The following is a 288358-nucleotide window of genomic DNA, read 5'->3' as shown; positions in this document are numbered from 1 at the left end:
ATAAATGAAAATTTCTATACAATGTAAAGTATGAAAGAACAACAATACAGTCTTAAGCTTTTACCTAAGAAAATAAAGGGTTTTCTAAACTATTTATTAAGATATACAACATACAGGAAAAAACAGTGCAAAGGTTTCCACAAGGTTCACCGAGACGATTATCTGAGCGTTCAGACAGCATGTGCTGTATTTACCATGCAGATAGCCAAGCACCTGTGACTTCTTTCCCTTCCTCCCAGACATTAATGTAAGATTTGCCCAGTTTAACTGGAAAGATAGGAAACATTGCACTTTTAGGTTGGGTTCCCACGTTGCACTAGAGATGATGTATTTTTTAATTTTCTTCTGTTTCAGAAAATCGGCGCAAAAACGAAGTGAGAGCAACTTCTGAACCCAGCCTGTACGGCACATTATACACATAGTGCAGTATAAAATCTAAGGAGAAAGTTCTCAGAAAATAAATTTCAGTGTGGATCCACATTAAAATAGAAAAATCGTGTGATCTGAGCAACTTTTAAAGAGGTATGGTTATAGGTGCTAGACTGGTGAAGGCCAAACTGGTGGGATTTCCTTGGGCAATAGTGTCCAGAATATACCAAGAATGGCATGACTGCGGAAAAATATTTGGCAAAATAGAAGGCTGTGGACATAACTTCTTATCAAAAAGGGTCGGAGGAAAAGGTAAAAAAAATAATAGCGTTGTTAACACAATTTTTAGTCAAATGCAGCACATACTCCAAATGATCAGTCTGAACACACAACTCAACGTTCCTTAGCCCTCAATCAGCTATTACAGCAGACGACCATAGTTCAAGCGCCATTACTGCTATAGAAAAAGAAAGGCCAAGACTTCATTAGGCAAAAGAGCAAAAATTGTATCAGTGGAAAATATTGCCTGGTCAAATAAATCAGGATTTCTGTTGCAACATACTTAGCATTCACCAATTCATGCTGTTTGTACCAGTACTTTGTCAACAGTTCATGTTGGTGGAGGAGGAGTAAATTGTGTGGCACATCCTTGGACCACTGACCCTCATGTATGAGTGTTTGTACAGTAGGGCTAACAAAGTTCATCCCTTCATGGCAGCTGTCAAGCCTAATGTAGACACTTTAGCAGGACAATGCTCCAGGCCACAAGGGTCACAGTCATGAATTGGTTCCAGGAACATGACAGTCACAAGATCTCAATCCTATGGCTCATCTCTGAGACACTGTGGAACAGGGCAGTTCAGAGCAAATCAGTACTTCCAATTAATTTGTAGAAACTGCAATTAACCATCCTGTCAGCTAAGTCAATATTCCTGCTGAAAGAGTTCAATACCTAGGAAAATCTACGCCGTGACAAAATACTGCAGTTGTGAAGGCCAAAAAAAAAAGGTCCAACACATTAGAAGGTGGGCGTCTCTAACAAAGTGACCATGCAGTGAAGAGATTGCTTTATTCCACTGCAGCCCGGAATACAAGATCTATTAATTTCAGTGTATGAAAATTAGACATCTAGATTGTGGCTTGAACCAAAACTAGAGGAATAACCTTAGTATCATTTTGAAAACAAATCACCCACAAAAAAACAAACAAAAAAAAAAAAAAACAACTTACCACTCTCTTTTCCCTGAAGTCTATTCCTACTGTTGTAATGAACTTCGAATTAAATTTCCCATCTGTATATTGGTAAAGAAAGCTGGTTTTTCCAACGCCGGAGTCTCCCAACGCTAAAAACTTGATGAGGTAGTCATAGTCCCCATCAAACATCGTGAAGCTTGGTTAGTGATCTGAAAATATCAGAAACATTAAGGATCAAAATCTCGTTCAATAAAGCAAAACAATCAGAAAACATTCAATTGATTAAATCAGATTTTTGTATTAAAAAAAAGGTGGGTTTTTTTTCTACCAAATATCACAATCTATTACAAATCTTGCCATTTTCACACTGGACATTGGGACTTTAATAGCCTCTAACCTTCTGTTTCAGAAAACACATGTACATTAGCCACAATGAGCAGACTTGGACCCACCTTTTGGACTGAAGCAGCGATTGAGCGTGTGTAAAGTTCATTGATTGGGAAAGGGAGCAGGGTTGGTGGTCATTTTGCCCATCCTGTGATCTCACCTACTGCGATTTGTGGATCCTGCGATCTCACCTATTGCGATTGGTGGATCCTGTTTTATCAGCTGTGTATAGAGGTGTTACCTCTCATTGTACTTGAGCCTCTGCCAATAAGGAGCACTGATTAATATAAATCTAAAAAAGCCCCACTGGCTAGTGTGAATAATACAAAATTGTTAATTTTGTGGTGGTGGGGGTTACAATAAATTAAGTCAATAAAAAGTCAATTTCTAAAAAAAATTATATATATCTCTCTCTAATATATATATACATACACACACACACACCCATCTATCTATACATATATATCTCTCTCTCTCTAATATATATATCTACACACACACACGTAACAAAAACTTGATTCAAATATTAAGTCCTCTTCTGATCTTATTCTCATGGTAAAGTAAAAGCACATTGTAACTTACAGTCTTCGTCAATTCTCACACATTGTAGTCTTTATGTAAAGATGCCAAAAAACAAGCCCTCAAGAATCACCTCATAACGGACTTGTTGTTAACACAAGTTTTCACTTAAGTGGTTAGAGGGGAAAAAATGTAGAGCTTTAAATTTCATGCAGTGCATCTAGCATGTGTGAGAAGTATCTGCCTGCCTTTAGATATAAAGGTGGTAAAGCTTAACACTTACATAACCACTTTTGCATAATCTTTACCAATAAATGCTTCACAAGCTATTGCTGTACTGCTGTGCAATTTCCTTCAGCTTGTACTGATCCTTCCTTCTCCTTTGCCCTATACCACAACATGAGCATCCTGCATCAATGGAGTTAATACAAAGGCATGACGTCACCCTAACCCTACTGATTAGAAGAGGTCCTGGGAATCCGGTTTGTAGTAGGCAGGTTGCATGGCTCTGGTCTGGCAACCAGGACTGTCTGGAATACCCAGAGTCCTGTTGCACACAGTCTTCGGAGACTAGCCTCTATATGCTAAAGCTCACACTAAAGGGTGGTCCAGCAAAACTAAAGTGGCCATCATCTGAAAGGTGCACCTAACCACACCTTAAAGGGACTTTCATCACAGAATAACTGTTCAAGCCAAAAACAGGCGCTTTGGTATAATGGCGGAGGTAATCATTTAAATATATCTTCCTATCAGCTTTTTTTCCTCCATCTCAGTCCCTCCCCTCTTTGATTGACGGCTCTGGATTCATGGAGCCAAAGAAGGGTGGAGATAGAAAACAAGCAGGTGGGTAGGGTTTAAATGATTGGCCGCCATCATCATGCACAAGCGCCTGTACTTGGCTTGAACAGTCATTCTGTGCTGACAGAGACCCTTTAACCCCTTCAGCCCCCGGGAATTTAGCATTTTTCCGGGGGAAGGGGGGGGGGTGTTTCCCTCTTTCTTTCGAGAGCCATAACGTTTTTATTTTTCCGTCAATCTTGCTATATAAAGGGCTTTTTTTTTGTGGGACGAGGTAGTTTTAAGTGGAACCATAAGTTTTAGTGTACTGGAAAAGGGCAAAAGAATACCAAGTGCGGAAAAATTGCAAAAAAAAGTGATCACACAATCGTTTTTGGGATATTTTATTCACAGTGTTCACTATATGGTAAATCTGACGTGTCAGTGTGATGCGTCAGGTCGGTGAGAGTTTGTAGACACCAAACATGTATAGGTTTACTTGTATCTAAGGGGTTAAAAAAAAAATAAATCACAAGTTTATCCAATAAAAGTGTTGTACGTTTTGTGCCATTTTCCGAAACCCGTAGCGTTCTCATTTTTTAGGATCTATGGCTCAGTGATGACTTATTTTTTTGCGTCTTGAGCTGATGTTTCTAATGGTACCATTTCTGCACAAATGCTACGTTTTTATCGCATGTTATTGCGTTTTGTGCAAAACTTGCAACGACCAAAAAGCGTACATTTTGGCGTTTGGAATTTTTTGCCGCTACGCTGTTTATTGAAAAGATTAATTGATTTTATATTTTGATAGATCAGGCATATCTGAACGCGGCGATACTAAACGTGTATATTTTTTATTTTTTTAACCCTTTAATTTTCAATGGGGTGAAAGGGGGATGATTTGAACTTTTAGGGGTTTTATTTTTTAAAACTTTAAAACTTTTTTTTATTTTACTAGTCTCCCTAGGGGGCTATAGCAATCAGCAATTGATCGCTCTGCCATATCTCCAGATCACAGCTACAGAGCTAAGATCTGCAGATACGCTGCTTTACTTTCAATGCTGGCTGTATTCCGGTATTGAGAGTAAATGACTCATGTTAGCTACAGGCGTCATCACATGACCCTGTGCTACCATGTCAACCACCAGAAATCACGTGATCATGTCACTTGACTTCCGATGGGGCGGGGTAAGTCAGATTAATGGCGGCGCGCATATACATCTCGCTGCCAGATTTTGGCAGCGAGATGTAAGGGGTTAATACTCACGTGTGGAGGAGATTCCTCCCGCGAATAGCAGGCACACGTCAGCTGTTGAAAACAGCTGATATGTGCGCGGATCCCCACGGCAGGGGGCGACCATTAACCGCACACGATCCATGACGTACCCAGTAAGTCATGAGTCGTTAAGGGGTTAAAGTCACTATCAACAGAGAATGACTGTTTAGGCCAAGAACAGGCGATTGTGCATCATGGTGGGGCCAAATATTTAATTGCACCTTCTTTTACAGACATCTCTGGCTTTATGGAGCTGAAGAAGGGTGGAGACAGTGGGAAAACAAGCAGCTTGGCAGTGGCACAAGTTGAAACTTATGAGCCCTAATGCAAAAGCTCCAGCCGCGTCCACCAATTATTGCAAATCGCCAAGACCCGGGTGCGATTGCAACCATTGTAGTTACTGGTTGGTGACAGATGCAGCGTTTCCCACATAATATGACCAGAGCTGTGTGAAAGGTACTTGATGGCTGTTTAGTTCAACAGATGAACCAGTAACAGACCTTCTCTAGGTATACACCGGCTGTGCCAGACAAGGGTCTGGTTCAACTTACTGAAATGAGCAGCCAGCTTCTTGCCACACTCAGCTCTGGTCACTAGAGATGAGCGGTTCCGTTGAGGCTCAGTTCGCCAGCAGCAAACGAGCCTAGCTCCACTGGTTCAAGTGTGACCCGAACCCTGGATCAAGTCACTAATTGGCACTGAGTCTCTGCCCACATACAGCCAGCCATAAGCAGATCACTTCCAGGTAAGGGTGGGTGGGCTTTGTCAAACTTTTTTGTTGCCCACTACATTCGATCATTCTGTTGTTGCCCCCAGTGTTCCCCATTCAAACACTGAAATTGGCTCACACAGGGCCGAGCACCAAGCGTACCTGAGCACAGAGTTGCTTGTACGAGTTTTGTTCTCACATAAAGCTTCCAATCCTCGAACCCAAACCTTGATTTTTAAAATTGGTGTTTGGTTCAAAAACCGAACCTCAGGTTCGCTCATCTCTACTGGTCACATGAAGGACCAGAAAAGCTGTCCTGTGCTCGACACATCGGAAAAGGACCAGCTAGAACCGCAGTTTGTAGCTGAAGATGGGACACCTTTCAGATGGGAACATTATATAAAAAAAATAAAAATAAACAAATAATAATTTGCAGAGTAAGGCCATGTGCACACGTTCAGTATTTTACCTCAGTATTTGAAAAACAAAAGTTGGTAATACATGCAGAGCTGGTGTCCAGATCTGATTATCCTAGTCCTGGTTTTGGCTACAAATGCTTCGGTAAAAACCTCACCAAATACTGAATGTGTCCTAAAGCAAATGTAATAACTTTTCTTCCTACCTAGACAATCCCTTTAAGCACAATTTATCCAGTTAATTCCCCCAAACAGGGTACAAGTGATATTTACTGTGGAGATGAAGTTAATGGAAGGCTCACACATAGCTGGGATATATGCACAGGGAAGTCAGGCTGCGGAAAATTGTTAATGTTTAACTCAAAGTCACAAAACAAGTTAAACAACAACTAATAAAGTCGTCTCAAGACTCCTGAAAAGTAGAGCGTAGAAAACTCTTCCAAACAGCTTTGAAGTTAATGGCTTATAAATGCAGGCTGCTCAGCCACTAAATTATAGGTATGGTACTCATTTACAGCCCTCTATAATGATGGGGAAAAATTACTGTTCACAGTAAAATACCCACAATAAGAACAGTCAACATTAAATTACAAAAGTAACTATTCAGGTCACTAATGTGTATTTCTAAAATCTCGTGCTTTACCCTTATTAGAATATGGAACATAACGCATTTTACCAAACCCCTTTGTCGGGTGATCTTTGTCTTACAAAACCAGTCACCAAAATGTCCATCTTGTAGAAGCATCGGTGATGAATTCCTTGCCGGCCACACCTCGCTGTACTTCACGTGTGAATCCGAAGCACTGAACAGACAACACCTGAAGTGGTCTTTCCACATTGCTACATTAATAAGAATACAATGACAGATCTAGTAAAGCCAAAAAGGAACAAATCTCATTAATGTCTTACAATTACGTGTTTGGTGGCGGTGACCTTTACTTTTTAACTTTTTCACATCCAAATTACACAAAAAATCCTTAGAGCTTCCTTATCAGTCATAACTTAAAAGGTGGGTATTCGTTCCACTGAGTCACTGTGAGACACCCAGCAAAACACCAGAATCATGGAGAAATAAGCTAGGTCATGGTAACCTAGTTATCCGCCACTTACACCATTTCTGTGGGTGTGAGAATGTGTGTACAGAGCCGTAAATGTGACATTATGGCCACAATACATTAGTATCAGCGTATGTATAAAATGAGCCACAGGTCAGAAGGATTCATTATACATAAGAGTCTGACAAACCGGAGCATCTAATGTTAACACATGTCATAGGTTGTTAATAAGAGGTTTTTGTTTGTTTTTTGATAGGACATGGTCAGGGTTTTGCTACTATGAGAGGAGTTTTATGAGATCTAGCCGTTTGTAGACAATGATGTGCATCAGTGCACTCAGGAAACAGTATTTCTACCTTGCACTCAGCAGAATGCATGGAAAAAAAAGCAGCACATGAGCACAGTCTACACAGAATGAAAGAATCAATGTCAGACGCATGTGAAGTGGAAGATCCCCGTATGTAGCATCAATCCTAGAACAAAGGAAGCGGAGAAACTCACCTCCACTATGTGACAGGGAAGGCAAATCCCAGCTGGAGTGGAATGGGAAAGGTGATGTTTAGTAGATGTGCTCTCTCGCTCCACCTGCTTCGCACACATCAGAGCCTACGTGTCACCTGCTTACACTAATGTCAGTGTGAGGTGTGCCCAATGTCTGCACTCACAGGAAAGCCCGGCTCACCACAGCCGAGAGGAGGGAGGACACAAGTCCTAGGGTCTAAACTGTACTGGTCAGGAAATGTAACATCAGGATTCCTCTATTATTGTGCTTCAGATGATCTGTAGCTCCAGCAACACAGATGTGGATTTTGCTACCCTTTAAACCAGGCACTGCCAGCCTGGCATCCGCCCCAAGAATGGCTAGGATCTGTTGAATGTCTTTGTTTGTACAAGCTAACCCAGAAAGATGTCACACTGCAGGAAATCATCATTTGCTTAAGTAAACCTGCTACTTTCATTTATTTTCTACAATTACTCCATTTGTTATTCTTATTGACTTGGCATCTGAAAGCTGTGGAAAACTGCTACCATTATAAAATGGAGCTTTGCTCGCCAATACTAGCTGTAAATAATAATATATTTATTCAGGTATATTATTATTTATTATTATAGCGCCATCAATTCCATGGCGCTTTACATGTGAAAGGAGTATACATAATAGGGACAAGTACAATAATCAAACAAAACAAGGCACAGACAGGTACAGGAGGATAGAGCCCTGCCCGCGAGGGCTCACAGTCTACAAGGGATAGGTGAAGATACAGTAGGTTAGGGTAGAGCTGGTTGTGTGGCGCCATATCAGACTGAGGGTTACGGCAGGTTGTAGGTTTGTCGGAAGAGGTGGGTCTTCAGGTTCCTTTTGAAGCTTGTTAAGGTAGGTGAGAGTCTGATATGTGTTGTGGCAGAGCATTCCAGAGTATGGGGGAGGCACGGGAGAAATCTTGCATGTGGTGGTGGGAAGAGGAGATGAGAGGGGAGTAGAGAAGGAGATCTTGTGAGGATCGAAGGTTACATGCATGCAAGTACCGGTAGAGTAGGTCACAGATGTAGGGAGAAGACAAGTTGTGGATGGCTTTGCATGTCATGGTTAGTGTTTTGAACTGGAGTCGTTGGGCAATTGAAAGCCAGTGAAGGGATTGGCAGAGAGGAGAGGTTGTGGGTTGGGGGGGGGGGGGTGGACAGGTGGATTAGCCGGGCAGCATAGTTTAGAATAGATTGTAGAGGTGTGAGACTGTTAGAAGGGAGGCCACAGAGCAGGAGGTTGCAAAAATCCAGGCGGGAAATAAGGGCATGTACTAGGGTTTTTGCAGCTTATATAGCACTATTAATGCCATAGCGCTTCACATCAGCAAACAATTACGTTTTTTCTATTCCACGAATACAGAATGTGAGTCCACGGCAGGACTCTCCCCTATAGCTACTATTAAATCAACAGAATTGTCAAGAGTAAGATTTCTTTTAAAGCACCACTACGGCATTTTGGGTTCTCAGTGCTGGAGCTCCATTTTAAATCTAAAAGGTCCACCCCCAGTCTTACAGTGTCTTGCGAAAGTATTCAGCCCCCTTGAATTTTTCCCACATTTCAGGCTTCAAACAAAGATTAAAATTTTAATGTTATGGTGAAGAATCAACAACAAGTGGGACACAATTGTGAAGGTGAACAATATTTATTGCTTATTTAAAATGTTTGTAAAAAATAAAAAAAAACTGAAAAGTGGGGCGTGCAATATTATTCATCCCCTTTACTTTCAGTGCAGCAAATTCACTCCAGAAGTTCATTGAGGATCTCTGAATAGTCCAATGGTGTCCTAAATGTCTGATGATGATGATAAATATAAGCCACCTGTGTGTAATCAAGTCTCCTATAAATGCACCTGCTCTGTGATAGTCTCAGTGTAATGTTTAAAGCACAGAGAGCATCATGAAGACCAAGGAACACAACAGGCAGGTCCGTGATACTGTTGGAGAAGTTTAAAGCCGGATTTGATTACAAAAAGATTTCCAAAACTTTAAACATCCCAAGGAGCACTGTGCAAGCGATCATATTGAAATGGAAGGAGTATCCTACTACTGTAAATCTACCAAGACCTGGCCGTTCTTCAAAAATGTCATGTCAAACAAGGAGAAGACTGATCAGAGATACAGCCAAGAGGCCCATGATAACTCTGGATGAACTGAAGAGATCTACAGCTGAGGTGGGAAAATCTGTCCATAGGACAACAATCAGTCGCACACTGCACAAATCTGGCCTTTATGGAAGAGTGGCAAGAAGAAAGCCATTTTGCAAAGCTATCCATAAAAAGTGTTGTTTAAAGTTTGCCACAAGCCACCTGGGAGACACACCAAACATGTGTAAGAAGGTGCTCTGGTCAGATGAAACCAAAATCAAAGTATTTGGGCACAATGTCAAACGATATGTTTGGTGTAAAAGCAGCACCGCTCATCACCCTGAACACACCATCCCCACTGTCAAACATGGTGGTGGCAGCATCATGGTTTGGGCCTGCTTTTCTTCAGCAGGGACAGGGAAGATGGTTAAAATAGATTGGATATTGGATGGAGCCAAATATAGGACCATTCTTTAAGAAAACCTGTTGGAGTCTGCAAAAGACCTGAGACTGGGACGGAGATTTGTCTTTCAACAAGACAATGATCCAAAACAAAGCAAAATTTACAATGGAATGGTTGACAAATAAACATATCCAGGTGTTAGAATGGCCAAGTCAGAGTCCAGACCTGAATCCAATAAAAAATCTATGGAAAGAGCTGAAAACTGCTGTTCACAAACGCTCTCCATCCAACCTCACTCAGCTCCAGCTGTTTGCAAAGGAAGAATGGGCAAGAATTTCAGTCTCTCGATGTGCAAAACTGGAGACATACCCCAAGCGACTTGCAGCTGTAATCGCAGCAAAAGGTGGCGCTACAAAGTATTAACTTGAAGGGGATGAATAATATTGCACGCCCCACTTTTCAGTTTATTTTTTACAAAAATTTAAAATAAGCAATACATTTCATTCAATTTCACAATTGTGTCACACTTGTTGATTCTTCACCATAAAATTTAAAATTTTTATCTTTGTGTTTGAAGCCTGAAATGTGGGAAAAGGTTGAAAATGCAAGGGAGCCGAATACTTTCACAAGGCACTGTATAGTCGCCTTTCGGCAGCCTCACCTTTTACGGATGTCGCTCCAATCCCGCAGTGCTATCTTGTGCCCATAACTTCTGACTGGTTTGAAGTCGCAAGTTACATCACAAACTCACAATGTATTTCTACAGGAGCCAGAACAAGGCTCACATAGACTTGTTTGAGTGGTGACTTCTGGAGCGCCATGAAACCCTGAAGCTGCCAGCAGTTCAGAAATCACAAGAGACCAACCAGAGAGATGCTTCATCCACTGGCTCTTTGCAAATCTTGTAGTTGGCAGGGATCTGCATTACGGCCACCTCCCTGGGCATGTGCAGTGCACCAATGAGGCTGAGGTGCATGCACCTGATTTCATTGCATATTCCCAGGGGAGAATGTTGTGTAAGTGTGCCGCCCCTGACCTGGTCAGGCACCACTGAGTACGGCACCCATGCTGGGGGCAGTACAATACAGGTATTCCAGAAGGCTGACCGGGGTGTGGTTACACAGGCACATAGTAACCAGGTCTCCCACATTGACCTTTGAAGGGACCCCTGGGGAATCCAGGAGGGGGCGTGGCCTCCATCTTCACTCAAGGGGTGTGGTAGAGAGCCTGGTTGCTAAGTTGCGTAGGCAGGCACAGAGGAGAGGAAGTAGTGAGCCTGTCTGAAGTGAGAGAGAGTAGTTGCAAGTAGGAGACCTGGAGGCTGTCACTAGTCAGACACCGCAGGTGCAGTGGTTACTGATGGAGGAGAACGGTCACCTGGTAGTGCCGCCCAAAATCCACCTAAGGCCGGAGTGCAGAGGGGTGGCTGAGTATGGGGACTGCCAGGAGAGGACCAGGCCACACGGGGTTACAGGTCCCCAGCGCAGGGTCCCATTCAGTTGGCCTGCCAAACCTGCAGGTGGGGGGTACTTGATACCCTTCACCATAAACACCACAGAGTCCAGAGCCACGTAGCAACGAGAGGGCACATAGTTCACAAGAGGCAAGCAGCTGGAGTGACCTGGTCTAGGCTACAAGCAGATGGGCCAAAAAGAGAGGAGAACAGGCAGAAGCAACTTCCCTGGGTGACCCCGTAGGACTACAAGTCTGGGTCACCACAAAAACACAAGGGCTAGGAAGGCGAGTCAGTAGCCACCCTCACAAGTCAGCCTGAAGGAGCCTGGTTCCCTACTTGGAGTATCACAGCATCGCCCCGGGTTACTCACCCCTGCCACCTGAAGAGAGTAAAAACCCTGAAGACACATTCTTGCTGTGCGTGTCAGTCATTCTGCGACCTGTGGTTCTACACACCCAAACCGGGCCCTGGGGCCAGCCTCACTCTCGGGAGGCCACTACATCTAACTGCAAGCAACATCAGCCCAAGGCGTCCCCTAATCTGCAGTGGAGGTCGCCGTGACCGCAATACTGAGAGTGGCGACACGAATCTAATAGAAATCAACTTACCAGTGACAAGAAGGACCCAAGACGTGCCATCCCTGAAGACCCGGAGACAACCTGAAGGTAACGAGGCGACACATAAGTGCATAAGATCTGGAAAGAGCTGCTGGTGCCATTATTCTTACCAGTCATGTCACTCACACCTCAGGTGCAGGCTTAAGGGTATGTGCGCACGTTGCTTTTTACCTGCTTTTTTGCTGCTTTTTCTTCTGCGCTGTTTAATGCCAAAATGGATGTGTTCTTCTATTCAAGCAAAGTCTATGGGAATTTGGGTTTCTTGTTCACACTATGTTGTTCAAAATGCTGCCTTTTTGAGGCAGAACTTTGGTCAAAAACTCAGCTTTTCAAAGAAGCAACATGTCAATTGTTTTTGCCATTTGGGTTTTGCACTGTAAAGATTTGGGAGCCGCTGAAAGCCGTCCGAGTTCCCCTGGTCCTGTTACTTTGCAGTCACTGACTAGTGAAGCAACAGATCTACAGAATCAGGACTCGGGCTGCAGAGGATGCAATGCCTGAGCGCGTAGTGGCACTTAAGCATCACTGTCTAATAGAGGCCTTTAAAGCATTAGAAGTATGTAAAAAAAAAAAAAAAAAAAAGACAAGATGTGCAAATTGGCCCTTTCCTTCACCAAAACCTGAAGTGGTCCTACAGTGGGCCATCAGGGCTCAGATGGTAGGTTTACAGTACGTCCCCAGACTGGGGACTCAGGGTCAGAGAGAAGTAACCACCAGGGGCTCCCCAGACTGGGGACTCAGGGTCAGAGAGAAGTAACCACCAGGGGCTCCCCAGACTGGGGACTCAGGGTCAGAGCGAAGTAACCACCAGGGGGGGTCAGGATCATGTGGTGAGAAGAGCAGGTTAACCTGGTGAGAGCAGTGAACCAGCGGGTGGCAGCAGCTCAGAACACACAACACAACTACCACAAAAGAACAGCAGCTTCAAACAGAGCAGAGCAGACGTGCCGCGAGCAGTTCTGTGGGCCAAGGCGTTCAACATAGTCACTGGGGAGAAGCAGGGCAGCTGCAGGTATGCAATTCATTATTCACATGTTCAAGTTAGCAAGTAGCATTTTTCATTGTATTTTCCAATATTTTTCCATATGCTTGAGGCATTATACTATTATCCAAGTTTGATGTGCAGCCTTATCCTTATATAGTATGTATTTTTTTGGCTTGCACTCAGAATATATATATATTAGTGCTCACTTCAGTTATCCTATTCAGTTATATGTAGTTTTTTTTTTTCTGAATGTGAACACAGCTCCGCCCCTTTCGGCCATGTTTTTTTCCATCTCCTATATAAGACAGTCCTTGGTTACCCCTCTCCACCCACAGCAGTTTTTAATTGCAATGAGATGACACACAGTTAGAGTCACAGAGCTAGGGACCCCAATATAGAGATATACCTTGACGAGGTTTTGGGGCTCAGTTACATTGATCAATGCGATTGCTAAATATCTCCTTTTTCCTAATATTCATATATATATTTTTCCATATGCTTGAGGCATTATACCATTATCTAAGTTTGATGTGCAGCCTTATCCTTATATAGCTTTCACAGGACTGGCGCTGTCGGGATACAGAATCCTATCATATATTGTGGTGACTATTTTGGGGGTTCTCAGTGTAGGGACTACTAGTGAAGCCATTATACAATGTGGGGACTACTATGGGGGCAATTAATCAGTGTGGGCTACTGTAGTGACCATTATACAGTGTGTGGACCATTGTTTTGGGGGAGCTGTGGGCCCATCATACTGTGTATAGGGGAGGTGTACATGGGGAGACTTGGGAGACATTAGTAAATGTTAAGGCTAGTTTCAACACTTGCGTTGAACGGCATCCGTTGCATTGCGTTGTGTGACGGATGCAACGGATGCGTTGCATATAATGGCACAATGGATGCAATGGATTGTACAAAACAACGGAAAGCTTTATTTTTTTTTATTTTTTTACAGTTTTACCGGCAGCAGACTATTGTGAACGATCAGCTGATCACCCGGCGGCCGGGCGCTCAGCTGAGAGCTGTCACATGCCGGCGGCCGGGCTCTCAGCCGGCGGCCAGGCGCTCAGCTGAGCGCTGTCACATGCTGGCGGCCGGGCACTCAGCTGAGCGCTCTCACATGCTGGCGGCCAGGCGCTCAGCTGAGAGCTGTCATATGCTGGCGGCCGGGCACTCAGCTGAGCGCTCTCACATGCCAGCGGCCGGGCGCTCAGCTGAACGTTCGGCCACCGAAAAACAAAATAAAGTTTGGTGTATAAAAAAAAAAAAAAAAAAAAAAAAAAAACAGCATGCGCAGTGAAAAATAAAAGGTATCCGCCACTCTAAAAAACGTTACATGCTGCGTTCCTTCCGCCCGACGCAGCGTCAAAATAACGACGCTGTGTCGTCCACCGGATGCAACGCTGACACTTGCGTTGCAGTACGTCGTCCATACAAGTCTATGGAGAATAGCGCAGTGCGTTAACAGACTGCGCTATTCTCCATAGTGACGGACTGTGCTGAACGCAAGTGTGAAAGTACCCTTGGAAGGTACTTAAGAACCATTACTGGTATAGGGGCACTCAGGGTATTGTGACAGTCAGAGGAGCACATGGTGCATTACTACTTTCTAGGAGCAAAATGTGGACACTTTTCTAGGGCACTTGCACAGGGCATTAATATTTTCTACCATTAATATTTTTTACCATCTAGAGTGCACAAAGGAGGCATTATTACCATGTGGGGGCACAGTGGTGGCATTACTATATGAGGCAGCAAGAGGATCACAGCTTTTGTACCGCACAGCAGATGCAGTAATAGGGACACATACGGCAGCAGTGGCTCATAATTGGGGTGTCAGCAGGATGAGTTTTTGCAGATTGGGAATAGATGGGATAGTGTTGGAAATGTGAGAAGTCAAATGTATCTGCTTTGTAATCGCCGCAGACAAATTTTGTCTGGAAGAAGTTGTGATGTCGGTCTGGGCCAGATGGAAAAGACGAGAAAAGCAAATGATTCCATCTGAAAGAACTTCAGCTGTAAGTCACCATCTATAACTGTACTTTAACCTCTTGTATGTGCTGAGGACTGGATACCAGGATGGGGGACATATGTACCAGGATTGAGGACATTACGGCATAATGAAGAGGGGGAGGTAATTCATATGTCTTTATAGGATTTAGAATGCTGCAGGTGCCCATACATGTGACCAATGTCCGGAGGGGGGCCAGGTCCACATTTCGCACAAACCACTTAATGTCTTTGTGACTTCCTTCTGTAGTCTGACCGAACCACTTCTACAATTACTGATCATTATACAAAAATCACACAAAGATAACAATGTAAGCATTCATCCATCCTCCCTCATTCTCATCACTAACCCTACTCACATGATCTTCAAAATTTGTATTGGAATTCTGTGGTTATTTAAAAGTGGAGGGGGGGGGGGGGGGTGAAAACGTCAGAAGGAGTGATTCATCATAGAACATTCAAAAAATAACAACCTCCTGCACTTCTCAGTTTGCAATTAGGGGAATATAGGAAAGCTGGGTGGGTAGACACTGAGCAGTGATTGTTGTCAACCAAGCTTTACACAGGTTTTCTGCAGAATATTTCTGGTTTCTTGTGGGTTCTGTTTTTTCATGTAGCACTAAATAAACAACAATAATCTATCATTCTATACACACACACATACATACATACATACATACATATATATATATTATATATCTGTCTCTATATCTCAATCAAGCACTGCCTTAACTCTCTTGGGCATGGAGTACAGGAGCTGATGGATCCTCTTCCGTCCTTCATGCTGACATCACGGAGCTGGTGGAGGTTAGAGATCTTGCGATCCTTCACCCTCCGTTTGAGGAGGACTCCCAGATGCTCAATAGAGTTTAGGTCTGTAGACAAGCTTGGCCAGTCCAGCACCTTTACCCTCAGTTTCTTTAGCAAGGCAGTGGCCATCTTGGAGGTGAATTTGGGGTCGTTATGTTGGAATACTGCCCTGCGGCTCGGTTTCAAAAGGGAGTGGGATTATGCTCTGCTTCGGTACGTCACATGTTGGCATTCATGGTTCTCTCAATGAACTGTAGCTTCCCCACAGCAGGCAGCACTCACGCAGCCCCAAACCATGACACTCCTACCACCATGCTTGATTAAACAAGACACATTTGTCTTTGTACTCTTCACCTGGTTGCTGCCACTTACTTAAAAATATGAAATAAGTTTATCTGGGTCTCATCAGACCACAGGACATGGTTCCAGGAATTCATGTCTTTAGTCTGCTTGTCTTAAGCAAACTGTTTGTGGGCTTTCTTGTACATCATTTTCAGAAGAGGCTTCCTTCAGGGACAGCAGCCATGCAGACCAATTTGATGCAAAGTGCGGTGTATGATTTTAGCACCGACAGGCTGAACCCCGCTTTAACCTGTGTAGCAATGCTGGCAGCTCTCATACGTCTATTTAGAAACAACAAACTCTGGATATGACGCTGAGCATGTGCACTCATCTTCTTTGGTCGACCATGATGAGACCTGTACTGAGTGGAACCTGATTGTTAAACCACTGAATGGTCTTGCCCACCATGGTGCAGTTCTGTTTCAGGGTGAATGCAATCTTCTTATAGCCTAGGACATCTTTAAGTAGAGCAACATTTTTTTTTTTTTTTTTTCAGATTTTTAGAGAATCTTTTGCCATGAGGTGCCATGTTGAACGTCCAGTGACCAGTATTAGAGTGCGTGTGAGCCATAACACCAAATATAACACACCTGCTCCCCATTCACACCTGAGAGCTTGTAACATGGAGTCACATGACATCGGGGAGAGAACATGGATAATTGGACACTATTTGGCCATTGCACACTGACTATTTTACATTGTATCAAAGTGTCATATTTTCAGTGTTGTCCCATGAAAAGAGATACTAAAATATTTACAGAAATTGATGGGTGTACTCACTTTTGTAATATAGTATATATAGTGCACACACCCTAGCACATTAGTGGTAAATAGAATACGGTCTTAGACAGGCTTTAATCTCATAACTCATCTTTAAAGTTGAAAAATATCATTTCAGCAAGACGTTTCCTTCCTCTACTTTCGACACATTATCCACTCATGAAAACTAACCATACTAGTCTCTAATCGATCATCCTCTTGTCTATGTTATAGCATACAAACACCCTTATATTAAAAGTGGATCATTTTCTATATTTCACATTAAATTTTGACATTAGCGCATGGTGGCCTTGTCCTATCTATAGATTACATGATCCTGGTAGGTAGTCGTAAAAAAAAAATAATATAGAAAATAAAAAATATTATTATATATATATATATATATATATATATATATATATATATATATATATATATATATATATATATATATATATATATATATATATATATATATATATATATATATATATATATATATATATATATATATATATATATATATATATATATATATATATATATATATATATATATATATATATATATATATATATATATATATATATATATATATATATATGGTCTGTGCTCAGCGCCTCTGCCCCTGTAACCGCCGACACTTCTCCCTTGATTGACATGGCTGACATCTACGTTATTCATTCACTGTCTTTTAACTCTTGCACTTGAACAGACTGGGGAAAAAGGGTGGTCTTACCAGATGTTAAAAAGGCAGTGTGTAATAATGTACACTCACCTTATGGAGTTGTGAGGGTCAAAACCACCAGAGATAGCATATGGATAATGGCGGCTGCCGCAGCCCCACGTGGTTGAATCTTCAATGCTGGAGAGGAGAAGGGGTTAATGCTGCACTGTCGCCAAAAAGGATTAGTAAACCAACAATTATTTTCATTCTTTTTGGCGACAGCGCGGCATTAACCCCTTCTCCTCTCGAGCATTGAAAGCTCTTGCATTTGTGGAGGCGCTCAGTCTGTGGATGACGTAGGAGCCATTACAAACATGAATCAGAGAAGGATTGCAGGGACCGAGGAAGTCCCGAGCATGGATCAGTGACGCCCATCAGACCGAACTGCGCTGTATGCGAAGAAATGGATTATAAAAGGTATTTTCTTAGATATGCAGTGGAGCTGCGCACTGATGAACAGGTTGCAGAAGTGTTGTTCAAAAAGACTTAGAAAACTTGGTGACCGGTTCGCTTTAAGAATTAATTCACCCCACATTTTTATAGTTTATGGCCACACCATCGAATATTGGCTGCAGAGTTGGGAAAAAAACAAAAAATAAAAAGTTTCATTCTGTAGTTTCTCATCTCCACTGAGGCGATAGCCGCGTAGAAAAATTAAAATCTGTTTTGTTCCCAAACCAAAGGAGGTGATTGAGATTTGTCCTTGAGGACATGTGCATTGCCCAACCATAAGCAGGAGGAGTCACGCTTGGACCGGGTTTTTCTCTGTGAGATGCATGTATATGGCACACAGCACTTCTGTCTCCACTGATCACACTGCTGACACTGTGATTACAAGTGGAGGAGAACTGTGCGTAATTACAAACACCTATTGCAGCTTTCATTTCACACCACTGTCACTAACACCAGGGCTTGATGCCAGCTGACATTAACCCCATGTATCATTACCTGATTGTCACCACAGCAGGGCAATTGGGAAGAGTAGAGGCAAAGCGTCAGAATTAGTGCATCTAATGTGATGTGCCACTTGTGGGGCGGCTGTGGGCTGCTATTTTTAGGCTTATTTTTAGACCAATAATCATGGACCTGCAAAGCCTGATAATATCAGCTTGCAGTTGTCTGCTTTACCTTTGCTGGGTATTAAAAATAGGCTGGGGGGGGGGGGGGGGGTCTTCACATTTTTTTTTTTTCATTTATGTATTTAATCATAAAAAGCTGTCTAATAAGCTCCTTAAAGTGCAATTTCATTATATATGGGGGGGTTGTGCAAATTATATTATATGATCTAATCTGTATCTATATATCCATCTATTGGCTATCCATATACATTTATTAGTGTCCAGATACACTAAAAAAGATGCAATAAACGCATCAAAACCACATCTAAACGAATGTTTCTGGGACTGTGTTTTTCCTGCCAAGAGATGCAGAAACAGTGCAAAAATTACTGCATCCAAGTACTCTACGTGTGCACATAGGTCACTATAGGTCACGCCAAACCCCCCTAATCTCAGAGAAGAGAAGACAAGTGCCCGGCTGCAGGACCATCACTAGACACAGTGTGCCTGTTTAGTCCAAAGAGCTTAAAACATTAGCAAATTCACCAATTTGATTTTACAAGCCATGCAATAAAAAACACACGTCTGCAAAGTCTAAAAATGGAAACTTATCAATACTCCATGCTGCACACAATGGAATGGGGAAAAATGTACTCAGCTGCTGTTGACATTTTCCTTGGCATGTACATAAGAATAACTGCAAATCACCCACGGTACAATAGATTAATTATTACTCCAGACAGGGCCACTGTTCCCACATTATAGACAGCTTGGCAGAGCACCAAACTATGTAAATCCTTTCCCAGGCCAAAGCCCTGTGATCCAGATGCTCTGACGTCAAAAGGAAAATGCGGAAAAAAAAAAAAAAAAAAAAAATATAGCATAGTTAATCTCACATCTTGAAACAGGACTGCACTGGGATAAAATAGAGCTGAAATGGTTATTTTTAGGAAAGTTGTAACTTCTTTGGCAAAGCCCTAACTCTAGGCAGTGCTAATATGCTGTTTAAGCCTGTTTCACACATCAGTGAAAAACTCAGATGTTTTTTACTGACAAGTTAAAAACGCATGTTTCTCTCCGTGTACTGTGATTCACGGCACATGTGTGTTTTCCATGTGCTATCCATGATCAACGATAGCCCATGGAGATCAGGTATTCCAAACTCACCTGTCCTCGCTCCTGCTCTCCGTGGTGCTGAATATGCGGCTCTGCTGTGTTCGGCTACTGCTGTGTCACAGCTGCTGCTACTTCCGGGTCACAGTGCAGTGCATATTCATGAGAGTAATTAGCTGGCTTGGAAGCAGCAGGCAGGAGCGGTTGAACACAGCATCGCTGGAGAAGGGGAGTATAAAAAGCTTTTTATTGCAAAGATACTTTTTTTTTTCTGGTACGTGGTTCACGGATCACACCATTGTGTGGTCCGTGGAACATCAGTGATGCCAGAAAAAAATGTACTTGTTTCCATGTGGCGACATGGACACGCGTGTTCGCCACACGGAAACAAGTCAGAGGAAAAAAAAACAAAAAAAAAAAAAAAACACCCCGCACCTACAATGGACATGCTGCACATTATTTCCAGCAAATAAATAAACATGCACAGCACTTCAGAATTCTCATGCACTTTGCTGGTATAAGGATAGACATGCAGATGTGGGCTACAATCTGCATCAAATAGTACACTGTGCGTACACAGCCTTAAGTCATTTCCGTGTCCACATTTGTTTGCAGGTCAATGGTGTTGTTCTTACCTCCATTTTTGTTCCATTTGCAGCCCCCTAGCCCTTTTGATGTCCATTTTATGGCCCAGAAGTTTGGGTCCCCATTGACTTCTATGAGGTACGGTGTCAAGGTCGTGGACCAAACCTAACTTAACTAAGGTCCGTCCAAAACCAGCATACATCCACAGGTCCACTCACGTACACAGGACCATAAATTACATGTAAAATTTTGTTCCCCAGTATGTAACATATTTACACATTGTTATGGGAGTGGACCTAGTAAGAGTTATTTGAATTGCCAGTGGCATTTTATTTTTTCTTTAGTTCAAATATATAAAAGCCATAAAAAAAAAAATCTTTGGGTGGAGCAATTAAATGTTATAATATTTTAATTTTATTATCCTTGTAACTGGGGTTGGTGTATTAGCCTCAGTTACAGGGGAAATGCGACCTCCTGGCTGCATAGCAGAGCTGTCTGGGTGTCCTATGACTCAGCATCTCCTGCTCCCTCACTATACACAGCAATCAAATTACAGCTGTGAATGTAGGAGGAAGGGATGGCAGCGCTATTAAGCAGTGATGTGTTAGAAAATCCCCGTAGAGTAATAGTGGGACCGCCTGGATGTTTAAAGTCTATGGGCGGTACAGAATATATAAAATTTACCATTAGATTTGACTTTCAGGACTTAATTAAACTTGGGTTACTGCTGTAACGTTTATTTCTGGTTGTATTTTATTTTTTTTCGAAGTGGAAATAAGCAGTGTAGCCATAATGGTATCCTCAAAAGGAAAAAAGGTTAGAAATAGGGATGATAGAATACCTCAAATATTCGGCTTCGCGAATATTTTCCGAATAGGACGCCGCTATTCGACTATTCGTGAATATTCGATGCGCAATGTAAATCTATGGGAAACCCGAAGAACAACTATTCGGGCTTTGAATAGACTTACATTGGGCATCGAATATTCGCATAGCGGCGAGTTATTAGTCGAATATTCGCAAAGTCGAATATTTGAGGTATTCGATCATCCCAAGTTAGAAACCATCTCCCCCCAACCAATATTAATATGATTATGCACCTCTGTAAATTATAAAACAGTTGACCCCTCAACACCACAAAGCGCTGCTGCAGCGAGAGGTCACATTGTGATCTGGTGTCTGGTTATGCGATTAGGCCGTGACTGCGAGTTCCATCTTCTCAGCCTCACGCTGTATTTCCTATCTAGCCACACACGCCCTTGGCTGATTTAAAGGTTGTTTGCCCTGGTATACAGCCATTTAGCTGTCAATCAGCCAGAAGAGGGTGCTTCTAGGTAGGGGAATACAGCGCGAGGCTGAGAAGCTAGAAGTGCATCATCACTGCCCCAATGCACTTCCAGACAACTTGAAAGCGAGATTTTTCACTGCTGGAGTAACACACTAGGGTCATAATGGGGTGTATGCCTTTTATAACTGGCTTATCTTTTTAAGCATTACAAAATCAAAAGTACTGGTTTGGTCGAGCAAACGTTTCACAGGTTCCCTTTAAAATGAGAAAACCCATTCAATTCAGTTTCTTGGTAATAAGAGTATGTTCCATCAACAACCATCAGGATAATATAGATAAGATTTAAAGGGGTGGTCCAAAACTTACATTTATTTTAATCCTAAAGCTATTCAATAACCATTTATTTTTTATAATATACATTAATTTAAAAAAGTCCCCATCGCTCCATCACTACTTTTTACACTACTTCCTGTGTGATGACGCTTTGAGAATTCCAGAATATACCGGGATGGTCAAACCAGTCATCATCATGAGACGTCACTTGCAGGGGCGGCACTGGTCTCTGCACACTCGTTCATTCCTTACAATGCACACAGTGCGCGCTCTTGCTGGCTCGTCACTTATCAGAGGCGGCAATTGCGCACAGCGGCAATGCGCATGAAGTTGAAATTGACAACATGTGTATGCTCAGTAGAGAAGGGACTAACCCAGCCCCGCAAAATGACATCACTGGACCTAGTGAGAGGGTTGGGGGGAGGGGGCAAGATCACAGCCTCTGCCCTCTGATGACAACTAAATTGAGAATCCCTATTGCGTGATAGGATACTCAAGCTATGTGTCAAAACCCAGGAAGTAAATGGGGGTGGGGGGGACTAAAGCGGTTTGATAGCATAGTGAGGGAACAATAGGGACTGTTTAATTAAAGTGCATTAGAAAAAAAAATTACATTGTAGCATTAACTAGATAAACTAGCCTTAAAGAAGTTGTCCAGTTACCAAAACTGATTTTTTTTTTTTCTGATAAATCTTGCTAATATGTGCCCCTCAACACATCTATTATGTTTTTTCAGCAAAATTACCTTTCATTGTGCACTAGCAGCACATGCTCATTGCTGGCTCCAGCTCTGATGGGCTTAATCTCTCCTTTGACTTCCTGTGTTTAGTTCCTAAAAGTCCCAGAATTCTTTGTGGCTCTAGGGCGGTGTCTAGCTTATCTAACACACCCATTGTGTCTAATACACCCACTCTGCTCCCACCCAAACCCTCCTCCCTGCCTCTTCCCAGTGGATGTGCACTGAGATCAATTACACAGAGACAGCAGCAGCTCTACACAGCCAGGGGAAGAAAGTGTGTGTGCGCGCGTATATACAGTGTATGTGTGCGCGTATATACAGTGTGTGTCTATATACAGTGTGTGTGTGTGTATATATACAGTGTGTGAGTGAGTGTGTATGTGTGTGTGTGTATATGTCATACTCACCTGTCTGCAGGGTCCGGGTGCCATGCCTGCTTCCAGCCCCTGTCTCGGTCCCGCCGCTTCGGCTGTGTGCAGTCTCCCCGGTGCACGCACGAAGCTTGCAGGACCTGGCGGTGGATCACCTGATGCAGTCACCTGACGCATCAGCTGATCGATTCTCGTGGTGTCGCCGGCTTTTTCGCGCCCGGCTGGCTATCAGCTGATCCTGCCGTCAGGAGACTTCATCAGCTGATTACCGGCCGCTCCTGCAGTGATGGGCCAGGATCAGACTCTCATCCGATCGCTCCAGGAGCTGCCGGTAATCAGCACAGACGTGAGTATTTATTTATTTTTATTTTTGTTTTTGCACTGATGCATCAGCTGATTGTATAATCGTCTTTTATACAATCAGCTGATGTATGATGTGATTCACATCCTTTAACCTGACACATCATCTGATCGCTTTGCCTTCCAGCAAACCGATCAGATGATATTGGATCCGGATTGGACGGCGCGGGACCCTAACCCAGGATTACTGCGGAGGGGGGTTTATTTCAATAAAGATGGAGTCACTAATTGTGTTTTATTTCTAATAAAAATATTTTTCTGTGTGTTGTGTTTTTTTTTTTATCTTTATCATTACTAGAAATTCATGGTGGCCATGTCTAATATTGGCGTGACACCATGAATTTCGGGCTTAGGGCTAGCTGATAATATACAGCTAGCCCTAACTCCATTATTACCCGGCTAGCCACCCGGCATCAGGGCAGCTGGAAGAGTTGGATACAGCGCCAGAATATGGCGCTTCTATGAAAGCGCCATTTTCTGGGGTGGCTGCGGACTGCAATTCGCAGTGGGGGTGCCCAGAAAGCTTGGGCACCCTTCACTGTGGATTCCAATCCCCAGCTGCCTAGTTGTACCCGGCTGGACACCAAAATTAGGCGAAGCTCACGTCATTTTTTTTTTTTAATTATTTCATGAAATTCATGAAATAATTAAAAAAAAAAAAAAAAAAAGGGCTTCTCTATATTTTTTGTTCCCAGCCCGGTACAAATAGGCAGCTGGGGGTTGGGGGCAGCCCGTACCTGCCTGCTGTACCCGGCTAGCATACAAAAATATGGCGAAGCCCATGTCATTTTTTTTTTTCTTTTTGGGTAAAAAACTGCATACAGTCCTGGATGGAGGATGCGGAGCCTTGTAGTTCTGCAGCTTCTGTCTGCTCTCCTGCATACACTAGTGAATGGAGGATGCTGAGCCTTGTAGTCCTGCAGCTGCTGTCTGCTCTCCTGCATACACTAGTGAATGGAGGAGAGCAGACAGCAGCTGCAGAACTACAAGGCTCAGCATCCTCCATTCACTAGTGTAAGCAGGAGGGAAGACAGCAGCTGCAGAACTACAAGGCTCAGCATACTCCATCCCGGACTGTATGCAGTTTTTTGCCAAAAAAGAAAAAAAAAATGACGTGGGCTTCGCCATATTTTTGTATGCTAGCCGGGTACAGCAGGCAGGTACGGGCTGCCCCCAACCCCCAGCTGCCTATTTGTACCCGGCTGGGAACCAAAAATATAGAGAAGCCCTTTTTTTTTTTTTTTAATTATTTCATGAATTTCATGAAATAATTAAAAAAAAAAAAATGACGTGAGCTTCGCCTAATTTTGGTGTCCAGCCGGGTACAACTAGGCAGCTGGGGATTGGAATCCACAGTGAAGGGTGCCCAAGCTTTCTGGGCACCCCCACTGCGAATTGCAGTCCGCAGCCACCCCAGAAAATGGCGCTTTCATAGAAGCGCCATCTTCTGGTGCTGTATCCAACTCTTCCAGCTGCCCTGATGCCGGGTAATAATGGAGTTAGGGCTAGCTGTATATTATCAGCTAGCCCTAAGCCCGAAATTCATGGTGTCACGCCAATATTAGACATGGCCACCATGAATTTCTAGTAATGATAAAAAAAAAAAAAAAAAACACAACACACAGAAAAATATTTTTATTAGAAATAAAACACAACACAATTAGTGACTCCATCTTTATTGAAATAAACCCCCCTCCGCAGTAATCCTGGGTTAGGGTCCCGCGCCGTCCAATCCGGATCCAATATCATCTGATCGGTTTTCTGGAAGGCAAAGCGATCAGATGATGTGTCAGGTTAAACTACGTGAATCACATGACACATCAGCTGATTGTATAATCGGCTTTTATACAATCAGCTGATGCATCAGTCGAAAAAAAAAAAATAAATAAATACATACTCACTTATGTGCTGATTACCGGCAGCTCCTGCAGCGATCGATTGGACAGGAGTATGATCCTGTCCCATCGCTGCAGGAGCTGCCGGTAATCAGCTGATGAAGTCCCCTGACGGCAGGAGCAGCTGATAGCCGGCCGGGCGCAAAAAAGCCGGCGACACCGCGAGAATCGATGAGCTGATCCACCGCCAGGTCCTGCAAGCTTCGTACGTGCCCCGGGGAGACTGCACACAGCCAGAGCGGCGGTACCGAGACAGGGGCTGGGAGCGGACATGGCACCGTGACCCTGCAGACAGGTGAGTATGACATTTTTTTTTTCTACTGTTCACTTTGGTTTTCGCCGCTGCCTCCACCTCCCGCCCAGACATGGCGCCGCACGGAGCTGACATGGCACCGGGCGGGTTGTGGACGCAGCGGTGACGGTACCGGGAGGATTCATGCTTCTGTGTTTACCAACAGAAGGAATCCTCTTCCTGTACACGTCACTGTAGTACCCACCCCTTGTGTTTATAGCTGCGTTTTTAGTCATAGAAACGCAGCTATATGCGTTTTTCATTGCGTTGTTGAACATCTCATTGAACTCAATGGGTGAAAAACGCAGTGAAAAACGCAGAAATAATTGACATGCTGCATTTTTGTGGTCAACACAAAAACGCAGCTACAAAAAAACGCTGTCTGCGGACAGCACTTCTGAAATCCCATAGACATTGCTGGGGAAGCAATGTCACTGCGTTTTCAGCACAAAAATGTGGTAACAAACGCCGCAAAAAACGCAGCAAAAACGCCTAGTGCGCACAATGGCATAGACTTTACTCGGGAAGCAAAGTCATGCAGTTTTCTGAGTAAAAACGCACCAGAAAAACGTGCAAAAACGCCACGAAAAACGCACTGTGTGAACTTACCCTTAGTTGGTGACATGCAGCATCGCAGGTGACAGAGCAGAGCAAGTTGGTGACATGCTCTGCTCTGACACATAGTGTGCTGCATGTCACTGTATCCACTCTGGGACTTGTTGTGCAGGTGACCGGATGCTACATGTCACTGTCTCCACTCTGGGACTTGTCGTGCAGGTGACCGGATGCTACATGTCACTAACTGTCTCCACTGTGGTACTTGTTCTGCAAGTGAGAGTGTATACAGTTGGTACTATGCAGCAGAAATCAGAGTGGATATAGTTAGTGACAAGTAGCATCCGGTCACCTGCACAAGTCCCAGAGTGGATACAGTTAGTGACATGTAGCATCCGGTCACCTGCACAACAAGTCCCAGAATGGAGACAGTGACATGCAGCACACTATGTGTCAGAGCAGAGCATGTCACTGTCTCCACTCTGGGACTTGTTGTGCAGGTGACAGAGTGGAGCAGATTGGTCCCATGCAGCGTCCGGTCACCTGTGCTGCTGGTGGGAGTATATGATCACACTGCCGACACCGCCCGCTCTCCTGACAGCTGAGCACAGCGGGCGGGTGGACAGTGTGATCACATACTTGCGTGACAGGGGGGATTTCAGTGGAGGAAACCCCCCCTGTACTCCACACTGGAGCCCATACCTCCCACAGCTGAATGCTGGTAAGCGCGCGCTCTGCCTTAACCGCTCCACCCTGGCGTCCTCCGGATCCTCCCCTCGATGCTGGGCTGTGACGTCAGGTAGTCACCGCCCACAGCCCAGTCAATCACTGTGAGTGGCGCCAGCATCCTCTGACGTACCCGTCTTGTTTGAGAGCCCGGAAATGCTGGGACGTCAGAGGATGCCGGCGGCCACAGCTCCAGGGGGTCATGTGACTGGCACTGAGCGTGCAGGATAGCGCCGCTCAGTGCCAGAAATGGAAACAGAAGCCAATGCAGAAGCTGCAGACAATGGTAAGTGGCAATCATTGGGGAAAAAAAAAAAAAATGGGTGAACCACCCCTTTAAAATAAAATTTCAGTTCTCGACCACCCTTCTAAGTATAATCTACCAAAATGCATCCATGAAATGAAAGAAAACAATCTGTAATTGCTTCTGGTGGCACAGATCCTATGCAGATCAAGCAACCAGCGACTTTTTGATGAAAATGACCTACAATAGAAGGAGCCAGATGAGGAATGCTCAAACAGTTAAATCTTCCCAGAAACGAGTGGTGGCATTAGAATAAGGGGTAACCATAGTTTTAGCTGTAAATATCCCTCAGGAACTAATTTGTACTTTTTCCCATTTTTTTGGGTTACATCATAATGAAAAAAATCCATTATACAGCTTTTCATGGTGGTGACGTGTGAAATCGGGAAGTCTCCAAACCAGTCACTGGCCTGTACAAGTGAGTAGAAGCTTGTGACAGAAATATTAACAATTAACCAATAGCTACTGATGTGCTAATATACAGGTCATATTTTGGAAGAATACCTTCTGTCATATTGCTTGTCTGCTTGTCTTTAACAAAATACAGAGTTTGTTAAAAAGCTTAAAAACAAAGATAAATGCAAACTCGTAGAAGACATTTTAGGACATCATTCAGGTCAACACATTGTGCACTAAAAAGTGCGTGAGACAAATGGGCCTCCCATCAGCAGGAACGTCGAAAATATACAGGATGATCAAATAAGAGCTCAAAGAGGATATTTCACTTAAAGCCCCAAACACAAGAGAAAAGTTGTCCATACCAGTCAATTTCTACTAGCCAACCACTTTATGACTTCATGGGGGTCTCTATACTCTCCTCTCTCAGATGAGGTCAGTGGAAGCAGGATCAGGTTTGATGAATGTTAACACCCAATCCTTTTGTTCTCCCAGGAGACAAGACACTTGTAGAAGAGTCCAGGAGAAACGACTGAAATTTGCCAAACTGAGCATTCATCTGAAAGAATGGGGAGGGGGGCATTTATGTGCAGGAGGAATAACTTTAGTAGTAAGCTGTCCATATGCTTTAGGCTATGTGCGCACTGGGAAAAGGAAATTTCTTGTGAAAATTCCACAGGCTCTCAAAGATTTCCTCACCTGCGGAACAAATCCGCACCAAATTCCACACCAAAATCCGCATGCGGATTGTTGCGTTTTGGTGCGGATTTGGTGCGGATTTCTTGCGTTTTTTCCGAAGGCTGTTCCCTGCGGGATTTTTCAATGAAATTAGTGAAATCCCGCAGCTACCTGCGGAAAAGAATTGACATGCACTTGTTTTTGCTGCGGGATTTCCGCAGAAAAACATGCAGCTGTCAAATTCTGCCTAGTGCGCACAGGATTTTTTTTCTCCATAGGATTTGCTGGTGATTCACTGCAGAGATGTTATGAACATTTTCTGCAGCGAAACATGCAGCAAATCCGCGGAAAATCCGCGGCAAAATCCGGTAAGTGCGCACATAGCCTTAGACTGGTTTACGAAGTCAGTCATGCTCAAATCACAATACCCAGTCCACAGAGCCTTCTGACTTGAGCTGACTGCCTCGTATATGCCTATGAAACAGTTAACCAGGTCAGAAGAGCAGGCGGTCAGGCTGGGTGTTGCATCTCCATTACAATTTGGGTGCTACGGAAATGTGACACTGGCATTAGATATCAAATTTTTATCAAAATGGCCTTGAATAGCCATTGTCCATTCAGCTCCACCCTCCATATACAAGAACATGCAAACTAGGGAAAGGGATTTTAGGCTTCTTCCAGACTCCTTCCCATGTGGAACACAGGTTTGGGCACTTTCAAAACTGAAATTCCTGATATTTTTGTACCTATTATCTGGCATTGAGGAACAGTTAGAACTATCCCCTTCACAGCTAAAAGACAAATCTGGAAGAATTTTTTATAATATGTTTAGTAAGGTATTTCATTGGATAACAATTTCATAACCCTTAAAAATAGGCCAAAAAAAAGGTTTACTGGGTGGAGGCCCTGTGAGCAGCATTGCATGGCACGAATGTTTATCTGTACTTTAAAACTGCGCAATTTGTCAAAATATCCCCCTCAACACTTTACTATTCAGACGAGTCTGTAGTTCCTCCACTTCTACATGTCACATAAAATAGGGGCAAATCACCAGATCATGGAGTTTTTTGGCAGGAGATTGCGGACTACTTGTGGCCAGGTAGGAGAGCTGGAAGGTGTGTAGTAGGAGAGGAGGCAGCGACACGTCTATTCATGTGACAGGAGCAGAGTCATGAAATTAGCCCAGATACAAACATTGTGATTTAAACAGATAAAGATACAAATAGACACAAGATAAGAGACTGGTTGTTAACGGATTTCAACTGTCCATAGTGATCACATGTGACAAAAATTATTTCGCAGTCTTTAAATCACTACCAATTTGTATATTCTGCCTCAAAATGGCAGTCTAACGTTACTAAGTGAATACACACTTTGATCGCAGACAATCCTTTAACCATTTGACAGGCCCAGATCTCCAACAGTAAACAGAACTCTAGAATTACATGAAATACTCTTATTTATCGGCGTGGAAGACCTTAAAGGGAATTCCCATCTCCAAGACGCTATCTCAATATATAGTAGGTGTAATAATAATAAAAAATAATAGCAAATACCTCCAATTAGAAATTAATATAAATTCTCCTGATATCACCATATCACTTACCTCATGTGCAGGGCATAGCAGCTTAGGTATCCATGGTTATGACCACAAGAAACTGTCAATATGAGTGGACATAACCATGGATACCCAAGCTACAATGCCCTGCACATGAGGTAAGTGACATAACTAAATCAGAACTATACTACATTTCTAATTGAAGGTATTTGCTAATCTATTTACACCTACTATATATTGGTATTGGTTCTTAGAGATGGGAATAACCCTTTAATAACTACACTAAAGTCGCTATGGAAGGTTGCTTCTATGAGAGCTTTACTACAAAGTATGACGTGGTCTTTTTTAATGATCTCATATGATGTAACCATGTCCACCCATTTTTTACATTACTATAGTGTTTCCATAAATTATTGAAAAGAAAAGCGAAACAAGTACATCAAGTGGAAGGTCTATTATAAATTAGGCCCCTGTGTGTCCAGGAACTATTTTTTTTAATTAAAAGAAGAGCTGGTTAAAAAGACCAATATGGGATGATTATATTTGACAAAAGAAAGACTTATTATAAAAGTATGGCATTGAAATTTAAAAGGGGCTTTCCCAAGAAGAAAGTTTACTTTAATCAATAGACCTTGGAATAAAAGTTCCACAATTGTATGCATTAATAAAAAAAAAAAAAATAACCATTCCTGTGCTGAGATAATCCTATACGTCCCTGCTATGTACTGTGTAATGGCCGTATATGACCGTACAGGAACATGGTCTGATCATAACTCCTGGGTCGGGGAAGAAGTAAAATAGAGTATATAGACATTACAGCACAAGACATCAAATAATTATCTTTCTTTGAGGTAAAACATTTTTAAAAAATAGGCAGGGAAATGTTTTACCTCACAAAAAGAATCAGCTATGGTCCCGTGCGGTGTTGTCTTTCTATACCCTTGTGTCCTCCCAACACTGGAGCCGTGGTATTATTCCAAGGTCTTTTGATTAAAATTAACTTTGTGGGAAAACTCCTTTAAGAGACAACCCCAGAATCTAACTCCAGCACGCTACTTTATTTTATGACTATAGTGAATAACCAGGTCACAAGGATGTTTGTGAGAAAAGCTTATAAGCACAGCATGATTACTGTAGAGGTTCAGAGAAGAAATGTACAAAGTAGAATGGTGCCATACCTTCCTGGAAGGAATTACTTGTATTTCTGCCTTGAAGATCCAATCCACGGAGCTGCTCACAAGTCCTTATACAAGTCATACATCAGCAACCAAAAATGTGAACTCTGTGCGGCTGGTAAAAGAAGAAAAAAAAAAAAGGGAAAAGCGCATCATATAAAGAGCCTGTGATGGCAGCGTGTGCAGGAAGTGCTGGCCGCTCACAATGGCAGGCTCATTGCAGAGGCCACCTAATTCCTCTCAGCTGGTTGTCATGTGGTCTGGCTGACTGGTCAAATGATTTGCTTTTGACAAGCTTAGCAACACGGCTCCTTATTCCTGCACGGTGGAGCCGACTCCCAGCCCAAGCAATGGCTTCAGTAACAAGTTCAACGGCAAATTGGACTCGTGGTTACAGGGCTGGAGAAAACACTTTTCTGTTTTATTTGGTGGACGCTTTATAGACTGAAGACTTTGGTGTCTGCTTCCTGCTATATACTAGAAACGTTACGTCACAGATTTAAAAAGATCTAAAATGCTGAAAGCGTAGGAACCCATAGCCTGTCATTCACAAGAATGGGAGAAAAGCTGCAATACTCGGCAGCACAAACTAAATATTTGGATCTGCGATGCTCAGTACATTGCGGATATCAGCCGATAGGTGGGGCGCTACTTGCTGGCCCCTCAGCCATCGATGACACAGTTATGTTAGTCTTTTCAGAATAAGCCATCGTATGTACAGTATATAATAAATAGTTATTTCTGACCATTATATAGGACCAATTTTTTTTTCTCCGCAGGCTCGAACTCTACATAATGTTCCATTTTTGAGAGGAGTAGAAACTACCCTGCTATGAAGCCTTCTATATACATTAATGCGCTACGGTCTCTATATAGCACATATAGGAACATATACAGCCGTACTGAGCCGCGTAGCTGACAATCCAGCTCTAGGGTTTTAATTAAACATTGGCTATGTCTCTGGCTGTTTCACTCTGCTCCTCCTTATGAATCAATCACAAGTGGAGAAATCATTTGGTTCGCTAATAAAAATACAGTATTGGTCAAACGTTTGCACACATCTGGACATGGAATGGCTTTCATAAATCTTTTTGGAATGTGCACATTGTTGCCTCAGACTGAAGGCAGCAAAATTACAAAAGAAACAAAAAAAAAAAAAAAAAAAAAAAAACAGCATTTTTCTTCATTCTTTGCCTCCATATGTCAGTTAGTTACCGTATTTTTCGCTTTATAAGACGCACCCCAAACTTAGACATAAAAAAAGGTAAAAAAAAATGGGGTCCGTCTTATACTCCGGTGTTCTCTTACCGGAGGGGGGCAGCAGTGGTGGTGAAGCGGGGTCACAGGAGGCACTGGTTGTGCTGGCAGGCACGGCGGGTCAGTGGCAGCGGGGTCCGTGGTTGCAGGTGCCATGGCGTCCGCGGTGGCAGGAGCCGTTGGGTCCGTGGTGGCGGCAGCAGCGGTGGCGGGTGAGCCGTGCAGCAGGCCGGTGCAGTGAGTGTCAGCGGTCCCGGTTCAGTGGTGTCAGCGACGGTGCAGTGAGTGTCAGCGGTCCCGGTTCAGTGGTGTCAGCGGTCCCGGTTCAGTGGTGTCAGCGACGGCTCAGTGGTGTCAGCGACGGCTCAGTGGTGGCAGCGACGGCTCAGTGGTGGCAGCGACGGCTCAGTGGTGGCAGCGACGGCTCAGTGGTGGCAGCGACGGCTCAGTGGTGGCAGCGACGGCTCAGTGGTGGCAGCGACGGCTCAGTGGTGGCAGCGGCGGGGACTGCTCAGTGGTGGCAGCGGCGGGGACTGCTCAGTGGTGGCAGCGGCGGGGACTGCTCAGTGGTGGCAGCGGCGGGGACTGCTCAGTGGTGGCAGCGGCGGGGACTGCTCAGTGGTGGCAGCGGCGGGGACTGCTCAGTGGTGGCAGCGGCGGGGACTGCTCAGTGGTGGCAGCGGCGGGGACTGCTCAGTGGTGGCAGCGGCGGGGACTGCTCAGTGGTGGCAGCGGCGGGGACTGCTCAGTGGTGGCAGCGGCGGGGACTGCTCAGTGGTGGCAGCGGCGGGGACTGCTCAGTGGTGGCAGCGGCAGGGACTGCTCAGTGGTGGAGCAGACGGATGCGGTGTTTTCCAAGTGTGTCCGCGGTCCCGATTCAAGAAATGGCGCCCGGAGCGACGCATGCGCATATGGAGCTCTCATCTAAGGGCTCCATCTGCGCACGCGCTGAATCCCGAAGCAGCGCGTGCGCAGATGGAGCGCTCATCCAAGAGCTCCACCGGCGCCATCATTTGAAAGTGGGACCGCGGACAACTGGTAACATGCTGCACAGCTGCCCGCCCCGCACGCACAGAGTGGCAGCCAGCAGGCTGCCCGCCCGCCCTGCGTACAAGCCGCCGGGTACCCGTGCTTGCGTGCGGTGGCAGCCGGGTACCCATGGCTGTGTGAGGGCGGCAGCCGGGTGCCTGTGTGAGGGCGGCAGCCGGCTGCCGCCCGCACGGGCACCCGGCTGCCGCCCGCACACAGCCATGGGTACCCGGCTGCCACCGCACGCAAGCACGGGTACCCGGCTGCCGACACCACACAGCACCCGGCTGCCGCCTGCACACAGCCACGGGTACCCGGCTGCCACCGCACGCAAGCACAGGTACCCGGCCGCTTGCATGCAGCCACAGGCACCCGGCCGCCTCAGACAGGACCCCCCCCAGGTACTGCTTTAGAAGACGCACCCCCCATTTTCCTCCCAAATTTTTGGGAGGAAAAGTGCGTCTTATAAAGCGAAAAATACGGTAGTTTGTCAGTTAGTTAGTTACGTCAATGTACTCTGATGACCAATTTGCACACCCTTTAAAATGATCTCCAGCACTTTTATCAGGTAGTCACCTGAATTGGCTTCTACTAAACACAGTGCACCTCGTCAAGAGATCATACGTGGAGTATTCAGCCTTCAAAAAGTGTTTGCAACCATTGTGTTCTGCATAGGCAATGTTGGCACACAATACAGTGGCCCCATACACAACTGTTATAACCCAGAATATGGCAAGTACCATTCAACTAAGTAAAAACAAATTACAGTCAAACATTATTTTAAGGCAGTTTTCACAAGTCTGGTTTTAAACACTAATGTGAAAAATTTATACTGGTATCATTCTCTTGGATCGGTGCGTCATCCGTGTGTCCGTTTTTACCATCAAATGTGTCATCAGTGTTTTTCACGGATGGATAAAGAAATAAAATTCAAAGCTTCTTCTATACTTTGCAGCGCATGCATGGTACATGGATGTCATCCGTGTGCTGAACGAGTGTTTCATAGACCCACACACTTTTACTGGCCTTTGAAATACAGAAAAGATAAGTAGGCCTTTATGGCTGAAATGATACAAAGAGGCCGCTACTAACGACAATAAACAGGAGAGATTGGTTTGGGCTAAGCAAGACAAGGACTAAACAGTAGGTTGGTGGAAAGGAGACATAAAAAGGTGAGTAGAATGTTTCTATATTTTTGATGCCCCTGTGAAGCATGGAGGGGGGGGGGGGGGGGGGGGCGCTTTGCTGGTAACACTTGCTCAGGTTAATACTGCTGTCTGTGCAGATTCTCCTTTATCCAGCACTGCTAAGGTTGAGTAGATCCTCTGATCTCCTGAACTCTGAAGGAAAGCTATAGCAAGCTGTTATATATTACTAATTACCTCTGCTAAAAAGACTTCTCTCCCAGCCCAGGTAATAGCTGGTGATAGTTTCTGCTTAGCTTGCCTCTAGAGGGAGGCTGAAAGCTGTGGACCAGGAAGCCATTCAGAGATCGTTTGCTGTGTGAAAGCTGTGCTGCGTTTTTCCCTTGGTCCTTTTACGTTTTGGTCCGTTCCTCATTACTACCTTTCATCGTTTGGAGTGCTTTGTATGATTGCTGCTTATTTTACCCAGTCTGTGTCTAATGTAGAGCAGTGTTCCCGCCGCCCTGTGTACTATACAGAGCTGAGTAAGGGAAAGTCAGGAATAAACAAGTGATCGGGGACAGGGTGAAAGAACTCGTATAGGGATGTTAGCGAGTGCAAGGATCAGCCTCAGGAGAGTATAGGAGGTGACCCTGCTCCCTTTTCCCTAGCACAAAGGCCAATCGTTGCATCATGTATGTGTTGTGACATCTGCCAGGGGTACTTGTGTACCAGGCGGAACCCCAGTAGTCACTGCGTTACACCTTAGCCTAGTACGCTAATCACTGTGCCAACATGCTGCCCATCATAACATTTTATGGAGCCAGGGCATCATATTTTTTGTAATATTTTAGTTGTAAAGCATTAGGCATGCCATCTCACAAAATAGGGTCACAAAATACCAAAAGAAGTGGCATTTCTCTATTTCTGAAACAAAAATAATTCTATACAATACAACACAGACTTGCACAACAGTCCCACCTACTGACATACACAAAACGTGTGTAAATAGCCACATTGTCATAATCGTAATATAAATCATCCACTAGTGGAAAGAACTGAAAAGAAAACCCACAATCCGGTCATAAAAGTACTGATAGAACCTAAAAGCAAATTTGGCAGCTGATTTCATAATACATACCGCATACATTAATAAATAGATCCTTGAGGTGATTTACTTATGTGTCAGATTAGTTTATACTTTGAAATAAAACTGTACAACCAAACATTCATCCACCTAGCCAGACCTCAGAGAACCTCAGGGTTCCTCCTTCCTGCTGTGAATCTCACCCTGCTCTGTACAAGCAGCAAATGTTAGTCAGGCTGGGTGGGCAGAGACTGAATAAAATTGGTCTTATAAGCTCTCACTCAATAGCTGGACTTCTAAAATACACATATTAATATCAGGATTATAAAGCCATTCTGACATGAATTTTCATAGTAGATACACCAGCCTCATCAGATCTAATATAACTTTAATAATGTATGCAACTTTACATCTGGTGACCTCTTTGCTTCAAAACTTGCGCCTTGAGATTATTTTTGGGCTCAATATCGGATAACTCCGTTTTCTCCACCCCCAATCTTATTTGCCACGTGTGTGGTTAAGTTATAGATTGCATATGGGAGAGCAATGGAATTTTTAGTTAGCGGGGAGTTTAGATGTACATCGTTATATGATCTCATTTGGCCCTTTACCCCATAGGACAGTGATGGCGAACCTATGGCATGCGTGCCACCAGGGACACGTGGGAACTGAGGACCCAGCGGCGCGCAGCGGGGTAGCATGTGCAGGAAGGTAAGTTGTGTGTTGTTTTTTTTTTTTTATATATATATATATATATATATATATATATATATAACTTGTGTGCGGCTGTGCCAAGGTGGGGATGGGGTGGGGTGGGAGAACACACACGCCAGCATGGGGTGGGGGAGAAACACATGCCAGCATGGGGGGGATGACATGCATGCCAGGATTGGAGTGGGGGGTGGGGATGACATGCATGCCAGGATGGAGGAAACATGCATGCCAGGATGGAGGAAACATGCATGCCAGGATGGAGGAAACATGCATGCCAGGATGGAGGAAACATGCCACGATAGGGTACATTTACCAGGAAGGGGAACATTTACCAAGAAGGGGAACATTTACCAGGAAGGGGAACATTTACCAGGAAGGGGAACATTTAGCTGGATGGGGATACATTTACCTGGATGGGGATACATTTACCTGGATGGGGGTAAATTAACCAGGACTGGGAACATTTACCAGGAATGGGGTACATGCCAAGATGGGGGAACATTTACAAGGATGGGCAATATGTCAGGATGGGGTACATTTACCAGCATGGGGGAACATGCCAGGATGGGGTACATTTACCAGGATGGAGTACATTTACCAGGATGGGGCCATAATGGGGACAAATATACCAGAATGTAGGAAATATATATCAGGATGGGGGACATGTTTACCAGGAAGTGGCACAGGAAGGGGGACAGAACTACAGAATGAAAGGGGAGGGGAGCAACTCGTACATCTTTATGGGATTTCAAGATGTTCAGACTTTGAAATGTAGATGTGGATTACAGAGTGACATCTGGTTGCATTCCAGGCTAAAATCTCTGTCTAATATGCTGCAATTTTTTCCAGAAAGATCAACTGCTATGTCTGGAAAGGGCTCAGCTCCAATGTGTGGTAAGCACAAATGAGCGTGATGCCCCCTGCTGAAGAGAAGAGAAGACTGCAAAGGTAAGGTTATAATCAATTATTTACATAATAGGATTGGTTGGCACTTCGGAAAAAAAATTGGGTTTAGGGCTACAGTTTGGGCACTCGGCCTGTAAAAGGTTCGCCATGCCTGACCTAGGACAAAAGATTTAATGAGTCTTCCTCTACTATACATATACTTTGTGAATCTTTCCTCAAGGTTTTTTGAGCTAATCGATGGTAGTAACGCAATCTTTCAGAAAGAGCTAGAAGATCTAAGAACTGCTGCTATGATGTGTCTACAAGTCAGATGGATGATCCCAGTGCCCCAGGTCATTGTGATCTCATGTGGTGAAGGCTTCTAAGACATGGTGTTCAGAGTATTAAGACCTCATATTTATTGTACATTGTTATTGTTCTATTCTGTGTTTTTTTCATTCAATGAGGAAGGGATTAGAAAATAAGACTAAACAAAGAAAACTAGACGTGGGAAGACATACCAACGCCAAAGCCATTTTATCAAGCTAAATCAATACTAACATTGAGAGAAGGCATAGATGACATTAAAGACTGAAAGCTGAGATTCAGATGGCCATTTTCTGACTGAAAATTCAGCTGCTGAGTAGAGCTGGTAAGAATTTGCATGTCCCTTTCCATCGGCTTCTGAATGGAAAAACCGCTACTCACCTGCTATCATTCCCCGCTCTTTTGATTATACAGCCTGGTGTGACATCCTCGTTGCGACGTGATACACATGTGGTGTTGCGCCAGGCTGAAAGTAATCCAGCTCACCCTCATCAGATGTCCTTGTAATTTGGAGCACAGGCGACCTCTTTCCTTGGACACAGTATCAAACGGACACAGTATCAAACGGACACAGTATCAAACGGACACAGTATCAAACGGACACAGTATCAAACGGACACAGTATCAAACGGACACAGTATCAAACGGACACAGTATCAAACGGACACAGTATCAAACGGACACAGTATCAAACGGACACAGTATCAAACGCAGAAATAGATACGCCAGCTTCACGAACAAAGCAAGCTTGTTTATTTCTGAATATAAAGTCCAAGAGGGTAATTAAAAAAAATAAATAATCAATCAGATAAATAGCATGTCTAAAACATCTACTGGTTGTGCCAGGCTGGCTAATCAGAAGAAGAACTAGGAATGACAGCGGGTAAGAGGTTAATCTCCCATGTCGCGGCCACAGACCGCAATCGTGGCCAATGGAATGGGAAGTGATACTAGATTTGCACCATTTACTGATGAGGAAGGATGGAGAAGGCAGCTTGTGACTGTCCACCCTATGATTATATGGCCATGCCACCCCTAAAGTCAATCACTGGCTGTGAAGAGAAAGAAGGGAGTGGCAGAAGACCAGGCACTGCTAAAAGAGGACCAGAGATGAAGGGTGGGAAAAGGCATAGGGAATATCGGAAAGCAATATTACTACTTTTTGTGGTCGCTTTCTTAACTATTTCAAGACCACCAATGGTACATGTACGTGAGCACTTACTGGGCTTTGTGCAGCGCCAACGTAAATTAATAGTGGGCTGTCATGCAGGGCTAGGATCAGGGAAGCCAATGACCACCTCAAACAATTGTTGACACCTTTCCATAATTGTGGGTAAACAACTTTGCTTCAATTTCTGGAAAAAATAATTCTCTGGAACAATTAAGTGAGCCACCACGTTCAGCCACGACTGTATAGTAAATGTAATTTGTTAAAACCATCATACCACACAAAATGGTTAAGGGCACAAAAATTCAAAGAACTACCGTATTTTCCAGACTACAAGACGCACCGGACCATAAGACGGACCCTGGTTTTAGAAAAGGAAAATAAAATTTTAAGCAAAAAATGCAGTCATGACATTGTTATGGGGCGATGATCTGCTGCTGACACTGTAATGGGGGTAATGTCACAAAATTCTCTGCTAAGGTACCCCATCCTGCTATATGGCCCCATCCTGCTATATGGCCCCATCCTGCTACTATATACCCTCATCCTGCTATATGGCATGTATCCTGTATCACAAAAAACAATGAATGTTTATACTCACCTTTCCTCGCTCCATGCAGCATCGCTCCTCCTGCTGTCTGTGGCGGCAGCATCGCCGCTGACCTGTGTGGAGGAGTCACTGGTCACTTCCCTGCAGCATCGCTCCTCCTGCTGTCTGCCTGTCAGATGACTTGCGTGGAGACTAGCGGCGCGCACAGCGATGATGTCATCGCTGTGCTCACCGCTCTACACAGATCAGCTGACCGGCAGACTGGAGGAGATCGCGATGCTGCACGGAAGTGGCCGGTAAGTGTACCGTACTTATTCACTGCCCCCCACGCTGATAATGATGCGCAGGGGGCAGTGAATACAGCCGCACATGATCACTCCAGGCTGTAGTTGCCAGGGGTGATCACAGCCGGCTGTTAATTAAGCATGCACCCCCCGCCCTTCATCCCGCCCACCTGTCAGCGCCGGCTTCAGCGCTGAGGGATGATAGGCGGGAGGATGGGCATGCATATGTAATGAGTGGGCCCACGTGGTCACGGCAGGCGCTGCTACAGCCTGCTCGTGCCCCCGATGGCCCGCTCCACTGCAGCACCCACATTCCCAGCCGCTGCCCTATATTCAGACCACAAGACGCACCCCTTACTTTCCCCCAACATTTGTGGGGAAAAAAAGTGCGTCTTATAGTCCGAAAAATACGGTAATTGCAAATGCATTCAAATTTGACAGATTTTTGATATTTCAATAAATATAATTCACTTCAAACTAAAATTTACCACTAACCAAAGTACAATATGTTACAAAAAGGAAAAATAAAAAAAAAAAAAAAATATATATTTAACAAAACACAAACTCTTAAAGCCACTTTACACACAGATAAATCTTTGGCAGATCTGTGGTTGCAGTGAAATCATGGACATATTGTTCCATTTGTACACAGCCACAAACCTGGCACGGATTGTCCACAATTCCACTACAACCACAGATCTGCCAAAGATTTATCTGTGTGTAAAGTGGCCTTAAGACTCACTGAGATGTGTGGAGGCATTCCACAGTTTTTACCTTCCTGACCAGGCGAAATTTCTCAAATCCGGCCTGTTACTTTGTGATAAGAGATTAAGACTATGTTGGGCTGTTTGTAAAACATAAAAACATTGGTAGGACAACCTCGAATACTTTAGCGATCAACACTTTGACAGAGTTTAACCAAAATAAAACCTAATTTTAGAAGCGCTACAGTAGAGCTTTGTGGTTTCCCAATCCGTATTAAGACGTGTAAACTAGAGAAACGTCTGAGAATTCTGTGTGACTACAGATGACCCAAATACCCTCCTCAGCCTCACGTCACACTCCGAGGTCAGAGATGCAGACACATCATGCATTGTTTGGCAAAGTTATATTATGGATATGCCGTGCATGTTTATCAGTAAAAATGGGAACGCTTCCCACCACACAAGAGGAGAGGAACATTCCTCTAGGAAAAATAGAAAAGGTCTGTGCCTGATGCCTCATTCCAGAGTCTGAGCGGCATTACTAGACACAGGCCTTAGGCTAGGCCATCAATACCAGGTCAGTGGGGTCAAGCTCTTGGATCCTCGACCAACCAGCGGTGTGGAGAGGCTGTGGTGCTTGTGCCAGAGCTGCAGCCTCTTCATTGGTCCTGGATGCGTTTACTTTAGCAGTGGCGGTGCTCGGTATGATAGCCTTATTCGGCTTATTTCAACGCAGCAATACCAAGCACAGAAGCTACCGTATGTAAGATGTCCAGGCCGACAGAGCAAAGTGAACACTGACGTGATTGCTGTGATCACAAGAATGCCTCCACCATTCTAACAGTGGATTTGTGGATTTGTCGAGAGTCAAATCTCCATGAATCCAATAATAATGGCCTATCTAAAGGATCAATTATGAGAGGAAATTTGTTCGTTCCTTTCTCAAACATGAAGAGGAAATTAAAAAAAATAAATAAAAATTTAACCCTTCAGGTCAACTATTGAATTTGTCTATAGTGATGAGTGAGCAGTTGGATGCTCAGATGGACATGACTAGCACCGGAATATAGTGGAACTCAATGGGGAATGAAGCATTTTTTTCAGGGAAATCTCCTGGAAAAATGCTTGAGTTCCCCATGGACTTCCATTATACTCGGATATTCGAGTCGCACCCATCCGAGCACCCAACTGATCATTACGAGTACTGAGCACGGAATTGCTTCCTCATCACTATTAGTCAGGTGAAGTAATCCATTAGAGATCACCTTTTTCCCTCCATGTACAGGCAGGTACAGTTACAATTGTTCTTCAATCAGGGATGATCACATCAGAGCAACTTGTAGACCTCTTGCCCTGCAACTGTGCACCATTAGGCTATGTGCACACTAGAAAAGTGATTTTTCTCAAGAAAATTTCTTGAGAAACTTCTGGGAGTTGATTACCGTACCTGCGGTAAAAAAAACGCACCAAAACCACGGGAAAAACGCATTTGACTGATTTACCCGTGGTTTTGCTGCGGAAATTTCTTGAGAAATGTTTAAAATCTTTCTGCACACATTTCCCAGCAAAACCTATGGGAAAAAAAAAATAGCTGTGCGCACATTGCGTTTTTTTCTCAAGAAAATTCTTTGAGATTTTCTTGAGAAAATTTCTTGAGAAAATGTGCATGTCACTTCTTTTCCGCAGGTACCTGTGGTATACCCCTGGTATTTCACTCCATTCACTAATGTAATCGCGAAATTCCGGGGGTATATCGCAGGTAGCAAATGATGTGCGGTATACCCCCGGTATAGCGCGATTTACCTGCGGTAATGCTCATCGCTGCCTGCGGGTTTGCAGAAAGTGATGTCATTATGACAGAAGAGGAAGCGGAGCAGAGTAAACACAGACGTCACACTCCCTGGACGCCGCACAGAAGCACTTCCGTGTGACCTCCAGGTGCCCGTGCAGTCTGTGTCCCGCTCCGGCCCCGCCGCTGCCTGCCCTGCAGTGTGTCAGTGTCTGCCCGCAGTATCAGCAGCTTGTCACGCTGCAGCGCAGGCAGACACTGACACACAGCAGTGCGTGCAGCCGCAGGGATGCCGAGCGCTGCTGTCAGGAGGTGAGATGAGATCATTACCTGCTGTGACTATCTCCTGCCTCCTGACGTCACCGTTGTCACTGCCGTCTATGCCCGCGGCCCGAGACGGTCACTAGCGGTGACGTCACGGGCTCTCGCGATACTGCTGACAACACGGCGGGCATAGAAGGCAGTGACAGCGCTGATGGCAGGACTGCAGGAGATCGTCACAGCAGGAAATTATCTCATCTAACCTCCTGATGGCAGCGCTCGTCATCCCCTGCAGTGACCTGGGCTATTGATGTTAGCTCAGGTCACTGCATTGCTCTCCCAGCCAATGGGGAACATTCTGTTCTTCATTGAATGGGACAGTGACTATGGTATGGATCGCCGTGGGACCCCCCCCTTATTGGATTATGCCGGACATGGAATTGATTGTTCTTGTCAATAAATTGGTGAAAGAGGGAATGTGAGGAGTGTTTTTTCAAATAAAACTTTTTTTGTTGTCTATTTTTTATTTCTTACTGACTGGGTTGGTGATGTCAGGTATCTGATAGACGCGTGACATCACTAACCCCAGGGCTTGATGCCAGGTGACATTACACATCTGCCATCAACCCCATATATTACCTCGTTTGCCACCGCACCACGGCAACGGGATGAGTTGGGGCGAAGCGCCAGGATTGGCACGTCTAATGGATGCGCCACTTCTGGGGCGGCTGCAGCCTGCTATTTTTAGGCTGGGGAGTGTCCAATAACAGTGGACCTCCCTAGTCTGAGAATATCAGACCCCAGCTGTCCGCTTTACCTTGGCTGGTGATCCAATTTGGGGGGACCCCACGTTTTTTGTTTTAAATTATTTAATGTAAAATAACAGCGTGGGGTGCCCTCTGTTTTGGATTACCAGCCAAGGTAAAGCTGCCAGCTGTGGTCTGCAGGCTGCATCCGTCTGCTTTAGCATAGCTGGCTACAAAAGATGGGGGGACTTCACGTCATTTTTTTTTTTTAATTATTTATTTTTTGGCTAAATACAAGGCTAGGCACCCTTTAGTGCCACATGAAAGTCACTAAAGGGTGCCAGCTTAGAATATGCAGGGGGGTGGGACATTATATAGGTCTTTCATCTATCTATTATCTATCTATTCATCTATCCATCTTTCCCTCTATCCATTATCTGTCTATTGATTATCTATCTATATTATTTATTGCAGTAGTTACAGCATAAAAAAACCGCAGGGACCAACCTGCGGAAAAACCGCGGCAAATCCGTGGCAAAAACGCATGCGTTTTTCCCGCGGATTTGGTGCGTTTTTTTAACGCAGGTGCGGTAATCTTCAACTCCCAGAAGTTTCTCAAGAAATTTTCTTGAGAAAAATCACTTTTCTAGTGCGCACATAGCCTAAGACTTGCAAATATTTTAAATTCTAAAATGAAAAGGAAAAAACAAAACAAATAGTTCCTCACTTATTGCTCAGGAAATCCTAAAAGTTGGTTACGACCCCCCTGTAGGTACAAGGAAGTCTGCAGCGAGAGACAAGTTTAATTGCTCATTTGCTGCAGCCACTTTGTCACAATCAGGCACACGCTTGTCGGCTCTGTGTCTCCGCTTCCTGTTACGCCACAGGCGGTTTGAAGTGATAAAATACGAGGCTCGAAGCCACCTACAACACTGATGGAACGGCGGATTTGTTCATTTTTAAGCAATTGGCAGTCAATGCTTTACCGTTACAAAAGAGAAAACAGAATAAGCCTATTAGCTCAGAGTCGGCGGCACATCTGAATAATCTGCATCACAATACATTGTCTGGCCTCATTTTGTCTTTGATTTTTACATCTACATGATTAACACTAAAATAAATAAAGCAGCGTAGGTCATCACTGTTTGTCTACCCACGTCTCACCCATCCCCCACCCCCCCCACCGACCAGCTGTTCCATACTCCACAGTGGCCGGATGTGAACACAGAACGGACCTGCCCGAAGTGTACCACCACGTAAAGTTACAGGAAGATTGCCAAATACTCAGCTATAGTTATATGTCTAAATGCAATCCCTTTAAGGGGGAACTATATTTTCAGGTAACGTCTAAGAACAAGCTGTCCTGTGTGCTTAAAAGGAGGAATAACACGATTTCTGGCCATTAACTGACTTGTATCCTGCATTTTCTCCTCTGCACACACCCTTGTAGATAAGAAACAAGCTGCTAGGATGTCTCCCATACACAGCACAGCCCACAGAGAGGGATTTCTGTTCTACGTGCCTTCTATTTAGCATACAGGCAGAAACAACAGCATGGGGAATAATACACAGCAACACCAAGCTCTACAGATGTGAATCCAGCTCTTGGGTGAGGCAAAATACTTGTTCAAAAGCTCAAACACAATCTTTCGTAGTCTGCCTCACCGCGTTGTCTCTTCTTCATTCACTGAACTTTTGTTTTACGCACTGCTAAATAAAAAAAATTCGCAAATTACTTACCGGTAATGATTTTTTCCAGGAGCCAAGACAGCGCCACCAGAGAGATAGGGTTTCCTGTCCTAGGGTGGGAAGACCTACAGAAATAAAAAGGGGTGGCATCTCTCCCCTGCCTCAGGTTAGTTTACAAAGCACAGAGGATGATCAACAATAACTTAATGGCATAAATATGAAACCATCACAATCACCATTACAACCAATCATCGGAACGTGGATCCCAAGAACCAAAAGGTGAACACAGAACAGAGGTAGAAAGAGAAAACAAAAAAAAAAAAAAACAAAAAAAAAAAAAAAAAAAAGAAGAAGGAGAAGAAGAAGGGGTGGGAAGCAGTGGCGCTGTCGTGGCTTCTGGAAAAAATCATCACCGGTGAGTAATTTACAATTTTTCCCTTCACCACGACAGCGCCACCAGAGAGATTCCGAAGACAACTATATTAGGGAGGGACCACAGCCTCTAGTACCCTTCTACCAAAGGTCATATCCACCGTGGCCGACAAGTCTAAGCGATAGTGTTGAAAGAAGGTCATAGGAGAAAACTAAGTGGCCGCCCTACAGATAAGATCCAAGGGAACATCAGCCCTTTCTGCCCAGGAGGTCAATACAACCCTGGTGGAATGGGCCGAGACATTCTGTAGAACGGGTCTATTCTGGGCTACATAAGCCGCCTTAATCGCCTCCCTGACCCACCTGGCTATAGAACCCTTAGATGCGGGAAAACCCCTGCCTAGGTCCCTAGAAACACACAAACAGAGCCTGACTTCGCCACCAGGGTCTTGTCACTGCAATATAATGGCGCAAGGCCCTAGAAACATCCAATGTGTAAATCTCTCTTCCTTAGGATTCCTAGGGGAGGGACAAAAAGAAGGAAGGACAATCTCCTGAGACCGGTGAAAACACCTAGCAACCTTGGGCAAATAAGCAGGGTCAGTACGAAGAACCACACGATCTTCAAAAAACTGCATAAGGGGGGTTAGCGGAAAGGGCATGAAGGTCGCTAACTCTTCTAGCAGAAGTGAGGGCCACCAGCAAGGCTACCTTCAATGTCAGATACTTCAGAGGGGTATCGAACTGGGGCTCAAATGGAGGTCCTGTCAGGGAGTCCAAGACCAGATTAAGGTCCCACGGCAGGAATAACAAACATGGAACACGGCAAGCCCTTTGACAAGAGGAGATGAACCTCCTAATCCACCGGTTGCCGGCTAGGTCCGAGTTATAAAAAGCCCCCAGGGCCGACACCTATACTTTCAAAGTACTGACAGAGTCCCAGCTCCAACCCCGACTGAAGAAACTCCAACACATCCCCCACCGGAGGAACCCCTAAAAGGACTTCTCCTGGAAAAGGACAGAAACGCCAAATTCTGGCATAAATTTTGGTGAAGCTGGCTTCCTACTCCGCAACAGTGGAAACCAGGCCCGAGGAAAACCCCAGCCCCTCTAACAGATGCCCCTCAAATTCCAGGCCGTCAAATGAAGGCCTGGAAAGTAAGGGTGGAGCAGAGGGCCCTGGGAGAGGAGATCCCACCTCTCCGAGAGAATCCAAGGGTCTGTTATTGGCAATTTCTGGAGCCAAAAAAACCCACGGCCTCCGAGGCCAAAAAGGAGCCACCAGAATCAACCGTACTCCATCCTCTCAAATCTTCCGCAGCACAGCAAGCAGCAGAATCAGAGGGGGAAAGGCATACAAGAGACCTTGACTCCAGGAGACCTGGAAGGCGTCAACCACCCAGGGATTGTCGCGAGGGCTGAGAGAACAAAAACAGGAGACTTTCCTGTTGGCTCAGGTGGCAAACAGGACCACAGTAGGTGATCCCCAAAGCCGCACTATTTGACTGAAGACCTTACCATGCAGACTCCATTCCGCTTGTCCTGAACATGGTCTACCCCACGTATGTGTAGTGCCGTTAGGGAAGAGAGGTGTACCTGTGCCAGAGAAAATATTTGTTCCGTAACTGTCAGGAGGGAGGGAGATCTGGTGCCCCCCTGATGATTGAGGTATGAAACCGCCACCCTGTTGTCAGAGAGAATTCTGACGTCCCTGCCCACCAGAAGAAGAAGGAGAAAGGAGTGAAGAGCCTTTGCAACTGCGCTCAACTCTCTGAAATTGGAAGAACTGAGTCATTCCTGTCGGTTCCACGCGCCCTGAGCCATGTGATCCCGTAAATGAGCCCCCCACCCCCATGCACTGGCATCTGTTGCAATGTCAGTACACCTCAGAGACCAGAGGACCCCAGGTGAAAGATTCTGCGTTTGCAGCCACCAGTGAAGAGACAGGAGAACACGCGGTGGAAGGGAAATGTTGCCTTCTAAATGCCCGTACAACCGCCTCTGAGCCCTCAAAACCTCCCCTTGCAGGATATGGGTATGCAGCTGAGCCCAGGGGTCTGCCGGGATGCAAGCTACCAGGGACCCCAGTAGGGACATGGCCTCCCTGAGCGTGAGGACTGGACATGACAGAATCACAGAGACCCGAGTAACCAGACTGGATATTTTCTCTGGGGAAAGCAGGGAAGCTGAGCGCGAGAGTCCAGGACAAGGCCGAGGAACAATTGGTGGGTGGAAGGCTCCTATCGGGACTTCTGGAAGTTGATTACCCAACCGAGCCCTGTCAAGATGTCTATCACTGTCCTGACTTGGGACCGGCAATGGAGTTCTGAATTCCCCACTATGAGGAAGTCGCCTAAATAGGGAATGACTAGGATCTCCCTCTCGTGGATGTGAGCCATCACCTCTCCCACCACCTTTGTGAAGACACGTGGAGCCATTGCTAGGCCGAAGGGAAGAGCTCTGAATTGAAAGGCATCTTTTAGATCTAAAGGGTGCTTTACACGCTGCGACATAGCTAGCGATCTAGTTAGCGATGTGACAGGCCAGATCTCAGATACGATCTGCCGAGAGCGCACATAGGTCATTTTTTTATAGCGCCAGTCACATGTGCGATCTCAGCAGATCGCATCTGCGATCTGGCGTGTCACATCGCTAACGAGATCGCTAGCGATGTCGCAGCGTGTAAAGCACCCTTAAGACTGCCATGAAACACCCGGGAAACAGCATGTTGATAGCTGACTTCAACATCTTAAAATGTTGGTACACAAGATGGCGGTTGAGTTTGAGATTGAAAATAGTTCTGAAATAACCGTCCGGCTTCTGGACCAGGAACAGTAGGGAGTAGAAACCGCAGCCTTCTCCTCCTTTGGGTACTTCCGTGATGACAGACTTTTGGAGAAGACCTTCGACTTCTTGCTGCAATGCGAGCTGTCGATCCCCCGACCTGCCAAGCGATGTAATCATTAATGACCCCACAGGGGGTCGAACTAAACTGTAATTTCAATCAGTCTCTAATGATGCCATGAATTCACGCACTGGACGAGATATTATGCCAGGCAGAAAAACAGGAGGAGAGACGACCTCCGACTGGGCTAGAGGTATCATGTGGCCGGCTTCTTACCGGAGGTAGAGGTGCCAAAAGAGAAGCCAAAACCGCTTCTTCTTGGGGTCCTTCCACCCTAAAAATTGGAGCACCAAACGTGCCGCCGTCGCTCAGTTTCCATTGCACAAACGTTAAGTTTCAACAGCAGCAAAGGGGGTTGGGCGTCACTTCTCCACGACTTTCATTTTTGACTTGTGCCGTATGCGGCATGAATATTGGTCAATCCTCTTTCCCTCTCTTGTTTAATCATAAGTTCGGGGGGGAGAATTGACCTATAGTAATAAGAAAGAGAAAGAAAGAGAAAAAGCCAACACTTAAAAAGGGCGCAGTACAGACTGTGTATGTTATTAGGTCTTCAAATTCTCAGAAATAAATGTTTATCTATCCATATTGGAGTGTATTAAATCTCATGGCTTTGCGGTGCAAGTTACATGAGATATTAATTTTTTATGGGACAAAAAGGGATTAAGTTGAAAAAATAACTGACTGACTATCGGCGGTAATTACGGGCAAACTGTTTCACGAAATGCAGTGAGTTTTGGCTCAGAGATTCAGAAGATGATTGTTTAAAGGGAACCTGTAATCAGAAATTTTGCACTAAACCTAAAAGATTCCCCCTCTGCAGCTCCTGGGCTGCATTCTAGCAATGTTCCTGTTTATGTGCCCCCTTTCTGACCAAAATAAAGACTTTGTAAAGTGGTACCTTTTGTATTCAGATCTTGATAATGGTACACGGGGGCGGGCTCTCTGGTGTCAGTTAGTCTGCCTCCCTGTCGCTTTAGGCCATCCCCCATTGCGCAATTTCAAAGAGGTGACGTGAGGTAAGCTGGCCAGCGCTTGCGCAGAACGGTGGAGGCGGCGGTGAAAGCGCGACCACGAGATTATGGGCGGGTACTTGCTGATGAAAGTCACAGCGCCTCCAATAATCTCGCGCATGCGCAACAAGTCACCAGCGGTCACACTGTGCACATTACACAGTCCCGCGAGAGTGGCACGGCGCATGCGTGAGATTATGGGCGGCCATAATCTCGCGCATGCACCGTGCCACTCTTGCGGGACTGCAATATGACCGCTGGTGACGTGTAGCGCATGCGCAAGATTATGGGCGGCGCTTTGATTTTCATCAGCAAGTACCCGCCCATAATCTCGTGCTTTCACCGCCGCCTCCACCGTTCTGCGCAAGCGCTGGCCAGCTTACCTCACGTCACCTCTTTGAAATTGTGCGATGGGGGACGGCCTAAAGCGACAGGGAGGCAGACTAACTGACACCAGAGAGCCCGCCCCCGTGTACCATTATCAAGATCTGAATACAAAAAAAAAGGTACCACTTTACAAAGTCTTTATTTTGGTCAGAAAGGGGGCACAAACAACAGGAACATTGCTAGAATGCAGCCCAGGAGCTGCAGAGGGGGATTCTTTTAGGTTTAGTGCAAAATTTGTGATGACAGGTTCCCTTTAAAATATAGGTTAGACTCATAGTTGAAAAGTAGTGTGGTTATTGAGAAATTGATGTCAAAATAGGCAATTGTTGCTCAAAATTCAAAATGTCCGCCTGCTTTTTTAACATTTCTGGGATTCCCGTTAACATATCAGGCACAAGAAAGAGCTCAAATCAATTGGCTTGCCAAGATGGATGAAGTGACACCAAGATCAAGTTGATCGGATGCTCAAGCGAATTTTGAATATTCTTCAAATCATTGGACAAGCATTTGGCGTATAAAAAAAACAAAGCACCAAACGCGCCGCCATCGGTCAGTTATCAAGGCACAACCGTTAAGTTTCAACTTTGGTAGAAAAAGGGCTTGGGCGTCGCTTCCCTGCCGCTTTTGTTTTTCACTTGGGGCCACCAGCGGCCATGGCTGGCTGACACTATCACTGCGCAAATTTCCATAAAAAGTTTTCATGCTCAAATGGTTTAACTGGACCCAAAACACGCTTCTGCAAATTTTATTTTTTTTTCGGACAAAAAAATTTCGGCTAAAACTAGACCCTGCTTGGGATGAGGGCTGCCTCCTCCTGGGGACCCGCTTTCTCCTGAAGCAGAGTTGCCTAAAGGGGACAAAGGAAACTGTAGGAAACCCCTTCTTCTTGTCCCCTGCTTTCTCAAGGAGGTCATCAAGAGTCTTACCAAACAGGTACTCTCCCTCACACGGCATAGCACAAAGCTTAGATTTGGATTGTGAATCTCCGGGCCATCCTTTCAGCTAAAGAGAACGCCTCGACGAGTTAGCGACTGCTGCTGATTTTGCTGATAACCGCAGAGTATCCGCTCAAGAGTCTGCTAGGAAGGCAGCTGCCCCTTTAGCCATAGAGATATCCGCAAGACGTTTCTCACGAGGAATGTCTTGGGTAAACTGATCCTCCAGATGTTGGAGCCAGACCATTAGGGATTGAGCCACACAAGTACGTTGCGACTGCTGGCCGGAGCGCTCCTGCTGATGTCTTCCAGGCAAAGCGCAGATAGGAGTCCGCCTTGCGGTCCAAAGGATCGTTCAAGGCTCCGAGAACCTCAAATGGTAAGGCTGACTCTTTCGCCGTTTTGGCTACGGCCACATCAATTTTTGGACACTGATCCCATAGAGAGGCATCCTCCTCCTGGAAGGGATACTTCCGCTTGAACAAGGACGGAGGGTAAGCCTGCTTCTCTGGGTTGTCCCACTGATCTTTAAATCAACCTCTTAACTTTATCATGGACTGGAAAGGTGCGACGTTTCTTGTGCTCCAGACAACTGAACATAATGTCCTCAATGGATTCCGGGCCCTTCGCATCCACAAGCCCCATTGTCGCCCTGACTGCCTTCAGGAGATGACAGATTTCTGTAATGGGGAAACACTGTTTACCCCTGACGTCCTCTTCCGAGGATGACCCCGAGGAAGACAAGGATGCCTTTGATACAGAATCCGATGCTTCTCCTAACTCCCATTCCCGTGGGGCAAACATTAGAGGATGTAGCTCCGGCAAGCAAGGGGAAGCCCTTGAGGGATTCCCGAACCTCCTCCCGAATGACGTCCCTGAGGCTACTGGTGCTTCCTTTGACAACATGCGCTGAATACAAGCTGGACATAATTTCTTCTGGTTATCCGATGGTAAATGGGCCTTGCATAACAAACATTCCCTATGCTTGGTTTTAGCAGATTTTTACGTGGCTGATCCTAAGAATCAGGAAAAAAAAAACAAGGAATGACCTATTAAACGAGAATTACTGACCACAGGCCACTTACCCCAATCCTGTGCAAACGGTATCGGTTCGGGCGAACGGGTCCTGCGGGAAGCTGCTGAATGCTGAGCCAGGTGACCCTCACTGGAACGACTGCCGACGCTCCCATGGTGCGGAGACCTCTTCGGTGACTGCAGTTTGCTTTTTTCATTAGCACAGGAAGCCTCCTGTGAATCCTCCATGCTGAAGCTGGAGGTTTCGGCCGCAGAAAAATCAATGGTCCACCGGCGCCGACATCCATATATACAAGCAGCAACTAGCGGTGGGCAGTGCCATCTTGCCGCCCACCACCGCGCATGTGCAGAAGCAACATCTGGTTTCCCAGCGTCAGTTCCGGTTCACTTCCTGAAGCGGGGGAAGGAGCTGCCGCACGTCCACCTGCTGAGCCAGCCGCCAGGCGCTGAGCAGGGACACGGGAGAATGCCTCGGGTACCTGGGAGGGACTGCCGCCGGGCACCGCACCAGGACCGCTGAAGGCAAGCCTTCCCTCGTACCATCGCTCCCAGGGAAAAACCCCTACCGACGCATCCGGGGCTGAGGCCATGGAGCCCGCAGCCTCCAGCTCCACTCAGCCCCAAGTCCGTGCCGTCCTCTTCACCGTGGCAGCGCCACAGCACTATAGGGTCTCCCATCCTGCAACAGGAAACTGAAACTGAGGCAGGGGAGAGCTGCCGCCCCCTTTATTTCTGTAGGGTTTCCTGTCCTAGGGTGGGCGGACCTATCTCTCTGGTGGCGCTGTCGTGGTGAAGGGAAGAAAATGTTCCTGTGCTAAGAATCTTATATATGTGCACATGCTATGTGCTGTGTAATGGCAGTGTCTGACTGTACAGGGACATGGTCTGATCACAATCCATTTTACACAGTTGAACCCTATGGCTAGACAGTATTTCTGTGAAGAGGCAAAGAATAAGGAATACGATTAGAGGGGTTGTCTGGCAACTAAAATGTATTTTCCGCAATATCTACTTTTACAACCCAACCATTTTTGTAATTTTCTTTATTATACATTACTTTAAACTATTCCCTTTTTTAATGTACTTACTGTGACGTTTTGTTTGACAGGAGTCTGAAACGTGATGTCACAGGAGGCTGGGGCTGCAATCACTTCTCTGCAGCATTGATTGCCTCTTCTAGAACACGACATCAACACATCAGGACATCATCGCACTGCAATTACTCACTAAGGTTTCTTGCATCGCCAGCCTCCTGGATTAATTCCATGTTGATAGACACTCAGATGCGTGTGCAGCTCCAGCACTTTGCTTCTATCTCTGCCACCACCGTAGATTCAGAGGGCAGTGATGCAAGAAACTAGTAAGTAATTGTAGTGCTGTCCCCTGGTGAAGTTTTGTTCAAGCAGTGGCAAAAAACGCTGCGGGGAGTGAGTGCAGCGCCAGCCTCCAGACAAGTCACACGTCAGGATAGGGAGTGGAGTAGGGTAATGTATAATAAAGCAAATTTCAAAAAAAGTGGTTGGGGTGTAAGGATAGATATTTAGAAAGGACATTTACGCATCAGACCACAATTTTCAGTAAAATATTATAATCCGTACAATAAGGGATGCAAAGAAAAATGCAGATTTATATCAGGGCCAGGAGACGCGTGGCAGAATCTGAGTGCTAGAAATCTTGCAAAAAATCTGGACCAATGCAGCAAAATCAGAATGTTACCTGCCGACATTGATGTAGATTTACCACTTTAACATGTTTCTGAGATTTTGAAAATGTCATCCACATATAGTGGAAAAATCCCAAGTACAAAGAATAAACCTGCTGTAGATTATACATTTTGAAGCATGCTTATGTTTGAATATAGTAATTTGCTGTGGGTTTATAGCATGGAATCCACATGGGAAACCCTCCACTCCTGAATATGGCTTTTAAGGTTATGTGCCCACAATCCGGACATGCTGCATCCTGCATGCAGCGTGTCGTCTCCTGCGAGGCCGCAAGTGCTGTCCGCAGGAGACTGCAGCTGCCTGTGCCCACGATCAGAGTTCTGGCTGCTGCAGACTGTAGCTCTATTCTTCCTGCGGAGCACACTTGCGTCTCCGCAACATAAATTGATATGCTGCAGCTCGGAAAACTGCACTAAGGTCAGTTTACGCTACAGAGAAAAGAAACAGTGGGAACGGGATTTCTATAATTCCCATCCACTGACCTTGTACTGTACAATGCAGCGTTTTGGACGCAGTGAAAAAAATCTGGACTCCAAAACGTATTCCCGATCGTGGGCACTGGCGCTAAGAGAACTCATAAAAGGTCTTTTTCACCTGGTGCAAATGCAGTCATCCTCCTGAATCTGACACTGCGGTTTTTTGGTTCCAGTGTCTTCCATTCCTGAAATTTGGCTCAGGTTTCCATGTATGTACAACTAGACGTCTTAGGCCTTGTGCGCACTAGGCGTTTTTGCCGCGTTTTTAGCGGCGTTTTTTACCGCGTTTTTGTGCTGAAAACGCAGTGACATTGCTTCCCCAGCAATGTCAATGGGTTTTCATAAGTGCTGTCCGCACACAGCGTTTTTTTTTAGCTGCGTTTTTGTGGTGACCACAAAAACGCAGCATGTCAATTATTTCTGCGTTTTTCACTGCGTTTTTCACCCATTGAATTCAATGAGATGTTAAAAACGCAGTGAAAAATGCATATAGCCGCGTTTCTATGACTAAAAACGCAGCTATAAACGCAAGGGGTGGGTACTACAGTGACGTGTACAGGAAGAGGATTCCTTCTGTTGGTAAACACAGAAGCGTGAATCCTCCCGGTACCGTCACCGCTGCGTCCACCTCCCGTCCTGTGCATGTCAGCTCCGTGCGGCGCCATGTCTGGGCGGGAGGTGGAGGCAGCGGCGAAAATCAAAGTGAACAGTAGAAAAAAAAAAAATGTCATATATACTCACCTGTCCGCAGGGTCCCGGTGCCATGCCCGCTCCCAGCTCCTCCCGGTCCCGCCGCTCTGGCTGTGTGCAGTCTCCCCGGGGCAGGACCTTGCTTGCAGGACCTGGCGGTGGATCACCTGATGCAGTCACCTGACGCATCAGCTGATCGCGGTGACGCGGGCGCCCGGCCATCAGCTGATCCTGCCGTCAGGGGACTTCATCAGCTGATTACCGGCAGCTCTTGCAGCGATCGGACGGGATCAGACTCCTGTCCAATCGATCGCTCCAGGAGCTGCCGGTAATCAGCACAGCACATAAGTGAGTATTATTTTTTTTTTTTTTTCTACTGATGCATCAGCTGATTGTATAAAAGCCGATTATACAATCAGCTGATGTGTGATGTGATTCACATCCTTGAACCTGACAAATCATCTGATCGGTATGCCTTCCAGCAAACCGATCAGATGATATTGGATCCTGATTGGACGGCACGGGACCCTAACCCAGGATTACTGCGGAGGGGGGGTTTATTGCAATAAAGATGGAGTCACTAATTGTGTTGTGTTTTATTTCTAATAAAAATATTTTTCTGTGTGTTGTGGTTTTTTTTTATCTGTACTAGAAATTCATGGTGGCCATGTCTAATATTGGCGTGACACCATGAATTTCGGGCTTAGGGCTAGCTGATAATATACAGCTAGCCCTAACTCCATTATTACCTGGCTAGCCACCCGGCTTCAGGGCAGCTGGAAGAGTTGGATACAGCGCCAGAAGATGGCGCTTCTATGAAAGCGCCATTTTCTGGGGTGGCTGCGGACTGCAATTCGCAGTGGGGGTGCCCAGAAAGCATGGGCACCCTGCACTGTGGATTCCAATCCCCAGCTGCCTAGTTGTACCCGGCTGGACTCAAAAATTAGGCGAAGCCCACGTCATTTTTTTTTTTTTAATTATTTCATGAAATAATTAAAAAAAAGGGCTTCTCTATATTTTTGGTTCCCAGCCGGGTACAAATAGGCAGCTGGGGGTTGGGGGCAGCCCGTATCTGCCTGCTGTACCCGGCTAGCATACAAAAATATGGCGAAGCCCATGTCATTTTTTTTTTCTTTTTGGGCAAAAAACTGCATACAGTCCTGGAAGGAGGATGCTGAGCCTTGTAGTTCTGCAGCTTCTGTCTGCTCTCCTGCATACACTAGTGAATGGAGGATGCTGAGACTTGTAGTTCTGCAGCTGCTGTCTGCTCTCCTGCATACACTAGTGAATGGAGGATGCTGAGACTTGTAGTTCTGCAGCTGCTGTCTGCTCTCCTGCATACACTAGTTCTGCAGCTGCTGTCTGCTCTCCTGCATACAATGAACATTTTGAAGAAGGAAATGACATCAGACCTTTTTTTTTTTTTTTTTCATCAACAATCTTTAATGGCATTGTGCACTGATTAAAAACGCAGTGAGCAAAAACGCAGCAAAAAACGCACCAAATCGCGGCAAAAACGCATGCGTTTTTGCCGCGTTTTTTTAGCCGCGGGTGCGTTTTTTAGACAAAAACGCACATAAAAACGCAGCGTGAAAAAAACGCCTAGTGCGCACATACCCTTAGGCTGCTTTCACACCTCCGGTTTTAGCAGAGTCGGCCAATCCGGCTCTAAAACCTATGCAACGGATGCGGCGACAAAACCGCATCCTTTGCATAAGTTTCTGACATGCGGCCCGTCCAGTTTTTGCCGCTTGCGGCAGGGTACTGAGCATGCGCAGTGGAAAAAAAACGCATGCAGCGGCTGGATGCGGTGTTTGCCGCAGGACGCTGCATGCGGCGTCCATAGGCATGCATTGCAAATCACGCCGCATCGGCCGGATGCGGCGCGATGCGTTTTTTTTTTGCCGGACAAAAAAACGTGCCAGGCAACGTTCCATCCAGCCGCTGCATCGGCTAAATCTGCCGCATGCGGCAAAAAACGGACGGAACGCAAGCCCATGCGGCACAAAACGGCACTAATGTAAGTCTATGCAAAAAAACGCAACCGGCGGCAAAAAAAACCCCGAAAAAACGGGTTGCGGTTTTTCTGCAAAGCGCCGGATTGTGCCGCACAGGAAAAACCGGATGTGTGAAAGCAGCCTTAGCCCAGATTCTTACCTCTTCTCTACGGGCATTATCTTGAGAAACACATCCAAATGGATACAGAGACTAAATGTACACAGGGTGGAAAGGCTCATATCCCAGAAACTGAGTCACAGATACACATGTAGAATGCGAAAAATAAGGCCAGAAGTGCACCGAGACCTAGTCACACAGATTTGTTTAGACTGATGTACAATGCCGGTAGGGACAGGACCAGTCATTGACTGCTAATTGCTCAGAAAAACAGGTCTCAGGAGGAAATAAAAAATTACTACCCATTAGGATGGAAAAGGACAGAAATAATAGGTAGAATCCAGCTGCGTCTGAGCACAAATTATCAACAAAGAAGGGAATTTTGTTTACTTACCGTAAATTCCTTTTCTTCTAGCTCCAATTGGGAGACCCAGACAATTGGGTGTATAGCTACTGCCTCCGGAGGCCACACAAAGCACTACACTTAAAAGTGTAAGGCCCCTCCCCTTCTGCCTATACACCCCCCGTGGGAACACGGGCTCCAAAGTTTTAGTGCAAAAGCAAGAAGGAGGAAAGCCAATAACTGGTTTAAAACAAATTCAATCCGAAGAAACCTCGGAGAACTGAAACCAATCAACATGAACAACATGCCCGAAAAAAACAAAAATCCCTAAGAAAACAGGGCGGGCGCTGGGTCTCCCAATTGGAGCTAGAAGAAAAGGAATTTACGGTAAGTAAACAAAATTCCCTTCTTTTTCGCTCCTAATTGGGAGACCCAGACAATTGGGACGTCCAAAAGCAGTCCCTGGGTGGGTAAAATAACCCTCGTGACAGGACCGTAAAACAGCCCTTTCCTACAGGTGGGCAATCGCCGCCTGAAGGACTTGTCTACCTAGGCTGGCGTCCGCCGAAGCGTAGGTATGCACCTGATAATGCTTGGTAAAAGTGTGCAGACTCGACCAGGTAGCCGCCTGGCACACCTGCTGAGCCGTAGCCTGGTGCCGTAATGCCCAGGACGCACCCACGGCTCTGGTAGAATGGGCCTTCAGCCCTGAGGGAACCGGAAGCCCAGCGGAACGGTAGGCTTCGAGAATTGGTTCCTTGATCCACCGAGCCAAGGTGGATTTGGAAGCTTGCGACCCTTTACGCTGACCAGCGACAAGGACAAAGAGTGCATCCGATCGGCGCAGGGGCGCCGTGCGGGAAATGTAGATTCTGAGTGCTCTCACTAGATCCAACAAATGCAAATCCTTTTCATATTGATGAACTGGATGAGGACACAAAGAAGGTAAGGAGATATCCTGATTGAGATGAAAGGGGGATACCACCTTAGGGAGAAACTCCGGAATCGGGCGCAGAACCACCTTGTCCTGGTGAATCACCAGGAAGGGAGATTTGCAAGACAGCGCTGCTAGCTCGGACACTCTCCGAAGAGAGGTGACCGCAACAAGAAAAGTCACTTTCTGTGAAAGGCGAGAAAGGGAAACATCCCTCATAGGCTCGAAAGGCGGCTTCTGGAGAGCAATTAGAACCCTGTTCAGATCCCAGGGCTCTAACTGCCGCTTGTAAGGAGGGACGATATGACAAACCCCTTGCAGGAACGTGCGTACCTGAGGAAGTCGTGCTAGGCGCTTCTGAAAAAATACAGATAGCGCTGAGACCTGTCCTTTAATGGAGCCTAGCGACAAACCTTTTTCCAAACCGGATTGTAGGAAGGAAAGAAAAGTAGGCAATGCAAATGGCCAGGGAGAAAATCCCTGAGCAGAACACCAAGATAAGAATATCTTCCACGTCCTGTGGTAGATCTTGGCGGAGGTTGGTTTTCTAGCCTGTCTCATGGTGGCAATGACCTCTTGAGATAACCCTGAATACGCTAGGATCCAGGACTCAATGGCCACACAGTCCGGTTCAGGGCCGCAGAATTCCGATGGAAAAACGGCCCTTGAGACAGCAAGTCTGGTCGGTCTGGTAGCGCCCCCGGTTGGCCTACCGTGAGGTGCCACAGATCCGGGTACCACGACCTCCTCGGCCAGTCTGGAGCGACGAGGATGGCGCGGCGGCAGTCGGACCTGATCTTGCGCAGCACTCTGGGCAACAGTGCCAGAGGAGGGAACACATAAGGTAGCCGGAACTGCGACCAATCTTGAACTAAGGCGTCTGCCGCCAGAGCTCGGTGATCGTGAGACCGCGCCATGAAAGCTGGGACCTTGTTGTTGTGTCGGGACGCCATTAGGTCGACGTCCGGCATCCCCCAGCGGCGACAGATCTCCTGAAACACGTCCGGGTGAAGAGACCATTCCCCTGCGTCCATACCCTGGCGACTGAGAAAATCTGCTTCCCAGTTGTCCACGCCTGGGATGTGAACTGCGGATATGGTGGATGCCGTGTCTTCCACCCACGTCAGAATCCGCCGGACTTCCTGGAAGGCTTGCCGACTGCGTGTTCCTCCTTGGTGGTTGATGTATGCCACCGCTGTGGAGTTGTCCGACTGAATTCGGATCTGCTTGCCTTCTAGCCACTGCTGGAAGGCTTGTAGGGCAAGATACACTGCTCTGATTTCCAGAACATTGATCTGAAGGGTGGACTCTTGCTGAGTCCACGTACCCTGAGCCCTGTGGTGGAGAAAAACCGCTCCCCACCCTGACAGACTCGCGTCCGTCGTGACCACCGCCCAGGATGGGGGTAGGAAGGACTTTCCCTTTGACAAGGAGGTGGGAAGAAGCCACCACTGAAGAGATTCCTTGGCCGCCTGAGAAAGGGAGACGTTCCTGTCGAGGGACGTCGACTTCCCGTCCCATTGGCGGAGAATGTCCCATTGTAGTGGACGCAGATGAAACTGCGCGAAAGGGACTGCCTCCATTGCTGCTACCATCTTCCCTAGGAAGTGCATGAGGCGTCTCAAGGGGTGTGATTGGTCTTGAAGGAGAGATCGCACCCCTGTCTGTAGTGAACGCTGTTTGTCCAGCGGAAGCTTCACTATCGCTGAGAGAGTATGAAACTCCATGCCAAGATATGTTAGCGATTGGGTCGGGGTCAGATTTGACTTGGAAAAGTTGATGATCCACCCGAAACTCTGGAGAGTCTCCAGTGCAACGTTCAGGCTGTGTTGGCATGCCTCTTGAGAGGGAGCCTTGACAAGCAGATCGTCTAAGTAGGGGATCACGGAGTGTCCCTGAGAGTGCAGGACTGCTACTACTGCTGCCATGACCTTGGTGAAGGCCCGTGGGGCTGTCGCCAGACCGAAAGGCAGAGCTACGAACTGAAGGTGTTCGTCTCCTATCACGAAGCGTAGAAAACGCTGATGCTCTGGAGCAATCGGCACGTGGAGATAAGCATCCTTGATGTCTATTGATGCTAGGAAATCTCCTTGAGACATTGCGGCGATGACGGAGCGGAGGGATTCCATCCGGAACCGTCTGGTTTTCACGTACTTGTTGAGAAGTTTTAGGTCCAGAACGGGACGGAAGGATCCGTCCTTTTTTGGCACCACAAACAAATTGGAGTAAAAACCGTGACCTTGCTCCTGAAGAGGAACCGGGATCACCACTCCTTCTGCCTTTAGAGTGCACACCGCTTGCAGAAGAGCATCGGCTCTGTCGGGAGGCGGAGACGTTCTGAAGAATCGAGTTGGAGGACGAGAACTGAACTCTATCCTGTACCCGTGGGACAGAATGTCTCTCACCCAACGGTCTTGGACCTGTGGCAGCCAAACGTCGCCAAAGCGGGAGAGCCTGCCACCGACCGAGGATGCGGAGAGAGGAGGCCGAAAGTCATGAGGAAGCCGCCTTGGTAGCGGGTCTTCCAGCTGTCTTTTTTGGGCGTGATTGAGCCCGCCAAGAATCTGAGTTCCTCTGATCCTTTTGAGTCCTTTTGGACGAGGAGAATTGGGACCTGCCCGAGCCTCGAAAGGACCGAAACCCCGACTGTCCCCTCCTCTGTTGGGGTTTGGTTTGTCTGGGCTGAGGTAAGGATGAATCCTTACCCTTGGACTGCTTAATGATTGCATCCAAACGCTCACCAAACAGTCGATCACCAGAAAATGGTAGACTGGTTAAGCACTTTTTGGACGCAGAATCTGCCTTCCATTCCCTTAACCATAAGGCTCTGCGTAGAACCACGGAGTTGGCTGACGCCACTGCCGTACGGCTCGTAGAGTCCAGCACAGCATTAATCACGTAAGACGCAAATGCAGACATTTGAGAGGTTAAGGATGCCACCTGTGGAACAGATGTACGTGTGACCGTGTCAATCTGTGTGAGACCAGCTGAAATAGCCTGGAGTGCCCATACGGCTGCGAATGCTGGAGCAAACGATGCGCCGATAGCTTCATAGATGGATTTCAACCAGAGTTCCATCTGTCTGTCAGTGGCATCTTTAAGTGCAGCCCCATCCTCCACTGCAACTATGGATCTAGCCGCAAGCCTGGAGATAGGGGGATCCACCTTGGGACACTGGGTCCAGCCTTTGACCACGTCAGGGGGAAAGGGATAACGTGTATCCTTAATCCGTTTGGAGAAACGCTTATCTGGGTAAGCGTGGTGTTTCTGGACTGCCTCTTTAAAGTCAGAATGGTCCAGAAAAGTACTTAATTTACGCTTGGGATATCTGAACTGGAATTTCTCCTGCTGTGAAGCTGACTCCTCCACCGGAGGAGCTGGGGGAGAAATATCCAACATTCTATTGATGGACGCTATAAGATCATTCACTATGGCGTCACCATCAGGCGTATCCAAATTGAGAGCGGTCTCAGGATCAGAATCCTGATCAGCTACCTCCGCCTCATCACACAGAGAGTCCTCCTGCTGGGACCCTGACCAGTGTGATGAAGTCGAGGGCCGCTCATAGCGAGCTCGCTTAGGCTGTCTGGGACTGTCGTCCGTGTCAGAGCCTTCACCCTGGGATGCATGGGACACCCCCATAGCCCGGAGCTGTTCCAATTGAGGGGGACCAGGGAGCAATGAGTCAACAGTGCCCCTGGTCTGAGTTACTGGTCTAGACTGCAAAGTTTCTAGAATTTTAGTCATAGTCGCAGACAATCTATCAGCAAAAACTGCAAACTCTGTCCCCGTCACCTGGACAGTATTCACAGGTGGTTCTCCCTGGGTCACCTCTAGCAGAGGCCCCGGCCGAGCAGTTGCCACAGGGGCCGAGCACTGCACACAGTGGGGGTCAGTGGAACCTGCCGGTAGAGTAGCCTCACATGCGGTGCAAGCAGCATAGAAAGCCTGTGCCTTGGCACCCTTGCTTTTTGCGGATGACATGCTGTAGTCTCCTCTGAGCAATATAGGAGGGTATATAGCCAAGAATCACTAGCGACCGTACAGTGCAATGTATTGCATGCAAGCATAAAAATACACATGTACACTTCGGCACTAAGTGGGGTCAGCACCAGAGGTGCCGCTTACCGCCCGCTCAAACGCGGGTGTGTGGTCGCCAGAATCCCGTGTCTGGGTCTCCCAGAATCTGTCTCCCCTCTCCAGCTCAGACTGAACATCAGGAATGGCTGCCGGCGTTCTGTGAAGAAGGGCAGACCGTGGGCGTGCCGCAGACAAAGTGCGGGAAACTGGCGTCCCACTGTGCCCAGTGTGAGGGCTGGAGTATGTAAAGTAGACTCCAGCCCTCTGCGCTGACATTCTGTACAGCGTCCCGCCCTTCCCCTGACTGGCAGGCCTGGGGGCGGGAACGAAACGAAACTAGGCCGCAAAAGCCGGGGACTCGATTAATAAGCGCGGCCGTCAAACATGCACGGCCAACGCGGAAGTCCCCGGCGCACTACAAGTCCCAGACGCGCCGCAGCAAACTAACAGCAGCGGCCGGCGCGGCAGTTCGCAATACATAGACTCACTCAGCAGAGCTGTAGTGAGTAGTGGCACAAGCGCGCGGCGTTGTTGTCCCCGGCGCACTAACACACCCAGCGATGCTGCAGTGTGTCTGCGTCTGTATGGGGACACAGAGTACCTTGATGTAGCAGGGTCCTGTCCCTGACGATACTCAGCTCCATATCCAGCCGATTTCCCAGGGGCTGTGGATGGAGCACGGTCTCAGTGCCTGGAGACCGGTAAAATCCCACTTCACCCAGAGCCCTAAGGGGGATGGGGAAGGATGCAGCATGTGGGCTCCAGCCTCCGTACCCGCAATGGGTACCTCAACCTTAACAAACACCGCCGACAAAAGTGGGGTGAGAAGGGAGCATGCTGGGGGCCCTAGAATGGGCCCTCTTTTCTTCCATCCGACATAGTCAGCAGCTGCTGCTGACTAAACAGTGGAGCTATGCGTGGATGTCTGACCTCCTTCGCACAAAGCATAAAACTGAGGAGCCCGTGTTCCCACGGGGGGTGTATAGGCAGAAGGGGAGGGGCCTTACACTTTTAAGTGTAGTGCTTTGTGTGGCCTCCGGAGGCAGTAGCTATACACCCAATTGTCTGGGTCTCCCAATTAGGAGCGAAAAAGAAACAAGTCGTTCTACAGAAAACCTCCATTCAGTGAAAAATTCATTCACAACAGGTTAAAACTGGGTTTAAAAAAAAACAAAAAAAAACAAAACGTATAATTAAAAATTGTTTTCTTGCCCATCTAAGCACAAACAGAAAATATGTGGTTTACAAAAACAGTAGCTATAACTGGATGAAACAGTATTGCCCTAACCTGGAGTACTGACATTGTGACAAGCCGCCCACCATTGGGTATATTCAGAAAGAGCAGATTTGCTGCAGAACTTTTTGAAAGTGGAAAATCCGTTGTACACATGTGAATGGGATTGTGTCTGCAGCATGTGCATGTACAGTCATATGAAAAAGTTTGGGCACCCCTATTAATGTTAACCTTTTTTCTTTATAACAATTTGGGTTTTTGCAGCAGCTATTTCAGTTTCATATATCTAATAACTGATGGACTGAGTAATATTTCTGGATTGAAATGAGGTTTATTGTACTAACAGAAAATGTGCAATCTGCATTTAAACAAAATTTGACCAGTGCAAAAGTTTGGGCACCCTTATCAATTTCTTGTTTTGAACACTCCTAACTACTTTTTACTGACTTACTAAAGCACTAAATTGGTTTTGTAACCTCATTGAGCTTTGAACTTCATAGGCAGGTGTATCCAATCATGAGAAAAGGTATTTAAGGTGGCCACTTGCAAGTTGTTCTCCTATTTGAATCTCCTATGAAGAGTGGCATCAAGGGCTCCTCAAAACAACTCTCAAATGATCTGAAAACAAAGATTATTCAACATAGTTGTTCAGGGCAAGAATACAAAAAGTTGTCTCAGAGATTTAAACTGTCAGTTTCCACTGTGAGGAACATAGTAAGGAAATGGAAGAACACAGGTACAGTTCTTGTTAAGCCCAGAAGTGGCAGGCCAAGAAAATTATCAGAAAGGCAGAGAAGAAGAATGGTGAGAACAGTCAAGGACAATCCACAGACCACCTCCAAAGACCTGCAGCATCATCTTGATGCAGATGGTGTCAATGTGCATTGGTCAACAATACAGCGCACATTGCACAAGGAGAAGCTGTATGGGAGAGTGATGCGAAAGAAGCCGTTCCTGCAAGCACGGCACAAATAGAGTCGCCTGAGTTATGCAAAAGCACATTTGGACAAGCCAGTTACATTTTGGAAGAAGGTTCTGTGGACTGATTAAACAAAGATTGAGTTGTTTGGTCATACAAAAAGGCGTTATGCATGGAGGGAAAAAAACACGGCATTCCAAGAAAAGCACTTGCTACCCACAGTAAAATTTGGTGGAGGTTCCATCATGCTTTGGGGCTGTGTGGCCAATGCCGGTACCGGGAATCTTGTTAAAGTTGAGGGTCGCATGGATTCAACTCAGTATCAGCAGATTTTTGACAATAAATGTGCAAGAATCAGTGACGAAGTTGAAGTTACGCAGGGGATGGATATTTCAGCAAGACAATGATCCAAAACACCGCTCCAAATCTACTCAGGCATTCATGCAGAGGAACAATTACAATGTTCTGGAATGGCCATCCCAGTCCCCAGACCTGAATATCATTGAAAATCTGTGGGATGATTTGAAGCGTGCTGTCCATGCTCGGCGACCATTAAACTTAACTGAACTGGAATTGTTTTGTAAACAGGAATGGTCAAATATACCTTCATCCAGGATCCAGGAACTCATTAAAAGCTACAGGAAGCGACTAGAGGCTGTTATTTTTGCAAAAGGAGGATCTACAAAATATTAATGTCACTTTTATGTTGAGGTGCCCATACTTTTGCACCGGTCAAATTTTGTTTAAATGCAGATTGCACATTTTCTGTTAGTACAATAAACCTCATTTCAATCCAGAAATATTACTCAGTCCATCAGTTATTAGATATATGAAACTGAAATAGCTGTTGGAAAAACCCAATTTGTTATAAAGAAAAAAGGTTAACATTAATAGGGGTGCCCAAACTTTTTCATATGACTGTATATAGGGAGATCCTATTCATATAAAACATGTCCACATGGCCAAAACCAAGCAGTCGTGCAAGAGCAGCTAAAAGATTGATAAAGGGGTCGGCCCATTAAAGTATGTCATCAGTAGAACTTGGAATAATAAGGTCCACAACTGGAAGTGTTAAAAAAAAAAAAAGTTCCTGCTATGTACTGTGTAATTGCCGTGTCTGATCACACCACAGCTCCTGGGCAGGAAAGGACAGAAAAGACTATAAAAATATTACAGCAGAGGATTGCAGATGACTCTGGAAGGCAGTGGTGTACCACCAATGGCCGCTGCCCACCCGACTGCTATGGGGCCTGGTGGGTGAGTGGGCCTGGCGCCGTCCATTGGCTGCTCGGTGCAGGTTCCGGTCAGTGACATTACGCCTACTTCCTGCTCTACCACCAACTCCGCTTTCTGGCTGAATTTGCATAAGCGCTCTGCCATAGCTTTTCCTCCCAGGGGGAGCTTCACTCCGAAAGCCATTGGTTCTTCTTGGCTCTGCTTTGATATTGGAGCAAGACATTGAGTACTAACTCTGGAGACAGTGAGCGGGGCCTAGCAGTGGTAATATTAAGATTGTTTTACTTCATTAATTTTAATGTGTCCCCATTAGTGATGGGTAAGCAGTACGGTGCTCGTAATGAGTGAACACCATGATGCACGAGTGCTCTCTACTCGAGTTGAGCCGGTCAGATGCTAGGACGAGCTCAACTCAAGCAACGTGGAAGTAAATGACTGGGCAGTTTGGCTCTCCGCCCACATACAGCCAGCCACAAACAGAGCATTTATGGGGCAGGGCGAGCGTTTTTTTTGTTTTGGTTTTTTTCTTGAGGGGGGGGGGGGTGCACTACATTTGAAGACGTTGCTTTTTACCCCAGTGAAAGCCATTCAGAGACTGCAAGTGTCTCTCTCTGGCGTGCCGATTGCCATCTTTCAGTGAAGTGAGCCCGTGCTTTGTGTTCGATGTTTCATGAACACCACATCTGAGCACCTGTGATACTCGGCCAAGCATCGTGAGTACCCGAGTTGGTTGGTTCCCTTTAAAACTCCTAAGGCTGCTTTCACACTACGCTTTTTTAACATGCGTCCTGAACGTTTTTTAACGCAAAAACGGATCCAGTGCAAATGCGTTTTCATTTTAATGCATTTGCAATGGACTCGCGTCAACATGCGTTCACCTGTGTTTGCGTGCGTTATAGTGAGGATCCAGCGACTTACAGTTTTTTTAACTTTTTTCAAAAACGCTACTTGTAGCGTTTTTGAGCTGCGTCCAAATACTGCAAATTGCTGGATCCTGACTATACTGCACGCAAACGTATGTGAACGCTGGCATGCTGATAGACAGGATCCTGCTTGCTCTACTGAGCATGCCCAGAACCAGCCTGGTGTGATCAGTAGAGATGAGCGAACCGGTCGCGGTTCGGCTCGAGGTCGGTTCGCCGAACGGGGGTCCTGTTCGAGTTCGGTTCGTCGAACGTTCGACGAACCGAACTCGAACCAATAGGCTATAATGGGAGGCAATCACAAACACATAAAAATGCATTATAAATGTACACAAACAGTTAATAAACATTGCCATAACACTTACCGGTCCTCGCGATCCCTTCTGCACTCTGTCTCCTGCCGCTATTCCATCCGATGATCGCTGAATCCTCCCGGTGACGGCACTGCCAGCAGAGATGCAGGACCTATCGTGACGTCAAAATAGCCATGTGACCAGTCACGTGGCTATTATCTCATTGGCTACAGACTGGTCACATGACTATGACGCGTCATGTAGGACCTGCGAGTGCATCTCTCCGGTACACGGTGCACACTCCATCCAGGACTGTATGCAGAAGTTTTTTGCTCCCTGAAAAAATTATGTGGGCTTCGCCATATTTTTGTATGCTAGCCAGGTACAGCAGGCAGGTACGGCTGCCCCCAACCCCCAGTTGCCTATTTGTACCCGGCTGGGAACCAAAAATAAAGGGAAGCCCTTTTTTTATTATTTCATGAATTTCATGAAATAATAAGAAAACAAATGACGTAGGCTTCGCCCCATTTTTGTGTCCAGCCAGGTACAACTAGGCAGCTGGGGATTGGAATCCGCAGCACAGGTTGGCCTGAGCTTTCTGGGCCCCACTGCTGCGAATTGCAGTCTGCAGCTGCCTCAGAAAATGGCATTTTCATAGAAGCGCCATCTTCTGGCACTGTATCCAACTCTTCCAGCACCTGCCTGCTATACCTGGCTAGCATACAAAAATATGGCGAAGCTCACGTCCTTTTTTTGTAGTTTTTTGGCAAAAAAAATAAAAAATGCTTACCTTCACTGGCAATGGAAAATCCAGGGAACACCAAGCAGTGGGGGTTAGCAGCCAGTAGCTGCTTGGATTACCCTTAGCTAGCAATACAAAAAATGCAGCGGGAGCCCATATATATTTTTTTTAATTATTTATTTATTTAAATAACTAAAAATAAAATGGGCTTCCCTGTATTTTGATTGCTGGACATCAGTGTTGTAAAAATAAATCTTTAAAAAAAAATGACGTAGCGCTCCGCGGTATTTTTGATTCTCAGCGCAGATAAAGCAGACAGCTATGGGTTGCCACCCCCATCTGCCTGCCGTTACCTTGGTTGGCAATCAAAATACAGGGAAGCCCATTAATTTTTTCTACTTAAAAAATAGTTAAAAAAAAAAAAATGACGTTGGGTCCCCCCCATTTTTGATAGCCAGCTAGGGTAAAGCAGACGGCTGTAGCCTGAAAACCACAGCTGGCAGCTTTACCGTGGTTGGGGATCCAATGTGGAGGTCCCCTCAGGCTCTTTTTTATAATTATTTTATAAATATTAATAATTACACAATAAAAGTTGGATCACCAACCAAGGTAAAGCGGACAGCTGTGGTCTGGTATTCTCAGGGTGGGAAGGTCCATAGTTATTGGGCCTTCACAGCCTAAAAATAGCAGGCCGCAGGCACCCCAGACGTGGCGCATCCACTAGATGCGCCAATCCTGGCACTTCACCCCAGCTCATCCCGTGCCCTGGTGCAGTGGCAAACGGGGTAATAAATCGGGTTGATACTAGCTGTAAAGTAACCTGAGATCAAGCCCAGCTGTTTGTGATGTCATGGCGTCTATTAGATACCCAACATCATAAACTGTCAGTACTAACAAACAAAAAAAAAAAAAAAAAAAAAAAAAAAAAAATCGACAAAAGAAATTTGAAAAAAAAGTCCCCAAAACATTTCCTCTTTCACCAATTTATTGTAAGAAAAAAAATAAAGGGGTCCCACGACAACTCTGGACCGTCTAGAATATGGGGGGGGAGACACTCAGGGAACGTATCCCCCATTTTCTAGGAGTGCGGACCCTTCATGTGAGGAGTGTGGGTGCAATGAATCTGCACTCACTCTTTTCGGGTCCACAGCAGCAGAGTCCATGTCGTAATGGTTGCTACCAAAGCTGCAATGCCCTGCTCATGAGGTAAGGGCATGCCTAATCAGGAGAACTACTGTAGAGGAAGCTCTGCTCACTGGTATATAGGTGCTCAGGGGTAATAATAGATAAAATTAGTGAGTAAAGGCCCCGTCACACTAAGCAACATCGCTAGCAACATCGCTGCTAACGAACAACTTTTGTGACGTTGCTAGCGATGTTGCTGTGTGTGACATCCAGCAACAACCTGGCCCCTGCTGTGAGGTCGTTGATTGTTGCTGAATGTCCTGGGCCATTTTTTAGTTGTTGCTGTCCCGCTGTGAAGCACAGATCGCTGTGTGTGACAGCGAGACAGCAACAACTAAATGTGCAGGCAGCAGGAGCCGGCTTCTGCAGACACTGGTAACCACAGTAAACATCGAGTAACTAAGAAGCCCTGTCCTTGGTTACCCGATATTTACCTTTGTTACCAGCCTCCGCCGCTCTCACTGTCAGTGCCGGCTCCTGCTCTGTGCACATGTAGCTGCAGGACACATCGGGTTAATTAACCCGATGTGTGCTGTAGCTAGGAGAGTAGGGAGCCAGCGCTAAGCAGTGTGCGCTGCTCCCTGCTCTGTGCACATTCAGCTGCAGTACACATCGGGTTAATTAACCCGATGTGTGCTGTAACTAGGAGAGCAGGGAGCCAGCGCTAAGCGGTGTGCGCTGCTCCCTGCTCTGTGCACATGTAGCTGCAACACACATCGGGTAATTAACCCGATGTGTGCTGTAACTAGGAGAGCAGGAAGCCAGCGCTCAGTGTTCGCTGCTCCCTGCTCTCTGCACGTGTAGCTGCGTGCGCTGGTAACCAAGGTAAATATCGGGTTGGTTACCCGATATTTACCTTAGTTACCAAGCGCAGCATCTTCCACGCGGCGCTGGGGGCTGGTCACTAGTTGCTGGTGAGCTCACCAGCAACTCGTGTAGCCACGCTCCAGCGATCCCTGCCAGGTCAGGTTGCTGGTGGGATCGCTGGAGCGTCGCAGTGTGACATCTCACCAGCAATCTCCTAGCAACTTACCAGCGATCCCTATCGTTGTTGGGATCGCTGGTAAGTTGCTTAGTGTGACTGGACCTTTACCTCGGCACTCTAAATCTCCCAGACTAAGTCAGTAAGTCAGAACGGATAGTAATGCAAAATCACTATTTATTGGTCCGTATTAAAGAAAAAATTTTTTTTCATAAGCATATATGTTTTTGTCCAAAACAAGTTACAAATGACGTTTCGGCCTGAGCCTTCGTCAGATTGGACTTATCTGCATGTAATCATGAAAAATGACAATAATCAGTATGACATAAGAGTGAGAGAACAATAACAAACTCGAACAATGTAGAGGTACAATTGGGATGCAGCAAAAAAATTGCAACACAGCAAGAAATGAAACACATGATACAAATGTCATAATACAGTACAAGGACAATATAGTAATGACAAATATGGGGTCAGAGTAGGCTTAGATAGCTCTGGTACGAAAGAGATGTCAATCATAAAGTAACATGTGCAGTAGGTGTAGAGCTACACTATGCATGGCAGAGCTAACGGAGAAAAAGTGGAGAGAAAAAGTGGAGAGAAAAAGTGGAGAGAAAAAGTGGAGAGAAAAAGTGGAGAGAAAAAGTGGAGAGAAAAAGTGGAGAGAAAAAGTGGAGAGAAAAAGTGGAGAGAAAAAGTGGAGCACCCTTTGGTGCCTTTCATGTGGCACTAAGGGGTGCTTAGCTTTGTATTTAGCCAAAAAAATGGAAAAAAAAAAATGACGTAGGGTTCCCCCTAGTTTTGTAGCCAGCTAGGGTAAAGCAGACGGCTGCAGCCTGCAGACCACAGCTGGCAACCTCACCTTGGCTGGTAATCCAAAACTGAGGGCACCCCACGCTGTTATTTTAAATTAAATAATTAAAAAAAAAAAAAAAAACACGTAGGGGTCCCCCAAAATTGGATCACCAGCCAAGGTAAAGCAGACAGCTGGGGTCTGATATTCTCAGACTAGTTTTGTAATAGCAGAAACGTAGTTAATATCAACCTTAATTATTTTCAAAATGTCAACCAGCAAGGTCTTAAATCACATAAGTCTCCTAGGAGACACTAGTATAAAAATAAAACTTAACATTTAATATGTTGATTAAAAAGTGAACAGGGTCACTGAAAAACGTGACATACTAAACACAAAAACAAAAAATACACATATGGTGTTTGATCACAGCCCCACACGTATTATCATAAAGGTGCACTAGCACACCATCACACCCAGTACCAATGTCAGGCCATTCGAGAATCAACACCAATGTATATGACACATTAGTATGTCCATACAAGCATCATGGACATGGAGACCTAAAAATTAACCCCTTGTTAAACTATCCTAGGAACTAACCACCTAATATAGGGGTACCCAGAAATAGAAGGGGAACAGGTCTCGCTATAAGTAGCGGGCTATATTAATGCAGCAAACCTGGAACTCGACTGTCATAGATCGAGTATACTTGTTTCCTTGATTTGTTAATTGAAACGCGTCGGAAGTTATATGTGTACATTGATGGAAGTTTTCACCTAAAAATGCATTAACAAATCAAGGAAACAAGTATACTCGATCTATGACAGTCGAGTTCCAGGTTTGCTGCATTAATATAGCCCGCTACTTATAGCGAGACCTGTTCCCCTTCTATTTCTGGGTACCCCTATATTATGTGGTTAGTTCCTAGGATAGTTTAACAAGGGGTTAATTTTTAGGTCTCCATGTCCATGATGCTTGTATGGACATACTAATGTGTCATATACAGTTAGGTCCAGAAATATTTGGACAGTGACACAAGTTTTGTTATTTTAGCTGTTTACAAAAACATGTTCAGAAATACAATTATATATATAATATGGGCTGAAAGTGCACACTCCCAGCTGCAATATGAGAGTTTTCACATCCAAATCGGAGAAAGGGTTTAGGAATCATAGCTCTGTAATGCATAGCCTCCTCTTTTTCAAGGGACCAAAAGTAATTGGACAAGGGACTCAAAGGGCTGCAATTAACTCTGAAGGCGTCTCCCTCGTTAACCTGTAATCAATGAAGTAGTTAAAAGGTCTGGGGTTGATTACAGGTGTGTGGTTTTGCATTTGGAAGCTGTTGCTGTGACCAGACAACATGCAGTCTAAGGAACTCTCAATTGAGGTGAAGCAGAACATCCTGAGGCTGAAAAAAAAGAAAAAATCCATCAGAGAGATAGCAGACATGCTTGGAGTAGCAAAATCAACAGTCGGGTACATTCTGAGAAAAAAGGAATTGACTGGTGAGCTTGGGAACTCAAAAAGGCCTGGGCGTCCACGGATGACAACAGTGGAGGATGATCGCCGCATACTTTCTTTGGTGAAGAAGAACCCGTTCACAATATCAACTGAAGTCCAGAACACTCTCAGTGAAGTAGGTGTATCTGTCTCTAAGTCAACAGTAAAGAGAAGACTCCATGAAAGTAAATACAAAGGGTTCACATCTAGATGCAAACCATTCATCAATTCCAAAAATAGACAGGCCAGAGTTAAATTTGCTGAAAAACACCTCATGAAGCCAGCTCAGTTCTGGAAAAGTATTCTATGGACAGATGAGACAAAGATCAACCTGTACCAGAATGATGGGAAGAAAAAAGTTTGGAGAAGAAAGGGAACGGCACATGATCCAAGGCACACCACATCCTCTGTAAAACATGGTGGAGGCAACGTGATGGCATGGGCATGCATGGCTTTCAATGGCACTGGGTCACTTGTGTTTATTGATGACATAACAGCAGACAAGAGTAGCCCGATGAATTCTGAAGTGTACCGGGATATACTTTCAGCCCAGATTCAGCCAAATGCCGCAAAGTTGATTGGACGGCGCTTCATAGTACAGATGGACAATGACCCCAAGCATACAGCCAAAGCTACCCAGGAGTTCATGAGTGCAAAAAAGTGGAACATTCTGCAATGGCCAAGTTAATCACCAGATCTTAACCCAATTGAGCATGCATTTCACTTGCTCAAATCCAGACTTAAGACGGAAAGACCCACAAACAAGCAAGACCTGAAGGCTGCGGCTGTAAAGGCCTGGCAAAGCATTAAGAAGGAGGAAACCCAGCGCTTGGTGATGTCCATGGGTTCCAGACTTAAGGCAGTGATTGCCTCCAAAGGATTCGCAACAAAATATTGAAAATAAAAATATTTTGTTTGGGTTTGGTTTATTTGTCCAATTACTTTTGACCTCCTAAAATGTGGAGTGTTTGTAAAGAAATGTGTACAATTCCTACAATTTCTATCAGATATTTTTGTTCAAACCTTCAAATTAAACGTTACAATCTGCACTTGAATTCTGTTGTAGAGGTTTCATTTCAAATCCAATGTGGTGGCATGCAGAGCCCAACTCGCGAAAATTGTGTCACTGTCCAAATATTTCTGGACCTAACTGTACATTGGTGTTGATTCTCGAATGGCCTGACATTGGTACTGGGTGTGATGGTGTGCTAGTGCACCTTTATGATAATACGTGTGGGGCTGTGATCAAACACCATATGTGTATTTTTTGTTTTTGTGTTTAGTATGTCACGTTTTTCAGTGACCCTGTTCACTCTTTAATCAACATATTAAATGTTAAGTTTTATTTTTATACTAGTGTCTCCTAGGAGACTTATGTGATTTAAGACCTTGCTGGTTGATATTCTCAGACTAGGGAGGTCCATGGTTATTGGACTCTCCCCAGCCTAAAAATAGCAGGATGCAGCCGCCCCAGAAGTGGCGCATCCATTAGATGCGCCAATCCTGGAGCTTCGCCCCAGCTCATCCCGCGCCCTGGTGCGGTGGCAAACGGGGTAATATATGGGGTTAATACCAGATGTGTAATGTCACCTGGCATCAAGCCATGGGGTTGGTGAGGTCAGGCGTCTATCAGATACCCGACATCACCAACCCAGTCAGTCATAAAAAAAAATAGACGACAAACACATTTTTATTTGAAAAAACACTCCCCAAAACATTCCCTCTTTAACCAATTTATTAGAAAGAAAAACAAATCCAGGTCTGGTGTAATCCAAGGGGTTGCCATGACGATCCACACTCTCCCAGTCAATGAAGAGCAGGATGTTCCCCATTGGCTGGGAGAGCAGTGCAGTGACCTGAGCTAACATCAATGGGTCAGCCCAGGTCACTGCAGGGGATGACAAGTGCTGCTGTCAGCGAGGTACGTTACCTGCGCTGATCTCCAGCACACTGACAGCCCCTGTCACTGAGTTCAATGACCGGCGCCTTCACACCAAGTATCGCGAGAGGCCCGTGACGTCACCGCTAGTCAGTCTCGGGTCGGAAGCGAGAGAAGGTGATGTGACAAGCGGCGGCCATGGAGGACAGTGACAGCGCTGAGGTCGGGACTTCATCACCGCAGGTAAGCCGAGCGGGACCGTGTGTGTGTGTGTGTGTGTGTGTGTGTGTGTGTGTGTGTGTGTGTGTGTGTGTGTGTGTGTGTGTGTGTGTGTGTGTGTGTGTGTGTGTGTGTGTACACATGCCGTGGGCAGGAGGGGGTGGAGCGAGCTGAGCGGGGAAGTGTGGGCTTCCTGCACGTAACTAGGATAAACATCGGGTTACTAACCAAAGCGCTTTGGTTGGATACCCGATGTTTATCTTGGTTACCAGCTTGTGGCAGGCTGCCAGCGATGGCTCCTGCACACTGTAGCTGTAAAAAGCCCTGCTTTTTGCTGCTAGAACCGTTCTTGAACGTATCTAGAACTATCGAGCTTTTGCAAAAAGCTCGAGTTCTAGTTCGATCTCGAACAGCCCCCAAAATCACTCGAGCCTAGAACTGGAGAACCTCGAACCTCGAACCGCGCTCAACTCTAGTGATCAGTCTCTCTCTTCCCCCTCCTGAGAGCTGCGAACACTCGTAACAAAGATAAATATCAGGTAACCAAGCAAAGCGCTTCTCTTAGTTACCCGATGTTTACGTTGGTTACGTGTGCAGGGAGCCCGGCTCCTAGCACCTACGGATGCTCGTAACCAATGTAAATATCGGGTATCCAAGCAAGTTACCCGAAGTTTACCTTGGTTACGAGCCTCCGCAGCTGTCAGAAGCCGGTTCCCAGTCTGTCACGTTCAGTTCCACTGACTCCCGATCACATGACTCCAATGCCCGCCCATAAACTTAAAGTGACAGGAGCCTGCAAAATAACATGCTTTTGCATGCGTTTTTTTTGCTGTAAAAGCAGAATCCGCTTTTACAGCAAAAAAACGTTCATGACGCATGTTAAAAAAAAACGTAGTGTGAAAGCAGCCTTAGAGAACAGTCAGTTGTGCAAAAAGTACTGAAACACTGAATATCCATGTGCATCAATAAGGTTAGAGGTCACATTAAGTTCACCTGAAAAGGTTAGAGGGCATTTTAGGATCATCCAGAAAATTCACCCAAAAGCCAAAATCCCCAACTTTTTGTGAGTAATATATGTTCAGGCTTTCAAATGTGTTATAACTGATCCAGGTTTCCAAAAATGCAGATTGGTTAAAGTTTTCAGACCATTCTTCAGGCGTTTTCAGCAGGGCTGTGGAGTCGGAGTCGGAGTCGTGGAGTCGGAGTCGGAGTCGGAGCTCATTTTGGTGGAGTCGGAGTCGGAGTCGGAGTCGGTATAAAATGCACCGACTCCGACTCCTAAAATATATAATAAATTGGGGACAGGAGTGCAATGCAGAATGTGCTGAATATTTTACTAAATAATAACATTTAGTATAATGCTTATATTTAAGTGAAACATTTATTGTAGTACAATGTGAACATCAGACATTTAATTGTTTTTATGATACAATAATCAAGATATTTGGATAGAACATAAAATATTTATTGGAATACAACTTTAGAACACAAAAAACTAATAAATTGTAAATATGTAATATATATATATATATATATATATATACACACAGTGTATATACACACACAAGATATATATGTAATCTACTGTATATTACATAGTGTATTACATATTTACAATTTATTACAGTTTTTTGTGTTCTAAAGTTGTATTCCAATAAATATATTTTATGTTCTATCCAAATATCTTGATTATTGTATCATAAAAATTATTAAATGTCTGATGTTCACATACACATATTCATGTACTACAATAAATTTTTCACCTAACTATAAGCAATATATGTAGGAGTCGGAGTCGGAGCCGGAGTCGGAGTCGGAGTCGGTGCAAGAGAATTTGAGGAGTCGGAGTCGGAGTCGGAGTCGAAGGTTTGGCTTACCGACTCCACAGCCCTGGTTTTCAGCTAGGAGGACGCTTTGTATGTTACAATAAAAGTAAAAGGGGGAAATCGGAGGGGGAGGAACACTCCAGTTTTACTCATTGCTTAATAGACTTGCAAATCTCCACAAATATAGTAAAAACTTGAAAAATAAAATAAAAAAAACAAAAATCTTAAAGTGAACCTCACAGCTGATATGATACAATGTTGTAGGTACATATAGGCTTCTAGGCTGTGTGCGCACGCTGAACTTTTGGCGCAGAAATTTTTGGCACCAAGAAGAAACAAAGAAGAAATGATCCAGCTTCCATATTTTTTTTCTATACAGTGTCTAATCATATCCTGTCCACCGCAATTAACTTGAGAACGGTGGCAGCTATAGGCATAGAAGTGGTGTCTAGGTATAGTAAAGTAGCCATGCGTTACGCAATGAAACCACATATAACGCCACCTGGTGGAAATCAACGGAGTTAGCATTTTTATCTTGAAAAACAGAACGAGATAGAGGAAAAAAAAAAGTTTATTAATAAATTGAAGGCCATCATCAATTCAATACGAATCGACACCTTGCATACAGAAATGCTATGATATGAAACCCATGACCCCTCCAAAACATTGAATGCTGGTCACGCATATGGCGCTCATTTAACTTTTATGCTCAAATGGCCACCGTCAGCTGCAATGCACATCTGGACTCTGGACAGCATACTGCATCTTGCTGAACATCGTGCAATATGGTGGGTGACACGTTTGCACAAGCATCTGTGATATGTCGTCGTAGGTCCTGCAATGTTGGTGGAGGGGTCGCATACATCTGCTGTTTGATGTGATCTCACAGAAAGAAGTAAAATGGAGGTCAGGTCAGGTGAGCGTGGAGGCCACGCCACACAGCCACCATACCCAATGACTTGTAGGAAGGTCTCCATGAGGTATCGTTTCACGTCCGCAGCCTTGTGAGTTTTACACGTTCTAATCATAGCATTTCTGTATGCAAGGTGTCGATTCATATTGAATTGATGATGCCCTACAACTTTGTAATTCACTTTTTTTCTCTATCTTGTTCCGTTTTTGAGATAAAAATGCCAACTCTTGTTTTCCACCAGGTGGCACAATAGGGGGTTTCATTGCGTAGCGCATGGCTACTTTACTATACCTAGACACCACTTCTATTCCAATAGCTGCCGCCGTTCAAGTTAATGGCGGTGGATAGGATATGGGTGGACACACTGTATAATAAAATTCACCTTTATTGGTAATTTATTTAAAATCATCCAAGAAAATATTGCATGATTCATGAGTAATATAGCAGGTCCATAGGAGTCGTAAGGCTCACACCAGACACGTTTCGAACGTAACGCTCTTAGACTTTGTGAAATCTGCATCTTGTGGCAGAAAAACGCAACAAACAACGCATGCTTTTTTTGTGTGAAATCAATGGCTGGAAGGACTACAAAACGCAGGAAAAAAAAAACAAATTAACATTTTGCAGATTTTTTTTCTGCACCTAAAACTGCAAGGAAAAAAAAAAAAAAAAAAAAAAAAAGAGCAACGTACGCAGAACACTTCAGAATGCTTATTCACTTTGCCGTTGATAAGGAAAATTATGGAAATTTGGACCACAAACTGCACCAAAACACGCAACAAAAACACTGCATGCACAAGGCCATAAAGTATGTTTATTTTTCCAAAACATTGCAGCTTTTCAGAAAGAATAGGAAAAAAGAAAAAAAAAAAACACGCGGAAAAAGACACTTCAGCAATCTGGCATTTACCACCTAATCTGATGGATATACTCTTTAAGTCCTTTAAAGCGTCTGTCACCACGTTTTTACCATCTGCCCTGCGGGTAGAATAAGGCCATGTTCACTCCCTGCATTTTTGCAGCCAAAATCTTCACTCTTGACAGTAAAAAAAAAAAAAAATGCTACATATAAAATAATGTGTGATTTGTCTACAATACTTAGTAATAAAATGATTTTTTATTCACCGAAACTGCCGCGCAAATGTTACGTTGCATTTTTTCTACTCTGGCATTGCTTGCTATGGGTGAAGATGCTGAAAACTGGTTAAAGAATTGACATGTTCCGGATTAAAAAAAAACAACAAAAAAAACTGCAGTTTTCAAATTCACTCGGGAAACAAAAAAAAAAAAAAGCTGTGTGTGCATGAGTTTTCTGAACCCTCAGCTTTTGCTGCTTTCACAGAAAAAAAAAAAAGCCACATGTGAACATAGCAAAACGCAGAGAGACCCCGATTCCAGTGATGTGTCCCTTACTAAGCTGCGTCCTTATAGTTTCGAATCAAAAGTAGACACTAAGCTGCCAATCAGTGGTGTGGGTGGTTATACAGGGCTTGTTATCGGGAAGATTAGCAGAATTGCAGAAAATAAAACTGTGATTTTAGGAAATGTTCAGCAGGAAGCCCAATAAGTAATACATCTCTGGAATCAGGGTCTGTGCCCCTGCACAAACCTTGGGACCCATTTCCTTAAAGGGAACCTGTCAGTTCCAATTTGAACCCAGAACCACGAGCAGTTCTGGGTGTATATTGCTATTCCCTGCTTAACAGTCCCTATATACACTAGCATAGATAAAGGGATCTTTAGAAAACGTATTTCTTATATCGTATGCTAATGAGCGCGGGGACTAGTCCCAAGGGCGTTGCTCCCCTGGCTAATCGACCCCATTAGCCGAAATCCAGCGTCAGATGGGATGGCGGCGGAGAGGTGAGTGAGATCTCCTGACGCTGCACATTCTTTAGCATGTCAGTACGCCCACAGGGGCTCATAGGGGCGTACTAACATGCTAATGGGGGCGACTGGCCGGAGAACTAACGCCCAGGGGGCTACTGCCCTCACTCATTAGCATACGGTAAAAAAGATCTTTAGAAATACTTTTTCTAAAGATCTCTTTATCTATGCTAGTGTATACAGGGACAGTCAGGCAGGGATTAGCAATATACACCCAGAACTGCTCATGGTTGTGGGTGCATATTGCACCTGACAGGTTCACTTTAAATAAGGCTATGTTTACACTAGAAAAATTATTTTTCTTAAGAAATTTCTTGAGTGAAGGATTAGCGCACCTGCGTTAAAAAACGCACCAATAACGCAGGTGCGTTTTTTTTCATGTTGGTCCCTGCGTTTTTTAATGCCTTTACAGCAATAAAGCACATTGAAAATGAAAAAAAGAAAAAAATAGATAATACAGAGATAAATATATGATAGATAGATAGAGGGATAGATAGATCGATAGATATTTAGGGGAATAGATCGATAATAGAGGGATATAGAAACAAAATAGATATTTAGGGGGATAGATAGATAGATAATAGAGGGATAGATATTCCAGCTTTATTTATGATGTTTCCCCCCACACATACTGCACTTCTCTCGTGTTCACATCAGCGGCCATGAGAAATGTCCTGTAGTTACCCGCAGCCTCGCTCAGGAGCCGCATTCAGCACTCGCTCCCTGACCGAGGCTGTGGAGAACTGTCACACGCGGCTGGAGCAGGGCTAGAAGCGCCACGGGACATCGCTGTGGATTACGTTGGAGCTGTGTGTTTCGGGGGGGTTAATAAACTGGAGAAAGATGGGCTTTGTCTTTTATTCAAAATAAAGGATTTTTCGGTGTGCGAGTGAGTTTCTTTACTTTCAGATTAGTGACGGCGTGTCACAGACGCTGCCATCACTAATCTTGGACTTAGCGGCAGCTATTGGCTGCCGTTAACTCTATATTACCTGGATTGCCCCCGCATCTCGGCATCTGGAAGAGCCGGGGACACTCCGGGACTCTCACATAATGGATGCGACACAGTCCCGGGGCAGCTGCGGGCTGATATTCTCGGCTGCGGGAGGGGGAGGGGGCATTAACCCTGTCCCTCACCCTCCCCAGCCTGAGAATAGCGGGTCGCCGCTGTGTGTATACCAGGCCGGAAGGTAAAAATACAGCGGCGCACACGCTTTTTTTTTTTTTCTCCTCTTCTTCCTCTTCTAGTGACATCACTTCCCTGCAAAACGCAGGGCAGGGATGTACACTATGTCCTGAAAACGCAAAATAACGTGGGTATAACACACGAATAACACACATCACTTGCTACCTGCGTTATTCCTGCGCTATTTCATGATTACATTACAGTCAATGGAGTGAAATAACGCAGTTAGCTGCAGAAAAGAAGTGACATGCTCATTCTTTTTCTTAAAAAAAATCTACTGAAAGAATTTTCTTAAGATAAAAACACAGTGCGCGCACAGCTAATTTTTTTCCCATAGGTTTTGCTGAGGAATGTCTGCAGAAAGGTTACAAGAATTTCTCAAGAAATTTCTGCAGCAAAAACGGACCAAAAACGCAGGTAAAATAACCGCAGTGTGTGAACATAGCCTGTTCTTTATACGCTTTTTTTCTTTCTTTAGAGCCACGTCTAAGTTTTGGCTAGAAAAAAACTGCACCAAGAGTAACGTGTGAATTCAATCTTCCCGCTGAGAAGACGCGGGGGCAGGATATGTGCAAGGCGTCTATTTCCATGCAAAGTACAACACCTGTACAAGAGTCCTGAAATAGCTGGCCCCATCTAAGCCGTTATTCACACTTCTGGTCCTGGTCTACATACACTGCAGTGGATCGAAATCACAGAGCAGGTGCCGAGCTTTTATAGTTTTCCTCCAAGTTCCACTCTTGGTTTCGCCGTACAAACACTGCAGTGTGAACGAGGCCTAATAATTATTGTACAGCTATAGTACAGGCGAGACTAAACACTTCACCAGTGGTAATGATATCACTATTTCCACCACACAGGCTCAGCAGACGACACAGGAAACATGCAATTCATAGGAAATGCTGAAAATTCTTTATTAATCGGGGGATCTATGGTGACAACTGCTCCGTAATTCTGTACTATGACAAGGGGCATGATTTAGAGCAGAGGCCAGGCTTCAAGCCCAATATCTAGCTCAGCACCATCATTAAAGCACAAACACGTCAGCAGATTCTCCAGATGCTAAATGGTGGCATCAAATTAGAGCCAGGAGGTTCCAGGCTCGGGCACACTGGTGTATAGCATCCGATGTGAGAATCAGATATGCCGATGACACTCAGCTCAGACTCTGCTGTGAGCGTGATCAGAGTCATTCACTGCGCTCCAGTTATCTCGCATTTGAGAATCGGATCACAGGTGCGGAGAAGAGAGTCATCTCTCCATTATGTGTTTCAGCATATATTGAGCTGCAAACCTATGACATTCGTGTGCAGTCCAATGTTACACACGAGCCCATAGACATCAATTCTCATCAGCAGCACGGTGGCTCAGTGGTTAGCACTGTTGCATTGCAGCGCTGGGGTCCTGGATTCAAATCCCCCCAAGGACAACATCTGCAAGGAGATTGTATGTCCTCCCGGTGATTGCGTGGGTTTCCTCCCACACTCCAAACACATACTGAAAAGGAAGTTAGATTGTGAGCCCCGATGGGGACAGTGATCATTAGGTCTGTACAGTGCTGTAGAATTAATGGTGCTATGTAAGTGAATAATAAAATACACAAACGAGTACTGTGGAACTTGTATGGTCCAGTGTCCGATGATGATTGATTGTAACAACTCCCATTATCCATACTTGTATGGGTCCTGGATGAGAGGTGGGGGGGGGGGGGGGTGTCTTATAAAAGAGGATTTTTTTTTCCATATCTTCTGGGCTATGGGGTGTGTGCTGCCCGCAAGATAACCCTGCCTCCAGTCTTCATTATACAGTGTTCTTCTTGCCCTTCTCTTCCCTGGTGTCCCTGTGACATCAGGTGCTCGGCCGGAAATTGTGCGCCTGCGCATTCTGCCTGCCATACATACCCTACACTGTGAAGCAGCGGTGACTCCCTTGTGCCCACAGAGGGGCAAAACAGTGCAGGGAGGGATGGCAGGCATAATGCGCAGGCACAAGATTTCCAGCTGCGTACCTGATGTCACAGGGACACCAGGGAAGAGAAGGGGAGGAGAAATCCTGTATAATGAACACTGGAGGCAGCTGTATCCTCCAGGCAGCACACACCCAACTAGCCCAGAAGATGGAATATATAAAAGAGGGGTTTTGCCAAACAACCCTTCATACAAGACATACAGGTATGGCAAATGTCACCTTTATGCCATCTGTGTGCCCATATTACAAAAAAAAAAAAAAAAAAAAAAGTGACATTCCTTTTAAAGGGCATACTGGGAGCTATAGATTCAGGCAATACAAATGTATATGGGTCTGACCCAACAACTAATGTACCATGTACCACTGAGGCTTGGGGTGCTGCGTTTCCGTGCCGCTGAGGCTTGGGGTGCTGCGTTTCCGTGCCGCTGAGGCTTGGGGTGCTGCGTGTCCGTACCGCTGAGGGTTGTCCTGCTGCGTGTCCGTACCGCTGAGGGTTGTCCTGCTGCGTGTCCGTACCGCTGAGGGTTGTCATGCTGCGTGTCCGTACCGCTGAGGGTTGTCATGCCGAGTGTCCGTACCGCTGAGGGTTGTCATGCCGAGTGTCCGTACCGCTGAGGGTTGTCATGCCGAGTGTCCGTACCGCTGAGGGTCGTCATGCTGAGTGTCCGTACCGCTGAGGGTCGTCATGCTGAGTGTCCGTACCGCTGAGGGTTGTCATGCTGAGTGTCCGTACCGCTGAGGGTCGTCATGCTGAGTGTCCGTACCGCTGAGGGTTGTCATGCTGAGTGTCCGTACCGCTGAGGGTTGTCATGCCGCGTTTCCGTATCGCTGAGGGTCGTCATGCTGAGTGTCTGTACCGCTGAGGGTTGTCATGCTGAGTGTCCGTACCGCTGAGGGTTGTCATGCCGCGTTTCCGTATCGCTGAGGGTTGTCATGCCGCGTTTCCGTATCGCTGAGGGTTGTCATGCCGCGTTTCCGTATCGATGTTGGTTTCTAGTGATGTATTCTTGTTCTGTTATTGGTACTGCTCTTGTACACATGAAACAATCCATATCTTGTAAAATTACAAGTTACGGATTGTTAAAAGGCCATGGTAATCAAGTGTTGTGCTGTTTGACAAGTTAAGGGTTACAATGTTAATTATCTCAGGAACATTAAAGGGGTGTGAAAAGTTTGTGACGAGTCTGCAGTCCCTCTGTGTGACTTCTCAATTCTCTCAGTATGCGCACTGCACGCTGTCAGGATTCTGTGGTAATGAGGGGGTCAGGAAACCACAAGTATAAAATTTGCATAAACGCAGTCATGTGCCGACTAGACTTGCATGGCCTTGCTACATGAAAATGAGTTGAGCGAGGCTGGACATGTCCAGTCGGAATGTGGTCAGAAGGAAAATTACATACTTATACTCACATGACCACTGCACAGGAGAATCTTAGTGTGCAGTGTATGAGCTGTGAGAATTCAGAAGTCTGCAGTCACAGAGTAACTGCCGACTTTCATCTAAAATCTAAACAACCCCTTTCATTTTAACAATAAGCACTGTAGCATGCCAAGCTTAACAGTGTAATATACCCACTGTCAGGATTCAGCTCTGCTTGCTGGTTCCAGCAGTCATCACATGACCACTCCAGTCATGTGACAACTGGCTTTTCTCAGTTTTTCTCTGAACATTGAGAGAATGAGGAGGAGGAGCTCGCTGCCATGTGACATGTGCAGATCGCAAATGAACGAGCGGCCATATAACCACTATTCACACCACTTGAAACTGAATTCAATTCAAATTCAAACTGAATTCTTGCACCGGGTGCCAGAAAACCTAGATACACCTCTGGCTTCTGCCACGTCTTTTGGTAGGAGAAAGACAGTAAGTGATATTTTTCCTAAACACCTCCCTCCCAGCAGTAATAAGAAATCAGACTCCTGTTTCTAAAAGGGGAAGCACCCAGCCTAATACAATCATTATAAATACTGTAGGAGTTGTGGGCCCCCCATTCCTACAGTCATGCTTCCCCTTCTAGTATTGCGGGGAGTTCAATGCTGAGATCTTCACTGAAGACAGATTTATCCTCAGAGTTGAGAATCTTGATAATGACTGATCAATTCTGGCAGAGAATGAAGCGAATTCTTTTTATAAGAAATATTACCAAGTTTCCTCTTTTAAATGTGTACTATTGGTTTAATTTGACTCATTGAAATCAAAACGTTTACACTTTAATAAGCACTCCCACTAACATTTTTCTGGTTTGTTTGTATATATGGATGTAATGTAGTGTGATAATGTACTCCCCTATCGCCGCTCTCTCCAGAGTCCAGCATTGGCCCTCTGCTTTTCTCAGTGACATCACTGCACATGAGACCTGGCGGCTCACTCTATTCTCTTTGTGGGAGTCTGAAGTGTCTTTTAGGCTGGAGTCACTAGTATGGCATCTGATGTGAAAGCATTGGATGCAATATGCTAGGGACCCTCGGCTCAGACTCTGCTGTAAGCGTGAGCAGAGTGTCATTATACTGTGATTCGATCTTGTGACCCCCCCATCTCCTCCATTGTCAGTTTGTGCATATATCGCACTGCACTTGGATGTCATCCGAGTGCAGTCTGATCTTTCATTCATAGACTTGTATGGGTGCAAGTCATGAAGTCATGAGAGACTAGCAGATAATTGCAGCATGCTGTGGATTTTTTCCTCAGTTTGATTAGGGCTGAGGAAAAACTCGCAGATCCGCGCTGTAGCATGGTCTTTACATGGGACCGTGCAATGTGAGATTCTCGCATTGCCCTCATGCAAGTCATATGCCAGTGTGACTATACCTTTACAATGTATGTCTATGCGTCCTCGCTCTGAGGCTCCATAGACTTTCATTGTATGTCTCTTCCATGTCACACAGAGCGCAGCATGACCCGGCCAGTCCGCAGAGTGGTGATATCACCGACAAGCGGTAGTATGTTAGTGGGAGTGCTTCTTAAAGTCCATGTTCCCATGTGTGAAAACGCTGATTTATTTTCCCCTGCTTTTTTTTTTTTTTTTTTTTTTATATCTACAACAAAATGTGCAATAGCAGTGTCCGGAGTCTTCCTAGGCGATGCTTCTTCGGGAAACCACTGGCAGACTTTATTCTGAGGCGGCTTTGCAGTTCTTGCCACCTGCATCTCTCATCCTATATTGTGAGATACAGAGAGCTGGCGGCTTCCCAGTGGAAGACCCTTAAGAAGGAGGATGTCACTTCATTTAAGCGCTTCAGAGTTTCCAAAAACTGAAGAAGTAGTTAAAAGTAATGACATAGAAGGTGCACAGCATTGCCGTTTTGACATTGCTGTGTGTTAGGCCAGTTTCAGACATCTGTGTTTCAGGTACGTGTGGCATCCGTTTTAAACACAGATGCCACACGTACCCATGTTATTATTTGCTGTTAATCACACGTTCGTGCTTTCACACGGACCATGTGACCTGTCATGACTCTGCACGCACACACGCAGCGCAAGTCCGTTTTTTCTCCGGCAGCACGGGTGTCACATGGATTGCACACTGATGTGATCCGTGTGACAAGTACCGGTGAAAACACAGGTCTTTTTAATAAAAATATTTTCTATATTTACCTGTATCCAGTGGTGCTGTCTCCAGCTCCTGACCCCGGCTCATTATACTCACTGAATATTCACTGCAGTGAGGAGCTGGAAGCCAGAGCATCGCTGGGGACTTCAATCACGGGGACCGCATCGCTGGGTGAGTATATTGGTGTGTGTGTGTGTGTGTGTGTGTGTGTGTGTGTGTGTGTTTTCAGTGTATACATGCATGTGGGCTGTGTGTGTCTCCTATGTGTGTATATCTAGTGTGTGTGTGTCTGTTGAGAACCTGGAAGCCGGAACATCGCGGGGACAATATCGGGGACTCACCACAATTCCCAATGAACTCTGATGAACCTGTGAAGCTGTAGAGCGGGTGTCATCAGGATGTAATCAGCGTTCATTGGGAACTCCAATGACCTCCTGGATGTCATTGTGCTTGCAGAATACTCACCTGTCCCCGCGGTGCTGTACCCAGTGCAGTCCCCAGAGCTGCTACAGCTTTTAGGTCCTGAGTGCAGTGAATAATCGATGAATATAATGAGCAGCGGTCAGGAGCGGGAGGCAGCAGAGCCGGAGAAAGCAGGTTAATATGCAAAATCGTTTTATTTCACAGACCTGTGTTTTCTCCAGTACCTATCACACGTATACAAAAACGGATGTCACACGTGTGACCATAACCATGCGTGTGACTGGTACCTGATTAAACACGGACGCCTGAAACCGGCCTAATGCTCATTTTATGGAGCACTTTTACAGCCAGATTCTTTTTTGTTCTTCATGTGGACAGCACATGGCCTTCACACTAATGGCATCCATGTACTTTTCACAGACTGATAAAAACTTGTTTAAGTTATTTTCAGTCAAGACCAAAAACAGATCAGAAGGAAAAAAAAAAAAATATCACAATAATTGGTACATGTTGCATGAAATCCTGAAAATCATGACATGAAAAATGGAAGCCTGGGTGAGGCCTATATATTCTCCAAACGTTAAAAAAGTTCATTAGTCTAAGACGCCCCTAGAATCACACAACACGTAGATATCACAGAACCACATGGAGGAGTCTAGTGATGGTCAGGGCAGCCACATCGTGTCTGTACCACCCTACTCACAATAGGCCTGACCAGTCCGTACTGCAAATCACAGTTATTGAAAGGTACAAAAACGAGTCTTACAAGCATATACGGCCTGAGCCGCCATGGAGCCCTATCCAAAGGCTGGGGTCAAATGCACACACACATACACTGCCTCATTGAATAACACGGGTCTGTTTTTATTTGATTGCACTTGTCCAATCTCTACGCTCCTGTCAGAGAGCCCTTTGGGTATCGTTCACAGTTTTATAGACAGAAAAATCCAAGCAAAAAAAAAACACTTTGGGAATGTTTTTGACACTTTTAGATTTTGGCTAAAGGACACGGCAAGTAAAACGGAGCAAGTGGAAAGTGAAAAAAAAAAATTGCATTCCACTTGGACCAATGTTACTCTGTGGGGGTCGAAGAAGAAGAAATCACTAACAGTTCCCAAGCAAAAGCGCTGCTAAAACGCTCAAAACCCCACCATGGCGTCACCTCAGCCCGGCCAGTGACTTGCATGGGAAAGTGTCATGAAGAGAACGCCTGAAGAATGCGGGGCTCACCTGTACAGGATGGTGAGATGGGGAGGCGGCTGCCCCTGCACACAGAGGGGGCACAGAGGCGCCATGGTGGTTATTTCGGGGTCTGCTGGCCATTGTGGGCACATACAGGGCAGCACTGGGTTTGCACGGTGTCATCAGGCTGCTATACCCCGGCAGGTTGGCATTGTACGCCCATCACTGGGAGTACTGACCGCCAACTCCAAACCATCCCCCTGTAGGCTACAAAAACCGCTGGAGTCTCTGAGCCGCGTCCACATACTAGAGCAGTGCAGCGCCGCACGCTGGGAGTTGTAGTGCCCTCAGCACAGCTAGTCCGGAGCACTGATGAAGTTCCCTGCACCCCCTAGAGCCCGCCATCACTGCCCGTTACCACCACTGTCCCGACCATTGCGCTCTCACCTGCGACCTCCGGAGCTCCCGCCAGCACCGTGCACATCCCGGTCACCGCGCCGCTGCTGAGCCAACTGCGGAGAGCACATCACTTCCCGAGCCGCTATCAGCCCCGCCCACCGAGGTATGAGCCACGCCCATAGTCAGGCAGTCCCACCCACTGAGGTTTCAGGCCCTGTAAACGGAGCAGTGCAGAGTCCCGCCCACAGAGGGATAGGCCCCGCCCACAGAGGTAAGTGCAGTAATTTTGTCCACTGATGTCTCAGGCCGCGCCCACTTCGCCATGCAGCCCCGCCCCGCTGATGTCCCAGGCCGCGCCGACTTAGGCTAGGCACGCACGTTGCTTTTTAGCTGCTTTTTTGCTGCTTTTTCAACTGCAGCGTTTAATGCCAAAATGGATGTGTTCTGCTTTTCAAGCAAAGTCTATGGGAATTTGGGTTTCTTGTCCGCACTATGCAGTTCAAAAAGGTGCCTTTTTGTGGCAGAAATTTGGTCAAAAACTCAGCTTTTCAGTGCAAAACCCAAATGGCAAAAACAACTGACATGTGAATTGTTTTTGCCATTTGGGTTTTGCACTGCAAAGCTGAGTTTTTGCCCAAATTTCTGCCACAAAAAGGCACCTTTTTGAACTGCAAAGTGCGGACAAGAAACCCAAATTCCCATAGACTTTGCTTGAAAAGCAGAACACAACCATTTTGGCATTAAACGCTGCAGTTGAAAAAGCAGCAAAAAAGCAGGTAAAAAGAAACGTGGGGACCTAGCCTTAGGCTATGTGCGCACGTTGCGTTTTTTTTCCGCGGAAACGCTTCGTTTTGAACTGCAGCGTTACTGCATGCGTTCAGCTTCCCCAGCAAAGTCTATAAGAAAGCAGAAAAATCAATGCACACGCTGCGTTTGTAAACGCAGCATTTTGGATGCCCAAAATCGCTGTGGAAAAAAAGCAGCATGTCACTTCTTTTGTGCGTTGTAGCTGCGTTCTCCACCCATTGAAATCAATGATGTTGGTCAGAACGCAACCAAAATGCACTTGGACTGCATTTTTGTTGCGTTCCGCATGCTTTAAAGGCAAGTCTTTTCAGTCTCTCTCTGTCAATCTCTGTCTGGATGTCGGTGAATCTCCCTCTGTCTGTCGGTCGGTCTCTTTCTCTGTCAGTTGGTCGCTCTGTCTGTCTCTCTCTCTCTCTGTCGGTCGGTCGGTCTCTCTGTCTGTCTGTCCCTCTCTCTGTCGGTCAGTCTCCCCCCCCCCTCTCTCATACTCACCATTCCCCGATCACCAGCGCGGCGCTGCACGGCATTCACACTGCTCCGGCGGCTTTTCCTCTTTTGAAAATGCCGGTCGCTCATTATTCAATCTCGTATTCCCTGCTTTCCCCGCCCACCGGCGCCTATTATTGGTTGCAGTCAGACACGCCCCCACGCTGAGTGACAGCTGTCTCACTGCAACCAATCACAGCCACAGGTGGGCGGGTCTATATCGTGCAGTAAAATAAATAAATAAATAATTAAAAAAAACGACGTGCGGTCCCCCCCCAATTTTGATACCAGCCAAGATAAAGCCACATGGCTGAAGGCTGGTATTCTCAGGATGGGGAGCGCCACGTTATGGGGAGCACCCCAGCCTAACAATATCAGCCAGGAGCCGCCCGGAATTGCCGCATCCATTACATGCGACAGTCCCGGGACTTTACCCGGCTCATCCCGAATTACCCTGGTGCGGTGGAAATCGGGGTAATAAGGGGTTAATGTCAGCAGCCCATAGCTGCCACTAAGTCCTAGGTTAATCATGACAGGTGTCTCCCCGAGATACCTTCCATAATTAACCTGTAAGTGAAAGTAAATAAACACATACACCCGAAAAAATCATTTATTTGGAATAAAAGACAAAAAAACACCCTCTTTCACCACTTTATTAAAATTCCCAAATACCCCTCCAGGTCTAGCGTAATCCAGAGGTCCTGCGACGCATCCAGGTCTGCTACATGAAGCTGAAAGGAGCGGCAGTAGAACACCTCCGCTCCTGTGAGCTCCACGCAGCAACTGAAGCGAATCACGCTGTCAGTGGGGACGTCACTGAGGTAATGCCGGTGTGTGTGCGGTGATGATGAGGACTGTAGTGTCGGGATGTGTGCGGAGATGTCGGCGGTAATGTCGGGATGTGGGCGGTAATGTCGGGACGTGTGCGGGGATGTCGGCGGTAATGTCAGGATGTGTCCGAGGATGTCGGGTTGTGTGCGAGGATGTCGGCGGTAATGTCAGGATGTATGCGGGGATGTCGGGATGTGTGCGGGGATGTCGGCGGTAATGTCAGGATGTGTGCGGGGATGTCGGCGGTAATGTCAGGATGTGTGCGTGGATGTCGGGATGTGTGCGGGGATGTCGGCGGTAATGTCAGGATGTGTTCGGGGATGTCGGCGGTAATATCGGGGTGTGTGCGGGAATGTCGGGTTGTGTGCGGGGATGTCGGCGGTAATGTCGGGATGTGTGCGGGGATGTCGGGGGTAATGTCGGGACGTGTGCGGGGATGTCAGTGGTAATGTCAGGATGTGTGCTGGAATGTTGGTTTGTGTTCGGGGATGTCGGCGGTAATGTCGGGATGTGTGCGGGGATGTCGGCGGTAATGTCGGGATGTGGGCGGTAATGTCGGGATGTGTGCGGGGATGTCGGGATGTGTGCGGGGATGACGGCGGTAATGTCAGGATGTGTGCGGGGATGTCGGCGGTAATGTCAGGATGTGTGCGGGGATGTCGGGATGTGTGTGGGGATGTCGGCGGTATTGTCGGGATGTGGGCGGTAATGTCGGGATGTGTGTGGGGATGTCGGGATGTGTGCGGGGATGTCGGCGGTAATGTCAGGATGTGTGCGGGGATGTCGGCGGTAATGTCAGGATGTGTGCGGGGATGTCGGCAGTAATGTCAGGATGTGTGCAGGGATGTCGGGATGTGTGCGGGGATGTCGGCGGTAATGTCAGGATGTGGGCGGTAATGTCGGGATGTGTGCGGGGATGTCGGGGGTAATGTCGGGATGTGTGCGGGGATGTCGGCGGTAATGTCAGGATGTGTGCTGGGAAGTCGGCAGTAATGTCAGGATGTGTGCTGGGAAGTCGGCAGTAATGTCAGGATGTGTGCGGGGATGTCGGCAGTAATGTCAGGATGTGTGCGGGGATGTCAGGATGTGTGCGGGGATGTCAGGATGTGTGCGGGGATGTCAGGATGTGTGCTGGGATGTCGGCGGTAATGTCAGGATGTGTGCGGGGATGTCGGCGGTAATATCGGGGGGTGTGCGGGAATGTCGGGATGTGTGCGGGGATGTCGGCGGTAATGTTGGGATGTGCGCGGTAATGTCGGGATGTGTGCGGGGATGTCGGTGGTAATGTCAGGATGTGTGCGGGGATGTCGATGGTAATGTCAGGATGTGTGCGGGGATGTCGGCAGTAATGTCAGGATGTGTGCGGGGATGCCAGGATGTGTGCGGGGATGTCGGGATGTGTGCGGGGATGTCGGCGGTAATGTCAGGATGTGTGCGGGGATGCCGGGATGTGTGAGGGGATGTCGGCGGTAATGTCAGGATGTGTGCGGGGATGTCGGCGGTAATATCGGGGGGTGTGCGGGAATGTGGGCGGTAATGTCGGGATGTGTGCGGGGATGTCGGGGGTAAAGTCGGGATGTGGGCGGTAATGTCGGGATGTGTGCGGGGATGTCGGCGGTAATGTCAGGATGTGTGCGGGGATGTCGGCGGTAATATCGGGGGGTGTGCGGGGATGTCGGGAAGTGTGTGGGGATGTCGGCGGTAATATCGGGATGTGGGCGGTAATGTCGGGATGTGTGTGGGGATGTCGGGATGTGTGCGGGGATGTCGGTGGTAATGTCAGGATGTGTGCGGGGATGTCGGCGGTAATGTCAGGATGTGTGCGGGGATGTCGGCAGTGATGTCAGGATGTGTGCGGGGATGTCAGGATGTGTGCGGGGATGTCGGGATGTATGCGGGGATGTTGGCGGTAATGTCAGGATGTGTGCGGGGATGTCGGGATGTGTGAGGGGATGTCGGCGGTAATGTCAGGATGTGTGTGGGGATGTCGGCGGTAATATCGGGGGGTGTGCGGGAATGTGGGCGGTAATGTCAGGATGTGTGCGGGGATGTCGGCGGTAATGTCAGGATGTGTGCTGGGAAGTCGGCAGTAATGTCAGGATGTGTGCGGGGATGTCAGGATGTGTGCGGGAATGTCGGCGGTAATGTCAGGATGTGTGCGGGGATGTAAGGATGTGTGCGGGAATGTCGGGAAGTGTGTGGGGATGTCGGCGGTAATGTCGGGATGTGGGCGGGGATGTCGGCGGTAATGTCAGGATGTGTGCGGGGATGTCAGGATGTGTGCGGGGATGTCGGGATGTGTGTGGGGATGTCGGCGGTAATGTCAGGATGTGTGTGGGGATGTGGGCGGTAATGTCGGGATGTGTGCGGGGATGTCGGTGGTAATGTCAGGATGTGTGTGGGGATGTGGGCGGTAATGTCGGGATGTGTGTGGGGATGTCGGCGGTAATGTCAGGATGTGTGTGGGGATGTGGGCGGTAATGTCGGGATGTGTGCGGGGATGTCGGTGGTAATGTCAGGATGTGTGCGGGGATGTCGGCGGTAATGTCAGGATGTGTGCGGGGATGTCGGCGGTAATGTCAGGATGTGTGCGGGGATGTCGGCAGTAATGTCAGGATGTGTGCAGGGATGTCAGGATGTGTGCGGGGATGTTGGGATGTGTGCGGGGATGTCGGCGGTAATGTCAGGATGTGTGCGGGGATGTCGGGATGTGTGAGGGGATGTCGGCGGTAATGTCAGGATGTGTGCAGGGATGTCGGCGGTAATATCGGGGGGTGTGCGGGAATGTCGGGTTGTGTGCGGGGATGTCGGCGGTAATGTCGGGATGTGTGCGGGGATGTCGGGGGTAAAGTCGGGATGTGGGCGGTAATGTCGGGATGTGTGCGGGGATGTCGGCGGTAATGTCAGTATGTGTGCTGGGAAGTCGGCAGTAATGTCAGGATGTGTGCTGGGAAGTCGGCAGTAATGTCAGGATGTGTGCGGGGATGTCAGGATGTGTGCGGGGATGTCGGCGGTAACGTCAGGATGTGTGCGGGGATGTCGGCGGTAATATCGGGGGGTGTGCGGGAATGTCGGGAAGTGTGGGGATGTCGGCGGTAATGTCGGGATGTGTGCGGGGATGTCGGGATGTGTGCGGGGATGTCGGTGGTAATGTCAGGATGTGTGCGGGGATGTCGGCGGTAATGTCAGGATGTGTGCGGGGATGTCGGCAGTAATGTCAGGATGTGTGCGGGGATGTCAGGATGTGTGCGGGGATGTCGGCGGTAATGTCAGGATGTGTGCGGGGATGTCGGGATATGTGATGGGATGTCGGCGGTAATGTCGGGATGTGTGCGGGGATGTCGGCGGTAATATCGGAGGGTGTGCGGGAATGTCGGGTTGTGTGCAGGGATGTCGGCGGTAATGTCGGGGGGTGTGCGGGAATGTCGGGAAGTGTGTGGGGATGTGGGCGGTAATGTCGGGATGTGGGCGGTAATGTCGGGATGTGTGCGGGGATGTCGGGATGTGTGCGGGGATGTCGGTGGTAATGTCAGGATGTGTGCGGGGATGTCGGCGGTAATGTCAGGATGTGTGCGGGGATGTCGGCAGTAATGTCAGGATGTATGCGGGGATGTCAGGATGTGTGCGGGGATGTCGGCGGTAATGTCAGGATGTGTGCGGGGATGTCGGGATGTGTGACGGGATGTTGGCGGTAATGTCGGGATGTGTGCGGGGATGTCGGCGGTAATATCGGAGGGTGTGCAGGAATGTTGGGTTGTGTGCAGGCATGTCGGCGGTAATGTCGGGATGTGGCCGGTAATGTCGGGATGTGTGCGGGGATGTCGTCGGTAATATCAGAGGGTGTGCGGGAATGTCGGGATGTGTGCGGGGATGTCGGGGGTAAAGTCGGGATGTGGGCGGTAATGTCGGGATGTGTGCGGGGATATCGGCGGTAATGTCAGGATGTGTGCTGGGAAGTCGGCAGTAATGTCAGGATGTGTGCTGGAAAGTCGGCAGTAATGTCAGGATGTGTGCGGGGATGTCAGGATGTGTGCGGGGATGTCAGGATGTGTGCGGGGATGTCGGCGGTAATGTCAGGATGTGTGCGGAGATGTCGGCGGTAATATCGGGGGGTGTGCAGTAATGTCGGGAAGTGTGTGGGGATGTCGGCGGTAATGTCGGGATGTGGGCGGTAATGTCGGGATGTGTGCGGAGATGTCGGCGGTAATGTCGGGATGTGGGCGGTAATGTTGGGACGTGTGCGGGGTTGTTGGCGGTAATGTCGGGATGTGTGCGGTGATGTAGGAACGTGTGCGGGGTTGTCGGCGGTAATGTCGGGATGTGTGCGGGGATGTCGGCGGTAATATCGGAGGGTGTGCGGGAATGTCGGGTTGTGTGCAGGGATGTCGGCGGTAATGTCGGGGGGTGTGCGGGAATGTCGGGAAGTGTGTGGGGATGTGGGCGGTAATGTCGGGATGTGGGCGGTAATGTCGGGATGTGTGCGGGGATGTCGGGATGTGTGCGGGGATGTCGGTGGTAATGTCAGGATGTGTGCGGGGATGTCGGCGGTAATGTCAGGATGTGTGCGGGGATGTCGGCAGTAATGTCAGGATGTATGCGGGGATGTCAGGATGTGTGCGGGGATGTCGGCGGTAATGTCAGGATGTGTGCGGGGATGTCGGGATGTGTGACGGGATGTTGGCGGTAATGTCGGGATGTGTGCGGGGATGTCGGCGGTAATATCGGAGGGTGTGCAGGAATGTTGGGTTGTGTGCAGGCATGTCGGCGGTAATGTCGGGATGTGGCCGGTAATGTCGGGATGTGTGCGGGGATGTCGTCGGTAATATCAGAGGGTGTGCGGGAATGTCGAGATGTGTGCGGGGATGTCGGGGGTAAAGTCGGGATGTGGGCGGTAATGTCGGGATGTGTGCGGGGATATCGGCGGTAATGTCAGGATGTGTGCTGGGAAGTCGGCAGTAATGTCAGGATGTGTGCTGGAAAGTCGGCAGTAATGTCAGGATGTGTGCGGGGATGTCAGGATGTGTGCGGGGATGTCGGGATGTGTGCGGGGATGTCGGCGGTAATGTCAGGATGTGTGCGGAGATGTCGGCGGTAATATCGGGGGGTGTGCAGTAATGTCGGGAAGTGTGTGGGGATGTCGGCGGTAATGTCGGGATGTGGGCGGTAATGTCGGGATGTGTGCGGAGATGTCGGCGGTAATGTTGGGACGTGTGCGGGGTTGTTGGCGGTAATGTCGGGATGTGTGCGGTGATGTCGGGACGTGTGCGGGGTTGTCGGCGGTAATGTCGGGATGTGTGCTGGAATGTCGGGATGTGTGCGGTGATGTCGGGATGTGTGCGGTGAAGATGATAATCAGGACGCCACACACAGACAGAGCCGCGGGATGACAATGAAGTCGGGTGCAGTTCACCCGAGTTCATTCTCATCGCGCGACTGTCTGTCTGTGTGTGCTGTCAGCCGGCATGTAGCAGAGCTGAATTTCCGGGGGAACGCACTGTCAAAATGCATCCAAAATGCATGCAAAACGTATGGAAAAAGCATCCAAAATGCATGCGTTGTGGATGAATTTTATTTTATAAACGCAGTGTCCAGTCTGCCAGAGGGTGCGTTCTTTTCTGCACTGCAGAGAACGCAACGTGCGCACATAGCCTAAGTGGGATGTAGTCCCTTCCACTAACGGCTCAGGCCTTGCACACGGAGCCCCACCCACATAGGTATACAGTCACGCCCACTTATGTTTCAGACTCCGCCTACTGAGTTTGCTGGCCCTACTTACGTATTCATGCAGTTCCGCCCACGAAGGTACGCAGTCCCGCCCACTGAAGTGTCAGGCCCACGGAGGTGGTCTCCTCTTATGAGACCGCTGCCAGTAGTTAGACAGTGGAAGTTGTGCAGGAGCCTGCGGACTGTTGAGGGTGATGGTGAAACTTCTCATAGAGCCACATTAGAGGGAACACTACCTGACATTGTATGGTGTGACGTCACGATGGAAAACTGTATGATGTCATTAGTGGTGGAAGTAGGGGTAGATAAGAGTAGCCTGTTAAACCCCCGATGTATCATGTGACATGTCACATGATCTTCTTTTGATTAATCATGTGATTAACAGGTGCACATTTGCAGATGCAAAATAAGATAGACATCTGTAGGTGTAGCACGCCGCGCACATTATATGCTGTACAATAGAGCAGGGTGGGCAATTAATCTTTCCACGGGCCACATGAGACCGTGACTAGTCTGGAGGGCCGCACTAATAGGCTGCAATGTATTCTGCTCCATATTAATTATAAGGCCTTGAGCACACACTGCGTTTTTATCCACATTTTTTTTTGCATTTTTGCTGCAGAAATTTCTTGAGAAAATGGTTGTAACTAGGGATGATCGAATACCCTATTATTCGATTCGACGAATACCTCACCGCTATTCGAGTATTTGCGAATATTTGACGCCCAATGTAAGTCTAGGGGAAACCAGAATAATTTCATATTGGACCCGTTGGTGAGCTGTGGTGACTGAGGAAGAGGCTGAAATGGATGGGAAAAGGCAGAGACAGGATTAATCCAAGATGACAGGTCGCACACTAACGCACCGCCCGCATTCACCCTTTTCCTCTGATTTCTGTCACATGTGCCATGACACAAGCGATAGAAAACTACTCTCTGGATCCAGCTAAGTCACCTCCCATTCCCCCCGGTGTCTCCCGGTGATCCCCCGCTGTTTTTACCTTTTTGCAGTGCTGATCCCCCGCATCCCTCCTCCTTCACAATAAATGCTGGGCGCATGCGCAGAGCGTGGCTGTCAGCAGCGCTTCCTGTGTTCAGTGAGAGCTGTGGAGCTGTGCTGGCTGCACGCACTCTGCTGCTGTAACCCGGGGAGGGTAGGTGCAGATTCTTTGCACCCACACTCCTCACATGGAGGGTCTGCACTCCTAGAAAATGGGGGACACGTTCCCTGAGTGTGCCCCCCATAATCTAGAAGGTCCAGAGTCATCTTGGGACTTTCAAAATGGATTACAGGGGATTTTTTTTTTCTTTACAGTAAATTGGTGAAAGAGGGAATTTTTGGGGAGTGTTTTTTCAAATATTTTTTTCTTTTTGTCGTCTATTTTTTTATTTCTACTTTTATTACTGACAGTTCGTGATGTTGGGTATCTGATAGATGCCATGACATTACAAACTGCTGGGCTTGATGTCAGGTGACATTACACATCTGGTATCAACCCCATTTATTACCCCGTTTGCCACCGCACCAGGGCACGAGATAAGCTGGGGCGAAGCGCAAGGATTGGCGCATCTAATGGATGCACCACTTCTTGGGCGGCTGCGGCCTGCTATTTTTAGGCTGGGAAGGTCCAATAACTATGGACCTTCCCACCCTGACAATACCAGACCACAGCTGTCCGCTTTACCTTGGCTGGTGAACTAATTTGAGGGAACCCCTTTTTTTTATTATTTATTTATAAATAATTATAAAAAAAAAAATTGGATCCCCAACCAAGGTAAAGCTGCTAGATTTGGTCTACAGGCTGCAGTCATCTGCTTTACCCTAGCTGGCTATCAAAAATGGGGGGACCCCATGTCACTTTTTTTTTTTTGGCTAAATACAAGGCTAGGCACCTTTTAGTGCCACATGAAAGTCACTAAAGAGTGCCAGCTTAGAATATGCAGGGGTGTGGAACATTATATATGTGTTTGACATCGGTCTGCCTATCTATCTATCTATCCATCTATCCTTTTTTATCTATCTATCTATCTATCTATCTATCCATTATCTATCTCTCTATCCCTCTATCAAATCAAATCAAATCAGCTTTATTGGCAAGACCAAATACAAATTAGTTTTGCCAAAGCAAATGTACATTAGGGACTGGGACTGTGGGGATGAGCCCGAAATGATAGTGACCTCTTCAGATCTGGGGGTGGAGGGGTCCCCTGCGTGCAGAGTATGGCAGGTATACCCGGGTCAGGTGATCCCCAAGGGCTGTGGCCTCCGCTCAATCCACAGCAGCGTGCTGTGAGGCAGGCTTAGCAGCTCCCCCCCTCCTGCAGCCCTCCATACCTGGACCCGCTCCCTCAGGTCTCAACGCCGATTCTGTTCCCCCGTTTCTCTCCAGCGCTGTTCTCCCGCACTGCATCACAAGCTGTGGGAGGGTGCCAAGCTGCACCTGGGGAATCCCCCGCTGGAGGACGCCACGAACCTGCCGGCGCCATATTGCTCCGGACCGCCAGCGGAGGCTCAGGCCCTTTGTCAGGCTCCCCTGGGGTCTCTTGCTCGTCACCGGGGAGGCAGGAGCGGCGTGACACCCGGTCTCTTCTTAGGAGCCATCCTAGGTAAATGGGGTCCTTGGGATCCGTGAAAATTCGGCTGTGGGCGCAGGAGCTCTGGAAACAAGCGTCCTCACGCCGCCATGTCAAGGACACGCCCCCGTCCTTTCCATTTTTAATGGTGTTTTAATATTCTGCTACTATTACATTTGTTCAATTTTGCATACAACAAGGTTTCTTTTGTCCTCTATTTACACCCTGGATTTCCAGTGTATTTTTGGTTAAGCTGTGCCCTATTGTCCCATATAATTTGTTTATTTGAAAGAGCAGAGTTGACACCTAAGGATCATGGGCATCTTTCTTCCACCTTAGCCCCTTGCAAATCAGCCAAGCCATCTGAGCCCTAAGTCATGCAGTAATCACTTTTGCTTTTTGATAATTCTGCAGGCTGGGATTTTGTGGCCCGTCCACCTGGCCCTGCCCCAGAAGTGGAAGATACTAAGTACACTGATGCCTACCACTTGTGTTCGAGGATGAGGACATGGGAGGGCTAGTGCACACGGTCAGCGGACCACCGCAGCATATCTCTGAGAATGACAAAACACAGGTGCCATGTGATGCACCTTTCAGCAGTGTGCAGGCTGGCAAGGAGGGTAGGAGTGAGTACTGGGTGGAAGATGATGAGGTCGTAGCCCCCTAGACAGGAGCTGTGGATGGAGATCAAACAACAGACAGATGAGTGCTTGGTGCCCATGAACATCAAGACCGGGCTGGTGGTGTGCGATAACGGGCAAAATCTCATAGCAGCTCTGGGCCTAGGCAGTTTGATGCACATCTCTTGACTGGAGCATGTGCTGAATTTTGTGGTGCAGATTGTGGATTGTCCACTCTTCCTCCAGACTCTGGGACCTTGATTTCCAAATGAAATGCAAGATTTACTTTCATCTGAAAACAACACCTTGAACAACCGAGCAAACAGCCCAGTTCTTTTTTTCCTTGGCCCAGGTAAGACGCTTCTGGTGTTGTCTTTTGGTCATGAGTGGCTTGACACGAGAAATGCGACAGTTGTAGCCCATGTCCTGGATACGTCTGTGTGTGGTGACTCTTGAAGCACTGACTCCAGCAGCAGTCCACTCCTTGTGAATCTCCCCCAAATTTTTTAATGGCCTTTTCTTAACAATCCTATCAAGGCTGCGGTTATCCCGGTTGCTTGTGCACCTTTTTCTACCACACTTTTTCCTTCCACTCAACTCTCCATTAAAGGGAACTTGTCACCACTTTTTTGGCGTATAAGCTGCGGCCACCACCACCGGGCTCTTATATACAGCATTCTAACATGTTGTATATAAGAGCCCAGACCACCGTGAGAACATAAAAACACTTTATAATACTTACCTAACGGTCGTGCGGTGGGCCATATGGGCGTTTACATTCTCCGGTGTTGGCGCCGCCTCTTTCGGCCATCTTCATCCTCCTTTTCTAGCCGTGTGTGCATGACTCGTACGACGTCATCCACACAAGCTGACATTCAGGTAAATGAGCAGGCGCACTTTGATCTGCCCGGAGCAGGGAAGATTAAAGTATTGTAGTGCGCCTGTGCAGGACCAGCGAGTGTGTATGACGTAGACGCGTCATGCAAACAGGCTTCAGAAAGAGGACAAAGATGGCCAAAAGAGGCAGCGCCGGCACCGGACATCGGAGACACCCATATGGCCAGCCGCACGACCATTAGGTAGGTATTAGGCTATGTGCGCACTTACCGGATTTTGCCGCGGATTTTTCGCGGATTTGCTGCATGTTTCGCTGCAGAAAATGTTCATAATATCTCTGCAGTGAATCACCAGCAAATCCTATGGAGAAAAAAAATCCTGTGCGCACTGGGCGGAATTTGACAGCTGCATGTTTTGCTGCGGGAATCCCGCAGCAAAAACAAGTGCATGTCACTTCTTTTCCGCACATCGCTGCGGGATTTCACTCCATTGACTCCAATGTTAATCATGAAATCCCGTAGGAAATAACGCAGGCAGCAAATTCGGTGCGGTTCACTGCGTTTTCCTGCGTTATTCCCTGCGGTATTTTGCGGTTTACCTCCGGTAATGTACATCACTTGCTTGCGGTTTTGCAGGGAAGTGATGTCATTACAGGAAGAGGAAGCGGAGCAGAGAGTAAACACACACACACACACACACACAGACATCACAGACATAGAACACATAGAACACACATAGAAAGAAAACGGAAATATAGAAAAAAAAGAACGTGGGCTCCGCTGCATATTTACCTTCCAGCCGAGGTAAGCACACAGCGGCGGCCCGGTATTCTCAGGCTGGGGAGGGAGAGGGGCAGGGTTAATGTCCCCCGCCTCACTCCCCCTCCGGCAGCCGAGAATATCAGCCGCAACTGCCCTGGCACTGTCGCATACATTATGCGGCAGCACCGGCGTGACCTCGGCTCTTCCTGCTGCCGTGTAGCAGTGGCGGCAGGGTAATACAAGGGGTTAATGGTGATGGGGGATCACCGCCATTAACCCCAGGCTTGATCATGGCAGCGTCTATGTGACAGCTGACATGATCAACCCGTAAGTAAAGTGAATAAAACACAGACACCAAAAATCCTTTATTTTAAATAAAACAAACAAGCCTCGTTCACCATTTTATTAACCCCTCCCGCAACAAAACTCCGGCGTAATCCACACAGCTCCGGCATAATCCACAGCTCCGGCTCCGGCGTCCTGCACTGCTGACATCCAGCCGCGACTGTCACAGACACAGGCTGAATGCAGCAGACAGCAGAGGTAATTACCGGTCATTTCCCACGGCCGGTAATGTGAACTCACTGCCGACCGTGGGAAATGCAGCGATCTGTCATCTATCTATCCCTCTATCTATTCTTCTGTCTCTTTATCTATCTATCTATCTATCTATTATCTCAGAATTAAATGACTTTTTTTTTCAATGTGCTTTATTGCATTGAATGCAATAAAGCACATCCCAACCCGCACGCGGCAAAACCGCGGCAATACCGCGAATAATACCGCGGTAAAACCGCAGCAAACTGCGGCAAACCGCATGCGGTTTTCGGGTGCGGTTTCCCGCGGTTTTTTTACCGCGGGTGCGGTAATCTTTGAGAGCAAGAGGAATTTTCTCAAGGAAATTTCATTTCCCAGTGCGCACAGAGCCTTATAAAGTGTTTTTATGTTCTCACAGCGGCCTGGGCTCTTATATACAGCACTCTAACATGCTGTATATAAGAGCCCGGTGGTGGCTGCAGCTTATACGCCGAAAAAGTGATGACAGGTTCCCTTTCATATGCTTGGATACAGCACTCTGTGAATAGCCGGCTTCTTTAGAAATCACCTTTTGATGCTTACCCTCCTTGTTGAGTGTGTAAATGACTGCCTCCTGGACATCTGTCAAGTCATCAGTCTTCCCCATGATTGTGTAGCCTACTGAACCAGACAAAGGGATCATTTCAAACACTTAAGAAGCCTTTGCAGGTGTTTTGTGGTAATTATACTAATTTTCTGAGATAATTTATTTTTTTTGCTTTCATTGGCTATAAGCCATAATCATCAACATTAACAGAAATAAACACTTGGAGTAGATCCCTGTGTGTAATGACTCTATATAATATGTGTTTCCCTTTTTGTATTGAATTACTAAAATAAATTAACTTTTTGATGATGTTCTAATTTATTGAGATGTTCCTGTAGGTGATTTGTCACTGCGACTGACACGCAAGTTGCAAAAATATGAAAAGGAATTTTATAATTTTTGTGATGTGTTGCGAAAACTTGTGTGTTGTAATGAAATTCCAGTTAAGCTTGGTACACACTGCGTCTGTGCACTACGGAATATGTCAATATAGCATCTTTATATTAATAAGATTTCCATATGACTTAGCCATTAGCCTTGTGTCACTGCACTGCCATCTACTGGTTAAGTAGATATGCCTCATTCATGTTTTAGTAATTAAAGGGAACCTGTCACCAGTTTTTTAGTGTATGAGCTAATACCACCACCTTACTCTTCATCTCTGCTGCATTCTAAAAAGTGGTATATTATGTCCTGACCCCCTGTGTATACCCCCAAAAAACCTTTTGAATAGCTCCAGCACTATATGCAAATGCAACCGGACAAAATCTCATGCTTGCCCAGGGAGATCGCGGTTCGCACGGGAGCTATTCAAAATGTTGTTTGGGGATATACATGGGGGTCAGGACAAAATATACCACTTTTTAAAATACAGCTGCAGAGTAGGGTGGTGGTATTAGCTCATACACTAAAAAACTGGTGAAAAGTTCCCTTTAATTGTAGCCAATATCAAATATTTTCTTAAAAAAAGATACGGAAATTCTTCATAAATTGTCTCTGATTACCTCTGCATAGAATATGTGATAAATGTATGATCGCTGGGACCTCCTACTGATCAAAAGAACTTGATTCTCAGTCCACATACACTGAACAAAAATATAAACGCGACACTTTTGCTTATGCTCCCATTTTTATGAAGCTGAACAAAAGGCCTTTTTCTCTCAAATATTGTTCACAAATGTGTTTAATGCGGGCGTCACACGAGACGATCTATTGTGCGATATGTCGTCGGGGTCACGGTTTTCGTGACGCACATCCGGCATCGTTTGCGACTTTGTTTCGTGTGACACCTACAAGCGTCTCAGAACGATCGCAAATCGGTTACAAATCGTGTATCGTTTAAACGTCGTTTATTTTTAAAAAAATCGTTTATTCTTCTTTGCGCCGGTTGTTCATTGTACCGGGGTAGCACACATCGCTCCGTGTGACACCCCGGGAACGATGAACTGCAGCTTACCTGCGGTCGCCGGCAATGCTGAAGGAAGGAGGTGGGCGGGATGTTTACATCCCGCTCATCTCCATCCCTCCGCTTCTATTGGCCGGCGGCTGTGTGACGTCGCTGTGACGCCGAACGTCCCTCCCCCTTCAGGAAGAGGATGTTCGCCGCCCACAGCGAGGTCACTCAGCAGGTAAGTACGTGTGACGGGGGTTAACGACTTTGTGCGCCACGAGCAACTAATTGCCCGTGACGCACAAACGACGGGGGCGGGTACGATCGCTCGTGTGATCGCACGATAGACCGTATCGTGTGACGCCCGCATAAGTCTGTGTCAGTGAGCCCTTCTCCTTTACCGAGATAATCCATCCACCTCACAGCGGTGGCATCAAGCTGCTGATTAGACAGCATGATTATTGCACAGGTGTGCCTTAAGGTGGGTTTACATGCTACGAGATCGCTAAAGCGATCTCGTTGGGGTCACGGAATTTGTGACGCACATCCGGGCGCTTCAGCGATGTCGTGTGTGACACCTATGAGCGATTTTGAATCATCGCAAAAACGTTCAAAATCGCTCATCGGTGACATACCCCCCTCTTCCCAAATATCGTTGCTGCTGCAGTAACGATGTTGTTTGTCGTTCCTGCGGCAGCACACATCGCTATGTGTGACACTGCTGGAACGACAAACATCTCCTTACCTGTGTCCACCGGAAAAGGAGGAAGGAGGTGGGCGGCATGTTCCGGCCGCTCATCTCCTCCCCTCCTTTTCTATTGGGTGGCGGTTCAGTGACGCTGCTGTGAACAAACCGCCCCGTTAGAAAGGAGGCGGTTCGCCGGTCACAGCGACGTCGCTGCAGAGGTATGTGCGTGTGACGCTGCCGTAGCGATAATGTTCTCTACGGCAGCGATCACCACATATCGTTATAACGACGGGGGCAGGTGCTATCGCGCTCGACATCGCTAGCAATTGCTAGCGATGTCACAGCGTGTAAAGCGGCCTTTATGCTGGCCACAATAAAAGGGCACTCTAAAATGTGCAGTTTTATCACAGCACAATGCCACAGATGCTGCAAATTCTGAGTGAGCGTGCAATTGGCATGATGACTCCAGGAATGTCCACCAGAGTTGTTGCCCGTGAATTCAATATTCATTCCTCTACCAAAGGTCGTCCCCAAAGGCGCTTCAGAGAATTTGGCAGTACATCCAACCGGCCTCACAACCGCAAGCCAAGTGTAACCACACCAGCCCAGGATCTCCAAATCCAGGGATCTTCACCTCCAACATCGTCTGAGATCAGCCATCCAGACAGATGGATGTAAAAAAATCAGTGTGCATAACCAAAGAATTTCTGCACAAATTGTCAGAAACCTTCTCATCTGCTGCTCATCGTCCTCATCGGGGTCTCAACCTGACTGTAGTTCATCATCGTAACCGACTTAAGTTGGCAAACGCTCACATTCGATGGCTTCTGGCACGTTGGAGAGGTGTTCTCTTTTCGGATTAACCCTGGTTTTCATTGTACAGGTCAGATGGCAGACGGAGTGTTTGGTGTTGTGTGGGTGATTGGTTTGCTGATGTCAAAGTTCTGAATAAAGAGGCTCATGATGGCGGTGGGATAATGGTTTGCGCAGCCAAATGTTATGGACAATGAACACAGGTGCAGGTTATTGATGCCATTTTGAATGCACAGAGATCCTGAGGACCATTATTGTGTTCTTCATCCACGACCATCACCTCATGGTGCAGCAGGATAATATATGGACCCATTTGTAAGGATCCGTACAAGGATCAAGTACCCAATGGTATTTCATATAATTCCGTATTACTATTTAGTTACTGCAGAGTATTTGCTCATTGTTTTTATCCCAGGTTTTGTCTGTTAATAATCCAGCTACAGCAGTAATAGTATATAATGGAATTCTGGACTTCTTATATTAAAAACATTATTTTTATTTCAACCATTAAAAAAAAAAAACCATAAGAATCGCTGGCCTACACATTTCGAGCAGTTTTCTCTTACTCATAGCATCCATAAAATAAAACCCTGTGTATTTATACCAAACAAGCACATCAGAAATAACCAATGACAATCTGTCAATTATATTAGAAAGGAACCTGTCAGGTGGAATATGCACCCACGAGCAGTTCTGGGTGCATATTGCTAATCCCTGCCTATCTGTCCCTGTATACACTAGCATAGATAAAGAGATCTTTAGAAAAAGTATTTCTACAGATCTCTTACCGTATGCTAATGAGCGCGGGGACTAGTCCCCTGGGCGTTGCTTCCCTTGCTAGTTGCCCCATTAGCATATTAGCACGCCGCTGTGGGCGTACTAACATGCTAATGAATGTGCAGCGTCACAAGATGATATCACTCACCTCTCCGCTGCAAGCACTCCCCAACGCTGGATTTCGGCTCAATGCGCATGACCCTGTAATTTCGGTCATGCGCACTATGACCCGGGTGTACACGTCCTGGCTTCAAACTGAAGTAGTGCACATGAGCCAAACTCCGGTGTAAATTATGTCAACAAATACCATAAGAGAAAAGTAAAACTGCAAGCGATGAATCGGGCCCACAGTTCATTCCCACAGCACGCTGTAGGTATCAGTTTACCACTATGTACACTGTGGGATTATCAATGAGCTTTCATTGTTTTATTTTGTTTTGTTTATTTAATAGCGTTTATGCATTTTTATTCCCCCTCTCCCATTCAGAATCACATTATTAACGAATATGTGTCGGCAGGTTTTTATGTATTCTGACAGCAGCTTGAAACTGAAGCTGATACCCTGATTCGGACGATATACCATTTAGTTTACTGATGCAGTAGTTGTAACACAATCACAGTTTTCTGTGCTACAGATTTAGCAGAGCTCTGAATGTTGTGCTCAGTATAACCCACCATTGAGTGTCAGCTTTCTGTGAACAATGTTCAGTGCCTTGCGAAAGTATTCGGCCCCCTTGAATTTTTCAACCTTTTCTCACATTTCAGGCTTCAAACATAAAAATAAATATTTTAAATTTTATGGTAAAGAATGAACAAGTGGGACACAATTGTGAAGTTGAACGAAATTTATTGCTTATTTTAAACTTTTTTTTAAAAAATAAATAACTGAAATTTGGGGTGTACAATATTATTCGTCCCCTTTAAGTTAATACTTTGTAGCGCCACATTTTGCTGCGATTACAGCTGCAGTCGCTTGGGGTATGTGTCTATCAGTTTTGCATATAAAGAGACTGAAATTCTTGCCCATTCTTCCTTTGCAAACAGCTGGAGCTGAGTGAGGTTAGATGGAGAGCGTTTGTGAACAGCAGTTTTCAGCTCTTTCCACAGATTCTCAATTGGATTCAGGTCTGGACTTTGACTTGGCCATTCTAACACCTGGATACATTTATTTGTGAACCATTCCATTGTAGATTTTGCTTTATGTTTGGGATCATTGTCTTGTTGAAAGACAAATCTCCGTCCCAGTCTCAGGTCTTTTGCAGACTCCAACAGGTTTTCTTCAAGAATGGTTCTGTGTTTGGTTTCATCCATCTTCCCATCAATTTTAACAATCTTCCCTGTCCCTGCTGAAGCAAAACAGACCCAAACCATGATGCTGCCACCACCATGTTTGACAGTGTGGGTGGTGTGTTCAGGGTGATGAGCTGTGTTGCTTTTACACCAAACATATCATTTGGCATTGTGCCCAAATAGTTTGATTTTGGTTTCGTCTGACCTCAGCACCTTCTTCCACATGTTTGGTGTGTCTCCCAGGTGGCTTGTGGCAAACTTTAAACAACACTTTTTATGGATATCTTTGAGAAATGGCTTTCTTCTTGCCACTCTTCCATAAAGGCCAGATTTGTGCAGTGTCCGACTGATTGTTGTCCTATGGACAGACTCTCCCACCTCAGCTGTAGATCTCTGCAGATTATCCAGTGATCATGGGCCTCTTGGCTGCATCTCTGATCAGTCTTCTTTTTTGAGATGAAAGTTTGGATAGATGGCCGGGTCTTTGCAGTGGTATGATACTCCTTCCATTTCAAAATGATCGTTTGCACAATGCTCCTTGGGATGTTTAAAGTTTTGGAAATCTTTTTGTAACCAAATCCGGCTTTAAACTTCTCCACAACAGTATCACGGACCTGCCTGTTGTGTTCCTTGGTCTTCATGATGCTCTCTGGGCTTCAAACAGAACACTGAGACTATCACAGAGCAGGTGCATTTATACGGAGACTAGATTACACACAGGTGTATTATATTTATTATCATCATCAGTCATTTAGGACAACATTGGACCATTCAGAGATCCTCAATGAACTTCTGGAGCGAGTTTGCTGCACTGAAAGTAAAGGGGGCGAATAATATTGCACGCCTCAATTTTCAGTTATTTTTTTTTTTTAAAGCTTAAAATAAGCAATAAATTCCGATCAACTTCACAATTGTGTCCCACTTGTTGTTGATTCTTCACCATAACATTAAAATTTTTATCTTTATGTTTGAATGTTGAAATGTGGGAAAAGGTTGAAAAATTCAAGGGGGCCGAATACTTTCGCAAGGCACTGTATAATAACAGTACTGCTAATCACTGCTGCTGGGGATTGGTTAGACCAGCAAGCAAAGGGTAACTAGTCAGATATTGATTATCTGCTGATTAAGTACTCAATTTATGGGTTAGTAAGTGACACATCCCTGGACTCAGGCTCTCAGCCTCTGTATTATGTTGCTGTCAAATAACATCGCAAAAACCTGCGGACAGATTCCTTTTAAACAGAGAACATTTGTTTTGTGTTGCAAATGCAGCAGTAGCATGAATCGTAACCAGTAACATTTGTTTTTACTTAATTGCTTGTATTTTGGACAAAATAACTTGCAGCTTTTGCACTTTATAGCCAGTGCCACTGACTTCCGTTAGAAGTAGAATGAGTGAACTGAGAATCCATCAGTGAGCTTGTTCTGATGAGAGCCTTTAATTAGGCTAGGGCTACATAGCGACACCTAACACAACACTAAAATTGCAGTGACTTATTGCAACATTAAATCTAATGATTCCATATAAATCCGGTGAGGCAGTACATCCAGTGAAATTAACCATGGGAAGTTTGAGCTTTGCGGCCTGTCCAGTCTTGGACTAATTTATACGGACATCTGTATTCCGACTGTCATAGTCAGAAATCAGCTGACATTAGCCCAGGAGACGGAATAGGAGTGATGAGTTCTGCTTTCAGAACATGTTCACTGATGGATTTATAGCTGCTTCTGTGGCCAGCAATAAGCAGTGGAGTACAGAGGCTATAAGAAGACAAACCATGTAAAATGTTTAATAAAACTCAATTGCAAAATTTATTTTTAGGCAAAAATACATGCAATTAAGTAAAATAAAGTATACACTCCATACAATTGTGCTTCTTTTTTGGATGCAATTTTCTGAAACAGCAGTAAATCCACCACATTAGTGCGATTTTGGAAAAATTTTGAGGGGGGAAAAAGGCAACGCCAATCACCCTTCATGAACTGACTATATTCAATATGATTGACATCCTGGATATCCTCTGCAATCTGTACATGTTCCCAGTGCTCCATGGCCGGTGTGCCTAAAACAATGGCTCAAATATATTTGTGCTACCACTTATCAAACCCAGATATTTTAGGAGGTTTTTTTTCCTTCTTAAAACGTGCTGCCCACTTCTGGGATGACCTCTTCTCAATCCCCTTGTCCCCCCCACCCTGTAAAAGTAAATGTCTATACTCTCCTCCAGTGCGGGAGCGGTTCCAGTAATGTCTAAAGACTCGTCCCCAGGCCCATGTGACATTGTTATGATGACCAATCAGTGTTGGCCTCCTTCTCCCCGCTTTCGGACATTTGAGCAGGATGTGGGCGCTACTGTGAATTCCTGCTAAAACAATCGAAGGCGGGAGGAAGGAAGTCAGCACTGATTGGTCGTCATAATGTCACATGGGCCCAGGGTATGCGGCTTTAGTCATTGCTGGAACCACAGTCGCACTGGAGGGGAGTATAGACGTTTATTTTTACAGGTGGAACAAGGGGAAGGAGAAGGGGTTGTCCAAGTAGTGGACTACCCCTTTAAAGTGAAGCTAGCTGGTACAGAAAGTCGATATGTCAGCCATGACTCTAGCTTTCCAATTTATGCCAGGAGTTGGCGTAAAGTACAGCATAAATATTAACACATTTTCAAAAAGTTGAGAGCAACCAAAAAAAACTGCATAAATTATGGAGCAAATAAAACAAAAGATGTAATTTCCATTTTTTTTTTTTTTACTTAAAACATTCACTTTTCATGAAACTGATCGGTGCACTGAGTAGGTTTTGCTACAAGTCAGTGAACATATGAAGAGCAGCCGCCATGATGGACTCCTGAGACAATACAGACGTCATTCCTTTTCTTTTTTTATAGCATCTATGGTGGTAATGTCCGACTCTAGCGGTTTCCTCTCATGTGTGTACTGCTGAAGAAGGGGCTTGTAGATGTATACACCGCCAGCAAATCCTAGTAGCACCGCCAAAAATAGCTGGCCGAAAGGAAGACCCCGTTTCATCTTCAGTGGGAAAAGGTTTGTTTCTGATCCAAAAGGAAAAACCTCAAAGTTCTAATTGCCTGAAAAGAATGAAGAAAAAACAGAAGTCAGTGATCATTTATGTATGGGGAAGAAGTAATGTATGCAATGTCTATCGGACGCGGCTTGTTCCACCAGTCACACATAGATGTGTCACACTTTTCAAATAGAGCAAGACATTGGGCATTTCTACAATAAAAGATTTCAGCTCAATCATTAACCCCTTCACGACCATGGACGGATCTTTCCGTCATGGATCGTGTCCCGGTAAGCCCCGCCCCCTGCCGCGGGCAGGTGGCGTGGATCGGCACACATATCAGCTGTTTTCAACAGCTGACATGTGTGCCTACATGTTCCGAGTGGAATCGCATTCCACCCGGAACATTAACCCCTTAGATCTCGCTGCCAAAGTCTGGCAGCGAGATCTATATGCGCACGGCCATGTTTTCTACTTACCGCCGCCCCCATCGGAAGTCACGTGAGTGATCACGTGACGTTCGGTGGTTGCCATCGTAGCACAGGGTCATGTGATGACGCCTGCTGCTATGAAGTTTCACTTTCCTTTTTCCTCGGCACGGAGCAGAGGAAAAAAGAAAGTGACTATTTCTGCTGTTTACAGCAGTATAGCTGTGATCAGCAGATAGCGATCACCGATCGGATTGCTGATCGCTATAGCCCCCTAGGGGGACTAATAAAATAAAATAAAAAAAGTAAAAAAAAAAACAAAAAAACCTAAAAGTTCAAATCACCCCCCTTTCCCCCCATTGAAAATTAAAGGGTTAAAAAAAAAAAAAATATACACATATTTGGTATCGCCGCGTTCATAAATGCCCGATCTATCAAAATATAAAATAAATTCATCTGATTGGTAAACGGCGTAGTGGCAAAAAAATTCCAAACGCCAAAATTACGTTTTTTGGTCGCCGCAAGTTTTACGCAAAATGCAATAACAGGCGATCAAAACGTAGCATCTGCGCAAAAATGCTACCATTAGAAACATCAGCTTGAGACGCAAAAAATAAGCCGTCACTGAGCCATAGATCCCAAAAAATGAGAACTCTACGGGTTTTGGAAAATGGCGCAAAACGTACGCCACTTTTATTGGACAAGCTTGTGAATTTTTTTTAACCCCTTAGATACAAGTAAACCTATACATGTTTGGTGTCTACAAACTCGCACCGACCTCAGGCATCATACCCACACATCAGTTTTACCATATAGTGAACACCGTGAATAAAAGATCCCAAAAACTATTGTACCATCACACTTTTTTTGCAATTTTTCCACACTTGGAATTTTTTTGCTGCTTTCCAGTACACCATATGGCAAAACGTATGGTTTCATTTTAAAGTACAGCTTGTCCTGCAAAAAACAAGCCCTCATATGGCAAGATTGACGGAAAAATAAAAAAGTTACGACTCTCGGAAGAAGGGGAGCAAAAAACAAAAACGCAAAAACGGAAAGTGCCCCGGGGCTGAAAGGGTTAACAAAGTGCTGCCCCACAGAGGGGCTTAATGGACAATTGCTCCTTTTCCAGCACGTATCTTTAAGATGGAATCATTCTTAAGGGTTCTGGCAGCAATAACCAAATTTCCTCACTTTGCCAGAGTTCCAGCATGTCCCTCTTGCAGACTATCTCTTATTGTTGGCTGCAACATGTACACAACACAGCGCATGTTATAAATAGGAAAGATGAAGCAGCTTCAACAAGATCTAATTTTAAAGGATCATTCTGCTGCTCTTCTGTAGTAATATCTGTTATTTCTTCAGTTGCAGGAACAGGACTGTGGCTCCATCGCAAACATTGTGAAGCTGACGTTTTCTTCTAGCTGCAGTTCACCTTCATTATTCTCATTCATCAGTTTATTTGTACTCATCATGCTTGAAGCATTGTCAGTTACAATAGCAAGAACCCATTGTGGCAGTTCTGAAAGGAGTGCAGGCGTTCCTTCCTTCCCAGTGTGTTTTACCATAATCTGTAGAGGAGGAGCTTCTTTACTGAGCATGTGCATAAAGTGCAGCACAGATTAGTCTCAACTATAAGCCTAGATCCTTTGATCAGGAATAGAACAGACATTTATAGGTCATTTCAAAACTGTCTTTTTTTTTTTTTTTTTAATATATAAACATTTAAAAGTCATCACATACTGCATTGAACCGCTTTACCCAATTTATTCTATATTTTAGGATTCGGAGTCTGTCCATTTTATTCTGACTCTACCAAAATGGACACCGACTCAACAGTACTGGTGACAATGTGGACTCCGTCACATGGACACCTGGGCGAGGCCTACGGCTGTTCAATATACATAGTTTTAAAAACCACAAGAGACTTACGACTATGTTCACACAGGTCGTTTTTGATGCATTTTTTAATTGGTTTTAGACAAAAACATGCAAACCCCCCCCCCCCCCTCGCTTTTTACAATACCAGCAAACCCTATGAGATTCCAGAAATCTCATGCACACACGCACCTAAATGGCAAAATACTGTATGCATGAAAAGAGCAACATGTCAAATTATTTCAGCGTTTTTTGCTGCTTTTTTTCACCATTGAAAGGAATGAAACATGGAAACAAAAACAAAAACATGCAGTACTGCGTTTTTGGTGCTTTTGTGGTGAATGAAACTAACTTTATTTAAACATGCACTGTAGACCAACGACACACCAAAAACACAGCTAAAAAACTTGGCAAAAAAAAGTTACCAAAAACGCAGCCCTTTTACTGCCCCCCTCAAAAAAAAAAAAAAAGCAACATGTGAACAAGCCTAAGCAGCTCTTTTCTGAGACTACTTTTGAAGTTTTTCCAGTCTTTTAATTGGACAGTGCCTAGTTTGGAGAGCTTTACTTCAGGATCTGCTGAATGGTGGATCAGTGATTAGCACTGCTGGGGTCCCGGGTTCAAATCCCACCAAGGACATCATCTGCAAGGATTTTGTATGGTCTCCCAGTGTTTGCGTGGGTTTCCTCCGGGTTCTCAGGTTTCCTTCCACATTCCAAGAATATAAAGGCCGCTTTACACGCAACGACATCGCTAACGCAATGTCGTTGGGGTCACGAGATTCGTGACACACATGCGGCCTCGTTAGCGATGTCGTTGCATGTGAAACACACAAACGACCGTTACCGAGCAATTTTACTTACCTTATCGTTGATCGTTGACATGCTGTCCATTTCCCAAATATCGTTGCTGTAGCAGGACGCAGGTTGATCGTCATTCCTGAGGCAGCCCACATCGCTACGTGTGACACCGCAGGAACGAGAAACATCACCGTACCTGCGGCCGCCCGCAATGAGGAAGGAAGGAGGTGGGCGGAATGTTCGTTCCGCTCATCTCCGCCCCTCCGCTTCTATTGGGCGACCGCTTAGTGACGTCGCTGTGACGCCGAACGAACCGCCCCCTTAGAAAGGAGGCGGTTTGCCGGCAACAGGGACGTCGCTAGGAAGGTAAGTAGTGTGACGGGTGTTAGCGATGTTGTGCGCCACGGGCAGCGATTTGCCCGTGACGCACAACCAACAGGGGCGGGGACGCACGCTATCGATATCGCTGCGTGTAAAGCGGCCTTAATGATAGAGAACTTAGATTGTGAGCCCCAATGGAGACAGAGCTGATCATGTCTGTAAAGCGCTTTGGAATTAATAGCATTATATAAGTGAATAAAATAAATGAAAAACTGACATGTATATTTATTTTTCCACCAGGCATTCCTCAAAACTTCAGGTAAAGAAAAAAAATAAATTAAAAAAAATCAAAAAGACGGATAATACGAATGGTAAATAAAGAGCCCAGAAAAACTTCTAAAGAGATTAAGGCTACATGCGCACGCTGCTTCTTTTTCTTGTTCACAAACTGCACCTTGTCAGAGAGAGCCTGGAAATGTCACAAAAATGTAGGTGCTTTTTTGGTGCGTTTTTGCTGCGTTTTTGGCTGCAGTTTTGTCAACAATTCTTTCATGTATTTTTCAGTTCAAACAAGCCCATAAAGCTTGTTGAATTGAAAAAAAAAAAAAATTAGAAATAAATAAATAATTAATTAAAAAAAACTGGCGTGCGGTCCCCCCCAATTTTAATGTCAGCCAGATAAAGCCATACGGCTGAAGGCTGGTATTCTCAGGATGGGGAGCTCCACGTTATGGGGAGCCCCCCAGCCTAACAATATCAGTCAGCAGCCGCCCAGAATGGCCGCATCCATTAGATGCGACTGTTCTGGGACAGTACCCGGCTCTTCCCGATTTGCCCTGGTGCGTTGGCAAATCGGGGTAATAAGGAGTTAATGGCAGCCCATACCTGCCAATAAGTCCTAGATTAATCATGTCAGGCGTCTCCCCGAGATACCTTCCATGATTAATCTGTAAGTTACAGTAAATAAACACCCACCTGAAAAAATCCTTTATTAGAAATAAAAAACACTAACAAATTCCCCTGTTCTCCCATTTAATAAGCCCAAAAAAGCCCTCCATGTCCGGCGTAATCCAGGATGGTCCAGCGTCGCTTCCAGCTCTGCTGCATGGAGGTGACCGGAGAAGCAGCAGACACCGCCGCTCTGGTCAGCTCCACGCAGCAACTGAAGACAGCCGCGCGATCAGCTGAGCTGTCACTGAGGTTACCCGCGGCCACCGCTGAATCCAGCGGTGGCCGCGAGTAACCTCAGTGACAGCTCAGCTGATCGCGCTACTGCGTGGAGCTGACAGGAGCGTGGAGGACGGGACTTTCAGCGGCGGCCGTGGCAGCGAGAGGGGTCCATCATCTCCCCTGTGCGTGCACGCTGGGGACAGCGGTACTTCGGGGAACACGTGGAGGACGGGACTATCAGCGGCGGCAGCGGCAGCGAGAGGGGGATGGACATTGGCAGCTGAAAACATTGATTTTTCCCTCTCGCTGCCGCCGCTGATAGTCCCGTCCTCCACATCATCTCCCCTGTGCGTGCACGCTGGGGACAGCGGTACTTCAGGGAACACATGAAGGACGGGACAATCAGCGGCGGCGGCAGCGAGAGGGAAAAATCAATGTTTTCAGCTGCCAATGTCCATCCCCCTCTCGCTGCCGCCGCTGATAGTCCCGTCCTCCACGTGTTCCCAGAAGTACCGCTGTCCCCAGCGTGCACGCACAGGGGAGATGATGTAGAGGACGGGACTATCAGCGGCGGCAGCGAGAGGGGGATGGACATTGGCAGCTGAAAACACTGATTTTTCCCCGTCCTCCACATCATCTCCCCTGGGGACAGCGGTACTTCGGGGAACACGTGGAGGACGGGACGGGACCGGACCACTTGCCTGTTACCTCACTTCCTGACAAATCACCTGCGTTTTTGGTACCAAAAACGTAGGTAAAAGGCAGGTAAAATGCACCACTTTTGATTAGCATGCATTTTTCCTGCGTTTTTGATGCCCTCATTGATTTCAATGGGTGACAAATGTTGACAAAAACGCAGGAAGAATGAACATGCTGCATTTTTTTTGTCACAAACGTTTGACAAAAAAAACGCTGACAAATAAACTGCAATGTGCGCATGACAAATCTGACTTCTCATAGACTTTGCTGGGAAGTCAGATGTCAGAAAGTTCAGCTGACAAAACTGCAGCAAAAAAAGCAGCGTGCGCATGTAGCCTAAAGGTGAACTTCAAGCTCACAGAACATCAGTGTCAGATCGCACCATCTGTCGTTGTTTGAGCCAAAGTGGACTTCGTGTAGACGACCAAGGAGGACGCCATTGTTGAAAGGAAAGAAAGAAGAAAAAAAAAAAATCATAAAAAAGCCAGACTGGAATTTGTCAAACTAGACATGTTACACTGAAACACATGTTATATAAACAATAATATTTATTATTGAATCAAATATGTAGAAAAGATTAAAATACAAGGATTATGAAAAAAAGGGGGAGGGGAGGAGGATGTAGAACAAAGATGATACAGAATAACCCCCAATGGTCACCCCGGACTTGTAATCCAGGTGTATGCAAATACAGTTACAATCAATGCAAGTAATGTTAGGTATACTCATGGAATAATGAGACCGAATTAGTCCATATAGTCAAAAGGTCATATAAAGCCGTAGGTGTGTAGGAAATAAGGAGCATGAATATTTAATCCTATAGGCTCAATTTTTCCCTAAATAGATCTCTAGAGAATCTGGTAGATACTCCTCACTAAATTAGAAAAGCTATTTTAAAAGGATAAATTCGGTATACATGTGACCATGTGCATACAATGACAATTCCAACAGTAGATGCTGAAGCTGTAGAAAGAGTTCTTCATATACTGTATTCAAGCTAGGCTAGTGGATATAATCACACCAAAGCAATTTTAGAGATGTATAAAGCACTATATGCAACCCCTGTCAGGTGGAGCTGAGATGGAGTGCACCACAATAAGATAGGCTAGTGCCTAAGAGAAATTACTTAAACATGTGGGTACTGAATCATATCAACATGTATATAAGCAATATGGAAAAATACGTATATTCAGAAAACACTCCATATGTGCTCCACCAGACTGGAGGAACCACATCAGCCAGCAGTGATGTATTTATATAGCTCAGTTGTTAACCATACAAAAGATGCTCAAGATGCTGAGGCTGTGGAAAGAATTCCTCATATATTATATTCTGGCTAGGCTAGTGGATAAAAATACACAAAAACAGTTTTTTGAATCTTAATAGTATATATATAGCGCACCATGTGCAACCCCTGTCAGGTGGAGCAGAGATGAAGTGCATCACATTAAGATAGGCTGGTGCCTAAAGGAAATTACTTGAACATGTGAATACTAAATCATATCAACATGTATGTTGGCAATATGAAAGAATGCGTGTATTCAGAAGACACTTCACATGTGTTCCACCAGGCTGGGGGAACCACATCGGCCGGCAATGATGTTTTCCCTTGATAAAGACGGCGAAACGCGCGTTGGGAAGCCTCCCAGTGGTCTCCTATATGTAAGTAATTCATTGATGGCCCTTGTGCATCTATATGTGATTAAGTTAGTATGCTCTAGGTTTACTATCATCAGTAGCTGAACAGACTTGCTGCATGCTCAGGGATACACCGGAAAACTGGAAACTATGGCCCTTATATTGTAGCACTTATTGCATTGGGCATTAAATAGGTCTAACAATTGCAGTAGCCGAACAGTCTTGTTGTGTTTTCAGGGATACATCTGTAAACCAGAAATTATGGCCCATATATTGTAGCATTTATTGCATTGGGCACTCTTCATTTCTAGATGTATTAACTTACCAACATACATGTTTATTCTTGAATGGTATTTATCCTCTAATCTGGTTAAACAGACTTTCTGCAGATAAAATTGTTTTCCGTAGCTACTGTTTGATGCTGTGTCTAACGGACTAGTGGATAGTTAACAGAACCCCTATATACATTTATATATACATCGTATAATAGGCTAACAACTGTGCTTTATAACTACATCATTGCCGGCCGATGTGGTTCCCCCAGCCTGGTGGAACACATGTGAAGTGTCTTCTGAATACACGCATTCTTTCATATTGCCAACATACATGTTGATATGATTTAGTATTCACATGTTCAAGTAATTTCCTTTAGGCACCAGCCTATCTTAATGTGATGCACTTAATCTCTGCTCCACCTGACAGGGGTTGCACATGGTGCGCTATATATATACTATTAAGATTCAAAAAACTGTTTTTGTGTATTTTTATCCACTAGCCTAGCCAGAATATAATATATGAGGAATTCTTTCCACAGCCTCAGCATCTTGAGCATCTTTTGTATGGTTAACAACTGAGCTATATAAATACATCACTGCTGGCTGATGTGGTTCCTCCAGTCTGGTGGAGCACATATGGAGTGTTTTCTGAATATACGTATTTTTCCATATTGCTTATATACATGTTGATATGATTCAGTACCCACATGTTTAAGTAATTTCTCTTAGGCACTAGCCTATCTTATTGTGGTGCACTCCATCTCAGCTCCACCTGACAGGGGTTGCATATAGTGCTTTATACATCTCTAAAATTGCTTTGGTGTGATTATATCCACTAGCCTAGCTTGAATACAGTATATGAAGAACTCTTTCTACAGCTTCAGCATCTACTGTTGGAATTGTCATTGTATGCACATGGTCACATGTATACCGAATTTATCCTTTTAAAATAGCTTTTCTAATTTAGTGAGGAGTATCTACCAGATTCTCTAGAGATCTATTTAGGGAAAAATTGAGCCTATAGGATTAAATATTCATGCTCCTTATTTCCTACACACCTACGGCTTTATATGACCTTTTGACTATATGGACTAATTCGGTCTCATTATTCCATGAGTATACCTAACATTACTTGCATTGATTGTAACTGTATTTGCATACACCTTGATTACAAGTCCGGGGTGACCATTGGGGGTTATTCTGTATCATCATTGTTCTGCATCCTCCTCCCCTCCCCCTTTTTTTCATAATCCTTGTATTTTAATCTTTTCTACATATTTGATTCAATAATAAATATTATTGTTTATATAACATGTGTTTCAGTGTTTTTTCTGTAGGTTTTCATGTATATATACACTGGAACAATTAATATGTTCTCTTGTTTATTGAAACTAGACATGTTAACAAGCCACAAATTTTCTGGGAGAATGTCCTATGGACAGATGAGACAAAAATGGAACTTTTTGGCAAGGCACATCAGCTCTATGTTCAGACGGAAAAATAAAGCATATCAAGAAAAGAACACTGTCCCTTCTGTGAAACATGGAGGAGGCTCAGTAATGTTCTGCGGCTGCATAGCTGCATCTGGCACAGGGTGTCTTGAATCTGTGCAGGGTACAATGAAATCTCAAGACTATCAAAGGATTCTAGAGAGAAATGTGCTGCCCAGTGTCAGAAAGCTTGGTCTCAGTCACAGGTCATGGGTCTTTCAAACAGGATAATGACCCAAAAACACACAGCTAAAAACACCCAAGAAAAGAAGAAAACACTGGACTATTCTGAAGTGGCCTTCTATGAGCCCTGACCTAAATCCTATTGAGCATCTTTAGAAAGAGCTGAATCATGCCGTCTGGAAAAAAGGCAACCTTCAAAACACGAGACAACTGGAGCAGTTTGCTCTTGAGGAGTGGCCAAAATACCTGTTGAGAGGTGCAGAAGTCTCATTGACAGTTACAGGAATCAGATGATTGCAGTGATTGCCTCAAAAGGTTGTGCAACAAAATATTAAGTTAAAAGTACCATCATTTCTGTCCAGGCGTATTTCATGAGTTTTAATTTCTAAAAATTGCTGTGGAAGCAAAAAAAACAGCAATTTCTGACTTTCATTTGTTCATTTTCATAGATTTTTTTTTATTCATTTTGTCAGATTTAAGTTATTTCTGTGACCATTGTGAGTTTTTCTTTCATTAAACGAGGGTTAACAACAATTTTGACCACGTGTGTATAATCTGTGCCATGAGGCCACCCCTAGTGAACCTGCACCAGAGATAAAAGTGCATTGCAATAAATTAGAATATCCAATAGTTAATTTATTTCAGTAATTCAATACAAAGAGGAGGGAAACGCATATATTATATAGAGTCTTTATACACAGAGTGATCTATTTCAAATGTTTATTTCTGTTAATGTTGATGATTAGGGCTTACAGCCAATGAAAACCAAAAGTCATTATCTCAGAAAATTAGTATATTATATAAGACCAACTGAAAAAATGATTTTAAACTCAAATGTTGGCGCCTACTGAAAAGTCTGTACAGTAAATGCACTCAATACTTGGTCGGGGCTCCTTTTGCATAAATTACTGCATCACTGCGGCGTGACATGGAGGCGATCAGCCTGTGGCAGTGCTCAGGTGTTATGGAAGCCCAGGTTGTTTTGATTGTGTCTCATCTTCCTCTTCACAATATGCCATAGATTCTCTATGGGGTTTAGGTCAGGTCAGTTTGCTGGCCAATCAAGCACAATGATACTGTGGTTATTAAACCAAGTATTGGTACTTTTGGCAGTGTGGACAGGTGCCAAGTCCTGCTGGAAAATTAAATTTCCAACTCCAAAAAGCTTAAATCGGCAGAGGGAAGCATGAAGTGCTCTAAAATTTCCTGGTAGACTACTGCGCTGACTTTGGTTTGATAAAACACAGTGGACCTACACCAGCAGATGACATGGCTACCCAAACCATCACTGATTGTGAAAAATTCACACTAGACCACAAGCAGCTTGGATTGTGGCCTCTCCACTCTTCCTCTAGACCTTTACTTCCAAATGAAATGCAAAATTTACTTTCATCTGAATACAACACCTTGGACCACTGAGCAACAGTCCAATTCTTTTTCTCCTTGGCCCAGGTAAGAGGCTTCTGGCGTTATGTTGGTCATGAGTGGTTTAACACAAGGAATGCGACAGTTGTAGCCCATGTCCTTGATACGTCTGTGTGTGGTGGCTCTTGAAGCACTGACTCCACCAGCACCCCACTCCTTGTGAGTCTCACCCAAATTTTTGAATGGACTTTTCTTAACAATCCTATCAAGGCTGTGATTATCCCGGTTGCTTGTGCACCTCTTCCTACAATGCTTTTTCCTTCCACTCAACTTTCCATTAGGCTGGTTTCAGATGTCCGTGTTTAATCAAATACCAGTCACACGTATGGTTATGGTTACGTGTGTCACGCGTGTGACATCTGTGTTTGCATACGTGTGACACGTACCGGGTAAAACACGTGTCTCTGTAATGAAAAACGGGCACGTCTCCGTGTGAAATAGCAGGGCCACATGGTCCGTGTGAAAACACGGCCGTGTGAGAGTACACAATAGGGTAACATGGGTACGTGTGACATCCGTGTTAAAACCGGATGTCACACGTACCTAAAACATGGACGTCTGAAACCAGCCTTAATATGCTTGGATACAGCACTCTGTGACCAGTCAGCTTCTTTAGCAATGACCTTTTGTGGCTTACCCTCCTTGTGGAGTGTGTCAATGATTGCCTTCTGGACATCTGTCAAGTCAGCAGTCTTCCCCATGATTGTGTAGCCAACTGAACCAGAATAAAGGGACCATTTTAAATGCTCAGGAAGCCTGTGCAGGTGTTTTGTGGTAATTATTCTAATTTTCTGAGATAATGACTTTTGGGTTTTCATTGTCTGTAAGCCATAATCATCAATATTCACAGAAATAAACACTTGAAAAAATATCCTGAAGACAGGGAAAGATAGAAAGAGACAAACGCGGCGCCAATCTGAGCGTAGTGAGTTTTTTTTATATATATAAAAAGGTGGTGAAATAGTGGAACTCTCACCTGGTTCAGAGGTTAGAAAGCCTGGAATAATCCAAGAGGATTTGATCCACTTTCCAATAGGATTATGGTGCAGTATGCAGCAATCGCACTGGATACTATAGAGGAGCCTCCAGCAGGTCTACAATCCATTTTTATTTGTACATTAAAATATGGTTAATTATACAATGCGTTTCGGCACTGATGTTTTATCTTTCAGCCTTCTTCAGGTATATTTGAGAGAAAAAAGATGTATACATTAACTTCATGAAGAGGCATGCTTATATGGAGACTAATCTCTCATTTCAAGGTGGAGACATCCTGAACAGATAATCGCGCCCACCCGCCTCTAATCACATTACATAGTTTTTTATTAGAAGCGAATCCTAAGAATTACACAGCAATAACAACAAAAATATCAAACAACATCAGTATTATTCAATATTATGTAAAAAGATTTTTTGTTTTAAAACTTATTAAAAGTTAACTAAAATTCAGCCTTTCTTAAACGTGACCCGCTTTTAAGTAAAATACCACCTCAAAACCTGGGAATTACCTTTAGAAGGGGAATAACCATTAACCCCTTAACGACCCATGACGTACTGGGTACGTCATGGATTGTGTGTCGGTAAGCCCTGCCCCCTGCCGCTGGCAGGCGGCCGCGATCCGCGCACATATAAGCTGTTATCAACAGCTGATATGTGTGGCTGCTAGCCGCGGGTGGAATCGCTTCCACCCGCGGCCCTCAACCCCTTACATTTCGCTGCCAAAATCTGGCAGCGATATGTATATGGGCGCCGCCATGACAGTGACTTATCCCGCCCCCACCGGAAGTCATGTGACATGATCACGTGACTTTCGGCGGTTGCCATGGTAGCACAGGGTCATGTGATGACACCTGTAGCTAACATGACTCACTTCCTCTCAATGCCGGAATACAGCCAGCATTGAAAGTGAAGCAGCAAATCTGCAGTTCTCAGCTCTGTAGCGGAGATCTGCAGATAGTGCAGAGCGATCGGATTGCTGATCGCAATAGCCCCCTAGGGGGACTAGTAAAATAAATTAAAAAAAAAGTAAAAAAAAAAAAGTTTTAAAAAATTAAAAAAAAAACAAAAAACCTAAAAGTTCAAATCACCCCCCTTTCACCCCATTGAAAATTAAAGGGTTAAAAAAATAAAAAATATACACATATTTGGTATCGCCACGTTCAGAAATGCCCGATCTATCAAAATATAAAATCAATGAATCTGATCAGTAAACGGCGTAGCGGCAAAAAAATTCCAAACGCCAAAATTACATTTTTTTGGTTGCCGCAAATTTTGCGCAAAATGCAATAATAGGCGATCAAAACGTAGCATCTGCGCAACAATGGTACCGTTAAAAACGTCAGGTCGAGACGCAAAAAATAAGCCGTCAATTAGCCATAGATCCCGAAAAATGAGAACGCTACGGGTTTTGGAAAATGGCGCAAAACGTGCACCACGTTTTTTGGACAAGCTTTTGAATTTTTTTTAACCCCTTAGATACAAGTAAACCTATACAAGTTTGGTGTCTACAAACTCGCACCGACCTGAGGCATCACATAGATGCCTCAGTTTTACCATATAGTGAACACAGTGAATAAAATATCCCAAAAACTATTGTACGATCACACTTTTTTTGCAATTTTTTTGCACTTGGAATTTTTTTGCCGTTTTCCAGTACACTATATGGTAAAACTCATGGTTTCATTTAAAAGTACAACTCGTCCCGCAAAAAACAAGCCCTCATATGGCAAGATTGATGGAAAAATAAAAAAGTTACGCCTCTCGGAAGAAGGAGAGCAAAAAACAAAAACGCAAAAACGGAAAGTGCCCCGGGGCTGAAGGGGTTAATAATTCTGATGTTGTTTGATATTTTTGTTGTTATTGCTGTATAATTCTTAGTTTTGTATTAGAAGCGAATCCTATGTAATGGGCGCGGTTATCTGTTCAGGATGTCTCCACCTTGAAATGAGAGATTAGTCTCCATATAAGCATGCCTCTTCATGAAGCTAGATGTATACATCTTTTTTCTGACAATTTTACCTGAAGAAGGCTGAGGAATAAAACATCAGTGCCGAAACGCATTGTATAATTTACCATATTTTAATGTACAAATAAAATATCTCCATACTTATTTGTATATTGGTCTAGTCATATGACCGAACATCATCCAATATGTTCCACCATTGGTAGCAGGAGCGCTGCAAGACTGGTAATTGCCTTTAGAAATAAACACTTGAAATAGATCACTCTGTGTGTAATGACTCTATATAATATATGTGTTTCCCTTTTTGTATTGAATTACTGAGATAAATTAACTTTTTGAGGATATTCTAATTTATTGAGATGCACTTGTATGCTTCTGGACTGGCTGCTGATCTCACGGTCACCTGGGCGGCCATATACACGGAGCCATCACACAGCTGTTCTTGTAAGGCTGTGACACAGGACACATGGCCGAACATCACTGTATGAGCTAATGGAAGAGAACTGGGTCACACGGACCCACAAGGTGCAGGCGTGCCGTGGGAAACCAAGGGTCAGCATCGCTGATTTGGTGCGGGAAGGAAATCTGTGTTTTTATTTTACATTGGTGAATGCAGGATTTGTGAAGGGGGCTGACCGAGTAGAGGACCATCACTTTAAAATAACGACCATTTATCTATTTAAATTACTTATATAGCGTTGGGGGCTCCAAGACAGGGGAGTTTCTCTTTGAGGTGCGAGCCAAGCTGGCGTAAGGAGCCTTATAAGCCATGTAATCCACCTATGGGAATTTATTTATGGTGGCTCAGTGGTTAGCACTGCAGTCTTGCAGCGCTGGGGTCCTGGGTTCAAATCCCACCAAGGACAACATCTGCAAGGAGTTTATATGTTCTCACAGTGTTTGCGTGGGTTTCCTCTGGGTACTCCGGTTTCCTCCCACACTCCAAACACATACTGATAGGGAACCTAGATTGTGAGCCCCAATGGGGACAGTGTTGCTGATGTATGTAAAGCGCTGTGGAATTAATAGTGCTGTATAAATGAATAAAATTAATTGTGCAAATAACCTCTTCAGAGAGAAAGAAGACATGATCACTGGCGCCACCTCCTGGGTGCAGCAGTCCTAGAAGTCCATATAGAGCCTTTATCGACCCCTGTCATACGATGTCATGTGACAAGGCTGGTTAAATGCCAGGCGGTTATATGTGAACAGAACTCATACAGAGAGGAAATTCTGCTGAAAGCCCTGATGTGAGGAGGGGGCAGCACAGTGTCCGGAGCCAGAGGGGTCAGGCATGTCGGCTTTACATATGCCCGATCCAGTGTGTCTCTGGGACATACACCAGTGATGGCTAACAGCGGACATGACGGGAATAGATGTGAGCTGAACAAGTGGGACAGATTAACCTATTATTAGCCAGTGTGAGCAGACAGCTCTTGTACTGCCAGATGTGGCCTCATTCACAAGGTGCTCCAGAGAAGAGCTGGAGGGTTTCCTCTCTGTAGAGTCCTGTCCTGACTGTGACTTACAAATACACTGACCAGCCATTCTGACACTTGTAGTACCACCAGCACAGCTCCTACCTCTCAGTCACACCCAGCACTGCAGAGCCGGACCTGCACTGAGGCTGTAGGTGACCTTCTTCTTCCTCACTCACTCCCGTAATGTAGTAACACTGCACTCGGCGCCATATTGCTGGTGACCACATATCACACAAAACGTCGACAACATACCTGCCGTAAAGCAGCTCTCACGGGAAGCCATTTTGTTGGAGCCCTCTGTAGCCAGTATCTTTATGTCTGGGCTCGAGTTACAGAAGAAAGTGGTTGGTTCTCTATATTAGCAAGTGACAGCGGGGCGGGGCCTCATGGTAAGAGCGAGCGCAGGTATGGAGGTGACCAGGAGCCGGGCACTGCCGCCTCTCCGGAGACCGGGCACAGCGGGCACCGTGCAGCTCAGGAAGAGGAAGTCCAAGCTGTACAGTAAGGACGGCGAGGACGCGGCAGCAGGTAGGAGGAAGGGCCGTGTATCCACAGGGGGCAGCGCTCCAGTGTGTATGACTGCGGGGGGGTGGGCAGCGCTCCAGTGTGTCCGACTGCAGGGGGGGCAGCGCTCCAGTGTGTCCGACTGCAGGGGGGGCAGCGCTCCAGTGTGTATGACTGCAGGGGGGGCAGCGCTCCAGTGTGTATGACTGCAGGGGGGGGGGCAGCGCTCCAGTGTGTATGACTGCAGGGGGGGGGGCAGCGCTCCAGTGTGTCCGACTGCAGGGGGGGCAGCGCTCCAGTGTGTATGACTGCAGGGGGGGCAGCGCTCCAGTGTGTATGACTGCAGGGGGGGCAGCGCTCCAGTGTGTATGACTGCAGGGGGGGCAGCGCTCCAGTGTGTATGACTGCAGGGGGGGGGGCAGCGCTCCAGTGTGTATGACTGCAGGGGGGGGGGCAGCGCTCCAGTGTGTATGACTGCAGGGGGGGGGGCAGCGCTCCAGTGTGTATGACTGCAGGGGGGGGGGCAGCGCTCCAGTGTGTATGACTGCAGGGGGGGGGGCAGCGCTCCAGTGTGTATGACTGCAGGGGGGGGGGGCAGCGCTCCAGTGTGTATGACTGCAGGGGGGGCAGCGCTCCAGTGTGTATGACTGCAGGGGGGGGGGGCAGCGCTCCAGTGTGTATGACTGCAGGGGGGGCAGCGCTCCAGTGTGTATGACTGCAGGGGGGGGGGGCAGCGCTCCAGTGTGTATGACTGCAGGGGGGGGGGGCAGCGCTCCAGTGTGTATGACTGCAGGGGGGGGGGGGCAGCGCTCCAGTGTGTATGACTGCAGGGGGGGGGGGCAGCGCTCCAGTGTGTATGACTGCAGGGGGGGGGGGCAGCGCTCCAGTGTGTCCGACTGCAGGGGGGGCAGCGCTCCAGTGTGTCCGACTGCAGGGGGGGCAGCGCTCCAGTGTGTCCGACTGCAGGGGGGGCAGCGCTCCAGTGTGTCCGACTGCAGGGGGGGCAGCGCTCCAGTGTGTATGACTGCAGGGGGGGGGGGGGGGGCAGCGCTCCAGTGTGTATGACTGCGGGGGGGTGGGCAGCGCTCCAGTGTGTCCGACTGCAGGGGGGGGCAGCGCTCCAGTGTGTATGACTGCAGGGGGGGCAGCGCTCCAGTGTGTATGACTGCAGGGGGGGCAGCGCTCCAGTGTGTATGACTGCAGGGGGGGGGGCAGCGCTCCAGTGTGTATGACTGCAGGGGGGGGGGCAGCGCTCCAGTGTGTCCGACTGCAGGGGGGGCAGCGCTCCAGTGTGTATGACTGCAGGGGGGGCAGCGCTCCAGTGTGTATGACTGCAGGGGGGGCAGCGCTCCAGTGTGTATGACTGCAGGGGGGGGCAGCGCTCCAGTGTGTCCGACTGCAGGGGGGGCAGCGCTCCAGTGTGTCCGACTGCAGGGGGGGGCAGCGCTCCAGTGTGTCCGACTGCAGGGGGGGGGGGGGGGGGCAGCGCTCCAGTGTGCCCGACTGCAGGGGGGGGGGGGGCAGCGCTCCAGTGTGCCCGACTGCAGGGGGGGGGGGCAGCGCTCCAGTGTGTCCGACTGCAGGGGGGGGGGCAGCGCTCCAGTGTGTCCGACTGCAGGGGGGGGGCAGCGCTCCAGTGTGTCCGACTGCAGGGGGGGGGGGCAGCGCTCCAGTGTGTCCGACTGCAGGGGGGGGGGCAGCGCTCCAGTGTGTCCGACTGCAGGGGGGGGGGGCAGCGCTCCAGTGTGTCCGACTGCAGGGGGGGGGGGGCAGCGCTCCAGTGTGTCCGACTGCAGGGGGGGGGGGCAGCGCTCCAGTGTGTCCGACTGCAGGGGGGGGGGGCAGTGCTCCAGTGTGTCCGACTGCAGGGGGGGGGCAGCGCTCCAGTGTGTCCGACTGCAGGGGGGGGGCAGCGCTCCAGTGTGTCCGACTGCAGGGGGGGGGCAGCGCTCCAGTGTGTCCGACTGCAGGGGGGGGGGGCAGCGCTCCAGTGTGTCCGACTGCAGGGGGGGGGGCAGCGCTCCAGTGTGTCCGACTGCAGGGGGGGGCAGCGCTCCAGTGTTGTCCGACTGCAGGGGGGGGGCAGCGCTCCAGTGTGTCCGACTGCAGGGGGGGGGGCAGCGCTCCAGTGTGTCCGACTGCAGGGGGGGGGGCAGCGCTCCAGTGTGTCCGACTGCAGGGGGGGGGGCAGCGCTCCAGTGTGTCCGACTGCAGGGGGGGGCAGCGCTCCAGTGTGTCCGACTGCAGGGGGGGGGCAGCGCTCCAGTGTGTCCGACTGCAGGGGGGGGGCAGCGCTCCAGTGTGTCCGACTGCAGGGGGGGGCAGCGCTCCAGTGTGTCCGACTGCAGGGGGGGGGCCGGCGCTCCAGTGTGTCCGACTGCAGGGGGGGGGGGGGGCCGGCGCTCCAGTGTGTCCGACTGCAGGGGGGGGGGGCAGCGCTCCAGTGTGTCCGACTGCAGGGGGGGGCAGCGCTCCAGTGTGTCCGACTGCAGGGGGGGCAGCGCTCCAGTGTGTCCGACTGCAGGGGGGGGGCAGCGCTCCAGTGTGTCCGACTGCAGGGGGGGGGGGGGGGGCAGCGCTCCAGTGTGTCCGACTGCAGGGGGGGGGGGGGGCAGCGCTCCAGTGTGTCCGACTGCAGGGGGGGGGGGGGGGCAGCGCTCCAGTGTGTCCGACTGCAGGGGGGGGGGGGGGCAGCGCTCCAGTGTGTCCGACTGCAGGGGGGGGGGGCAGCGCTCCAGTGTGTCCGACTGCAGGGGGGGGGCAGCGCTCCAGTGTGTCCGACTGCAGGGGGGGGCAGCGCTCCAGTGTGTCCGACTGCAGGGGGGGGGGCAGCGCTCCAGTGTGTCCGACTGCAGGGGGGGGCAGCGCTCCAGTGTGTCCGACTGCAGGGGGGGGCAGCGCTCCAGTGTGTCCGACTGCAGGGGGGGGGGTCAGCGCTCCAGTGTGTCCGACTGCAGGGGGGGGGGCAGCGCTCCAGTGTGTGTCCGATTGCAGGGGGGGGGGGGGGGCGGCGCTCCAGTGTGTCCGACTGCAGGGGGGGGGCCGGCGCTCCTGTATGTCCGACTGCAGGGGGGGGGGGGGGGCAGCTCCTCTTTGTCTTTTGTTTTTTTTAAACCTTGTCCTGTGTTGGGTTGTGACTGGCGTCTCTTGTTTTTCCCCCACAGGTCTCTTGGGAGAAAATGTCTACTTTGTGTTATTCGCACTGGCGTTTCGGGTCATTAACTGCAGTTTGGTGCGGACCAGCTTTGTCCCTGATGAATACTGGCAGTCCCTAGAAGTGGCGCATAATATGACTTTCCAATATCCTTTAGTGAAATGGCGGTATTATTTATCAGATGAGACTTTACAGAAGTCTACACCCAGCACGTTACAGCCCCTATCTCCATTATACTGGTGCTTGCACATTGCTATGGAGGGCAGTTATTACCTGGATCATCCGCCATTGATGCTGCTTCTCACTTGTACACAGTGACTTTACCCACGACGCAGGTTGCACGGCCAATGATTACTACGCAGCTGCTATATTGCAGCATAATGACAGTGAATGGGGGCGCTCTGTGAGCCGCCCAATACTATGACTGCAACAGGCAAGTCTCAAAAAGTTAGAATCAGTTGGCTTATTCATGACTTGCTTGGCACAGTACCCCGCGGGTCACAGTGTGCCCCAATCACCAGCACTACACTGCAACGTAGCAGCGGCATAAAGCGATCTTTGGATTTTTGACCTGTGATGTGACCAAAGTCACTTTGTAGTCCTGGACGTATGGGTTAAAATAATTCCAAGTGTGAATTCTTGCGAGATTTAACTTAACAATGGTAATTATGGCTATTTAACATGGGAGTGGAATGAAGGTTTGAGAGGGTTCACATACCCCCTGCTGTTTGCCGCGGTTTACAAAGTTTTACATTGGTTTGGCCAAGATGATGTCTCTTTTCTGGTAAGTGTAAAGACGTTTAGGATATTTAGAACACCTAGAGACTGGTATTATTGATGCCGGTGAGGAGATGGGCTGGCATCAGACGCTCCGGACTCTTGAGTATGACTTGTCATGAATTAGGAGCGTTGGACGAGCGGCATGAACCTATGTGGGCCCCTGCCTAAAATCCTCAATCTCTGCTGGAGTAAGATTTGTGGCATTGCCGGTGCCCATCATAAATTCATGAACGGCGATTGCTACACCCACGTCCTGCCCCAGCTCGGCCTTAGTCAGACCTGGATGAAATTAGCATGAAAAAAGACATAATTTTAGTGCAGCCGCCAGTTACGCCAAAATTGTGACTTTTCAAAGCTTTTTATACCAGAATATTGACGTAAAAGCACTGATGAATGGAGCTCAATGTTTTTCGAATCATCATGACTTCTAGAGAATGTCATTAATGGTGAATCTTCCTGATGCCGTATCCGCAAGTGACAGGATTTGATGACGTTTGCTCCAGTGTTTTAGAGAAGCCATAGTCCTTGTAACCAGAGGTGGGTGTTGTGCTCCGATAGTTGTGTATTTCCCTTCTGGCCACACATGACTGACAGATGCTGCCCTACTTGTATAAAAGCGTGCAGCACTAGGCTCGGCCCCTGGCTCTAAATCATGGAGACCATGATCTTACTGCCAGGTTCTGGTTTCTTACATTTAGGCCCCTTTCAGACGTCCATGTTTCAGGTACGTGTGACATCCGTTTTTAACACGCATGTCACCTATACCCATGTTATTCTATGGTGTTACCCACACATCTATGTTTTCACACGGACCGTGTGACCCTGCTTGGCCCTACATGGAGACATGTCCTTTTTTTCTCTGGCATCACAGGTGTCGCATGGATCGCACACTGATATGATCCGTGTGACATCAGTGTGACACGTACCGGAGAAAACACGCCTCTTCTTTGTCGCTCCATTGGGAGACCCAGACAATTGGGTGTATAGCTTCTGCCTCCGGAGGCCACACAAAGTATTACACTTAAAAGTGTAAACCCCTCCCCTCTGCCTATACACCCCCCCCGTGCATCACGGGCTCCTCAGTTTTTATGCTTTGTGTTGAAGGAGGCACACATGCACGCAAGCTCCACAATTTAGTCAGCAGCAGCTGCTGACTATATCGGATGGAAGAAAAGAGGGCCCATAACAGGGCCCCCGGCATGCTCCCTTCTCACCCCACTCTGGTCGGCGGTGCTGTTAAGGTTGAGGTACCCATTGCGGGTACAAAGGCTGGAGCCACATGCTGTTTTCCTTCCCCATCCCTTAGGGGCTCTGGGTGAAGTGGGATCCTAATCGGTCACCAGGCACTGGGACCGTGCTCCCTCCGCAGCCCCTGGGGGAATCTGCTGGACAGGAGACCGGGTATCATCAGGGACAGGCCCTGCTCCTCTGAGGTACTCTGTGTCCCCTTGGGGACGGCGCATAGAGCGCCTGTCTAATGGACGCTGCAGCAGCTGCTGGTTGTGTTTGTGCGCCGGGACTACCGCGCTGACCGCGCTTGTTTGCCGGCCGCGCTTATAACTTTAGTCCCCGGCTTTTGCGGCCTAGTACCGCATATTCCCGCCCCCGGGCCTGCCAGTCAGGGGTAAGGGCGGGACGCTGCACTGGACGTCAGCGCTGAGGGCTGGAGCATACTTAGTATCCTCCTCCCCCCTCACTGAGCACCGTGGGGCACCAGATTCCCGCACTTTCTAAGGCACGCCCACGGCTCCCTCCTCCTCTCAGAACGCTGGCAGCCATTCCTATCAGCACTTCTGACGCTGGAGAACTTCAGAGACGAGCTCCACAGCTCTGGGAGGCACAGGCAGGGAATCTGGTGGTCACACAAACGCTAAGGGCGGTCGGTAAGCCGCACCTGTTACTAGGTGCTTGCCCCCCTGGGTGCCGAAGTGTATATTTATATGCTTATATTGTATACATTTACTCTGTACGGCCGCACTAGTGCTTTGGCTATATACCCTCTCTGATTGCTCTAAGAGGAGACAACAGCATGTCGTCCGCAAAAAGCAAGGGTGCCAAGGCACAGGCTTACTTTGCAACCTGTACCTCATGTGCGGCTATGCTACCTGCAGGTTCCACCTACCCTCATTGTGTGCAATGCTCGGCCCCTGTGACACTCACTCAGCCGGAGCCTCTGCCACTGGTGGGACCCTCGGCCCAGGTGGAACCACCTGCTGCCACTGTCCAGGTGATAGGGACAGAGTTTGCAGTATTCGCTGACAAACTTTCTGAGTCTATGGATAAATGGTCTGCTAAGATACTAGAAGCTTTGCAGTCCAGACCTGTAACACAGGCCCCGGGCACTGTTGAACCTTTTCCCTCAGACCCCCCTCGGTCGGCGCAGCAAAGTGCTCCTGGGGCGACTCATAGGTCCCACGGTGAGGACTCCGACACGGACCGCAGTCCCAGACCGGCTAAGCGGGCTCGCCGGGAGCTTCCCTCGACTTCATCACAGTGTTCAGGGTCTCAGCATGAGGACTCTCTGGAGGATGAAGCGGAGGTGGCAGATCAGGGCTCTGATTCTGACGCCGCTCTCAACCTTGATACACCTGAAGGGGACGCCATAGTAAACGACCTTATAGCGTCCATCAATCAGGTGTTGGATCTTTCTCCTCCAACTCCTCAGATTGAGGAGTCAGCTTCTTCGGTCCTTTCGGCCCTCAGCCAGGTCTCAATTCTCCTCGTCAAAAAAGGCAGATATCCAGCATCAAGGAGAGCAGTAGATTAAAACTTGCTTTTATTTCGACAAGTAAAAACAAAATGTGGTCCAGAGAGCACAGAGGCACAAGTATTAAGCGTGTAAACCAACGCGTTTCGACCAGAGCGTCTTATTCATGGCATGTGAGTTACCCCAAAACTGATACCATATAAAGGAGGCACACATTGTACGTCATTGGTAAGGCTAAGTGCTTAATTAAAATTAAAAACAGGTGCAAGTCCCGGTGCAATATAGACATATGGGACTGGAGTAAAAACATGTGAGTGGAAAACCGCAGTCAGAAGAACAACATATATATTAACATATAAGTATGAAAATAAAACACAGATAGAGATTATAAATTATAGTTAACAGAGGATTAAATTGAAAACAGAAAAGTCGGTATGCATCAGTACATGTATATGCTTCTTTTTTTATAATAAATTGTAATGAAACATTGAGGGGGGAAAAAAGAAATCGTTTCAACCTGTTGTAGGACTAGAATGTGCTGGACATCTGGACTATGCGGTATTATAGTACAAAGTCCAAAAATCCAGCCTGATTCCTCCATTGATGAATTCACTTTAGAGATTCAGTTAGTGGCTTGGCCGATACTAATGAATGTGAATGGGTCCAAGAATTTACTATGGACATTTATGAAACTGCTGTGAAACGGCCATGATAATATCTGCACTGACAATCAAGGCATCCAGCAAAAGCCACACGAGTCTTGAAAGTAACCGACTCGTAATGTATCATGTATAGTGAATCCAACATAAGGTGATTCCCCTTTGATGGATTATAAAACATAAGTTACATTCAATATAGATTTAGATGTTATATATGAAACTTATGTGGATAGAAGTAGTTTATTTGATTGTTTTTAGCAGGTTTACTCCCTGTGGAATGATTATATACACAACGGGAGGATTACTCACAAGACAGCAAATTTCAGTTTATCCATGTATCGGATTAAACCTATAAATATTTGCAAAGCTATTGGCATACATGGCAAAAAATTAGTTTCACATGATTCATATATATTGAAAAAACTTTTTTTGTTGTATGAAATAGTAGGATATATTGTTTATATTTTTTGCATAAATAATTTTGTTATAGTGACAACATGACATTGGGAAAGAGGAACGTATAATGCGTGGATGATCTTATTGGAAATAACTGTTATAAATTATCATTGTTATTTTTGATAGGTTGCTTGGGAGTATTGCAAAATTAAATCCTGCCGGATGTTCAGACCGTGCGGTATCCTGGTACCAAGTCTGTTTATAATCTCTATCTGTGTTTTATTTTCATACTTATATGTTAATATATATGTTGTTCTTCTGACTGCGGTTTTCCACTCACATGTTTTTACTCCAGTCCCATATGTCTATATTGCACCGGGACTTGCACCTGTTTTTAATTTTAATTAAGCACTTAGCCTTACCAATGACGTACAATGTGTGCCTCCTTTATATGGTATCAGTTTTGGGGTAACTCACATGCCATGAATAAGACGCTCTGGTCGAAACGCGTTGGTTTACACGCTTAATACTTGTGCCTCTGTGCTCTCTGGACCACATTTTGTTTTTACTTGTCGAAATAAAAGCAAGTTTTAATCTACTGCTCTCCTTGATGCTGGATATCTGCCTTTTTTGAAGTTGTCTTTCCGCCCGGGCCTGGGCGTTCCCTGCATCGGTTGGAGTCCGGGAGTGAAGAGGGGTGAGCTGACTTTGGTTCTTGTTCACTCAATTCTCCTCGTCCAACAGGCCACAGAAGGGTCAGAGGAACTCTGATTCATGGCGGTCTAAGTCACGTCCTAAAAAGACCGCCGGAGGAACCGCTCCCAAAGCGGCCTCCTCATGACTTTCGGCCTCCCCAAACCGCATCCTCGGTCGGTGGCAGGCTCTCCCGCTTTTGCGACGCCTGGTTGCCACATGTCCAAGACCGATGGGTGAGAGACATTCTGTCTCACGGTTACAGGATAGAGTTCCGCTCTCGTCCTCCGACTCGTTTCTTCAGAACATCTCCGCCCCCCGAGCGAGCTGATGCTCTTCTTCAGGCGGTGAGCACTCTGAAGGCAGAAGGAGTGGTGATCCCTGTTCCCCTTCAGCAATGGGGTCACGGTTTTTACTCCAACTTGTTTGTGGTGCCAAAAAAGGACGGATCTTTCCGTCCCGTTCTGGACCTCAAACTGCTCAACAAACACGTGAAAACCAGGCGGTTCCGGATGGAATCTCTCCGCTCCGTCATCGCCTCGATGTCCCAAGGAGACTTCCTAGCATCAATCGACATCAGGGATGCTTATCTCCACGTGCCGATTGCACCAGAGCATCAACGCTTCCTGCGTTTCGCCATCGGGGACGAACACCTTCAGTTCGTGGCGCTGCCTTTCGGCCTGGCGACAGCCCCACGGGTCTTCACCAAGGTCATGGCAACAGTGATAGCAGTCCTACACTCTCAGGGACACTCGGTGATCCCTTACTTAGACGATCTCCTTGTCAAGGCCCCCTCTCGGGTGGCATGCCAACACAGCCTGAACATTGCTCTGGAGACTCTCCAGAGATTCGGGTGGATCATCAATTTCCCAAAGTCAAAATTGACACCGACCCAATCGCTGACATATCTCGGGATGGAGTTTCATACTCTCTCAGCGATAGTGAAACTTCCGCTGGACAAACAGCGTTCACTACGGACAGGGGTGCAATCTCTCCTTCGAGCCCAGTCGCACCCCTTGAGGCGCCTCATGCACTTCCTAGGGAAGATGGTGGCAGCAATGGAGGCAGTTCCATTTGCGCAGTTTCATCTGCGTCCACTTCAATGGGACATTCTCCGCAAATGGGACAGGAAGTCGACGTCCCTCGACAGGAACGTCTCCCTTTCTCGGGCAGCCAAGGCCTCCCTTCAGTGGTGGCTTCTTCCCACTTCTTTGTCGAAGGGGAAATCATTCCTACCCCCATCCTGGGCTGTGGTCACGACGGACGCGAGTCTGTCAGGGTGGGGAGCGGTCTTCCTCCACCACAGGGCTCAGGGTACCTGGACTCAGCCAGAGTCCTCCCTTCAGATCAATGTTCTGGAGATAAGGGCAGTGTATCTAGCCCTAAAGGCGTTCCAGCCGTGGCTGTAAGGCAGGCAGATCCGAATTCAGTCGGACAACGCCACGGCGGTGGCATACATCAACCACCAAGGCGGCACACGCAGTCGGCAAGCCTTCCAGGAAGTTCGTCGGATTCTGCTGTGGGTGGAAGCCACAGCCTCCACCATCTCCGCAGTTCACATCCCGGGCGTAGAAAACTGGGAAGCAGACTTTCTCAGTCGCCAGGGCATGGACGCAGGGGAATGGTCTCTTCACCCGGACGTGTTTCAAGAGATCTGTTGCCGCTGGGGGAAGCCGGACGTCGACCTAATGGCGTCCCGGCACAACAACAAGGTCCCGGCATTCATGGCACGGTCTCAAGATCACAGAGCTCTGGCGGCAGACGCATTAGTTCAGGATTGGTCGCAGTTTCGGCTGCCTTATGTATTTCCTCCTCTGGCACTACTGCCCAGAGTATTACGCAAGATCAGGTCCGACTGCCGCCGCGCCATCCTCATCGCCCCAGACTGGCCGAGGAGGTCGTGGTACCCGGATCTGTGGCATCTCACGGTGGGTCAACCGTCGGCACTACCAGACCGTCCAGACTTACTGTCTCAAGGGCCATTTTTCCATCTGAATTCTGCGCCCCTCAACCTGACTGTGTGGCCATTGAGTCCTGGATCCTAGCGTCTTCAGGGTTATCTCAAGAGGTCATTGCCACTATGAGACAGGCCAGGAAACCAACGTCCGCCAAGATCTACCACAGGACGTGGAGGATCTTCTTATCCTGGTGTTCTGATCAGGGTTTTACTCCCTGCCCACTTTTCTGTCCTTCCTTCAATCCGGAATGGAAAAGGGTTTGTCTCTCGGCTCTATTAAGGGACAAGTCTCGGCGCTCTCTGTGTTTTTTCAAAAGCGTCTAGCCAGGCTTCCGCAGGTCCGCACGTTCCTGCAGGGAGTTTGCCACATAGTCCCTCCTTACAAGCGTCCGCTAGAACCCTGGGATCTGAACAGGGTGCTAACGGCTCTTCAGAAACCACCTTTCGAGCCAATGAGAGATATTTCTCTTTCACGCCTTTCGCAGAAGGTGGTCTTCCTAGTGGCAGTCACATCACTTCGGAGAGTGTCTGAGTTAGCTGCACTGTCATGCAAAGCCCCCTTCCTGGTGTTTCACCAGGACAAGGTGGTTCTGCGTCCGGTTCCGGAATTTCTCCCTAAGGTGGTATCCCCTTTTCATCTCAATCAGGATATCTCCTTACCTTCTTTTTGCCCTCATCCAGTTCACCAATGTGAAAAGGATTTGCACTTGTTAGATCTTGTGAGAGCACTTAGACTCTACATTTCTCGTACGGCGCCCCTGCGCCGCTCGGATGCGCTCTTTGTCCTTGTCGCTGGCCAGCGTAAGGGGTCGCAGGCTTCCAAGTCAACCTTGGCTCGGTGGATCAAGGAACCAATTCTTGAAGCCTACCGTTCTTCTGGGCTTCAGGTTCCTTCAGGGCTGAAAGCCCATTCTACCAGAGCCGTGGGTGCGTCCTGGGCATTGCGGCACCAGGCTACGGCTCAGCAGGTGTGTCAGGCGGCTACCTGGTCGAGTCTGCACACTTTCACGAAACACTATCAGGTGCATGCCTATGCTTCGGCAGATGCCAGCCTAGGTAGGCGAGTCCTTCAGGCGGCGGTTGCCCACCTGTAGGAAGGGGCCGTTTTACGGCTCTATTTCGAGGTATTATTTTACCCACCCAGGGACTGCTTTTGGACGTCCCAATTGTCTGGGTCTCCCAATGGAGCGACAAAGAAGAAGGGAATTTTGTTTACTTACCGTAAATTCCTTTTCTTCTAGCTCCTATTGGGAGACCCAGCACCCGCCCCTGTTCCCTTCGGGCTGTTGTTCTTTTGTGTACACATGTTGTTCATATTGAATTGTTCTGGGTTCATGGTTTCAGTTCTCCGAACATCCTTCGGATTGAATTTACCTTAGACCAATTTATAAGTTTCCTCCTTCCTGCTTTTGCACCAAAACTGAGGAGCCCGTGATGCACGGGAGGGTGTATAGGCAGAGGGGAGGGGTTACACTTTTTAAAGTGTAATACTTAGTGTGGCCTCCGGAGGCAGAAGCTATACACCCAATTGTCTGGGTCTCCCAATAGGAGCTAGAAGAAAAGGAATTTACGGTAAGTAAACAAAATTCCCTTCTTTGTAATAAAAAGATTTTCTATATTCACCTGTATCCAGCGCGGTTTTCTTCAGCTCTGCTGCCTCCTGCATCTGATCCCCACTCATTATATTCATTGATTATTCACTGGACCTCGGATTTGCAAGTTGGAGCATTGCTGGAGACAGCATCAGGGACAGCATCACCGGTGACAGGTGAGTATCCAGCAAGCACTGTGTGTGCAGTGATGTCAAGGAGGTTATTGGAGTTCTTAATGAACTCTGATGAACCCGTGAAGTCATCGTCGTGACACCCGCTGTGTTGTGGGGGTGTCATCAGGGTGTCATCCGAGTTCATTGGGAACTCTGACGACCTCCTGGACGTCGCTGCACACAGTGTTTGCTGGATACTCTTCCTGTCCCCGGTGATGCTGTACCTGGCGGACGATTCTGTCCCCGGCGATGCTTCAGCTTCCAGGTCAGAGGTCTAGAATAATCAGTGAATATAATGAGTGGGGGTCAGAAGCAGGAGACAGCATACCTGAAGAATACAGCACTGGATACAGGTGAATATAGAAAATATTTTTGTTAAAAAGACATGTCACATGTATGCAAACATGGATGTGACACGTATGACCATACCCATGCTTGTGGCCTGTACATGATTAAACACTGACATCTGAAAGGGGCCTTATGGAGTCCTCTCTTCTACCACTCCTGTCTTCTACCTCCCTCCTATTTCGGCAGTGTATATTACAGCAAGTTCTTTACGTACCTGCTTTTTTTTTTTTTTTTACTGTAGCGTAGTTTTGTTTTTTTCTTCTATACAAATATGGTTTCACACTCTAAATAACAAGGTCTCAGGATCTTCTGATTTTGGCATCACGCGGTGTTTCCTGCGACCTAACTTCCGTTTTTTTCCAGTACAGAAGAACGCTTCTTGGGTCGGCGTGGTATTTGTGCCCTCTGTAGGGCGCTGCTGATTATGAGCTATGCCAGCCTTCTTTTTTGCTTATTTATTACTGTGATGAGCTGGCCAGCCCCCTTCACATACAGCGCTGTGATATACCAGCACAGGAAATGCTCTGCTGCCTCAAACCCAAGCTGGAAGTGAGGCCGACCATTGCCGATATCGGCAGATCAGGAAACCATTGTTTGAGTCATTTTTTACACGTTCAACCCAATAATAGCAGTGCAGTTTTTCGTTTTTGCTCTCATTTTTCCTTTTCACCAGCTATAACTATTTTTTTTTTTTTCCTGCTGACAAAGCCATATGATGGCTTGTTTTTTTGTGGAACAGGTTTAACCTGTTAGTTTGGGACTTCGCACACCGATCGTTGCTGTTGGTGGCAGATGCCAGCTGTTTATGATAGCTGGCATGTGCCCTGTGAGGAGCGGGCTTCTGGACCCTAAAGTCCCTGACATGGTCCATAACACGTATCTCCTTCATGGGGCGTTATAGGCAACTATCACTTTTAGGTCTTTCTGACAGTCCATGGCTCATACAGGCTACAGAATAATACAAAGCACTTCCGTAGTTTCCTTCCACCACATGAGCTGAGCCCAGTTGAGCAAAGGCTAAGGGACATGACAGTTATCTAAAAGCTTCTGCCCCTCGGTTTTTGTGGTCGGTTGACACTTGGACACACAGTGATCAAGACTTGGGAAATGTCTCAGTGATCAGAAGTATGGTAGGCATTACAGATCATTTTTAAAACGAGAAATTCCCTTTTAATGTGTAACTCCATCTTAGTTGCATAATGGAAACGTTACATACTAAGAACGTTGTTTCACCACTTGCTGTGCCATAAACTGGGTCTGACTGGCAGAAATCTCAGGCTGTGTTCACACTGAGGTTTTTTCTTATGCGATCAAAATAACATGAGTTTTCTCGTGGAAGTCTCTTCAGTAAACGCTCGCTCCTTTTGTGGGGCGTTGTCCGATTTCTAAAATGTATTGGACACTTTTTAAAGTGTTTTGTTAGGGTTATTTCTTTGTCGCTCCATTGGGAGACCCAGACAATTGGGTGTATAGCTTCTGCCTCCGGAGGCCACACAAAGTATTACACTTAAAAGTGTAAAGCCCCTCCCCTTCTGCCTATACACCCCCCGTGCCTCACGGGCTTCTCAGTTTTTTTATGCTTTGTGCGAAGGAGGCTGACATCCACGCATAGCTCCACATCTTAGTCAGCAGCAGCTGCTGACTATGTCGGATGGAAGAAAAGAGGGCCCATAACAGGGCCCCCAGCATGCTCCCTTCTCACCCCACTCTGGTCGGCGGTGCTGTTAAGGTTGAGGTACCCATTGCGGGTACATAGGCAGGAGCCACATGCTGTTTTCCTTCCCCATCCCTTAATGGGCTCTGGGTGAAGTGGGATCCTAATCGGTCTCCAGGCACTGGGACCGTGCTCCCTCCGCAGCCCCTGGGGAATCTGCTGGACAGGAGCCGGGTATCGTCAGGGACAAGGCCCTGCTACTGTGAGGTACTCTGTGTCCCCCCTGGGGGACCGCGCATGGAGCGCTTGTGCCATACACACTGCAGCACTGCTGGGTGTGTTAGTGCGCCGGGGACTACCGCGCCGGCCGCGCTTATTTGCCGGCCGCGCTTATAACTTTAGTCCCCGGCTTTTGCGGCCTAGTATCGCATATTCCCGCCCCCAGGCCTGCCAGTCAGGGGAAGGGCGGGACGCTGCACAGGACGTCAGCGCTGAGGGCTGGAGCATACTTTGTATCCTCCTCCCCCCTCACTCAGCACAGTGGGGCATCAGATTCCCGCACTTTCTGGGGCACGCCCACGGCCCCCTCCTCCCCACAGAACGCCGGCAGCCATTCCTGTCAGCACTTCTGACGCTGGAGAGGAGAGACAATACGGCTCTGGGAGGCCCAGGCAGGGAATCTGGTGATCACACAACCGCTTTGAGCGGTCGGTAAGCAGCACCTGGGTGCTGGCCCCACTGAGTGCCGAAGTGTACATATATATATATGCTTATATGCTATACATTTACACTGTACGGTCGCACTGTTGATTTTTGGCTATATACTCTCCTGGATTGTACTCAGAGGAGACAACAGCATGTCGTCCGCAAAAAGCAAGGGTGCCAAAGCACAGGCTTACTTTGCAACCTGTACCTCATGTGCGGCTATACTACCGGCAGGTTCCACCGATCCTCATTGTGTGCAATGCTCGGCCCCTGTGGCACTCACTCAGCTGGAGCCTCTGCTACTGGTGGCCCAGGTGGAACCACCTGCTACCACTGTCCAGGTGACAGGGACGGAGTTTGCAGTATTTGCTGACAAACTGTCTGAGAGTATGGATAAATGGTCTGCTAAGATACTAGAAGCCTTACAGTCCAGACCGGTGACTCAGGCCACGGGCACTGTTGAATCATTGACCCCAGGCCCCCCTCAGTTGGAGCAGCAAAGTGCTCCTGGGGTGACCCATAGGTCCCAGGGTGAGGTCTCTGACACGGACCGCAGTCCCAGGCCGCCTAAGCGGGCTCGCTGGGAAATTCCCTCGACTTCATCACACTGTTCGGGCTCTCAGCAGGAGGACTCTCTGGATGATGAAGCGGAGGTAGCAGATCAGGATTCTGATCCTGAGGCCGCTCTCAACCTAGATACACCTGAAGGTGACGCCATAGTGAATGACCTTATAGCGACCATCAATCAGGTGTTGGATATTTCTCCCCCAGCTCCTCCAATTGAGGAGTCAGCTTCTCAGCAGGAGAAATTCCGTTTCAGGTTTCCCAAGCGTACATTGAGTACGTTTCTGGATCACTCTGACTTCAGAGAGGCAGTCCAGAAACACCGAGCTTGTCCAGATAAGCGTTTTTCCAAGCGCCTTAAGGATACACGTTATCCCTTCCCCCCCTGACGTTGTCAAGGGCTGGGCTCAGTGTCCCAAGGTGGATCCTCCAGTCTCCAGACTGGCGGCTAGATCCATAGTTGCAGTGGAAGATGGGGCTTCACTCAAAGATGCCACTGACAGACAGATGGAGCTCTGGTTGAAATCCATCTATGAAGCTATCGGCGCGTCTTTTGCTCCAGCATTCGCAGCCGTATGGGCACTCCAAGCTATCTCAGCTTGTCATGCGCAGATTAATGCAGTCACACGTACGTCTGCTCCGCAAGTGGTGTCCTTAACCTCTCAGGCGTCGGCGTTTGCGTCCTACGCCATTAATGCTGTCCTGGACTCTGCGAGCCGTATGGCGGTAGCATCCGCCAATTCGGTGGCAGTCCGCAGGGCCATGTGGCTACGTGAATGGAAGGCAGACACTGCTTCCAAAAATTTCTTAACCGGTTTGCCATTTTCTGGCGACCGTCTGTTTGGTGAGCGATTGGATGAAATCATTAAACAATCCAAGGGAAAGGACTCGTCCTTACCCCAGTCCAAACCAAACAGACCTCAACCACGGAAGGTACAATCGAGGTTTCGGTCCTTTCGGTCCGCGGGCAGGTCTCAATTCTCCTCGTCCAAAAGGCCTCAGAAGGATCAGAGGAACTCCGATTCATGGCGGTCTAAGTCACGTCCTAAATAGACCGCCGGGGGAACCGCTCCCAAAGCGGCCTCCTCATGACTTTCGGCCTCCTCACACCGCATCCTCGGTCGGTGGCAGGCTTTCCCGCTTTTGCGACGCCTGGCTGCCACAGGTAAAAGACCGTTGGGTGAGAGACATTCTGTCTCACGGTTACAGGATAGAGTTCAACTCTCGTCCTCCGACTCGGTTCTTCAGAACATCTTCGCCCCCGAGCGAGCCGATGCTCTTCTTCAGGCGGTATGCACTCTGAAGGCAGAAGGAGTGGTGATCCCTGTTCCTTTTCAGCAACAGGGTCACGGTTTTTACTCCAACTTGTTCGTGGTGCCGAAAAAGGACGGATCCTTCCGTCCTGTTCTGGACCCAAAACTGCTCAACAAACATGTAAAAACCAGGCGGTTCCGGATGGAATCGCTCCGCTCCGTCATCGCCTCAATGTCCCAAGGAGATTTCCTAGCATCAATCGACATCAATGATGCTTATCTCCACGTACCGATTGCTCAAGAGCATCAGCGCTTCCTGCGTTTCGCCATAGGGGACGAACACCTTCAGTTCGTGGCACTGCCTTTCGGCTTGGCGACAGCCCCACGGGTCTTCACCAAGGTCATGGCAACAGTAGTAGCAGTTCTGCACTCTCAGGGACACTCGGTGATCCCTTACTTAGACGATCTGCTTGTCAAGGCACCCTCTCAAGTGGCATGCCAACACAGCCTGAGCATTGCTCTAGAGACTCTCCAGAGTTTCGGGTGGATCATCAATTTTCCAAAGTCAAATCTGACACCGGCCCAATCACTGACATATCTTGGCATGGAGTTTCATACTCTCTCAGCGATAGTGAAGCTTCCGCTGGACAAACAGCGTTCACTACAGACAGGGGTGCAATCTCTCCTTCAAGGCCAGTCACACCCCTTGCGGCGCCTCATGCACTTCCTAGGGAAGATGGTAGCAGCAATGGAGGCAGTTCCTTTTGCGCAGTTTCATCTGCGTCCACTTCAATGGGACATTCTCCGCAAATGGGACAGGAAGTCGACGTCCCTCGACAGGAACGTCTCCCTTTCTCGGGCAGCCAAGGCTTCCCTTCAGTGGTGGCTTCTTCCCACTTCTCTGTCGAAGGGGAAATCCTTCCTGCCCCCATCCTGGGCTGGGGTCACGCAGAGCTCTGGCGGCAGACGCTTTAGTTCAGGATTGGTCGCAGTTTCAACTCCCTTATGTGTTTCCTCCTCTGGCACTGTTGCCCAGAGTGTTACGCAAGATCAGGTCCGACTGCCGCCGCGCCATCCTCGTCGCTCCAGACTGGCCGAGGAGGTCGTGGTACCCGGATCTGTGGCATCTCACGGTGGGCCAACCGTGGGCACTACCAGACCGACCAGACTTGCTGTCTCAAGGGCCATTTTTCCATCTGAATTCTGCGGCCCTCAACCTGACTGTGTGGCCATTGAGTCCTGGATCCTAGCGTCTTCAGGGTTATCTCAAGAGGTCATTGCCACTATGAGACAGGCTAGGAAACCAACGTCCGCCAAGATCTACCACAGGACGTGGAGGATATTCTTATCTTGGTGCTCTGATCGGGGTTTTTCTCCCTGGCCATTTGCCTTGCCCACTTTTCTTTCCTTCCTTCAATCCGGATTGGAAAAAGGTTTGTCGCTCGGCTCCCTTAAGGGACAAGTCTCAGTGCTCTCTGTGTTCTTTCAGAAGCGCCTAGCCAGACTTCCACAGGTACGCACGTTCCTGCAGGGGGTTTGTCACATAGTCCCTCCTTACAAGCGGCCGTTAGAACCCTGGGATCTGAACAGGGTGATGATGGCTCTTCAGAAACCACCTTTCGAGCCAATGAGGGATATTCCTCTCTCACGCCTTTCGCAGAAAGTGGCCTTCCTAGTAGCAGTCACATCACTTCGGAGAGTGTCTGAGCTAGCAGCGCTGTCATGCAAAGCCCCTTTCCTGGTGTTTCACCAGGACAAGGTGGTTCTGCATCCGGTTCCGGAATTTCTCCCTAAGGTGGTATCCCCCTTTCATCTCAATCAGGATATCTCCTTACCCTCTTTTTGTCCTCATCCAGTTCACCAATGTGAAAGGGATTTGCACTTGTTAGATCTGGTGAGAGCACTCAGACTCTACATTTCTCGTACGGCGCCCCTGCGCCGCTCGGATGCACTCTTTGTCCTTGTCGCTGGCCAGCGTAAAGGGTCACAGGCTTCCAAATCAACCCTGGCTCGGTGGATCAAGGAACCTATTCTCGAAGCTTACCGATCTTCTGGGCTTCCGGTTCCCTCAGGGCTAAGGGCCCATTCTACCAGAGCCGTGGGTGCGTCCTGGGCTTTGCGGCACCAGGCTACGGCTCAGCAGGTGTGTCAGGCAGCTACCTGGTCGAGCCTGCACACTTTCACGAAACACTATCAGGTGCATACCTATGCTTCGGCAGATGCCAGCCTAGGTAGGCGAGTCCTTCAGGCGGCGGTTGCCCACCTGTAGGAAGGGGCCGTTTTACGGCTCTATTTCGAGGTATTATTTTACCCACCCAGGGACTGCTTTTGGACGTCCCAATTGTCTGGGTCTCCCAATGGAGCGACAAAGAAGGGAATTTTGTTTACTTACCGTAAATTCCTTTTCTTCTAGCTCCAATTGGGAGACCCAGCACCCGCCCCTGTTCCCTTCGGGCTGTTGTTCTTTGTGTACACATGTTGTTCATGTTCAATAGTTTCAGTTCTCCGAAATTTCTTCGGACTGAATTTACTTTAAACCAATTTATAACTTTTCCTCCTTCTTGCTTTTGCACCAAAACTGAGGAGCCCGTGATGCACGGGAGGGTGTATAGGCAGAGGGGAGGGGTTACACTTTTTAAAGTGTAATACTTTGTGTGGCCTCCGGAGGCAGAAGCTATACACCCAATTGTCTGGGTCTCCCAATTGGAGCTAGAAGAAAAGGAATTTACGGTAAGTAAACAAAATTCCCTTCTTTTACAGTCTTGATTACACAATGCCTAGATTCTTCAGGACCCACTTTATTACCATCAGGTGTTTTTAAAGCTGCTCAAAAGCCTGAACATAAAAGGAGTAAGGTTATATGCACACGATCAAGACCCCCTGTGTCCTGCACACGGCGAGTCCTGACCTGCAGGGCCGCAAGTCTCCGCAGCTGTTCTTGCCCACGAGCCGCGCTCAGGCAGTTGCGTTCTCTATTCTCCCTGCGGAGAACACTTGCGTCTCCATAACACAGAATTGACATTCTTGCAGGTCTGAGAGCCGCACCGCAGATCAGGTTTCGCTATGGGCCGTAACAGAACAGTGTGCTGGAGATTTCTAGAAATCCCATCCACTGTGCTTGTACTGTTCAGTGTTTTGGACACAGCTGACACGCGCTGCCTCCATAACACTGTAAACCCTGATTGTAGGCACGCAGCCTAAATCGTAAAATTGAAAAGAAATTATTTTGAGTGTTTTGCAAGCTTTTTTTTCTAGCATTTTTAGTAACGCAGTCACACAAAAAAAAATGCAGGAAAAAGACTGTGTAAACATACCTTTACAACTGACACCCACTTATTGCAGGAGTGCGGTGTCAAAGCCCCGTGGTGAAGTCTCCATTAAAGTCAATGAAAAATACAGAAACCAATATGCTCCAGTCGATTACATTTTCATGGCATATTGGAAGGGATGAGCAAATTGTTTCCCCATAGAGCTTAGGAGGGTTTTTCAATACTTTGAAAGAGACTTGTAGGTGACTCTTTAGAAGGATGTGAGTCGCTCTGCCGGGTACTTGTGTACCGGAGTCTCATATGATCTCAGGAGGCTCTACACACTTTTTAGATATGATGCTGCCTTTTCACCTTCCATCTCCATTTCAGCATCTTGGAAATATTTCTTTACAGAATATAAATATCTTAAATGTTTACTTTTCTTTTTCTCAGAATTAAGGTGGTGTCACCATAGTGACAATGACGTCGCTGCTAAGTCACCATTTTCTGTGACGTAGCAGCGACGTCCCGTCGCTGTGTGTGACATCCAGCAACGAGCTGGCCTCTGCTGTGAGGTCGCCGGTCGTTGCTGAATTTCCTGCTTCATTTTTTGGACGTTGCTCTCCCGCTGTGAAGCACACATCGCTGTGTGTGACAGCGAGAGAGCGACGAACTGAAGGGAGCAGGGAGCCGGCGTCTGGCAGCCTACGGTAAGCTGCAACCATGGTAAACATCGGGTAACCAAGAAGCCCTTTTCTTGGTTACCCGATATTTACCTTAGTTACTAGCGTCCGCCGCTCTCACGCTCCCTGCATACGTAGCTGGAGTACACATCGGGTAATTAACCCGATGTGTACTCTGGCTAGGAGTGCAGAGAACAGGGAGCCGGCACTAGCAGCGTGAGAGCGGCGGACGCTAGTAACTAAGGTAAATATCGGGTAACCAAGAGAAGTGCTTTCCTTGGTTACCCGATATTTACCTTAGTTACGCTTCCACACGTTGCTGGTCACTGGTGAGATCTGCCTGTTTAACAGCTCACCAGCGACCATGTAACGACGCAGCAGCGATCCTGATAAGGTCAGATCGCTGGTCGTGATCGCTGCTGCGTCGCTAAAGTGTGACACCACCTTTAGGACATTGCGGAGCTACATCTTGTTTATGCTGATAGTCATTGACACACTCTTTCTTCTTTTGCAGATTTGGTTTCCTAGAGTGATCCAGGCCGTGCTCTCCGGCATCGCAGATGTGAAACTGTACAGTGTAGTCAGACAAGTGGAAAATTCAAACGTGGCAAAATGGGTGGTATGTGTTCATAAGTGCCAGCGTCCACTGCCTCATGTAATGCCTGGTGTGATCAACCTCTTAAGGGCCACGTGATTTTTATTTTGGAGGGTTTTTTTCTTTTTTCTTATATACTAGCAAAATAACCTCAGCTTCACTTGCAGAAAATTATTAAATTTATTGGTTACAATTCCTAAGGTTACATTTTCAATTTCACCCTGAAATTTACATCTTCAGTGTTTTTAAAATGAGTTTTCTTTATCGTTCCTTTGGGAGACCCAGACCATGGGTGTTTAGCTTCTGCCTCCGGAGGACACACAAAGTACTACACTTAAAAGTGTAGCTCCTCCCTCTGAGCTTATACACCCCCTGGTAGCCAGTCCTAGCCAGTTTATCGCTTTGTGTTCAGGAGGTCATACATCCACACATGCATTCTCATCTGATTGTTTGACTTTTGGAAAGAGTTTGAAGAAAAGCGGGTCCATGTCTGGACTCTCGGCATGTCCCTTCTCACCCCACTGTGTCGGCGGTGTTGTTAAGGTTGATTTACAAGGCTGGAGCCTTACATGCCGCGCTCCTTCACCATCCCTTCTGGGCTCTGGCTTGAAGTGGGAGCCAGCACGGTCTCCATGCCTGGCAGGAGACCGGTCTCCATCCACAGCCCCTTGAGGATTCTGTTGGACCGGAGCACTCATCCCCAGGGACATGGCCCTGCGTCTCAGCAGCTAAGTACCTGAGACGTTTATGTTGGGGGTCCCGGTTCTTTATTGTAAGGGGAGAGTATGCTGTATGTGATTGTTTTTAACTTTTCCGGCGGGTTCTCCAGCTTTTTTGCCTGAGAACCGCGCCGATGGTGCCTGCTTGTCGGCCTCGCCGCTTAAATTTAGGCCCCGGCTTCGCCGGAGGCCTAGTTTCGTTTTCCTGCCCTCGCATGTCACTCATGCAGAGGGACAGGTTCGGCTCCTCCCGGCGGCCGTTCTACACAGGGGAGGGACACTCCCCACTGCTGGGGCGTCCCTCTTTCCCGGCAGGTCTCTATAGCCCTCCAGTTCCCGCTCTTTTATAGGAACACCCCTAGTCCCGCCCCCTCCATTTCTCAGGCAGAGTTCACTCTGCTCTGGGACATCCTGCATTCTGCATCTCTGCTGAGGTGCTGCGCTCTGGGGGACCGGGCTTCGGGATCTGGAGGGCACACGACACCGCGCTCAGCAGTCTGGTAAGCCACAGCCGGTCTCCGGTTGTGGACCTCTGTATATTCTCCCTGGGGTTCATTCTCTGCAAAGCCCCCACTCCAGCAGCATGTCTCACACAAGGAGCAAGGCTCCAAAGCTTTATTCTGCATGCACTGCATGTAAGCTTCTGCTGCCTGAGCCGAGCATTTATCCACACTGTGATGGTTGCTCTAACTTGGCGGTGTCACAGCCTGGAGTCTCACCCCCAGTGGTCTCTCAGGCTGCTGCTGCACCTGTGATTGAACCCCCGGCCTGGGTAGAGTCCTTTTCTAGGTCCATATCCCAGTCATTTGCTGAGTCCATGGGACTTTTGTCCAGGACTTTGATGAATATGCATCAGCCCCCCTCACAGGGTGCCTCTAATACTCTTGACAGAGGACTCCTATCCTCTGACCTCCGTCCATCAGAGCTCACGGAGGATTCATCATCTGATCCCAGACCCCGTCCTTCTAAGAGAAGGCGCAGGGTTTCCTCCCCCACCCCATCCCACGGCTCTGTCTCAAGAGCTGACTCTCAAGATGAGGAGGATGCTCTCACTGGGGGCTCGGAGGCTATGTATCCCATCAATTTCTCTGAGGGTGACTCAGATCTTAGTGATTTGATTGCTTCTATTAATTCTGTGCTGGATCTCAATCCGCCAGTATCAGAGGAGCAACTCTCTTTGGCAGAAAAACATCAGTTTACCTCGCCTAAGAGAGTAAAGAGTGTGTTCTTTAACCACTCCAGTTTTCAGACCGCTGTGACCAAACCCAGGGCCTGCCCTGACAAACGCTTTCCAAAGCGTGGTTCTGATGACCGGTTTCCATTTCCACCTGAGGTGGTCAAGGAGTGGTCTCACTCCCCAAAGGTAGACCCTTCGGTGTCTAGGCTATCAGCCCGGACCGTTGTGTCGGTGGCTGACGGCACCTCACTTAAGGATTCCACTGACCGTCAGATTGACCTTCTGGCCAAATCTGTGTACGAAGCTGCGGGGGCCGCGTTTTCCCCGACTTTTGCAGCAGTGTGGGCTCTCAAAGCCATCTCTGCTTCTCTAGAGGAGATGCATTCCCTCACCAAGGAATCTATGCCTGAGATGGTTACCTTAACTGCTCAGGCTTCAGCCTTTTCATCTTATGCCATGTCTGCCATGCTAGGGGCTGCTCACCGCACTGCGGTGGCTTCAGCTAATTCTCTTGTTATCCGCAGGATTTTGTGGCTTCGAGAGTGGAAGGCAGATGCTTCGTCCAAGAAGTTTCTTGCTGGGCTCCCTTTTGCTGGTTCACGGCTGTTTGGTGAACAGCTGGATGAAATCATTAAAGAAGCTACTGGCGGGAAGAGTACTTCCATGCCACAAACTAAGACCAGGAAACCCGCCCAGGGTAGGAATCAATCGAGGTTTCGTTCCTTTTGTTCCTCCAACTGGTCATCCTCTAAGCCTTCCGCCTCGTCCGCTAACTCAGCCAAGGATCAGAAATCCAACTGGCGCCCAAAAGCGCGTCCGCAGGAGACCGCAGGAGGTTCTGCCACTAAGGCAGCTTCCTCATGACTCTCGGCCCGCTCCAGCCACGTCCTTAGTCGGTGGCAGGCTCTCCCAGTTTGGCGACGCTTGGTTAAAGCAGGTCTCCGATCAGTGGGTGAGAGACATCATATCTCACGGCTACAGGATAGAATTCTCTTCCAGCCCTCCAAACAGATTTTTTCTCTCAACTCCCCCCTGCTCCAAGGCTGCCGCCTTCTCGCAGACCGTGGCGTCCTTGCAGGCAAACGGAGTGATTGTCCCAGTTCCTGCTCAGAAACTGTTCAGAGGTTTTTACTCAAATCTCTTCCTAGTTCCAAAAAAGGACGGTACCTTCCGGCCCATCCTGGATCTCAAGCTTCTCAACAAGCATGTCCGGGTGCGGCATTTTCGCATGGAGTCTCTGCGATCAGTCATTGCCTCTATGACCCAAGGGGAGTTCCTGGCGTCCATCGACATCAGAGATGCCTATCTACATGTGCCAATCGCAGTGTCACATCAGCGTTGGTTACGTTTTGCGATAGGAGAGGATCATTTCCAATTCGTGGCTCTCCCCTTCGGGTTAGCCACGGCCCCTCGGGTATTCACCAAGGTCATGGCGGCAGTGATTGCGGTCCTGCACCTCCAGGGGTTAGCAGTGCTTCCTTATCTGGACGACCTTCTGGTCAAGGGTCCATCCAGCGCAGACTGTCAGCGGAGTGTTTCGCTCACTCTCGCCACCCTAGCCCAATTCGGGTGGATTGTCAATCTTCCCAAATCCACTCTGACTCCGACCCAGAGTCTCACGTACCTAGGGATGCAGTTCGAGACTTTGCCGGCACTTGTGAAGTTGCCCTTAATCAAACAGCAGTCTCTCCGGCTAGCGGTGCGCTCTCTCCTGAGGCCCCGCCGTTATTCCCTCAGGCGCCTGATGCAGGTGCTGGGTCAAATGGTGGCTTCCATGGAGGCGGTTCCCTTTGCTCAGTTCCATCTGCGGCCTCTGCAGCTGGACATTCTCCGCTGTTGGGACAAGCAGCCTTCCTCCTTATAGAGGTTAGTGGCTCTGTCGCCACGGACCAGGACCTCTCTTCAGTGGTGGCTTCGACCCCCCTCTCCCTGTCCCAAGGGCGCTCCGTCCTGGGTGATTCTCACCACGGATGCCAGCCTATCCGGCTGGGGAGCGGTACATCTCCACCACAGAGCTCAGGGCACTTGGACTCTGTCCGAGTCAGCCCTTTCAATCAATGTGCTGGAAACCAGAGCTGTGCTTCTAGCTCTCCTAGCCTTTCACCACCTGTTGGCGGGCAGGCACATTCGAGTCCAGTCAGACAACGCGACAGCGGTTGCCTACATCAATCACCAAGGCGGGACACGCAGCCGCCTGGCAATGTTGGAGGTCCAACGCATTCTTCAATGGGCGGAGGACTCCAAGTCCACCATATCCGCAGTCCACATCCCTGGCGTAGAAAAGTGGGAGGCAGATTCTCAGCCGTCAATCCGTGGACGGTGGCGAGTGGTCCCTGCACCCGGAAGTGTTTCAGTCAATCTGCCGCAAGTGGGGCACTCCGGACGTGGACCTAATGGCATCCCGTCACAACAACAAGGTTCCAGTTTACGTGGCTCGCTCCCACGATCCTCAGGCCTTCGCCGCGGACGCTCTGGTTCAAGACTGGTCCCAGTTTCGTCTGTCCTACGTGTTTCCCCCTCTAGCTCTCTTGCCCAGAGTCCTGCACAAGATCAGAATGGAGGGCCGTCGAGTCATCCTCATTGCACCGGACTGGCCCAGGCGAGCTTGGTATCCGGACCTGCTCCAACTGTCCGTGGAGATGCCGTGGCATCTTCCGGACCGTCCAGACCTGCTCTCGCAAGGTCCGTTTTTCAGCCCGAATTCTGCGGCACTCAAATTGACGGCGTGGCTCTTGAGTCCTGGATTTTGACGGCTTCTGGTATTCCTCCTGAAGTCATCTCCACTATGACTCGGGCCCGTAAGTCTTCCTCCGTCAAGATCTATCACAGGACTTGGAAAATTTTCCTGTCCTGGTGTCGCTCTTCCGGCCATTCTCCTTGGCCATTTTCGTTGCTGACCCTTCTGTCTTTTTTACAGTCCGGTCTGCAGCTAGGACTGTCCCTCAACTCTCTCAAGGGACAAGTCTCAGCTCTATCAGTGCTGTTCCAGCGGCGTCTGGCCCGGCTGGCTCAGATCCGCACCTTCATGCAAGGTGCGTCTCACATCATTCCGCCTTATTGGCGGCCCTTGGATCCCTGGGACCTTAACTTGGTCCTCACGGTATTGCAGAAACCCCCCTTTGAGCCTCTTAGGGAGGTTTCTTTGTATCGTCTTTCTCAAAAGGTGGCCTTTCTGGTGGCCATAACTTCTCTCAGGAGAGTCTCTGATTCGGCTGCGCTCTCCTCGGAGTCACCTTTTTTGGTTTTTCACCAAGACAAGGTAGTTCTCCGTCCGACCCCGGACTTTCTTCCTAAGGTGGTCTCTCCCTTCCACCTTAACCAGGATATTTCCTTGCCTTCCTTCTGTCCGGCCCCTGTTCATCGCTTTGAGAAAGCGCTGCATACTCTAGATCTGGTGCGAGCTCTCCGGATTTATGTGGCTCGCACCGCTGCGCTTAGGCGGTGCACCTCTCTTTTTTTGTGCTAACCACAGGGCGGCGCAAAGGTCTCTCTGCTTCTAAGCCGACCTTGGCCCGTTGGATTAGATCGACCATTTCGGACGCCTACCAGAGTACTCAGGTGCCTCCCCCGCCGGGGATCAAAGCACACTCGACCAGAGCTGTCGGTGCCTCTTGGGCTTTTAGGCACTAGGCTACGGCTCAACAAGTCTGTCAGGCTGCCACTTGGACTAGCCTGCATACCTTTTCGAAGCACTACCAAGTGCATGCTCATGCTTCGGCAGATGCGAGCTTGGGCAGACGCATCCTTCAGGCGGCTGTCGCCCACTTGTGAAGTTAGGCTCCGCCTACTTCTTAGTTTTTTCTGTTTATTCCCACCCAGGGACAGCTTTGGAACGTCCCATGGTCTGGGTCTATGAAAAACAAAAAACCTCAATTTCAATTAATATTAAACTTTTATTGATATATTTTAAAATTTAGACACCCATTAATAGTGAACACACAAAGGGCGTAGATGATGAAGGGGAGGAGCTAAATATATGGGGTCCCTATAGCACCCTATGGGACCTTGCTCCTACCTACCAACGGAGGGTATGACGCCGTAACTGTTTTGGGCGCCCCCGTTCCACGTCGGCTCACCCTCTAGTTGCCCTAGATAGTTAGTGAATTAAAATAATAATTACACTACGGATGGCCATACAATAGTACTAGAATGTATTAAGTACAAAGTGCTCATGTAATCACACTGTCTGATAGATAACAGCTTCCTATCAGGAAAACCAGGACAAAAAAATCAAAAATTAAGCCCCAATATAGGTAGGCTTCCGCAGAAAAATTAGTCCATAGTACATGATCCGGTACAAATTAGTACATGGTACAACAAAGTGCTCATATAATCACCCTGTGATAGATAACAGCTTCCTATCAGGAAAACCAGGACAAAAAAAAAAAAAAAAAAACACAAATATTAAGCCCCAGTATAGGCAGGCTTCTGCAGAAAAATTTTACACAATCATAATTGCACAGATCTGCACTGCATAAACCGATGCTGATACATGTAATGCAATGCCTGAGGGCAATCATGCACACAGCCATGGATTACTCCTACATTCACATCTGATATGTCCAAGCTTCAAATACATACTGATAGTAAATGCATAATGTGAGCCTTAATGGGGACAGCTGGACCCTTTCTTGTCGGTTTAAAGCACCACTCCAGGTTTTAGGGTTTTTTTTTCGTTTGTTTCTCAGCACTGGAGTGGCGCTTGAAATATAAGCATCCTGTCCCCTGTATTATACTCGCCCTCTGCCAGCGTCATCGTTTTTTGCTGCCGCTCCAGCCCAGTGGTGCCACCATGTTGAGAGCCAGAACGAGGCTCTCATAGACATGTATGAAGTTGTGACCTACGGCGCGCTCCATGCAACACTCAAGTTGCTGGCAGCTCACAAATAGCCAGGGAGCAACACTGGTAAAAGGTGAAGATGGCGGCAGGTGAGTTTAAGACAGGGGACTTGCACTTAAAGGACCACTCCAGCGCGAACATTAAAAAAAATAAAATGCTGGAGTGGTGCTTTAAAAACACATCCAGTGAACATTAATAATCGCAGGATTGGAAGCAGAGAAGGAATGGAGTGTAGGAATATTCTAGGGTTTTATTAGTTTGACATTTCTAGGCTAATACTCAGTTGACCCAAATTCTGGTTGCAAGTGTTTTTCTGTTGGTGAAACACTGACTTTATGGTGGTTACTGTGAAAATCTCAGGTTCCAGTAGAATAATTCTGGTGACTGATTTGTTCAGATCTTGGCTATTTTATGTGTATGTATGAAGGAGAATAACCCGGGTGACATGAGCCTTTGTGTCGTTCCAGTACTTCAGCCAGCTGTGCTCCTGGTTTACATGGTACTGCTCCTCAAGAACACTAACAAACACGATGGAAACCGTACTGGGCACCCTGGCTCTGCATTACTACCCTCTGGAAGGTTCACATACAAAGAACAGGTGAGACATCGTCGGCTGGAAACGCGCTTCTCACCACGCAGCTCACATGCTAAGAACGGCCCTCTTCTTGTTTTATAGCACCAAGTACTTGTTCATCGTGGCCCTGGCATTCCTAGTCCGGCCAACTGCACTGATTCTCTGGGTTCCTTTGCTCTTATATCATTTCTCCAAAGAACAGAAGAAACTAGACTTAATAATTTATCAATGTTTTCCTGTTGGGTAAGTACTAAGGGCACGCTGCGTCATAAAAGCCGCCATGTGGATCAAGGGCCACTAGCATTATGAGAAGACTATCTCAAATACTTTGACTTAAAGGGATGTTACAGTTTCAGCAAATAAGTTTCGTGTGTGTGTGTGTGTGTGTGTGTGTGTGTGTGTGTGTGTGTGTGTGTGTGTGTGTGTGTGTTCACTGCGCTCATTCGGCTGGGGCATGGTCTGCACTGTGGGACTATATTGTAACAAGCCCAGACCAGGATAGACTCTCTCCTACTATTGTAGACTGTTTCTGTGCAGAAAGAGTTATTTTGAAAGGGCTGAAGGTGAAATATAGCAATCTTCTATATATTTTGCAGACTGCTCACCTTTGGGGGATCCATTCTGATTGACTGGGTGTACTTTGGTAAGGTAAGATCAAGCTAGGTACACGTTATTAAAAGGCTGTACAATGTATGTCATACCTTATTCACCGAAATGTCCAACTTTACATTTTTTTTTTTCTCCTCCAATTACTTCCTAAATGCAACATCAAACAACTCTTTAAATATAAAAAAGAGTGAATCAGCTCTTTAAATAGGCTTCATTAAAAATGTTCATATATACAATATCTACCGTATTTTTCGGACTATAAGACGCACCGGACCATAAGACGCACCCTGGTTTTAGAGCAGGAAAATAAAATTTTAAGCAAAAAATGGGAGTCATGACACACTGTTATGGAGCGAGGATCTGCTGCTGACACTGTTATGGGGGTAATGTTTCCAAATTCTCTACTAAGGTACCCCAGCCTGATAATCATCCTCCTGCCTTCTATATACAGTATATGTCCCTCATCCTGCTATATACCCCATCCTGGCATATGGCCCCATCCTGCTACATACGTTAACCCATCTTGCTCATATACCCCCATCTTGCTCATATACCCCCCATCCTGCTATACACCCCCATCCTGCTCATAATATATCCCCATCCTGCTATACGCCTCCATCCTGCTATACGGCCCGCATCCTGTGGCACATAAAAAAAAATAAATGTTCATACTCGCCTTGCCTCACTCCCTGCAGCATCGCTCCTCCTCCTGTCTGTGTCAGCGGCAGCGCCGCTGAGTGGAGCCGTCCCCGGTCCCCTGCACTCCACTCCACTCAGCGGCCGCCACTGGCACAGGAGGACATCGCAGTGCTGCAGGGGACCGGGGACTGCTCCACTCAGCGGCCGCCGGCAACCAGGAGGAGATCGCGGTACTGCAGGGGAACGGTGACAGGTGCATGTACTGATTCACTGCACCCTGTGCTGATGATAATGTGCGGGGGGCAGTAAATACAGCCGCACATGATCACTCCAGGCTGTAGTTGCCAGGGGTGATCATGCGGGCCGGCTGTTTATCCCTCGCCCATCATCCCGCCCACCTGTCAGCGCCTGCTTCAGCGCTGAGAGAAGGGTGGGAGGATGGGCGTGCATATTAAATGAGCGGGTCAATGTGGTCACGGCAGGTACTACTGCAGCCTGCTCGTGCCCCCGATGACCCGCTTCACCACAGCACCCTCATTCCCGGCCCTATATTCAGACCATAAGACACACCCCCACTTTCCCCCAACATTTGGGGGGGAAAAAGTGCGTCTTATGGTCCGAAAAATACGGTAAGTGATCTTCAATTAAAGGGTTTTCCCAAGAACAAATGTTATTTTAATCAATAGATCATAGAATAATAATTTCCCCAATTGGACGAGCTTAAGAAAAAAACGTTCCTGTGCTGAGATAATCTTATATACGTGTCCCTGCTATGTGCTGTGTAATGGCCGTGTCTGAGCCTACAAGGACATGGTCTGATCATACCACGTCTCCTGGGTCAGGGAGGAAGGAAAGTATACAGACAGTACAGCATGGTATTGCAAATTATTCTCTGAGGTAAAACATTTTTCTTTAAAAGAAAAAAAAAAAAAAAAAAACGGAAATGTTTTACCTCACAAAAAGAATCTGCTGTGATTCCGTGCTATGGTGTGTATATACTTTTTTTTTTTTTTTTTTTTTTTTTCTTGCGTCCTGGAAATGTCCCTGTAAGGTCAGACACTGCCATTACACAGCACATAGCAGGACATGTATATAAGATTCTCAGCACGGGGAAATAAATATCACTATAATATCAATATAAATTATTATTCCAAGATCCATTGATTAATATGAACTTTGTTCTTGGGAAAACAGATCAGTCAGAGCTTATCGGTTCCATTGGTTCTCTGCTCTCACTTTCCATTCTCTCAATGTTAGAATGCATTCACTGCACGGACCAGCTGTGAGTCTCTCGACCAAACTCAAGAGCCTCACATACAGTATGAATACGTCCCTGTAAAACTGATAGGGAAGGCTTTTTTTTTTTTTTTTTAAATACCTTTTTCAGCCAATTCTGCCTTTCCTCTAAGCGGCGCTATCACAGTCCGCTCATCCCCACGAAGTGACCCCCGGGCTCCACGATCTGTGATCCGGTGATGTCAGGTCAACTTCCAGCTCATCTAAGCCCAGCAAATCGTGCGCTCTCCTTATATGCAGAGCGCCGCAAGCAGGAGAGATGCTGGGCTGTGAGGAGCAATGAAACTCGACCCACAGCCCAGTCACTCAGGAAGACTGGAGCCGGCCTCGGTGATGTAAGGTCAACTGGAAGTTGACGTGACCTCACCAGATCTCAGAGGTCACAGAGCCCGGGGGTCACACAATGGGGGTGAGCGAACTGTGATAGCGCCACTCAGAGGCAGAATTGGTTCTTAATTTTCTTTTTTTTTTTTTTTTGTCTGGACAATCGAAACACAGAACACACATGAAAATGATGAGGCCTTAGAGATAGCTGCAAAGAGGGGTTAGGTGTTTGCACACAGATTTCTACTATTTGAAGAGAGGAGTAAGTATGTACAGTCTTGGGGAGGGCAATGAAAACATGCTATAGGTGGAAAGCGCATGAAGAGGAAGAAATAAGTAAAGTTCCGTAACTTGATATGAGCTAATAAAAACTACTCACAACTCCCATCCAGCCTATATTACTGGAAGAGACACTGATCGAAGGGAAAAATGTAACACTTGGCCTACATTTAGTTTTAAAAAAATGAATAAAATAGTTTTTAAATTAACATTTAAAAAGTAATTTCCCCTCCCCTTTCCCTTGTCAAAAGTAGACTGTCTTTACTATAGGGGCCCTGGTACGCTAATAGCTTGTAAAAGTTGCTTTTTCAATTATTGAATTAAATTACTTAGTAATATTTTCCAAGATCTGATGTTTTAATAAAGTTAATGGGAAAAAAAGCTTCTTTAACATAGTGGATGTATTACCCATCATATTAGGATTAACAGTCTGCTAGGCCTGCACCGTGCATGACCCTACCGGCACTGTACTGTATGGCGTTCTGACCATTCACCAAGCACATCTCTAGTTAATCGGTCAGATGTCTGTGTCGAGAAGTAACAATTATTGGCTGACTTCCCAATGTAAATTGTGGCTTTCTTTGTCGCTCCATTGGGAGACCCAGACAATTGGGTGTATAGCTTCTGCCTCCGGAGGCCACACAAAGTATTACACTTAAAAGTGTAAAGCCCCTCCCCTTCTGCCTATACACCCTCCCGTGCATCACGGGCCCATCAGTTTTATGCTTTGTGTTGAAGGAGGCATATATTCACGCAAGCTCCACATTTTAGTCAGCAGCAGCTGCTGATTGTATCGGATGGAAGAAAAGAGGGCCCCCCACGGGGCCCCCGGCATGCTCCCTTCTCACCCCACTAAGTCGGCGGTGCTGTTAAGGTTGAGGTACCCATTGCGGGTACAAAGGCTGGAGCCACATGCCGTTTTCCTTCCCCATCCCTTAGAGGCTCTGGGAGAAGTGGGATCCTAACCGGTCACCTTTCACTGGGACCGGGCTCCCTCCGCAGCCCCTGGGGGAATCTGACGGACAGGAGACTGGGTATCATCAGGGACAGGCCCTGCATCTAAAAGGTACTGTGTCCCTTTGGGGACGGTGCATGGAGCGCCTGTGTTACAGACGCTGCAGCGGCTGCTGTTTTTCTGTGACGACCGGGACTACTGCGCCGACCGCGCCTGTTCGTCGGCCACGTTATTAAATTTAGTCCCCGGCTTCTGCGGCCTAGTACCATAACTCCCGCCCCCGGGCCTGCCAGTCAGGGGTAAGGGCGGGACGGTCGACTGGACGTCGGCAGTGAGGGCTGGAGCATACTTAGGTGTTCTCCTCCCCCCTCACTGAGCACTGTGGGGCACCAGATTCCCGCACTTTATTAGTCACCGCCCACGGCTCCCTCCTCCCCTGAGAACTCTGGCAGCCATTGTTACAATCACTTCTGCCGGTGGAGGATTTCAGAACGAGCTCTGCAGCTCTGGGAGGCCCAGGCGGGGAATCTGGTTGACACACAACCGCTTTGGACGGTCAGTAAGCCACACCGGTTACCAGGTGCTGGCCCCCCTAGGGTGCCGAAGTGTGTGTATGTACATATTATATATATATGTGATATATATGTGATATATATGTTATATATAATATATATATATAATATATATGTGATATATCACATATATATATATATATATATATATATATATATATATATATATATATATATATATATGTGAGCAAGGATGGTTGACCTTAGGGAGATCAACATCCACCACTGCGGAGACACCATCACGTGTTTCTCAACGCAGTGATTCTAGAGCAATGCCCCCTGGGAAATATTCAAAGCAAGAAGGCCTGCGGAGACACCATCACATGTTTCTCAACGCTGGCAGGAAACTAGCCAGGTCTTTCACCGGGAAGGAACAACCACGGGAAGGGCAGTCTCCAGTCAAGGAGACCACCTATGCCAAACATGGTATCCATCCACAGACAGCCGTTTCGGGGTATTTGCCCCTCATCAGTGTGGAGTAGGAATCTGGCTAGTGGGACATTGCCTAGTAAAAGACTATGTGAGCAAGGATGGTTGACCTTAGGGAGATCAACATCCACCACTGCGGAGACACCATCACGTGTTTCTCAACGCAGTGATTCTAGAGCAATGCCCCCTGGGAAATATTCAAAGCAAGAAGGCCTGCGGAGACACCATCACATGTTTCTCAACGCTGGCAGGAAACTAGCCAGGTCTTTCACCGGGAAGGAACAACCACGGGAAGGGCAGTCTCCAGTCAAGGAGACCACCTATGCCAAACATGGTATCCATCCACAGACAGCCGTTTCGGGGTATTTGCCCCTCATCAGTGTGGAGTAGGAATCTGGCTAGTGGGACATTGCCTAGTAAAAGACTATGTGAGCAAGGATGGTTGACCTTAGGGAGATCAACATCCACCACTGCGGAGACACCATCACGTGTTTCTCAACGCAGTGATTCTAGAGCAATGCCCCCTGGGAAATATTCAAAGCAAGAAGGCCTGCGGAGACACCATCACATGTTTCTCAACGCTGGCAGGAAACTAGCCAGGTCTTTCACCGGGAAGGAACAACCACGGGAAGGGCAGTCTCCAGTCAAGGAGACCACCTATGCCAAACATGGTATCCATCCACAGACAGCCGTTTCGGGGTATTTGCCCCTCATCAGTGTGGAGTAGGAATCTGGCTAGTGGGACATTGCCTAGTAAAAGACTATGTGAGCAAGGATGGTTGACCTTAGGGAGATCAACATCCACCACTGCGGAGACACCATCACGTGTTTCTCAACGCAGTGATTCTAGAGCAATGCCCCCTGGGAAATATTCAAAGCAAGAAGGCCTGCGGAGACACCATCACATGTTTCTCAACGCTGGCAGGAAACTAGCCAGGTCTTTCACCGGGAAGGAACAACCACGGGAAGGGCAGTCTCCAGTCAAGGAGACCACCTATGCCAAACATGGTATCCATCCACAGACAGCCGTTTCGGGGTATTTGCCCCTCATCAGTGTGGAGTAGGAATCTGGCTAGTGGGACATTGCCTAGTAAAAGACTATGTGAGCAAGGATGGTTGACCTTACCTTACCCCGAAACGGCTGTCTGTGGATGGATACCATGTTTGGCATAGGTGGTCTCCTTGACTGGAGACTGCCCTTCCCGTGGTTGTTCCTTCCCGGTGAAAGACCTGGCTAGTTTCCTGCCAGCGTTGAGAAACATGTGATGGTGTCTCCGCAGGCCTTCTTGCTTTGTATATATATATGTGATATATCACATATATATATATATATATATATATATATATATATATATATATATATATATATATATATATATATATATATATATATATATATATATATATATATATATATATATATATATATATATATATATATATATATATATATATATATATATATATATATATATATATAAATATATACGGTATATCACATATATATACGGTATATCACATATATATATATATATATATATATATATATATATATATATATATATATCACATATATATCACATTATATATATATATATCACGTGTACATTTTCTCTGTTCGGCCGCATTATTTTGCTTTTGGCTATATACCCTCACTGATCACTCTCAGAGGAGACAACAGCATGTCGTCCGCAAAGAGCAAGGGTGCCAAGGCACAGGCTTATTTTGCAACCTGTACCTCTTGTGCGGCTATGTTACCTGCAGGTTCCACCTACCCTCACTGTGTGCAATGCTCGGCCCCTGTGGCACTCACTCAGCCGGAGCCTCGGGCACTGGTGGGACCCTCAGCTCAGGTAGAACCGCCGGCTTCCACTGTCCAGGTGGCAGGGACAGAGTTTGCAGTTTTGGCTGAAAAACTCTGAGTCGCTTTCACAGTCCATGGCTCAGTCTATGGACAAATGGTCTGCTAAGATACTAGAAGCCTTGCAGTCCAGATCGGTAACACAGGCCCAGGGCACTGTGAGTTCATCGCCCCCAGGCCCCTCTCGGTCGGCGCAGCAAAGTGCTCCTGGGGTGACACCTAGGTCCCACGGTGAGGACTCCGACACGGACCGCAGTCCCAGACCGGCTAAGCGGGCTCGCTGGGAACCTTCCCCGACTTCATCACGCTGTTCGGGGTCTCAGCATGAGGACTCTCTGGAGGATGAAGCGGAGGTCGCAGCTCAGGGCTCTGATCCTGACGTTGCTCTCAATCTTGATACACCTGAAGGGGACGCCATAGTAAATGACCTTATAGCGTCCATCAACCAGGTGCTAGATCTTTCTCCCCCAAGTCCACCTATAGAGGAGTCGGCTTCGCAGCAGGAGAAGCACCAGTTTAGGTTTCCCAAACGTACACGGAGTGCGTTTTTCGATCACTCTAACTTCAGAGATGCTGTCCAGAAGCACAGAGCATTTCCGGACAAGCGCTTTACTAAGCGCCTTAATGACACACGTTACCCCTTCCCCCCTGACGTAGTTAAGGGTTGGGCTCAGTGTCCCAAGGTGGATCCTCCAGTCTCTAGACTGGTGGCTAGATCCGTAGTATCAGTGGCAGATGGTTCATCGCTCAAGGATGCCACTGACAGGCAAATAGAGCTCCTGATGAAATCCATCTATGAAGCCATAGGCGCGTCTTTTGCTCCGGCCTTTGCAGCCGTGTGGGCACTCCAAGCTATCTCAGCTTGTCTGTCTGAGATTAATGCGGTCACACGTACCTCTGCTCCGCAAGTTGTGTCTTTGACTTCTCAGGCGTCAGCCTTTTCGTCCTACGCCATGAACGCCGTCCTGGACTCTGCGAGCCGTACAGCGGTAGCATCCGCCAATTCGGTGGCAGTCCGCAGGGCCATGTGGCTACGCGAATGGAAGGCAGACTCTGCTTCCAAGAAGTTCTTAACCGGTTTGCCATTTTCTGGCGACCGTTTGTTTGGCGAGCAATTGGACGAAATTATTAAACAATCCAAGGGAAAGGACTCGTCCTTACCCCAGTCCAAACCAAACAGACCTCAGCAACGAAAAATACAACCGAGGTTTCGGTCCTTTCGGCCCTCAGCTAGGTCCCATTCCTCCACGTCCAACAGGTCAGAGAAGGGCCAGAGGAACTCTTCTGCATGGCGGTCTAAGTCACGTCCTACAAAGACCGCCGGAGGAACCGCCTCCAAGGCGGCCTCCTCATGACTTTCGGCCTCCCCAAACCGCATCCTCGGTCGGTGGCAGGCTCTCCCGCTTTTGCGACGCCTGGTGGCCACATGTCCAGGACCGATGGGTGAGAGACATTCTGTCTCACGGTTACAGGATAGAGCTCAGTTCTCGTCCTCCGACTCGTTTCTTCAGAACATCTCCGCCCCCCGAGCGAGCCGATGCACTTTTTCAGGCGGTGAACACTCTGAAGGCAGAAGGAGTTGTGATCCCCGTTCCCCTTCAAGAACGTGGTCGCGGTTTTTACTCCAACTTGTTCGTGGTGCCAAAAAAGGACGGATCATTCCGTCCCGTTCTGGACCTCAAACTGCTCAACAGACACGTGAGAACCAGACTGTTCCGGATGGAATCTCTCCGCTCTGTCATCGCCTCGATGTCCCAAGGAGACTTCCTAGCATCAATCGACATCAGGGATGCTTATCTCCATGTGCCGATTGCACCAGAGCATCAACGCTTCCTGCGTTTCGCCATCGGGGACGAACACCTTCAGTTCGTGGCACTGCCTTTCGGCCTGGCGACAGCCCCACGGGTCTTCACCAAGGTCATGGCAGCAGTGGTGGCGGTCCTACACTCTCAGGGCCACTCTGTGATCCCTTACTTAGACGATCTTCTAGTCAAGGCACCCTCCCGGGTGGCATGTCAACACAGCCTGACCATTGCTCTGGAGACTCTCCAGAGGTTCGGGTGGATCATCAATTTCCCAAAGTCAAAATTGACACCGACCCAATCACTGACTTACCTCGGGATGGAGTTTCATACTCTCTCAGCGATAGTGAAGCTTCCGCTGAACAAACAGCGTTCGCTGCAGACAGGGGTGCAATCTCTCCTTCGGGCCCAGTCACACCCCTTGAGGCGCCTCATGCACTTCCTAGGGAAGATGGTGGCAGCAATGGAGGCAGTTCCCTTTGCGCAGTTTCATCTGCGTCCACTTCAATGGGACATTCTCCGCAAATGGGACAGGAGGTCGACGTCCCTAGACAGGAATGTCTCTTTCACTGGCAGCCAAAACCTCTCTTCAGTGGTGGCTTCTTCCCACTTCTTTGTCGAAGGGAAAATCCTTCCTGCCCCCATCCTGGGCTGTGGTCACGACGGACGCGAGTCTGTCAGGGTGGGGAGCGGTCTTTCTCCACCACAGGGCTCAGGGAACCTGGACTCCGACAGAGTCCTCCCTTCAGATCAATGTTCTGGAGATAAGGGCAGTGTATCTAGCCCTAAAGGCGTTCCAGCGGTGGCTGGAGGGCAGGCAGATCCGAATACAGTCTGACAACGCTACGGCGGTCGCGTACATCAACCACCAGGGCGGCACACGCAGTCGTCAAGCCTTCCAAGAAGTTCGGCGGATTCTGCTGTGGGCGGAAGCCACAGCCTCCACCATCTCCGCAGTTCACATCCCGGGCGTAGAAAACTGGGAAGCAGACTTTCTCAGTCGCCAGGGCATGGACGCAGGGGAATGGTCTCTTCACCCGGACGTGTTTCAAGAGATCTGTTGCCGCTGGGGAACGCCGGACGTCGACCTCATGGCGTCTCGGCACAACAACAAAGTCCCGGCATTCATGGCACGGTCTCAAGATCACAGAGCTCTGGCGGCGGACGCATTAGTTCAGGATTGGTCGCAGTTTCGACTGCCTTATGTATTTCATCCTCTGGCACTGCTGCCCAGAGTGTTACGCAAGATCAGGTCCGACTGCCGCCGCGCCATCCTCGTCGCTCCAGACTGGCCGAGGAGGTCGTGGTACCCGGATCTGTGGCACCTCACGGTGGGTCAACCGTGGGCACTCCCAGACCGACCAGACTTGCTGTCTCAAGGGCCATTTTTCCATCTGAATTCTGCGGCCCTCAACCTGACTGTGTGGCCATTGAGTCCTGGCTCCTAGCGTCCTCAGGGTTATCTCAAGATGTCATTGCCACCATGAGACAGGCCAGGAAACCAACATCCGCCAAGATCTATCACAGGGCTTGGAGGATCTTCTTATCCTGGTGCGCTGATCAGGGTTTTACCCCCTGGCCGTTTGCCTTACCCACTTTTCTTTCTTTCCTTCAATCCGGAATGGACAAGGGTTTGTCTCTCGGCTCTCTCAAGGGACAAGTATCGGCGCTTTCCGTGTTTTTTCAAAAGCGTCTAGCCAGGCTTCCGCAGGTCCGCACGTTCCTGCAGGGAGTTTGCCACATAGTCCCACCTTACAAGCGTCCGCTGGAACCCTGGGATCTTAACAGGGTGCTAACGGCTCTTCAGAAACCACCTTTCGAGCCGATGCGAGATGTCTCTCTATCACGCCTTTCGCAGAAGGTGGCCTTCCTAGTGGCAGTCACATCACTTCGGAGAGTGTCTGAGCTAGCAGCGCTGTCATGCAAAGCCACCTTCCTGGTGTTTCACCAGGATAAGGTGGTTCTGCGTCCGGTCCCGGAATTTCTCCCTAAGGTGGTATCCCCTTTTCATCTCAATCAGGATATCTCCTTACCTTCTTTTTGCCCTCATCCAGTTCACCAATGTGAAAAGGATTTGCACTTGTTAGATCTGCTTCCGATTCCTTCAGGGCTGAAAGCCCATTCTACCAGAGCCGTAGGTGCATCCTGGGCATTGTGGCACCAGGCTACGGCTCAGCAGGTGTGTCAGGCGGCTACCTGGTCGAGTCTGCACACTTTCACGAAACACTATCATCAGGTGCATGCCTATGCTTCGGCAGATGCCAGCCTAGGTAGGCGAGTCCTTCAGGCGGCGGTCGCCCACCTGTAAGAGGGGGCCGTTTTCGGCTCTTTTTATCGAGGTATTCTTTTACCCACCCAGGGACTGCTTTTGGACGTCCCAATTGTCTGGGTCTCCCAATGGAGCGACAAAGAAGAAGGGAATTTTGTTTACTTACCGTAAATTCCTTTTCTTCTAGCTCCTATTGGGAGACCCAGCACCCGCCCCTGTTCCCTTCTGGCTGTTGTTCTTTTGTGTACACATGTTGTTCATGTTGAATTGTTCTTTTGGTTCATGGTTTCAGTTCTCCGAACATCCTTCGGATTGAATTTACCTTAGACCAATTTATAAGTTTCCTCCTTCCTGCTTTTGCACCAAAACTGATGGGCCCGTGATGCACGGGAGGGTGTATAGGCAGAGGGGAGGGTTACACTTTTTAAAGTGTAATACTTTGTGTGGCCTCCGGAGGCAGAAGCTATACACCCAATTGTCTGGGTCTCCCAATAGGAGCTAGAAGAAAAGGAATTTACGGTAAGTAAACAAAATTCCCTTCTTCTCTTACAGTGGACGCTTGTTCAGTGGAATTTTTTGAAGTTTAATGTGCTCCAGAATATCGGCTCTTTCTATGGTTCTCACCCATGGCACTGGTACATCACTCAGGGATTTCCAGTCATTATTGGCACACACTTGCCATTCTTTATTCACGGTTGTATGGTGGCACCAAGAAGATATCGTGTTCTAATAGTGGCAATAGTTTGGACTGTCCTAGTGTATAGGTAAGCGGGAAAATTAACATTTTGAGGACAAAATGCAAATGAGGGAAATGGTGATAAAATCTGCGTCCTGCAAATAAACCCAGTGATATTTTAAGAATTAAAGGGGTCCTACATATTCATTAAATGGTGGCAGTAGGAGTAGGGTGCTTTTCTCCACTGATCACTGGTGGTATGGTAACCGCCATGCAGCTTTACAGCTGAAACTTATAACAAGGTGCTATCTATAAAGTGCTTCATATTTGATGCACTTTGTGATATGTTCTGTGCATAGACGAGCACTGTATAAACATATCCAAAATGTACAGTCGGTAGTGGGGTAAAACTTGCATGGCAGAAGGTGCGGAGCAATCCTGCATATGGCACAACTCTCATACCGTACTGTAGCCTATACAGGAGATCGGGTGTCTGCTTTAATCAATTAAGTTGTAATAGGAGCTTAATTGATTCATGAGCAAATTGAAGGATTTGTGTTTGCAGCAGTAGCTGGAATGATTTGTATCACTTGTAAATGCTGTAATGTCTGTTTTTGGATTTTTAGCACTTTGAGTCATAAGGAATTTCGCTTCATCTATCCGGTCCTTCCACTCTGTATGATCTTCTGTGGTAAGGCGTTTTCTTTTTCAGTTAATAATTGTTTGGTATAGTTTAGGTTTGCTTGGCTATTTCTAAGGCTGCGTTCACATTAGGTTTGCACTCCACATGCATAATTGTCATGGGGTTCCATATAAATACTTTGAAACCTCAGTGTTTTTGGCTTCCATTCATTACTGCTGTTTTTCCAGTTTTCTGGAGTAATTTGCTCCTCTTTAGTGTCCTTACACTTTAAAGGGAACCGGTCACCAGATTTTTCCCCTTAGGAGCTGCGGCCACCACCAATGAGCTCTTGTACAGTATAATGGAATGCTGTATATAAGTGCCCAGGCCGCTCTATAGAACGTAAAAAACCCTTTATAATACCTCTAGGGCAGTCCGGTCAGTGTTGCTGCTCTCGGTCCAGCACCTCCACCATCTTGTGGGATTGCCACCCTCCTGCCATGGATGACACCTCCTGCATCATTCACAGAGAGGGCCCCATTGCACTCCTGCGCAGACGCACTTTTATCTGCTCTGCTGAGGGCAGGGCAAAGTACTGTAATGCACATGCGCACTACAGAACTTTGATCTGTCCTCAGCCGGGCAGATCAAAGTGCACCTGTGCAGGAGCGCAATAATTGTCTCTGTAAATGATGCATCATGCACACGGGGCTGGGCTGGAGGAAGGCTATCGCACAAGATGGTGAAGGCGCTGGACCGAGAGCAGCAACACTGACCGGACTGCCCTAGAGGTGAGTATTATAAAGGGGTTTTTTATGTTCTATAGAGCCACCTGTGCACTTATATACAGCATTCCAGAATACTGTATAAGAGCTCATTTGTGGTGGCCGCAGCTCATAAGGGAAAAACCTGTACATTTTGTGCCACTTTTTAAAGTAGTCTTTATTATACTCTACTTTGCTTATCCAGATAGATTCATGAAATGCAACTTACCAAAGGTGGCTTTTTCTGGGCACTTCTCACTCGAGGAGTTTTTAATTTTTAAAGTATTTGTGACATTTGGTGCTGAATAATAAAAAAAAAACAAAAAAAAAACCCTTCACAACCGGCCGATTTTGCGGGGTTTTTTTTGTTTTTTTTTCTTCGCCATCCTACTTCCGTCAAAGCCATTTGAGAGCTTGATTTTTGCGGAATGAATTGTACTTTTAAATGAAATCATGAGTTTTACCATATAGTGTCCTGGAAAATGGCAAAAAAAAAATATCCAAATGCGGAAAAATTGCACAAAGTAAGATTGTTTTTGAGATTTTTTGGTGTGATCCCTCAGGTCAGTGCAAGTTTGCAGACACCAAACATGTATAGGTTTACTTTTATTTAAAGGGGTGGTTCACCCATATTTTTTATTTTCTAGATCGATATTATATTGAGAAACAGAGTTTCTCTCAAATACCTTATGTTGGCAATAGTGCCTGTGAGAGGCGCTATTGCAGACCATTCTTCTTCTCGCCTGACCTCTCCCCTCCCCCCGTGACCTCGGGGATCCGATGACATCACGTCAAGTTCCAGATCATATCATCACTGCGGCCAGCCGCAGTCTTCCTGACTCACTGGGCTGTGGGCACTGTTTCACCACTCATCAGTCCAGATTATGTCTTGCTTGCAGTGCTCTGCAGTGAGGGAGGAGGGAGCAGATGGGCTGTGATGAGCAGTGAAACACCGTCCACAGTGCATCACTCACGGACACTGCGGCCGGCCGCGGTATCAGGAACTTGACGTGACATCACCAGATCCCCGAGGTCATGGCAGCTAGGCGAGGGGAACATCGGTCTGCAATAACGCCTCTCACAGGCACAATTGCCAACATAAGGTATGAGAGAAACTTTGTTTCTCAATATAATATCGATCTAGAAAATAAAAAATATGGGTGAACCACCCCTTTAAGGGGTTACATAAAAAAAATAAAAAAAATCTGAAGTTTGTCCAAAAAAGTGGCGTACGTTTTGAGCCATTTTCTACGACCCGTAGTATTCTCATTTTTCGGGATCTATGGCTCAGTGACTGCATATTTTTTGCGTCTTGAGCTGAGGTTTTTAACGGTACCATTTTTGCGTAGATGGTACGTTTTAATTGTCTGTCATTGCATTTTGCGCAAAGTTTGTGGCAACCAGAAAAATGTAATTCTGGCGTTTTGGGATTATTTTTTTTTTTATTTTTTTTTTTTGCTGCTACGCAGTTTCTGTTTTAGGTTTTATATTTTGATCGGGTATTTCGGAACGTAGCAATACTAAATGTGTGGTTTTTTTTTTTTTAACGCTTTTAAATTTCAATTGGGCAAAAAGGGGTGATTTGAACGTTTGTGTTTTTTTTTTTTTTTTTTTTTTAATTTTTCAAAATGTATTTATTTTTTTTACACCTTTAATAGTGCCCCTAGGGGGCTGTAATAATTAGCAGTCTGATCGCTCATTGTTTTCTCCCGATCAGAGCATCACTGCTCAGATCGGGAGAAAAGCTCCGCTCTTGTAACAGGCAGTACTCTGCTACTGGTTACAGGGCCTGAGTCATGTAAGCTACCGGAGTCATTATATGACCTTTTACTACCATGACAACCATCAGATCCACGTGATTATGTGACGTGGCTTCCGGTGGAGGCCTGTAAGTAGGTTTTAGCGTGACTGCGTTTAAAATGGCGCTATCACATTTTCACAGCGACACTCAAGGGGGTTAAAAGGCACGGGCGGAACGCGATTCCACTCATGCCTGTGAGACACACGTCAGCTGTACAAATCAGCTGACATGTCCACGGATCGTTGCAGGCTGCTTGCAGCAGCCGGCGGGTATTAACTCTATAACCGCTGGGATATATTACTGCAAAAACATCAGCAAACATGACATACTGAAAAGTGACTTTAATAGATAGTAAATGTTGAATTGGGCTCAGAGTAAAATGTGCGAAATGTCAACTAGGCTAATGTGCGCAGCTAAAACCATGGACTGTGCCAAACATTCTTGAAACTTTGGCTTATTAGGCCACGTGCACACTTTGGGTATTTGCGTTTTCTCCCCTCAGTATTTGTAAGTCAAAACCCAATAAAATGCGTTAAAAAAAAAAAAAAAAAACCAAAACACAGAAGTGGTGACTGGTTTCTATTATACTTTTCCTCTTGTCCCACTCGTGGTTTTAGTTTACAAATACTGAGGTAAAAACTCACCAAATGTGTGCATATTGCCTTATACTCAACAGCTCCATTTAGGGTCCTTCAGACATGCACATGGAGCAGAAACCTAATGTGAATCTAATCAGAACAGTTGATTGGTGTATCAAATGTATAGGAAAATATATATTTTATATATATATTTTCCCTATTTGATAAATATTTAGTATAAGTAAAAAAATAACCGAGCCAGGCATTTACTCTTCAGCATGGTTGCTTGTAAGCTGTAATACATTTTCTCTAGTGGATTTTCTTATCCTTACACCAATAATCTTGTCTCCAGGCTTTTCTTTTTCTAGTCTTAGACGGTGGAAGAAGCCAGCCATTGGCTTTCTGGTTCTATCTAATCTGCTTCCTGCCCTCTACACTGGATTGATTCACCAAAGAGGAGCCCTGGACATAATGACCAATATTCAACAATTATGTAACAAGGAGAATTCCTCCCTCCTGGTGCTCATGCCTTGTCACTCTATTCCTTACTACAGGTGAGGGTCGGCTGATTAGTTCCTTAAATTAACCCCCTCCAGACCTCCACCGTGCATGTTTGGCGAATGTCAACTGTGTGATACAGCAGAGATCAAACTAAGCTTCAAATGTTCGGGATTAACCCTGCAGATACTACTGTAATTGCAGCAGCAATATTTAACCCCTTAATACACATTAAAAACATTGGTCGATAAGGGCCTTATTCCCTCATTGCAGTTTTAAAATGGCAATCGGGAATAACTCTATAGTGTCCCTTCACTGCCAAAAATTCAATGGGTGACAACTGTACATGATAGCTTATATCAACGGGCATAGAGCCCAACCAGTTTTAGAACTGATTAGGGCGTATTAAGCCCTTTAAATACCGCTGTCATGACAGGAATATTTAAGTGACTAAAAGAGCATTAAGACAGTCTTTGATCGTAATCATCCCCCCATGATTGTAATTGTGGGGGCTGATCGTTGCCATGGTACCCTGAGGTCATGTGATGACCCAGGGTATGGTGGCCTGTTAGACCCTGCTCATAGCAGGATCTAACAGGCATAGTCAAGTGAAACACTGATAAGTCTGCTGCAGTACATGAGATCTGTGATCAAACTAAAAAAAAAATTCATGTCCCACAGTGGGACTTGGTGAAACAATAATAATGCTGTAGGGATACCGGTGTGGAAGTGTACAATGCTGTATGGATGTCTGGTGTGGGATTTAGAGAGTATACAATGCTGATAGGGCTCCTGGTGGGATTTTTGGGGTGTGTGATGCTGGGCGACATTTATGGGTCTATAATGCTGTGGTCTGATGCCTATGATGTGATTTGGGGTGTGTGCAATGCTGTAAGCATGCGTGCCGTGGTATTTCCAGAGTGTGCGATGCTTGGGGGGCTGCCCGCCTATAATGGGGGTCTATAATGCTTTGAGATGCCTGTGATGGGATACGGGGTGTGTGTAATGCTGGGGAAAGAAGCTTGTGGTGGGATTTACACCCCAGGGACAACGCCCTTAGCCCTATTACCCAGGGATAACTGAAGATCTGCATGAGCCCTTAAATTTACAAGCGGCCCTTTGAAGGCAACTATAAAGCTAATATGGCCATCGGAGAAAATGCGTTAGCCAGAGGTGTCAATGGAAAATTGTTAAAGTTATGATTTTTGATAAATGATAGGCTAAAATTTAGGTGCAAAAATGAAAAGTAGCCACATTAACCCCTTAACGACCCATGACGTACTGGGTACGTCATGAATCGTGTGCCGGTAAGCCCCGCCCCCTGCAGGCGGCCGCGATCCGCGCACATATCAGCTGTTATCAACAGCTGACATGTGTGCCTACTAGCCGCGGGTGGAATATCTTCCACCCGCGGCCATTAACCCCTTACATCTTGCTGCCAAAATCTGGCAGCGACATGTATATAGGCGCCGCCATGACAGTCACTTACCCTGCCCCCACCAGAAGTCACGTGACTTTCAGCGGTTGCCATGGTAGCACAGGGTCATGTGATGATGCCTGTAGCTAACATGACTCACTTCCTCTCAATGCCGGAATACAGCCGGCATTGAGAGTGAAGCAGCAAATCTGCAGTTCTCAGCTCTGTAGCTGAGATCTGCAGATAGCGATCAGCAATCCGATCGCTTTGCACTATAGCCCCCTAGGGGGACTAGTAAAATAAAAAATAAAAAAAAAAAAGTAAAGTTTTAAATAAAATAAAAAAACCTAAAAGTTCAAATCACCCCCCTTTCACCCCATTGAAAATTAAAGGGTTAAAAAAAACACACATTTGGTATCGCCACGTTCAGAAATGCCCGATCTATCAAAATATAAAATTAATTAATCTGATCAGTAAACGGCGTAGCGGCAAAAAAATTCCAAACACCAAAATTACGTTTTTTGGTCGCCGCAAATTTTGCGCAAAATGCAATAACAGGCGATCAAAACGTAGCATCTGCGCAACAATGGTACCGTTAAAAACGTCAGGTCGAGACGCAAAACATAAGCCATCACTGAGCCTCAGATCCTGAAAAAATGAGAATGCTACGGGTTTTGGAAAATGGCGCAAAACGTGCGCCACGTTTTTTGGACAAGCTTGTGAATTTTTTTTTAACCCCTTAGATACAAGTGAAGGGAATTTTGTTTACTTACCGTAAATTCCTTTTCTTCTAGCTCCAATTGGGAGACCCAGACAATTGGGTGTATAGCTTCTGCCTCCGGAGGCCACACAAAGTATTACACTCAAAAGTGTAACCCCTCCCCTCTGCCTATACACCCTCCCGTGCCTCACGGGCTCCTCAGTTTTGGTGCAAGAGCAGGAAGGAGGAAACTTATAAATTGGTCTAAGGTAAATTCAATCCGAAGGATGTTCGGAGAACTGAAACCAAAGAAACAATTGAACAACAAGCCCGAAGGGAACAGGGGTGGGTGCTGGGTCTCCCAATTGGAGCTAGAAGAAAAGGAATTTACGGTAAGTAAATAAAATTCCCTTCTTCTTTGTCGCTCCATTGGGAGACCCAGACAATTGGGACGTCCAAAAGTAGTCCCTGGGTGGGTAAAAGAATACCTCGATAATAGAGCCGACACGGCTCCCTCTTACAGGTGGGCAACCGCCGCCTGAAGGACTCGCCTACCTAGACTGGCATCTGCCGAAGCATAGGTATGCACCTGATAATGTTTCGTGAAAGTGTGCAGGCTAGACCAGGTAGCTGCCTGACACAGCTGCTGAGCCGTCGCCCGGTGCCGCAATGCCCAGGACGCACCCACGGCTCTGGTAGAATGGGCTTTCAGCCCCGAAGGAAGCGGAAGCCCCGAAGAACGGTAAGCTTCAAGAATCGGTTCCTTGATCCACCGAGCCAAGGTTGACTTGGAAGCCTGCGAACCCTTACGCTGACCGGCGACAAGTACAAAGAGTGCATCTGAACGGCGCAGGGGCGCTGTGCGAGACACGTAGTACTGGAGTGCTCTCACTAGATCTAATGAGTGCAAATCCTTTTCACATCGGTGAATTGGATTAGGGCAAAAAGAAGGTAAGGGGATATCCTGATTGGATGAAAAGGAGATACCACCTTAGGGAGAAATTCCGGAACAGGACGCAGAACCACCTTATCCTGGTGAAAAACCAGGAAGGGGGCTTTGCATGACAGCGCTGCAAGATCCGACACTCTTCGGAGTGATGTAACTGCCACTAGAAATGCCACCTTCTGCGAAAGACGTGATAAGGAGACATCTCGCAGCGGCTCGAAAGGTGGTTTCTGAAGAGCCATTAGCACCCTGTAAAGGTCCCAGGGCTCTAGTGGCCGCTTGTAAGGTGGGACTGTGTGGCATACTCCTTGCAGGAACGTGCGGACCTGCGGGAGCCTGGCCAGGCGCCTTTGAAAAAATACTGAGAGCGCCGATACTTGTCCCTTGAGAGAGCTTAGTGACAAACCTTTGTCCATTCCAGATTGAAGGAAGGAAAGAAAAATGGGTAAGGCAAAAGGCCAGGGAGTAAACCCATTCACAAAGCACCAGGACAAGAATATCCGCCAAGTCCTGTAATAGATCTTGGCGGACATCGGTTTCCTGGCTTGTCTCATAGTGGCAATGACATCCTGAGATAACCCTGACGATGCTAGGAGCCAGGACTCAATGGCCACACAGTCAGGTTGAGGGCCGCAGAATTCAGATGGAAAAACGGCCCTTGTGACAGCAAGTCTGTGCGGTCTGGAAGGGCCCACGGTTGACCCACCGTGAGATGCCACAGATCCGGGTACCACGACCGCCTTGGCCAGTCTGGAGCGACGAGAATGGCGCGGCGGCAGTTGGACCCGATCTTGCGTAATACTCTGGGTAGCATCGCCAGAGGAGGAAACACATAAGGCAGTTGAAACTGCGACCAATCCTGAGCTTATGCATCCGCCGCCAGAGCTCTGTGAACTGCGGAGATGGTGGATGCTGTGGCTTCCACCCACTGCAGAATTCGCCGTACTTCCTGGAAGGGTTGACGACTGCGAGTGCCGCCCTGGTGATTGATGTAGGCGACTGCAGTGGCGTTGTCCGACTGGATACGGATCTGCCTGCCCTCCAGCCACTCATGGAACGCCAATAGGGCTAGATACACTGCCCTTATCTCCAGAACATTGATCTGAAGGGAAGACTCCCTCGGAGTCCAGGTCCCCTGAGCCCTGTGGTGGAGAAACACTGCTCCCCACCCTGACAGGCTCGCGTCCGTGGTGACCACAGCCCAGGTTGGGGGCAGGAAGGATTTTCCCTGCGATAGAGAAGTGGGAAGAAGCCACCACTGAAGAGACGTCTTGGTTGCCAGGGAAAGAGAGACATTCTTGTCGAGGGAAGTCGATCTCTTGTCCCACTTGTGGAGAATGTCCCATTGGAGTGGGCGTAGATGAAATTGCGCGAAGGGCACTGCCTCCATCGCTGCCACCATCTTCCCTAGGAAGTGCATGAGGCGCCTCATGTAGGACCGCCACAACGGATGCCATGACTTTGGTGAAAACCCGTGGGGCTGTCGCCAAGCCGAAGGCAATGCCACGAACTGAAGGTGTTCGTCCCCTATGGCGAAACGCAAGAAGCGTTGATGTTCGGGTGCGATCGGCACATGGAGATAAGCATCTTTGATGTCGATCGATGCGAGAAAGTCTCCCTGTGACATCGAAGCGATGACCGAGCGGAGAGATTCCATCCTGAACCGTCTGGTGCTCACATGTCTGTTGAGCAGTTTGAGGTCCAGAACAGGACGGAATGAACAGTCCTTCATTGGCACCACGAACAAGTTGGAGTAAAAGCCGCGCCCCTGTTCCTGAGGGGGGACGGGAATCACAACTCCTTCTGTCTTCAGAGCGGCCACTGCCTGAAGTGCGTCGGCCTGAGCAGGGGGGGGGGAGGTTGTGAAGAAACGAGTTGGAGGACGAGAGATGAACTTTATCCTGTAACCGTGAGACAGAAGTCTCTCACCCATCGGTCTTGAACATGTGGCCACCAGGTGTCGCAAAAGCGGGAGAGCCTGCCACCGACCGAGGATGCGGTTCGGGGATGCCAAGAGTCATGAGGAGGCCGCCTTGGAGGCAGTGCCTCCGGCAGCCTTTTGGGGGCGTGACTTAGACTGCCACGCGTAGGAGTTCCTCTGACCTTTCTCCGGCCTATTGGACGAAGAGGATTGGGACTTGGCGGAGGGGCGAAAGGACCGAAACCTCGATTGTATCTTACGTTGCTGAGGTCGCTTCGGTCTGGACTGGGGTAAGGAGGAGTCTTTTCCCTCTCATCCAATCGTTCTCCAAACAATCGGTCGCCAGAAAACGGCAAAACGGTTAGGAATCTCTTGGAAGCAGAGTCTGCCTTCCATTCGCGCAGCCACATGGCTCTGCGGACCCTTCATGGCGTATGAAGAAAACGCCGACGCCTGAGAAGTCAAAGACGCAACCTGCGGAGCAGAAGTACGTGTGACCGCATTAATCTCGGTTAGACAAGCCGAGATAGCTTGGAGTGCCCACACGGCTGCAAAAGCCGGGGCAAAGGACGCGCCCGTGGCTTCATAGATGGATTTCACCAGGAGCTCTGCCTGTCAGTGGCATCTTTTAGCGATGAGCCATCTGCAACCGATACTACAGATCTAGCCGCCAATCTAGAGACTGGAGGATCCACCTTGGGACACTGAGCCCAACCCTTAACTACATCAGAGGGGAAGGGGTAACGTGTGTCAGCAAGGCGCTTAGTAAAGCGCTTGTCCGGAACCGCTCTGGGTTTCTGGACAGCATCCTTGAAGTTAGAGTGGTCGAAAGACGCACTCCGTGTACGTTTGGGGAACCGAAACTGGTGTTTCTCCTGCTGAGAAGCCGACTCCTCTATAGGTGGAGGCGTGGGAGATAGATCTAACACCTCGTTGATGGACGAGATAAGATCATTTACTAAGGCGTCCCCTTCAGGTGTATCAAGGTTGAGGGCAACGTCATGGTCAGAGCCCTGAGCTGCGACCTCCGCCTCGTCCTCCAGCCGGGAACCTGAGCAGCGTGATGAAGCTGATGATTACAAGCGGGCCCGCTTAGCTGGTCTGGGGCTGTGGACCGTGGAGGAGTCCTCCACGTGAAACCTAGAGCCCACTCCGGGAGCGCGCTGCGGCATGGACCGAGAGGGACCTGGAGGCGCCGATCCAACAGTGGCCTGGATCTGTGTAAGGACCGGTCTGGACTGCAAGGCTTCTAGCAGCTTGGCAGACCATTTGTCCATAGACTTAGCCATGGATTGTGAAAGTGACTCAAAGAGCTTCTCAGCAAACACTGCAAACTCTGTCCCTGCCGCCTGGACAGTGGTAGCATGGGGGTCTACCTGAGCCGAGGGGCCCACAAGTGGTCCCGGCTCCGGCTGAGTCAGTGTAACAGGGGTCGAGCATTGCTCACAGTGAGGGTAGGTGGAACCCGCAGGCAACATAGCCCCACAAGAGGTACAGGTCGCAAGGAAACCCTGTGCCTTAGCGCTCTTGCTCCTTGTGGACGACATGCTGTTGTGTCCCAGGAGAGTGATCACAGAGGGTATAAGGGAAGAGTATACAGCCCGGCCAAACAGAGATCTATATATATATATATATATATATATATATATATATATATATATATAAAGATATATAATACGTATCTATTCAGGCAACCCAGGGGGACCAGCACCGGATGACCGGTGTGGCTTACCGACCGCTAAAAAGCGGCGTGTGTGTCCTCCAGATTCTCTGCTCCAGGTCTCCCAGCGGTGAAGAGCTCTTTCCTGATGATTCTCCAGCGCAGAATGTCTGAAAAAAATGGCTGCTGGAGCTCTCAGAGGGGGAGTGGAGCGGTGGGCGGCACCAGGAAAAAGTGCGGGAATCTGGGGTCCCTATTGTGATCAAAGAGGGGGGAGGAAGCATACAGGATGCTCCGGCCCTCACTGCCGACGTCAGGACGGCTGTCCCGCCCCTACCCTGACAGACAGGTCCGCGGGCGGGAGTCTTGCCAGTAGGCCGCAACTGAAGCCGGGGACTAAATTTATGACCGCGGCCGACGAGCAGGCGCGGTCGGCGCGGAAGTCCCCCGGCTTTCACGGCCTAGCAGCCCTTGCAGCGTCCGGGTGCCAGGCGCTCCATGAACCGTCCCCATGGGGACACAGAGTACCTGACAGATGCAGGGCCCGATCCCTGATAAAGAAAATACTCCGGTCCGGCAGATTCCACACTGGGGCTGCGGAGGGAGCACGGTCCCAGTACCTGGATGACCGCTCAGGATCCCACTTCTCCCAGAGCCCCCAAGGGATGGTGAAGGAAATACGACATATGGCTCCAGCCTCTGTACCCGCAATGGGTACCTCAACCTTAACAGCACCGCCGACGTAGTGGGGTGAGAAGGGAGCATGCCGGGGGCCCCGTGGGAGCCCTCTTTTCTTCCAACCGATAACATCAGCAGCTGCTGCTGACTAAAATGGGAATGCATGAGTGGATGTGTGCCTCCTTCCACACAAAGCTTAAAACTGAGGAGCCCGTGAGGCACGGGAGGGTGTATAGGCAGAGGGGAGGGGTTACATTTTTGAGTGTAATACTTTGTGTGGCCTCCGGAGGCAGAAGCTATACACCCAATTGTCTGCGTCTCCCAATGGAGCGACAAAGAAAAACCTATACATGTTTGGTGTCTACAAACTCGCACTGACCTGAGCCATCACATAGATACATCAGTTTTACCATATAGTGAACACAGTGAATAAAATATCCCAAAAACTATTGTACGATCACACTTTTTTTGCAATTTTTCCGCACTTGGAATTTTTTTGCAGTTTTCCAGTACACTATATGGTAAAACTTATGGTTTCATTTAAAAGTACAACTCGTCCCGCAAAAAACAAGCCCTCATATGGCAAGATTGATGAAAAAATAAAAAAAGTTACGCCTCTCGGAAGAAGGAGAGCAAGAAACGGAAAGTGCCTGGGGGCTGAAGGGGTTAAGAAGGTATTAAATGGGTTGTCCAGTCTAAAACGACAAGTTTGCAGACTTGCAAATCATCACCTCGCACACTGCGCTATGAAGATGTCTGTGCCAGTACCAGCGGTCATGTGGCTGTGTGTGCAATATGCATACTGCCGGCCAGAATACGACTAGATTGTTTCCTGCCTCGTGTAATAAACTTACATTGAGCGCAGTAGAGCGAAGTTATGTAATGTGCAGGCACCGGCTTCCCTTATGTCTCCTCCTGTTCTACGGAGCAGAATGAAGCACGCTGCGCAGGTCTCTGATTCCTCTGCGCAGGCGCAAGACTGAGCACACTGTGGATGTTGTAGGAGAGGTCATCTACTTTCAGCCATATAGTCTGCATGTGAAAGGATTGGGGGCGGTGCTGAGCCTGATTTGGATTTACCTATTGCACCGAGCAATTTATATGCAGCACAGGACATGAATAAACCACTTTTTGGAGGTACACAGGAGCACTTGTGGGTATAAAGGGGTTGTAGGAACCCTATTTACATGCTAAGGTGATGGGTATTTGGATGATGATGATGGGCTTTCAGAAGTTATCACAGCAATGACTAATTTTTTTAAAGAAACTTCAGCATTTTTTTTTTCTTTTTCAGCCATGTTCATTGTCCAATTAAGATGAATTTCCTTGAGTGTCCCCCAGATTTAGAAGACGATGATGCGTATGTTGATGAAGCTGATCTATTTTATGTAAGCCCCCTCGCTTGGCTTAATGCAGAGTTTTATGATTCAAAGCGATTACCAACTCACTTAGTCATGTTCAGTGTTCTAGAACAGGTGAGTATACGAACCTCAGACAACCTTATTGTTATAATGGGGGGAAATGACAGGGGCCCGCTGGACTACTTGAGCCAAGATTAAGGTTTGGAGATATGTAAAAGCACAACTATAATGACATGAATTCTATTTTATGTGCTTCAGGGCTGAAACCTAGTCCCACAATGTAATGGCATACCCCTAAGGGTATGTGCCCACGATCAGTATTTGCAGCATTTTGGATGCAGCATGCTTCAGCTACGTCCAAAACGCTGTGGTGTACAGTACAAGCACAGTGGACGGGATTTCTAGAACTCCTGTGCCCACTATGCTTTTTTCCACAGCAAACACTGACCTGCAGTGTGTGTTTCCAGACTGCAGCAAGTCAATTGTTTGCTGCGGAATTTGATGCGCCCTCTGAAGGGAGAACACAAGCGAGAGACCGCAACGCACTGAACCCTGATCGTGGGCAGAGTCAGCTGCGGTCTCCTGCGGAGGAGATGTGTGGCTCTGCAGGTCTGGACCCACTGCGTTCTGAACACAGTGAGTCCTGATCATGGGCACATACCCTTAAAGGGAACAGGTTATATCCATAAACACTTAACCAGCAGTGTCGGGGGTGCAGGTACAGCCGCTGATCACCATCCACTGAACAGCAATTGAACCCTTACCACCCCTATGATCCGAAGCTGAAATCTGCCAATATAAATAGTTAATTTCATATCCCTGAGTCTTCGCACCTCTGTGATACACACCTCCCATCCAGGATTCTGCCAGCTGCTTGCTTACACTAGTTACTGATTAGATGTGATTGGAAGACCTATTGTGTATATTCCTTTACATTACACCATTTTAATGGCAGATTTAGTATGGTTGAAACTTGATCTAGGATTTATCAGCCTAAGGTACAATTTGCAGAAACATTTTTTTTTTCTTCTTCAAAGTAAAATTTGGATCACACATGGATAGAGATGGACAATACTAAATTGCTTGGTCCTCAAGACGAGCAGGTCAGGCACTCTGAAATTGCTCAACTTGAGTAACGAGTGTAATGGAAGTAAATGATTGGGCAGTTCAGCGCTCCACCCACATACAGCCAGCCATAAACAGCACTCCTGTGGGGTGGCGCATCGCAGCCGGCACTAGTATTGTCTGGTTTTTGTGCATATAAAAATTATTTTTCAGCTGGACTAAACTGTTTCATTTGTATTGTTATCCATGTTCCATTTTTTTAACATACACCTGTCATCTGCTTTCTTTGTGAAACCTGAGTAAGTCTCCTCTGAAAAACAAATGATTCTATGCTAAGCAATGTGGTCAGTTTTCCCAAATGGATTAACTCACATGCCCATGGGAACTTGCCATAAAGATGTGTGGAGGAATGATTCTTTTCAGATTTCCATTTGTCACCATTTTTAAAGATCTCTGCTGACTATACGTGTTAGAAAGATGCAAAACAAAAAGTGCCTAATTTGCACTGGAGATGAAAATTAGAGAACATACAATTTCCTAAATGTTGTGTATTCCTATGTGAATATAGCCTAACATGAGTACACTTGCAGTATGGTAAGCTTATTTCATAAATTGAATCCATTGTAAAGTGTATAATAAAAATGTAAAGGAGATAAATGTAAAAGAACACTGATCAAAATTAGAGAACACTTTCAGACACCTTCAAGTTATTGGTGTTAATCTGGCATCTGGTGCTAATTTCCTTCATTATCTGACAAACCCTGTGTAACTGACAGCCTAACTTTCCAGTTTTCACTGACTTTGCAAAAATAGTGTGCCGTTCCAAAGTGACTGCAACCCTCCGGCAGCAGATTGTCTAGAAGAAGGTCAAAGAGGTGACCCTATCAGCCAGAGAAAGAGAGTAATCTAGTCATTTCAAGTCTGATTTCAATAATATTGCAATTTTACAAAATCAAACTCTTTCAAGTTCTCCAAAAAGGCTAGTCACCCTGGAAAGAAATGCAAGACAGGACAGGATAATGTGGAGACTCTCCATGGGTAATAGTTTCAACACTGCAGCTGGAATTGCTTGCTCTTTCAGCACAGAACAGGGTAAAGATCTGTCTGGTCATATAGTGTCATGATGTTTAAGAGCATTTGGACTGAAAGCCCACTCTGCAGTGACCAAACCTCATTAGCAGAAAGAATCAAAAGGCTAGACTCACCTTTAGTGAGGAGCATGTTGTGTGGACAAAGGAGAAGTGGTCCACAGTTCATTTTAGTGACGAAACAAAAGTTTAATTTATTTGAGGCTGATGGGAAACAGGTTTGTCGGGAAACTGGGGAAAGACTGAACCTAAAGTGTGTTAAGTCAGTGAAAAGGTGGTAGAGGAAGTATCATGATTTAGGGAATGTTTTCTGCAGCAGGAGTTGGACCTCTTATACAGTTACATGGCAGAGCAAGTGTGGATCAGAACCTTCAACAACACTTGGTTCCTTACTTGCGTTCATCACTTAATCACAATGCGCCCTGTCACACAGCAACACGGGTAAAGAAGTTTCTTGAAACCAATTACATTGAAATAATGAAATGGCCTGCCCAGAGTCCTGATCTAAACCCAATAGAAAACCCTTGGTGACAAAGTTATGGGCAAACTCACAACAGTCAAAGAACTTTGGAAGAGACTGGAAGAAGAGTGGACCAAAATCACGCCAGAGCAGTGTGCGAGACTAGTGATGTCCTATGCACTTCCTACTGATTAATGTTACTTGTTACTGTAAAAAAATTGTTCTCTCTCTGCTTCTGTTATTGCTATTCTCTAATTATGATCATCACGTTGTGTGCAAAATAATGGTTTTATGTTGATAAACTTTGGATCTTTTGTAAAACACTGTTCTAATGGCATGGTGTACCCCCTACAAAAAACCTTCAAGTGTGATCAATGTAAAACACTTGATTTTTTTCGGGGGGGGGAATGTAATCATACATTGTTCTCTAATTTTGATCTCCAGGGTATGTATATAAGTGAACTGATCAAATGTATTGGTATGCTGACCCTTTTTTAAGTTACAGAATTTTCTGTTTTATTCCTAGGCAATAAACCCATTTCTGAAAACAAACCATTATGTAAGGACAGTGTCTGTATTCCATACTCATCTACCCGAAGGTCGAATTGGAAGCCACATATATATGTACGAACGACAAGTGATTTAAAAAGACCTAGACTCCTTTGGACCAATGATGGATTTATTGAGGACTAGTATTACACAGCTGTGACAATGCCATTTCTTCAAGATCTTGACTTTCTCAAAATGTATAGCCGTGGATTCACTGTGCCGTTAAAATAATCCGGCTGCACCTAAGAGAAATGCAGAAATGATGCGAGCAGCTTAGCTCTGGCCTTGTGTATATATGTATAAATGAACATACAGAAGACAATTATTTTAAATTAAAGTTGTTTTTTGTTTTTTAATTTTGTTATCTTACAAATAATGAGAGAACTGCAGGAAGATCGGAGAGAAGTTTAAGAAAGGTTAAGAGTAACCTGCGGTGAACACTAATAGCACAACAGACACGATTACTTGTGATTCAGTGATCAGAGATGACAATGAATCATGCGAGCAGTGAAAAGTCATCTGTTCAGTACTAAATTAAACATTAGCAGAGATCAAACAGATCGCACAACAGAGAACACCAGACACTCAGCGGCAGGAGAAGACGTCCGTGCCCACAGCAGTGCCTACACCGCCACGACGTGCTTACCCTTCTCCTAATCATAGCTATGCCTTTAGACTTAGAACCATGCTGCTCAATATTTAGGGTCAAATGGCAACTGCCCCAATTCTATTTCGACGTTTGCCATCGGTCTTCCATTGGCACGGCCATGCTTACTCCATTTACCTTCTCGCTTATCTCTTGACTGCTGCTTCTCTTCTTCCTTTCTGTGAGTTTTAGTTTCTGTGTTCCTGTAAGGAGTTTTTTCTGGTTTTCTGCAAGAAAATAATGTTAAAGTTAGAAAAAAAAATTGTTCACATTGATATACACCATTTATTCTTCAGAGCTCCTCTACTGCGCATAGTGAAGTAGATCTATGAATACGGATGTATCCAGCAGAAAACACACCTTTGACAAATGGATACTGATGTGCTAACCCCCCGCTTCATCCAGACTGGGCAATTTCTCACTTGGTGTAGGAATCTGGACACTCGTGATTCATTAAAAGACACAAACTAACGAATCAGGAGTGTGATGTGGGCACACCAGAAATCTTACTCCAGTCCTTAGGACAGAAGTAAGATTTTTGATGTAAGGTACACCACAGCTTGTTATGAAGAATGGTAAGTTCACTTCCTTAATTCACTTTAACATTTTGGAGACCATGCAACCAAAAACATTAACCCCTTCAGCACCGGGGCACTTTCCGTTTTTGTTTTTTGCTCCCCTTCTTCCGAGAGCCGTAACTTTATTTTTCCGTCAATCTTGCCATATGAGGGCTTGTTTTTTGCAGGACAAGTTGTACTTTTAAATGAAACCATAAGTTTTACCATATGGTGTACTGGAAAACAGCAAAAAAAATTCCAAATGCGGAAAAATTGCAAAAAAAAAGTGTGATGGCACAATAGTTTTTAGGATGTTTTATTCACGGTGTTCACTATATGGTAAAACTGATGTGTGGGTGTGATGCCTGAGGTCGGTGCGAGTGTAGACACCAAACATGTATAGGTTTACTTGTATCTAAGGGGTTAAAAAAAATTCACAAGTTTGTCCAATAAGTGGCGCACGTTTTGCGCCATTTTCCAAAACACGTAGAGTTCTTATTTTTTGGGATCTATGGCTCAGTGACTGCTTATTTTTTGCGTCTAGAGCTGTCGTTTCTAATGGTACCATTTTTGCGCAGATGCTACGTTTTGATCGCCTGTTATTGCATTTTGCGTAAAACTTGCGGTGACCAAAAAACGTAATTTTGGCGTTTGGAATTTTTTTGCCGCCACGCAGTTTACCAATCAGATTAATTGATTTTATATTTTGATAGATCGGGCATTTCTGAACGCGGCGATACCAAATGTGTATATTTATTTATTTTTTAACCCTTTAATTTTCAATGGGGGGGAAAGGGGGGTGATTTGAACTTTTAGGTTGTATTTTTTAAAAAATTTTACTTTTTTTTATTTTACTAGTCCCCCTAGGGGGCTATAGCGATCAGCAATCCGATCGCTCTTATCTATCTGCTGATCACAGCTATACAGCTGTAAACAGCAGATTCAGTCACTTTCTGTTTCTCTCTGCTCGCGGCCGAGAGAAAACGAAAGTGAAACTTCATAGCTGCAGGCGTCATCACATGACCCTGTGCTACGATGGCAACCACCGATAGTCACGTGATCACGCACGTGACTTCCGGTGGGGGCGGCGGTAAGTAAAAAACATGGCCGCGCGCATATAAATCTTGCTGCCAGACTTTGGCAGCAAGATTTAAGGGGTTAATGGCCGCGGGTGGAAGCGATTCCACCCGCGGCTAGCAGGCACACATGTCAGCTGTTGAAAACAGCTGATGTGTGCCGACCGCCGCCTGCAGGGGGCGGAGCTTAACGGGACACGCTCCATGACTGATATCAGTCCATGGTCGTGAAGGGGTTAAGCAACTTATCTGTGAATAGCTGTCACATGATGATTTTAGAGGTCAGATATTACTGTTACGTTGGGGTTAGCATGTGTCGCACGGCCTTCATTCTCAGACAAATTGCATTGTCTGTAATTTGCAGTTGGAGGACTCTTTTAGATGCAGGCAAGTTTTATGCAAGCAAATTACATCAGAAGATCAATCACATTTAGGGCTTGTTCATACGAGCATATTATACAGATGTTTGAGTCTTGTACAGTATACGCACCAAATTGGTATGTAGGAAATCGGCCACTGACCTAAGTCAGATTAGTTGGGGTCTGATACACAGCACCCCCAAGTAATCCGCTGTTTTGAGATTTATTATTGTGAACAGACAGCCAGAGCGAAAGCTGAAATCTGTGTATCAGCACTAAAAGGGGTGACCACATCCATGGCTGACCCTTCTTCAACGTCTCTATGTTCAAACAATATTCATAAACTTATAGCCCAAAACACTCAATAGAAAAAATGGCAGGCCACTACTTGGAAGGAAAATATAAACACTGGTTGAGCACGCTGACGATTTAAAAGAAAACGGTCACATAGCATTTTTTTTTTCTATTACCCTGCAGATATTGGGTTAATCTGGAGGTTAATAGCATTCTGAACGTGTCTGGCGTCTGCACATTAAACCCGGCTGCAGGGAGAAAATGAACTTTCTCCCAGTAGCGTTCCGATTTCAGTAACTGGGGAGACTAACCACGCTCCCCCACTGACTGTGAGCCAGGGGGGTGAGAGGAGGGGCACAGTTACAGAGTAGTGACTGAACCCGCCGGCGCTGCCTCTATGAAACTGGAACGCTGCCAGGAGAATTAGTCGAAGTTCATTCTCGGCAGCAGGGTTTAATATGCAGACACTGGGTAAGTTTAGAATGCCATTAACACATATGTCGATAGTGCTGCTGCCAATCTGTGAGCTCAGCAGGTTGTTCAATCTACTTGGACAGAGTTGCTGAGCTCAGATATTGGATGCAGCGGTGTCAGCACTGCAGACAATAACAGATGCCGGGAAATCCATAAGATAAATTCACACCAAGTCATGCAGATTGAACCCTGTGCCAACACATGCCGGGTTGCCCGCTGCTTTCTACTTGTCCAGCTGCAATGGTGACTAGTCAAAGCACGCCAGGGTAACAGTAACAGATCCAACAGACCCAGGGAAGCGTATATATCTTATTCTCGTCGCCTTTGGACTTTACTACGGATAATACACATAAAAATCCACACCTGTAAATTGGAATTTTCACTTCTGTTTTGCATATTGTAGACAATGGAGAAAATGCACTACAACTTTGGGCACATTCTGCACCAGAAATTGATTGCTGCAGCTTAAAGGGATTCTGTCAAAAGATTTTTACTACCTCATCCAGGAGCAGCAAGATGTAGGCAAAGAGATTCTGAATCTAACAATGTATCACTTAGATTACTGGCTGCAGTCTCTCACACAGTGGAAGATTTTATTTTTAGTATGTAGCAGAGCTCTGGGAGCTGCCCTTGCCCACACCAGGCTTTCAGTGTACATTTCCATAGACAAATTCAGACTACAGCTCATGTTCTCCTCAGACCCACTAATGATAAGGATAAGAGGCATAAGGTGGTGTCACACATAGCGACAACAACGACGTCGCTGCTAAGTCACCATTTTCTGTGACGTAGCAGCGACGTCCCATCGCTGTCGCTGTGTGTGACATCCAGCAATGACCTGGCCCCTGCTGTGAGGTCGCCGGTCGTTGCTGAATGTACTGCTTCATTTTTTGGACGTTGCTCTCCCGCTGTGAAGCACACATCGCTGTGTGTGACAGCGAGAGAGCGACGAACTGAAGCGAGCAGGGAGCCGGCGTCTGGCAGCCTGCGGTAAGCTGTAACCACGAAGCCCTTTCCTTGATTACCAGATATTTACCTTAGTTACTAGAGTCCGCCGCTCTCACGCTGCCAGTGCCGGCTTCCTGATCCCTGCATACGTAGCTGGAGTACACATCGGGTAATTAACCCGATGTGTAGTCTGGCTAGGAGTGCAGGGAACAGGGAGCCGGTACTGGCAGCGTGAGAGCGGCGGACTCTAGTAACTAAGGTAAATATTGGGTAACCAAGAGAAAGGCTTTCCTTGGTTACCCGATATTTACCTTAGTTACGCTTCCACGCGTCGCTGGGGGATGGTCACTGGTCGCTGATGAGATCTGCCTGTTTGACAGCTCACCAGCGACCATGTAACGACGCAGCAGCGATCCTGATAAGGTCAGATCGCTGATCGTGATCGCTGCTGCGTCGATATGTGTGACACCACCTTTAAACTAAAATTGCAGGTATACAAAAGCAGAGTTTGAGAGATGTCTGGCTATAAACTGGATGTTAACTCTTACAGTATGCTGGCTTCAGATTGCATAGCAAAAACATCCTGACAAAGTCCCTTAAAGAATATAGTTGCCTTCTGAGATAAGAATATGGATGTCATATGGAAATAGTGGATATTAGCTTCAATTGGTAAAATAAGCTGTTTGCCAGGGATGCTGGAAAAGTCTCACAACACTCGCCTTGGCACAAACGTTTTGAAGGGGTAGTATCTAATTTTTCACCTATTTGCACTAAAGTAAGCTTTCTTTTGTGCTTTGTTAATTTCTTAAAGTCTTACAATAAGTCTAATAAAGTAATTTTGTTGCTGTTACAAATTAATTGCATTCAAAATGATCATCTCCTAAAGCAAAAATATATACTTACAGTTATACCCATTGAGGAGTCTTACAAACCACATATGTACTATGCAGATCGTAAGCCTGGCTTAGAAATAAAAAAAAACTGGCACTGAAACGTTAACACATCACATCCACCAACCTTGGTCCATATGGTGCTGAATAAGCATTCCCAAAATAATGTCTGTACACAAATTCATCCAGATCTTCAAAGACCGCGCCAGTGTTTGTCTGATACTCCTTCATATCTTCAAGATAATCCTCAACATTTTTCACAAAATCAGTGAACAGCATCTGATCATGAATGAAAATACCATTAAGAAAAAATCTATTAATGAACTGTTCTAGTTCTTCCCAGTGTTGAAAATCATCTACTTGCTCCTGTAAATATACTTGCATCAAGTCATTGAACTCTTCTACTCTCACAGGATCCAAAACTTTGTTGAAGAGGCTGATGGACTCCTTGTGAGCACAGTCAAAAACTCCAGAGCAGCCCTTCGTATTGGGGTAATGCTTGATAGTCTCCTCATCATTGGATTTCCAGCCAGCTGTACCTTCAAAGTGTTCCTGGCCCTGTGGATCTTCATATTCACGGGATGTCTTCTTAGGATACACCCTCTCCGTATCAGACTTGTACTCACGGCGCACTGTTCGAGCTCCCTTAGTTTCTTCCCTCCTCCTTTCTCCATGTTTTCTATTGCGGTTTTTATCAAACATACCTCTAGTGGTGTCTTTAAAGTTCCTGAAAGTATTTTTTACAGAATCTGAGAACTTCCTCAAGTTCTCCTTCACGGCTTCTTTCGCTTGTTTGATCTTTTCCTTGTGATGTCTCACAAACTCCTTGGTAGAATTCTGCATGGCATCAAACGTATCTTTTACAGAACTAAAGAATGTATCCTTTGCTTTTTTACCTTTTGATTTTCCAGCTTCTAATTTTTCATTTTCTTCCTTGGTTTCAATGTAAAGTCTTTCCCATAAATCTGATCTCTGTTGTTCAAAATTGAGTTTTTTTTCCAATTCCGAAAGACGGTCCTTTAAGTTTTCTATCTCATGGTCACTTTTGAAGGAAGCAGATGATCTCCTCTTACTTATTTCCTCAAGTTCTACCCTTAAAGAGTCAGTAATTGTACGCTCATTATCCAACTCTTTTCTTAATAACTGGGCTTCATTTAAAAGATTCTCCTTCTGAGATCGGAAATCCCGAATCTTTTGTCTTTCCTCCTTCAGATGTTCTTTTAGCTTCTGATTCTCTAACAGTATGATCTCATGCCTCCCCTTCTCGTCTAGATTTCTGATCTGATCTCGTAGTTTCCGGAGCTCCTCTTTCAGAGAGGATAAAGCTTGTTCCTCCTTCTCTAAAGACTCCCTTAGATGTTGATTTTCCAGTGCAAGGTGGTTATTTTGTACCTCAGTAGTTTTCAGGCTGGTTGCTAGGTCATCCGCCTCTAGCTGAAACGATCAGATAAAAATGAATTAATTCATTATAAATTACCTTTATACAAAAGAAAACATACAATCACCACATCTGCCATTTATTATGGAAGCCAAGGTGCGGTGTCAGATCTGATGACTATGCTGTACAGCTATAAATCCATCCCATTCATTTATAACTGGGGTCAAGAGGGGATAATTAACAGCCTGCTCTAACTTTCCTTGGTAATCATATTTTCTATTCTAGCAATACATTATTACTTTCCTGTCAAACCAAGTTTTTTCTTTTCGGTTTCTATGCTTTTATTTCTGTGTCATGGAGGTCACCAGGAACATGCACCTTAAATTCTGCCATCAGAGATTCACAGGGACTATACTCAGCAATAAGGGCCTAGCTCCCATTGCTGTTACATGAAGCCGACGGTTGTGTAACAGCTGCCAGGTATAGTACAGGTACAACTCCTGAGCCCGCTCCATACATCCACACCTGGCATTTGACAGACATGTCTATCATGTGTCACAAGGAAAAATATCAAGTCTCTAATACACTCTGCTCTGTAACATGGCATCAGCTTTGACGCTGATAAAATAACATTGGTTTCCTTGCCACCACAGCTCTAGGAGGTGAATCCAAGAGGGAGGAAAAGCAGACTCTCTAAGGCTATGTGCGCATACTGCGGATTTACCACGGATTTGTTGCAGAAAATGTGTCTAACATTTCTGCAGTCATTCCCCAGCAAAACCTATGGGTATTAAAAAAAAATTGCTGTGCGCACACTGCGTTTTTGTTTTATACCTGTGGATTTACCCGCAGAATTAATGTTCATGTCACTTCTTCTCTGCAGGTCCCTGCGGTTTTACCATTAATTATTGGTAAAAACCCGCAGGGACCAACCTGCGAAAAAACTGCAGCAAATCCGCAAGATCCCGCAGTAAGGCTATGTGCGCACGTTGCGTACAGTTCACTGCAGAAATTTCTACAGCAATCTGAAGAGCACATGTGCGCTTTAAATCGCTGCAGAAATGTCCGTAGTGAGCGCCGATTCCATGCGCTCTGCCTGCAGCTCCTCCCATAGACAGAGCAGGAGCTGCCGGCAAAGCGCACGGAAGAAGTGACATGTCACTTCTTTTTACGCAGCGCTTCGGCAGTAGCCGAAGCGCTGCGCTCTAAAATGCCACGTGCGCACGGCCCCTGCACAATCTCCATAGACTGTGCAGGGGACGCAGGCAGTTACGCTGTGCTACAAAGCGTAGCGTAACTGCATGTATTTACGCAACGTGCGCACATAGCCTAAAACTGCGGGTGCGAGATTCTTGCAGAGATCTGGAATTTTCTTAAGAAAATTCCATTTTCTAGTGCGCACATGGCCTAAGAGATGGTTCAAAAACTTAAAGCACACACCAGCTTGGGGTCCGGGTTTCAACGCTAGTGTGACGCTTTAAATCCAAGTTCCCTACCATATAGTCACCTTCCAGTAGCTCACCTTTTACTGATGCCACTCCAATCCCGTGGCACCATTTGTGCCTGTAACTTCTGACTGGCCAAACGTCAGAATTACATCACAAGCTCACAATGCAAGTCTATGAGCGCAAGAACAAGGCTCTCATAGACATGTATTCAGTTGTGGCCTCCGGCACACCCCATGAAACACTGGAGCGGCCCACAAATCAGCAGAGACTGACCGAAGTAGCGGAGATAGAAGATGGAACCTCCGGAAAGTGTGTATAATACAGGGGGCATTGGACTTAGATTTAAAGCACCACTCCAGCAATGCAATTAAAAAAAATGCTGGAGTGATGCTTTAAGCTCTTCAATATAGAGAGAAAAAAAATTGCTCAAGCCATCTGGTAAAGGTATCAGGACATCACCTACTTGGTCACCACTTCCAGGGGGTAAAAGGGCTTGATAAGTGGCTGTTACAACTAAGCGTGTGTGGGCAATACAAGTTAAGATCTAGACAGCTCTGGTGTCTAATAGATCAAGTGAAAGATCTTTGAGACACTATCATAGGGGGCTAAAGACTTTCAATGTGGATGATACCCTCTGAGTATAACCAACTAAATCCAATAAGCATTTGCAGACAAGCCTGGAGTTGAGTAAACACACCACATTTGAACCAAGAGTCTTTAGGCTATGTGCCCACGGGACTCTGTATCTGCGGATTTTTCTGCATCAAAATCCGCAGCTTTCCCCCGGAATCCGCACCTTTTCATAGGTGCGGATTTGACGCGGATTTTGCAATTTTTTTTAATTCAATTGAATAGACAAAATCCGCACGAAAATCCGCAACAATAATTGACATGCTGCAGATTTTTCCGCACGAAAATCCACACGATTTCCGCTGCGGAAAAATCCGCAGCGTGGGCACAGCATTTCCCAAATGGCTGGGGAGTAGCTGTGCTGCAGATTTCTGGAAAATCCGCAGCTTTTCCGCGAGAAATCCGCGGCAAAATCTGCGCATTTTCCGCAGCGTGGGCACATAGCCTTACAGTGGATGCACGTTATTCTCTTATGCCTCCTAAATAAAAGTACCCTGAATAAATGAGAGATTTGATTGCCCAGCACTGCCCTTTGAGCGCATGGTCAGGTTAGCAGAGAGTTGCCCTGAAAGGGTAGAGAAATTAGAATTGAAGTATGTTAGAAAACTGATTAATTTTTTTGCATGACAGAGAACCATATAGTCAGATTTCAGACAGCCCCATTAAAACTGTGCATGCTGTATGCTACGGCTCAACAGTTTTGCCAAAGCGCCAATTTCGAAAGCCACCTGGGCCTATTCAGTTGGAACCTTATCCAAGTTCAAAAAGACCACTAAAGGCTTAAATGATGAAGTTGGTAATCATGTGGAGAAATCCACCTCGAGGAGATCATTCCTGAGATTAAAATGGAAGTATATCCCAACTCACAGCATATCTGAACATCTCAGGATATGTGCAAACGACTTTTTAGATGTGTGCAAATGCGGCAAGATGGGTCAGGAGAAATCAGCAGCTTTTATATTGCAATGTCTTTGGCTGCTGAATTTTTTACTCTTATTTTATAAACTAGTGAACAGCTTCCAAGCGGAGGCCGCCCAAGAATGCTCAGGTCGCTTCTTTTAAACACTTTACATCTTTGAAAATCTATAGCAATTAAAAGCAGCTGAAAAGATTGAACATATGCACATCAAGTCGTTTTTACATTGCCATTTCTGTTCATTCTTTTAGTGTTTATTTAGCTCTTTTCTAGAAGGGTTATGGAGTAAACTCAGATAAAAAAACCAAAAAAAAACAAAAAACGTGTTCATCCTAAGAACACGAGTGTTTTCATGGCTTACGTATTGTAGGTAATTTGCTGAACTTTCTGCCTTCTTATCCTATTGATAGGAATCATGAAAGAAATCTGCACCAACAGCTGGTCCTGAACATTGTACATAAACCCTTAAAAAGGTTGATACCACAAATAAAAGGTATGCCTGATCAGGTATAAAATATCTCAAACTCCTGAATAGAGGCCTAGCAACTCTAGAAAGAGTTTCCGACCAAGGATATTCTCCAAGACCACTCAGAAGAGATGAATGGCAACATTCCAGCAAATAAATAAAACCTATAGAGGAATAAGAAAGAACGCGGCCTCTATTTGAGCATGCACCCCTGGCCAGCGTTGGGCAATTGGAAGATCCGAGCTCCCCCTCCCCTTTAACAGGTGTCATCAAAGGTAATCCCTGGTAGTGCAGGACCGTTACTTCATTTTGACTCTCAACATTCCAGCAAACCTGCACCCTGTGCAGGAAGAACAGTCCTATGTCAGTGGATGTGAGCTCAATTCCATGGCATTTCTCCACTAGTGGGCAAAGTACAGCTGGGTTACTAAGAAAAAAGGTAATGGGACTTCAGTTTACCATAGGTATACCATACCATGGCTCTACCATTACGCCCCAGCAGCACGCCCGCTGTCTTGGGGTTATATTTGACTCCGATCTTTCCTTCACTCCCCACATTCGTTCACTTGCTCGTTCTTGTCAATTCCACCTCAAAAACATCTCGAGAATTCAACCTTTTCTTACTGTTGACTGCAAAAACTCTTACTGTCGCTCTCATTCATTCTCGCCTGGATTATTGTAATTCTTTACTAATTGGTCTCCCTGTTACTAAACTCTCCCCTCTCCAATCCATTCTGAATGCCGCAGCCAGGATCATTTTCCTCTGCAACCGCTTCACTGATGCCTCTGCTCTTTGCCAGTCATTGCACTGGTTACCTATCCGTTACAGAGTCCAATATAAACTTATCACTCTCACTCACAAAGCTCTCCATGGTTCTGCACCACCCTACAATCTCCTCCCTCATCTCTGTCTATCACCCCACCCGTGCCCTCCGCTCTGCTAATGACCCAAGACTGACATCCTCAACAATTCGAACCTCTCACTCCAGTCTTCAAGATTTTTCACAAGCTGCGCCTATGCTCTGGAACACACTACCAAGAGCAATCCGATTAATTCCCAACATCCACACTTTTAAGCGGGCACTAAAAACGCATTTCTTTAGACTAGCCTATCACCTCACTGCCCTGATCTAATCTAGTCCCATTCTGCCCTTCATAAAAATTTGCTTACAATTCTTGTCCCCTGTATCTTCTGGTTCCTTCACCTTCATGTACTTATTTACACTCTGTACCTGTATAAATTCTGGCCGATGACGAGTCCATGCAGCTGGTTTTAAATACCCTATTAAAATCGATGTCTGGACCATATATGACAAGCTTTTCTCCCCCCCCCCCATTCACCTTTTGTGCCTCCCCTATTTCCTCATAGACTGTAAGCTTACGAGCAGGGCCCTCACTCCTCCTGGTATCTTAATTTTGTTATTTTGTATTTGTCTTATATGGTCTGTACATGTCCTCTCTGAATTGTAAAGCGCTGCGGATTATGTTGGCGCTATAGAAATAAAACGTATTATTAATTATTATTATTACTACTATAGGCAACTGCGCTCCAGGACTTGCAGGTGTCTGATTAAGGGCTTTTTTTCACTTGTTGTCCGAAACACGCAAGGTGCCCATATGCGTGTTCTCTCAAGTTTTGGATACGTTGGATTTTTTTAATATCTAATCAATTTTTGATATTTTAATATACTGGATTGTGGTGCTGGGTCCACTCTTCACTTTTTCACAGCTGGGTTACACCTCTCATAGTTATAAGTCTATATTGGCCAAGTAGTGTGTGAATTTTTCAAATTCATGAGGGTGCATTGGAATAATCTGCTATGTAAAGGAATCCTGGCTTGTCAACTTCAGGAAGTTCATATCACTCTATTGATGTTCGAGGGATGCCTGATTAATATCAAGGTTATTATGGCTCCTAATAAAACAAAAAAAAAAAAAAAAAAAAAAAAAAAAAAAGAGTTCCTTTAGAAACATTTTTTTATTGATTGGTATGTGGTTGAAAATTATACAGATCTTGGAGGAGTTCAAGGCTCCTTGTGTTTCTACCATACAAGACCAGATTGCTGTATTATCCATATAGTTCTCCTAAGATTCTCTAGCATAGATATAGACAATGCTTGAATAGGAAGGTTATTAGAATTTGTGGTACTGACCAACACCCAGGCCCGGTTAGCTATCTGCCCAATTGGGCAGAATGCAAATAGGCTGGAACACTGAACCATGAAGTGGGCCAGCAACCAGCTTTTCGGCCACTAGACCTTTAAATCATTTGCATGCAGCAGCACGCGCACTCTCAACGCCGCCGCGGCTCACACAGGGTTATTACGAAGTCTGACGCTGGAGGCCTGTGCCATCAGAATGTGCGTGGAGTTTGTTCTCTGCTCTTCCCTGCATCTCTATGGTTTCTGCTCCTCTCCATGCCCAGTACTGGACCCACTGCCGCCTTTCATCTATCCCCATCATCAGGATGTGGGGAGGAGTACTAGCTGACATGGAACCTATATTGATGTATGGAGCAATCTCAGCCTCATTTGTGTATACTGCAGCCTCCTATGTATATATCACATCCTCCTATGTGTATAACCTTAGTCACCCATGTGTATACCTCAGCCTCATATGTGTATACTGCAGCCTCCTATGTACATACCACAGTCTCAACCTCCCATGTATAAATCTCAGTCAGTCACAGCCTCCTATGTAGAGCAGTCTCAGTTTCCTATATGATGTCTAGATCCCTGTCTCCACAATGCCCCCCCCCCCCCCCCCCGTGTCAGTTTAAACATGGAGGAGAAAAGGAAAGGACCTCCCTAGAAATAACCAGTTGTATTCATTATCTACAGCAGGGATCACTACCCAGCTTTCTCAGAAACATCTGACAGAAGAGGATGACTCTACGACACATTATGGATTTGAAATGTAAATAGTTGTAAATATATAATGACATTTCAATAGTAATTGCTTGTTTGGTTTACACTATGCAGATTCGGGTGCATGTGACCTACCTTCTTTTATATATAACACTGTATAAGCTGCACTGTGATGTGCACACACCAAAATAGTATACATATTGCTACTGGCTTTCAGAAAATTATAAATTCTTCATGTACGGCTGCATGAATAAACCAGTATCTCTTCTTCCAGGTGTGGTATATAGAGATGAATTATTAAGCATGGTATCAAGCTCAGTGGGGAAATCATTTCTAGCCTAACTATCAAGGAGGACAAGAACTCGCAGCTGCTCGATCTAATGCTGCAAAACTTTATCTATCTGTATCCCACTGAATATGGAAAGTAAATAACAGTAATAAAGACCTAAAATGGACCTCAAGATCTCATCAGAGCGCTGATATCAGAAGTGCCTCATTCTGTAGCATCTCACAAGAATGAGTGTAGATGGCACTGCGCACCCGGGTATCAACCTACTACCTCTGAAGGCGAGGGACACATGTTAAAGAAAAAGTAACATGTATTGGACTAGTACTGGAAAGCTACAATGATGTAAACCATTGAGTGGGAGCAGCCGCAAAAAAAAATACAGAGCTGTGCCTGGTAAACAATATTATATACATAGGGCTCACCAAAACACAGGGGCCCCTTTAAACAGCTAATCACTACAGGTACTGGAAGTTCACTCCCACCAATATAATACTGATGGGCTATCCACCTGGATAAATAAATTGATTTAAAAGAACAGAAAAGCCCATTTATAAACGTTTAAAGGATATGTGACCTTTCTTCAAGAAAAATGCATCTGGGGAGGTTTTAGGGGGTTTTAGCCTATCCTTGTATTTTAGACTATCATGCTGATTATATACACATACTTGTAGTGGTCAGCTCAGATGTTTAGGTTTTGAAATACAAGAAAGTAAATTTTATAAAATTAGCTGCTTGTTGAGTGACAGCAGCTGAGGAGCAGATATCTGGGGGTATGCATACTGATCCCCTCCCCCTGTTAGAATTAAAATAAGTACGATACAAATCGACCTAGCAGGACCTGTGTGAGGTCATACCCATGTGACCTGGTACCAAGCTTGTTGGCTGAGGCCCCACCCCTTCTGGTCACATGGGTATGACCTCACCACAAGTCCTGCTAGGTCGATTGTATCATACTTATGCTAATTCTAACAGGGGGAGGGGATAACTATGAATACCCCCCAGATAGTATCTAATCCGGAGCTGCTGTCACTCAAAAAGCAGCTAATTTTATAAACTTTACTTTCTTGGATTTGAAAACCTAAACATCATCTGAGCTGACCACTAAAGGTATGTATAGAATCAGCCTGATAGTGCCAGTATAGCACTGGCTTTAGGTTATATAGGAAAATCCTGGTGATTATTTCCTGTTAAAGGGAACCAAAGTGAATCATTTAACTTTTCGGGAGTTACAAAATATGGCAATAATGTAGCAAGCACCTTTAGATCACTCTCTTTCTGTTTAAGTATGTGGTTTTCTTTGTTTATTTTGTCCATCACATCTTCAAGAGATAGGACTATATCTTCTTTCTCTTCCAGGTCTTCTGTGAGCTGTTCAAAAACATCCTGTAAATACAGAAATGATTAAACTGATCTGGACTGTACCAAATTCTGACTATTATTGGTATATTGGTATTGCAAGAAGAGCAGCAGCAAGTAATAATAGATATAAAGTAAAAGCTGTATACTTCTAGCGTGACATACAAATGCTGTATGGAAAAAGAAGAATCCACTCTCCACATCTGGTCTCTAACCTCCTCTCTCGGCTTTTCACAACTTACTAACTCTCTTGCACATGATGGCTGGAATACACTGGACCTGATCTTCTCCTGATTTTGCTCAGTGTTTGATTTCACTAACTTTTCACTTCCGCTTTCTGTCCACGACGTCAAAATCTATGGTTCCACTCAGAACATCCCTACATACCACACATAGAAATCCACCTTTCATCAATACCCGGTAGACTTTACAGTCATCATTGGCCCCACTCTCCTCCCCTCCTGCCCCAACACACAACACCCCAGGGCACAGAGGATGGCAACCTTGGCACGTTATCTCCAGCGGTTCTCTAGGTGTGTAGAACATCTGTGGACAAAAATGTTTTCAGCTGAAGATTTCATCCATTATATAGGTTTATGCTAAAAATATAACGGCTTTTTATCTTGCCAAACAAGCCTACTTCACCATCGTCATCACCTCACTGACAATCCAACATTAATGATACTTTTCATTCCTTCCTCTGTCATGAAGTGCAGGCCCCTATCCCCAACCTCTGTACTAACAACATGGCCTCTTATATATCAGGCAAATATTCTCTCAGCCCAGTAATTGCACGAATCATCCTCTCTCCCACTGGTTCAAAAATGGAAGGTGAACCAATCACAGAAATTGTTGTTACCTGACTCCTCGCTTTTTCTCACCCTACTACCTGCACAAGTGACACTATTCCATCACACCTGCTCTAGTCCATCTACCTGGCGGCCGTCATTACCCACCTAACTAAAATATTTAACCTGTTTCTTTCAACTGGTATCCTAATGCACCCTGCACAATTGCAATGGTGTACAGTACATTATATTATATATATGAAAAAAATAAAAAGGGAAACTACATGGTAAAGATTTAGTTTTAAAACTGAAATTTTTGGTTGACAGAGGCCACTTTTGTTTATTATTTTAATACTGGATCCATTACAAATGGATGACAACTTGACATGTGAACAGAGCCCAACACTGTAATGAAGGCTTGATTCCTTTCCAGGCCCCCAGTGCTGACTGATGAATGTCTATGTTGCCAGCTACAGTATATTAGACTGTATATAGAAGGAATATTGGATATTTTGGTGTTTTTTTTTCCTATTAAAATTAGATACATCCTTACCAGACATAACTAAAGATGCATTTCAGAATGCTAAATAAACCATTTTATCTATCGCACCGTAGGTAACCGCAATGGCACTCACCTTGTGTTCAATTGTGGCTTCCTGCTCCTTTTGACACTGAAACAGATCGTCCTTCATTTCATTAAGTTCACTTTCATGAATTTTTTCCACATATTTTTGCCGTTCTAATATTTGAATAGTACCTTAAAAGAGCCATTATTCTTCATTAAAGTTGTACATCTGCATTTCAATACCATTATCTATAAAATACAATCCTACATGGGTATGATTAGGAGTTTATAAAAAGACCTTGTTAATCAGAAAGGAGACGGGCTGGGTACATGTTATAGTAAAACACTTACCATAAAAATGTCCGAAGCCCATACTTATTGCGATAACAAGAGCGAGGAGAATGCTCTTGTTTAGGTTGCTGCTCATCCATCCAAACGTTCTAGGTGCTGGGGTTACAGGTCGCTCGACTGATGGATTATTCTCACACTCAGATCCAGAGGGTATAGGTTTCCTAGAACGTCGGCGGCGCAGAACAGGACTAGAATCATCACTGGCTTCATCGTTACTCGAGTCTTCTTCACTGGGCTGAGATGGAAAAGCTGCAGAAAGAAACCAACTCATTGACCTCCAGTGATTCAGTGGAAAAATATATCAAACCAAAACATGCCTGTATGCAAGCAAAACTAAACATAAAACACTTTTTCGATTAATTCTGATAGGGATGTACTAAAAGGAATAAAAAGAGAGATATGAATAAAAAGAATAAACAATTTATTGATCTAAAAATATGCAGAGTTGTAATAGGTTTATTGGGCATGTTAGACATGAAGTGAATGTACTTTTGATACAAATTTTGGGTCCAATTTCTCCTGCACTCCTTGTGAAAATGAAAAGGAAAAAAAAAGAAAAAAATTGGGGCTAAAACAAAACATTTTTGTGGGAAGTGTCACTTTTTTTTTTCATTTTCACAGTTCTATGTTGTAAAATTGTGTGAAGCACCAGTGGGGTCAAGGTGCTCACCACATCTTCATAAATTCTTGGTGGTCTAGTTTCCAAAATGGGGTCACTTGTGGGGGATTTCTACTGTTTAGGCACATCCCCATTGAGTGGAAGCTTGCAAGCAGGGCCCTCACTCCTGTAATTGCTGAACTATGTGCTACTTTGTTTTGCTTTTTTATATTTTTTTTGTCTGTACATGCCCTCGCTTAATTGTAAAGTGCTTCAAAATATGTCGGCGTTATATAAATAAAATGTATCATCAGCATCATCATCATCATCATCATCATCATCATCATCATCATCATCATCATCATCATCTCTTCAAACGTGACATGGTGTCAGTTAATGATTCCAGACAATTTTTGTTTAAAAAAAGTCAAATGGCGCTCCTTCCCTTCATTTTTTTTGTTGGAAAAATGAGAAATTGCTCATAACCTTTTATCCCGTCTAACTTCCTAACAAAAAAAATATATGTTTCAAAAATTGCGCTGATGTAAAGTAGACGTGGGAATTGTTATTTAGTAACTATGTGTGACATAATTCTCTGGTTTTAGGGCATAAATTTCAAAGTTCGAAAAATCGCTAAATTTTTGCCAAATTTCCATATTTTTTTTTTTCACAAATAGATGCAAAGAAATATCGTCCTATATTTACCACCAACACGTAGTACAATATGTCACAAAAGCTCAGAATCACTGGGATCTGTTGAAGCATTCTACCGTGTTTTTCCAAAAATAAAAGACACTGTCTTATAATTTTTTTGCCGCCCAAAAAAAGCACAGGGCTTATTTTTTGAGGAGGTCTTATTCTTGGAGAAACACGGTTGGGGGTAAGTTTACCCTTCAAAAAAGCAGACCCCCCACTTCCCAGGAGACTCATACTCACCAGACCCGGACGTCTGTGTGGCTCCCAGGTCCTGCCTGTGATCTCCAGTCAGTGCTGCATGCCATTCTCCCCTGCTGCTGGCTGACACACTGACACACACAACCCGATCACAAACACACACAGCAGACCACACACACACACAAACAGCCGATCGCAGGCACACAGCCGATCGCACACATCACATCACATCCAGCGCTTACGGTCGCAGGGAATGATGAGAGCAAGTCACGTGTCCCGCCGCAGGTCCTGTGCATTGCGCTCCACTGCACAGCCTCTCAGGATTCTGCCGGCGAGAAGACATCGGTGTCGCTGGATCAGGTGAGTGTGTATGCGATCCGATGTTTGTGTGTGTGATTTGAGGTTTGCGTTTGATCCGATGTTTGTGTGTGCGATCTGATTATGTGTGCGATCCGATGTTTGTGTGTGAGATCTGGTGTGTGAGTGAGATTGATATTGTGTGTGTGTGTGTGTGTGTGTGTGTGTGTGTGTGTGTGTGTGTGTGAGCTGAGGTGTGCGGGTGTCTGATCACTGCAGGTCCTGCAGCTCAGCATCGGGTGAGTGTAATTGCCGGGTGCCGCTGTCTATAATGAAGTGTCCTGCGGTATCTGTAACCTTTTTTAGCTGCACGGACACTTCATTATTGATCCGGGACTAGGGCTTATTTTTGGGGTAGGGCTTATATTTAAGCCTTGCTCCGAAAATGCTGGAAATCCCTGCTAGGGATTATTTTTGGGGGGAGGGCTTATTTTTGGAAAAACACGGTAGAGTTATTACCTCAAAGTGACACTTGTCAGAATTGAAGAAAAAAAATAAAATAGCCTGGTCATGATGGTGAAACCAAGTTGGGAGTGCAGGGGTTAAATACCTAGTACACTCAATTCAAAGTGTGGAGAACTCCAGACTGTCTAATATTTTTCAATAGGGAGGCCCCCTGAGAGAGGCCAAAGATACACATGCCCCACCAGATAGTAAGGGGAAAGCTAATGGAGGCCTAATAACATTATAGTCCATGGAGTCTGACTGGGGGTGACACTTTTGCCTACTTTTCTTACAGCGCTCTGTCCGTGTTCACATTCACTTTACTCCTTAATCTCAAAATTCAAATTCTACAATATTCTGGCTACTGCTAGCTCATTGGCTCAGAGTTCCTAATACGGTATCATCCACGTATCTAAGGAGTTAAGGGGGGCTTTACACGCTACGATATCGTTAATGATTTATCGTCGGGGTCACGCAGTTAGTGACGCACATCCGGCGTCATTAACGATATCGCAGCGTGCGACACTTTTGTGCGACCTAAAACGATCGCAAAAGCGGCCACAATCGTTTGCCGCGGAGAGGTCGTCCTAAAACCAAAAATCGTTTAATGCTCATTAGCGATGTTGTTCCTCGTTCCTGCGGCACCACACATCGCTGTGTGTGACAACGCAGGAGCGACGAACATCTCCTTACCTGCGTCCCCGGCTATGCGGAAGGAAGGAGGTGGGCAGGATGTTTACGTCCTGCTCATCTCCGTCCCTCCGCTTCTATTGGCCGCCTGCCGTGTGACGCCGCACGACCCGCCCCCCTTAGAAAGGAGGCGGATCGCCATCCAGAGCGACGTCACAGAGCAGGTAAGTCTGTGACGGGGGTGCGCAATTTTGTGCGCAACGGGCAGAGATATGCACAAAAGATGGGGGCGGGTACGCACGCTAGCGAGATCGGCAATGATATTGTAGCATGTAAAGCCCGCTTTAGACATAAAGGACCAGATCAATTGGAATCTCATGGATGGAGCCTGTCATAATTATTGTCCCATTCCAGAATGGATAATCTAGCACAGAACCACATTCAATCATCAATATGTCACTTGTTCTTTTTATACAAAGGTAGTCCAATGTTAATCCAATGTTTCCCAATCGCCAGTCCTCACAGCCCCCAACTAATCACGTTTTCAGGATTTCCTTAAGTCTTATTGAATCAGGTTTGCAAACAAACAAAATAATTTTCTCCATTTCTGGACAACCCCTTTTACCACAGTTTAGTTTGAAGTCTGCCGGCTGTTCTGCAACATCCTGTCCCACGCCTCACACTTATCACAATAGCACCTACTAAAATAAACATTAACAGTCTTAACACTAGGTCCATTATGCAGAACACAGTGTATTTCCCACCTAGTCTGCTTGTTTTGCAAGAACATAAGCTTTAAAGGCCCTGTGCGCACTAGACGTTTTTTTGCTGCATTTTTTTTGCAGCGTTTACCGCATTACGCTGTGACATTGCTTCCCCAGCAATGTCTATGGGTTTTGAGAAGTGCTGTCTGCACACAGCGTTTTTTTTGTAGCTGCGTTTTGTGGTGACCACAAAAACGCAGCATGTCAATTATTTCTGCGTTTTTCACTCATTGAATGCAGTGCACAAAAACGCAGCCAAAAACGCGGTAAAAACGCACAAAAGAAACAGTTTTTACCGTGGGTGTGTTTTTTGTGCGTTTTTGCAGACAAAAATGCACAAAAAAAACGCAGCGTGAAAAAAAAAAAGCCTAGTGCGCACATAGCTTAGGGGGAAGATTTAATTTATAGAGTAACAATTTAGGATTTTAGCATAGCATTTCCTGACCAGTGTTTCGAAACCCAACAGAGATGGTGAAACAGCCCCATTGTTCATGGCCAGAAATATATATTTGGTTAAAGATGCGTATGACAAGCCCCTGTGTAGCGCCCCTGAGCCACTCAGGGCACTACTAGGAACTGCATCCTCACAGGGATGCAGGGCCTACACCCAGGGACCTGGAACACCAGTGCCAGCAACACCAAGACAACAAAATCCTAGTTACCATTCCACCCAGGGGTAATTGGCTAGTCTGACACAAGGGGATGGCCACCTAGAGGGCGGAGCTAGACCAGGGGGGCTAGACAACCTGGTGGGAGGGGACAGCAGTCAGTCAAGAGAAGTGAAAGTGGAAAGACGTGGCTAGAGCTGGGTCGTGTAACGGTGATCTGGGGGCACAGGAGAGTGGTCGCCAGGGCAGGTACACCCAAGTACCACTAGGACCAGAGCACCAACGGGGCACAGGGCCCTAGATCAGGCGATAGTTTCAGATGGCCTGGCAAATACCTGCACAGTGAGGGGACCTTCACGGACCTCACTGACCCACAAATCCGAGGGCATCAGCAGTAAAGCAAGAATCCGGGTTCGGAACACAGACCAGCCCTACAGGGTTCACACTGCCCGCCGTACGAAGAAGGAGACTGCCACCACAAAGGTGTAATGGGGACAGGGGGCGCCTCGAGGGGTGTAGTCGCAGTCTCCCGCCCTGAGGGCGGCAGGCCGACCCCCTGCCCGGCCGTCACTATTAAGACAGGTGTGTTGTTAGGGCAGAGTATGGATGGCAGGGACACATGCATGTCGGTACCTTGGTTCCCAGTGGCGCCTTTTTCCCTCGGCTCGCCGGTCTCTTCATCACTCCCAGTAAAGAGCCACGGACAGGCAGTTGATAAACCAAGATACACTTTATTGCACAAGACTTCCATTTTCTGTTACACTTCTCAGCAGCAAGTTGCTTCAGTACTTCAACCCTCACGTTACACGTTACACTTCTTACTGACGGTTTGCCTTTTTCTCCGGTAACTTTCCTTTGCCTGCAGGGGCAAAGTGTTATCCCCCTGGTAGCTGCACTCCAATCCCGGATTTAGTCCAGCCCTGTTCTAGGGGTTTGTTTAGACTATGGGAGGGCTCCAGTACTCACTACCGGCTTTGGATAAGTTCCCACTTTTCCACTCTTCCTCAAGGATCTACTTTGCGAAGGCTGCTTTCACATTGCGGTTTTATCTACGTCCACAGGTCCCGTCGGTGGATCCGTCCGAACCGCCCCTCCCCCACTCTGCAAAGCGTGTTCCAGATGCATGCGTCCGACAGGGCCATTCACTGTTGTGCGCTCCATAACAGTGAATGGCCCTGTCGGACGCATGCGTCTGGAACACGCTTTGCAGAGTGGGGGAGGGGCGGTTCGGACGGATCCACCGACGGGACCTGTGGACGTAGAGAAAAAACACAATGTGAAAGGAGCCTTACTACGGGCGTTCCAGTTTCCTCGACTTCTTTGTCAAAGCACTCAGTCTGGTTGACTGCCACGTCTCACTCCCACACTCTGCCCCGTCACCTCAGACCGAGCTCACTCGCATGTCACATCTGACTGCACACTGCCCTGCATTCAGAGCCCATCCCCACCTAGGCTGCCCTGCCCCTCCTTCCCTGCCACTGTTACCAGGGGAACCACTACTCTACACTGGCACCTAGTGGGAACACCGTGTATTAACCAACACAATAGGTAACATTTTACCATCATTATCAACATTTGCCACCACACCATGTGGCGTCTTCAGGGGGGGGAATTCTCCTTCCCAGCTCGGGGGTCCGACTACCCCCTGAAAAAGGGACAGTCAGGCCCCAAATGCTCTACGCTACGGGGACCCAACCGCATGAGAGTGCTGGGCACAGAGCAACAGAGTCATCAACTGGCACTGGAAATAAAGTGACCTGAACCAGCTGTCCAAGGGTCCAGAGTGAGTAGAGACTTAAAGAAGTTGTCCAGTTACCAAAACTGATTTTTTTTTTTTTCTGATAAATCTTGCTAATATGTGCCCCTCAACACATCTATTATGTTTTTTCAGCAAAATTAGCTTTTATTGTGCACTAGCAGCACATGCTCATTGCTGGCTCCAGCTCTGATGGGGTTAAGCCTGCTTTACACGGTACGACCGATTGTGCGATTTCACAATCGATCGTACCCGCCCCCGTCCTTTTTGCGTCACGGGCAAATCGCTGCCCGTGTCGCACAAAGTTAGTAACCCCCGTCACACATACTTACCTCTCGTGCGACCTCGCTGTGGGCGGCGAACGTCCACTTCCTGGAGTGGGAGGGACGTTCGGCGTCACAGCGACGTCACACGGCCGCCGGCCAATAGAAGCGGAGGGGCGGAGATGAGCGGGACGTAAACATCCCGCCCACCTCCTTCCTTCCACATAGAGCCGGCGGCGGCCGCGGGAGGCAGGTGAGCTGCTCATCGTTCCCGTGGTGTCACACGGAGCGGCGTGTGCTACCACGGAAACGATGGTCAACTAAATTAAACGATATTATGGAACCTAGCGAGCAGTACCCGACTCACGATTTGTGAGCGATACTGCGTCGCTAGGAGGTGTCACACAGGCCGGCATCGCCAGCGATGCCGGATGTGCGTCACAAAATCCGTGACCCCGACGATCTATCGCACGATAGATTGTCTGGTGTAAAGCAGCCTTTAATCTCTCCTCTGACTTCCTGTGTTCAGTTCCTACAAGTCCCAGAATTCTCTGTGGCTCTAGGGCGGTGTCTAGCTTATCCAACACACCCATTGTGTCTAATACACCCACTCTGCTCCCACCCAAACCCTCCTCCCTGCCTCTTCCCTGTGGATGTGCACTAAGAGAAATCACACAGACAGCAGCAGCTCTACACAGCCAGGGGAAGAAAGTGTGTGTGTGCGTATATACAGTGTATGTGTATGTGTGCGCGTATATACAGTGTGTGTGCGTATATACAGTGTGTGTGTGTATGTGTGCGCGTATATACAGTGTGTGTGCGTATATACAGTGTGTGTGTATGTGTGCGCGTATATACAGTGTGTGTGTGTGTGTATATACAGTGTGTGTGTGAGTGTGTATATGTCATACTCACCTGTCTTCTGCAGGGTCCGGGTGTCATGCCTGCTTCCAGCCCCTGTCTCGGTCCCGCCGCTCTGGCTGTGTGCAGTCTCCCCGGGGCACGCACGAAGCTTGCAGGACCTGGCCGTGGATCACCTGATGCAGTCACCTGACGCATCAGCTGATCGATTCTCGTGGTGTTGCCGGCTTTTTCGCGCCCCGGCCGGCTATCAGCTGATCCTGCCGTCAGGGGACTTCATCAGCTGATTACCGGCAGCTGCTGCAGCGATGGGACAGGATCAGACTCCACTGCAGGAGCTGCCGGTAATCAGCACAGACGTGAGTATTTTATTTATTATTTTTTTTTTTTCTACTGATGCATCAGCTGATTGTATAATCGGCTTTTATACAATCAGCTGATGTGTCATGTGATTCACGTAGTTTAACCTGACACATCATCTGATCGCTTTGCCTTCCCCAACCCAGGATTACTGCGGAGGGGGGGGGTTCTTTATTTCAATAAAGATGGAGTCACTAATTGTGTTGTGTTTTATTTCTAATAAAAATATTTTTCTGTGTGTTGTGGTTTTTTTTTTATCATTACTAGAAATTCATGGTGGCCATGTCTAATATTGGCGTGACACCATGAATTTCGGGCTTAGGGCTAGCTGATAATATACAGCTAGCCCTAACTCCATTATTACCTAGCTAGCCACCCGGCATCAGGGCAGCTGGAAGAGTTGGATACAGCGCCAGAAGATGGCGCTTCTATGAAAGCGCCATTTTCCGGGGTGGCTGCGGACTGCAATTCGCAGTGGGGGTGCCCAGAAAGCTTGGGCACCCTTCACTGTGGATTCCAATCTCCAGCTGCCTAGTTGTACCCGGCTGGACACTAAAATTAGGCGAAGCTTACGTCATTTTTTTTTTAAATTATTTCATGAAATTCATGAAATAATTAAAAAAAAAGGGCTTCTCTATATTTTTGGTTCCCAGCCGGGTACAAATAGGCAGCTGGGGGTTGGGGGCAGCCCGTACCTGCCTGCTGTACCCGGCTAGCATACAAAAATATGGCGAAGCCCATGTCATTTTTTTTTCTTTTTGGGTAAAAAACTGCATACAGTCCTGGATGGAGGATGCTGAGCCTTGTAGTTCTGCAGCTGCTGTCTGCTCTCCTGCATACAATGAACATTTTGAATAAGGAAATGACATCAGACCTTTATTTTTTTCATCAACAATCTTTAATGGCATTGTGCACTGATTAAAAACGCAGTGAGCAAAAACGCAGCAAAAAAGGCACCAAATCGCGGAAAAAAACGTGACATGCAGCACCGCAGGTGACAGAGCAGAGCAAGTTGGTGACATGCTCTGCTCTGACACATAGTGTGCTGCATGTCACTGTATCCACTCTGGGACTTGTTGTGCAGGTGACCGGATGATACATGTCACTAACTTGCTCCACTCTGTGACTTCTGCTGCATTGTTCCAACTGTATACACTCTCACCTGAACAAGTCTCAGAGTGGGGCAGTTAGTGACATGTATCATCCGGTCACCTGCACAACAAGTCCCAGAGTGGTGAAAGATAGTGACATGCAGCACACTACGTGTCAGAGCAGAGCATGTCACTGTCTCCACTCCGCTGACCTCACAGCCCGTACACGCTGCGATGGATGCAGGGGGACACAGAACAAGTAATCGGCCGACACTGGAGTCATCTGATTACTTGGGATGAATTGAGCAGTAAAATGCTCTGGTGCTCGATGGGCGAAGCCCATGCCGATTTTTTTTAAAAAAAATTCATTAAAAATAAAAAAAACAAAAAAAAAACAAACAAAAAAAAAAAAATCACATTGTTTGTGGGCTCCCGCTGCAATTTCTATTGCTAAGGGTAACCAAAGCAGCTACTGGCTGCTAGCCCCCGCTGCTTGGTGTTACTTTCACTGGCAATAGAAATGCAGGGAAGCATTTTTTTTATTTATAAAAGGTTTTTCCCTGAAAACGTTTTTAAGAAAATGACGTGGGCTTCGCCATATTTTTGTATGCTAGCCAGGTACAGCAGGCAGCTACGGGCTGCCCCCAACCCCCAGCTGCCTAGTTGTACCCGGCTGGGAACCAAAAATAGAGAAGCCCTTTTTTTTCATGAATTTCATAAAATTAAAAAAAAAAAAAAAAATAATGATGTGGGCTTCGCCAAATTTTTGAGTCCAGCCAGGTACAACTAGGCAGCTGGGATTGGAATCCACAGTTCAGGGTGCCCAAACTTTCTGGGCCCCCCCACTGCGAATTGCAGTCCACAGCTGCCCCAGAAAATGGCGCTTTCATAGAAGCGAGCGGGGAGGGGGAAGAGAGCGAGCGGGGGGGGGGGTGAAGAGAGCGAGCGGGGGGGGGGAAGACGAGAGCGAGCGGGGGGGGGGAAGACGAGAGCGAGCGGGGGGGGGAAGACGAGAGCGAGCGGGGGGGGGAGACGAGAGCGAGCGGGGGGGGGGGAAGACGAGAGCGAGCGGGGGGGGGGGGAAGACGAGAGCGAGCGAGCGGGGGGGGAGAGACGAGAGAGCGAGCGGGGGGGGGGGGGGGGAAGACGAGAGAGCGAGCGGGGGGGAGACGAGAGAGCGAGCGGGGGGGGGAGACGAGAGAGCGAGCGGGGGGGGGGGGGGGGAAGACGAAGAGAGCGAGCGGGGGGGGAGACGAGAGAGCGAGCGGGGGGAGACGAGAGAGCGAGCGGGGGGGAGACGAGAGAGCGAGCGGGGGGGGGAGACGAGAGAGCGAGCGGGGGGGGAGACGACGAGAGCGAGCGGGGGGGAGACGAGAGAGCGAGCGGGGGGGGAGACGAGAGAGCGAGCGGGGGGGAGACGAGAGAGCGAGCGGGGGGGAGACGAGAGAGCGAGCGGGGGGGAGACGAGAGAGCGAGCGGGGGGGGGAGACGAGAGAGCGAGCGGGGGGGGAGACGAGAGAGCGAGCGGGGGGGGAGACGAGAGAGAGCGAGCGGGGGGGGAGACGAGAGAGCGAGCGGGGGGGAGACGAGAGAGCGAGCGGGGGGGGAGACGAGGAGAGCGAGCGGGGGGGAGACGAGAGCGAGCGAGCGGGGGGGAGACGAGAGAGCGAGCGGGGGGGGAGACGAGAGAGCGAGCGGGGGGGAGACGAGAGAGCGAGCGGGGGGGAGACGAAGAGAGCGAGCAGGGGGGGGGAGACGAGAGAGCGAGCGGGGGGGAGACGAGAGAGCGAGCGGGGGGGAGACGAGAGAGCGAGCGGGGGGGAGACGAGAGAGCGAGCGGGGGGGAGACGACGAGAGAGCGAGCGGGGGGGGAGACGAGAGAGCGAGCGGGGGGGGAGACGAGAGAGCGAGCGGGGGGGAGACGAGAGAGCGAGCGGGGGGGGAGACGGAGAGCGAGCGGGGGGGAGACGAGAGAGCGAGCGGGGGGGAGACGGGAGAGCGAGCGGGGGGGAGACGAGAGAGCGAGCGGGGGGGGAGACGAGAGAGCGGGCGGGGGGGAGACGAGAGAGCGGGCGGGGGGGGAGACGAGAGAGCGAGCGGGGGGGGAGACGAGAGAGCGAGCGGGGGGGGAGAGACGAGAGAGCGAGCGAGCGGGGGGAGACTGAGAGAGCGAGCGGGGGGGAGACGAGAGAGCGAGCGGGGGGGAGACGAGAGAGCGAGCGGGGGGGAGACGAAGAGAGCGAGCGGGGGGGAGACGAGAGAGCGAGCGGGGGGGAGACGAGAGAGCGAGCGGGGGGGGAGACGAGAGAGCGAGCGGGGGGAGACGAGAGAGCGAGCGGGGGGGGAGACGAGAGAGCGAGCGGGGGGGAGACGAGAGAGCGAGCGGGGGGGAGACGAGAGAGCGAGCGGGGGGGAGACGAGAGAGCGAGCGGGGGGGAGACGAGAGAGCGAGCGGGGGGGAGACGAGAGAGCGAGCGGGGGGGGAGACGAGAGAGCGAGCGGGGGGGGGAGACGAGAGAGCGAGCGGGGGGGGGGGAGACGAGAGAGCGAGCGGGGGGGGGGGGAGACGAGAGAGCGAGCGGGGGGGAGACGAGAGAGCGAGCGGGGGGGGGGGGAGACGAGAGAGCGAGCGGGGGGGGGGGAGACGAGAGAGCGAGCGGGGGGGGGGGAGACGAGAGAGCGAGCGGGGGGGGGGGGGAGACGAGAGAGCGAGCGGAGGGGGGGGGAGACGAGAGAGCGAGCGGGGGGGGGAGACGAGAGCGAGCGGGGGGGGGAGACGAGAGCGAGCGGGGGGGAGACGAGAGCGAGCGGGGGGGAGAGACGAGAGCGAGCGGGGGGGAGACGAGAGCGAGCGGGGGGGGGGGAGAAGAGAGCGAGCGGGGGGGGGAGAAGAGAGCGAGCGGGGGGGAGACGAGAGCGAGCGGGGGGAGACGAGAGCGAGCGGGGGGGAGACGAGAGCGAGCGGGGGGGAGACGAGAGCGAGCGGGGGGGAGACGAGAGCGAGCGGGGGGGGAGACGAGAGCGAGCGGGGGGGAAGACGAGAGCGAGCGGGGGGGAGACGAGAGCGAGGGGGGGAGAAGAGAGCGAGGGGGGAGAAGAGAGCGAGGGGGGGAGAAGAGAGCGAGGGGGGGGAGGAAGAGAGCGAGGGGGGGGGAGAAGAGAGCGAGGGGGGGGAGAAGAGAGCGAGGGGGGGGGAGAAGAGAGCGAGGGGGGGCAGAAGAGAGCGAGGGGGGGGAGAAGAGAGCGAGGGGGGGGAGAAAGAGAGCGAGGGGGGGAGAAGAGAGCGAGGGGGGGGCAGAAGAGAGCGAGGGGGGGAGAAGAGAGCGAGGGGGGGAGAAGAGAGCGAGGGGGGGGAGAAGAGAGCGAGGGGGGGAGAAGAGAGCGAGGGGGGGAGAAGAGAGCGAGGGGGGGAGAAGAGAGCGAGGGGGGGAGAAGAGAGCGAGGGGGGGAGAAGAGAGCGAGGGGGGGAGAAGAGAGCGAGGGGGGGAGAAGAGAGCGAGGGGGGGAGAAGAGAGCGAGGGGGGGGAGAAGAGAGCGAGGGGGGGAGAAGAGAGCGAGGGGGGGAGAAGAGAGCGAGGGGGGGAGAAGAGAGCGAGGGGGGGAGAAGAGAGCGAGGGGGGGAGAAGAGAGAGGGGGGGAGAAGAGAGAGGGGGGGAGAAGAGAGAGGGGGGGAGAAGAGAGAGGGGGGGGGAGAAGAGAGAGGGGGGGAGAAGAGAGAGAGGGGGGAGAAGAGAGAGAGGGGGGGAGAAGAGAGAGAGGGGGGGAGAAGAGAGAGAGGGGGGGAGAAGAGAGAGAGGGGGGAGAGAGAGAGAGAGGGGGGGGAGAAGAGAGAGAGGGGGGGAGAAGAGAGAGAGGGGGGGAGAAGAGAGAGAGGGGGGGAGAAGAGAGAGAGGGGGGGAGAAGAGAGAGAGGGGGGGAGAAGAGAGAGAGGGGGGAGAAGAGAGAGAGGGGGGGGGGAGAAGAGAGAGAGGGGGGGGGGAGAAGAGAGAGAGGGGGGGAGAAGAGAGAGAGGGGGGGGGGAGAAGAGAGAGAGGGGGGGGAGAAGAGAGAGAGGGGGGGAGAAGAGAGAGAGGGGGGGAGAAGAGAGAGAGGGGGGGAGAAGAGAGAGAGGGGGGAGAAGAGAGAGAGGGGGGGGAGAAGAGAGAGAGGGGGGGAGAAGAGAGAGGGGGGGAGAAGAGAGAGAGGGGGGAGAAGAGAGAGAGGGGGGGAGAAGAGAGAGAGGGGGGAGAAGAGAGAGAGGGGGGAGAAGAGAGAGAGGGGGGAGAAGAGAGAGAGGGGGGAGAAGAGAGAGGGGGGGAGAAGAGAGAGGGGGGGGAGAAGAGAGAGGGGGGGGAGAAGAGAGAGGGGGGGGAGAAGAGCGAGCGGGGGGGGAGAGAGCGAGCGGGGGGTGGGGAAGAGAGCGAGCGGGGGGGAGAGAGCGAGCGGGGGGGGGAGAGAGCGAGTGGGGGGGAGGGAGAGCGAGCGGGGGGAGGGAGAGCGAGCGGGGGGGGAGAAGAGAGCGAGCGGGGGGGAGAAGAGAGCGAGCGGGGTGGAGGAGAGAGGGAGGGGGGGGAGGAGAGAGGGAGTGGGAGAAGAGAGAGGAGGGGGGGGGGAAGAGAGTGGGGAAAGAAGAGGGGGGGGGGCAGAGGGTGCTCTGTCACCAACTGTCTCCACTCTGTGACTTGTGGTGCAGGTGACAGAGTGCAGACAGTTGGTCCCATGCAGCAGGACAGATGGCAGAGCACAGCGGTGACATGCCTGTCAGTGTCTTGCTGCTGGGAGGAGCACACGATCACACTGCCACGACACCGGCCGCTCTCCTGACATCGCAGCAGAGCGGGCGGGTGTGGACAGTGTGATCACATACTTACATGCAGGGGGGGATTCAGCTGAAGACCCCCCCCCTGTACTGCACACTGGCGCCCTGTGCCTCAGCCTCACCATCTGCAGGACGCCGGCTCCACACTGACGTCCTCCGGATCCTCCCCTCGATGCTGAGCTGTGACGTGCGGTAGTCACCGCCCACAGCCCTGTCACTCAATCTGAGTGGCGCCGGCATCCTGTGACGTACCCGTCTTGTTTGAGAGCCCAGAAATGCCGGGACGTCAGAGGATGCCGGCGGCCACAGCTCCAGGGGGTCATGTGACAGGCACTGAGCGTGCAGGATAGCGCCGCTCAGTGCCAGAAATGGAAACGGAAGCCAATGCAGAAGATGCAGACAATGGTAAGTGAGAATCATTGGGGGGAAAAAAAAAAAAAAATGGGTGAACCACCCCTTTAACTACAGCCCACGGTGTGGGCCTCCATTATTACTCCACACATCATCTCCCAGGCTCAGCCCTACCTGCGGAGGGCCTACCACCACAGCTGCCCCAACCACCAGCCCTGGGGGATAATCAACTCAGCAGAGGTGGTTCCACAATCTTAACCTCAACCCGCAGGTGGCGTCACACAAATGACTTTAATCTCCCCTGTAAATACTCCCCATTAAAAAGCAATCAGGGCATGGAACCGGGCAACGGCCACCAAAGTGACATTCCCCAGTTATACATTGCCCGGGACAGAGTACCCCATTCCCTGGGCGACACACCTGTATCACCTCACAAGCATGGTTTAGACGTATATATTTGTGTTTTCAGAAATGTGAACATTGTATTTATTGTATGTAACTTTACCACCTGCTGCAGTTTGTAATGATGTCATGGGTACTTTATAAAAAGGGACAAAAAAAAATGTCATTATTCCACCACAAGAAGCCTCTGTTTCTCAGCACAGATGAAGGACAGCAATAGGTAGCTGAGATGGGGGCGCAACTACAAGCTGATATAAAATGTACATCACAGGAAGGACAGTGGCAGCCCATCTTGTGCGCGGTTGACAGTGAATGATCTCACAGACAGAGCATGTGCAGAAGAGGGAAGGAATAATATTTGCGAGCAGAAATTTATCATCTTGACCAGAGCTGTGACCCAGTGGAGCTGACCCTGTCCATATCCAAATCCTTACCAGATGGGAGAAGATTGCTGAAAGGACGCTGTCGTGGAGTTGATAGGACGTTGCTGAGGAGACAAGCCACAGTGACCAGCAGTATCGCTCATCTGTTGAAGAGGCCTCTCATCTGACTGTCTACTTCAGACATATTGTGCAGAGCAGACTGGCGTCAGTAATATAACTAAGACCCCCTTCGCCATCACAGTAGGTAACCATGCACGAACCTCACACCAGTTTGGCGCCAGAATATTTGAGACTGAGTCAGGGCCTGTAGTTAGTTTAGTTAGGCATGGCAGTTACTGCACAATCATTGTTTGGGACCACCGTTGCCACGACTACGTCACCTAATTCTTCGCCATTGAGGCTTCTGTGTGGACCACAACATCCTCACTTACACCTGGATGTCTGCTAAGGCCTATCACGGACTTCAGGCCATAATTGAGCCCATCCAGGAGGAAGCTGCTGTGTTGAACAATATATGTGTATTTAAGTTTTTATTCTCTTCGCTAAGCAGCCGTTGTATATAGTAAGTTGTTTGGTCATTCAAGGTGACTCTTGGGAAGGATCCTCTATTAATGTGCACTGTATTTATATTGGGGCAGGGGTATAGTCATTTGGGGGTTATAGTAAATTTATCTTAAGTTTGTAAACTGCTGTGCTGTGCTGTACCGCGGGCGGCTTGTATTTCACACCCATCCAATTTTTTCATGTTTAACCCCTTCAGCCCCCGGGAACTTTCCGTTTTTGCGTTTTTGTTTTTTGCTCCTTTTCTTCCGAGAGTCGTAACGTTTTTATTTTTCTGTCAATCTTGCCATATGAGGGCTTGTTTTTTGCGGGACAAGTTGTACTTTTAAATTAAACCATAGGTTTTACCATATATAGTGTACTGGAAAACAGCAAAAAAAAATCCAAGTGTGGAAAAACTGCAAAAAAAAAAAAAAAAAAGTGATTGCACAATAGTTTTTGGAAGTTTTATTCACAGTGTTCACTATATGGGAAAACTGATGTGTGGGTATGATGCCTCAGGTCGGTGCGAGTTTGTAGACACCAAATATGTATAGGTTTACTTGTATCTAAGGGGTTAAAAATTCACAAGTTTGTCCAATAAAAGTGGCGTACGTTTTGCGCCATTTTCTGAAACACGTAGCGTTCTCATTTTTCGAAATCTATGGCTCAGTGACTGCTTATTTTTTGCGTCTCAAGCTGATGTTTCTAATGGTAATTTTTGCGCAGATGCTACGTTTTGATCGCCTGTTATTGCATTTTCCGTAAAACATGCGGCGACCAAACGTAAATTTTGGCGTTTGGAATTCTTTTACCACTACGCCGTTTACCAATCAGATTAATTGATTTTATATTTTTATAGATTGGGCATTTCTGAACGCAGCGATACCAAATATGTGTATATTTATTTATTTTTTAACCCTTTAATTTTCAATGGGGTAAAAGGGGGGGGTTATTTGAACTTTTAGGTTTTTTGTTGTTTTTTTTTATTTTTAAAACTTTTTTTAATTTTTTTTTTATCTTACAAGTCCCCCTAGGGGAGTATAGCAATTAGCAATCCGATCGCTCTGATCTATCTGCTGATCACAGCTACACAGATGTAAACAGCAGATACGGTCACTTCCTGTTTGATTCGGCTCCGGGCCGGGTGAAAACGAAAGTGAAACGTCATAGCTGCAGGCGTCATCACATGACCCTGTGCTACCATGGCAACCACCGAAAGTCACGTGATCACGCACATGACTTCCGGTGGGGGCGGCGGTAAGTAAAATCATGGCCGCGCGCATATAGATCTCGCTGCCAAACTTTGGCAGCGAGATTGAAGGGGTCAAATGTTGCGAGTGGAAGCGAAAACAGTTGATATGTGTGCCGACCGCCGCCTGCCCGCGGCAGGGGGCGGAGCTTAACGTGACACGCTCCATGACGGATAGATCCGTTTAAGGTCATAAAGGGGTTAAGGGTATTAATAAGTAGTTGGCGGTTGAACTATCCAGTCACGCCTGTAGGTAATGTATAGTGTATATATTGTAGTTGACACATATTGTAAGGCGCCACGCTGTATGGCACAAGGGTCTAAGCCTCTTTGCTGAGTGTCTGGATTTTCCCTGAGTGTTTTGCCCTGTTTTGGTTGCATTCATATCCAAATGACAGTAAAGTACTTTTGTTAGTTGATCTAGTTTTGGGGCAGTTTTATTTCCCGTTCGTGACTTCGCTGTATCCTAAAGATCCCACCCCAGTATACGGCTTACACACGCACGGTCTGAAGTGAAATGTGCGTAGTCTCGCAACTATATAGGTCTAAGTTGTGACCCAAGTCCCATTGTTACATTTGCCGCATCATAGCCCAGCAAAAGAAAGTCTTAAAACTAGCCAGCATCAAGATGCAGTGTGTGGTGGTGCACAAAAGATCCTTATACAAGATGAAGGACCCCAAATCTGAAGAAATGGGATGTTGGAAGAGAGTAGAGGCATGTTCACCCCTTTCATTGTCCGATTAATTGAAAAGTCCAGGGTGGTATAAATTTATTTAGAGGTCTAATCAGGACCCTGATCTGGTTTAAAGGACAAATTTATTTAGGAGGCCTAATTTCCAAATTAAATTTTTGGATTCTAGTGTTTGGCCTGGGCTGCCATGTGAATTCCTTCTGGGCTCATAGGTTTCATTTATCAGGAGGTATGATCTGGCACCTGGACTAACTTTAGAGACTGATTCATTTGGTTGAATGATTACATTTTGGTGCTTGTGGTCAGGACTGAATTAGTACTATGATCTAATTTAAATTGGGATCAGAATTAAATTTAGAGGGTCTGAAATACCTTTGTATTGGTAACTTGTTAAACCTATGACTTTCCATGCAGGTTAAACATCTATCTGGGCTTAGAGTGCCCCTTATTAACAACAGTACTGACCTTCCGTTGTCAGTGCAAATAGTAAAGTTTCACTTTAATTAAAGAAATATACGGTAAATGTTATTTCTCATAGAAATTACTTACTAGTTATAACACAGCTCATTATGTGGCTGGGAGTGTTGGAATAAGGTGTAATTTCTAAAGTGAACAGGACAAATTAAACACTTAAAGGGAATATATCAGATGGTTTGTGATATTGATTCTTAGAGTAACGAAATATAGGGCACAAGAGCCGGATTACAAGGATATGTCACTTATTAGGCTGTTTTACAGTTGCAATATAACCAGTAATTTATCAGCAGGAGATTATCACTGCCTGACCACATCTTATGCAGACCAGACAGGCTAATCAGTGTAACCTTGCCCCCACCTCTAATTAGGAGCCTGCTGACAATTCACAGTGTACACATGAAGTAGCCAGTCAGGGACATGGGGGTTATATACTGATCAGCTCCTAGCTCTGTTACATGTACATCAGACTAAATGGGTATTCTGAGAAAATGGCACCAAGAAGTAAATCTACAGAAATCGGGTTCTCTGCCACATTATGCTGCTCTCAGATTACATAGCAAAAACCTGCTGACAAATTCCCTTTAAGGTTAGAGAAGCGACATGTTCTAAAGGGAACCTGTCACCAGATTTGGCAAGTATAAGCTGCGGCCACCACCAGTGAGCTCTTGTATACAGCATTCTAGAATACTGTATACAAGAGCCCAGGCTGCTCTACAGAACATAAAAAACACCTTTTGATACTCATCTAGGGGGTGGTTCGGTCTGATGAGTGTCGCTGAACTCGTTCCGTAGCCTCCTCTCTGCGGCAATCGCCATCCTCCTTCTGAGGCCTGTGTGCATGACACGTCCTACGTCATATACACTGGCCAGTATTGAGGTTCTGAACAGACGCACTTTGATCTGCCCTGCTCAGGGCCAATCAAAGTATTGTAGTGCGCATGCGCGGGCAGTCTGTTACCTTTTCTCACGCCAGCGCATTACATTACTTTTATCTGGCCTCAGTAGTGCAGGCATGTTGATAACGTAGGACAACTCATGCACACTGGGCTGGGTAGAAGGAGGATGGCGATCGCCACAGAGAGGAGAGCAGCGACACCCATCGGACCGGACCGCCCCCTAGGGGAGTATAATAAAAGAGTTTTACATTGTATAGCGCGGCCTGGGCTCTTATATACGGCATTCCAGAATACTGTATATAAGAGCTCATTGATGGCTGCAGCTTATAGTCGCCAAATCTGGTGACAGGTTCTGTTTAAACCAGACACCATATTTACATATAGTATATTAGATATATAGTGCATTGCGAAAGTATTCCGCCCCCTTGACTTTTTAAACCTTTTCCCACATTTCAGGCTTCAAACATAAAGATAAAAATGTTAATGTTATGGTGAAGAAACAACAACAAGTGGGACACAATTGTGAAATTGAATGAAATTTATTGCCTATTTTAAATTTTTAAAAAAATAAATAACTGAAAATTGGGGCGTGCAATATTATTCATCCCCTTTAAGTTAATACTTTGTAGCGCCACCTTTTGCTGCGATTACAGCTGCAAGTCGCTTGGGGTATGTGTCTATCAGTTTTTCACATCGAGAGACTGAAATTCTCGCCCATTCTTCCTTTGCAAACAGCTGGAGCTGAGTGAGGTTGGATGGAGAGCGTTTGTGAACAGCAGTTTTCAGCTCTTTCCAGAGGTTCTCGATTGGATTCAGGTCTAGACTTTGACTTGGCCATTCTAACACCTGGATATGTTTATTTGTGAACGATTCCATTGTAGATTTTCCTTTATGTTTTGGATCATTGTCTTGTTGGAAGACAAATCTTCGTCACAGTCTCAGGTTTTTTGCAGACTCCAACAGGTTTTCTTAAAGAATGGTCCTGTATTTGGCTCCATCTATCTTTCCATCAATTTTAACCATCTTCCCTGTCCCTGCTAAAGAAAAGCAGGCTTAAACCATGATGCTGCCTCCACCATGTTCGACAGTGGGGATGGGGTGTTCAGGGCGATGAGCTGTGCGATTTTTATGCCAAACATATCGTTTGGCATTGAGCCCAAATAGTTTGATTTTGGTTTCATCTGACCAGAGCACCTTCTTCCACATGTTTGGTGTGTCTCCCAGGTGGCTTGTGGCAAACTTTAAATGACACTTTTTATGGATATCTTTGAGAAGTGTCTTTCTTCTTGCCACTCTTCCATAAAGGCCAGATTTGTGCATTGTACGACTGATTGTTGTCCTATGGACAGACTCTCCCACCTCAGCTGTAGATCTCTGCAGTTCATCCAGAGTGATCATGGACCTCTTGGCTGCATCTCTGATCTGAGGGACGGCCGATTCTTGGTAGATTTGATGATACTCCTTCCATTTCAATATGATCGCTTGCACAGTGCTTCTTGGGATATTTAAAGTTTTAGAAATCTTTTTGTAACCAAATCCATCTTTAAACCTCTCCACAACAGTATCCCGGACCTGCCTGTTGTGTTCCTTGGTCTTCATGATGCTCTCTGGGCTTTAAACAGAACACAGACCATCACAGAGCAGGTGCATTTATACGGAGACTTGATTACACACAGGTGGATTATACATATCATCAGTCATTTAGGACAACATTGGATCATTCAGAGATCCTCAATGAACTTCTGGCGTGAGTTTGCTGCACTGAAAGTAAAGGGGTCGAATGCATGCCCCAATTTTCATTTTTTTTATTTTTTACAAAAGTTTAAAATAAGCAATAAATTTCGTTCAACGTCACAATTGTGTCCCACTTGTTAATGATTCTTCACCATAAATTTATATTTTTTATCTTTATGTTTGAAGCCTGAAATGTGGGAAAAGGTTGAAAAATTCAAGAGAGCCCAATACTTTCGCAAGAAACTGCAGTAAACACTCGAATGCTGAAGCTGGCTTAAATTAATAAAACAATTTCCTGCAAGGATTGCTAGATTATCCTTTTCTTATATGAGGTATAAACCGCACTTCAAATCCGCAGCATGCAGAGTACTCACAAGGCATAAAAACAACTAGAACAATTATAACAGACACCTGCTTATTACAGATAGAAATAGGCATGGCTGACTACAGCCCCACATGTAGAGGACACATGTACCATTTACGTGCAACTGTTAGTCACTTGGTGGCAGAGCTGCTCAAAAGCATTATTGGGGTTAGCGGGTTTATCAGAAATGAGCATGCTCACTGAGCCACCACCCTTACATTAATAGGCATCTTCCTCACTGCTCCATGGAGTTCTTCTTTGTGAACAACCAAAAGAAGTGAAACAAACAGAGAAAAAAAAAAAAACAAAACAGCCAAGTATGGAAAATCAATAAAAGAAAATCACAGGGTAAATTACACAGCAAGAGTATGAATAAAACATTGCACTTGGTATATACTACTTATCAAACATACGGGTGGCATATAGGCATCGTCAAGTAACTTTTTAGTGACAGTTTCAGGAAGTCTTAAATAGGTATTCTCAAGTTCTCCTAAAAGGGAACCTGACATGTGTAAGAAAAAAGTAACAAGAGGAAAAAAAAACAAAACACCCCCCCCCCCCCCCAAAAAATAAAAAACAAAAAACAAAACAGTTAATAGCGTTCTGAACCTGCCCAGCACCTGCACCCGGCAGCGTTCAGCTTTCAGTCATCGGGGTGGCACTGGTTCAGGTTCCGTCACTGCTTCTTATATAGTGAGAGGGGCCAGTAACTGCGCCCCGAGAGCCGGCTCTAATGCGGAGTGGCTGTCAGTCAGTGCTGGGGGCACAGTTACTGCCCTCACTCACTAAACCTAGAGCAGTGACTGAGATCGGGCCGGTGCCACCCCAATGACAAAGCCAAATGCTGCCAAGAGGAATAAAGGTTATTTCTGCCCAGTAGTGGGGCTCTTAGCGTGGGCACAGGGCATGTTCAGAATGCTATTAACCTGCAGATTGACCCCATATCTGCAGGTTAATAGAGGGTTTTTTTACATAACAAGTGTAAGCTCAGAGCAATGCCATCTCCTTATTTCCCCACTTTCTTTTTGTTGTGGCAGGACAGGTTCTCCGTGTCTGACAGCTCTAGTGAATAGCTGTGCTGTAATTTTCGTAGAACTATAAGCTCAGCACAAGTTCTACTATAACACATTCAGTTAGCAATGGTTTTCTCTGGAGTGTATACGGCTATCAATATATTACACATACAGACATCAATGAATAAAGCATAGGCCTCAGGACAGCAGGAGCAGAAAGCGGCGATTAGCAGACCTGCTCTGAAAGCTGGGGCTGGTGATTTTGCAAAACGTAATCACAGTGTCCCTGTTCAGAAGAGGAGAGGGAGGGGAGGCAAGCAGATAACTGACATATGGAAATCAATGGGTTGGCAGGGATGCCAAGAGTTAACCCCTCTCCTCAACTGCACACACTGAGCCAGGGTCAGGAGGCCAAGCTCCATGGAAAGGAGCTGTACACTATAAAAGATAAGAGGGTCTTTGCAGGACAATGACAGCAGATAGCAGGGGCATTTGCAATTTATTTTCTTGTTCTACCTCACTAATTGAAGCCATTTGAGAATACCATGTGCACAGTGAGTATTTGGTGAGGCTTTTATCTCAGTATTTGTAGCCAAAATCAGAAGTGGCTCAATCAGAGGAAGAAGTATAACAGAAACAAGTCAGCACTTCAGTATTTTGGCTCACTTTTGGCTTACAAATAATGAGATAAAAAACCCCTCAAATACTCAACGTGTACACATGGCATAAGGCTTGTTTCAGACGTCCGTGTTTTATCAGGTACAAGCCACACGCATAGTTATGGTCATACGTGTGTCACACGTGTGACATATGTGTTTGCATACGTGACACGCACCAAATAAAACACGTGTCTCTGCAATGAAAAGATGTTCTATATTTACCTGTATCCAGTGATGCTGTCTTTGGTTCTGCTGCCTCCCGCTCCTGACCCCCGCTCATTATTTTCATTGAATATTTATTCACTTCCCAAGGATCTGGAAGCCGGATCATCGCGGGGACAGCACCGCCGGGGACAGGTGATTATACAGTAGTTTGTGTAGTGACATCGAGGGGGTCATCGAAGATCCCAATGAACTCTCATGAACCCCTGGAATTCACCGTCGTAACATTCGCTGTAGCGCAGATGTCGCTGGGGTGTCATCTGGAGGTCATCAGAGTTCATTGGGAAATCCGACGACCTCCTGGACATCTCTGCACACACACACTGCTGGCAGGATACTCACCTGTCACTAGCGATGTCCCCAGCAATACTGTCCTCAGCGGTGCTGTCTCCAGCGCTGTCACCGCGATGCCCCTGCTTCCAGCTGCTCACTGCAGTGAATAATCAATGAATATAATGAGCGGGGGTCAGGAGCGGGAGACAGCATCGCTGAATATAGGTAAATATAGAACATCCTTTTATTTAACAACCCATGTTTTCTCTGGTCCGTGTCACACGGATCACATCAGTGTGCGGTCCGTGTGACATCCGTGCTGCTGGAGAAAAAAAAAACGGACATGTCTGCGTGTGTGCAATGGCGGGACCACACGGCCCGTGTGAAAACACAACCGTGTGAGTACAGCGTAGAACAACATGGGTATGTGTGACATCCATGATAAAAACGGATGTCACACGTACCTAAAACACAGACGTCTGAAACCAGCCTAATAGATATTTCACACAATGCAGCTCCTCATCCATCACCATTTTATTCCATTTTCTCTGCAGTTTACTTCATATATGTGTAACAAGGTAAAAAATGATGGTAAAGAGCATTGTGTATTATTAAAGATGTTCTGCAAAAACTAAAAAGACATTTCTAGCAAAAAATATAAATCAAAAGACATCTTAGTTTAGCAGCATAATTTCCTTATGATTTTGTTTTACATTTAACTTAAAAAAAAAAAAAATGTGGGAAATTAAACATTTTTTTTAATCCATCATGCTAAAGGCCCTGTGCGCACTGGAAAAAGGAATTTTCTTAAGAAACTTACGCAGGCGCTGAAAGATTACCGCACCCGCGAAAAAAAAACCTGCAAAAAATCCGCAGGTTGGTACATTGTTTTAATGCATTTAATGCACATTGAAAGAAAGAAAAAAAAAAAAAGTAATTTCCTTCGGATAGAGAGATGGATAGAGAGATGGATAGAGAGATGGATAGAGGACAGATCAATCTATCCATCAATAGATGGAGTCCCTGTGAGCACACACTGCAGTTCTCACGAGCGGTAGTGTGTTCATATTACCGACCGTGAGAAATGACCTGTAATTACCTCTGCAGTCTCGTTACGAGGCTGCATTCTGTACAGTGTCAGTCGCGGCTGCAGCAGTCTACAAGCGTCGTGGGACCTCGGTGGATTACGCCGGAGCTGTGTGTTGGGAGGAGTTAATAAAGGGGTGAAAGAGGGGGCTTTTTTTGTCTTTTATTTAAAATAAAGGATTTTTTGTGGTGTGTGTTTATTCACTTTACTTACGGGTTAATCATGAAAGCTGTCTCAGACGCAGCCATGATTAATGGTATGATAATGGATGTGACAGTTCCGGGGCAGCTGCGGGCTGATATTCTTGGCTGCGGGAGAGAGGGTGGGGCATTAACCATGGCCCTCGCCCTCCCCAGCCTGAGAATACCGGGCCACCGCTGTGGTGTTTACCTCGGCTGGACGGTAAAAATACGGCGGAGCCCGCGTTTTTTTTTTTTTTTTTTTTTTTTTTATATGTACGTTTGATTTCTATGTGTATTCTATATGTCTGTGTCTGTGTGTGAGAGTGTGATATGTGTGTGTTTACTATATGCCTGTGTCTGATATGTGTGTGTTTACTTTCTGCTCCGCTTCCTCTTCCTGTCATAATGACATCACTTCCTGCAAGATGCAGGCTAGTGATGTACATTACCGCAGGTTAACCGCGAAATACCGGAGGGAATAACGCAGGAAAACGCAATGAACCGCACAGAATTTGCTGCCTGCGTTATTCCCTGCGGGATGTCACAATTACATTACAGGCAATGGAATGAAATCCCGCAGCAACGTGCGGAAAAGAAGTGACATGCAATTTTTTTTGCTGCGGGAATCCTGCAGCAAAACATGCAGCTGTCAAAATCCACCTAGTGCGCACAGCATTATTTTTCCAATAGGATTTGCTGGTGAATCACTGCGGAGATGTTATTAACATTTTCTGCAGCGAAACATGCAGCAAAACCGCAGGAAATCCGCGGCAAAAAACGGCAAGTGTGCACAGGGCCTTAGTCTGGAAATTCTAAGAAAGGAGTATAATTATAGTGCGTATCTAAAGATAGTAACGGATGTGGGAGGAGGCCAGGAACATTAGACGAGGAAAAAAAAAACTAAAACAAAAACTAAGACTGGCATTATTGTTTTCCATTATTTTACGGTGCCTCAGTGGTTAACACTGTTGCCTTGCAGCACTGGGGTCCGGTGTTCAAGTCTAACCAAGGACATCATCCACATGGCTTCCCCTCCCACACTTCAAAAAGATAGCCTTAGTGTATGTGTACACGTTGCAGATTTGTCTAGGTTTTTTTCAGGGTTTTCTGATGTCAGCAAAGTGAATGAGGACCCTGAAGTCTCAAGAACACATTGCTTATTCTCTCCTTGCATATTTGGTGCAGATTTCAATCTGCAGCTTGTCTATTCTCTTAGCGTTATTGCTGCACATGTCACCCATACTAATGAATGGTAAAACTCTTCACCAAAAACAAGTGCCCTAACACAAACTAGCGTTTTTGCTGCCAAGAGATGCAGAAATGGTGTAGAAATTTCTGCACCAAAAACTTTAGATGAGCACATACCCAAGGATGGAATTTAGGGAGTGATGACCATGTACGTAAAGCGCTGCAGAATATGTTGGTGTAATATAAACAAGCATAATCAATAAATAAGTAACTTCGAACACCAAGAGAAAGCACTCTGACGTGCTATGCTTGTTAACAAAATACTAGAAAAACTGATAGGAAGTTCAAAGGGATTCTCCTGTCAAAGAAGGGAATTTTGTTACTTACCGTAAATTCCTTTTCTTCTAGCTCTTATTGGGAGACCCAGACGATTGGGGTATAGCTACTGCCCTCCGGAGGCCACACAAAGCACTACACTAAAAAGTGCAAGGCCCCTCCCCTTCTGGCTATACCCCCCCGTGGTATCACGGGTTCTCCAGTTTTAGTGCCAAAGCAAGAAGGAGGAAGCCAATAACTGGTTTAAACAAATTAACTCCGAATAACGTCGGAGAACTGAAAAACCGTTCAACATGAACAACATGTGTACCCGCAAACAACAAAAAAATCCCGAAGGACAACAGGGCGGGTGCTGGGTCTCCCAATAAGAGCTAGAAGAAAAGGAATTTACGGTAAGTAACAAAATTCCCTTCTTCTTCAGCGCTCTATTGGGAGACCCAGACGATTGGGACGTCCAAAAGCTGTCCCTGGGTGGGTAAAGAGATACCTCATGTTAGAGCTGCAAAACAGCCCTCCCCTACGGGGATGTCACTGCCGCCTGCAGGACTCTTCTACCTAAGCTGGCATCCGCCGAAGCATAGGTATGCACCTGATAATGTTTGGTGAAAGTGTGCAGACTCGACCAGGTAGCTGCCTGGCACACCTGTTGAGCCGAAGCCTGGTGTCGTAATGCCCAGGACGCACCCACGGCTCTGGTTGAGTGGGCTTTTAGCCCTGAAGGAACCGGAAGCCCCGCAGAACGGTAGGCCTCTAGAATTGGTTCTTTGATCCATCGAGCCAGGGTGGCTTTAGAAGCCTGTAACCCCTTGCGCGGACCAGCGACAAGGACAAAAAGTGCATCGGAACGGCGCATGGGCGCCGTGCGGGAAATGTAGATTCTGAGTGCTCTCACCAGATCCAGCAAACGTAAGTCCTTTTCATACCGGTGAACCGGATGAGGACAAAAGGAAGGCAAGGATATATCCTGATTAAGATGAAACGAGGAGACGACCTTAGGGAGAAACTCCGGAATGGGGCGCAGCACTACCTTGTCCTGGTGGAACACCAGGAAGGGAGCCTTGGATGACAGAGCTGCCAGCTCCGACACTCGCCGAAGCGATGTGATCGCAACAAGAAACGCCACCTTCTGTGACAGTCGAGAAAAGGAAACTTCCTTCAGAGGCTCGAAAGGCGGCTTCTGGAGAGCAACTAGAACCCTGTTCAGATCCCATGGATCTAACGGCCGCTTGTACGGGGGCACAATATGACAGACCCCCTGCAGGAACGTGCGCACCTTAGGAAGACGTGCTAGACGCTTCTGAAAAAACACGGATAGTGCCGATACTTGCCCTTTAAGGGAGCTGAGCGACAAGCCCTTTTCTAACCCCGATTGCAGGAAAGAAAGAAAAGTGGGTAATGCAAATGGCCAGGGAGACACTCCCTGAGCGGAACACCAGGATAAGAAAATCTTCCACGTTCTGTGGTAGATCTTAGCAGAAGTCGACTTTCTAGCCTGTCTCATTGTGGCTACAACTCCTTGGGATAATCCTGCAGACGCTAGGATCCAGGACTCAATGGCCACACAGTCAGGTTCAGGGCCGCAGAATTCTGATGGAAAAACGGCCCTTGGGACAGTAAGTCTGGTCGGTCTGGCAGTGACCACGGTCGACCGACCGTGAGATGCCACAGATCCGGATACCACGATCTCCTCGGCCAGTCTGGGGCGACGAGTATGACGCGGCTGCAATCGGATCTGATCTTGCGTAACACTCTGGGCAAGAGTGCCAGAGGTGGGAAGACGTATGGGAGCCGGAACTGCGACCAATCTTGAACTAATGCGTCTGCCGCCAGAGCTCTTTGATCGCGCGACCTCGCCATGAATGCCGGGACCTTGTTGTTGTGCCGGGACGCCATTAGGTCGACGTCCGGCACTCCCCATCGGCGACAGATTTCCTGAAAAACGTCCGGGTGAAGGGACCACTCCCCTGCGTCCATGCCCTGGCGACTGAGGAAGTCTGCTTCCCAATTTTCTACGCCTGGGATGTGAACCGCGGATATGGTGGATGCTGTGTCCTCCACCCACATTAGAATGCGCCGGACTTCTTGGAATGCTTGCCGACTGCGCGTCCCTCCTTGGTGGTTGATGTATGCCACCGCTGTGGAGTTGTCCGACTGGATTCGGATCTGCTTTCCTTCCAGCCACTGTTGGAAGGCCAGTAGGGCAAGATACACTGCCCTGATTTCCAGAACATTGATCTGAAGGGTGGACTCCTGCGGAGTCCACGTCCCCTGGGCCCTGTGGTGGAGAAACACTGCTCCCCACCCTGACAGACTCGCATCTGTCGTGACCACTGCCCAGGATGGGGGCAGGAAGGATCTTCCCTGAGACAATGAGGTGGGAAGGAGCCACCATTGTAGAGAGTCCTTGGCCGTCTGGGAAAGAGAGACTTTCCTGTCCAGGGACGTTGACTTCACGTCCCATTGGCGGAGAATGTCCCATTGAAGTGGGCGCAGATGAAACTGCGCAAAGGGAACTGCTTCCATGGCTGCCACCATCTTCCCGAGGAAGTGCATGAGGCGCCGTAAGGGGTGCGACTGGCCTTGAAGGAGGGATTGCACCCCTGTCTGTAGGGACCGCTGCTTGTTCAGCGGAAGCTTCACTCTCGCTGCTCGAGTATGAAACTCCATGCCAAGATACGTTAGCGACTGTGACGGTGACAGATTCGACTTTGGAAAGTTGATGATCCATCCGAACGTCTGTAGAGTCTCCAGCGTAGCATGTAGACTGAGTTGGCATGCCTCTTGAGAGGGTGCCTTGACAAGTAGATCGTCTAGGTAAGGGATCACCGAGTGTCCCTGAGAGTGCAAGACTGCTACCACCGCCGCCATGACCTTGGTGAAGACCCGGGGGGCTGTCGCCAGACCGAATGGCAGAGCTACAAACTGAAGATGGTCGTTTCCTATCACAAAACGTAGAAAACGTTGATGTTCTGTAGCAATTGGCACGTGGAGATAAGCATCTTTGATGTCTATTGAGGCAAGGAAGTCTCCTTGAGACATTGAGGCAACGACAGAGCGGAGGGTTTCCATCCGGAACCGTCTGGCGTGCACATGTTTGTTGAGCAGCTTTAGATCCAGAACAGGACGGAACGAGCCGTCCTTTTTTGGAACCACAAAGAGATTGGAGTAAAACCCTCGCCCTTGTTCCTGAGGCGGTACAGGAACCACTACTCCTTCCGCTCTTAGGGAGTCCACCGCCTGCAGCAGGGCATCTGCTCGGTCTGGATGTGGGGAGGTTCTGAAGAACCGAGCTGGAGGACGAGAACTGAACTCGATTCTGTACCCGCGAGACAAAATGTTTGTCACCCACCGGTCTTTGACCTGTGACATCCAAATGTCGGAAAAGCGGGAGAGCCTGCCCCCGACCGGAGATGCGGAGGGGGGGGGGCTGGAAGTCATGAGGTAGTCGCTTTGGAAGCGGTTCCTCCATTTGCTTTCTTGGGGCGTGCGTGAGCCCGCCAGGAATCTGAGACTCTTTGCGTCCTCTGAGTCCCTTTGGACGAGGAGAATTGTGTCTTGCCCGAACCTCGAAAGGACTGAAACCTCTGCTGCCATTTTTTCTGCTGAGGTTTGCTTGATCTGGGCTGGGGTAAGGAAGAGTCTTTACCCTTGGACTGTTTAATGATGTCAGCCAATGGCTCGCCAAACAGTCTATCTCTAGATAAAGGCAAGCTGGTTAAACATTTTTTGGAACCAGCATCTGCTTTCCAGTCCTTTAACCACAAGGCTCTGCGCAAAACTACCGAATTGGCGGACGCCATTGAGGTGCGGCTGGTAGATTCTAGGACCGCATTGATAGCGTAACGCAGACATCTGCGAGGTAAGGGACGCCACTTGCGGCACCGCTGGATGTATGATAGCATCCACTTTTGCCAACCCAGCTGAAATAGCTTGGAGTGCCCATACGGCTGCGAATGCTGGAGCAAACGACGCGCCGATAGCTTCATAGACAGATTTTAACCAAAGGTCCATCTGTCTGTCATTGGCATCCTTAAGTGAAGCGCCATCCTCCACTGCAACTATGGATCTAGCTGCAAGTTTGGAAATCGGGGGGTCTACTTTTGGACACTGGGTCCAGCGCTTGACCACATCAGGGGGGAAAGGAAAACGTGTATCCTTAGAACGTTTAGAGAAACGCCTTTCTGGATGAGCGTCGTGTTTCTGGATTGACTCTCTGAAGTCAGAGTGATCCAAGAAAGCACTCAATTTACGCTTGGGATAGAGGAAACGAAACTTCTCCTGCTCTGCAGCTGCCTCCTCTGCAGAAGGAACTGGGGGAGAAATATCCAACAGTCTATTGATGGCTGAGATAAGCTCGTTTACCATGGCGTCCCCATCCGGGGTATCCAGATTGAGAGGGGTTCCAGGATAAGACTCCTGATCACTCTCTTCAGACGCATCACAGGGCGACTGATTGCGCTGAGACCCTGAGCAGTGTGATGACGTTGAGGGTCTTTCCCAGCGAGCTCGCTTAGGGTGGCTGGGGCTATCATCTGAGTCATAATACTCAGCCTGGGAAGCCGGGGACCCCCTTGCAGTCTGGATTAACTCCAACTGAGGGGGATTAGAGGACAGAGACCTCGCCGTGTCCATAGACTGAGCCCCAGTCATGGATTGCAAAGTTTCAAGGATTTTTGCCATAGTCACAGACATTCCATCAGCAAAAACTGCAAAGTCTGTCCCTGACACCGGGGCAGGACTTACAAGCGTCTCAGCCTGGGTCACTACCCCTCCGGACTCCGGCTGGCGAAGCAGCACCGGATCTGAGCATTGCACACAATGGGGGTCTTTGGAACCTGCTGGTAGAGCAGCCCCACATGCAGCACACGCAGTGTACACAGCCCTAGCCTTGGCAGCCTTGCGTTTTGTGGATGACATGTTGCTGCCTCCTCAGAGCGATCTGGGGTATCCAGCCAGGAATCGACCTCACAGTGCAGAAAATAAATAAATATATATATCTGGTGACACAGTACACCAATACACACTGAGGCACTAGAGGGGCCAGCTGAAAAGCCGCTTACCGCCCGCTTAAGAGCGGGTGTGTGGTCGCCAAAAGCCCCCTAGTCCAGGTCTCCCAGAGCCTTGCGTCCTTCCTCCAGCCAGACTGCATGTAATGGCTGCCGGCGTCCTGGGAGAGGAGGGGGGGCGGGCCCTGGGCGTTCCTGGCTAAGAGCGGGAAGCCTGCTTCCCTCTGTGCCTAGTGAGAGGGCTGGAGCATGTAAATCAGGCTCCAGCCCTCGTCGCTGCTGCGAAACAGCGTCTCTCCCCTACCCTGATTGACAGGGTGGGGGCGGGAACGAAGCGGAGCTAGGCCGCAAAAAGCCGGGGACTGGATTTATAAACGCCGCCGCCGTAAAAGCGCGGTCGGCGTGTCCCCGGCGCACTACAAGTCACAGCAGCGCCGCCGGTCCAGTGGGGGTCGGCGCTGCGTTCCCACAACACAAAAGTCCCCCAGTAAACTGCAGGAACACCAACTCAATCGTTACGGTCCCCGGCGCACTACAACACCCAGCCAGCCCGGAGTGTGTCTGTGCCTGCCGGGGACACAGAGTACCTGTATGATGCAGGGCCATGTCCCTGATTGTACTCCTGCTCCGTATCCATCAGGTGCTATGGGTCTGTGGATGGAGCCCGGCGTCAGAGCTTAGAGGCCGGCAGGATCCCACTTCCACAGAGCCCTACAAGGGGATGTGGAAGGAAAACAGCATGTGGGGCTCCAGCCCCTGTACCAGCAATAGGTACCTCAACCTTACAACACCATCCACGGGTGAGAAGGGAGCATGCTGGGGGCCCTATATGGGCCCTCTTTTCTTCCATCCGAAATAGTCAGCAGCTACTGCTGACTAAAATCTGTGGAGCCATGCGTGGATGTCTGACCTCCTTCGCACAAAGCTTGAAAACTGGAGAACCCGTGATACCACGGGGGGGTATAGCCAGAAGGGGAGGGGCCTTGCACTTTTTAGTGTAGTGCTTTGTGTGGCCTCCGGAGGGCAGTAGCTATACCCCAATCGTCTGGGTCTCCCAATAGAGCGCTGAAGAAATATACATTCAGCGGTAAGTAGCCAGGGGAGTTTAAACAATAAAAGTATATACACTCAACTTCCCACACTTCGCTCCCTGCTCCAGTGTCAGGATGGAAGCAGCGAGGTCCCCACCCATCGGTGACATGATCAATGCAGTCGCTAACTGGCTGCAGGGTCCAGACGGATCCATCATGTCACTAGTGGTCAGTGATATTCTGGCAACTCAGAAGAGACAAGCGCAATAGGGTCTTATCTGAGAAATAGGTGAAATGATCTCAATGAAAACTTGTTCACCTGGAGCGGTTGTGTGAAACACAACTACAGTGGAACCTTGGTTTACGAGAACAATCCGTTCTGGGACTGTGCTTGTAAACCAAGTTACTCGTCTAGCAAAGCAAAATTTCCCATAGGAAATAATGCAAGCTCAGACAATTCGTTCCACAACTTGTTCAATGTCCCATCCTGGTCCCCTATTGTGCCTCACACACACAAAGACACATATTATGCTCACCTTACCTTCCGTTCCATCGCCAGCCTCCAAGTTCTTGCAGTTCGCCGGTACAGGATGTGTATCGGGTAACCATCGCGACCAATGCCGGAGCTTCCGCTGCCAGAGAACTGACGTCAAAGGCATGAGCCGCTTGCTTCTGATTGGTCAGCGCGCTGCCTTTGAGAAGTTCCTCCTTCATTGCGATGGTTAGCCAATACACATCCTGTACCGGCGAACTACAAGAACCGGGAGGCCGGCGAGGGAACGGAAGGTAAGGTGAGCATAATATGTGTGTGTGTGCGTGTTTGTGCGTGTTTGTGGGGACCGCAAGAGCAGGTCAGAGCGTGGTGAAAGTACGAAACCGTAAGTGTGTGCGGTGGGTATTTGCTCGTACAGCAAAGCTTGCTCGTAAACGGAATTACAAATTTACAGCAAGCTTTGCTCGTTACTCGTAAATTGAGGTTCCACTGTGCTGAAGTATCATCATAATGGCCGCAGCAGCCCCAAAGACCATGGAAACGCAGATAATGGAGTGAGAAGCATTAAAGCCGCACTTAAGAAGAAGTATCTCCTCCGAAATGTGTTGACTAAATCGCTTTACTAGGACTGGATTTTTTAATGTTTTTGGCGCGGCAGTGCGGTTTTAATCCTTCTCACTCCATCATCTACCGTTTCCGGCAAGGCAAAGTCAGCCAGACAAGAAGCGCTGGAGCATGTAGCTGAGAGTATTATGTGACATATGCAATATTTTCTTTTAACCTCCCCTTTGCTGCCAAATATCAGATTTACCCTTTGACAATAGAACTTTTTTAAAAGGCCAACAGGATCTACCAGGGTCCATCTTCATTCCTTTGCACACAGATGTAAATCGGCCATCATGATGAGAACATCAATTATGCAAAGCTTAAAAAGGCTATCACATCTCAGACTTGAGATATGCTATATGTGTCAGATAGATGCGGATACTACCTGAGGGCTCCACACCCATTGTGAGAACAGGGCCTTGTCTCATGGCTGTTTTAGTCTTTGCTAATTTTGAAGCTCCCATAGGAAGAGAACAAAGCAAGCAATTGCGGCTATACTTGCATCTTTGCTAGCAGATCAGAAATAGCTCCAAGTTCAGTTCCTGACCTTATATTAAAAAGAGGGACCTGACAAATGATTTAGTAGTACACCATCCGTTGGGAAAGTGTAAAGGCATACTCCGTGGCAACCCACGTATCCATCACAATATTAAAGCTTACCAGATTCTGGCTGGTTGAATGTGTACTGGCTACTGGAGGAGAAGCTCATGTTAAGATCGTTGCTTCCAGACAAATCTTCTGGACTCTCCTCCACTTCCTCATTTGGTCCAACCTCATCCACTCTGGGAGTTTCCAGGGTGACAATGTCAGAGTCATCACTAGCACCCTCGCAATGGCTATCCTCACCCAAAGCGCCTTCGTCACCAAGCTGTTCGTGATCTACAGGAGAGCCGTTTGGCTTTGGGCATGAGCTGTAATAAGCCAACTGCTGCCGAAAATAAAAACAAATATATGATATAAGTAATAACTACAGATACATTATACTAAATATGGAAAGAAAAAAAAAAAAAATGGGGGATGACACATCCAAGCATAGATCATAAAAAAAAAAAAAAAAAAAAAAAAATATCTTCAAGTAAATTTGATATCCAGATTTTGTGGTTTTTAACAATGCCAATAGCATAATTCACTCTGACGACTTTCTGGAGCACTATGCGCCCCTAGTCAGAGGAGGATATATCTGTGACACAAGTAATAACTACCTACCATACCTATACTTCACGTAGTGCTGAAGGTGACCGGTCACCACCTCATATGACTGGTTTGGAAATTGTGAAGCATGTTTTCTTATAATTCTGTATTATGTCATAAATATACTTTAAGGGAGAACTTTTCTCCTTGCGGAGACTGACAAACCAATCTGGCTGTCAGTGGTGAGGAGTCTTATAGCTGCAATGCTCCTCTGGGAAATATTCAAATTGTCTCTTCAGAGAGGAAGGAGACAAACTCTAGCGCCACCTATTGGAGGTAGCAATCCTAAAAGTCAAAAGTGGCCCTTAAGGCCCTATACGCACACGGCGTTTTTACCCTCGGTTTTGCTGCAGAAATTTCTTGAGAAATGTTTGTAATCTTTCTGCAGACATTTCCCAGCAAAACCTATGGAAAAAAAAAATAGCTGTGCGCACTGCGTTTTTTTCCTCAAGAACATTCTTTCTGCAGAATTTCTTGAGAAAATGTGCATGTCACTTCTTTTCCGCAGGTACCTGCGGTTTTTGCCATAGATAATGGTAAAAACCGCGGGAACCAACTTGCGGAAAATCCGCGGCATAAACGTGGGTGCGGTTTTACCGCGTTTTTTACCGCGGGTGCGGGATTCTTTCAGGGGGTCCGTTTTTTTCTCAAGAAAATTGCACATTCTAGTGCGCACATAGCCTTAACGAGCCTCTTCATATGACCTAGGATTTATGCCAGATCAGATCATCAAATTTGCAGACACGGTGTTTCGGCATTGCAGCTGTAAGGCTAAGACCGCACTTGCGTTTCCACCTGCGTTTCAGCTGCTTTTTAGGTCGGTTTTGAACTGCACCGTTTTCATGCAAAAAGGCCTGCGTTTTGATTTTACAGCAAAGTCAATGGTAAATGTTGTTGATTTTCAGACCCCACTTTGCGTTTCTAAACGCTGCGTTTAATTTGCATATTTTGTGGCAAAAACCATGCGTTCAAAGAAGCAGCATGTCAGTTGTTTTTGCCATTTCTGCAGCGTTTTGATAACATTGAAGTCAATGAGAAGTGTCAAAAAGCAGCAAACATCAAAATTCCAGCATTTTACCTGCTTTTAGGTGCAGAAACACTGCGTTTTTAACTTCAAAAATGCATGCTTTTCACACATTAAAATAATGGAATAATATGTCCCTTTACACACACACATACAGTCCGACAATTAAATTAGTGAAATTTTTGTTTTTAATCCTATTTTTGCAATAAATTTTATTAATACGCAATATTTTCAAGAAATGTAACAAATTTCATTGTTAATTTATAAATTATATCTGTTCTTATTTTTTTTTTCTCTTTTTTCATTCTGTTTGACTAATCTTTATTTAGCAGTGTCTTGATGTTCAAAACGCATCTGTCAAAACGAAAGGGGAAAAGCAGGTAAAAAGCGCTGAAAACGCATCTTAAACGCGGTAAATACGCATGCATTTTCAGCGCTAAAGTTCAGAAAAAGGCAACTTTGGTCAAATCAATTAAGCCCAAAACGTGCGTTTAGAACTGCAAGTAGGTGAACGCAAAGTGCAGTCTTAGAACACACTAAGTAACCCCACAGGGAAATTACTGGAATGCCATAATGGCTAAAACTCCATATTATATATATATATTATATATAATATAGGACATGTTGAAAATTCATAGGTGTTAAATGACCAATTCTAACGTTCTGTACAACTATCTATATAAGGGGCGTCTCCTATAATTTATGAGGTATAGCTTGTTACTATATATTACTACTAAATATCCCTATGTAAAAAAGGCACATGAGCGTTATACATGTGGAGCGCGGCAAAGCCCTGCAGTGGATCCCCGGCGCTTTAGTACAGTCGGGTGGCGTGTGGCTGCGCATGCGCGGTGACTGTGGCATTGCGTTGCCATGGCCCCCGTGACTGACAGCTCCACGCTACGACCGGAACTAGTGCCGGGTCATTTCCGGTTTATCCACATTGCATGGCGGCGCCCGCGCCGGCAAAACACGTTTGTCTTGCGCTCCTTAATCACTTAGGGGTATAAATGGACCCCTTAATGTTCTCACAGTACACCTGCCTCCCGAAGAAGCAGCAGTGAAACGCGTTGAGGCGTGGTGGCTGCGGTTGCACATGTCAGCCCATCGGTCAGGTCTGTATACTTGTTTGGCCCTTTTAATAACTATGTGGTCTGGATTTAGATAGGACTTTGCCGGTCATGGAACTTATGGGTGAGCGGTGGGGCTGAATACCGCTACTGTAATGCTATTTGGGCAATAGATTTTGGACTCTTGCAGTGGCGATGCCCGCCCCACCTCCCCCACAATCTCAGATTGATCTATGTTTTGATATATCTATCTATATATATATAATAATCTTGGCTTACCAATTGAGAACATGGTGGCCTCCTGAGCATATTTACATTGGCCGGAGATTTTAGGTTTTAATTTCCGCATTTGCGATAGTGCTATATGTGAATGTTTTCAGGAATACTCTAGGAATATATGGGACTTTCCCATGGGGTTCCATGGACCACGTGGTGGGCCATATAAACGTAATTTACATGATTACTCTATTTAATATCTGTCCGATACCGATGGTTGACTGTGCCTGCACCTACCCCTCCCATGTTAGGAGGGACTCACTTGTGATTCACACTGTCCTATTGTGCCGAAAGTAATTGTCATTTTTTAGAAAAGTGTTTAATAAAAAATTGTTGTTTATGACATTATGGCATTCCAGTAATTTCCTTGTAGGGTTACTTAGTGTGTTCTATGATAAAAATGCCGTCTGGTGGATATTAAGATGTGGTATCTGTGGTTTATTAAAGTGCAGTCTTAGCCTATGACTCCTCACCACTGACAGATTGGTTTGTCTGTCTCCACAAGGAGAAACGTTTTTCCCTTAGGCCCCACTATAGCTTCTCATACAGCCAGATCAGATCTCATACTTTGCACTTATGAGGGACAAGCATCCTGAAGCATGGTGTCTGAAAATTTAGGTTCTGATCTGGCAGAAATCCTAGGTCATATGAAAAGGCTCGTTAAAAGAGCCACTTTTGACTTTTAGGATCGCTACTTCCAATAGGTCGCACTAGAGTTTGTCTCCTACCTCTCTAAATATACCTTAGAAATAATTATGTAAAGGCTACTAGGACATAGGGAAAGAGAAGCGGCACATAAGAGGACTTTTTCTTTTTACAGGGTTTTTTTATTTATATACTGCTCAAGAATATAAAAGGGAACACAAAACAACAAAATGGTATTTTAGTGTTCTCTATTATTTTTTTCAGCAGTATATATATTTTATTTTTTTTTCTTTAAACATCCTTTTAGGGGACTTGCCCGCTGGTACACAACACTATGTCACTAAGGCTATGTGCGCACGTGTGCGCTCTCCACTGCACACAAAAGGTCCGCTTCAGAGCGCAGCTGAAAAGCTCCGTTCTGAAGCGCCTGGTGCCTGCAGAATTCATGCGCTCTGCAATATGCCTCTCCCTATAGACAGCATGCAAAGCGCACGAAAGAAGTGACATGTCATTGCTTAGAACACACACTTCGGACAGCAGCCGAATTGAGGTGTTCTAATACGCCACGTGCGCACGTCTCATGCACAATCTTCATAGATTGTGCTGGGGGCGCAGGACGCATGCAGTTACGCTGCGGTGCAGAACGCAGCGTAACTGCATGCAATACGCACACGTGCGCACATAGCCTTACTCTCCACTACATCCAACAAGAACTGAAAAGGGTTCACACAGACGATCAGCTTTTAGACAGAGGTCTGCATTAGCCTGGCATTAACAGCCAGCACAATATGGTCTAAATCAATATTTTTTTTCAGCTATTCAAAGTCTGCAGCATATGAGCAGCGAAGGATCCCAAGGTTAATAAAATACAGTGCAAAAACTAACATACTTCAGGCAAACAACGCTTGCCAGCAACCTAAAAGTCACTGCATAACTGCAATGTTATACTCCAGTTATCAAAGGTGTTGGCCACTTTGTCTTAGCACAGCTTCACAAGCACTTCTGTCCATACAATGGCTGAAGGTGGAGAGGCATGTGATCAGCCTCTTCCAATAGAAAAGGCTTTCCAATATTTTACAATTGGAGGCGCTGACGTACAGGTTTGGCCACATGTCCTCTGCCTGCAGCCCCTGTATGGACAGAAGAGCTGGTCTGCGGGTGAGAAAAGCTGCACAAACAAGAAAAAGTAGCCAAAAAGTGTCAGGCTAAAAAAAGATGTGAAATAAATAAATAAAATAAATAGATAAAATGAAGGGAATTTTGTTTAGTTACCGTAAATTCCTTTTCTTCTAGCTCCTATTGGGAGACCCAGACAATTGGGTGTATAGCTTCTGCCTCCGGAGGCCACACAAAGTATTACACTTTTAAAAGTGTAACCCCTCCCCTCTGCCTATACACCCTCCCGTGGATCACGGGCTCCTCAGTTTTGGTGCAAAAGCAGGAAGGAGAAAACTTATAAATTGGTCTAGGGTAAATTCAATCCGAAGGATGTTCGGAGAACTGAACCATGAACCAAAAGAACAATTCAACATGAACAACATGTGTACACAAAAGAACAACCAGCCCGAAGGGAACAGGGGCGGGTGCTGGGTCTCCCAATAGGAGCTAGAAGAAAAGGAATTTACGGTAAGTAAACAAAATTGCCTTCTTCTTTGTCGCTCCATTGGGAGACCCAGACAATTGGGACGTCCAAGAGCAGTCCCTGGGTGGGTAAAAGAATACCTCAATAAACAAGAGCCGAAAAAAACGGCCCCCTCTTACAGGTGGGCAACCGCCGCCTGAAGGACTCGCCTACCTAGACTGGCGTCTGCCGAAGCATAGGTATGCACTTGATAGTGTTTCGTGAAAGTGTGCAGACTAGACCACGTAGCTGCCTGACACACCTGCTGAGCTGTAGCCCGGTGCCGCAATGCCCAGGACGCACCCACGGCTCTGGTAGAATGGGCTTTCAGCCCTGAAGGAAGCGGAAGCCCAGAAGAACGGTAGGCCTCGAGAATCGGTTCCTTGATCCACCGACCCAAGGTTGACTTGGAAGCCTGCGAACCCTTACGCTGGCCAGCGACAAGGACAAAGAGCGCATCTGAACGACGCAGGGGCGCCGTGCGAGACACGTAGAGCCGGAGTGCTCTCACCAGATCCAAAGAGTGCAAATCCTTTTCACATTGGTGAATTGGATTAGGGCAAAATAAAGGCAAGGAGATAGCCTAAATGAGATGAAAAGGGGATACCACCTTAGGGAGAAATTCCAGGACCGGACGCAGAACCACCTTATCCTGGTGAAACACCAGGAAGGGGGCTTTGCATGACAGCGCTGCAAGCTCAGACACTCTCCGGAGTGATGTGACTGCCACTAGAAAGGCCACCTTCTGCGAAAGACGTGATAGAGAGACATCCCGCAGCGGCTTGAAAGGTGGTTTCTGAAGAGCCGTTAGCACCCTGTTAAGATCCCAGGGTTCCAGCGGACGCTTGTAAGGTGGGACTATGTGGCAAACTCCCTGCAGGAACGTGCGGACCTGCGGAAGCCTGGCTAGGCGCTTTTGAAAAAATACGGAGAGCGCCGATACTTGTCCCTTGAGAGAGCAGAGTGACAAACCCTTGCCCATTCCGGATTGAAGGAATGAAAGAAAAGTGGGTAAGGCAAACGGCCATGGAGGAAAACCGTTATCAGAGCAACAGGATAAGAAGATTTGCCAAGACCTGTAATAGATCTTGGCGGACGTTGGATTCCTGGCCTGTCTCATGGTGGCAATGACATCCTGAGATAACCCTGAAGACGCTAGGAGCCAGGACTCAATGGCCACACAGTCAGGTTGAGGGCCACAGAATTCAGATGGAAAAACGGGCCTTGTGACAGCAAGTCTGGGCGGTCTGGAAGCGCCCACGGTTGACCCACCGTGAGATGCCACAGATCCGGGTACCACGACCGCCTCGGCCAGTCTGGAGCGATGAGAATGGCGCGACGGCAGTCGGACCTGATCTTGCGTAACACTCTGGGCAGCATCGCCAGAGGAGGAAACACATAAGGCAGTCGAAACTGCGACCAATCTTGAACTAACGCGTCCGCCGCCAAAGCTCTGTGATCCTGAGACCGTGCCATGAATGCCGGGACTTTGTTGTTGTGCCGTGACGCCATGAGATCGACGTCCGGCGTTCCCCAGCGGCGACAGATCTCTCGAAACACTTCTGGGTGCAGAGACCATTCCCCCGCATCCATGCCCTGACGACTGAGAAAATCTGCTTCCCAATTTTCTACGCCCAGGATGTGAACTGCGGAGATGGTGGAGGCTGTGGCTTCCACCCACTGCAGAATCCGCCGGACTTCCTTGAAGGCTTGACGACTGAGAGTGCCGCCTTGGTGGTTGATGTATGCGACGGCAGTGGCGTTGTCCGACTGGATACGGATCTGCCTGCCCTCCAGCCACCGATGGAAAGCCAATAGGGCTAGATACACTGCCCTTATTTCCAGAATATTGATCTGAAGGGATGACTATCGGAGTCCAGGTTCCCTGAGCCCTGTGGTGGAGAAAAACCGCTCCCCACCCTGACAGGCTCGCGTCCGTGGTGACCACAGCCCAGGTTGGGGGTAGGAAGGATTTTCCCTGCGATAGAGAATTGGGAAGGAGCCACCACTGAAGTGACGTCTTGGTTGCAAGGGAAAGAGAGACGTTCCTGTCGAGGGAAGCCGACCTCCTGACCCATTTGCGGAGAATGTCCCATTGGAGTGGCCGTAGATGGAATTGCGCGAACGGCACTGCCTCCATAGCTGCCACCATCTTCCCCAGGAAGTGCATGAGGCGCCTTAAGGGGTGTGACTGACTCCGAAGAAGTGATTGCACCCCTGCCTGCAGAGAAAGCTGTTTGTCCCGCGGTAGCTTGACTACCGCTGGCTGTGTATGAAACTCCATCCCGAGGTAAGTCAGTGATTGGGTCGGTGTCAACTTGGATTTCGTGAAATTGATGATCCACCCGAACTGCTGGAGAGTCGCCAGAGCGACGGTAAGGCTTTGTTGACACGCCACCCGAGAAGGGGCCCTGACTAGGAGATCGTCTAAGTAGGGGATCACCGAGTGGCCCTGAGAGTGCAGGACCGCCACGACGGATGCCATGACTTTGGTGAAAACCCGCGGGGCTGTCGCCAGGCCGAAAGGCAAATGCCACGAACTCAAGGTGTTCGTCCCCGATGGCGAAACGCAAGAAACGTTGATGTTCGGGTGCGATCGGCACGTGGAGATAAGCATCCTTGATGTCGATCGATGCTAGGAAGTCTCCTTGTGACATCGAGGCGATGACCGAGCGGAGAGATTCCATCCGAAACCGTCTGGTTCTCACATGTCTGTTGAGTAGCTTGAGGTCCAGAACTGGACGGAATGATCCGTCCTTTTGTGGCACCACGAACAAGTTGGAGTAAAAGCCGCGACCACGTTCCTGAAGGGGAACGGGGATCACAACTCCTGTCTTCAGAGCGTCCACTGCCTGAAAAAGTGCGTCGGCCTGAGCGGGGGGCGGAGAGGTTCTGAAGAAACGAGCCGCAGGACGAGAGCTGAACTCTATCCTGTAACCGTGAGACAGAATGTCTCTCACCCATCGGTCTTGAACATGTGGCCACCAGGCGTCGCCAAAGCGGGAGAGCCTGCCACCGACCGAGGATGCGGCTAGGGGAGGCCGAGAGTCATGAGGAGGCCGTCTTGGAGGCAGTGCCTCCTGCGGCCTTTTGGGGGCGTGACTTGGGCCGCCACGCATAGGAGTTCCTCTGGCCTTTCTCCGGCCTGCTGGACGAAGAGGATTGGGGCTTGGCGGAGGGACGAAAGGACCGAAACCTCGATTGTATTTTTCGTTGCTGAGGTCTCTTAGGTTTGGACTGGGGTAAGGAGGAGTCCTTTCCCTTGGATTCCTTAATAATCTCATCCAATCGTTCGCCAAACAAACGGTCGCCAGAAAACGGTTAACCGGTTAAGAACCTCTTGGAGGCAGAGTCTGACTTCCATTCGCGCAGCCACATGGCCCTGCGGACTGCCACAGAGTTAGCGGATGCTACAGCTGTACGGCTAGCAGAGTCCAGGACTGCGTTCATGGCGTAGGATGAAAAGGCTGACGCTTGAGAGGTCAAAGACGCAACTTGCGGAGCAGAATTACGTGTGACAGCATTAATCTCAGCCAGACAAGCCGAGATAGCTTGGAGTGCCCACACGGCTGCAAAGGCCGGGGCAAAAGACGCGCCCGTGGCCTCATAGATGGACTTCACCAGGAGCTCTATCTGCCTGTCAGTGGCATCCTTTAGCGATGAGCCATCTGCAACCGATACCACGGATCTAGCCGCCAATCTTGAGACTGGAGGATCCACCTTGGGACAGTGAGCCCAACCCTTAACGACTTCAGATCGGAAGGGGTAACGCGTGTCAGTGAGGCGCTTAGTAAAGCGCTTGTCCGGGACCGCTCTGGGCTTCTGGACAGCGTCTCTGAAGTTAGAGTGATCGAAAAACGCACTGCGTGTACGTTTGGGGAACCGAAACTGGTGTTTCTCCTGCTGAGACGCCAACTCCTCTACACTAGGAGGCGGGGGAGAGAGATCCAACACCTGGTTGATGGACGAGATAAGATCATTCACTAAGGCGTCCCCTTCAGGTGTATCAAGGTTAAGGGCGACGTCAGGGTCAGAGCCCTGAGCTGCGACGTCCGCCTCGTCCTCCAGAGAGTCCTCAAGCTGGGAACCCGAGCAGCGTGAAGAAGTCGGGGAAGATTCCCAGCGAGCCCGCTTAGCCGGTCTAGGACTGTGGTCCGGGCAGGAGTCCTCCGCCTGAGAACTAGGGGCCAACCTGGGAGCGCGCTGCGGCACGGACCGAGAGGGGCCTGGAGGCGACGAGCCAACAGGGGCCGGGGCCTGTGAAAGGACCGGTCTGGACTGCAAAGCTTCTAGCAGCTTGGCAGACCATTTGTCCATAGACTGAGCCATGGATTGTGAAAGTGACTCAGAGAGTTTCTCAGCAAAAGAGGCGAACTCTGTCCCTGCCGCCTGGACAGGGGGAGCAGGGGGGTCTACATGAGCCGAGGGGCCCACTAGTGACCGAGGCTCCGGTTGAGCAAGCGAAACATGGGTCGAGCATTGCTCACAGTGAGGGTAGGTGGAACCCGCAGGTAACATAGCCCCACAAGAGGTACAGGCCGCAAAAAAACCCTGTGCCTTAACAGCTTTGCTCCTTGTGGACGACATGCTGTTGTCTCCTAGGAGAGTGATCACTGAGGGTATATGGGAAAAAAGGGGTATACAGCCCGACCGAACAGATATATATATATAATATATATATATATATATATATATATATATATATGTGTATGTATCTATTCCGGCACCCTAGGGGGACCAGCACCGGGTGACCGGTGTGGCTTACCGACCGCTAACAAGCGGAGTGTGTCCTCCAGATTCCCTGCCTTAGGTCCCCCGGAGCTGCAGAGCTGTTCACTGAGAAGCATCCACCGGCAGAATGCCAAAAAATGGCTGCCGGAGCTCTCAGGGGAGGAGTGGAGCCGTGGGCGGCGCCAGGAAAGTGCGGGAATCTGGGGTCCCCACAGTGATCAGTGAGGGGGGAGGAAAACATGCAGGATGCTCCAGCCCTCACATCCGACGTCAGGTCGGTAATCCCGCCCTTACCCCTGACAGGCAGGCCCGGGGGCGGGATTTTTGCGACTAGGCCGCGATGAAGCCGGGGACTAAATTTGAGACCGCGCCCGACAAGCAGGCACGGTCGGCGCAGAAGTCCCCCGGCCTTCTCAATTCAGCAGCTGCCGCAGCTTCCGGGAAGAAGGTGCGCTCCCTGCATAGTCCCCAATGGGGACACAGAGTACCTTTGAGTTGCAGGGCCCGGTCCCTGAGGTTGAATAGGCTCCGGTCCGGCAGGTTCCCACAGGGGCTGCGGAGGGAGCACGGTCCCAGTAAATGGATGACCGCTTAGGATCCCACTTCTCCCAGAGCCGCTAAGGGATGGTGAAGGAGACGGCATGTGGCTCCAGCCTTTGTACCCGCAATGGGTACTTCAACCTTAACAACACCGCCGACGTAGTGGGGTGAGAAGGGAACATGCCGGGGGCCCCGTGGGGGCCCTCTTTTCTTCCAACCGACATAACTAATATGAGAATGCATGAGTGGATGTGTGCCTCCTTCCACACAAAGCATAAAACTGAGGAGCCCGTGATTCACGGGAGGGTGTATAGGCAGAGGGGAGGGGTTACACTTATTAAAGTGTAATACTTTGTGTGGCCTCCGGAGGCAGAAGCTATACACCCAATTGTCTGGGTCTCCCAATGGAGCGACAAAGAAAAATAAATAAAAAATTATGTCCCAATATTAACACCTACAAATTCACGGGAGCCGTGCCCACATGTATGCATTATGGTCCTCACAACCTTTTCCTCCCAAAAATATTATTACTTTTGAGTTTCCTAATTCTTTTCATTGTAACAGCGCTTCAAAATGGTTTATTAATTGGGGGCAAGTCTAGATGTACTCACCGAATGACACATAACATTTTATTTCCTCAGTAAGCTGTGCAATTCTGATTAATGAAAAAAAACAACTACAATATGTGCACACAGCCTTACAAGCCTCAGGCTATGTTCACATGCAGTGTTTTTGCAGCCTTTTTTTCTGCAGGCAAAATCTGCTCCGATGGTAGTAAAAATGCTGCATTTGAGACACAGGTTTTGCTGCTTTTTTTGGTGCGGCTTACATGTGATTTGTATATATAGTACAGGATTAATAAAATTAAGGTTAGGCTACTTTCACACATCCGGTTATAGCAGTGCGGCACAATCCGGCGCTCTGCTGAAAAAACGAAACCGTTTTTGCCGCCGGTTTAGTTTTTCCCAGCATTGACTTGTATTGGCGCCGCATTGTGCCGCATGGGCTTGCGTTCCGTCCGTTTTTTGCCTCATGCGGCAGATTTAGCCGATGCGGCGGCCGGATGGAACGTTCTCTGGCACGTTTTTTGCTCCGGCAAAAAAAAACGCATTGCGCCGCATCCGGCCGCTGCGGCGCATTTTTCAATGCATGCCTATGGACGCCGGATGCGGCGCGATGCGTGAAAAACTGCATCCGGCCGCCACATGCGGTTTCTTCCACTGCGCATGCTCAGTAGCGTGCCGCAACCGGAAAAAACCGACGGGCCGCATGTAAAAACTTATGCAAAGGATGCGGTGTTTTCGCCGCATCCGTTGCATAGGTTTCACAGCCGGATTGTGCCGCACTGCTCAAACCGGATGTGTGAAAGCCGCCTAAGTCATCCAAAACAAAGCAAGACCTGTTTGTTGCGTTGTTTGTTTTCTTTGGTTGAAAAAAAAAAAAACCTGCAAGATCTGACATATTGCAGATTTCAAAAATGCTGCAGAGCTCAAATACAGTCAGGAAAAAACAAAAAAAACAAAACATGAGTGTTCTCAAATGTCAGAAAAACCGCTGTGTGTGAACACTGCCTTACAATTAGTAATGCCATTATAAACTGATCAGATGTGAATAATACAATACCTCTTCGACTCCCGGATGATTTTCTGAAGTGGAGGGCAGATTTTCCACACTAGACATAGCAGCCTCCTCCCTGCAGACATCTGCATTGAATATATAGTGTTAATAGGCATTTGGGATTTTACACGGGGAACATCTTCTAAGCCAAGCTCTTATTTTCTTACCTGCCAATCTCTCGGTTGAATCTGGCTGCACGTTCTCAGTACACGTAGCACTGTGTTCAGCGAGCTTTGGGCATGGCCCGATTTCAGAGTGTAGGGTCTCTATGTCCGAGCCCTAATACATATACAGAACAGAATTCATTTATTAGGAAAAACATTTGGACAAATCAGGGAGTTTTTCACTTTTATTACAGTTGTGAGAAGCCTTTAGTCAAAACCCACTATTAAATTGTTAGGATAGCTGATCAAAAACCACTAGTAAGATATTTACAGTCTCTAAAAACAGATAAAATGGTCAGCCCCCAGCTCCACATCGGCAAAAAGTATTATTCAAGTTTGTAGGAAATACTGGATTTTATGGGAGTCTTCCTTTTTTCTTTGGTGCCCACCATTGCAAGAATAGCGGATATTGAACATTCTCAGTAGATGTGCGTATACATCACTGCACGTCTGCGGGAGACCATGGTAATAACACTGTCTAAAGAATGACTTCACCCTGAAGGAGGAAAATCCCTTTCAATAATAACTGAGCTACACATGACATAGGATCTAAAAACAGCTCATCAGCTAAATAATTTATGTAGGCACTGCTCACCATGGGCTGGTGGACTGTGGCGTCAGGAATACTGCAGAGCGGCACTGTATGGCAGCAGTGTCAGTGTGGAGTTAGACTGTACCATAGTGATTCACTATTCTACTCTTCACATTAACACCACCAGATCCAGCATAGCAAACGTGAAATAAAACAAATGGCGTGCACGATGCCAAAGAAAATGAACGAATCCCTGAAATAATGGTGATCATAAAGAGCTCCCCACCTATACCTTCCCCAATACACTCGGGAGGCCTCATTGATGCCATCTCTTCAGCCATGCATTTTTCTTTACATTGTGGTTTTGGCGTTTAGTGACTTTTGTGTGAAATAATTTTGAGGGGCAATACAACTACATTTGTAGAGACTCTTTGGAGTGTATTCATGTCACACACTGATTAGCAATTCCACTTTTGTACGATCTTGGGATTCAAAAACATAGCTAACAATTTAAACATTTTTTGTCAATTATATCTACCATTGTTTATCAGTCCAATGGTGACCCAAGTTGCCTCTAGTAGAGTTGTACGGGGTTGGGTGTTACAGATGAATAACGGTATCTGAACACAGCGACCAGTATCCATTACATTCCTACATAGCGGGTCATCACAACATGACGCCTGCACTGCACAGTAATAGCTGTGTCACAGCTTAAGGCCTGAAAAGGGTCAGTCCCAGCTGTGCAACGGGCAGGGAAGATCAGAGGCCGATCATTAAACAACCACCTACAAGGAGTGTATGAGCCTACAAAGAGTGCTGTACACGCGCCCATCTCATGTATGCGTTTACTGACCATAGCGCTATAGCCACGCCCGTCACATGTATGCGGTTACTGACCCTATGTATGAGGCCATGAAGAGCGCTGTACACGCGCCCATCTCATGTATGCAGTTACTGACTATAGCGCTATAGCCACGCCCGTCCCATGTATGTGGTTACTGACCCTATGTATGAGCCCACAAAGAGCGCCGTACACGCGCCCATCTCACGTATGCAGTTACTGACTATAGCGCTATAGCCACGCCCGTCCCATGTATGCGGTTACTGACCCTATGTATGAGCCCTCAAAGAATGCTGTACATGTGCCCATCTCGTATATGCAGTCACTGACCCTGTAGACACCGGAAGCTGGGGATTATTACAGCACAAGAATGTCTGGACAAGAAATACACAAGACATACGTCACCAAACAAGGCACTAGAATCCATCTAGTAATCTATATACAATTGCATTTAAAATAATTTTCAACAGCATGGAAAGTTATGAAACTTTGGAAATCACTTTTAGGGAATTTGTCTTTATTCCTGTAAAAAAGTTGCATGTAAGCGACATCCACCCCCCATTCACTACAGTCTATTTGGCAGCCTTCAGCTTCATTGATATAGAGTACATGGAGTACTGATGATGGCCGTGTTGCCCATGTTGGCATATCTTTATGCAGATTATGTTCAGGTTGCAGGATGAGAAGGCCGACAGTAAACACTGCCCAGAGAAGAATAGCTTACCTCATGGTTGATAATAGTCCATCCACACGATGATTCACTATCACTTGAGTTCCCAGACATATTTTCTAAAAAAAAAATAAAAAAAAATTATATACATTATATATATTATATGATAGATTGATATAGACAATATAATCAACAATCTATCGCAATTCAATGCCTTATCATAACGGTGAGACTAAAAGCGCCCTTTGCAAGGTGTAGAGGGTATTCCTCCTAAAAAGAAGATGGCAGAATACTACGATATGCCATCACTTAAAGGGAACCAAACATCAGGATTTTCATGTATAAGCTGCAGCCAGTGCAGTACTGGCACTATCAGGCACAGTGTGTACATACCATTAGTGGGCAGCTCGGGTGTTTAGTCAGTGAAATCCAACTTTATAAAGTTTGAAAATTCGTGCACTTTTTTTATTGACGTGTGCACCTCTGCTGCTAATGTCCGTGCGTGCTATGGACATTTATCCCCGCCCCCGCCCCCTGTTCCTCTCTCTCACTAGCCGCATGTAAATTTCTCTCTTCTGAAACATGGCGCCGGGGTTGGCGCCTGCGCATAGCGCTTATCTCCGGCGCCATATTTCTGAAGCCCGCTGTACTTAGTATTTTGCAGGAGAAGGCGGCGCATGCGCCCTCGCTTCTTCAGATCCCGTTGGGACCGCGGGAGCGTGCGTGGTCACAACAGGACTGCAGAACAGCTGATGAGAGGACGCGATTACCTGCAGCTAATCGCGTCCTCTCATCAGCTGTTCTGCAGTCCTGTTGTCACCACGCGCGGTCACAACGGGATCTGAAGAAGCGAGGGCGCATGCGCCGCCTTCTCCTGCAAAATACTAAGTACAGCGGGCTTCAGAAATATGGCGCCGGAGATAAGCGCTATGCGCAGGCGCCAACCCCGGCCCCATGTTTCTGAAGAGAGAAATTTACATATGGCTAGTGAGAGGGAGGAACAGGGGACGGGGGAGGGGATAAATGTCCATAACACGCCCGGACATTAGGAGAGAAGTGCACACGTCAATGAAAAAGTGCACGAATTTTCAAACTTTATAAAGTTGGATTTCACTGACTAAACACCCAAGCTGCCCACTAATGGTATGTACACACTGTGCCTGATAGTGCCAGTACTGCACTGGCTGCACCTTATACATGAAAATCCTGATGTTTGGTTCCCTTTAATGAAAGGATCAAGGCTCTGAAATTCTCCATTCATTCTCTATGGGCCTGCCTAAGACAATCTTATAGGAAATGAATGGAGCAATTGTTAATACATTTCAGAGCCCCATTCTTGGGATCGGTGGGTTTTCTAGAGGTGGGATCCTCACCAATCAGCAGGTTATGACTTATCTTGTGGATTATTTGTTCAGGTGAGAACAGTCATTTTAGTGAATATGGCCAGTTGCAGCAAAAACCTAAAATGGGATACCATGCTGTAGACTTTTCATTACAGGATCAATGGGTGTTCCAGAGGTCAGACCAGCACAGATCATAAATTGATTTAATATACTAGTGTACAACCTTGACTAAAGCAAAAAGATCTTTGAGAAAGGAATCTTTACTGCCAGGGAATCCTATGTAAATGTGTGGAGCAGCATTTAAAAGACACTACAGCTTCCTGGGCATGTGCAGTACGCTGTTAAACCTGACTTTTCTGCACATGCTCAGGGAAAACTCTTAATGAAGCCCAGTGAGGTGAACCGTACGACGAGGTGCTTGTGCTCTCTCCTATCCTATTTGACTCTTTACAATTGTTGCTTCAACATGACAAGCTATTCACAGAATAATTAAATCCAGGCACTAGCCAGTTTGATTTAGCATTTTTTTTTGCACTTGTGTTCAGATAACATGTTTTCATTATGAACAGCGACCTATTAATTATATTATTATTATTATTATTATTATTATTATTATTTTTAGAGCACCATTGATTCCATGGTGCTGTACATGAGAAGGGGTTACATACAGAACACATATACAAGTTACAATAGACAGACAGAGGGGAGAGGACCCTACCCTTGCGGGCTTACATTCTTTAGGCCTACTATCTAATATGCAACTGACTGACCTGTTAATCTAACACCAGCTTCATATACCGGCCTCCATTAAACTGTTATACATACATTTTAACAGTTTAATGGAGGCCAGTAAACTGTAAACACACACACATACATACATACAAACATGTATTTATTCGAATAAAACCTGATTTACAAGTTATAGGACAGGCAACATATGATATAGAGTAGAATAACTCAAATCTTGGAGGTAATAAGTAATACAACACTTTTCTAGTTGCATAATAATTCCTTTGATTACACACTTCAGGTCAGACCATCATCACCCATGTAATAGCTTTGCTTTGGAGATGATGCCCACTGGGTGACCAACAACCGGACCCCCATACAAAAATGTATGCAGCCTCGTTTAGAAAGGGGAGGCAACGTAGATGCACAAAGTGCCTGACATGGCAATCCTGTCTAACAATGTAAACATAACATAAAGTGTACAAAGAGGAAAGAAAGATGAGAGAAGAGGAAATGTAGGGGGAGAGGGAAAAGAAAAGAAGGACCAAGAAGATGTCTCGTCTGGGTCGTGTGCAGCCCCCGGCACTTTTGTTTTGTGGAATGGACAATCACAGAGGTCTCACGCCCCCAACTGAAGCTTGAAGCCAATGTACCAGGTCTGGTGTCTCTCTATACATAATCCACGGCGCCCACAGCCTGAACACTCGCTCCCCCGAGTCAGACGCCTGGCCGACCAGCTCCTCCATCCTATGGTTCTGGTTCATCTCGGCCACCAGTTCAGCCCACGAGGGCACTTTGGTCTGCCTCCAGTACCTTGGGATTAATCTCCTTGCCCCCGTCAAAAAATGCCTTAACAGGCTTCTCTTGAAGTTGGCGATCGAGATATTGCTTAAGGATAGAAGAGCCAGTTCCGGCGTCGGCTCAAACCTAGTGGATGACACTTTATTCAGAAGGGCAAACACGTCTAGCCAAAAATATTGTATGAGAGGACAAGACCACCACATGTGGATGTATGAGCCTCTATCGTTTGAGCATCTCCAGCGTTCTTCGGAGACAGATGGGAACATGGAATGAATTCTGGAGGGGTAGTGATACCACCTAGAAACTATTTTGTAGCCCATTCCTGTGACGCTACATCCAGCGACGACTTGTGGGTAAAGAGTAATATTTTTGAGCCTTCCTCATGCGTGGTGGGTCTCCCCAAATCCACCTCCCATTTCAAGAAGAAAGGGCCATCATCCTCCCGTCCAGACAACTCAATCTGGAACATTTTGTATAGCAGGCCAATGGTGTGTTCCAGAGGCTCTCCCCCCAGACACAGTTGTTTTGGTTTGTTTTTTTTTTTGTTTTTTTTTTTACACTTTTTTTTCTCATTTACTGTGTCAGGCACCCATTTGAATTTATATCACAAGATCAGTATATGTCACTTCAGATGATATACCTGTTTAGGTGTATGTTGTTGGAATTCACTCTCATTATTTAATGTTATTACATGCAATTTATCAATTAAAACGTTTTACATATTTATTACTAGTGATATTTTTTGCCTATGTCTCCCTTGACCACACTATCTTTTTTGGTTGTATATAATTATATTTTCATACCATTTATTTTACATCGGTAGAGAATTTCCTTTTTGGTACTACATTGCGAACATGTGCAAGATTGGCAGCAGTTCTGGAATAACTTGGACAGCGTGGAAGGAAGTCACTCATGCCTGGGAGGGGACGGGATTACAAGTTTTGAGGTCAACTAGTCTGGGGGAAGCAATGCCCATCAAACTAATTCTGGGTCATTTAAATATGGCAACTGGCAAAGTAAAAGTTGCTTTGGTACAAATAAGATTATTGGAGTGTAGACAGAGAAATCTAAAGTATTATTGTGGGGGTTTTGGAGGTAGGGGAACCTGAAAGGTTCTTTTCAACTCTTCTCACTCCTCCAATGATCTGTATCAATAAAATAACTGTACAGTATTATCTTCATTGTAAATATCCATTTTGCAGCATGAGAAATGCAGCACTGAAATCATATGTAAAGGACCTAAAAATGTGTTGGGGTGGAACAAATGCACTTGCAGCTCTTCTGCCTTCTGGGTCTGACTGACAAGTGACTAGTTTTAGTGATCTGCTTCCCCTACCCCACAGTCCGGACCTTGCGATGCCATGAGGACCCTAGGCCCCAGGCAGTGACGCTGCTGGCTAGAGATCTCAGTAGGGAAAGCCAGTTACTGAGGCTGCTTTCACACATCCGGTTTTTGCTGAGCGGCACAATACGGCGCTTTGCAGAAAAACGCAACCGTTTTTTTTTGCCGCCGGTGGCGTTTTTTTCCACATAGACTTGCATTAACGTTGTATTGTGCCGCATGGCCTTGCGTAGCATCCGTTTTTTGCCGGATGCGGCATATTTAGCCCATGCGGCGGCCAGATGGAACGTTGCCTGGCACTTTCTTTGTGCGGCGAAAAAACCGCATTGCGCCGGATCCAGCGCGATATACAATGCAAGCCTATGGACAATGCAGCGTCCTGCGGCAAAAACCGCATCCGGCTGCTGGATGTGGTTTTTTGCACTGCACATGCTCAGTATTAAGCCGCATCCGTCAAAAAACGGACGGGCCGCATGGAAAAACTTATGCAACGGATTTGTTTTTTTCGCCGCATCCGTTGCATAGGTTTTTGAGCCGGATTGAGCTGCACTGCAAAAACCGGATGTGTGAAAGCAGCCTGAAACAATAGTGATCAGTCAGACACAGAGGCAGGCTGGGAAGGGAGGAAGGGAGGGAAATAGCCAGTAGTCAGATGACAATGAGACAAGTGCTTCAGGGTGGACAGTGCACTTGCAGCAGCACATTCGCATATGGTTTCAAAGCTGAATTTCTCGAAAAACTGCAAAATGTATTTGTACAATCACGGTATAGATTTAATCAGAATGAAAGCCCCTGTACAACATGCCATTAGTGTGAGGTATAAAATCCTCATTACAGGCTGCTTTTAATGTTTGGGGAGGAAATCCACTAGAAGGGTATGTTCACACTAAGGCTGGACTCACACGAGCGTATGGCATCCGATGCTAGAGCATCGGATGCGATATGCTAATGTCCCCCGGCTCAGGCTCTGCTGCGAGCGTGAGCCGGGTGTCATGCGACTGTAACCCGATCTTGCGATCGGGTCACAGCTGTGAAGCTGAGTGCAGGCGCTGCGGAGGAGAGGGAGGGGTTAATCCTCCCATCTCCTCCACTGTCAGCCTGTGCGTAGATCGCACTGCACTGGGATAACATCCGAGTGCAGTCCGATGTATCTCTCGCATCCATTCACTTGAATGGGTGCGAGAGATACGGCGGTAGCAGCAAAACGCAGCATGCTGCCGCTTTTCTCGCATCCAGAATCTGGATGCGAGAAAAGCTGACCAACAGCTCAACCTCATTGCCTAACATTGGTCAGAGTGCAATGCGAGAATTTCTCGCATTGCACTCGTCCGATTTTCACGCTCGTGAAACAAATCTGTAAAACAATCCATGGCAGAAATCCAATGAAGCCTTACATAACTGCAGTGACATGCCGCAGATCCATGAGCAGAGCAGGCCGAATCAATGGGGCTAATCAACATTTACCATGGACGGGTTTCCAGGCAGAATGGCCGGCCACTAAAATCAATGTGGGAAAAGGACTCATTCTTTTCTACATATTTCGTGTGATCTCATTTACCAATCTACAAGTATCATAACACCGAGCTGCCTATTTCACAGCACTACAAGAAAATGAAACTGCTGGAGGGTATGGAAATGTCTACCAGAGCATCCCTTGTGGTCAGACATCCTGTGCCTCATCTACTATAATGTGCAGAGCTCTCACTAGTATTATATGGTACATGCATCTCTCGGGGTTAGGTGGCACTTCTCTTCTTGAAGAGACCCCCAGCTAACGTGCAGAGCCTTAGGGTACTTTCACACTTGCGTTAATTAATTACTTCTGGCGCAATCTGCCCTTTTGGAAAACAGCGGAATCCGTTAACGGATTCCGCTGTTTCCCATAGACTTGTATGGATGACGGATTGAGCCAAAAGTACCTGCGTTGCTTCCGCCGGCCGACGCTGCGTTGCTTCCGCCGGGCGGAAGGAATGCAGCATGTAACGTTTTTTGAGCGGCGGAATCTTTTTTTTTTTTTTTTTTTTATTATTAAAAAAAAAAGCGCATGCACAGTGAAAAATAATCACAGAAACTTTATTTTGTCTCTTGGTGGCCGAACGATCAGCTGAGCGCCCGGCTTTTGAGAGCGCTCAGATGATCGCCCAGCAGCCGGCTTTTGAGAGCGCTCAGATGATCGCCTAGCAGCCGGCTTTTGAGAGCGATCAGCTGATCGTTCACAATAGTCTGTTGCCGGTAAAACTGTAAAGAAGGAAAAAAAAAAAAAAAAAGCTTTCCGTTGTTTTGTACGATCCGTAGCATCCGTTGTGCCATTATATGCAACGCATCCGTTGCATCCATCACACAACGCAATGCAACGGGAGCCGTCCAACGCAAGAGTGAAACGAGCCTTAGGTGAAGTTCCCACCATCAGTATTTGGCGTTTGTTTTATGCGGCATGTTTTGCACCAGTTAGCTAAGTTTATCTGAGTTCTTAGCACAGTAATGTAGTTTATCAGGTAACGTTTTGCTGTGGATTTTGTCCCTTTTTGGCGCCATTTTAATTTGAACATTCCTGTATGAGGGGTTACCAAGGGCTGATAAAACTTTATTGCTCGTGTCATGTGTGGATTACAAACATACTGCTTGTTCATTGCAGAAACACAACGGAGAGTTCCCACATCTAAATTAAGTCAATAGGAAAAATCTGCAAATAAAAGCCATAATTACAGCAAGGCACACTGACTCTGCGGCTTGCAATATAGCGACGCAGTTCAGTTTCCACCGTACACACAAAGCACGGTGGGTGTGAGATTTTTTATAAAACCCTAACAATGCAGGAAATTTAATATACTATGTTTTTGCAAACGAATAAACAATCATATACGCATTGTGAGAGCTTTGTGAAAGAGGCATCTAAATGACCTCTCCTGAAGGAGGCCAACTATCAGTGATCATGCAACCAACATCATACGTCTCAGCCCACCAGTCCCCTGCTCTGCACTGATGAGGGGCAACAACCTTCAAACATCTGTCTGCAGAGGCATCTTCTATTTTGGAGAAGACTCTGGTTTGCCCCACATCCTTAGCCACACTGTAAAGCTCAAGCTGGACACTGACTTGTAGAGCAGCTTCCTCCAGTGGGAGGCGCTAGAGAATTTTTATTCTCAATGAGAGCCGATTTGCATGCCATTTTAAGGTAGTTTTGCCTGGCGACTACCTGCATCAGTTGGGGGTCTCCACAAGCAATCAGCCCCCACCCTTTTACAACAAATAAAATTAACAAACTTTACACAGAGTATGTCCGCAGCGAGTCTGCAAAATGCAAACAGTGCTATGTTAAGCGACTTGAAACCAAGCACTGACATTCTGCATGCTTTTATTAACATCACCGTGTAACAAAAAAGTTTTAATCTGGTTCTTCTTTTAAAGGGAATCTGTCATCAGATTTTTGCTACCTCATTGAGACAGCAGAATATAGCCAGAGACCCTGTGATTCCAGCGATGTGTCATTTCGTTTTCTGGGTGCAGCAGTTGTGAAACAGTTCTTAGATGTAGCAGAGCTCAGAAAGCTAACCCCACCCACACCACAGCTCTCGTATATTGATAGCTAGTGCCTTATCACAGGAGGGGGATGATTGGGTTAGCAGACACACAGTGATAATCTCCTGGCGTCATAGTGTGGAAACAACAGCAAGTAGCCTAATAAGTGACATCCCAGAATTCAGTGTTTTAATCCCACCACCTGTCCTCAGATTATATAGCAGAAATTTGCTAATAGATTTCCTTTAAAGAGAATCTGTCAGCAGATTTTTGCGATTTAAATCTGAGAATAACAAACCGTAGCAGCAAAGAGCCTGATTCCAGGTATGTGTCCCCTCATCAGCAGCTTGCTGCAGTGTCAACAGAATCAATATTTTATCAGCAGGGGATAATCAGACTAATTTGTGTAATATGGAATATAAAGGGCATTGATCCCCCAATGTCTGCGACATATCACCATGAATATCCTTTGCGGACTTTCCTGGCAGAAACAAAAATTGTATCACTCCTCTTCTCTCAGTTGCTGTGCATATCGCATTAGACTCCGCCATTTTGTTTTCCCGCGTGCGTAGAACACTGTTGCCATAAGCAACACACACAATTTTGAAAACATATATTAGACACATAAGGCTTTGATGTGATGTAACATTTGTCAACATAGAAACAAAAAAAAAAAAAAAATCACAAGACCAAAGACTTATCAGCAGCCCCTCGTACAGTAAATACACGCTTGAAATAATGCAAGTGATCTAGAATCCCTCCCCGGTGTCCTTGAGTGATGGCTGTAGTGCTCTCCCAACTGGACAGTACAGCTAGCACCCAAGACATGAGGGGAGAGGGTTGTTGAGGACTTCAGCATTAGGGACCACTTGCATGAGTAGTGAGCACCTGACTTTTATTTCACAAAGATGATAAAACCAAACACAGAGGTGTTTACATTGAGCTCTAAGGGGTGCTTCACACATAGCGAGATCGCTACCGAAATCGCTGCTACGGCACGGTTTTGGTGACGCAGCAGTGACCTAGTTAGCGATCTCGCTGTGTGTGACACTGAGCAGCGATCTGGCCCCTGCTGCGAGATCGCTGCTCGTTACACACAGCCCTTGTTCGTTTTCTTCAAAGGTGCTCTCCCGCTGTGACGCACACATCGCTGTGTGTGACAGCGAGAGAGCGACGAAATGAAGCGAGCAGAGAGCAGGAGCCGGCGTCTGGCAGCTGCGGTAAGCTGTAACCAGGGTAAACATCGGGTAACTAAGGGAAGCCCTTTCCCTGGTTACCCGATATTTACCTTCGTTACCAGCCTCCGTCGCTCTCGCTGCCAGTGCCGGCTCCCTGCACATGTAGCTGCAGTACTTATCAGGTAATTAACCCGATGTGTACTGTAGCTAGGAGTGCAAGGAGCCAGCGCTAAGCAGTGTGCGCGGCTCCCTGCTCTGTGCACATGTAGCTGCAGTACACATCGGGTAATTAACCCGATGTGTACTGTAGCTAGGAGTGCAAGGAGCCAGCGCTAAGCAGTGTGCGCGGCTCCCTGCTCTGTGCACATGTAGCTGCAGTACACATCGGGTTAATAAACCCGATGTGTACTGTAGCTAGGAGAGCAAGGAGCCAGTGCTAAGCAGTGTGCGCGGCTCCCTGCTCTCTGCACATGTAGCGACGTTATGATCGCTGCTGCGTCGCTGTGTTTGACAGCTAAGCAGCGATCATAACAGCGACTTACAAGGTCGCTGTTGCGTCACAGAAAATGGTGACGTAACAGCGACGTCGCTGTCGCTATGTGTGAAGCCAGCCTAAGTCTCCTAACCAGTATTTGGCTGGCAGACTCCCTGTAACACAAGATACATACATGGAATAATACATAGCTAGGGATGTTGGTCCCGTCACAAGCTCTGACCTGGGAAGCTGTCAGTCATGTGGTTACCAAATAAAGACTTCAAAGTGTTTCAAATTATTTTACTAGCGGGGTAAACCATCGGTGCTGACATATACTGATTTCCAGAAAGCAGAACAAGTCCCAGCAATGTGCACTAACAGGTTTTTAAATACACACTTTTTTTAACCTTTGAACATTATTTTTACAGATCAATCATAGAATGCACAAAATACTAAGTAAACTACATTATTATCTGCACAAATGTACTATAGCAATTTATAAACTATTATCATCTAGCGCTGCATTCAGAACTCCTCAAGCTTCAGAGCTGAAAGCTCCCGCTATTCCTTACAGTTTGAATTTCTACACAGAACTTAAAGGGAAGGGGTCGTCAAAAAAAAAAAAAAATTCAATTACTGAAAAAATATAAAGTATTAAATGTTTTAATGTTATATGTTTAAATAATATTTGTTTTTAATTGACAAAAATATAAAAAAAAAAATTAAAAGTTTAATATTTTCCACTGTTAAACACTAGGGGGAGCAGCTGCTGAAATCCTGTTGTAGAGCTACTGTAGAACTAGCTCACATTACAACTGCAGTAAAGTGGGTGGAATCTGCTCTCCTGTGTGTGATGTCACCCACCCTACCAATCTGGGTTTTTCCAAAAAGATAAGGGAATGAAGTTTAGGTTCACAGTGTGGAGCCATTTTGTTGTTGGCCGCAAAGTGATCCTAATGTCTACTGTAAAGTGTCACTAAGGCCAGCTGCATAGTGCTCCATTGTATCCCAATTCCCCACTGCTCGCTGACTGTATCACAATGCCCCACAGCTCTCTGACTGTTTCCCTATGCCTCTCTGTATTCAGCTCCCCCATATACTGTGCTGCCGGCCGGGATAGGAAGTCTGAGGTGACATGCGGCGAGGAAAGGTGATTGGTAGTGCAGTGCCACTCAAGCTGCAGATGTCAGCCGCAATTACCACTCCCAGCCGCATGCACTCACCTCAGACCTGTGCCCCAGGCAGCCTGTCCTGTCAGCGATCACAGTCCATAGCAGCGGAGGTCCGAGGGGAGCACACACTGGGAGGGTGGGTGAGCAGCACGGGAGGAGGAAAGTCAGCGGAGGTGGTGTAAGTGGAGCGGGGGAAGTTAGCGAGCGGCGGGGGAGGATCAGATACGGTGCAATTACCGATGCCCGTCGTCGGTACTCACCCCATCCATCCAGGCAGGTGAAAGGGGGAAAGTGGAGCACACAGCATACACTTTGTGCTCCACAAAGATGGTGCTGATCTCCTCCCTGTGCTGTGATCTGGACAGCCCAGGGGGCGCGTCCAGATGACAGCAGACACCTTCTCTATGTTAAAGTATAGGGTCGGAGTCCGACAACGGCCTTCTATGCCCAGGGGGCTGCCATAAAGGAGGTGAGAAACTGTAGTTACAAACACCAAATCCAAGATGGCAGCCCACAGTGCTTCAGTAAAACTAGAATTAACTAAACTAAAACAATGAGTTTAATTTTGTATTAAAAATACTTTATTTCATAATCACTATTAATACAAAAATAAAAAAACGAAACACCTTACCTTTAACTCCCTCTGCTAATATTCCTTTTAGAAAGTGCGCTGCCTGCTCGTCAATTCTTATATTCCACAATTCACATCTCATTTGACAGTTCAATTTGAATAAAATAAAAATAAAAACCACACAACTGTGATCACAGCCTGGGGTTATGTACACAGTTTGTTTGACCTGTAGAAGTTTGACAAGTTTTTCAAGCAGAACCAGTTTGCAAAAACGATCCTTTTTTAGGGAAATGTTCTTTTTTTTTTTTTTTTTTTTTAAAGAGAATCTGTCACCAGGTTTGTGCTCCCCCATCTGAGAGCAGCATAATGTAGAGACCGAGATTCTGATTCCAGCGATGTGTCACTTACTGGGCTGTTTGCTGTCATTTTGATAAAATCAATGTTTTCTCTGCTGCAGATGTAGCAATTATACAGAGCTCATGAATATGCTGGACTATCTGGCAGCACACACAAAGTAGTCCTCTAATGATAATCTACTGCTGATTAAACTGCGTTTTATAAAAAGCTACACTTCACAGCCCACTGACATTACTGGAATCAGGGTCTCTTTTCTACCATCAGGCTATGTGCGCACTGGGAAATGGAATTTTCTTGAGAAAATTCCACATGCTCTCAAAGATTACCGCACCCGCGGTAAAAAAAACGCGGGAAACCGCACCCGAAAACCGCATGCGGTTTGCCGCGGTTTTACCGCGGTATTGCCGCGTGCGGGTTGGGATGTGCTTTATTGCATTCAATGCAATAAAGCACATTGAAAAGAAAAAAAAAAAAAAAAGTCATTTAATTCTGAGATAGTAGATAGATAGATAGATAGATAGATAGAGGACAGATCGCTGCATTTCCCACGGTCGGCAGTGAGTTCACATTACCGGCCGTGGGAAATGACCGGTAATTACCTCTGCTGTCTGCTGCATTCAGCGCTGTGTCTGTGACAGTTGCGGCTGGATGTCAGCAGTGCAGGACGCCGGAGCCGGAGATTATGTCGGAGCTGTGGATTACGCCGGAGTTTTGTTGCGGGAGGGGTTAATAAAATGGTGAACGAGGCTTGTTTGTTTTATTTAAAATAAAGGATTTTTCGGTGTCTGTGTTTTATTCACTTTACTTACGGGTTGATCATGTCAGCTGTCACATAGACGCTGCCATGATCAAGCCTGGGGTTAATGGCGGTGATCCACCACCACCATTAACCCCTTGTTATATTACCCTGACCGCCACTGCTACACGGCGGCAGGAAGAGCCGAGGACACTCCCGATGCTGCCGCATAATGTATGCGACAGTGCCGGGGCAGCTGCGGCTGATATTCTCGGCTGCGGGAGGGGGAGTGAGGCGGGGGACATTATCCCTGCCCCTCTCCCTCCCCAGCCTGAGAATACCGGGCCGCCGCTGTGTGCTTACCTCGGCTGGACGGTAAATATGCAGCGGAGCCCACGTTCTTTGTTTTCTATATTTCCGTTTTCTTTCTATGTGTGTTCTATGTGTCTGTGTCTGTGATGTCTGTGTTCTATGTCTGTGTGTGTGTGTCTGTGTCTGTGATGTCTGTGTGTGTCTGTGATGTGTGTGTGTTTACTCTCTGCTCCGCTTCCTCTTCCTGTAATGACATCACTTCCCTGCAAAACCGCAGACCGGCGATGTACATTACCGGAGGTAAACCGCGAAATACCGCAGGGAATAACGCAGGAAAACGCAGTGAACCGCACCAAATTTGCTGCCTGCGTTATTCCCTGCGGGATTTCACGATTACATTGGAGTCAATGGAGTGAAATCCAGCAGCGATGTGCGGAAAAGAAGTGACATGCACTTGTTTTTGCTGCGGGATTCCCGCAGCAAAACATGCAGCTGTCAAATTCCGCCCAGTGCGCACAGGATTTTTTTTCTCCATAGGATTTGCTGGTGATTCACTGCAGAGATGTTATGAACATTTTCTGCAGCGAAACATGCAGCAAATCCGCGGAATATCCGCGGCAAAATCCGGTAAGTGCGCACAGGGCCTCACGCTGCTCTCAGATTAGGTAGTAAAAACCTGGTCATAGAGTCCATTTAAGAGCTTTTAGGCTATTTTCACAGTAAGTTTTTTTTCTTTTAGGCGTTTTTGGAGCACAAACTGTGCTGAAACTTCGAATTTTGCTCAAAAACTGAGGTCCTTCTTCAAGTGTTTTTATCAAAAATCTGAGACAAAACACTGAGTCACAAAATTTATGAGCAACTTGTGGATGTGAAAAATTATGCAGGTGGCCCAGCCACAGAGACCGCGATAGGAAAATCTGCTGGGCAAAACCACTTCAGTAAAAAGCTGGTGGTCTTTTTCCTGAAGTAGCTTCACCTAGGAAAACCTCAGCAGGTACTCCGGAGTCTTCAAGAGAACAGGTCACCATAATATGCCATCAACCTGCAGGCAGCATGTTATGGAGCAGGAGGAGCGGAGCAGACTGATGTATAGTTTTGTGAGAATAGATTCAATATAACTTGTGTATTAAATCCCCTAATCCTCTGCTGTTCCTGGATGTTTGGTCCAGTGGGCGGTCCGATCAGTGACTGACAGCTTTATTTGTATAAGTGTGCGTGTAAAACCAATTGTGTGCCAAAAGATGAGTGCAAATAATCAAAATAGCAAATTATATATATATATATATATATATATATATATATATATATATATATATATATATATATATATATATTATATATATATATTATACTTTGTAACCTATGGATGCTATTATTGTGAGATTATATATATATATATATCTCGTATATATAATATATATATTATCACAATAATAGCATACATAGGTTACAAAGTATAATATAGATATACAGTGGAACCTTGGATTACGAATAACCCAGTTTGCGACCATTTTGCAAGATGAGCAAAGCTTTTTACAAATTTGTAACTTGGTTTACGAGCAATGATTTGCAAGAAGAGCAAATACTCACCATGCACACTTTGTTTCATCCTCTGACCCACCCCCGGGTATGTGTAACCCTGGAGGTAACTTTCTGTTCATAATTACTGTATACAGTACTCTATTATACAGTATATACTACACTGTACATTTATCCATTTGTGGATACAGTATTGTACTCTCTCTGCTAACCAGTACAGTATATTGCTTGCACTGTAATCTGCCTGTGCATTATTCCTAGCCCACATTTGGCTTAGTTCTGCCCTTATTTTGATGAGAATACATTTGGGGTGAGTTTTTGTGTATAGAATAAAGATTGTCATATTTATACTGTACATCCTTTTCCCTCGCTATAGTGTACCTCTCACTGCAGGATTGTGGGTACATACTGAACATACTGGTACTGAAACAATGGGCCTAACATGCAGTTTAATTTGTTTTATATTTTCTTTACTGTACTGCACAGTATTTTGTATTTGTATACTGTAATTTTATATGCATATAGTACACTATTTTATATTATTGTAATAAGTTTGTATGAATATAGTAAATATTTTTGGGTTCTGGAACGAATTGTCTGCATTTTAATTATTTCCTATGGGAAAATTCGTTTTGATGTAAGAGTAACTTGGTTTAAGAGCTCACTCCTGGAACCAATTATGCTCGTAATCCAAGGTTCCACTGTATATACAGTACAGACCAAAGGTTTGGACACACCTTATCTCTAGAACAACTGTTAAAAGGAGACTTTGTGCAGCAGGCCTTCATGGTAAAAAAGCTGCTAGGAAACCACTGCTAAGGACAGGCAACAAGCAGAAGAGACTTGTTTGGGCTAAAGAACACAAAGAATGGACATTAGACTAGAGGAAATCTGTGCTTTGATCTGAGGAGTCCAAATTTGAGATCTTTGCATCCAACCTCCGTGTTTTGGTAGAAAAGGTGAACGGATGGACTCTACATGGCTCCCACCGTGAAGCATGGTGGAGGAGGTGTGATGGTGGTGACATTGTTGGGGATTTATTCAAAATTGAAGGCATACAGAACCAGCATGGCTACCACAGCATCTTGCAGCGGCGTGCTATTCCATCCGGTTTGCGTTTAGATGGACAATCATTTATTTTTCAACAGGACAATGACCCCAAACACACCTCCAGGCTGTGTAAGGGCTATTTGACTAAGGCTACTTTCACACTTGCGTTGGACGGCTTCCGTTGCTATCCGCAGCCTTGAGGAATTACGGTAACCGTTGCAGGAAACCGTTATATGCCTCATAGATTTCTATTAGCTACGGATAGCAACGGATGGTCTTGCATTGCATCCGCCCCGCGGCGCATCAGTTGTTTTGACGCTGACCGTCAGTGACCGTCGGGCGGATGGAACGCTGCATGTAGCGTTTTTCTGCACTTCAAAAAAACGCAACCTGCAGGATTCCGTCGGCGTCCGTTGTTTTTATAATGGACGCCTATGGTAGCGGATTCCATTAGAATCAGTCATTTGACGGATTCCGTTAACGCATCCGTCTTTACACAACTGCGCATGCTCAGATGTGTAAAGTCAAGGAAAAAAACCTATAACGGATTGCGTTATTTTGTACGATCCGTAGCATCCGTTGTGCCACTATATGCAACGCATCCGTTGCATGCGTCACAGAACGCAATGCTACGGATCCCGTCCAACGCAAGTGTAAAACTAGCCTAAGAAGGAGAGTGATGGGGTGCTGCGCCAGATGACCTGGCCTCTACAGTCACCAGACCTGAACCCAATCGAGATGGTTTGGGGTGAGCTGGACCACAAAGTGAAGGCAAAAGGGCCAACAAGTGCTAAGCATCTCTGGGAACTCTTTCAAGACTGTTGGAAAACCATTTCCGGTGACTACCTCTTGAAGCTCATCAAGAGAATGCCAAGAGTGTGCAAAGCAGTAATCAAAGCAAAAGGTGGCTACTTTGAAGAACCTAGAATTTAAGACATATTTTCAGTTGTTTCAAACTTTAAGTATTTCATTGCACATGTTTTAATTCATAGTTTTGATACCTTCAATGTGAATCTACAATTTTTAGAGTCATGAAAATAAAGATAACTCTTTGAACGAGAAGGTGTGTCCAAACTTTTGGTCTATACGATACATACATCGGTCTGAACACCATAACATGGTGGCTATTTAGAGAAAGTAACATTTCGCAGTTGGAAGGTTCTGTATTTGGACTATTCAACCAAAGCACAAATCAAATGTACAGGAGGTGCTGTAATGATTCCTGCCTCTCCCTAGCCTTAAATTAAATTTTGCGCCTCCGCCATTACCGCTGCTGGCGGAGCGTTTCCATTGCTATTATGGCATTGCCATCAATAAAATGGCGCCTGTATCAATCAGCACATGGGCGTACCATGATATCCAGCATCATTTAAGTGAAGACACTGCAGAAACTAATATGAGCAGCGGCAGCCCATGTGCAGATTTTATTTGTTTATTCAGCGCATGCACCGCCACTGCTCATAATCAACTCCAGTGTCCTCAGTAATATGGCACCGGACATCACAGTATGCGTTGATTCCGGCACCATTTAATTAAAGAGAACGTCACATTACCCAGCGTACACACAGGCAACAGAGGTAATGGCGGCTGCAGCGCAAAATTTAAGTAAAGAAAAGGAGGCAAGGCGGGATGAGGAATGATTACACAGGACCCGACCCATAACGTCCCTGCCAGGCCAAGCACAAATTGCGCCATTTATGAAGGTTTGGGCAAGAATTATTCTGCAATTAAGACTTGGATTTCTCAAGTAAAGGTAGGATTTTATCAGCATCCTAGCGCATTATGACACTGCCGCTAGTTTATGGGGTAAAACCTGGTATTGGTTCCCTTTAAATAAAAGTGAAATGTGACCAATGCCAACCATAGCAAAGTATAAGGTACAAGGCGGACACAAGCGCAGTCACTAATAGGAGGATATGAGAAATCAGTGTAGTGGAAGCTGCGCCCATCTCACCCGCAGGGCTGGCACCGGACAAACAGCCAGGACAGCAGAGGACTAGGTGATTATAGACAGGGTATACTGAATGTATATACATCAGTCTGCTCAGCCCCTCCTGCTCCATAACATGGTGGCTGCAGAAATAAGCCAATCTGTGCTTATAGCCTTAGTGAGCCTACAGCTGTTTAACGGTTTTTTCTCCTAAGGCATATTATTCACCAAATGCTTCACTCACCTGCACCACCAGAAAGTGTCCCTGTGGGACCTCAGTCTGTGGTAAATCCTCACCTCCCAGCATGCACTGGTGAGATAGACTACAGGAGCAACAGAGAAACCCGGGATCCGTATTTACCAGAGGAACCAATCAGAATCCAGCTCTCACTGCTCAGCCCGCTGTACACACACAAGAGCTGTGGCCTGATTGGCTGCCGCCACTTGTTTTTATATTCAAAATGACTACCACTTTATGTCACTGTCACTAGTGTAACAGTATGGAAGACGCAGCGATAACACCTAGGCATGTCACGTGAGGCTGTCACGACATGAAGTTGCGATAACAGCCAGCAGTCATGTCACGTGATGATGTCACGACGTGCAGTTGCGTCTGCTAATGACATAAGAAATGCGCTCTGTGTGGTGTCGCAGCATATGGAGACGCCTGTCCTTAGGGACAAAGCATAATATTGCCATCTTCCACGCGGCCAGTCAGGCGCCTTATGACATATCCCCTCACATTGCATCAGTGTTTACCGAGGAGAGCACCGAGCAGCCACAGCCAGGCACAGATAGGACCGGCCGCCGATGTCCCCGGTGACCCGCGAGCACCCCCGTAACCCCGACACAAACAGGTCATTTACCGCTGAGGCTGCGGCGGCCCCGGGGACTTGGTGTTTACATGGACCGCGCTCCTCCGCCGCTGCTCGGGTACTGTCACCTCCACTGCCTCAGTGACGTCTCTACAAAATATCTGCGCTGGGAGAGGACCAGAGCAGCTGGAGGGACAGGGGCGGGGAATGGAAGCAGCGGATGGCGGGAATTGTAGTTTAATAGCAGGAAGCTGACAGACCGATAAGGCACGTAATAAACTACATTTCCCAGAAGGCATAGCACGCGATCTTAAGCTGTCAACAAAGGGGCGGGGGCAAGAGGTGGGAACGCTGAGCGCCGGCATTGTTACCATAACAACAGAAAGCGCACAGAGCGCGGGGAGTGAGGGCTCAGACGAGGCGATATCTGGCTGCGGTACTGCTCCACATTAGCTCCGGTCTGTGCGGTACGTCGGCTGCTGGATATGTATCTTATGTGTTAGTTCTAGAAGTCATTTTTGTTGTATTTTTTGCAATAATATTGTCTTTTATACTGTGTGCTCGTGATTAGGAGTGCTCAGAAAGTAATGGCGCATCTCCGCCCCCTGCAGGCCATGCAAGGAACAGCTGCTGGTCTATTCACTGCAATGGGAGCAATGATGGGCAGGGGCTGACTGTATACAGTAAGCCCTGCTGCATGCTGTATATATAGTGTGAGTTCGGCCTGCATCCTGTATATACAGTGTAAGCCCGGCCTGCATCCTGTATATACAGTGTAAGCCCGGCCTGCATCCTGTATATACAGTGTAAGCCCGGCCTCCATCATGTATATACAGTGTAAGCCCGGCCTGCATCCTGTATATACAGTGTAAGCCCGGCCTGCATCCTGTATATACAGTGTAAGCCCGGCCTGCATCCTGTATATACAGTGTAAGCCCGGCCTGCATCCTGTATGTACAGTGTAAGCCCGGCCTGCATCCTGTATATACAGTGTAAGCCCGGCCTGCATCCTGTATATACAGTGTAAGCCCGGCCTGCATCATGTATATACAGTGTAAGCCCGGCCTCCATCCTGTATATACAGTGTAAGCCCGGCCTGCATCCTGTATATACAGTGTAAGCCCGGCCTCCATCTTGTATATACAGTGTAAGCCCGGCCTGCATCCTGTATATACAGTGTAAGCCCGGCCTCCATCCTGTATATACAGTGTAAGCCCGGCCTGCATCCTGTATATACAGTGTAAGCCCGGCCTGCATCCTGTATATACAGTGTAAGCCCGGCCTCCATCCTGTATATACAGTGTAAGCCCGGCCTGCATCCTGTATATACAGTGTAAGCCCGGCCTCCATCCTGTATATACAGTGTAAGCCCGGCCTGCATCCTGTATATACAGTGTAAGCCCGGCCTCCATCCTGTATATACAGTGTAAGCCTGACCTCCATCCTGTATATACAGTGTAAGCTCGGCCTGCATCCTGTATATACAGTGTAAGCCCGGCCTCCATGCTGTATGTACAGTGTAAGCCCGGCCTCCATCCTGTATATACAGTGTAAGCCCGGCCTGCATCCTGTATGTACAGTGTAAGGCCTGCCTGTATCATGTACAGTATATACAGTACAAGCCCGGCCTGCGTCATGTATATACAGTGTAAGCCCGGCCTGAATCCTGTATATACAGTGTAAGCCCAGCCTGCATCCTGTATATACAGTGTAAGCCCGGCCTCCATCATGTGTATACAGTGTAAGCCCGGCCTGCATCATGTATATACAGTGTAAGCCCGGCCTCCATCCTGTATATACAGTGTAAGCCCGGCCTCCATGCTGTATGTACAGTGTAAGCCCGGCCTGCATCCTGTATATACAGTGTAAGCCCGGCCTCCATCCTGTATATACAGTGTAAGCCCGGCCTGCATCCTGTATATACAGTGTAAGCCCGGCCTCCATCTTGTATATACAGTGTAAGCCCGGCCTGCATCCTGTATATACAGTGTAAGCCCGGCCTCCATCCTGTATATACAGTGTAAGCCCGGCCTGCATCATGTATATACAGTGTAAGCCCGGCCTCCATCCTGTATATACAGTGTAAGCCCGGCCTCCATCCTGTATATACAGTGTAAGCCCGGCCTCCATCCTGTATATACAGTGTAAGCCCGGCCTGCATCCTGTATATACAGTGTAAGCCCGGCCTGCATCCTGTATATACAGTGTAAGCCCGGCCTGCATCCTGTATATACAGTGTAAGCCCGGCCTGCATCCTGTATATACAGTGTAAGCCCGGCCTGCATCCTGTATATACAGTGTAAGCCCGGCCTGCATCATGTATATACAGTGTAAGCCCGGCCTGCATCCTGTATGTACAGTGTAAGGCCTGCCTGTATCATGTACAGTATATACAGTATAAGCCCGGCCTCCATCATGTATATACAGTGTAAGCCCGGCCTGCATCCTGTATATACAGTGTAAGCCCGGCCTCCATCCTGTATGTACAGTGTAAGCCCGGCCTCCATCCTGTATGTACAGTGTAAGCCCGGCCTCCATCCTGTATGTACAGTGTAAGCCCGGCCTGCATCATGTATATACAGTGTAAGCCCGGCCTCCATCCTGTATATACAGTGTAAGCCCGGCCTGCATCATGTATATACAGTGTAAGCCCGGCCTGCATCCTGTATATACAGTGTAAGCCCGGCCTGCATCCTGTATATACAGTGTAAGCCCGGCCTGCATCCTGTATATACAGTGTAAGCCCGGCCTGCATCCTGTATATACAGTGTAAGCCCGGCCTGCATCCTGTATATACAGTGTAAGCCCGGCCTGCATCCTGTATATACAGTGTAAGCCTGGCCTCCATCATGTATATACAGTGTAAGCCCGGCCTGCATCCTGTATATACAGTGTAAGCCCGGCCTGCATCCTGTATATACAGTGTAAGCCCGGCCTGCATCCTGCATATACAGTGTAAGCCTGGCCTGCATCCTGCATATACAGTGTAAGCCCGGCCTCCATCCTGTATATACAGTGTAAGCCCGGCCTCCATCCTGTATATACAGTGTAAGCCCGGCCTCCATCCTGTATATACAGTGTAAGCCCGGCCTCCATCCTGTATATACAGTGTAAGCCCGGCCTGCATCCTGTATATACAGTGTAAGCCCGGCCTGCATCCTGTATATATAGTGTAAGCCCGGCCTGCATCCTGTATATACAGTGTAAGCCCGGCCTGCATCCTGTATATACAGTGTAAGCCCGGCCTGCATCCTGTATATACAGTGTAAGCCCGGCCTGCATCCTGTATATACAGTGTAAGCCCGGCCTGCATCCTGTATATACAGTGTAAGCCCGGCCTGCATCCTGTATATACAGTGTAAGCCCGGCCTGCATCATGTACTGTAATCCATAAAATAAAATTCCATAAAATAAAAAAAATGGACTCCTGAGTTGCTGCTTATTTGTTCATTATGTCTCCCAAAATTAGGAATAAGAAGCAACAAGAAGGCTTCTTAATTACATTAAGACAGAATTCATAGTTCAGTTGTGTTGTTTTACACTGTGTGCAGAATTATTAGGCAAATGAGTATTTTAATCACATGATACTTTTTATACATGTTGTCCTACTCCAAGCTGTATAGGCTGAGAGCCAACTACCAATTAAGTAAATCAGGTGATGTGCATCTCTGTAATGAGGAGGGGTGCAGTGTAATGACATCAACACCCTATATAAGGTGTGCTTAATTATTAGGCAACTTCCTTTCCTTTGGCAAAATGGGTCAGAAGAAAGATTTGAGGGGCTCTGAAAAGTCCAAAATTGTGAGATGTCTTGAAATTGCCAAACTTTTGAAGCATGATCACCGAACAATCAAGCGTTTCATGGCAAATAGCCAATAGGGTCGCAAGAAGCGTGTTGGGCAAAAACCGCCCAGAGAACGCTTCACTGATTACCGGCAGCTCCTGCAGCGATCGGACGGGAGTCAGCAGAGACGTGTGTATTTTTTTTTTTTTTGGCACCGATGCATCAGCTGATTGTATAAACGGCTTCTATGCAATCAGCTGATGTGTCATGTGATTCACATCCTTGAACCTGACACATCATCTGATCGCTTTGCCTTTCATCAAACCGATCAGATGATATTGGATCCGACTGGACGGCGCGGGACCCCTGATAATATACAGCTATCCCTAACCCCATTATTACCCAGCGAGCCACCCATCACCAGGGCAGCTGGAAGAGTTGGATACAGCGCCAGAAGATGGCGCTTCTATAAAAGCGCCATTTTCTGGGGTGGATGCGGACTGCAATTCGCAGCGCGGTGCGCAGAAAGCTTGGGCACCCTGCAGTGCGGATTCCAATACCCAGCTGCCTAGTTGTACCTGGCTGGACTCAAAAATTGGGCGAAGCCCACGTCATTTTTTTTTAAAATTATTTCATTAAATTCATGAAATAAAAAAAAAAAAAGGGCTTCCCTCTATTTTTGGTTCCCAGCTGGGTACAAATAGGCAGCCCGTACCTGCCTGCTGTACCTGGCTAGCATACAAAAATATGGCAAAGCCCACGTCATTTTTTTTGGGTGGGGGGGCAAAGAACTCCTGCATACAGTCCTGGATGGAGTATGCTGAGCCTTGTAGTTCTGTAGCTGCTGTCTGCTCTCCTGCATACACTAGTGGATGGAGTATGCTGAGCCTTGTAGTTCTGCTCCCCCTGCCTCTCCCTCCAGCATGCAGTCCTGGATGGAGCATGCTGAGTTTTGTAGTTCTGCAGCTGTCTACTTTCCTGCATACACTAGTGGAGAAAGAAGAACATATTGAAGAAGGAAATGACATCAGACTTTTTTTTTTTCCAACAATCTTTAAAGGGTGGTTCACCCATTTTTTTTATTTCTGTAGGAGTTATACTTACCTTTCTAGGCGTCTTCTCCATTGGCTTGTATTTCCATTTCTGGCACTGAGCGGCGCTATCCTGCACGCTCAGTGCCTGTCACATGACCCCCTGGAGCTGTGGCCGCCGCATCCTCTGACGTCCCGCATTTCCGGCTCTCAAACAAGACTGGTACGTCACAGGATGCCGGCGCCACTCAGATTGAGTGACAGGGCTGTGGGCGGTAACTACCGCACGTCACAGCTCAGCATCGAGGGGAGGATCCGGAGGAAGTCAGTGTGGAGCCGGAAGCGTCCTGCAGATGGAGAGGAACGGGGCGCCAGTGTACAGTACAGGGGGGGGGGGTTCTTCAGCTGAATCCCCCCCTGCACGTAAGTATGTGATCACACTGTCCACCCGCCCGCTCTGCTGCGATGTCAGGAGAGCGGCCGGTGTCGGGCAGTGTGATCATCTGCTCCTCCCAGCAGCAAGACACTGACAGGCATGTCACCGCTGTGCTCTGCCATCTGTCCTGCTGCATGGGACCAACTGTCTGCACTGTCACCTGCACCACAAGTCACAGAGTGGAGACAGTTGGTGACAGAGCACCTCTGCCCCCCCCTCTTCTTTCCCCACTCTCTTCTCCCCCCCCCTCCCTCCCCCCCCCTCTCTTCTCCCCCTTCTCTCTCTTCACCCCCCCCTCTCTCTTCTCCCCCCCTCGCTCTCTTCTCCCCCCCTCTCGTCTCTCTTCTCTCCCTCGCTCTCTCTCTTCTCTCTCTCTCTCTTCTCCCCCCTCTCGCTCTCTTCTCCCCCCCTCTCTCTCTTCTCCCCCCCTCGCTCTTCTCCCCCTTCTCTCTCTCTTCTCCCCCTCTCTCTCTCTTCACCCCCCCTCTCTCTTCTCCCCCCCTCCTCTTCTCCCCCCTCTCTCTCTTCTCCCCCCTCCTCCTCTCCCCCCTCTCCTCTTCTCCCCCCCTCCTCTCTTCTCCCCCCCTCTCTCTCTTCTCCCCCCCTCTCTCTCTTCTCCCCTCTCTCTCTTCTCCCCTCTCTCTCTTCTCCCCCTCTCTCTCTTCTCCCTCTCTCTCTCTTCTCCCTCTCTCTCTCTTCTCCCTCTCTCTCTCTCTCCCCCTCCTCCTCTCTTCTCCCCCCCTCTCTCTCTCTCTCCCCTCTCTCCTCTTCTCCCCCTCTCTCTCTCTTCTCCCCCTCTCTCTCTCCTCTCCCCCTCTCTCTCTTCTCCCCCTCTCTCTCTCTTCTCCCCCTCTCTCTCTCTTCTCCCCCTCTCTCTCTCTCTTCTCCCCTCTCTCTCTCTTCTCCCTCTCTCTCTCTTCTCCCTCTCTCTCTCTCTTCTCCCCCCCCCTCGCTCTCTTCTCCCCCCCCCTCGCTCTCTTCTCCCCCCCTCGCTCTCTTCTCCCCCCTCTCTTCTCCCCCTCTCTCTCTCTTCTCCCCCTCTCTCTCTCTTTCTCCCCCCTCTCTCTCTCTCTTCTCCCTCTCTCTCTCTTCTCCCTCTCTCTCTCTCCCCCCCTCTCTCTTCCCCTCTCTCTCTTCCCCCCCTCTCTCTTCCCCCCCCTCTCTCTTCCCCCCTCTCTCTCTTCTCCCCCCCTCTCTCTCTTCTCCCCCCTCGCTCTCTTCTCCCCCCCTCGCTCTCTTCTCCCCCCCTCGCTCTCTTCTCCCCCCCTCGCTCTCTCTCACCCCCTCGCTCTCTTCTCACCCCCTCGCTCTCTCTTCTCCCCCCCCCCGCTCGCTCTCTTTTCCTCGCTCTCTCCTGGCATGGTCAGTACAGAAATCTCTCCATCGTGGAGGGGTGAGAGGGAGTAATAAACATGGAGTCCCTACTGTGTCTGTGTATTTATTTCCAATAAAGTATTTTTCTCTGTGTGATGTCTTTTTTTTTTAAACCCTTTGTTGGAGATTCTTAATGGCCAGGTTAAACTTGGCCTGACATTAAGAATCTCGGGCTTTATACCAGCTGGTAAAACATAGCTGGTATTAACCCCTTATTACCCAGCGTGCCACCTGCCACCAGGGCCACTGGTAGAGTTGGATACAGCGCCTGAAGATGGCGCTTCTATGAAAGCGCCATTTTCTGGGGTGGCTGCGGACTGCAATTCGCAGTGGGGGTGGCCAGAAAGCTTGGGCACCCTTCACTGTGGATTCCAATCCCCAGCTACCTAGTTGTACCCGGCTGGACACTAAAATTAGGCGAAGCTCACGTCATTTTTTTTTTAAAATTATTTCATGAAATAATTAAAAAAAAGGGCTTCTCTATATTTTTGGTTCCCAGCCGGGTACAACTAGGCAGCTGGGGGTTGGGGGCAGCCCGTAGCTGCCTGCTGTACCTGGCTAGCATACAAAAATATGGTGAAGCCCACGTCATTTTCTTAAAAACGTTTTCAGGGAAAAACCTTTATAAAAAAAAAATGCTTCCCTGCATTTCTATTGCCAGTGAAAGTAACACCAAGCAGCGGGGGCTAGCAGCCAGTAGCCGCTTTGGTTACCCTTAGCAATAGAAAATGCAGCGGGAGCCCACAAACAATGTGATTTTTTTGTTTTTTTTATTTTTAATGAATTTTTTTTTAAAAAAATCGGCATGGGCTTCGCCCATCGAGCACCAGAGCATTTTACTTCTCATTCATCCCAAGTAATCAGATGACTCCAGTGTCGGCCGATTACTTGTTCTGTGTCCCCCTGCATCCATCGCAGCGTGTACGGGCTGTGAGGTCAGCGGAGTGGAGACAGTGACATGCTCTGCTCTGACACATAGTGTGCTGCATGTCACTATCTTTCTCCACTCTGGCAGTTGTTGTGCAGGTGACCGGATGCTACATGTCACTAACTGTCTCCACTATGGGACTTGTTGTGCAGGTGAGAGTGTATACAGTTGGTACTATGCAGCAGAAATCACAAAGTGGGGCAGTTAGTGACATGTATCATCCGGTCACCTGCACAACAAGTCCCAGAGTGGATACAGTGACATGCAGCACACTATGTGTCAGAGCAGAGCATGTCACCAACTTGCTCTGCTCTGTCACCTGCGGTGCTGCATGTCACGTTTTTGCCGCGATTTGGTGCCTTTTTTGCTGCGTTTTTGCTCACTGCGTTTTTAATCAGTGCACAATGCCATTAAAGATTGTTGATGAAAAAAAAAAAAGTTCTGATGTCATTTCCTTATTCAAAATGTTCATTGTATGCAGGAGAGCAGACAGCAGCTGCAGAACTACAAGGCTCAGCATCCTGCATCCAGGACTGTATGCAGTTTTTTACCCAAAAAGAAAAAAAAAATGACATGGGCTTCGCCATATTTTTGTATGCTAGCCGGGTACAGCAGGCAGGTACGGGCTGCCCCCAACCCCCAGCTGCCTATTTGTACCCGGCTGGGAACCAAAAATATAGAGAAGCCCTTTTTTTTTAATTATTTCATGAATTTCATGAAATAATTTTAAAAAAAAAATGACGTGAGCTTCGTCTAATTTTAGTGTCCAGCCGGGTACAACTAGGCAGCTGGGGATTGGAATCCACAGTGAAGAGTGCCCAAGCTTTCTGGGCACCCCCACTGCGAATTGCAGTCCGCAGCCACCCCAGAAAATGGCGCTTTCATAGAAGCGCCATCTTCTGGAGCTGTATCCAACTCTTCCAGCTGCCCTGATGCCGGGTGGCTAGCTAGGTAATAATGGAGTTAGGGCTAGCTGTATATTATCAGCTAGCCCTAAGCCCGAAATTCATGGTGTTACGCCAATATTAGACATGGCCACCATGAATTTCTAGTAATGATAAAAAAACAACACACAGAAAAATATTTTTATTAGAAATAAAACACAACACAATTAGTGACTCCATCTTTATTGAAATAAACCCCCCCTCCGCAGTAATCCTGGGTTAGGGTCCCGCGCCGTCCAATCAGGATCCAATATCATCTGATCGGTTTGCTGGAAGGCAAAGCGATCAGATGATGTGTCAGTTAAACTACGTGAATCACATGACACAGCAGCTGATTGTATAAAAGCCGATTATACAATCAGCTGAAGCATCAGTGCAAAAAAAAAAAAATACTCACGTCTGTGCTGATTACCGGCAGCTCCTGGAGCGGAGTCTGATCCTGGCCCATCACTGCAGGAGCTGCCGGTAATCAGCTGATGAAGTCCCCTGACGGCAGGATCAGCTGATAGCCGGCCGGGCGCGAAAAAGCCGGCGACACCACGAGAATCGATCAGCTGATGCGTCAGGTGACTGCATCAGGTGATCCACCGCCAGGTCCTGCAAGCTTCGTGCGTGCCCCGGGGAGACTGCACACAGCCGAAGCGGCGGGACCGAGACAGGGGCTGGAAGCAGGCATGGCACCCGGACCCTGCAGACAGGTGAGTATGACATACACACACACATACACACTGTATATATACACACACACACTGTATATATACGCACATACACTGTATATACACATACACTGTATATACACATACACTGTATATACGCACACACACTGTATATACACATACTGTATATACGCGCACACACTGTATATACACATACACTGTATATACGCACACACACTGTATATACACATACACTGTATATACGCGCACACACTGTATATACACATACACTGTATATACACATACACTGTATATACGCACACACACTGTATATACACATACACTGTATATACGCACACACACTGTATATACACATACACTGTATATACACATACACTGTATATACGCACACACACTGTATATACGCGCACACACTGTATATACACATACACTGTATATACACATACACTGTATATACGCACACACACTGTATATACACATACACTGTATATACGCGCACACACTTTCTTCCCCTGACTGTGTAGAGCTGCTGCTGTCTGTATGATTGATCTCAGTGCATCCACAGGGAAGAGGCAGGGAGGAGGGTTTGGGTGGGAGCAGAGTGGGTGTATTAGACACAATGGGTGTGTTAGATAAGCCAGACACCGCCCTAGAGCCACAAATAATTCTGGGACTTGTAGGAACTGAACACAGGAAGTCAGAGGAGAGATTAACTAACCCCATCAGAGCTGGAGCCAGCAATGACCGTGTGCTGCTAGTGCACAATAAAAGCTAATTTTGCTGAAAAAACATAATAGATGTGTTGAGGGGCACATATTAGCAAGATTTATCAGAAAAAAAAAAATCGGTTTTGGTAACTGGACAACTTCTTTAATGGCATTGTTCACTGATAAAAAACGCATAAAAACGCAGTGAGCAAAAACGCAGCAAAAAAACGCACAAATGCAGCAAAAACGCATGCGTTTTTTGCCACGGGTGCGTTTTTGTGCGTTCTTTGCTGCAAAAACCGCACAAAAACGCAGCGTCAAAAAAACGCAGTGTTTGACCTTACTCTTATAATTCCCCTTTCCTACTTTTCTACCCTTTTCTATCTTTCCCTTTTATCTCTCTGCAGGGCACTCAAGCCCTGTTTCAAATTTAAGCCATCTAGAGTGATCTTGTTTATTTGCTTTGACAATCTCAGACAGCTTTCACTGCATAATGAGTCCAGGGGTGGACCATTATCTTGTTTAACTTACCTTAAAGGGAACCAAACATCAGGATTTTCGTATACAAGGTAAAGCCAATGCTATACTGGCGCTATCAGGCACAGGCTGTACATATCATTAGTGGGCAGCTCGGATGTTTAGGCTTTGAAATCCAAGTTTGTGAAGTTTAAAAATTCATCATTGTAAAAGATATTACACCAAAACATAACAAGAAAATAATGTGTTCTGCCAAATGGCACTAATAAAAACTTCAACTCAACCAGCTAAAAATAAGCCTCTAGTCAGATCTGTCGTCTATCAGCAGAAAAATAGAAATTTTCCGATATTACTAGTAGCTCAAAAGGCGCTGGAAAAGCAACATGGTTCCCAAATAAATAAATCTAGTAAACTCTACAAATAAATGAAAAAACAAAAATCGACATTGGGATCCCCCATTTTTATATTCAACAGAGGTAAAACAGCTGATATTTTCAAGCTGGGAAGAAGGCCCATGGTTATTGGGCCCTTCCCAGCCTAAAAATACTAGCCCGCTGCTGCTCCACAAGTGGCACATCATATGAGATGTGCCAGTTATGGTGCTTTACTTTGACTCTTCCCAACTACTCTGGTGCTTTAGCAATCGGGTTTTGGTTTTTGAGGTTGATGCGAGCTGCAAATTGTCCAAAAACACAGCTGGCATCAAGCCCTGGTGTTAATAATGTAGTATTAGACACCCTTATTACTAACACAGTAAGCAAAAAAGAAAAACACACACAAAAATACTTTATTTTAAAAAATATTCTAAGGCTCTTTCCCTTTTACGCCAATTTATTAAAGAAAAAACCCATACAGGTCTGACGTAGTCCACAAATGAAAACCTGAAAAAAATAAAAAGAGACAAATGCAACGAAGAAATGGTCCCTCATTCACCAATATATTAGAAATTTTTGTCCCGATTTTGGACATCAAAGGCTATAGAGTATCATTCTGACACTCCATAGACTTTGATCAGCAGCCACTCCCAACTCACACTACGCTATGCGAGACTCGGCACCTCTAATGAGAGGTGATATCAGTAACATCATCACTCATTAGAATCACTGGGTCACACAAGGCACAGAGTCACCCAGAATGTCTGATGAGCGGGGACTTTACTGACGTCACAACTCATCAGAGGCGCTGGGTCTCGCAGAGTGCAGTGAGAGCCGGAAGTGGTTGCTGCTGAAAGTTTATGGAGTGTCAAAACGAGACTCCATAGCCTTTGAACAATGGAATCGGGGAACGTCGTGGGAACCGCTGGACTACATCAGACCTGCATGGGAACTTTGCTTTCTAAAACTGGTGGATGTGGGACAGTCTCTTGTTTGTATCTCTCTCTTTTTATATTTTTTCAGGTTTCCATTTGTAGACTGTCAGATTTGCCTGAGTTTTGTTTTTTTTTTGTAAATTGGTGAACCAGGGAAGGAGTCGAAGAGTGCTTTTTAAAATTATTTTTGTGTATTATTTTTTCTTTTAACTTATTGGGCTAGTAATGGGGGTGTCTGATAAACACTTCTCCATTACTTACACCAGGGCTTGAAGCCATTTGTGTTTTTGGACAATTCATAGCTGACATCAACCACAAAAACCATTATCCCAATTGCCAAAGCACTAGGGCAATCAGTTAGCGCTGAGACGAAGTGCCAGAAATGGAGCATCTCGTGATGCTCCATTTCTGGGGTGGCTGTGGGCTGGTATTTTTAGACTGTGATGGGCCCAATAACCATGGCCCTTCCCAGCCTGATACTATCAGCCCGCAGCTGTCTGCTTTACCTTTGCTGGTTCTGAAAAATGGGGGGGGCGGCTCAACTAAATTTTTTTTTTTTCATTTAATTATTTCTTTGGCTAAATAGCTGTACTATCTAGCTATATATTAGCGATCTATAACTCTATTTTCTATTGCTGTACACCATTTAAACATCCAAACCATTCATTTCAGTTCATGTGGTTTTTTTTTCCAGTACATGGCACATGGATGGATAGAACGGAGAGTGCAACACATGCATTTCTTTTATACGCACGTGTGAAGTTGGCCTTCAAGAGTTCTTGCTGTGTTCATGTTTAATTTTCTTAGCGGGCTTGTTTCTTTTCTGGATGGATGTGCTGTTGGTTAACATAGAAAAGCTACCCCCTCCTAATATAGTCCCACATCTTGCCTACATTAGTGTATTAACATGACAAACAAAAGTTTATTTTTTCCATAATAATTTTACGCCTCTTCATATTTCTGTCATATAGACTCCTAATTCACTGGAAGAAAATGTCTTTAACCCAAGGATCACCAGTCCTTCCCGAAACACAGAAGAAGCAAGAGAATAGCGGATCTTCCTGCATGATCCTGGGTAACCCTGTGTTCTCCTGTACCATGAATCCTAGGACTTCCACAAGCAATGTATTCCAGGCCAGACAAGAAAGCATCCTGTTCAGAACGACCTCTAGTGAATATGGTGCCATACGACCATCCTATGAAATGGCACCATGTTACCACTACCCTGTCTCTCAGCAGTTTTCAGAACACCTGGGTACTTGTGGCATGTACAGGAATCACTCTCTGAACACTGTGGTTGACAAGAGCAGGGTGCACGACTGTATAAACCTACACAATACATTATAATTCATGTTAATCAAATGCGGACACAAACTATTTCTGCACATCTCTCTAGACTTGTATTTTTGATGACTGTTCTGTGCTATTGGAATAAAAAATTGCAATATACAATGTAATAAATGATGACTTCCATCACTAATCCAATGGTTTTATTATTTCAATTATAATAATTACGCTTACATATAGGTGCTAAGATTTAACGAGTAGATGGCTTTCCATGAATTTTCATGGACTAATGAAGCATAACATACAGCCAATTTGCCAAGTTAGAACAATATATTAGGCCAAAATAAGGCAGAAACACTGGGCACTATTCAAACAAAGCAGTCCATCGCTTTTGTTTCAGCCGCTTACCCGAGGCAAAATATAGAGCTTGTTAGAACCATATGGCAGGAGATTTCAAACCCCCGTATAAGGTGCTCATTTCAAACAGTCCAGATCCATATCCATTTTAAACTTGAAGAAAAATGAAAGGCACTCACCGGTCTTGCATTGAAAAAGGAATTTATTCCGACATCAAAAATGCAGGTGCAGGTAGTGAGGGAGGGGGAGCACACAACACGCTGGACGACAGCTGTTTCGCGTCTCACACAGACGCTTCTACGAGTCCATGTTAGATGACGTACGTTCCTACTATTTGAACTGACGTGAAAACGCCACATGTGAAAATTAAGTGTCAGTGATATAAAACTAATAAAACCAATATACAAAACACAGATGCAATATTCTCAAATCAATCTGAGCTATAGATTAATTAGTTTAGTAATAAGCCTGTTTTGGTCAGTGCAATCCCTACGCTCTTATAAAGACTGCAATCGGGTCCCTAGAGGCGCCCTTAGTTTGTACGATTTAGGGAGTACATGACTGATGGATTAGTGAATTGCGCTCCTGGTAACCTAATAAATAAGACACCACACACTGCGTGACATGGATTAAAATTTTTGGCCACAGCAGCCCTTTATTTTTATAAGAAAAAACATCAACAAGAAAAAACAAGATTATCGGCCCAGAGATGTGGTTGTTATAAATCCCAGCCCCATATCCCCCTCCGCCGTGTACACCTAGCTCAAGGGGGAATCTGGGTATACCCCTTGATCATTTTCCTTGTGTCCGCTGAGCTCCTCCCCAGGGACCCATCTATTCCACTGTCCACTGAGCTCCTCCCCAGGGACCCATATTCCACTGTCCGCTGAGCTCTGGCCCAGGGACCCCATTAAAAACATAATTCTCCAACCAACAAAGAGGGGGTTTAAACAACCACATCCCGCCGCCAAATGCTGCTGTAACATACAATAATAAAATGTTAATACAATATTAATATGTTGATATGACATTGACAATTTGGATACATTACTGATAACAATTGATACAATACTAATAATGTTGATAAAATACCGATGATGTTGAATACCAAAACATTGTTAGAATATTGACAGTGTTGCAAAGTCCTGATATTGATACATTTCCCTTTATTATAGGGAGGGTGGGTGGGACAACTGCTGGTTCAGTCTTTGAGTCCAGGACAAAGGAATGACACCTTAACATGGGACCTATTTCTTATATGGCCCCTGCCCCCCATCTCTCCTCCTGCTCGCTGACAGTTAGTCAGTCGCTTTATTAGTTTTATATCACTGATGACACTTAATTTTCACATGTGGCGTTTTCACGTCGGGTCAAATAGTAGGAACTTACGTCATCTAACATGGAATCGTAGAAGCGTCTGTGTGAGACGTAAAACAGCTGTCGTCCAGCGTGTTGTGTGCTCCCCCTCCCTCACTACCTGCACCCGCATTTTTGATGTCGGAATAAATTCCTTTTTCAATGCAAGACCGGTGAGTGCCTTTCATTTTTCTTCAAGTTTAAAATGTATTGGGCCAAAATACTTCACTCCATAATGTCAATACTTCGTTGAGGCCTCCTTCACACCTTCATGTCTCTGGTCCGTGTGGTGTCCGTTTTAACACTTACCGCAGCACATTCACACGCATACTAATTAAAGTCAATAGAGATCTTCACACCTTAGTGTTTTCACCCGGACGTGTGTCCATATGAAAAACCTGTGTGTCCGGGTGAGCCACACAGAAACAAGTCCAGTTGTTTTCCGGTAGCACTGGTCAAAATACAGACATCACACGGATGGCATCCATGTGACACATACAAGAAAAACACTGATATTACAGTAACATTTTTTTATTTGTAAAAGATGTGCAAAGCTAGAAACTAGCTAAATGCTAGATAGATGGAATAGATAGATGAATAGATTTAGAGAGATATATATAGATAGATAGCTTGTACAGCTATTTAGCAGAATTAATGACTAATTTTAGAAAGAAAAAAAATTGATACCCAGCACAGCTGCGAGCTGTATCCCTCGGGTTTCAGCTGTATATTGGCTGGTTGTGAAAAATAGAGGGAATCCCATGCTATTAGTTATTTCAAGAAATAATTTTAAAAAACCGCATAGGGTACCATTCATTTTTTTAAACCAGCCAAGGGACATCAGAAAACTAGGAGCTAATATGTTTAGGGTGAGACGGGCCATGGTTATTTGGCCCTTGCCAGCCTAAAAATAGCAGCCTGCAGTTGCCCCAGAAGTAGTACATCTATTAGATGTATTGTACTCGTCTCTTCCCATTGCCCTGGTGCGATGGAAAACTGGGTAATATATGGTATTGTTGCCAGCTGTGAATTTACAGCTGGTATCAAGCCCTGGTATTAGTAATGGGTAGGAGACTATCAGACACCCCCATTACTTATCTAGTAGAAATATAAAAAAATGTTTTATTTCAACAAACACACCCTGACTACAGCCCTCTGTCACCAATTTATTAAAAATGTATTTAAAAAAAGTTTGCCGTAATCCATAGCAATGTCCCATGACGTTCCCCAAAAGCGAACCTGAAAGACATAAAAAGAGAAAATTATTAAATAAATGAAGACAAAAGCCAATCTCATTCACCAGTTGATTTCCCTGCAAAAACCCTAATCCAAGGTCCGGCGTTACCCAAAAGGGGGTCCCACGACGTTCCAAGAGTGCAAGCCAATGAAGAACACATGGTTCCCATTAGCAGGGAGAGCAGTTACTGCAGGCTCTGCTGTGTGGGAATCACTGCAGTGAACTAAGATGACCACATGAGGTCACTGCAGTGGGTCACACAGTAGTGTTTGAGTGGCCGCGGGCAGGGATGAGTGGTGACAGCATGAGTTTTTGCAGGGAAATAAATTGGTGAATGAGGGTGTCTATTGTCTTTAGTTCTTTAATCATTTTCTCTTTTTGTGTCTTTCAAGTATACTTTTGGGGAACATCATGGGATTTATTTTTTTTTTCCAAGTAAAATTTTCTTTTGCCATTTTACACTACTGAATCAGTAAATGGTGTGACTGATAGAAGCCAACCCATTACTAATACTAGGGGCTTGATGCTAGCTGGCAATTCACAGCTGGCATCAACCCCAAATATTACCCCATTTGACACCACATCAGGGTAATGAGAAGTGCCGAATATAGCACCATTTGGTTTCATTTGGTGCATCTAATTGATGCGTCACATCTGGGGCGACTGCGGGCTGCTATATTTAGGCTGGGAAGTGCCAAATTATCAAGGCCCTCCCCACCCTCAAAATATAAGTCCCCAGTTGTCTACTGTTCCTTGGCTGGTTTAGAAAAAAATGGGGGAGACCCCATGCCATTTTTTAAATTTTTTTTTCAAATAATTAAATCAGTGTGGGATCCCTTGTATTTTTCCAAACCGGCCAAGGGACAGCTGAAAGCGCATGGTGGCAGCCCGCAGCTGCTGCTGTACCTGTGCTGGTTATGAAAATTAGGGGGAACCGCACAGTTTGTTTTTTGTAAATTATTTCTTAACTCTGCTAAATAGTTGTACAAGCTATTTATATACCTCTCTATATATCAATTATTTATCTCTATCTAGCATTTATCTGTTATTTTTATGGCTTTGCACATTTTACACATAAAAAAAAAAAAACATTCATTTCAGTATCATGCATTTTTTTCTCGTACCGGTCACATGGATGTCCCACGGACATACGAACAGCATATGGATGACACACACGGACGGCCATATGGATGTACAAAACAGACCGTGCAAAATGTGCTTTCTTTTACACAGATGTGAGAAGGAGGCCTTATCTATACTTTCAGAAGTTTCCTGACAGCCATTATTGTTGTATTGATATCTACATTGAGACACATAGTGCGATATGTACCACTATCACACATGTTTTATACTGCGTCATGTAATAAAGTAAGACAAAACAATCACTGATCTCGGGGAGATCAGCAAAACACTGCCGGCAGCCAACAAAAGCACTCAACACAGTGAAATCCTTGGTGCATAGACCCCCTGGGAAGTATGCAAATGAAAAAAAGGTCAGTGGAGCCTCTGTTAGGAGTCTCGACACAGAAAATAGCCATATATCCCTCGGGGAAGGACCTAGCCAAGGAGTAGCTCTTTTTAGGAGACCACCATAACCACCATATTAAGTGTCCCTTTTAATCAATATCCAACAATTTTTGATTTGCATACATCCCAGGGGGCCATGCACCTAGGATTTCACTTTGTTGAGTGCCTTATATCCGAGATATATAGGTCCGGTCTGTGAGGCGATCGGGCGGCTGGGTGCCTGTGGCTGCGTTCAAGCGGCTGGGTACCTGTGCTTGCATGCGGGTGACAGCCGGGTACCTGTGGCTGTGTGCGGGCGGCAGCCGGGTGCCTGTGTGCGGGAGGCAGCCGGCAAGGACAGGCACCCGGCTGCCTCCCGCACACAGCCACAGGTACCCGGCTGCCACCCGCACGCAAGCACAGATACCCGGCCGCTTGCACGCAGGGTGGGTGGGCTGCCTGCTGGCTGTCACTCTGTGCGTGCGGGGCGGGCGGCTGTGCAGCAGGTTACCCAGTTTGTCCACGTTCCCAGTTTCAAATGATGGCGCTGGGAGCGGGCGCGTGCGCAGATGGAGCCCTTGGATGAGAGCTCCATCTGCGCATGCGCCGCTTCAGGAGCCATCATTTGAACCGGGACCGTGGACACTGACTGCACCAGCCTGCTGCACGACTTACCCGCCGTCGCTGCTGCCGCCACCACGGACGCCACCGCGCCTGCCACCACGGAAGCCACCGCACCTGCCACCACGGACGCCACCGCACCTGCTGCCACTGACCCGCCACGCCTGCCAGCACAACCTCTGCCTCCTCTGACCCCCGCTTCACCACCACTGCTGCCCCCCTCCGGTAAGAGAACACCGGAGTATAAGACGGACCCCATATTTCTTTTTTTAACCTTTTTTTATGTCTAAATTTGGGGTGCGTCTTATAAAGAGAAAAATACGGTACTTCTGTAGGCCAAACACTCAGATGCCTTGTGTGCTACCCTGATGGTAAACCAAAAAATGGGTAGCAACTGAAGTGACTAACTTGCCTTTTTTGAGATCGGATGCAGCCAGGTTGATGTTAGAAAAGTGCTTCTGGATCCTTTTACGGCATTCTTGAGTAGTTTGTCCAACGTAGACCTTATCACAGGGGCATAAGAAGCAATAAATCATGTTTCTGGTCTTACAGTTTATATAGTTGGCAAGGGCATACTCCTTAGAATCTTGTGGATTTATAAAGACATTGGGAGTAGGGTGCATGAAGCTGCACACGTTACATTCCCCACAAGGGAATGACCCTCTGAGGACTATGCCCCGATGAAGTCTGGTCAAGGGTCTTACAAAATTACTTCTGGTGATCAGGTCTCTTAAATTAGGTGCCCTGCGTGCTGTGATCTGGGGAAATGGACATATGACATCTGAAGTTTGTATATCCGTGGTCATAACTGACCACTGATTGTGTAAAATGTTTTTGATTCTGTCCCATTGGTCATTGAAGGTGGTAATGAATCTGACCGTACCATCAATCCACTCACGGGTGGCAGCAGCAAGAGAGGCCTGCGTCTCTGAGGCAGCACGTTGATAGGCTTTAGATAAAACCCTTCTGTGGTACTCACGGGCACGAAACCTGTTGGTAAGCAAATTAGCCTCTTGACGGAAGTCGCTATCTTCGGAGCAATTGCGTCCAACACGAAGGTACTGATTTATGGGCACCCCGTTCTTGATATGCTGCGGATGGAAGTGGTCATAATCCAGGAGGCTGTTGGTTGCTGTCTTTTTCCGAAACAGGGTAGTGGACAAACCATCTTCCTTCACTGAGACTTGTAGATCCACGTAAGACACACTGACACGGGAACTATTGTGGGTCAAAAAGATGTTGAATGCATTGTTGTCATGAGATGAAATAAAGTCCCCACATTCATCTTCCGTCCCAAGCCAAATGAAAAAAATGTCGTCAATGTATCGACACCAATGGCACACCAGACTTTGAAATTGTTCAGAAGGGAAGACAACAGTAGCCTCCCACCACCCTAAGAACATGTTGGCGAACGCGCACCCATCGCCACACCAGAGACTTGTTTGTAAAATCCTCTGTCAAATAGGAAATAGTTGTGTTTAAACACGTAATCCAGGAGGTCGATCAGAAGAGAATCGTGCATGCGGTCAAAATGTCCCTGTGTATCCAAAAAATACGTGACCGCATGCATTCCCTCATCGTGCCTAATATTAGAATATAAGGACTCCACATCGCAGGTCACAAGGAGGGGTGCCCGCGATGAGAGTCTAACATTCCTACAGATATTGATGAAGTGGGAGGTGTCCTGAACAAATGCAGGTAGTCTGGTTACCAGGGGTTGGAGAAAAAAGTTGATATAGACGCAAACTTTTTCACACAAGCTGCCTATGCTCAACACAATGGGCCTTCCTGGTGGTCGGGTAGTGGACTTGTGAATCTTTGGCAACATATAAAATGTGGGCATGGTGTGGTGCTCAACCCACATGAAGTTCTTCTTGTCAGTGGAGATGATACCCGCACGGTGCGCTGAATTCAGGAGACGGTGAAGCTTGATGGTGAGAGGGCCTGTCAGATCTGAAGGCAATTTGCTATAATAAGCAGTATTTGATAATTGCATGTAAGCCTCTTCAAGATAGAACTCCATAGGTCAGATCACCACATTGCCCCCTTTATCCGCCTCTTTGATGGCAAATTTGTTGTTATTCCGCAATTTATCTATAGCTCTCTTTTCTGCGACCGTTAATGATTAATTGTTAGATGTTAATTCCAAAAAGTCTGCCTTGACCAATTTAAAAAAATAGCTTCACTGCTGGTACTATAGAAAAAGATGGACTAGTACAGGATTCGTTCTTGAATGGAAACTTTCCTCTGCCCATATTGTTGGTGTTTTCCTGTAATAGTCCCAGCAGATCACAAAATGCCTGGTCTTAAGGTATCAATGACTTCTGTTTTTTTGTACATAACCTGAAAAATGAGTCGTCTGCAGAACAAATAAAGGTCCTTAATGAGGGTAAACTTATCAAGGCTATGGGTGGGCGAGAAGGTGAGCCCTCTTAAGTACAGAAAGTTTGTGTGGCGTCAAAACGTGGTCCGAGAGATTAATTACCTGAAGAGTATCGTCCATGCCCTGGATTCCAGTGACCGATGTGGTCCCTAAATTGTTGCTTCGGTCTCGCGCCCTGTTTGTGATGTGATATGTATTTCCGGTTTCTGGTGGTTCTGCTTACGAAGACCCCTGCTGCGGCCCGCTCGTCTGGGCCTGTGTCTGGATCGCTGCCGGTCGTGGACAAAAAAAAAAATCACTAGAGTTGGCATCCCTAGGAGTGGCATGTCCTTGAGGATTTACCAGATGGGTTCTAACAGGTCTTGTCTGGCGGGTGTTTCCCTTATGTTTCCAAGATGGTTTTATTATCAAAATCAATACGATCCCTCTGAAACTTCTTACGTTTTTTGTCAATGATATCATGCTCGTAATGATCAACAGACTCCTTAAGTTTACTCTGGAATGCTGAGACCAATGATTGGTCATCTAATTTGCTAAGCTTTGCTTCCAAGTCTTAGTGGTCGCAAGCAGCGTCCTGTGATGTTCCAAAAGCATGTTAATAAAGATATTGGAACATTTGAGGAGACCCTGCTCCCAAGTATCTTGAAACGCCACCGAGGGTTCCCAAGCAGGGAAAATAGAGACTCTCAACCCCCGAGGTACAATACCAGCCCTGAGGTACTCCTCAAGGCTGCGCATATTCCACCACAACTTCACACCGGTCTTGTGTGCGGCCGTTAAATCTGATGTAAGTATGGTAAACTCATCAGATCCGTGAGAAGACGTGCTCCCTGAGAGAGAAACACTACCATTTTGAGCCTGCCAGGCTGCCTCACGTGAATCCCAGTCCATGGTACAGAGAAAAACTGACGTTCACACAATAACAACAAAACTGGTACAAAATCCAAAAAATGCCTCAATAGGCACTGTGCAACTCCCAGAACAACAACCCCATAAAGGGAAACCAGGGTAGAGTACTAGGAGAAAAAGGGGGGGGGAGCGCACCACAATTGGATAGTAGTTATTTTATTTATAAAGAACTTACATTACAGAATAAGAATTAAAAATGCATAAAAAGTTGTCATTGATGCAGTGTTCATTTACTGAGATACCTCGCAAAAGTGGAGCTTTAAAGATATATTGCGGTGAGTTACAACAGGGCAGTCACTTTAAACAGAGTAGCAGTAATTCACCATGTGGGTATCCCAGTATCATATCTTTCTTCTATAGTTCTAAAATCTTGATGAAATTGTTCACCCTGCTCTTCAGTTAGGCAATGTGCGCACTAAGCGTTTTTGACGGCGTTTTAGCGCGTTTTTCGGGTGTGTTTTTGGGCTCAAAACTGCATGACTTTGCTTCCCCAGCAAAGTCTATGAGTTTATATTTTTGCTGTCTGCACACAACTTTTTTTTTTAGCTGCGTGGACATGTCAATTCTTTCCTGCGTTTTACTGCATTTTTCACCCATGCAATGCATTGGAAAAACGCAGCGAAACGAAGTGATCAAAAATGCAGCAAAACGCAGCCAAACACGCACCAAAACGCGGTAAATCGCATGCGTGTTTTTGCCTCGGGTGTGTTTTTTTTGCGGCCAAAAACGCACAAAAACGCAGCGTCAAAAAAACCACTGTGCGCACATAGCCATAGGTCACCAAAGTTTTCTGCTAAACTAACCAAGTGGCTATGGTGATAATGCTACTTGATACTAATTGTACAGCCAAGGCGACTGAAAGAAAATACGATTCTTTCAACTAGTTCAGTGTAATTATCTGCTTTTTATAGTTCAAGGAAATTCTGTACAACTATACTGAAAAAAAACTCAACATTTGCAGCAGCATAATTCAATTAACCCCTTAACCCCAGGGCAATTTTCCGTTTTTTTTGCTCCCCTTCTTCCGAGAGCTGTATCTTTTTTATTTTGCCATCAATCTTGTCCTAGAAGGGCTTGTTTGCCGTGGGACAAGTTGTACATTTTAATGAAACCATAAGTTTTCACCATATCATGTACTGGAAATGGTAAAATAATTCCAAATGCGGAAAAATGGCAAAAAAAAGTGCGATTGCACAATTGTTTTTGGGGTATCTTATTCACAGTGTTCATTATATGGTCAAACTGATATGTCGGTACGATGCTTCAGGTCGGTACGAGTTCATAGACACCAAATATGTATAGGTTTACTTTTACCTAAGGGGTTAAAAAAAATCAGAAATTTGTCCAAAAAAAAGTGGAGCACTTTTTGTGCCATTTTACACAAACTGTAGTGTTCTTATTTTTCGGGATATGGGGCTCTATGACGGCTTATTTTTTGCGTCTCAAGCAGAGAATTTTAATGATACAAGTTTTGCGCAGATGCTACGCCTGTTATTGCATTTTGCGCAAAACTTGCAATGACCAAAACGTAATTTTGGCATTTGGAATTTTTTTGCTGCTACGCCAATTACCAATCAGATTGATATATTTTTCATAGATCGAGCATGAATGTGAATCTGAATGTGAAAATACCAAGTATGTGTATATTTTTAATTTTTTTAACCCTTTCATTTTCAATGGGGCAAATGGGAAGTGATTTGAACTTTTAGGGTTTTTTGTTTTGTTTTTTTAAACTTTTTTCTTTATTTTACTAGTCCCACTAGGGAGCTATAAGGATCAGCAGTCTGATCACTCATCCATTTCTGTAGATCACAGCTACACAGCTCAGATCAGCAGAAACGCTTGTCTTCTGTAACAGCCAGCGCTCTGCCGGCTGTTACAGGAAGTGAGTCATAATAACATAGGAGTATCATAAATCAAAATTACCCTTAAAAATAATTATTAAATTAATATTAAAATCCCAACCAGGTGTAGAGTTTAGTAAACATCTTTCTAAAAGTGCACAGTAAAGGGAGAAGATAATGCTGACCCTGTGTGAGTCACTCCCTCCTGTGCCTTACCTGTCTGTAGAGGTCGGCACCCTAATTTGCGTAATGGCACCCCTGCTCACCATAGACTTACACTACCTATCCCTGTATATAAAAAAAATACAATGCCTACTACAGTGCCATAGTGATATAATAAAGTGCACAGTGCTAATCTCAATAAATATTCAAATCAGCAGATGCAGGGTAGGTAAAATTAGAGAGTACTCATCACTTTCCAAACAGGTGATAGAGATGAAATATAGATCTGGAGCCTCTCATGGACAAAAACCTCAACGCGTTTCCCCTTCTTTTTGGTTCATCAAGAGGTTGATGAGAATACCCTATTAAAGGCCCCGTCACACACAGAGATAAATCTTTGGCAGATCTGTGGTTGCAGTGAAGTCATGGACATATTGTTCCATTTGTACACGGCCACAAACCTGGCACTGATTGACCACAATTTCACTGCAACCACAGATCTGCCACAGATTTGCCACAGATCTATCTCTGTGTGTGACAGGGCTTTAAGTCTAGAGATAAGTCTTCAACAGTGGTGCAATGGAAAATCCCTTTAATTAGCGAATGGCCAAAGAAACAAAAGGAATAGATGTTCTATACTAGTGAACCAACTCTTCCATGACACCAAATAACAGGGAAGAATTGAGAGGCCGCTTTATATACACCAATCACTACAGGCTTTAATCTAATGCCTGCTTTACACGCTTCAATAAATCTTTCAATCCGTCGTCGGGGTCAAGTTGTAAGTGACGCACATCCTGCATCGTTCGTGACGTATTTGCGTGTGAAACCTACGTGCGATCAAGATTGACCGAAAATACGGTGATCGCATACACGTCGTTTATTCCTCATACATTGAGCGTTTTGTTGTATGAACCTAGTGAATTGTAACGTGTGACATCCCTCATACGATTTTGGTGTCTGATGCTATGTGCGCAGGTGTGCGCTCTGCACCACAGCTTAAAAAAGCTCTGTTTCAGAGCGCAGCTGAAAAGCTGCGTTCTGAAGCGCCTCACAATGTCTGTCATTCCCTAATCTCTGTCAGTCGGTCACTATCTCTGTCCCTCACTCTCTGTCCATGTCAGTCTATCCCCCTCTCTCATATACTCACCGATCCCCGATGCTGCACGGCGTTCACACTGCTCCGGCGGCTTTTACTGTTTTGAAAAAGCCGGCCGCCCATTAAACAATCTCGTATTCCCTGCTTTCCCCGCCCACCGGCGCCTATGATTGGTTGCAGAGAGACACGCCCCCACGCTGAGTGACAGGTGTCACACTGCACCCAATCACAGCAGCCGGTGGGCGTGTCTATACTGTGTAGTGAAATAAATAATTAAATAATTTAAAAAAACGGCGTGCGGTTCCCCCCAATTTTATAACCAGCCAGATAAAGCCATACGGCTGAAGGCTGGTATTCTCAGGATGGGGAGCTCCACATTATGGGGAGCCCCCCAGCCTAACAATATCAGCCAACAGCCGCCCAGAATTGCCGCATACATTATATGCGACAGTTCTGGGACTGTACCCGGCTCTTCCCGATTTGCCCTGGTGCGTTGGCAAATCGGGGTAATAAGGAGTTATTGGCAGCCCATAGCTGCCAATAAGTCCTAGATTACGGTAATCATGTCAGGCGTCTATGAGACACCCTCCATGATTAATCTGTAAATTACAGTAAATAAACACACACACGCCAGAAAAAATCCTTTATTAGAAATAAAAAACACACACATATACCCTGGTTCACCACTTTAATCAGCCCCAAAAAGCCCTCCATGTCCGGCGTAATCCAGGATGCTCCAGCGTCGCTTCCAGCGCTGCTGCATGGAGGTGACCGGAGCTGCAGCAGACACAGCCGCTCCGGTCACCTCCACGCAGGTAATGAAGACAGCCGCGCGATCAGCTGCTGTCACTGAGGTTACCCGCTGTCACTGGATCCAGCGGTGGCCGCGGGTAACCTCAGTGACAGCTCAGCTGATCGTGCTACTCACCTCAGTTGCTGCGTGTAGGTGATAGGAGCGGCGGTGAGTAGCGCGATCAGCTGAGCTGTCATTGAGGTTACCCGCGGCCACCGCTGGATCCAGTGACAGCGGGTAACCTCAGTGACAGCAGCTGATCGCGCGGCTGTCTTCATTACCTGCGTGGAGGTGACCGGAGCGGCTGTGTCTTCTGCAGCTCCGGTCACCTCCATGCAGCAGCGCTGGAAGCGACGCTGGAGCATCCTGGATTACGCCGGACATGGAGGGCTTTTTGGGGCTGATTAAAGTGGTGAACCAGGGTATATGTGTGTGTTTTTTATTTCTAATAAAGGATTTTTTCTGGCGTGTGTGTGTTTATTTACTGTAATTTACAGATTAATCATGGAGGGTGTCTCATAGACGCCTGACATGATTACCGTAATCTAGGACTTATTGGCAGCTATGGGCTGCCAATAACTCCTTATTACCCCGATTTGCCAACGCACCAGGGCAAATCAGGAAGAGCCGGGTACAGTCCCAGAACTGTCACATATAATGTATGCGGCAATTCTGGGCGGCTGTTGGCTGATATTGTTCGGCTGGGGGGCTCCCCATAACGTGGAGCTCCCCATCCTGAGAATACCAGCCTTCAGCCGTATGGCTTTATCTGGCTGGTTTTAAAATTGGGGGGGACCGCACGCCGTTTTTTTTAATTATTTAATTATTTATTTCACTACACAGTATAGACACGCCCACCGGCTGCTGTGATTGGGTGCAGTGAGACACCTGTCACTCAGCGTGGGGGCGTGTCTCACTGTAACCAATCATAGGCGCCGGTGGGCGGGGAAAGCAGGGAATACGAGATTGTTTAATGGGCGGCCGGCTTTTTCAAAATAGTAAAAGCCGCCGGAGCAGTGTGAATGCCGTGCAGTGCCGGGGATCGGTGAGTATGAGAGAGGGCTGCTCAATTCAGTTACTCAGGAGTTTAGCGGTCACCAGTGAGTTCTTCACTGGTGACCGCTAATCAGGGCGCTACACAGACAGAGCCGCAGCATGACAATGAAGTCGGGTGAGGTTCACCCGAGTTCATTCTGACAGTGCGGCTCTGTCTGTGTCTGCTGTCATCTCCCATTCAGCTCTGCTACATGGCTGTCTGTGTCTGCTGTCAGCGGCCATGTAGCAGAGCTGAATGGCAGATGACATAGTAAAAACGCATCCCTACACATTACACACGCTTGGCAAGTCAATAAATAAAGAAAAAAAAAAGGTGCCCAATGCATACGTCGCAGAGCACATGATCTAAAGGATCGCACACAAAATTGATCAATTTAA

At 47.0% G+C, this 288358-nt stretch overlaps 4 protein-coding genes across 13 annotated transcripts in view; 1 reads left to right on the top strand and 3 right to left on the bottom strand.

Annotated features, from left to right (window-relative positions):
- Positions 1 to 86856, bottom strand: part of RAB27A (RAB27A, member RAS oncogene family) — a 125442-nt gene extending 38586 nt beyond the window's left edge. For 2 of the 6 annotated variants that reach the window (XM_075345761.1, XM_075345766.1), the window contains exons 1-3: positions 86766 to 86856; positions 30853 to 30964; positions 1600 to 1772 (exon numbers count right to left, since the gene is read on the bottom strand). In XM_075345761.1, coding sequence (XP_075201876.1) covers positions 1600 to 1752 — 153 coding nt within the window. In that variant the 5' untranslated portion in view covers positions 1753 to 1772; positions 30853 to 30964; positions 86766 to 86856. Of the gene's footprint in view, positions 1 to 1599; positions 1773 to 2532; positions 2622 to 7203; positions 7302 to 30852; positions 30965 to 37653; positions 37772 to 86765 lie in introns of those variants that run through there. The other 4 variants (XM_075345762.1, XM_075345764.1, XM_075345763.1 and 1 more) reach the window with 4 other exon arrangements.
- Positions 86857 to 107218: 20362 nt separating this feature from the next.
- On the bottom strand, positions 107219 to 123534 carry PIGBOS1 (PIGB opposite strand 1). Of its 2 annotated transcripts, none has more exons than XM_075345760.1 (2): positions 123462 to 123534; positions 107219 to 108523 (listed from the first exon to the last, which is right to left on the bottom strand). In XM_075345760.1, the coding sequence occupies exon 2, from the start codon at positions 108462 to 108464 to the stop codon at positions 108300 to 108302; it is 165 nt and encodes a 54-aa protein (XP_075201875.1). In that variant the 5' UTR covers positions 108465 to 108523; positions 123462 to 123534; the 3' UTR covers positions 107219 to 108299. The 2 variants fall into 2 exon arrangements, with proteins under 2 accessions (XP_075201875.1, XP_075201874.1); XM_075345759.1 differs by lacking the exon at positions 123462 to 123534 and adding an exon at positions 123312 to 123453.
- Positions 123535 to 123539: 5 nt separating this feature from the next.
- PIGB (phosphatidylinositol glycan anchor biosynthesis class B) lies at positions 123540 to 180359 on the top strand. 2 transcript variants are annotated; one of them, XM_075345756.1, is made up of 12 exons: positions 123540 to 123737; positions 126878 to 127013; positions 127534 to 127651; positions 144794 to 144898; positions 152078 to 152208; positions 152287 to 152427; positions 152781 to 152832; positions 163772 to 163983; positions 164522 to 164586; positions 168013 to 168214; positions 176775 to 176955; positions 179981 to 180359. In XM_075345756.1, exons 1-12 carry the CDS (start codon positions 123596 to 123598, stop codon positions 180098 to 180100), a joined length of 1605 nt encoding a protein of 534 aa, XP_075201871.1. In that variant the 5' UTR covers positions 123540 to 123595; the 3' UTR covers positions 180101 to 180359. The 2 variants fall into 2 exon arrangements, with proteins under 2 accessions (XP_075201871.1, XP_075201873.1); XM_075345758.1 differs by lacking the exon at positions 127534 to 127651 and having other exon boundaries at positions 123544 to 123737; positions 126878 to 126945.
- CCPG1 (cell cycle progression 1) lies at positions 180109 to 261894 on the bottom strand. 3 transcript variants are annotated; one of them, XM_075345755.1, is made up of 11 exons: positions 261755 to 261894; positions 243889 to 243953; positions 241795 to 241906; positions 241634 to 241713; positions 229573 to 229840; positions 196302 to 196550; positions 196021 to 196142; positions 194499 to 194624; positions 185375 to 186681; positions 180788 to 180876; positions 180109 to 180245 (listed from the first exon to the last, which is right to left on the bottom strand). In XM_075345755.1, the coding sequence occupies exons 2-11, from the start codon at positions 243946 to 243948 to the stop codon at positions 180226 to 180228; spliced, it is 2433 nt and encodes an 810-aa protein (XP_075201870.1). In that variant the 5' UTR covers positions 243949 to 243953; positions 261755 to 261894; the 3' UTR covers positions 180109 to 180225. The 3 variants fall into 3 exon arrangements, with proteins under 3 accessions (XP_075201870.1, XP_075201869.1, XP_075201868.1); XM_075345754.1 differs by lacking the exon at positions 180109 to 180245 and having other exon boundaries at positions 180326 to 180876; positions 229573 to 229837; XM_075345753.1 differs by lacking the exon at positions 180109 to 180245 and having other exon boundaries at positions 180326 to 180876; positions 261755 to 261893.
- Positions 261895 to 288358: the final 26464 nt, after the last annotated feature.

This window comes from Anomaloglossus baeobatrachus, chromosome 4 (assembly GCF_048569485.1).
Source record: "Anomaloglossus baeobatrachus isolate aAnoBae1 chromosome 4, aAnoBae1.hap1, whole genome shotgun sequence".
Taxonomy (NCBI): domain Eukaryota; kingdom Metazoa; phylum Chordata; class Amphibia; order Anura; family Aromobatidae; genus Anomaloglossus; species Anomaloglossus baeobatrachus.
The sequence above is the reverse complement of the archived record's forward strand: the minus strand, read 5'-3'. Positions and strand labels throughout refer to the sequence as shown.

What these genes read in the sequence shown, in the direction of transcription:
- PIGBOS1 (XM_075345760.1), bottom strand. Translation starts at nt 108,464, where the DNA reads ATGAAACGGGGTCTTCCTTTCGGCCAGCTATTTTTGGCGGTGCTACTA.
- PIGB (XM_075345756.1), top strand. Translation starts at nt 123,596, where the DNA reads ATGGTAAGAGCGAGCGCAGGTATGGAGGTGACCAGGAGCCGGGCACTG. An exon ending in AAGATGATGTCTCTTTTCTG is followed by an intron (nt 127,652 to 144,793) that starts GTAAGTGTAAAG and finishes CTTCTTTTGCAG; the next exon opens with ATTTGGTTTCCTAGAGTGAT. An exon ending in CAAACGTGGCAAAATGGGTG is followed by an intron (nt 144,899 to 152,077) that starts GTATGTGTTCAT and finishes GTGTCGTTCCAG; the next exon opens with TACTTCAGCCAGCTGTGCTC.
- CCPG1 (XM_075345753.1), bottom strand. Translation starts at nt 243,948, where the DNA reads ATGTCTGGGAACTCAAGTGATAGTGAATCATCGTGTGGATGGACTATT. An exon ending in TTCAACCGAGAGATTGGCAG is followed by an intron (nt 241,714 to 241,794) that starts GTAAGAAAATAA and finishes TATTCAATGCAG; the next exon opens with ATGTCTGCAGGGAGGAGGCT. An exon ending in GGGCTTCGGACATTTTTATG is followed by an intron (nt 196,143 to 196,301) that starts GTAAGTGTTTTA and finishes GGCTCTTTTAAG; the next exon opens with GTACTATTCAAATATTAGAA.